This window comes from Denticeps clupeoides, chromosome 8, assembly GCF_900700375.1.
Source record: "Denticeps clupeoides chromosome 8, fDenClu1.1, whole genome shotgun sequence".
Classification (NCBI taxonomy): domain Eukaryota; kingdom Metazoa; phylum Chordata; class Actinopteri; order Clupeiformes; family Denticipitidae; genus Denticeps; species Denticeps clupeoides.
In genome coordinates, this window is record NC_041714.1 from 8491827 (window position 1) to 8710075 (window position 218249).

The following is a 218249-nucleotide window of genomic DNA, read 5'->3' on the forward strand; positions in this document are numbered from 1 at the left end:
TTTCATCACTGAAGTGTCCTTAAATAAGTTACACCTTCTATGCCTGCACATATCATTACTAGCTCTTACAAACATTTGCCAGAACATTTTTAGAACCACAAATTATTAATGTATTCATATGTTATAATTTCTTGGCAGATCTTTGTAAATACATGGTATTTAAGGGCACGCCCATTGGTTTTAACAGCAAGATACATTTTGTGTTGTTCTGTATATGTGTGGATCAGATGAAAAAAATGTTCCAAAAGAACGAAAATGGTTGATTTTATTTCGGGAATGCTGAAAAATATTACACGCAAACACCATATGACAAACATAAGTAAAAGCACTGACATCTTTTACATGTTTCACTGATTTTGTTTTACCCATTTGTGAATATACTCTGGGCATGCGTAGACAGACAATGTTTCATACATACATTTTCCTGCATGATCCAGTGCTTCTCAAGTTGCTGTTGCTCCAAAAGTCACAGATGGCAGCATTTGACTGAAATGCCTTTATTTAGACTAAAACGCCGAAAGAGATGTTCAGAACATTTTTAAGCCATCTGTACAGCCACAATTAAATTCTATTAGAGTTAGATTTGGGCTTTCATATTTTTAAAAACCGCGGAGCAGAATGATCACGTGTTCTTCTATTGTTCAAGCAGAGGTGACTTTCATTCAGATTTTGGCACAGAAGGGCTGGCTGACTCAGCTCAATGCTATCATTAGATCTGCATCATTAGATCAGCCATTTCCTGCCCTTTTTGGGTGGCAGCTTTAAGGAGCTGTGAAAACAGGGTGATTTCTGGGATTTGGAGGAAGCACCATTAATCCCCTGCCAAGGTTATCAGTTTGCCATTGTTTGTGAAGCACTTATGTGAATTCAGGACGTAGTGATGCATAGTGATTGCCTGCAATCAATATCTGAGGCTAGAGCAAGGGTTCTAGCTGGGTCAGATGGTAAAATTAATATGAGCATCGGTTCTGTAGGGATTTTTAAATTCAAATCAAGTCGAATGTTATCTGGGGCTCTTCAGAGACTCGATGGTAAATTTGTGATCATTGCAAACTATTGCATTATTAAAGTTACTTTTTATTTTTTATATTCCTTTTTTTTTTATATTAAAAACATTAAAGTAAATGTACATTTATACTTAGAGACCTGAAGACATGGAGCAGTTCACAGATAAAAACACACCTACAAGGAGTGATAAAAATAATTCTGACTACTGTTGTGTCACGTTGGTGGATGTCCATAAGCTGCTCTGATGTAAATGTTTAAAATGAGCTGTTTTCCACCTGCAAGACCACCTCTGAAGCTCCTGGTTGCAGCAGTTTCAGGCCCCTGTATCAGAGAATGCTCGTGCATTGGAAAGGTCAAAGGTTAAAGGTGCCATAGGTAACTCCTCCCTGTTTAAAATATGTATATGGTTTAGAGGCTAGAAAAACTTTTATATTTATCATAACAAATAATAATAGAAGAGGTCTTGTATCCCTTGATGGACGATCCATGGCTCCAGTCTTGATGCAATTTTTGAGGAATTTCGCTCTTTATTAGACACCTTTTTTGCTCAGGATTCAAACACAAAAAATCTTTACTGTTGTGAGGTTGCAGCAGATGTGCAGCATTTGTACAAGAGCACAGAATGTCCAGAAGCGACCTTTCCAGCGACATTTCTGAGTGCTGTTTAATAAGACGGATAATTTGCTGTTTGCATCAGCAGCTATGGCAAGCACACATGATCTAACGTGTGCATCGCTCACAAAAAGGAGAAAGCAGAAGAAATTTCTGTGCTGCATTTGAGGGATCCTTAAAATTACCATGCCAATGTGACACATTTCTTCTTCATACACAGGAGGATTTGATTCTCCAGGATAGATGTAGAGAATAAATGTACTTTTGGCTGTTGGCTCCACTGGGGACGTACCTCTATGAAAAGCAGTTGAGCTTTTTAAATAAATGTTCATCAAGGGTTCAGTGCAACAGTGACACCACAAATTCAGATCCCACTTTTGCGGTACAAGAGCTACACAACAACTCACCGCTCCTTACACACACACAGCAAAAACCTAAACGCTATACTTCGGCAGTACGTGCAAATGCCGCTTTATCCGAATAGTTTTTTTCTTCTTCTTCATCTTCATATCTCAGTCAGTGGTGGATTCAAAATGCCACTTGTTAACCTCCAGGGCCAGTTTTTGGTCACAGGTCACATTATATATCAGCTACTAGATCCCCCTAAATTCTAATGGTAATGAAACCTACATGCTTTCAGTTCATTCCTCTCATAGAGCTTTTAACTAAATATTTGAAAAGGTTCCTGGTAGTGTTTGTATGCCAGAAGTGGTTCTTCAGTGGCTTAATGCCATTCTAATTCAGCTCAAAATGTTTGATGGGTGCTGCCATGGCAACAGAAATCTTTGTCTCTCCTCAGGTACATGGAGAACAAAGGTGAGGCTGACATTCAGGTTTAGGAGATTATTACTGTCCTTATAGAAGAGGGTTTCTGTTGTACTCATGAGAGGCAGGTAGTGGAATTCATTGGCACACTGACAGGACAGCTCTGTCACCTTGGGCTTAAGGCATTAGTGTCACTTGGGAACAGAGCCATCTCAGGGAGACTGAGCAAAAGCAGGCATGACGACAACAGAGATTCTGCATGAAGGAAATTCTGAATGCTGTAGACTGAATTATGGCGTTAGAGCAGATTGTGTTCATGATTTATTGGGCAGGGCATGAATCATGGGTCAGTGGCGCAATGCAGCCACCATTTAGCATGACCCCATTTATTAGCATTAACACTTTATGAAAGCACTTTGAACATTAGTCATGCATTTCGTTCTTTTGGGGCAAGTTATGATTATGTCGTTCCTAACCCCTCCATACCCTAATGGTATAATTGGTTAGATTAATAGGAGCATAATCATGGTTATTTTTCTTCCCATATGATTATAGGAATCACTGTCACTATGGAAAGCAGCACTATGCTGCACTCCGTTCCCCTCAATATACACATCCCTTCTAAACTTTCTTTTTTCTTTTGTCCCCTCTTTTCTTCATGTTTGCTTGGTTTGAAATTGGCTGTATTTTATCCATACATACAGGCCAATTTGAGACGATCTTGCAGACTGTGGGTGATAGGCGCAATAATTTCTCAGTTCAATTTTAAGATTCTGTGTAATTAAAGAGATTACAGATTACAATGCCTCAAATGCTTTATTATTTGCTTGGGATATAAGGTTATTTTGTTTTGTTTGGACATTGAGATATTGCAACTTTCTTTGGCAATAGTACCACATCTAGATGTGGTACCAGATCTTTATGTCTAATGTGTTTCCTTTTATGGGTGGTAGTAGCCTAGTGGGTAACACACTTGCCTATGAACCAGAAGAACCCGTGTTCAAATCCTGGAGCAAGACACTTAACCCTAAATTGCTCCAGGGGGGACTGTCCCTGTAAATACTAATTGTAAGTCGCTCTGGATAAGGGCGTCTGATAAATGCCATAAATGTAAATGTTTCCATGTTGATGCCTCTGTTTGACACCACCTTCTACCTTCACTGCACTTCATTTTAAAAATTTCTTGACGGTTATTAAGGATCTAAATGGACAGCCCACCTGACATAGCTGATCTATTTCATCTTCATCCAAAAGGTCTTTGAAATCTAATGGCAACGTTAACAGCAACGCTCTCCTCCAAATCCCCTGATTGCTGTGCCCTGCTTTTGGAATCAGCTAGTGCCTGACTTGGAATGTGCTCCTACAATTTCAGCTTTTAAATCTAGGCTTAAAACTCACCTGTTCTCTTAAACTTTCCCAGACTTTTAAAGTTTTTACTTTCCATGTATTTTAATATTTTCCTCAGCCTTTTCCTGTATTTAACATTATTCTTCTTGTCTTGTATATATTGAAAGTGAAAGTGAAGTGATTGTCATTGTGATACACTGCAGTACAGCACACGGTGACACAATGAAATGTGTCCTCTGCTTTTAACCCATCACCCTTGGTGAGCAGTGGGCAGCCATGACAGGCACCCGGGGAGCAGTGTGTGGGGCACCTTGGCGGGGAGCAGCAGTCAGTGGCACCTTGATTTCTTACAGTAGAATTGCAGTTAAGGTGCTTTAGAAATAAAGTTGAATTTGGCTGGAAAGAGGATTTTGGAGTTTTATTCTCCCCACATCAGCAGGAATTTTTTACCTACAGTGAATCCAATATAAACACCTGAACTTGTTGATTTAAATTTCCAAATGGGAATGGGGAGCAAAAATCCTGCTCTCTTCATAAACGAAACAAGAAGAAGCCTGCAGTGCCCAGAAGCCACATTCTACTGGTATTACAGCTATCAACACATCTCTTCTGGGCATTCTCTGGACAACACGATTTGACAACTATGGCTTCTGAAATGTTTTCTTTGTGAACTTTGCCATTTGCAGCTTTTACAAAAATGTGCCTACTGAATGTGACTACACCAGGCACATCGTCTGGATGAATTATAGTTCTCCATGCCCCTGTGTCACATAAAAAGGTTATTTCTCCCATCAACAGCGTGATTTCTGGTTTTTCATCTTTTTGTAACAATATCTCAACATCCCCCAAATATAAACTTCTTGGTCATCTTCATTAACCTCATCCTCTTGTTCTTGTAGTTCTTTTATTATCCAGTCCTGCAGTCGGTTGTTTCATGTTAGGGAACGTATGAAGGACTGCTGGAGATGGTGATGCAAAGTTGGTGACTGTTAACCTGTCAAAGACGTTTGTCTTTTTTGATGATCTGAAGTCGAATCTGAAGTTGTAAATGCTCTAGTGTGAAGCTGTAAAGAGTAGCTGCTTGCCTGTCATTTCCTGCCTGTGGGTTGGGAACTTAGATCATGGACAATATGTCATGGTTATTGTTTTTCCCCATGAGACTTTTTTCCCATTTCAACAATTTTCCTTCTAACAAAGTGCCACGGTCAGGCTGCCACACCTATTTTATTGCATTGGCTCTTTGGCCATATCCAGAAAATTCAAGATAGGCCGAGGGACTTGTCAATGCAGGTGATGGAACTTTTTACAGGTGGTTGATAATTCGTCAACATATTTTAATTTTCTACTAATATCTACAAATGCAAACATTTTATCTTTGCTTTTTCTTGTCTTCTTTATTTCTCAAGCCCATTTATTTTCATTTTCTTATTATCTCTCCCGCATTTACCTTCTACCTATTTTGCTCAAGAGTCGATACTTTTCCATCAAACCTATTTTTTCATTCTGTCAGGTTCATTACCCCTTCTCTAACAACTTCAACTTCCCGTTTTGTTCTTATTACCATCCAATCACTTTATATGGTGGTTGTAAAAGTGCCATTATTGCTTACACTGGCACTGTTAGGCATCCACCATCTGATGTTTCACCAAGACACTGTCAATTTGTACCTCCCCCATAAGCAACACAATCGAACATATATGACCAACTCAACAAAACATCTAGAGTGGGTACGGAAAGTATTCAGACCCCCTTAAGTTTTTCACTCTTTGTTATATTGCAGTCATTTTTGTACACTCAGTGCACCCCAGATTGACAGAAAATTAGGGAATTGTGGACATTTTTGAAGATTTATTAACAGAGAAAACCTGAAATATCACATGGTCCTAAGTATTCAGACGCTTTGCTGTTACACTCATATATTTAACTCAGGTTCTGTCCATTTCTTCTGATCATCCTTAAGCTGGTTCTACACCTTCATTTGAGTCTAGTTGTGTTTGATTATACTGTTTGGACGTGATTAGGAAAGCCACACCCCTGTCTATATAAGACCTTACAGCTCACAATGCATGTCAGAGCAAATAAGAATCATGAGGTTAAAGTAAAAAATTTAGCTGAACTTAAGATTCTTAAACGCACAGTGGCCTCCACAATTCTTAAATGGAAGACGTTTGGGATGACCAGAACCCTTCCTAGACCAACCTGAGATATCGGGGGTGAATAGCCTTGGTGAAAGAGGTAAAGAAGAACCCACAGATCAGTGTGGTTGAGCTCCAGAGATGCAGTCAGGAGAAGGGAGAAAGTTGTGGAAAGTCAACCATCACTGTGCCATCACTTGGGCCCGACGGAAGCCTCTCCTCACATGGAGTTTGCTAAAAACACATGAGGGGCTCCAAGATGGTGAAAAATATGATTTTCGTAGTCTGATGAGACCAGGATAGAACTTTTTGGTCTAAATTCTAAACGGTATGTGTGGAGAAAACCAGGCACTGCTAATGGGTTGTAGTAGCCTAGTGGGTAACACACTCTCCTATGAACCAGAAGACCCAGGTTCACCATACTTACTTACTACCATTGTGTCCCTGAGCAAGACACTTAACCCAGTTGCTCCAGGAGGACTGTCCCTGTAACTACTGATTGTAAGTCACTCTGGATAAGGGCGTCTGATAAATGCTGTAAACGAATGTGATGATGAATGTGGCCAAGTACAGGGATATCCTGGACAAAAACCTTCTCCAGAGTGCTCAGGACCTCAGACTGGGCCAAAAGTTTGCCTTCCAACAAGACAATGACCCTAAGCACACAGCTAAAATAATGAAGGAGTGGCTTTAAAACAACTCTGTTCTCTCTGTTGTCTGTTCTGTGACTGTTCTTGAATGGCCAAGCCAGAGCCCTGACTTAAACCAAATTGAGAATCTCTGGAGAGACCTAAAAATGGCTGTCCACCAACGTTGACCATCCAGCCTGCCAGAACTGGAGAGGATCTGCAAGGAGGAATGGCAGAGGGTGTGAAAATCCAGGTGTGAAAAACTTGCATCTTTCCCAAAAAGACTCAGGGCTGTATTATTATAGGAACAGGGTGCTTCTACTAAATTCTAAGCAAAGGGTCTGACTACTTAGGCCCATGTGATATTTAAGTTTTTATTTGTTAATAAAATTGCAAAAATGTCAACAATTCTGTTTTTTCTGTCAGGAAGAGGTGCTGTGTGTGGACATTAATGATGAGAAATTAACTTAAATTTAAAGCCTTCAGCACAGTCAGCGCAGATGGTGTCTCTCCTGCTCACACCTTGCAAATACATTGTACAGACCACTTCAAATAATTCTACAGCCTCTTCATGCCCAGTTTTGCAGAAATGACCACATATTGCATTATAATTTTAAACTGCGTTAGAGAGCTACTATGAGAGACTCTTAAGAATAAAAAATGCTGAATAACAAAAAATGTTGGCAGTAATAAGGCATGTTCTACAACGAGATTACTTCTGCAAGCAACTATGTCCTTGTCCATGTAATAGACCAAACTGAAACAAGATTGCTAGTCTAAATTGTGTGTCCTATTGAAAACAGTCATCTTATGTTCTCCTTTTCTTCTCTTTTAATTTCTTTATGCCAATATTTAGGTAAAACTTGTCCTTATAATAAGCATTAATGTAATTAAAGTTGTCATTTAATATAGCAGACAGCTCAAACCACAGCACAGTTATTTCAAACCAATCTTCTGGTTCAGGATGGAGACCCACTGAAATTACTCTTTGATCCATGTCCCAGTCATAAATGAAAAACAAGCGCATTCTTGAAATCTGTATGTCCCATTCTGCTTCTATTTATATGCATGTGGGTGTGAGTCACTGCATCAGTCACAGTAAAGTCACACACAATAATATTACAAGTTCGCCCCCAGACACAGCAGTTCACTGTTACTCTGGGACTGTATTAATTTTCATGCATTAATTAACATGCTATGAGCACAGGTGCATGCATGAGTATAAAGGAAACTGGGAATGCAGTTTCCAAAGTAAAACTTATTCATGATGCTTTGAAAACATATTCAACAGATGCAGTTGCCCTTCAAGCAGAGAATGCCAATTGTACCAGTAAGTCCAGCATCTTACCGGCTATAAGACTTTCAGCATGTGGGAGCTGAAGAGGAGAAAGTAGGTCATGGACAATCCCTTCAGAGCACCAGTCTGACTGATCTCATGAAGTCTATGTACATTTTAGCTACTGACCGGAAATACAAGAACATCCTGCATGTGGGGTTATGAAACATGAACAGAAAGATAACAAAGAATTGGTCTTTGTAATCAGATCGGTAAAATATCCATACACCAGATATCAGTTTCAAAACTGATAAAACTGAATAATTCAGAATAATAACTGAAAAATTTATCCACAACGCTTAAGGACATTCAGAATATATAGAATATATAAACAAGTAACTGCTAGGGAAAAACTATGTCTAAACTCTTTCCCGGTCTTAGAGCCTCTCTGGGAAAACAAAGGAAGAGATGTGTCATGTTCAAATTCAGGATGAGTGGGTATTTAATATGGGAACCTGTATAAATTCATTGAGCTGTTATAGTCAGTCAATTGTCCTTTCTGGAGATTTGCAGCTGGACTACATATTAATGACAGTAAATCACATCCTCCCCTCCCTGTATGGATTTCTGTGTCGGTCAGATGAGATTTTGATGACTTTTTGTAGTCATTTGTCATTCCCACTGTCTTCACTCTGTCATCGACCATTACGCTCACCATTTACCCACAATCCCTCATCACTTCCCACACATCTGCTCATCCTATGCACTTCCTGCTCAACCCTCCATCCTCAAGTGAAAATTCATTCATTTTATTGTCAACATGGTGTTTATACTCCACCCTGTAAAGCTTCATCATCATCATCAGCTCACTGCTCGTTTTAACAAACATCTAACAGAATCTTGGTTGCATTGTTCCAATTTGAATTTTTAAAAGACTGTGGTTGCGTGTAATGTGATGTAATGTGTGTCGTCATACATCCCTGTACAGATGACAAAAGGAACAATTTAATGGGAAAATAACTTCATTTACATAACATTACATTGCATAACCTTGTTTAAGCTAATTTCTCTATCCTACATGACAGTACTGCAGGATGGAATATTATACATTTACAGAACAAACATAGCAAAGATCCAAATGACACATTTAATATAAAGTTCTGCATCAGCTCACTGAATCTATGGTTTTAACATTTTTTATTTAAATTAACTTAGAATCCTATACTGCACTGTAAGATTTAATTGTAAAGCACTCACACACACACACACAAACCTGGAAGATGACATGGGAACAACATTGGAACTAATTATGAAAGCTTAAAAAACCAGGACCAGAAAACACCAGAGAAAACTAAGGAAATAAACACTCTTTCACTGGTGTCTTGATAGAGTTGTAGAATTTGTGTCTGCTGTGTCTGATTAGAAGTGTAGTGCTGATATCTTATCGATTATTTTATTGAGACTATGCTGTATATTTAAATCCTGATGTTTTGTGCATTTTTTTAAAGCTTTGATATACCATGTAGCCAAATGAGAGAAAGAGAATGAGTGAAGGTGCTAATGTTTTCCATGTTATTACCAGCATACACCATTTGCATAGTCGTCTGTAATATATTTCACTAGGACAGCGCCAGAGATCAGGATCCACTGGATACATACAGTTGAGGCCAAAAACATTTGTCTTATTTATCTTGTGCTTAGAAATGATTAACGTTTACCACACAGATGTTCCTACAAGGTGTTTCACAAACTAATCAAAGCTTTCAGCTTCAAGCATGTGTTCCATGAATGCGTATTGGAGGTTAACTGAGTGCATGTGCAGGCCACCCACACCCCGCAATCTGAGTGCATTAGCAGATATCAAGAGTTCAAGAAGCTGCTCGGCACTGGTGAGGGGAACACACAAAGCAGAAACAGGCTGTTACCATGTCATAGGCATAGCTGAAGGAGGCTGGCGTAAGAATTGTCGACAGGCCAGTGGTTGGCCTAGTGCGTAAGGAAACAGACCTGTAATGGGAATGATGCTCGAAACACCAAGGTGCCATTGAGGTGCCATTGAGGTGCCACTGAGCAAAGCACCGTCCCCACACACTGCTCCCTGGGCGCCTGTCATGGCTGCCCACTGCTCACCAAGGTTAAAAGCAGAGGACACATTTCACTGTCTGCACTGGGTGTTGTGCTGTGGTCTATGTGACAGCTACTCACTTTCATTTTCACTCAGGGGTATGTTGGCAACTTCGAGAGCTAAAGAATTTGATGGCTTAGCTGAAACATAGTCGTGGGACAGGCGCTCAGTCAGCAACATCAGGGTCTACTGATAAACCAGTATGGGCAAGTCTAAAAGAGCAGTCAAGGAACAAAGGCAGTTATTGTGAGGCAAGATCAGGCAAGAAAAGGCTAGCAGCAATGAGGGAAAAAGCCACACAATGTGCAGGCGCCGAACAAGATGGCCGCCAGATGTTTATACGGAACTCTAACCCTGGCTTTGTCTGCTTCCGGGTGGCTGTCCCTGTGGACACGGTGATGGAACGACAATCACAATGATCTTCCCTGGTTCCAGTCGTGGACATTTCCGCTTCTTCATTTCTGCTTCGCTACGCTTCGTGCATCCACTCGTAAATTATGGATTCTGTCTCCATCTCTTGTTCTAAATGTACAAAGTTTTTTCTCTATTTATGCTTCCGCTGTCACTAGTGGTAAAGCCCTGTTCATTTGTGAAAAGTGTAGGTTTTCTTAAATTGTAATTCAGATTGGCACTAACGTTTGAATGGGTCAATCTGAAATTTCAAACAATAATATTAAAGAGGTCTGTGAGCATGCTAAAAAGATGTCGAGGTCAGTAATCTGCTCTAGTCCAATCCCAAGCCAACATGGTGATGAAATGTATAGTAGACTCTCATCACTGAATAGTTGGATGACTGAGTGGTGTCCACAAAATAATATCGGCTTTATTGATAATTGTAAATTCTTTGAGGAGAGGCCTGGACTCCGACCTGGGAGGGTGCTTCACTCATTTCAAGTAATTTGACTTGCAGTCTTTTTACTCCAAATTGACATCCAGGAGCGCAGTCCATGCAGCATGGACTTATCCAACTGCCTGCTGGTCACCTAATAAGCCCACCCAGAAACCCCGGTAGTCACTTTCACTTTATTGAGACTGTGTATGTTCCCCGCACTTGAAAAGCTGAATTAATGAGACCTAATCGTGCTGTTTGTCATGATAACCTAATCAAAGTTAAGAAGAAATCACAGAAATCTATAGAATCTTCCAGCAGTGGCACTGTAAATCTTGGTCTCCACCTCAGAAAACTGAATTGGTTAGTGAACTCATTACAGAATTGTCTTTAGACCTTCCCTGCCTCACAGAAACTTGGCTTAAGGAATATTATTTTTAATGAAGCAACTCCTCCTGGTTACTGTACTAAGCAAAACGCATGAATCGGTCGGCATGGTGGTGGACTAGCAGCTATTTATGATTTTAATGTCTCACAGCTACATGAGTTTCATTGTGATTTTCCCACATTCAAAATAATAAATCTTATTATCTTATCTCTCTTATTATGAATATTGTTGGTACTGGAGCCAGATCTCAGTCAGATGGTCAACTGACCTTGGATATTATCTACAGAACCATTGGTCCATGCATTTCTAGATGATTTCTCTGATTTCCTCTTCATGCAGGTGGACAATGTGGTGGACAATGACAAGATTATCCTACTTGGTGACTTTCCCATAACTGTGGACACACCATCTTGAACTTGTTTTTATTGGTATTGTTATTGAGAACCCGATGGTCCATCATCATGTTCTGGTTCTCTCAGACCCCTTCTTGGTCATTATTTAATGTACACGTAGTACACGTATATTGGAATGGAAATGGCTTTCCTCAAAACTATCCAGACTAGCCTGGATAGACAGTCCTCATCAAATGCAGTAGCAGGCTAAAGCTACTTTATCCATTTCAATTCAATGTCTGTGGTAGACGCTTCAGTGTATTTTTAAATATTGTATATTTTTTCAGTGAGGCATGTTTTTTACATGTGCTGTATTAACAAGTCAAAATAGATTTGGGTGATCATATTACAGTCATTTCAAATGCGTAGACTGCACATATCATCTAATAAATGTTGCTTATATTATACGATTCAAGCCATTATACAATATAATGATCACCCAAAACAATTATATGAATACAGTAGTACATGAAAAATAAGATGCCCATTAAATTGTCCATTTTACTGTTATTGTACCTGTACTGTGCATCAGTTCTCAAAATCAATGGGTACTCAGTAATGGCACGCCCATAAAAAGGCAAGATGGCCGCCACCATTCGCTCAGTCATTATTTGCTTTAGCCTGCAAAGGCTTGTCCTTCGTATGCTCAACAATTAAGACTGTTCCTGTTTTCTCTTTTCCTTGTCTTTTGATACTTAAGTAAATTTGAAGGCAAATACTTTTGTATTTTAAAAAAAATATTTTTGGAAATTTAAATGAAGGACTTTTACTTTTACTTGAGTAATAATTTTATGTTTGGTAACTCTGCTTTAACAACTCAAGTACATGGTTTTAGTACTTTTTGTACCCCCACTGCCTGGTTCACACAAAGCCCTGACCTCAACCCCAACAAATATCTCTGAGCCAGTGCTTAACATTACAAATGCAGTACAGGTTAAAAGGCCAAAAAATTCCTACACACACTTTCCCAAAGAATGGAAGATGTTAAAGCTGCAATGAGGGGCTAATGTTCATATCCATGCATTTAGAATGGAATGCTATACAGTTGATGGGTATAATAAGACTGTTTAAATAAACATGTGCCAATTATCTTTAGTGTACTTGAGGTCCAAGTTGATTAAAGTCAGATTCACCCAATAGCCATATATTGACAACCATCTGAAAAATATACATTACACAAGCCTAGAAACAGCAATAAATGATCTGATCATTAATTGTGTCTTCTGCCACCCTCACACAGCTAAGGAAACACTGAGGGGGGAAACATGTTTGTCACTGTTTAGATGTTGCCTGGCAACTGGTTGTAGCCACCAATGTCCCACGCTTAGGCATCACTGGGTCAGCAGGGCAGGACTGTTTACTTTCTGCCCTTTAACCACCTTACCATGTTTACCCACACTGTGCATTATTTATATATGAAAAAGATGATACAGTATAAACAGTTAACAACCTTCAACCTCCAGTGAAGGTGCTTCTGTAGGGTGAGACCCCATCTGTGATCTGTGATCTCAATTTCAGCAGATCATCACATCAGTGCAGATACCACCACCACCTCGAGTGGTGGCAGATGATGATTTAATTACTGAGAAAATTTGGTCTTCCCTTCCCTTTGGTCATCCATAATGAAATTGGCCATGTCTGATCCAGCTGTTGCTTAGCAACGTCATTCAGCAACAGCTGGTCACGTGACATTGTGAACCTAAATAACATAACCTAAGGATATTTAAAGAGATACATCAAATTCGGTAGTGAATCCAATTTGATCCAGTGTGCAATTAACCATTAATAGTTGCGACTTACCCATCAGCACAACCCCATATGAGAGCATAATAATTAATTTTCTGTTTTATGGGGTTAAAGGGGTCCTGTGGAAGACCTCTCTTGGTGTATAAGGATCTATCTCTACCTGCTAGAACCGAATATGCACAAAAGTCACTGAAACACAACCAGTGTACAGAATCTAGTGATTGTTGGACATATTGGCCGCCTGGTTGACCGTGAGGGGTGTGACCCTGAGGAGTGCTGTGACCCTGAGGAGTTTGATTTGAGGTCACTGCATGCCAGACAACTTGTTTTTTTGTGCACTTTTATTGCACTTATGTTGAACCTGCTGGAGCCATGGCTTAAGCGGAAGATTACTGTCACACCCACAAGCATCTGACAGCCACATTACCACTCTCCAAATAAGCCTGTTCCACACAGACTGTCAGTGCCCAGTCTCATAGTTATTCATGCATTGTGCATGTGAATGTGAGGTAACATTCCATGTTTTGGGTAGTGTAGAAAAAATCCTGTACTTGCACCCAGATCCTTTCATCCAATTTTTACAAGTGAGTCAATTATAAATCATGCAAATCTCCGAGGTGAGAATATATGGCATTAGAGCCACTGCTCACCAAGGGTGATGGGTAAAAAGTAGATGACACATTTTGTTGTGCCACCGTGTGTCACCAACTCCATCCCTGAGGACTTCAGAAGCACAACAGGATATAAGTGACAGGACGAGGAAGAGATGGACAGATGTCTACTGGATTAGAAGTGCCGTCAGTATGGAGGAGCATGCTTTGTGCCGCGGCTTTGTGGGATGAATATTTATTTTCTGTGTGGCAGCCGTGGCTCTGCTAATGATTCACAGCTCTCTGGGCTGGCTTTTAACTTTTAAAAATTCATCACATCAAAAAAGAATATTTAAGTTTACCTTTTTGGTTTCAAATTCTATTTAAGAGGTTTCTTTCTTTTTTTTGAGGCTCTCTGCACAAAGAAGAGCTTGAAAAACATTACGGATTCATATACTATCATGTGTTAAAGCTCCACAGGGTAAATAACAGCTTCAGCCTGGCGTCCCTGAGCTGTCACTTGGATCAAAATGTTCTGGAGTGCATAAGGACAAACAAAGACGCTGTCCTCTGGCCACATGACATTTTAGCAGGTGACATTTGTGTTGCTGCAGTGTGCTGGATGTGTGATTGTTGTGTTGTCTTACCAAGCTGTCAGCTGCTACCGAACCTCCCTAATTTCCTCTTGTCTGTATGTATAACTGTATGTGGGTATGCTAATTTTGCCCTTCAGTCTAGCATTTGTCTTCCACAATCATCTGTGTCTAATCATTTTACTTCTCTTTCTTTCTCCTCTCTTTCTCAGCTCAATAACATTATTGACTACATTCATTGGTAAGTGACTGTAGCATTCAATATATGTGAAAATGTGACTAAAACGTAACTAATTTGAATGTGCAACATAATTTTGTGGACAGAACAGCCAAAAGTTAAATTTTGGCTTTTTCTGCCTTATCTTAACAAACACTCATTGTGCACGAGTATCATGGTAAAACTGTCACGCCGGCAAGCTGACTGGGGAGGGAAGCGCAGAGGCAGGACATATTGGGAACAAGGATTTATTAATAATAATAAAATAACACAAATAAACATGGCACGGTGGCTGAAAATGGGAAATAACAGGGAAAACACAAGTGCCGATTGCCTGAACTCAAAATACATACACATACACCGTTGCCAAGTCAAGTTCATGAAAATGCCTCCGCTCCCAAAGTGGCTGAAATCCCCGGCTTTTAACTGCTGTCTGGATCCTGACAGAGTCCCCCCTCCAAGGGCTACGTCCTCTGAGCCCCAGCAGTTCCATCGGTGGAGGCGGCGGGGCGGACAGTGGCAACCACAGAGCTCCTGCCCTGCTGTGTCCTCCCCTTGGAGGACCCGGTCCCTCGGGCTGGCTCCCCGGCATGGTCCCGCATTACGGCCCCGGACCCTTGGACCTGCACACAAAAATCAGGGCTGATCCCTCCGGGTACGTGTGGGCCCTGTCTCCGCATGTCCCTTCTGACGCGTCTTGCGTCCTTCCCTGCACCGCGCAGGTAGGTGGTCTCGGGGCCTCCGGCGACCGTTCCAGGCACTCCAGGCTGGTGCCTTCTGGGATCGTGCAGCCCCTCTCTCTGCACGTCCCCGCTGGCAGAGCGGCCAGCTTCCGTCTCTTCACCGCGTAGGGAGGCGGTCCCGAAACCTCCGGCAACCATTCCCGGAACTCTAGGCTAATGCCTTCTCGGCACGTGCAGCCCCTCTCGCTGCACGCCCCTGGTGCCAAGGTGGGGGGCATTGCCAGACCATCCAGCTAGCCCCTTCTGCGTCCGTTCAGACAAGCAGGCCCTCTTCCTGCCTGCCCCAGCTGGGTCCGCATGCCTACCAGGGGGTTCTATGGCACACTGTCCCTCTGGAGACGGACCCAGGCCCATGCCTGGCCCGCCTTCCATACTGGCTACTGGAGGACCCAGCTCCGTCACTTCCCCACCTACCCACCCCTCAGGAGGAACCCCCAATCCAAACTGCACCCCCCCAAAAAATTATTTGGGGGAGCACCCCCCCCCGACTGGATTTAGGGGTACCTTGGGGCTCGTCCACCTCGTCCTGGACCAGTGCAGTCAGGTTAGGAACTCCCTCCCTGGGGTTCGGCTCCGCTGTTAGGTCGCCATCTTGTGGACATAAAGAGGGGAAGTGGGGACGACATACGGACACGCTGCCTTTCAGCTGGGGAATGTCCGGGCAGAGGGAAGGTGGGTCGGCAACCGGAGCTGTCCCGCGAGGCAGTCCCGGCAGTGCAGTTGCTGGCTGGCGACCTCCTGTCGCCCTGTGCCCACCTCCTCGCTGGAGGAACACTGCCGTTGTCGCTTCTGACACCCCTGGAAGTGATGTGGGTCGCCACGGACGTCGCAACGATCATGGACGGGAGCAATGGGCGGAGCCATCCCAGCCCCGACCGCCCAACTCGCGTCTCCATTGCTCTCGCCGTCGTCCGTGTTGTCCCAGTCCATGGGGAGCCTTGCCAGCAGAGCGCAGAATTCCTAGCTCGACATGGCGAAGATCGTGGGGTTCGCATCCTCTGCGCTCTCTACCCACGTCACTTCCTCGCTGCTGCCGATGCCATCGTCTTCGCTCCGCCCCCTCACCTTCCGGGTTTCGTGGATGGCTCGTGGCGCGCTCATCGCGCGCCATGGCTCATCGGGGAGAAAGCGCTCCACCAGAGCGGGTGGCGCATCTCTCCACTGGCATCCGCTTTCACCGCGCCCGACTGCATCTTTCCTGCCGCTCCTTCTCTGCATACATACACATACACTGTTACCAAGTCAAGTTCACGAAAATGCTGCCGCTCCCGAAGGGGCGGAAATTCCCGGCTTTTAACTGCTGTCCGGATTGGGCACAGGTGATGAGTCCAGGTGCCATCAATCCTGACAAAAACAATTGTTTTTTGCCTTTCCTTTTTATGGGGTAGGATGATTGCACAACTTAAAATAACAGGGGCACAGGTTTCAATCAATTTTGAATTCCTTAAATTCCACATATTACAGCATATGACTAACCATCAGAAAACACATTAATGTGTGAACACCTTAACATGGAGACACATTAATGCAGGAACAACCATTGTTTTCTGCATACACACTTATAAAGGGTCCTGATCACTCGATAATAAGCAGCAGTTGTCTGTGATAAAGACCCAATAATAGGGGCAGTGGTGGCCTAGCTGTTAAGGAAGCGACCCCGTAACCAGAAGGTTGCTGGTTCGAATCCTGATCTGCCAAGGTGCCACTGAGGTGCCACTGCGCAAAGCACCGTCCCCACGCACTGCTCCCTGGGCGCCTGTCATGGCTGCCCACTGCTCACTTAGGGTGATGGGTTAAATGCAGAGGATAAATTTTACTGTGTGCACCGTGTGCTGAGCTGCTGTGTATCACCTGTGACAATCATTTCATATCATAATCAGGCTAACCGTGACAGCAGAGCCTGGACATGACAGTGCTGAAGATTGAAAAGGCCTATTAACATCTTCTTATTTTTGGTTTAGTGCAGGTTAATATTAACGTCTTATATTAACATTGTTGACTGAAAGCTTCTGTGTGCCAGAAGCTTCTGTGTGCCAGAATAAAAAAGGATTTGTTTAAAAGCACTCATTGGATTGACCAACAATGGTCAAGTAGAAGATATAGCGTAGCAGAAATATTCTCAGGAACCAAGCCTGCTGTAAACCAGAAAATTAATCATTTATCATAACTTTTAGCATTAAGGACATAACCGTGAAAGGTTTCTAGACATACATGTCCAGTAACTTCTGGCCATAACTCACTGGTATATGACAAATTTCGCTCCTCCTAATTTCTGCCAGTTCTAATCCTGCTCAATTCTAACATAATCCTTTTGCAGCACATCCAATGTCTTCTGCACCTTGGTGATAATGTAGCAACAGGGCTGTAGTCTCGGCTTGTTTTCTGCATCTCTGACAGTTTTCCTTTGATAGCACATTTGCCTAGAACTGCTGTACTCTTTGCACTAAGATGAGTCCCTCAAATTACACATGACTAATATTTCATATGATGGAACAAGGCAGAATATTAACTTACATGGTCACCAGTTTTTGAATCTGTAATCACAGTGTGTGTTTGTGGGCATTTTATTCATCATTGTATTAATTGTACTTAATTCATCTTCAGTGGAAGCTGTCAGTGAAATTCAGCCATAACAAACAATCAGCAGTGTTTGGAAGAACACAGTATTACATATTAAAGGACACTGAAGCACATGAGACTGACCGAGCTGATACTGCTGTCACCATTCTAACTGAACTAAGACAAGTCTTTCCTGATACTCAGGAGAACAGGGTACTGACAAGACGTCCCTTTTATTCGATTTGATGTGAATTAAAGGTCAGTTTACTACTGTTTGTAGCAGCTCTGGCACAAAAGCTGCCCGAGGCTTGGATTTATTCGGAGTCTCATATAAAACCGTCATCTAATGTGATTTCTGAGCAGACCTCAAGATGGTATACAGCGGGCACGCTGTATATGTTACAAGATGTTGGACATCACACATTTCATTGAACATGTTTCTGTAAAACAGGGTTGTTCATATATGAAATGCCATAGCATTATTTGATGATTTTAACACAGTCAACTACATGGAATCCTTGGAATGGGTTAACTGAAGCTGTGTTGGTCATTCAAGTGCATTGAGAGTGTACTTGTGTATCACGAACACTCTTACATCTGAGTGCCACTGCAGCCCAGCAGACTCCGGTGTCATAGTTGGATTGGAATCAAACACCTTTCTTTGAGGAGAGCACCTCAGAGTCTGAGTGTGAAATATTGAGGGCGAATGCAAATGAGTTGCTCGCATGATCCAGACGAGCTCATGGCCAAATCCTGCAGCAATCAGTGCCGAGCTGCCTGTAGAGATTGACAGATGTTCCCAGAACTAGATCTGCATTCATGAATTACAACGACGCCCATGGCCATGTTGTTTGGTCCCGGCGGAGTCACAGCTAGAATGAGGGTTTAATCCGCTGTGCTTTCTATCATTTGGAGAACAGATGATGAAAACTGACTTTTACTGTTCATGTGACAGGAATAACCTACTTTACTTTGCCACGGCTGTTTAAAAGACGTTCGTTAAAATCAGGCATCTGTCGCCAACCAAATACCCCAGACTGCGCATACCTCTGCATACAATGTTAGCCCTGTCAATAACCAGAAACAAAAACATTGTCTGGCTGTGCCATATGCTGTCTCCATCCATTTGTTCTTATATTTCTTATTTTTGTCCACTAGGAACAAGTGACCTTGGCGTCACATCGAGAGATGTCCTGCTGCAGGATGTATTTCATACTCACTCATTCATCCACTCACTTACTATCCACAACCTTTTAATATGCTAGAGTCCAATTTCAGGATGGTGGGGAAGGGCTCTTACACACCCTCACTCCTATGTCACCTGTCCATGCCTAGAGGCCACCATATAGCTCTCAGGTTGAAATACTGAACATGACGAGAAGCTACTGCTATGAGCTGGTTATACTTTGATAAATGAGTTCCTCTCATCCTGAATGTTTTTGCAAGTTACAGATGGGAAAAAAAAGTAAAAAACATGGTTTTAATAGCTCATTGGCTCCAACAACATTGAGCCCCCTTGGTTTGATGGCTCTGGCCGGTGACATGACTGTGCTGAAGTTTTGAAACATTGTGTCATTCATTCTTAAGGCTTGCAGGCCATAGATCTACAGAATCACAGGGGATATGGAGGGATCACTGTCTGGAGAGTAATAAAGTAACCCTACACTTGTTCTTTGCATTTTTTGTGGAATTTGGAATATGATAGCAGATTTTGGCCCATGCTTGAGTCTCACATGGCATGATCGTGTGTGCTGGGGCAATGCTCATATAATGTAGTATTGTGTCTTGAACATTAACTACGTGGAGCATAAATTTGCTGAAGAGATACATTTTTATGGAAGCATATCTAAGGTTTTAACTCCTGAAGCTACCTTTAAAAATAATGTCACCTGTATTCAAAATACTAGCAGTGCAGAATTGAATGTCCATTTTGCACCGAGCATGTCACTTGTGTATACTGAGAAATGTCATCTTGAATTTGGTGCCCATACGTCAACAGCAGAAAACAAATAAAAATTCTGAACATTTTAACCTCAACATCAGAAAAACAATAAAATCACCAAAATGAAAAATATGATATTTTGTGCATGTCCGTGATAAAAAAAAAAAAAGCCATACGCACTTATTTTATATAGCCGCTATCTTTGTTATAAATGCCTATCATGGTGTCATTACGATGCCCAAAGGGAAACTGAAGGTCAGTCAACAAGGTGACGCATGCTGCAGCTTCAGCATGTCTTCTGCATGGTAAATTGAAATCAGATGGCCATCGAAAGTAATCATTTTAAACAGCATACCCTTTACCTCCAAGGGACATATACAGCAGGCCATTCTATCTAGAGCAAAAAAGCTGCAGATTATCATGCCAAACGAATCGGTTTTGCATAGCAAGTGAGTTCCACAGCGCTGACGGCCGCAAGTTTGCACAGTGTAATCCTCACAGCAGGGCCATGGCGGCAGCAAAAAAATTAATAGAGGATTAAGAAGAAAAGGAATGTTGAAAAGAGGAACACAAGTGCACTTGACAATGCCCTTGATAAACTGATGGCAGCTGAGGGTCTGTTTTTGTGCAGAAAACCACAGTCATAAAACAGTTTTAGCTCAAGTCAGAACTGTGCTCTGCTCTCTCACTCAACAATTCTTGATGAATGCTGAAGGTATCATTAAAAATGCATTTGAAGGTGATTAGTCGGCAGTCTCCAACATGCAAAATGCTCAGTGACAAGAACATATTGCATCATTTTTCACTGACTGTACCCTGTGCTTATGCAGCAAACAAAATCACAATATTTAACTCAAGCTATCCATCACCTGTCATAAAGTGAGAACATGAATAGCATTAAAAGTATGTCAAAGTTTTTGCAATGATCCATTCTCTAGGGTGTAGTAGTAGTGCAAGACACTTAAGATGAGTGTTTTCAGGGGGACTGTCCCTGTAACTACTGATTATAAGTCGCTCTGGATAAGGGGGTCTGCTAAATGCATTTAGGCAACGAGAGGGACAGTTTGGGTAGGACAATCTCATGCTCCTTGGGTTTGTGAGCGGTTCAGTGGTCATCCTTTTAATGATGGTTCTCAAAGCATACCCATTCATTATGCCCTGACCTAAAACGCTGAAAACCGGGAGTGTTTCATAAAAAAAAAAAAAATTCTATCTTTGTGTTAATAGCATATTTTTCATACTTTTACCATAGAATGACAATACCAATAACAATATGGAATATTCACACCCTTCCATCAAAAAGAAGATTCTGTTTTAGAAACAGGTTTGCCATAATTGCAACATCTTCCCACAAGCCTTCTGGCTGCTGAACACCCTGCTCCACACCATGATCTGTCCTTGTCCACCCTCCTTTGATCTCATGCCAGCTCCTTAATCCCCCCAACCCTATAAAATCCCCACAGCCAGTGGAACAGCTACTTATTGACTGGATAAACACATATAGACACTTTGAGAGCCAAGGTGTCTTCACTTACATCCCTATTTCATGCAACAAATACATTTGAATACACGTTAAAGCTGCCAAAACTGTATAAATGGAGGCAACATCTAGGGGACATAGTGCAATGTTTAGTCTTGCACAGTCTCGGAATCTGCCTAACTCCCATTCATACTGTCCTGGTGACAACTGCATATTTACACGGAACCATAATACTTCCTGGACAAGATAATGTTGCACTGTCTTCTTGTTAAATACTTTTTATCGCTTTAAAGTGCATTCAAGTGTATTTATTGCAGCCACCATCATGGCCCCCAGCCAACCACCCTGTTTAACTCTCCAGTTGATTTGACAGATTTGTCTTTTGACAAGATGAAAATTAAGATGTACTTGAAATTTCTATTTAGCATAGAATAACTGTGAGCATTTCAGTACATGAGCTTTGTACAAAAGTAACCTTTTCCTGCAAGTTTCCTGCATGGTGTGTTAGACCTTCATGTTCACCAATCTTACTGAGACCTTCTGTTCCAGCTCTCACATAATCAATCCGTTCGAAAAATCCAATAGTCACCAGAGTTTTAATGATTTTGTGATTTTCACAATGATTAGTGTGCAAGATACTTGGTCAGCAGAGTGCGGCGCAGCTGTGTTTCTGTCAGACAGAGGCTGGTGCAAGAAAAGCAAGGAGGCTTTCTCCCTGCTGAAGAAAATAGGGTCTCAAAGTAACACCTACAACCAGACATGCTCTTCAAAATTATGTTTTTCCAGCATATGCCTGACTGGACCCTGAAACTGCAGTAGCAGAAGATGCTACTCTGTCTATTCGCTGCTCTCTCTATATTTACCACAATAATCAACAACAACAAGCTCTGCAGAATATCTTCATAGAGATAGTGAAAGTGAAGTGATTGTGATACACAGCAGCACAGCACACGGTGCACAGAGAGAAATGTGTCCTCTGCATTTAACCATAAACCTTGAGCAGTGAGCAGCCATGACAGGCACCCAGAGAGCAGTGTGTGGGGACGGTGCATTGCTCAGTGGCACCTTAGTGGCACCTTGGCGGATTGGGATTCAAACCGACAACCTTCTGATTATGGGGCCACTTCCTTAACCGCTAGGCCACCACTGCCCCTTAAAAAAGTGTCATCTGCTTTTAACCCATCATCCTTGGTGAGCAGTGAGCAGCCATGACAGGCGCCCAGAGAGCAGTGTGTGGGGACGGTGCTTTGCTCAGTGGCACCTCGGCGCATTGGGATTCGAATCTTCTGATTACAGGGCCACTTCCTTAACCACTAGGCCACCACTGCCTCTCATAGAGAGCAGAGTGCTGGTTCCAGAGTCAAAAACTGAGGTAGACGGCACTTATTATAAACAGTCAAAGTGTGGTGGCATGTCCTGGTTTAGGAATCTTAAGGATAGGAACTCATCCTGAGCACTTCTGTTATAGCTATCTGATCCTGGTTTCTCCTCATGTTGATGTTCTGCAGAGATTGAGCTGGTTTGAACTGGATTAACGTTCTGCACACAGCAGTTACAAATCAGGAGGTGAAGTTCCGGGTGGGGACACCAGAGTAAAAAGTTCTTAGGATCACTGGACAGACTTGAAACTTCCTCTGCTGCCTCAGTCCTTTTTGGACTGGCAGATCAGCCCAGATTAATGAGTGGGCCAGGGCTGATGTTTCTGCTTCACCAGTCAAAACAGTACAAATGCATTAAACATTAGAGCCCAGTTGACAACACCTGCATCAAACTTCTGCCAACAAAGGCATGAATAATGGAACTTCCTCTGCCCCAGCAGTTTCATGCAGAGCTATGACTTTCTGAATTAGCCCATACATAATGTCACACATCAGCAGCCTAGAAAGAAGCCTCTGCAGTAATTGATTATTTCCCCTCATTAACCTTAATTGCAGTGTGTGCTGTAATGATCTCATTTCTTGTAAAACTTTCGAAATTCACTGATCTCTTGACCAGGTGATCCTGGCCTCTTGTGCCACTGTGAAGCAGAAAATCCATCAGTGGTAATTCACTCGGAGTCACTGGGTCTTCCATCCAGGAACCTGGCTTTCTAATCACCATTGCAGGTCCCTAGATGCATAATTTACCTGACAGTAGAAGCCAGATGCTCTAATTCCTGGACATGAATGGGTCAACGTCAGTAGGCTTGGTAATGAACCTGAGGTTTCTGCATGTGACATGTTTCTCTGTGAGACATGGAAGAATGATATGATTCTTCATTTATCTCGGGTGAGATATCACATTTTTGATATCTATTACTTGAATTAATTGCCTTCCCTCAACCCTTCAAGTACAAAACATAGCCTTATATCGACTGTGTTGATTTTAGTAACACAGTACATTGCACAGCTGTTGTTACACGTAACTACTTCATTAAGTACACTGTAATCGTATTTACATATTTACATAATGGAATATGAGGTAACTAAAACACATTTAATTACATCTCGTAATCCACTATGTCCATCACATAGTATAAAATTTGAGCTGGTTTCTTATGTTAGTCACATTTAAATGTTTCAGGTCATACGAAATAATAAATATTAGTCAAAGACCACACAAGTAAACACCAAATGTGGGATTTTATTATTTAGAGAGAAACAATCCAAACACTGTGTTATTGTCCCCTTAAAACATAACAGTGGTTCATCATACCTCAGTTCAATATCTGTAGCTACACCCAGGCCTGATTACTGCCACACCTCTTCTCAATCAGGACATCACTTAAATAAGATATGGCTGACAAAGTGATGCAGACCAAAAGATCCTCAAACGCTAGACATCATGCCGAGATCCAAAAATTCAGGAACAAACGAGAAAGAAAGTAACTGAGATCTATCAGTTTGGAAAAGGTTATAAAGCCATTTCTAAACCACAGTGAGAGTCATTATCCATATGCCCCAAGGGGCAAAAACATGGAAAAGTGTTGAACCTTCCCATGAGTTGTCGGCTGACCAAATTTACACAAAGAGCGCAGCGACGACGAATCCAAGAGGTCACAAAAGATGGTCTGGCGTGCGTCCATGTCGTTATCAGCCCAGCCTCTAACCTGACCTATAGCCCCGAATGCGGCATACATACAACAATGGTGGATAACATGTTCATGGTTGTGCTACAGCAACTGCCGAACCTCATAAAGCAACTACAAGTAATCCTCTCTAGTGAAAAGACAAGGCTGGAGACATGTTCTGGCAGTTTAACACACCGCGGAAGAGAACTTGATGCAAGGTGTGGAGGGGGGATTAAAGCAACGTTTGTGCTGTTCTCTGCATCTCCGTGTGGACGACGACATTTTAGATAACGGTTCAGAAAATTAAAATGTAAATGTGTTCCCAGGATAAGATCAGGGAACCTTTGAATAATTTTCCATCAGGCCTTGTAACTATGACAAATCTGGGATATTTAAATGAGAGAAATATGGAAAATATTATTTAAAAGATAGCATGAAATTGATTTAAAGAGTAATGACACAGCTTTGCCTTTCTCTACAGTCGATCTGAATAATGTGATGTTGATTTTAGCCCTAGTCTGTTTTTAGTCTTGTTCTTGGTATTGGTCTCAACCAGCCTTGGTCTTGGTATCGTCTTAGTGAGTCTTGGTCTCAGTCTTAGTCTTGGTAACCTCAAGTATCGGCAGTGTCTTGGTCTTGATAACATCTGGTATCTGGTGTTCTAGTCTCGGTTTAGGCGGTCTTGACAACAACAGTTGGCGAGCTGACATTTCAATATGAACCCATGGTTACGCGGGCATTGTCACCACTGTGGAAGCTAATCCATGCTTCCACAGTGGAACGGCAGGTGTGGGGGGCCAGAGACTGGAGAGGAGTCAGGCAGAAACAGTCGGTACCAGGAGGACTTGTAACATCAGAGGCGGAAGTGGTAGCAGCATCATGAGGAGAGCAAGGGTCAGAGTTCTTCGGTGGCAACAAAAGAGCAGGTAAGGGTCATCCAGGAATTGAGGTCATGGTCAAGAAGTCTTCAAGGGAGTGTTCAGATCTGATAAGACTTACAGCAACGTGAAACGAATCGACAAATTTGTCGAAATCTGTGTTGATCTTCTTCCGGCTTGGCGACTCTGGGTGTGGCTCTGTGCCCCCTGGGGGTCTGGTGGTGGGATGGCAGCTGTGACAAATACACAATATAAACAATATAAATTTACCAGTTGTTCTCACAAAAGTACAATGTGTTTGGAAATGACAACCAATGAATTGATTTCTCCTTATATTAAGAAGGCCACTCTTTTCAGTGTCACTGTTGCTATGGTTACCACATACACAAACTGAACCCAATAATCCCAGAACACTGTTTAATACTGTGTGGTGGAAGTGACAGTAAACTTAAAAATACACAAAAATGTGAATAAATATTTCAATGTTTAATGTAACTGTACTCTTCAAAATATATTTTGGATGCAATTTGATGTTATGTCATTTTTTCTGGCATTGGTTTGTTTGTAAGTGCAGTGCTGGAGGTCATATTCTCAATAACTAAATTAAATAAGACAAGCAGAGAGCATTCATAATCATCGTCACAGAACGTATGATGATTGAGTTATGCCAAATATGAGTTAGCTGATTGAGTTATGCCACACTCTGCCATGGTACATTCACCCAAGTTCTGTCAGGACACAGTAAGGTTCCACTGTGATGTAAAAGTGTGTAACCTAGGTAACAGGGGAGTCCTTTATTTGAAATACAATTTGGGATACATTAGGACTTATGCTGGATGTGAAAATAAATCTGATGTGATGTGCTGGGAAGCTGATGAGAACAAAGAACAGATGATTCCCATTTTTCTGTATAAATGGAGGGTCCACTTATGGCCAATTCACTTACATTAGACTGTAAATGGGAGTCATCCTCATCAAGCTTTTCCAGCACAATTATGTGTTTATAATGTATCTGTGTGTGTGTGTGTGAGAGAGAGAGAGAGAGAGAGAGAGAGAGAATTGGTGCAGTGTGACTCGACAGGAACAACAGTAGCTATCCTTCATATGATCCCTGATGCATTTCTGATGCATTGTAGTGCAGCACCATAAATGGACACACCACCTCCATCCTCTGCCCATTGACCTGGCCAGCCTGGTAAGGCATCTCTCCACATGGGGCCCATGTCCACCTGATACCAGTGGCCAGTCATTGACCGCAGTTGGATGTGTGGGGCCTGGGCGTAGAGAGCATGGGGGAACATCAGTGCTCTCCCTGTGCGTCAGACACCCCCTGAGGAGTGTTACCTTACAGCCCACTTGCCTTTCAACTCATGTATTTTTCAGCCCACACTGCATGGGAAAGAATAGAAATGCAGAATTAATGGTTAAAGCAATTTAATCTTACAGAAAGTTTTCACAGAATTAAACTGATTATATGAGCAAAACACAGAAATCTAAAAATCAAGAAGACTTGTAGGATGACTAAAGACTGCAGCAGTTCCTGATGAAGCAATTATACTAAAACAAAGAAGAGAACAATGTTCATGGCACTTTCTTGACTCAAAAAAGGGAGGGCATGTAAGTTCTTTTTCCAGGAACTCACTGTGAAGCGAATGGCTGAAGGAGCAGAATACATTGGGGCAAAGCAAAAGGTGAAAGAACCTTCAAAATCAGCAGAGTTGTGGGAATGGGATTGGCAATTAGCAGATGAAAGCAGTGGGTATTCATCAATTCCCTTCGGAGCGTCTAATGCTTGTGGTATAGCATGGGACATCTGAAGAGCTTCTGTGGCGAATGCAGTATTCATCAACCACATTCTCCAGATTGTACTACAGCTTATTGGATACACATTGGCTTCACATTTTTACTACCATTGAACAACTTTGCTGCTCATGGTCGTTGAATGTCTCTTTTTTGAATGTTGTTGAAAGTCTCTTTTAGACTAGCACTAGGCTAATGAACAGCCAGGCTAACTCTTCATGTCTAAAATAAAACATGGTTCTTGCACATGACAGACCTACATATGACCCCTCTGGCATTTTTGGCTGAACAAGCACTTACTAGCATCACTATTAGCACTATGGGAGTGAAGATATAGTGGAGGCTGGGGAGACCGTCAGACCTGCCTGCTTCAATTGCAGGTTCATTCTGCAGTCCTATGAAGGTCCTATGTATGCGTAGCACGCTAACACTGGTGCTGCAATAAAAACGTTCATGTTCATCAGAATCTACCATGCATCACTGGAAGCACGTAGGCGGACGATAGGACTGTCTCATTTGAGAGCCTTTAGCTGGCAGTTGGCCTGTTATGTCAGGAATGAAGAAGACTGACGTCCCGAGGAAAACCTTCATCATGTGTACTGGCCTCCTTTTCCACTCTGATGAGGTCCAATTTGACACTGGGGGCCATGCTAATGGACATTGGCCAGAAAACATTTTGAGGTGGATGGTCCCTCAAGGATGGAGCCTTATGCGGGTAAAGACTTTTTGAGTCAGCTGAGCATTAGAGAAAGTCATCAAGAGCTTATATAAGTGTCTGTAAGTGTATTTATGTGTGAGGGTTGGAGAGAATTTTTTAGATTCCAGCGAGGAGCTTAAATCCTTTGAATTGCGGCTGTCATGGTAGCGAATCACATTGCTTGAGACTGAAAAGCCAGTATCTGGAAGAGAGACAGAACAACAGTACAGGCAGGCCGAGAGAATGTAGGTCGCTTGGTGACACGTTTGCCTGATGAAGTTTGATTCCTTGAGTAGAGATTGTCAGCATGTCTGAAGAACCTTGACTCCGGCTTTTCACTCCTGCACTTTCTGAGTTTCTGAAATCCGCCCACGTAGCAGTTCAGCATTCAGAACTTTTGGTCCCTACTAGATTACCTTGAACCTTGGAGTTTGTTGCCACAATGCTGAGATGGTATTTTCTGTCAAGACATCTGAGATGCAGTGCAGCACACATGACCATTCTCAGAAGATGAATGATTCTGTAATTTTTATTCATCTTGGCTAGTTATGTTTAAGCTGATCACATCTATTATTTCATGGGTCATTGGTCATAAGGCTATAGGCGGCATATGTCCCAAATATACTGGAAAATGTGAGACAAGTGGCATTTGACGGAATGAGCTTCCTGTTCCTAATTTGAACAAGGTCAGATGTTGTGTCTCCAGGCTTGTTCCATGAAAATTCCATTCCAAAATGGGACACCAAACACTACTATGAATCAAAAGAATGGAGACTTATGATACATTATGTACGTAGTTAGATTACATGCACATAAACATACACACACACACACACACACACACACACACACACACACACACACACACACACACACACACACATTATTTGCTCTATTTTAGAGAAGATCTACAAAAATATGTGTGTAACACATGCATTATAAATGCATAAGAACTTTCAACATTTAAACCTAATCCTACCCATAAAGTTAACCTAAAAATAAAAAAAACAAGTACCCAGACACACACACACACACACATTAACAAACAACGGCAGCAGGAAAGCTGGTGTAGGTTGACAAGGTGATAGAAACAGGATATTGCACCCAATTCAAAAGCCCTTACAGCCAGATTGCTCATTGTGTCTCCAAGGTAAGAGAAGAATCTGGGGGGACTGGAGAGGGGTTCTTCAGAAACAATTCCTTCACCTAATTCTTCTCTATGCATAAATTATGAATGCTCAGAGCTATCATATCAAAATCCCTCTCTCTCATAACACATATGCCCACCCACACGTTCAGACGCACACCGCTTGTTTTACTGGGGGTGGGGGATAAGGTTTACCGCTCTGAATTATTCATCACCTCCTCGGTTTTAAAGATGCTATAAAGGTTAAGATTTTAATTTGGTCACAGTTCCTGCAAAAACCTGTTTTATGGATTACTCCCTAAATGCAGCTGACATTCATCGACGGGGTGTGTGTGCAAATTTGAATCAGAGTATGATACGTGTCATTGTTAACAGGGTCATTCAGGTTCTGGCTGAGATATGCACAGGTGGAAATTGGTACACAGTGCAGGGACACTAGTTTCAGAAATTGTAATCAGAGAAATGCAGGGAAAACACATTTTCAGCCACTTCACAGATGTTCCCAGTGACCCAGCTAAATGTTGCAATTTGGATGATGTCTGCATTTTAATGGGTTCATTTCCCATAATCTTGTGGTGCCCAGTGGTCCCTCGGTGCTTACAGCTAATGCCGTGGCACCTACTTATGGAGTCCTGAGTAATCTCAACTGAAGCCAATTAGGCATGATGGCTCAGGACTCCTTAAAAGCAGGTCGACAGCACCCAGTGGGTGCTGTGACATTAATGTGGACTTGACTTACATTTTGTGTTAGCTCTGTTCCTGTCTTTAGACACAATTGGGGTGATTTATTTATTCTTGTTTTCTTTCCGCCCCTTGGGGCAGGTTTTGTTTGTAGGTAAAATAAATCCCTTTACTCAAGATGTCCTGCTCCGGCGCCTCATTCCCCTTCTGACCCAAGTCGTGACAGAATGTCTAAAGCATAGAAGCAAAGGTAAGCAGAGGCAAAGAAGGTAAATGGTAGAGAAATCAAAAGGTGTGCGAAAACAATTGCCATATTTTCCATGTTATGTTATGTGACAAAAACATATTTCCTTACAAGATGTTGATCCTCTTCTGTCCAGACATACAGTGCCATGAATTTTTGAGTTATATTTGAGAAATATATATTTTTATTCACCTGACAAACCACCCCATGACAGTGTTAAAACAGTGTTTTTTTTTATTCATGGGACTTGATTTATGGGAGTTATTTATGGGAGTTGATATTTTATGTGCTTTTTTATTCACTGCCTCAGTTAAATTGTAATAACTTGAAGGCTAATGAAAATGTGACTTATGGAAAGTTTATTTAATAAAGCAGAAGTATAACTCAGGATTATATTAATAATTAAGACTTCAAAGTGTAAACATGCGAACCATGGATAATTAATCCATTTCCACTTAACCTGTCACAAGTGTATTGCCTGAGTCATAATCCCAGGTTAGTGCAGGTATGGCGTAGTGCAGGAAATCAGTTCCTTCAGGCTGAATGTAATGATAGGGCACCAAAAATTCATGCACTGCACATGCCTGAGTTTATCCAATCCTCTCACACTTATTTTTGCCTTAAGCTTCTTATGAATAATAGACTTTTTGCATGCTATCTAAAATGGAAGGAATCTGTAAAGATCTAAAGCATCCACATAAATTTACTACTCCATAGACTACTCCATCAGCATGCACTTGCTCATCAGGTTGTACATGACTGACAACTTGCTGCATTAAACTGGTATTGCTGTCAATGGCAATGTGCAAAAGAATATGGATTGTGAAAAATTAATTAGAAGATCCAGTCCCACGTTTTTTACATTTACACTTATGGCACTTAGCAGACACACTTAGGAACCCACTCAGGGTTGTACACAATGGTAGTAAATGGGCTTTAAATTTTGACTTTGTGTTTGTCTGCTTAGGCAAGTATGTTACCCACTAATGCCACCCATTGTGCTTATGAGCAAGACTTAATCCAGGAGTTGCTCCAGAGAATCTGAACGTACAATTAGTGACTGGCACACTGTCTGTGAAATGTAATGTCTGTAAAATAAAGAAACTTAAAAGAAACATATTTGTATGTGTTTCACTAACAATAAAGCATATGTGCCAATTATTACAAAATAGTGCCAATTAAAATAAGATACCTCCATACCTATATACCTATATAATAAGATACCTCCATAGAACAGTTCTGTTGTTTCACCTTGTGACTCTTCATCTTTCATATAAAACTGTGCCTAACTGTGCATTTTACCTTTTTATTAACTGAAACATTGTGAATCTTGCAGCACTGTCCCCGTTTTGCTTTGTTCGGTTTTTCCATCTCAAATGAATAAAAAATATCACATTTACACTAGTTTCCCTGAAATTCCCATTAGAAGGGTAGTCTATTTCCCCAATTATGAGTTTCCAGTCTGATGAGTTAAGCTCCCTCCTTGTGTCCTGCCAAAATGATTGAAGTCACAAAATAATCAAATCCTTAAGATGTGGTGAAGAGAGTGATGAGTGGGTTGAAGCTGTTATTTCTCTTGAGAAAATAAAAAGCATTGAATCCATTTTCAGGGCCATGACCTACTCAGTTTCTTCACAGGATATTTGCTGAAAATAACCTACTGATATTACCAAGGTGCAGGGTGTTATTGTGCAAAAGTGTAACACACAAAGGTATGCTCATGCATAATTTTTTTTTAAATAACATTGATTGTGCATCTTGGCAACATGACCTTTTTCTGAGGAAGGATCCTTGAGGACCAGAGATGCCCCCAGATGTAGCTCTGGGAAATTGACCTGCATTCTGCACAGGGAGGCGTGTGTCTTCAGCAAAAAGGGCATTTGCAAAACTGAGTGACAGCTCAGTATACGTCAGCTTCTCCCTTTTTATTCAGTGCAAACGGATGAATGCAGGCAGGATGACACTGGCCTGCAGGCCATTTATTTTATATGAGAATAAGGTGGAGCAACTCACACGGATTAAATTTATTGACAAATGTTTTTACTATACAGTACAGGCCAAAAGTTTGGACACACCTTCTCATTCAATGTGTTTTCTTTATTTTCATGACCATTTACATTGATAGATTCTCACTGAAGGCATCAAAACTATGAAGTTATGTACTTAATAAAAAAAGGTGAAAGGTTTTTTTATTCTAGTTTCTTCAAAATAGCCGCCCTTTGCTCTGATTACTGCTTTGCACACTCTTGGCATTCTCTCGAGGTCGTCACCTGAAATGCTTTTCTGAAATGGTGTTGAAGGAGTTCCCAGAGGTGTTTAGCACTTGTTGGCTTCTTTGCCTTCACTCTGCGGTCCAGCTCAACCCAAACCACCTCGATTGGGTTCAGGTCCGGTGACTGCGGAGGCCAGGTCTCCACTTTTTGTTAAGTACATAACTCCACATGTGTTCATTCATAGTTCTGATGCCTTCAGTGAGAATCTACCAATGTAAATGGTCATGAAAATAAAGTAAACACATTGAATGAGAAGGTATGTCCAAACTTTTGGACTGTACTGTATAATGCAAGATGTATTGATATGCCACTGTTATTTGGACTCATGTTTCCTCCTCCTTAACTGTTTGGCTAAACTACTTTATTAGCTGGACCTTGAGTTCTGTGGTGCTTGAGTAGTTTGATCAGTTAGGTAACATGAGGTAACCATATTGATAATACAAAGATTACTACAGATTGATTCATCAGCTTTTATAGGGACGTATTTTAACCAAAAGTCGACTGAGCTTAGTTTGTTCTGCCTCGAACACAGGAGACCAAGGGAGTGACATGATCCAGATTCTAGGAGTAGATGCAGCTGAGCCAGGCAGGTACTTTACCATAGGTTCTAGTTCAAAAACCTATGGCCATGGTTGGAAATTCAGGAAAAATAGTAGTTTGGCTATGAGAAAAAACTTCTCATAGCCAAAGTATGGAATGGCCTCCCCTTTGTTGTTCTTTAATGTTCTTTAGGTTTTTTTATATTTGCAGTGTGAGGACATCCAGGTTGTATAATGACGTGGCAGTTTTTAATGTCTGTATAGACAGTGGTCTCAAGTGGACCATGTTGTTTAGCTGCATCAGAAGGAAAAGAAAACCCTTTCATAAATTAATCACAGTTCATGAATTATCTCTCAACACAGGCCACCCAGATGCGTGTTCAGTCCCTATTAATCTCACAACTGGATAACTGTAACTCCCTCCTTGCATGTCTACCTCTGAATGCCATCCACTCTGGATAAGGGCGACTGCCAAATGCCATAAATGTTCATGTAAATGTAATAAATAATAAAATGAAGTAATAATAAAATGACAAAATAGCATTAAACCCTAAGCGATAGCATTACACTTAAAATCAACCCAAACTGAAAAGCAGATAAAAATCATTAGAATATTAATCAGAATATCTAAACACATATGGTAGTACTTTTTTTCAATGGATAAACATTTCATATGTGACTCAGCAACAAGAACAAGAAGGCAGAGTTTCCACAAGGGAAGTGGAGAGAAGGAGAAAATTCAAGTCTGACCCAGTTCTAGAGGCGAGGTCTGGAACAACCCTTTCTGCAGAGATAGAGCTCACAGACAGAATCGGTGAAAGGGTTCATTATCCAAGACAGTGGAGCATAAAGAAACCACTCATCATTGTAAGTCAAATGACAACTAAGTAAAGAATTTTTTATGTGACGCACAGAATGGGGATTTATTAATGCCTTTCATCTTCCCTGTGCTGGTGGAAGATCTTTTTTTTATGGAAACTCATCAGAAAATGAAAGTGGAAAATTGTGCTGAACTCACTGTCTCTCTCTGATAACCAGTCACATGGGGTGCTGCTGACGATTTTTGTCCATATCAAAGCCACAGTGGGACCACAACCAGGAATATGAATAAAAGATAGCTGTAAATACTGCTGTTCATATCACGTCATGTTGCAGGTTTGAATTAATGCTCTATGTGCCAACAATTTAATATTTAGATTTATTTGGAATGCATTTTTTTCCTCTTTGATATCTCTTTACTGCATAATGGTGGACGCTGACAAGCCATAGAAGTACTGTTGCCTGTCCCTTTACTTTATATTTGCAGATGGTGATGGTAACCATTTAGAGATGAGATCCAACATCCAAACAGACAGGTTCCTCCACCACTATCTGAGACTTTTCTGAGTGTACTTATCAACACTCCACACTCACCGGACCTGAACCCAATCGAGATGGTTTGGGGTGAGCTGGACCGCAGAGTGAAGGCAAAGGGGCCAACAAGTGCTAAACACCTCTGGGAACTCCTTCAAGACTGTTGGAAAACCATTTCAGGTGACAACATCTTGAAGCTCATCAAGAGAAGGCCAAGAGTGTGCAAAGCAGTAATCAGAGCAAAGAAACTAGAATATAAAACATGTTTTCAATTATTTCACCTTTTTTTGGTAAGTACATAACTCCACATGAGTTCATTCATAGTTTTGATGCCTTCAGTGAAAATCTACCAACGTAAATGGTCATGAAAATAAAGAAAACACATTGAATAAGAAGGTGTGTCCAAACGTTTGACCTGTAGATTTACCTAAATCATGTATTGCAGAATCGTGTATTCCTTATTTTCATTAAACAATGATATTATGACCATGCCCACACACTGTTCCCCAGGTGCCTTTCTTGGCTGCTCACTAAGAGTGATGGGTTAAATGCAGAGGACACATTTTGTTGTGTGCACCGTGCACACTGTGAATCACAATTACGATCACTTCACTTTTTTATAGAGAAAGAGACTGTGTTATTCTATTGTTCTCTAAGCAGCAATATAACATTTTTCCCATATGTAAACTTTTGCTTGTAAGAGATCATTAGTTTACAAAGTTGGCAGACCTGCAACAAAAACTTGGGAATCTCTACAATGAGAGCGGGCACAAATGACAATGGTTCCCGGCTCTCTGAGTGCAGGCCACGCCCCCTCGATTCCCAGCATCTGATATAGTCCTTATTTAAGTGAGCCTGTGTCAGTGCTCAGCCATTTACATTTACATTTACAGCATTTATCAGGCGCCCTTTTCCAGAGCGACTTACAATCAGTAGTTACAGGGACAGTCCCCCCCCTTGGAGCAATTTAGGATTAAGTGTCTTGCTCAGGGACACAATGGTAGTAAGTGGGGTTTGAACCTGGGTCTTCTGGTTCATAGGCGAGTGTGTTACCCACTAGGCTACTACCACCCACAGCCACTCTTACATTGTTTTGGTTTTTGAGAGTCATTGTCATGGTCATATGCAGTGTGTGCCTCCAGGGTCCTGTGGGTGGGGGGGAATGGACTTAATGTGTTTTTGCATTTCAAGTGGTGTGTGTGTGTGTGTGTGTGTGTGTGTGTGTGTGTGTGTTACATATCTGAGCAGTACTTTTTCACCCAAAAGATGCATCCAGATTACACACTCATTCACACTCACTGTCCATTAACACTTTGTCCTTCTCAGGGTCGTGGCTGCAGGGCGAGGACTCACTCAGGATGAGGCACACACACACACACACACTCTAAAAACTGCTGGGTTAAAAACAACCCATGTTGGGTTATTTTGGTAACCCAGCGCTGGGTCAAAAAGGGACCAACCCAATGCTGGGTTATTTTGGGTTACACGTTTAACCCAGCATGCTGGGTTGTGATTATTAACCCAACTGTTAGTTAAAAATGACTACGCTGCTGGGTTGAATGGAACCTAAAATGGGTCAGAAATTTAATATAGAAACTTGTGATTAAAATTACTAAAATAAAAACAATTATACAGCAATACATATTTCAATAATGGAATTTTATTCATGACAAAACATGTAAAAAATGTGTCCATATGAATTTAAGACTTTTTTTTTCCATCTCCACCTCAACATTAAGACAATTTTTATGAAAATGTATCAAACTGTAGTCACAGTGTTTCTGGAATAAAGTCAGTAACAATGAATCAGATTGAAGCCAAATTAACTTTAGAAAAACACAATTTGACATGTAAATGTAATGAAAAAAAGTTTTCTTATCATGCATAAACTAAGATATAAGAGTCATCTGTAAGAAACACACAAAGCAGGCATTAAGAACATCTATGCAGTAAGGATCATATTTGGTCAAAATAAACTTGCAACTTTCCTAAAATGTGCCCTCTGTAAAAAAAATAATAATACAATACTAGACACATCAAGCACAAGAAGAATCAGATACAAAATGAACAACTGCAAGCCTATTTGCTCTAATCACTGCAAAGTAATTGTACAACAATCAGGCATGAAGAGCTGTGCTATAAGCATAATTGTGTCTTACCCTGCTAGCTCATTCTTCAGCTTCTGAACCTTTGGAGGTAGCTCACTTCTACCTTAATTTCACATTCACATTGAATGAAAATAAACGTGTTTTCAAGCACTTTGGGTGTTGCAGGTGAAGTGCGTAGGTTAAGCCAAACAAGAGGCACATTGCTTGAGGTAGGTTGGTGAGTGCTTCCCTTGCCCTCTCGTTTGATGCCCAGTCTTGAGGGGTTGAGTTATAGCAATGCTGGGCTTGCTGAACTGTTGTCCTCATAATAGAGGATTCCCACTGGGATGTCCATGGAGTCTCCATAGACTCTACATAGTGCAAGAAACAAGACAAAAAGAGAATATGCAGGTTAACAGCAATTTGTCTACAATCAACTGTATAGAATTATCTAATATTATAGATTTTGTAATTCAATGTGATTTTATTTTAGGCACTGTAAACAATCTATTTTGTGTGTTTATATATAGGTGTCTTTCATGTTGTGACAGTAGGTGGTATATTACACAATTTGATATTTGAATGGTACAAATGGAGAAAGGGTTTACTCACTGAACTGCTCTTGAAGAACATAGATGCATCATCTCCAAGAATTATTGGAAGTCCTCTCAGGACAAGGCATCTAATGGCTGTTGGCTCTGTGCTCTGCAAAGTGGTATAAAACACACTTGAATGTAGAACAAAGGAAATAAATCTTATATCGGTTTATTTGTTCATATAGAGAAATACCACAAGAGAACAGTTTATGTATTGAACTAACCAGCAATACCATTATGAGAAGAAAACAGAAATATCAACCCACCATTGTGTTGTAGCAGGTGAGCTAATTGCTTTCCTATCTGACCTGTCTTCCTCTTGAAATTTTCACCAAAATCGGACACAACCCATCAAGAACATCAAAGAACTCTTCTTTAAAATTTCTTCCAACAATCCTGTTAACTCCAGGTAAACCTGAAAAATATTAAATATGCTCAGTTTTGATATTCAGGCAGAGTTATTTATAACACAAATAAACCTCTCTGAACACGATGTATGTAAAACAAATACTCTAAAAACACATTGCTGCAAGTATCAAATGCTCACTGTTCCCTTAAGATGACCTCATAATTAAATGCATGTTTCAAACTACAAATGTTCCAGCAGTTTCTAATTTGAATAGAGAAAACAACTCACCTTGTTCATCCACAAAATCCACATTTAAAAAAAAGAGAAACAGACAAATGTAGACAGAAATGTATACTTCTAAAATACAACATTAAACCCCAAAACCCCCTTTCACATTGTATATGCAAAATAAAGCTTACCGATCTCCGTGTGAGTGAGTACACACAAATTGGTGGCTCCAATGCAGTCGCAAGATATTAAGCATTGTTAGCATAGCAAGTGTTAGTTAGCAAGATATTAAGCAGTGAAGCTTGCAGAAAAATTTCTCCTCTGTCCTTCTACCCGCAGCTTTTGCCTCAGAATTTTTTTCCGCCCGTCTCCTAACCCGCGCCTTTCGCTCATAAAAGAATTTTTTCGCCCTTCAGAATTAATTTTTTTTCGACGGTGCAAAGACAATGGCGGCTCCTCTCGCTGATGTCCCAGGTAGTTGACGTGACGTGCGTGCTCTCTTTCAGGTCCGCGTTCCCAACCCAGCACCGCTGGGTTACAGATCGAGACCGATTTTCAACCCAAATTGGGTTAAATCAACCCAACAACAGACTCAACCCAGCATTTGGGTTGAAAAAACAACCCAGCGTTTTTTAGAGTGCACCATTCACTCAAAACTACAGATAGTTCAGGGTCACCAAATCAACTAACGTGGATGATGGGATGAAACTGGAGAACCTGGAGGAAACCCGCACCAACACGGGGAGAGTGTGTCACCTCCGCACACACTAAGTCTGAGCAGGGATTTAAACTCACCACCATGTAAGTGTGAGGCCATGTGATAAAAGGCACGTTTACAGCATTTACCAGACGCCCTTATCCAGAGTGACTTACAATCAGTAGTTACAGGGACAGTCCCTCCCTGGAGACACTCAGGGTTAAGTGTCCTGCTCAGGGACACGATGGTAGTAAGTGGGGTTTGAACCTGGGTCTTCTGGTTCATAGGCGAGTGTGTTACCCACTAGGCTACTACCACCCCTGGCATCCACAGTCCTTTTGGGGAGCATTTTCCTTCATTTCAGAACGCCCTCTGTTGAAAGTGCCCCCATTTTCAGACCCTCGTTCCCCTTGAATACAGCTGACCTCCACACACGAGGACGCTTTCTCCTCTGCGTGGCGCGCGTCGCCACAGCCACTCTCTGGTTGGGTGTCCGCACGTGACGTCACGCCGGTGATACGCTGTTCTAACGGCACCGCCCCCCCCCCCCCCCCCCCCCCCCCCTCATTTCGGCGCGGCTCGAGCGCGGTTGCCATGTCAGCAGACCGGGTTCGAGGCGCGATGCTGCGCCCGGAGTCCTGCGCGCAATGACGCCTGCCAATGCCACGGGACCCGCCACTCACCCCGAGCAGTTCCCCTTCGCCGTGGGCACCTACAAGCTCCTCGCCGTCACCATCGGAGCCGTCGGACTGCTGGGCTTCTGCAACAATGTGGTGGTCGTCGTCATGTACTACAAGTTCCGGAGGCTGCGGACGCCCACCAACTTACTGCTGGTCAACATCAGCGTCAGCGACCTGCTGGTCTCGGTCGTGGGGATCAACTTCACCTTCGTCTCGTGCATCAGGCGCGGCTGGGTGTGGAACTGGGAGACATGCGTGTGGGATGGATTCAGCAACAGCTTATTCGGTAAGTCGTGTTTTGTCGTTGCGCGCAATTTATTATTATTCACAATATTCATATTATTATAATTATTGATGTCTTCAGCGGGTTCTACGTCTGTGTGGATGACAAAAGAAACTTCTTGGACTTCTGAGCTGTTATCGGCTGCTGTAAACACACCCTCCTCCCGGGTTTCACGCGTCGTCACGATCAATGCTGCCAGACGTGGGTCACTGTCGACGCACTTTAAGTTCGTCACTTTGACTTTTTTTTTCTACTCCGTTACGCGCCGCGCGCGTTTTACGCGACCGGAGACGCCAAAAGCCCCCCGACCCCCGAGCCCCGACCCCCGACCCCCGAGCCCCGAACCCCGAGCCAGAAATCAGGGGAACGGGCCTTGATTGGACCGGAACGCATTGGTGTGTAGATGTGCGTGTCGGTGGCAGCGCGTAAAAAGTCGTTCATTGCGCGATTGCAATTCTCAACAAAAAAAAAAAAGACCGACCTTGACCGGCGAATCCTGGTTTAATAATAATAATAGAAACACGTTTACGTGCCACGAACCAAGTAAAGAAAAAAAAAGCGCATTTAGTGCCGGTGTGCTGGTACACGATTACGCAAATTGTGGTGGAGTTCCCTCGACTGCGGAACGCTCTCTTACAGAATGGAGACGGGCTTTGGGGTGTTGCGTGCGCTGTTGTGTAACACCTTTGGAACGTGATCGGGCCATTTTGTGAGTGGACTGCTGTAAATAATCGATCTGCACCCAGGGGTGTAAATTGCGAGGGTCGCGCTTGTGTTGGCGAAGCAGAAAGTGGGTCAGCTGTCACATCGCTCAGGACTTCAATACAGGGGCCAATCACAGGACATTCACTAGTCCATGATGACAAGCACTGAGAAGACCACAGGTTCAAACCCCACCTACTACCAATGTAAGACACCAAACCCCAGGGGGACGGTGCCTGTGACTATTGATTGTAAGTCGCTCTGGATAATGCCGTGAATGTAAATGTAACCCCTGTAAATTCTACATGGCCCTGTAATTAAAAACTATTTTCACAACCACAAGTTTGACAAGCCAGATTCATCTCTGGTGGGTTCCACCAATCATATCGGACAGCGGCTGCTGTCACTAGTGCCGTTCTGCTGAAAATGTGAACTAGAGTTCATTTTGCAGTGGCTTTTGCGAAATAGCCTGCTGTTCAGTTAAACATATATACTTTTGTTTAGCTTTTTATGGACAGCAGTGTACACACAGAGAAGCCAGGTAGCACAGATCAGGCAGAACTCGCTCTCTCCATATATATAAATATGCCTTGCATTTACCTACAAATATTACTGGTATTATAATATTATTGTCATGCAATTTCAATGCAAGCTAAATGCCGTCAATGTAACTGTAACTGTTGTCATGTCCATCATTGTTTTTGCATACACTTGTCCTGACAGGGTAGATGATTGGTATAAAATCAGTATAATCCAGGCTCCCCCGAGCTACTGTTCAGGTTTATGGCTGATTTCTTTGTGTTGTTGTTGGCAGAACAGTGCAGTTCTGCTGTTGTGTAGTGGTGGACACAATTGGTCCAATGTCACAGCAGCGCCATGTAGAGAATATAGAACGCAGATGTTTTGTGGACGTGCCTGCGGACGATTGGACATCACAAACATCAAGATATAATCAGTTTCCTCAGCTGATCTGGTGCTGGCAGTGCAGCTGGGTACAGAAGCCCAAGGCGGTCAGTGAGAAAAGTGCCATGAAAAGTGGCTAATTTTGTGTCTCGTAAAAAAGATTTAAAGTAGACCCGCACACACAGTCCAGGCCAGGGCAGTCGACAGTGACCCCTAAGTCTCCAACTCTCTTATGTCTCATATTTCAGACATGTTTCAGATATTCCCCTTCAATGCCCCAGGGCACGGGAACACGGATCACTGGTTTGCACTGATGTGTTTATGACAAGTTTGTAGCTGTAGAAGGTCGGGGTTCATCTAGGCAATTTCACGAATGATTTCTCCAGACTGTAAAAAGGAATACTTAGCAAATGCTATTGTCATAGCACACTCTATGATTTATGAACCTTAAGTTTGTACTACAGCAGAAAACTGACCACAGCTCTGTATGCCACTCTAGGTATCGTGTCCATAATGACTCTGTCAGCGTTGGCGTATGAACGCTACATTCGAGTGGTCCACGCCAAGGTTGTTGACTTCCCCTGGGCCTGGAGGGCCATCATACACATATGGCTGTACTCCATTGCCTGGACGGGGGCACCTCTGTTGGGCTGGAACCGCTACACTCTGGAAATCCACCGGCTGGGGTGTTCTCTGGATTGGGCCTCCAAAGACCCCAACGATGCCTCCTTTATCCTCTTCTTCCTCCTGGGCTGCTTCTTCGTGCCAGTGGGCATCATGGCCTACTGTTACGGGAACATCCTGTACACTGTGCGCATGGTGAGACTGGAGCTTCTCAGTTCAAGCTGATCCTTTACAATCCATGATTTAGAGAGCATTAGAGAAGTGATAATTGGTTGTGTAAAGAACTGTGACAGTTATTCTTTACCTGAATAATTGTTTAAATAAAAAATGTCAGACTGTTGACTGAAATATGATCAAAACTAGACTATTTTCTGAGGAAAATGCTTATTTTGCTTATATACAGATTTATCAGCATTAGCCATTATCATTACGTATATACGTACATGAATATGCATTTCATTTACGCAAAATGAAAAGTCCAAGCAAATTTCAAATAAACTGTTATTACAACCAGTATTACAACACTGGAGACGTTGTCCTAAAACAATCATTAAAAATATTGGATTTGCTGCCATTTTTCAGTTCCTCTTTTTGTGTAGTCCAATGCAAGACAACGCCAATTTCTCAGACACCTAAAAAATGTTATTGTTCCTTTGAGATATAAGCAGGCCCACACCAAAGAAAAACCCAAGACATCCTGAAGCTGAAATACACATCAAGCCCTCTTCCTCCCCCTATTCAGATTTTTCTGCATCACATTACTGTCTTATGTGTTCCACCTCAGTGACGTTTCCATTATCACCTCCCATTGCCATCTTCTGCACATGTCCACGGCTGTCTCGGTCAAGTCCTCTGTAATCTGGGGGAAGGTTTGGGGTCACCCAGCCAGCCAATATTTTCCATGGCACTTCACATGTGCAGATCTGATCTTTTCGACAGTTGAGCATGGAGATATGGATGGGAGGGTGATGGAAGATGATGGATGAGGGAGGGTGAAGGAGGATGGCTGCGGACCAGTGGGTGTTAAAACAGGCTCTCAACGTGCCTGACACGTTGCCCACTGTTACCTGTGCCACACCTCTGCTAAGCAGCCCATAGATAGTTTCATAGATGTAGGTGCAGTTCCTTCCATCATCATGAAAGTTCTATTCTCTGAATATGGCTTTTGTTCCAATGTCCACAAATATCGATCCAGTACTAACTGGAGTGACGTGTCACCATGAAACACCTAGCTGACCCCTAGTGGTGGCCTAGATTTTTTCTGCTCTCAACAGAAGTAAAAAAACTACTGATAGGTGAAAAGTTTGAAGGCAGTCGCACAAAATGAATTATTACTTCATGGGTGAAGTTGTGCTGGTCATTAAGCTTTGTAGATGATCATAAGAAACTGTGAAATTATACCTGGAGTACATTTACATTTACAGCATTTATCAGACGCCCTTATCCAGAGCGACTTACAATCAGTAGTTACAGGGACAGTCTCCCTGGAGCAACTTAGGGTTAAGTGTCTTGCTCAGGGACACAATGGTAGTAAGCGGGATTTGAACCCGGGTCTTCTGGTTCATAGGTGAGTGTGTTACCCACTAGGCTACTACCACCCATAGTACATTGGAGTACATTGGGTGACTCAAGTCCTCAAGTAGGGTGGTAGTAGCCTAGTGGGTAACACACTCGCCTATGAACCAGGTTCATAGGCGAGTGTGTTCGAATCCCACGGGTTCGAATCCCACTTACTACCATTGTGTCCCTGAGCAAGACACTTAACCCTAAGTTGCTCCAGGGAGACTGTCCCTGTAATACTGATTGTAAGTCGCTCTGGATAAGGGCGTCTGATAAATGCTGTAAATGTAAAAAATGTAAATGTAAGTCCTGAAATTCACTTACAAGATATGACAAAAACAAACACCTTCTCATACCAAGCATTTCATGCATTCTGTCCACCATCTTGGACATCCATTAATAAAAAGTAACTTTAAGCTCCATCTCTTCATCTCTTGTCTCCAGCTACGTTCCATTCAGGACCTCCAGACAGTTCAGATCATCAAAATACTGCGCTACGAGAAGAAGGTGGCGGCCATGTTCCTGCTAATGATCTCCTGCTTCCTCGTGTGCTGGACGCCCTATGCTATTGTGTCAATGATGGTGGCCTTTGGCAGGAAGAGCTCCATCACACCTACGCTTGCCATCATCCCCTCCTTCTTTGCGAAGTCCAGCACTGCCTACAACCCCATCATATACGTCTTCATGAGCCGAAAGGTAAAGTGAACCACAGAGCAGATATGATTTTTGTAGGTGGAGGTAGTGGAGCCATTTGAGTGGTATTTGTGGTTTGAAGGTTGTAGGGCTGAGGGCTCTCAATACAGGCAGCTGAAGAAATTAAATGTATGGGGGCGTTTCTTTCAGAAAAGCAACACTGTGGTTTATGAAAAGGTAGAAATTGTAGAACAGCAATGGCTCCCTGGAATTATACAACCTGCAAAAATGCTGCAGCAGGGTGAAGTCAGGGTGCAGTGCAATGTTCTCAGACATTAACGATCAGAACATCAGTTCCGATTCAGAACATGTTACAACATTATTACCTTCTCACATTCACATACAGATATATACAGTGGACATGAAAAATGTACACAACACTGTTACACAACACTCAATAAACCATTTTTTCAGTTCAAGTCCAGATGTCACGCTGATAAGACTCCTATCCAATAATGCAGATTTTTTTATTTGTTTGGGTATCAAAATCTGGCATTTTAACAGTGGTGTGTATTGTACACAATATTGTTCTATCATTATGAGGACCTACTGCAACATGTGTAATATGTATTTTAATTCTAAATAGAAATCTTATCCCTGACTTATTTGTGTTCCTCGTCTCTTGATCTTTTGCTGCTCTGCTCAGTTCCGCCGCTGCCTGCTCCAGCTGCTCTGCTCTCGATTGGTTCGTCTGCAACGCAGCATTAAAGAGCGCCCGCTGACCGGGGTGGATCGGCCTGTAAGGCCAATCGTGGTGTCTCACGGCCGGGCTAACAGGCCCAAGAAACGGGTCACCTTCAGCTCCTCCTCCATCGTCTTCATCATCGCCAGCAATGACACGCACCCTCTGGACATCCATTCTGCTTGTGACAATATACCCGAGGTCAACGTTATCCAGGTGCGGCCACTGTGAACCCTTTTAAGTTGAAGGTGACACCACTCACTTTCACGTGAACTTGGCTGTACTCGGTCATAATCACTCTTGCATTTGGGATGGACATGTGCAAATCGACACAACTCCCAGACACTCCCAGAAAAGACTCTACCCTAACGGAGGCAACGTATTTATTAACCCTGTAGTTTCACAACCAATTACAGCACCACATTAAAACACTGTGAAGCCGCCCACACAAGATTGTGGCTTCTGCTGAGTGATGAATGATGGATCCATAAATGTGAAGGTATACTAATGAACAGGCAAATAAAGGTATTTTATCATATCTATCATCTGCTTCATCTATTTTTATTCACTCTCGTGTTCTAAATATTAATATGGACTTATTGAAAGTTCAGCATTAGCCACTTAAGTTTTTTATTATTAAATAACTTCAATATTCGGATCCCCTCATTATAAAGCAGTACAATACAACAAATGTCGTTTTGTATTTTTTATTTCCATCAACCATCAACGAGGTTTCAAGCTTGTATAAATTAAGTTTAAAATGTATTTACAGCTCTCAGTCATTCTAATTCCTCATTCCGGATGATGTAAACCTCTACAAGCAGTTTCTCAAACCAGCCCAATCTGGCAACCCATCTCAAGAGCCCATCTATTCCAGTTTACCTTAAGTTTCTGTCCTCCTAACATGTTCACCAGTCTTGTCAGTTGATATCTGTTATAAATCATGTCAGGACCATGTTCGTGTTCCTGAGCTGGCCTTGCTGTGAGAACTGGTTCACCGGAACATTACAAGCGACAGGGTGCCTGGAACAACTCTTGGAAAAAGAATAAGTGAACTGCATTTGTACTTAGCTTTTTTATTCTTGTTTTATTTTTCTAATATAAAATCAGTGGTTTGCTCTTCCTCAGTTGACAGCATATTGAATTTTAGAATTTAATGGGAATTATACAAAAATAGTTTATATCTATGAAAGTGTAAATATACCTATAAATCCCATTCTTATTATTGTGGGATGGGACGCTAGCTGCATACAGCTTAACACACTGACCCAAAAATGGACCCTCTGCAGTAATTATGTTCTGTGCTTACATACCTCAACTGGAATTATAGGTCATTGACTCAATAAAACACAGACATACCCTTGGGCCTCCAATCAAACACCATCCTGATGAACTTCTATTAACTTCAACAAAGTATATATTAATGAAATGCACCAAGGTGTCCACAGGGAGCTGGGTTTCCGCCGGCTCTTGCAGCGGTACTGGGCACTCAAAAGAATTTGAGTGCTGCTGTTTGGGCCCAAAATTTCTCCAGGAGGATGTTGGGACTCTTTGGAGGGTTTTGGAAAATTAGGTAAGACACTCCGGCGGCTGAAATGAAGCCACATAGCCATAGTCCTCGAGTTATCACCTGCAGACAAAGAGCTGCTTAACACATCTCCGTTCATTTCACGTTCTTCCTTCTCTTTGCAGGAAAATAATCCAGTCTCTAGAAATTAGCCTGAAGTTCAAAGTGTGCCTCTTTTGCATTTAAAACAGTGATTCAGTCTCCAAGTCTGACAAGCTTTAGATTTATTCAAATCATGAAACGTGAAAGGGATTTCATTATCACTTTTTCAAAGTTCATTAACTTACAGTTCGGATTTGACCCATTGTGTGTACAACGCCATCAGCAGCAACGATATTTACAGTGTCAGAGTTACGATATCAGGAGACACTGTCATTTGCAAAATTCCTCTCAGCCTAGGGTGCAGCCATAACATTATGACCACTGACAGGTGAAGTAAAATAACATTGATTTTATTTGTACAATGGCATCCTGAAGCTGATGTCTAGGAAGAAGAAGACATAATGGAATGTTCCTGGCCTGCAGGGGTCAGGACTTACCAAAAACTAAAGGAAAACCTTTGACCAGATGACAGGTTCATGAGTGATCAAAGCTCATTTTATGTTGTCTGACTTAATGGAAGAATTAATATAGCTGAAACTGCTTGTTCATGCTCATTTTAATAGAAAGGTTTCAGAACATAAGGACGTCACAGTTTTGTTGTGGTCTTGCAAGTTAACCTGTGTCAACCACCAAGAAAAAAGTGGCCAGGCGAACATCAGAACTGGACCATGGAAATGGATGGCCCAGTCTATTCAACTATGGAAAGAAGGCAAACTGAAGGAGGTTAACGGTCAGCTGGTCCTACATTCGTGTGGACATACCACCTACCTACACATTGCTGCTGACCTAGTACAAGTACCAAAATCTGCTACTGACAGCTTTGTGCCAGATACTGCAGCATACCTTCGGAGGTTTAGTGGAATCCGTGGTTGGTTTGGCATTAAAAGAGGGACCTAATCCAATAGATATGTGGTCATAATGTTATGATCAGTGTAAACTACATATACATACAGGAGTCAATCTCCACATACTAACCCAGAATCAGAAATGGTTCTCGCTCACCTTATTCTGCCAGCGCCAGTGCTCCACTGCTTCATGATATCTGGTTCTTGTAAATGTGACCTGGTAAGAATAAAGGGGAAGAAGAGGGAAGATTTTTCCTGGTCTGAACTGATTAAAAGCAACAGGATTTATATCTGATGTGTCTCACCATGGTGTAGAGTGGTATGATGGTTTGGGGCATGACAAAGTGAAGGGCATTATCCAGATATTTGCGGAAAAGAAACCACCTTGAGTTGACATGAGCCCTCATCTGAAAAACAAATCCAGTGGAAATAAAATGCCATTTTTAATCAAGTCAAAGCCCCTCTCCACCTTCAGTTCCAAAACATTTTGAACAATGCGTGTGTTGAGAAGCTTGTGTTTGATGATGCCGCATATTTTTACCCAGAACACATTTACCCAGAACCAATCGTGCTGTACATCGTGCTGTTTCTTTTCATTTATTAAAACTCCAATTTTTCACCCAATGTTGAGCATCTGTGCCCCCATCTTCTCAACCCGCTGTGGCATTACAGACGTCAGTTTCACCCAAAACGAAAGATGACCCTTTACTTGCACCGTGACTGTTGTCATGGATGCAATCTCCTCAGAACAGGTGGAGGAGTAGATAAGTGGGACAAAATCAGCCCAGTTTCAATTACGTGCTCAAAATCAATGCGCTCTGGCAGAAAAATGGCAAGAATACTCTGATGGACACACACTCAAATGAGGCTGGACTGAAAACACCTCATTCTCAACCAGTGCTGTGAAGGCTAATTGGGATCTTCAGGAAGGATATTAAATATAAAACAGCTAAAAACGGTGTTTGCCGCATCAAGTATATCTTTTAAAATAAATAGATACAAATAAGAAATGACTGCCTGCTTATTATATGTACCTTGGAGAGGAGGAACAACCCGCCGAGAAGTCTCGTCTCAGGACTACAACTTTTACCAAACCAAATACCCAGATAGATGTACAGGTCATCAAGTCAGATAATTAATTCTAATGGACAAACTAGTGAATCTGACATTCCCAAACACTCCCCTTATGCTACATTAGGAAATTAAGACATTTCTCTTTCATTTGAAGAGTTCTCAGTATGCCGGCATGGTTCTGGCACAGATAGGTATCTCACCTCTATGTAGTTGTACATAGCGAGGTCAGCGATGGCGTGATCATCTGGCACTCGGACTCTGGTGTACTCTGGAAGCGCCGAACCTAATGGCAAAAAAAATATTACTCTCGCAATGCTGTTGTAATCGTGGCTAGCGCGCACACACACGCTCACGTGAAGTGCAGGGCTGAATGAATGAGATCAGGCTCTGCAGCAGCATACTCACTAAAGTCCTCATTAAACTGCTCCATCATGTCATCAAAAACAAGGCAGTCCTCAAAGCCCTGCACACAAAGGCTGAGTTATAACCAAGAACTGAAACCAGATCAACTTCCCACTAGTGGCCAGCAGTTTCTGCTGTAGTCTTAAGTTTTTTTCACCTTTTGAGGAACAGACAGACAAAATGGGGAGTGGTGGAAACCCCTGGTGTGATATGACACACACTATAATAATCTTGGTATCGTACTCACTGCATTCATCCCCTGTCCGTAGAAAGGTACCACAGCATGGGCAGCATCCCCCATTAGGACACACTTTTCACCCAGGTGATATGGGGAGCATTTCACTGACACCATGGCTTGTGCTGGTAGGCGAAAATAATCCCTCTTAAGAGCATCACTAAAGAGATTAAAAAAAAACCCACAAATTTAGGAAACACCAGTTGGAACACCATGACACACTAAGGTTGTGAAGAATAAATTCAGAGCAGTTGAGGATTTTGCAGTACGGTGACAGCTCTATGGACAGTACATTGTTAACACCAAATTAGACATTGTGTGTCAAGTGTGATACATCTAAGCTCTAAACACAAAGCTGAGAGATCATGTACATTGTGTAATAAAAGTGAAAGTGAAGTGATTGTGATACACTGAAGCACAGCACACGGTGACACAACGAAACGTGTTCTCCGCGTTTAACCCATCACCATTAGTGAGCAGTGGACAGGCGCCCGGGGAGCAATGTGTGGGGACGGTGCTTTGCTCAGTGGCACCTCAGTGGCACCTTGGAAGCTCGGTATTCGAACCAAATCACTATCAGCCGCTAGGCCACCACTACCCCTGTGTTCTCATACTTAGTGCACCACATCCTGGTTGTGGGGCTTATTCCAGTATTCATCTTATTCATTACCACTCAGTTTTGTGTGATTAATATTGTTATGTTGGAATTGAAAATGCTATTGAATGCTAATGGCATATATTGGATCTGTCTGATCCACCACATTGTAAGTAATGGGAGCATGGAACAGTATCCTAGTTTCTTTCTGATTAGCCCAGGTTGTAGGCTCTAAATTTCCTGGCTTTCAGGAGAATGGCGCCTCTTAATTCAACAGCTCATGTTTTATTGCAATTTTATGTGCAATTTCACATGTGACAAAATACAACAGCAACGGCCATTGTCCAAACTGACATGCGGGACAGCAAGGAGAAGGATGGAAAGAAAAGACTTTACTCACGGCCCAATTAGAGGGATGGCATCGGGGAAGTAGTTCTGGAAGAATTTTATAACCTGCTCGCCCGTGGTGATCTTCTCAAACTCCTCAAAGGGCATGAACAGTGTGCAGGTGAAGGTCTTGTCCTGCATGAGCAGCAAGGAATAATAAGTTCATAAACATCTCCTCATCCTCTGTTCAGAATATATTACGGTAAGGCACCTGAAAAAACGCAGCTAATTGTTGCAATTAGCAGAAATATTCACCCCTAGATACAGATCAAATGAAACAAATGACAGGTAATAATACAGTACATTCTACTTTTTTTTTTTTTTTTTTTTTTTTTAAAGTGAAGTGATTGTCACATGTGATACACAGCAGCACAGCACACGGTGCACACAGTGAAATTTGTCCTCTGCATTTAACCCATCACCCTGAGTGAGCAGTGGGCAGCCATGACCAGCACCCGGGGAGCAGTGTGTGGGGACGGTGCTTTGCTCAGTGGCACCTCAGTGGCACCTTGGTGGCTCGGGATTCGAACCGGCAACCTTCTGATTACGGGGTCGCTTCCTTAACCGCTAGGCCACCACTGCCCCTACACTCTGTGCTCCCATCTGCCTGTTTTGGCCATTCTTCAAGAAACACAGTCTCGCCCAGGAGGATCATGGGTGAATTCATGTTCAAAGGGTATGCAGTCAACTACAGGTGACTGAGGGTGAGTGGAAGAGTGCAAAAGAAAAGGCAGAGAAAGGAAGAGTGCAATGAGGCAGGATACACTGTGGGGTGGATGGTGAACCTCTGCTGGTTCGGATCTGAAACACGCATAGAATTCTGGGTCCCTGAATAAATACTGTTGTGGGCTGCCTCTGCTCAGTTTAAAATGTTGTTTGAAATGTTTAAATGAACTAAGGATCTGAGGTCCTGGGGATTCTGAGGTCAGGGCACTTTGGCCATTTGTGTTTCTTTGGATGACTTGCCTTCGCCGTTTGGTAATCTGTGTGAATTTTATTTTGACGTGTGCAGGAAAGGACTTGAAAATGAAAGAAAATCCGCTGTTCTATACCCAGGCTGAGTGCCCTGCCAGAAGGTTCCTACAGTTACAGACAACAGTTCAACTTTATGGCCATGCATTCAGAGAATTTACCAGCAAATCAGACTCAGCCAAGCTGTCAGGAGATTGTTCTTAAATCCTGCTCCTCTGACCCTAATATTCTTCTTTAATCAAACCCTCTGTTGATGTAATTGGGGCATAAGTGGGGGATACGTAGAGCACCAATATGCCAGATGAGCAGATGCCAATCAGCCACATCCAAATGAGGATTCTATATACTACTACTAAAATAAGGAATACCACGAACGTTTAGAAATTGGACATGCATGCATATCAGTAATTTTGTGTTTAGTGTTTATATATAACACTGATTATATATATGTGTGTGTGTGTGTGTGTGTGTTATATACATATATCATCAGAGAAAAAAAATGGTGTGACAGCTTTGCACTCTGGCAAAGCTGTCAAATCAAACCCTCTGTCCTGTCTCCCTGTTTCGGGAGGTGTCCTCCAGTTCTCCCATTTCCTCTTACAAAGACAACAGCTACATTTGCAATTCTAAATAGCTGTTACGTCCCGTGGTCATGTGATGTGTTGTCTGTGTTTTCTGTCTTGTTTGTGCTTTTCCTTTTTGTAGGAGGAGCCTGTAATTTACGGAAGGCGTGGGTCTGCTGCGAAGAGAGGAGAGAAGGGAGGAAAGGGAGAATGGGAAAATACGCCAGACAGATGCCCTAGTCTACCCGATGCTTTTTCTAGGCCTGACTGTGTTTCCAGGCGTGACTGTTTTGTTTTATTAAAATGACCTCGTTCAAACTTTTGTGGCGTTTCCCTCCCTCTTTCTAATTGTTCACGAGTCTGATCGATATTAAGGTCGGTGTACAAATGTTTCAGGTGAAAAATTCTATGGATTACATTCATCTAAAGTGCTCAATGCTTAAGTGGTTTAGATTTGGGTTATTTCTAAGGCTGTGCAATGTATCACAGCCCCTCATAGGACCACCTTATACACAGAGGTGCATTAAATAGCACTTACCAAATTCGGGAGAGCTATCATCATGAAAGTGTTTCTGGGCCAGATGTGAAGATAATTGGCCTCCATGGCAAACTAGCAGTAAAATGGAAGAAAGGAACAGCTGGTCAGCTGGGTCATCACAGCCCTGGACACTGGTACCACTCAGTTTTAGGAACAGTTGAAATAATAACTATACATAAAATACAACCAAACTACAGCCTGACCACTTGCTATATGGTTCATGGTACAAAAGTGTGAGAAGCACTGACATCTCCATTTTTGGGTGGCATGGTGAGCTCCAGGTAACCGTGGGGGATGTAGGTCTGGCTGTAGTTGAAGCGACTCTGTCGGAGGAACTGCTTGCGGACTGCAGAGAAGGCCCCGTCGCAGCCCACAATCAGGTCGGCCTTCAGTTCCTCTTTAGATCCATCAGGGCTGCAGACACCCACACAGAGACAGGTTCATCTACTGTTAATATTCACATTCTCTGTTTTTTGCTTATTAAATCCACTGCCGTGATCAAAACGATCAACGCAAGTCCCCTACACCAAACACGAAGACACGGAAGCACACAGCTGGAGATGCAAGAAGGACTATTGCTGGTATTTATGAAGCGAGATCCGACAAAAGCTCCAATTTACCAAAGGAAAATCATCTCCCCTGTTTCTGTGTTCCAGTCCAACAGCTTTCGGTCAAAGTGCATTGTGGTGTTTGGATATTTCTCAGCAGCTGCGGTATAAAGAGTCACAATGATCACAAATCCGTAGCAACTTTACTGCAGCGAAATTATAAAACATATAAAAGAAATCAATTAAATGTGACTAATGCCTACTGACACTGCAAAAAAATAACAATAACAATAATAATTCACTGTTGATAATGTATATTTTTTATTATCATAGCATGGTCAGTTGGTCAATCTCAGTCTTTTTCTTTCGTGTACTGCTCAGTTACAGCGCAAGTACAGATAAAAGGAAGCAGGATCTGTGAAGCAAACATCTCAGAAGGCCTTTGGATGGTCCGGATGCTAATTGGGGCCCCTTTTTTTTTTACATCATTTTAAATCTGCGCATCTTTCACTCCCTTTACACTCCCTACAGGCAGCAGATTCCTTCTAATTAGGATCCAGCAGCGAAAGTTTCTAATCAGCGTGTGCTGTGATCTTAAAAAGAACATCTTTGCAGCACTGACGATTATGGTTCACACAGGGCAGGCTGGACAGATGACCTGCACTGGGGCTGGACTGTACCTGTTAGCAGCTCCTTATTCAGGTTGGCTCGGTCTACAGACAGGATGTACTAAAAGGGGACCAAAAAGAGAAGAATCAGTCAACGAACAGGGGTGGAAAATTCTAGTGAGTGACTCAGTGTCCTATGAGGTAATGATGGCCAGATTGAGGGACAAAAACTCAGACTTCTATCTGGCAGCCCTGATGTGTGTATATTGAGGAACGCAGTTCTATACTGTCACGTTCATTCATAGAATGCTATAACAATCTTTTTATTGTATGACCTTCCTTTATGTTGTATCCTCTCTTTGTGATGTACTACATGAACCATGCATCTCAGTCAATAAATAAAAACTTTAATTATAAAAAAAGAACAAGTCAACACGGCACGAAGGCCTCAGAGGGTGGGAAGTGCGAGCTGAATATGTTGAAACAAGCGGCTGGATGAATCAGTAAGCGGTCGGGTCAGAGGAACAAAAGACGCCACCCACTGCAAAACTGGGTGTTAATGGAAGAGTTCAGCAGAGATGCAGTGGCGCCTGCTGCTATCCTGCCTTGAACCCTTTCCTATATACCCCACGCAAACTCAAAAAAAAAAAAAAAACATTTTAGAGACCTTTTCATACATCTTCAGAAGTCATTTCATTGGTCTTTCATGCATGAACTCTGATACATAATTCAGTGCTGTGATTATTAAAGGTCCCCTGATGATCACGAAAAGAGAGCGAAATTCCAAAAAAGGGGTAATGATTCACAGGGGTCTTCAGAACCAGACAAGACCTGCACTGTGACCACAGTTCATGTTTGTACTGAATAGATAAAGATGATCGTGCAGCACTGCCTGTCACTTCACTGCTTACTGCGTCACAAAATACACAGTCATCATCTTACACAACAGCACATCATCCCCTGTGCATGTGTGTGAAGGTTTATAATAAAGGGAATATTAATCACTTGAATAAGGTCTCTATGGCCCTTCAACATCAGAATTCTTGAGCTGTCACTACATGTTAATCTTTATAGTAGCACTGAATGCTGAATATCCAGATTGCGTTGGTGCTGTGCCTGCCCAGATCGCAGTTAATAGCAAACCCTGTGATTTAACCTTCAGCAGAAAAATATTTCAGTAACTGAGAGAAAGATCTCTCTCGCTCGTGTCGATTCCTTCTCATTCGTCCCATGTCATCAGCACAGGCTACACAGACATTTGTGAAACAGTGAAAGTGAAGTGACTGTCATTGTGAAACACTGCAGCACAGCACACGGTGGCACAATGAAATGTGTCCTCTGCTTTTTAACCATCACCCTTTGTGAGCCGTGGGCAGCCATGACAGGCGCCCGGGGAGCAGTGTGTAGGGAACACCATAAGAGGCATCTAAGTGGCACCTTGGAGGTTCAGGTATTTGAACCGGCAACCTTCTGATTATGTGGCCATTTCCATTCCATACAACCGCAGCTCACTTCTGGCTGGTCTGCCTCTAAGCGCCCCTCTTCCCCAGTTCTCCCACACCTTTCCACTGCTATGTTCCTGTGGCTACTCGCAACCGCTGGCCTACAAGGCCAAGAAAGGTTCAGCTCAGCACCCTCCTAGCTCAGATCCCTCATCACTCCTCGATCGCTCCGATCCTCCGGCACTGCTCGACTGGTGCCACCATCTAGCAAAGTACTAGAAAAGCATTAATCTAGAATCTCCTCTGTCTTGGTTCCTTTTAAAAAGTTGGGAATTCAGTCATGAAACTAATGGTATTTAGAGACTGGTCTCTAGTGAAACAAATGAGGAAATTGTATGATGGACATTTTAAAGGTCTCATGTAAGTTGTTCTGTATAAAAGCATCTGAAAAATGCTATAAATGTAAATGTAGTGCAAAACCCACTGTTACCTGGCCTTTCCTTCCATATGGAATCGGGGATCTTTTCCCACTCAGAGAATGGATCATGCGGGCAATCATTGGGATGCCCCTGGACACAATCTGTATTCCAAAAGACAAGGAAGAGCCAATCATTGACAGAGCCTCTTCTATCCTTCCTAACATTGGTCTATTCAGATGTGTTGTTTTGGCTGCATTTCTGGATTGGCTGCAGCTCATTCCACAGTTGTCAAAAGTCAAACACGGAAAATAGCAGCGTGACTCAGTGAAGCACTTCGCCGTGCAGTCTGAACCTAAGACGTCTGTAGGGAAAGTGAAGGTGGAAAGCAATGCTGGTATTACAATCAGTCTGATGTGGCAGCTTGAGTGTGAGAGTGAAAGTGGGATCTAGGACAGCGGTTCACCGTCCTATCCCAGGAGGTTTCCATTCCAACATCCACAGTCATTCATAGATTCGTGGATTCAACCAGTTAGCATAAAGTAGGCACATTTTTAAATGATCCACTGGAGAGAATTGATGACCAAAAGTTGAAACCTACATTTACTCCAATGGTTTATGACAAAATAAAGGGAGAGATGGGTATTCCTTCACTTCCCTTCAAATAAAGGGAGAAATGGGTATTCCTTCACTTCCCTTCAAATAAAGGGAGAAATGGGTATTCCTTCACTTCCCTTCAAATAAAGGGAGAAATGGGAATTCCTTCACTTCCCTTCAAATAAAGGGAGAAATGGGAAATTCCTTCACTTCCCTTCAAATAAAGGGAGAAATGGGAAATTCCTTCACTTCCCTTCAAATAAAGGGAGAAATGGGAAATTCCTTCACTTCCCTTCAAATAAAGGGAGAAATGGGAAATTCCTTCACTTCCCTTCAAATAAAGGGAGAGGTGGGTATTCCTTCACTTCACTTCAAATAAAGGGAGAGGTGGGTATTCCTTCACTTCAATTCAAATAAAGGGAGAAATGGGAAATTCCTTCACTTCCCTTCAAATAAAGGGAGAGGTGGGTATTCCTTCACTTCCCTTCAAATAAAGGGAGAAATGGGAAATTCCTTCACTTCCCTTCAAATAAAGGGAGAGGTGGGTATTCCTTCACTTCACTTCAAATAAAGGGAGAGATGGGTATTCCTTCACTACAAATAAAGGGAGAGGTGGGTATTCCTTCACTTCACTTCAAATAAAGGGAGAGATGGGTATTCCTTCACTACAAATAAAGGGAGAGGTGGGTATTCCTTCACTTCACTTCAAATAAAGGGAGAGATGGGTATTCCTTCACTACAAATAAAGGGAGAGGTGGGTATTCCTTCACTACAAATAAAGGGAGAGGTGGGTATTCCTTCACTTCACTTCAAATAAAGGGAGAGATGGGTATTCCTACACTTCACTTCAAATAAAGGGAGAGATGGGTATTCCTTCACTACAAATAAAGGGAGAGATGGGTATTCCTTCACTACAAATAAAGGGAGAGATGGGTATTCCTTCACTACAAATAAAGGGAGAGATGCGTATTCCTTCTGTTCCTTCATTATTTTAGCTGACTCGTCTGCTTTAAAAAAGGTTCATGACAAGTTTCAGCTCAATATATGACATGTCAATAACAAGTTCAGCCCCCACACTTGACAGTAATTTTCACTACCTGCAAGTAACCTGGTTCATACGTTTAATTTCAACAATGCAACAATTTTTATCAATTTATGCTAAATGTTACTCTTTGCACTTTAGTTATAATTTGCTGAATATGTTTCTAAATAGATAATTATACAGTACAGCCCAAACATTTGGACACACCTTCTCATTCAATGTGTTTTCTTTATTTTCATGACCATTTACATTGGTAGATTCTCACTGAAGGCATCAAAACTATGAATGAACTAGGGCTGCAACTAACGATTATTTTAATAATCGATTAATATGTCGATTATTTTTTTTGATTAATCGTAGAATCGGATAATAAAAAAAACAAACAAAAGCATTCATTTCCAACCCTTTATTCAAAAACAGAACCAAAATCTTTAGAAAGTGCAAAAACATGTTGCTCCTTGAGCTGTTATAATAATAAAATAAAATAAAAATTGACTAGCAAAAAACCATACACATGTATGCTTTACATCTGCCAAATATACACCTTTTTTTTAAAAATGAAGTGCCACCTGAGCTGCCAGAACGATAAATAATTTATAAAAAAATAAAGAACAATACAAATAAAAAAAATTTAACAGGATTTGTTTGAATGTCAGAACTTGTTCTCTACACTACACTGGCAGACGCACACACTCACAAACTCTCACACTGACACACACACACTGCAAAAAATGCTTTTCTAACTTAGTAGTTGTCCGGATTTCAGTCCACATGAAATACACATGAAATAGCAGAAGCACCGTCCCCACACACTGCTCCCCGGGCGCTGGTCATGGCTGCCCACTGCTCACTCAGGGTGATGGGTTAAATGCAGAGGACAAATTTCACTGTGTGCACCGTGTGCTGTGCTGCTGTGTATCACATGTGACAATCACTTCACTTTATGTTTGTGTTTCAGGTGCTGGATCATTGGCGTGCCATATCGCTTTTGCATATTTTCGCGCAGATTTCTCTGCCTCACCTCGTTTTTTTTTATTATTGTTGCTTTGCGCTGTCTATGAGGCGCCAAACTCTGCTAGCATCTGTTCGCGAGAGAGACCGAGTGTGTTCACTCCGCTCCGCGCTCAAATAATTTTTTTTTTTTTTAATAATCAAACGTCTCCGTGTCGCACGACATAACGAATCGATTAGGAAATTAGTTGCCAACTCTTTTAGTAATCGATTTTTATCGATTCAATCGATTCGTTGTTGCAGCCCTAGAATGAACACATGTGGAGTTATGTACTTAACAAAAAGTGGAGACCTGGCCTCCACAGTCACCGGACCTGAACCCAATCCAGATGGTTTGGGGTGAGCTGGACCGCAGAGTGAAGGCAAAGGGGCCAACAAGTGCTAAACACCTCTGGGAACTCCTTCAAGACTGTTGGAAAAGCATTTCAGGTGACGACCTCTTGAAGTTCATCGAGAGAATGCCAAGAGTGTGCAAAGCAGTAATCAGAGCAAAGAAACTAGAATATAAAACATGTTTTCAGTTATTTAACCTTTTTTTGTTAAGTACATAACTCCACATGTGAACATTCGTAGTTCTGATGCCTTCAGTGAGAATCTACCAACGTAAATGGTCATGAAAATAAAGAAAACACATTGAATGAGAAGGTCAAACATTTGGTCTGTACTGTACATCTTTCAATTGTATGCTTTTTAACTTTTTTTTCCAGTTTTCACCATTGTTTTTGAGATGTTTTCGCTGTAAACTTACCATTCTTTTCTGTCTTTTATGTATTTATGTATTATTGATTGGGGTGGTAGTAGCCTAGTGGGTAACACACTCGCCTGTGAACCAGAAGACCCGGGTTCAAATCCCACTTACTACCATTGTGTCCCTGAGCAAGACACTTAACCCTAAGTTGCTCCAGGGGGGGACCCTGTAACTACTGATTGTAAGTCACTCTGGATAAGGACATCTGATAAATGCTGTAAATGTATTCTTACAGTGCCTGTGTCTGGAAGCGTCACTAATCTGCATCAGTGCGTGTGTGTTTTTTTTTTTTGTGGTGTGAAGTCACATGAAAGCAAGCAGCAGTGAATTGATGAAACAGGCCGATTGGGCACCAACCGTGTCTTCCATGCCGACGTGTTTCAGGGCCTGGCGGCCCCTGTGCGATAGTGCCAGGTTTATGCTCCGGCCTCGCACTGTTTTGGCCCGTCTGATGTCTGCAATCAAAATGACTTGAGATTTCCAGCACTCTTCACAGCAGGCAACGCTGTCATCTGAATTGTGACTGTCATTAAAACAAAGTTAACTCTTCTTTTTTTTTTTTTTTTTTACCTTCTCTGGATTCAAAAAGCTCCACCTGAAAGCCTCGCTGCGCCATGAAGCAGGCCTGCAGACTGCCAACCTGAGGGCGACCAGTTGTGAGAGTTAGATGTTACACTACATAAACGCTGCTTCTGCTCAAAGTGACGCGTAATGCGCGAGATCCGCCGCGTCTCCACATTTAAACCCATCAACTAACTGCGGGACGTCAAATACGCTTTTAAGCGTCTTATCTACAAAAAAAAAAAAAAAAACGATGTTCCGCGCTTACCAGACCTCCTCCCACAACCGCTACCGCTTTTTTCTGGGTGCCGGACCGCGGATCCATGGCCGCAGCTCGGACTCGTCCGCTCCCTTCGACTATCGGAGACTCTCGGAAACGGAGTTGTAAACTTTGTGGCTTTTATACCGGTGCGCGTGTCCGCGTCTGTGCGCGCTCCCAGTTCCTGTATGTGCGACAGCTGGCGGTCACGTGAACATTTTGCGTTTACATTTACAAAACAATTACCAGACGCACTTATCCGGAGCGACTTACAATCAGTAGTTACAGGGACAGTCCCCCACTGGGGACGCTCAGGGTTAAGTGTCTTGCTCAGGGACACGATGGTAGTAAGTGGGGTTTGAACCTGGGTCTTCTGGTTCATAGTGTGTTACATATGAGGTGTGTTACCCCCTAGGCTACTACCACCCACGTGAACGGGTCACGGTCGCCAGGTCACGTCCCCCAGGTCAGGGGACCCTAGCGCTGTACAATCATCAAATGTCGCTTAGTATTTATCACACTTACGCGTCACTTGCTGAGTAATGCTGACGTCTGACAGAGATTTGAAGCCAAAATGTCCGGTTGCCACGCAGTTACTACCACGCGTCCCCGAACACTTGAAAATGCAGCGTCGCGTCAGGGAAAGTGACCCTGTAACTAATTTACATTTATCCGGAGAATCTTACTATTCACAGGGACGGTCCCCCAGGGGACACGCAGGGTTGAGCGTCTTGCTCAGGGACACAGTGGCACACTTAAAAAGAATTGAAGTGATCTGTCACACATCCAGGACTCGCCTGGTCCCACCATCTCTGAAGGTTTTTAAAAGGAAGACAATCAAATCAAATTCAAATTGTATTTGTCACATACACAGTCATACACGGTGTGATATGCAGTGAAATGCTTTTTGCGACTGCTACAGACCACAGTATTGCAAATGTTGCAAGTATACAATGACAACCAATATGCAAATATTGTATTTTAACATAAAATATGTGTAACTGGTAGGGTGCAAATGAGTGATAGACAATGTTTAAAAAAAGAATTTTGTGCAAAGAGTTCAGAGTGATTGAAAGTGAAAGTGCTGGAGTTCTATGTACTGTTGTTGTTGAGAGCTTGGACAGCCTGCGGGAAGAAGCTCCTCCTCATTCTCTCTGTGTTGGACTTCAGGGAGCAGAAATGCTTCCCTGATCGCAGCAGAGAGAAGAGTCCATTGTTGGGGTGGTTGAGGTCCTTCACTATCATCCTGGCCCTGGTGCAGCACCATTTGCTATAGATGGATTGAAGGTCAGGGAGCTTGGTACGGATGATGCATTTGGCTGATCGAACCATCCTCTGTAGGGCTCGCCTGTCCTGCATGGTGCTGTTCCCGAACCAGGTTGAGATATTTCCCATCAGGATGCTCTCTATGGTGCAGGAGTAGAAGTTCACGAGCACCTTGGAGGGCAGTCTGAAGTCTCTCAGGCGTCTGAGGTGGTAGAGACGCTGCCGGGCCTTTTTCACCACGGTGTGACAGGACCATGACAGGTCCTGCGTGATGTTAACACAGAGGTATCGGAAGCTCTCCACTGGGCTCCTGTTGATGACAGGGGTCTGATAGTTCCTCTCCTGCTTTGTACTGAAGTGCACTATTAACTCCTTTGTCTTGCTGACGTTCATATGGAGATTGTTCCTCTAGCATCTGTTCCAGATTTCCAACCTCCTCCAGGTAGGGCGTCTCGTCGTTGTCGGAGATCAGACCCACCACAACAGTGTCGTCAGCAAACTTGATGATGGTGGTGGAGTTAGTAGTGGCTGTACAGTCGTATGTGTACAGGGAGTACAGCAGGGGGCTCAAAACACAGCCCTGGGGGGCTCCAGTGCTGAGGGTGATGGAGGCTGAGACATGTCCACCTATCCTTACTGCCTGTGGTCTCCCGGTTAGGACGTTGGAGATCCAATTGTAAGTGCATTGTATACTAATAGAAACAAGAGTGTCAATACTGTATTTAATGCGTTCCATGGTGGTGGATTTGCTGGTGTAGGGTTGTTGAGAAAAAGTTTAAAACTCAAAAACAAACTAAACTCGGTCGGAGCAGTCGCGACGACAGCCGACCTCACCGGAGCCATCTTGGACATCTAGACTCTTCATCTAGACTCTTCTCTGTCTTGGCCCCTCGGTGGTGGAATGAACTTCCCACTGAGGTCCGAACAGCTCAGTCACTGAGTATTTTCAAACGGCAGCTCAAAACCTTCCTCTTTAAAGAACATTTAGATTAACTTGTAACCTTCATAAAAGTAAAGTGAAGAGATTGTCACATGTCATATTGTCACATGTCATATTGTCTTACTTACGTATAGAAACTACAACAGAGTGAATAAAAAGATTGTATTCATAGTTGGGGGTCCTAGTGAACCAGAATTGATCACTTCATTGATTGTAACATGGAAGCACGTTGTAAGTCGCTCTGGATAAGGGCGTCTGCCAAATGCCTTAAATGTAAAAGTAAATGTATTTTAGCATTGCCGTAATGTAAAAAAAAAAATATTTATATTATTACATTTATTAAACTAATAAAATAATAAACCGTCAAGGTGTCACTGAGCAAAGCACCGTCCCCACACACTGCTCCCCGGGCGCCTGTCCTGGCTGCCCACTGCTCACCAAGGGTGATGGTTAAAAGCAGAGGACACATTTCGTTGTGTGCTGCGCTGCAGTGTTTCACGATGACAATCACTTCACTTTATACGTTACATGTAATGCCAAGTGGAGAAACGTTATTTCATTTTACTATGTACTATCTAACACGTATATAGATGAAATTGTATGATGTGTGAACTGTAGTGGGTGTATATTGGCAGACAGGGGACTCGGTGATACTGGCTGCTTGAAAGAAAGAACAACTTCGCGTCTGTTTGAGTGAAAAGCTGTTTATGGCGCCCCCTGCTGTTCCCGCGAAGACGCTGCGCATTGAATAAAGCAGCCCTGCTGTTGTGGAGTTTCCATTTAGACTCCCTCATTCTCCTAATCTGCATGACCTTGAACTAAAACCTTATAAAGGCTTTACTCAAGCCAGAACATAGTGTCCAATTCATGATTTGCTATTACATGTTGGTGCTTTCTTAATGCATTTTGCTGCAACACCATGGTACTGCAAATTTTTTGGCTTTATTAATGTATTTATTAACTATTACAGACAGGTAATTAAACATGAAACAAGCTCCAACCATAGATTATCTCCTACTATCTCATACTCATGCTTTATCAGCGCAGTTTTGTGTTAAGTCACTGATTTGTGTGGGAAGTTGAGAGAGGTTCAGGGCACTGTATGGTTGTACAAAAATTGAGCTGGTCCAAGAAATATAAATTTGTTAGTTTATGATCCATTTAGAATGTTTGCAATATGCCTTTAAAGAGTTTTAATATGTGGCACTTGGGTTGGAGAGTTTTCCCTTGTTTTCACTTTCTTTCAATTAAAATGCAGGATCATTGTTCTTGTTTTATGAATGAGTGACTGAATAGTGACAGTGGTGTTGCAGACAGAGATGTTCATAGACTATGTCCCACTATAATGGACATTCACACGCTGCATCAGGAAAGCCACCAGCATTGTGAAGGACTCTACACACCCCTCACATGCACTCTTCACCCTCCAGCCATCTGGAAAAAGGTACTGATGCATTCAGGCCCTGACTGCCAGATTGTGCAACACCTTATTTCCACAGGCCATCAGACACCTGAACACTCAGGGACTTTCCTCTTTGGACTGACACACACACACACACGACCTCTGTTATTTTGAGTAATATTATCTATCTGTAATATTATCTATTATTGCATGGTTCCACTATTTTGACGATTTATTATTCATTTCAGTAGTTTAGCGCTGTCTGTCTCATTGTTGTCTACATCTTTTTTTGTTAAATGTTACTCTTGCACTGCCTGTGTCCCGTTTGCAAACTGGTTTATTTATTCGGGGCAGTGGTGGCCTAGTGGTTAAGGAAGCGGCACCGTAAGCAGAAGGTTGCCGGCTCGAATCCTATACCACCAAGGTGCCACTGAGGTGCCACTGAGCACAGCACCGTCCCCACACACTGCTCCTCGGGTGCCTGTCATGGCTGCCCAATGCTCAACAAGGGTGATGATTAAAAGCAGAGGACACATTTTGTTGTGTCACCATGTGCTGTGCTTGCTGTACATCACAACGACAATCACTTCACTTTAAATGTTACATGTAACGGCAAGTGGACAATCTTTATTTCATTTACTATGTACCGTCTAATATATAGGTATATAGATGAAATGTCAATACATTTACATTTACAGAATTTAGTGAAAGTGAAGTGATTGTCACTTGTGATACACAGCAGCACATCACACGGTGCACACAGTGAAATTTGTCCTCTGCATTTAACCCATCACCTTGAGTGAGCAGTGGGCAGCCATGACAGGCGCCCAGTGTGTGGGGATGGTGCTTTGCTCAGTGGCACCTTAGTGGCAACCTTCTGATTACCGGGCCACTTCCTTAACTGCTAGGCCACCACTGCCCCATCAGACGCTCTTATCCAGAGCGACTTACAATCAGTAGTTACAGCGACAGTCCCCCCTTGAAGACACTCAGGGTTAAGTGTCTTGCTCAGGGACACAATGGTAGTAAGTGGGATTTGAACCTGGGTCTTCTGGTCCATAGGCCAGTGTGTTACCCACTAGGCTACTACCACCACCAAAGCTCAACTTCAACTTCAACCTCAAACCTTAAAGGTTCAAATTCCAGACCTTGTGTGTGCAGAGTTCTACATGTGTGTTGGAATGGCTTTTCTCTGGTTTCCTCCGCACATTCAAAGGCACTGAGTTGTCTGTAGGTGTGAGCGTCTGTAAGCACTTAACAGTTAAGCAAAGTGAGTGAGCGAAAGTTGTTTGTCATTGTGATACAATCATTAGATTCTGAGTCTGCTTCCTTACCCACTAGACCACTGTGTGAGTTAGTGAGTGACAAAAAAAATCGTCGCGTTGACACTTGCAGAGGTGTGTGTGTGAGGGAGAGATAGTGTGTAGAAGTGTTTTGTTTTATTAATAGTAGTAACATTACAGTACACTGTATAATAGTATTATTACTATTTTTGTTAAGCATGTCGAGTTCAAAAGTAGCTATTTCGCTACGTTTATATTAATGGCATGTATTAGACGCCCTTATCCAGAGCGAATTACAATCAGTAGTGACAGGGACACTGAAGTATCTTGCTCAGGGACAAAAGTGGGGTTCCAACCTGTGACTTTGTGGTCTTTTTTTTTTGTTATTTTTTTGTTTTTTTTTACTGTTTTCTGTTAGGTTAAGAGAATAAACTCTTATATTAATAACCGGGAGATATCCCTCCCTGATAAAATACGCTCTTGCTTCGATTGGTCGCGTCTGCTCCGTCGCGCCGCTTCCAGCCCCATAAGCTGCTTGGCCCGACTAGCCGACAATGCTGCAATGTGTTAGCCGGCCGGCCCAGTTCGCGGGAGCTCTGCCAGTCTTGCGCGCCGAACGCTGCTTCAGAGACGGTGTGAGGTGAGTTCCCTGGCGCGGTGCGTGGCGGCCTCGGGCCCCTCTCGCCGCCGGCGCCGCTGGCAGCGCCCCGCGGCCACAGGAACCGCCGGGTTTTGTGGGGGAAAACGCGCTTTATCGAGCGGGCTAGCCGGCTAGTCGGGCGCAACCGTGGCAGCTAACGCTCCGTTAGCTTCAAGGGTGACGTTTCGCTACGGCGATCGGCGGCCTCTTCGTCGTCGTTTTAAGCCGAGTTTGTGCAGACGCGCGTACCGATAAGTAGAACCAGCCTGCCGCCTTATCCGGCCTCTTCTCCGGGCTACCCGCTAGCTGCCAGCGGCGTCGGGCTGCGTGTTATTACGGCAGCCGGTCGCCGGTAATCTAATTAAACGCTTTTCTCGGTGACCCGGAGCCCAGACAGGCGGGTCAACAAGCTCAGGCTGGAGAAGCGACTGTCCGCACGTTCGACCGAACGAACGCCAGTTGGATCAGACTGGATAATCGGGCGCTTCGTCGGACGCTGGAAACGACATGGGCGGCGATTTCTGCACCAGTCGAAGTGCAGAACCTGTCTGTCACCTGTTCTGTCGTATGTTGACTTTAAAAACAAGTGAATACATATATATGTCATTTTTTCCCCTCAAACGCCCAGAATGACACAGCCGGCGGTGAAGAGGGTGGTCAGCGACATCGTCAGATCCCCAGAAGACAAGCGCCTCTACAGGGGTCTGGAGTTCAGCAATGGCCTGAAAGCGGTGCTCATCAGCGACCCCACCACAGACAAGTCCTCCGCAGCCCTGGACGTACACATGGGTACCCTAACACCGTCTTACATTCCTGCTTTTCTTGTGTGTTTTTTTTTTTTTTAAAGAAGCAGGAAGGAGAAAGGCCCAATCTGTAATCTGATCGGGACTTGTTCTACCGCCCGTGAAACTGCATGTCAGGTCTAATAGTTGTGGGTTTTGTGTACGTATTTTATTGTCTATGAATTTTAAAGAGGCTTGATTTCACACTCAAACGTGAAGTGAAATTAATTGTTGCCCTCCGCACATCACACGGATCAACACATCCTCTGATCTCAAGTCTTCTCAAGGGTGTGCAGATCAAATTTCAGACAAAATATGGCATTTGCTTACCTTCCAGGTGGGATGAGATGCTTGATTCCTTTTGTCCTTTATGTTCTGTTACTGTTTTTTTTTTTATTTTATTTTATTTTTTTGTTTGCAAGCATTGTTGATTAGACTTTTCGATCATAACAGAATTAAATGAATCTGTTATGTAATGATGGTTGGGTTTATTTAATTTATAAGCATTCGTTTGACTACACCACAAAGAAACAAATGTAATTGTGATATTTTAATACATATGTATGTGTGTTTTATTCCTTGTGTTTCATTGCTTTACTTTGTGAAGATTTATGGTTTCTCGTTTAATATCTCATTAATAAATATTGTCCAGGTTCACTGTCCGATCCTCCGAACATATCAGGACTGGCCCACTTCTGTGAGCACATGCTGTTCCTGGGCACCAAGAAGTACCCCAAAGAGAATGAGTACAGCCAGTTCCTCAGTGAGCACGCTGGCAGCTCCAACGCCTTCACAAGTGGAGAACACACCAACTACTACTTCGACGTGTCCCACGAGCACCTGCAAGGTGCACTGGATCGGTGAGGGAAACCGCTCGTTCTCTAGTTTAAAGTCTGATTCCAAGACGCCATCTTTTAAGGCCAGTGGTCTGCAGTGTGGTTTCTTTGCTGTGAAGAGTGACTGGAAGGACTCTTAGAGCAATGAGAGACCCATGGGTGTCCATGTCTGGTGTCCGTCATCGGCGTCTCTGAACACCGGCTGTTTGTAAGGCTCTTTGTTTAGACTCCAGATGTTAAGGATGCCTGCTCATTGTTCAGAGAGATCTTCTGGGTTCAGATTACCTATTGACTGAAAGCTGAAAGGATTGTGTTACTGACTGGAACAGGGTTTTTTCTATTTATACCTAAACATCCTGCTCATTTATCATTTATTCTGGTTTGTCATGATTAAAATCACTAAAGACATAAATAGCTGTTCTTTATAAATACATGTATAAAACATTTGTTTAATAATTCTAATAACTTTCAAATTGTAGACTAGTTAGTCTAGACCACTCTACTCTCTTAACTGGTGAAAAGGGAATGGAATAGGGGTCAATTATTTGAAATCATCATTTTTTTTTGTGCAGAACAGCCACAGTGTGGCTGGATGCCCCATAATCCCATGTGGCGGCGGTTGCTAAGTAAGGCTATCTTACATCCTGCCGTCCATCTGGAGGTTCCAAAAGTGATGTGCCTTTTAATCAGGGAGCGATCATCCTGGCTGTCTTGTGGCCATGGGTTCGTAACCTTTTACCAGGAGATGGGCGTGTCCTCCCCACCTCATACCGCCTGTACTTGAGTTCCTACTGGTGCGTTAGGCTGGTGGTAGCTCTGTGTTTCAGCACCTGCCATCTCTTCTTAACTCAAGTACCCATTTCTTTTTCTCACCCTCCGATTTGCATGGCAGTTGCTGAATCCCCAGGCAAAAAAGATTCAAATAGATTTGCGTTCAACTTCCAGCAGGATTTCAGAAGGGCAAATGCTATCAAGCTGCTGTTCCTACAGCTGGCAGCAGAACCGGCTCTGTGAGTCCAGTTCATCAATAGAAACCTCCACAGTCAAGTCCGAACAACTCCGCTTGCATAATGCTTCTAAACTAGTCAGTCAGGTTACACGTGGATGTACATTGAACGTTTATTTCTTTAGAAATAAAAGGCAGTCTGGAGCGTCAGGGTTATTCGGTGTTTAGCTGTGCTGCAGGGACCTGTCCCTGTTCTAAGCGCAGCTAAAATAAACCTGCAGGCTCTTCCCAAAGATCAAATTAACCTGTCGTTGTTTTTTCTTATTTCGTAGTTGTGGACATGCGGTTGGAATGTACATTTTTTTTTTTTTTTATTATGACCCTTCCCAAAGTAACACTTGATCTCTGGATTACATTGTGTGTGTGTGTGTGTGTGTGCGCGCGCAGGTTTGCACAGTTTTTCTTGTGCCCCCTGTTTGATGAGAGCTGTAAAGACCGTGAAGTGAATGCTGTGGACTCTGAGCACGAGAAGAACCTGATGAATGATGCCTGGAGGCTTTTCCAGCTGGAGAAGGCCACAGGCAACCCCAGCCACCCCTTCAGCAAATTTGGGACAGGTCTGAGTCATGCTCCTCCTCTTCCTCATTCATTCATCTTCAGTTTCCAGGACCGTGAAGAGAAAATCTGTTTGTTTTTTTTTTTTTTTTTTGGGGGGGTGTTGTCAAATGAAGATGTTCATCCATTAGTGAACATTGTGTTTTTGGATATTCTAACTTGTTTCTTAATTCCTCTGATAAATTTCTCACATGCCCTTGCTGCGGCCTTGAATTTAATTTAAAATCTTGCCAGCCAGCTGGTGGCAGCCATGAGACACGCAGTCGTTTAGTAATGTTTTAAGTCATTTCCTTTTTTAGGGGTTAGAATATACAGTGGCCTTTTGTTTCAGTCATTTCCCCCTCTTTCCCTCCATCAGGCAATAAGTTGACCCTGGAGACGAGGCCATCAAAAGAGGGAATTGATGTCAGACAGGAGCTGCTCCAGTTCCACTCTACCTTCTACTCCTCGAACCTCATGGGTCTGTGTGTGTTGGGTCGAGGTGAGCCCCATGTCGGTGTTCTACAAGTTAATGCTCAGTGGCTTAATATTGAGCCTGGTCTGGTATTTAGTCTGTGCTTCGAAGTGATTGTCATTGTGAAACACAGCACACGGTGACACAATGAAATGTTTCCTCTGTTTTTTATAATCACCCTTGGTGAGCAGCCACGACAGGTGCCCGGGCAGCAGTGTGCTTTGCTCGGTGGCACCTTGGCGGATTGGGATTCGAACCAACAACCTTCTGATTGCGGGGTCACTTCCTTAGCTGCTAGGCCACCGCTGCCCCTGAAATCATAAAATCATTGCTGCTATGTTTGTACCAGCATAGAGAGATTTTTAAAGATCATTTACATTAATTAATCAGGAAAAGACATTAAGTATGAAGAACCCAATTTAGATTTGTCATTGGCTACACTGAATCCAGAGTCAACAAACTTGTTACTCCCCGGGTCAACCAGTTTGTCCTCTATTTGGCATCTGTTGATTCTGCACTAGAAAATGTAATGGACCTTCTGTTAAACTCAGGGTTGTCCTGGTATTCATTCTTATTATTTGCTGCATTTACTCAATGAATGCAGAGGAAGCCAGGCTCTGAAATTTGGTAGTTTATAATGGCGTTATCTCATCATTAATGGCTTTCACAGCTCTGCAGATGTAGATTTTGGATAGGCCTCCTGAATGTAATTTCATCCTTTTCGTCGTTTTCATTAGCAGAGGATGTAGAGAAGTCGTCGTAGAACTCTATGGACAATTGTTTGCCCATTGCTGCAGTTTGTTCTTCTCTTAGGATATTTTTGTGGTTTCATTGTTTCATTTAACCTTTCCTTTCAGAATCTCTTGATGAACTCACCTCTATGGTTGTGGACCTCTTTGGAGAGGTTGAAAACAAGAATGTACCTATCCCAGAATTCCCTGATCACCCCTTCCAAGAGGAGCATCTTAGGGTGAGCCTGTGTTTTTTTTTTCTGTTAGATTTGCATGAATTGTTTCTGTGGTCCTTTTAAACTTTTAAAGATCTGCCTTTCTACTCTGCAGCAATTTTATAAAGTTGTACCAATAAAGGACATAAGGAATCTCTACGTCACTTTTCCCATCCCTGACTTACAAAAGTACTACAAGTCCAACCCTGGCCACTACCTAGGCCACCTCATTGGTCATGAAGGCCCTGGCAGCTTGCTGTCTGAACTCAAGGCGAAAGGTGAAGATTTTAATCTCAGAGTGAAAAACCTGCTGCTGTATTGTAGCATTTTTATGATCTCTCATGTTACTGTGTCCATCTGCGGTTGGAAACTGATATGAAACTGTAGCCAATGGAGCGTACAGCCCTGAACAGCATCTTCTACTTTTCCAGGCTGGGTGAACACATTAGTTGGAGGCCAGAAGGAGGGGGCCAGAGGCTTTATGTTTTTCATCATTAATGTGGATCTTACTGAAGAAGGACTCTGTGAGTGTCGTCATCTATCAGTGTCTTGTGTGAATGGCCATTATTCACATGTGTCTAACTGTTTCCTTTTCAGTGCATGTGGAGGACATTATCTTCCACATGTTCCAGTATATTCAGAAACTCCGAACTGAGGGACCTCAGGAGTGGGTTTTTCAGGAGTGCAAGGTGACTGTCTGCTTATTTAAAGTAACTTGTTGGAAATATGTTTGCTGCAGGATCTGGTATCTGTGGTGTTTCTCCACAGGACTTGAATACAGTCGCCTTCCGTTTCAAGGACAAGGAGCGTCCGCGTGGCTACACCTCTAAAGTGGCCGGCCTATTGCACGTAAGTGCCTTTCCTGGGAAAAGGTTATTGTGGTAATGTGGCCCTCTGACCAGACACTGGTGTCATCCTTCCTGTCCAGGTATGAATGAGAGTGGGGTTTGGGAAATGAAACTCAATGCTGTCATGGCAACAGTACTGCCAGTGCCTGAAATGCTTTAAATTACAGCACTATTTGTTCGTTAGAAGAATTCAAGGACACATTAAGTGTTCTATTAAAAATAAATAAATACATTTTAAGTCCTCCCAGTGGGTGGCCTAGCGGTTAAGGAAGCAGCCCCGTAATCAGAAGGTTGTCTGTTCGAATCCCGGTTCGCCGAGGTGCCACTAGCAAAGCATCATCCCCGCACAGATCTCCCCGGGCACCTGTTAGTCAGAGTTCTTCAGTTCCTATAAATGTGCAGTCATTTTGTAATGTAAATTTATTTTCATTGGGCCCTATGTTTAATATCTTCTCTATAATAATATCATGGCAGTATTACCCACTGGAAGAGGTGCTGGCTGCAGAGTACCTGTTGGAGGAATTCAGACCAGACCTGATTGAGATGGTGCTGGATAACCTGAGACCAGACAATGTTCGGTAAGTGCTGTACCCCTGCTCTCTTGGTATACCTTTGATATTGCAGTTTTCTCAATTGAGCAGGACCCATTTGGAAAAGTTTGGCTAATCCTGCAGAAAATGTGGAAGACGACTTATCAACCATACAATATTACTTGGAACCATTTACTCCTGTGATTATTATTAGAGCTAAGTTTGTGGTGAAACAAAAGCCTGAAATACTTGGGAATCAAAGTTTGTTAAATTCACGCAAATGTCAGAGCATGCCACAATCACCAGAATCCCTCAGTTTACCCTCAGACTCCAGAAGGTAAAAGTATTGAATAGTACAAAATCAAATGAGGTAACATTAGGCACCGACATAATCATTACTAGTCGACTAATTCTGGCAGCCCAAACTGCAGATTTTAAATACTGATGCTTGTCTAGACAGCCAAGGATGGTTCAGCACCCACCTACGTCAGATCGCTCATTACTCCTCACTTTGCACCTTTCGACCCTTATCGACCCTCCGGCACTGCTCCACTAGGTACTAGGAAAACATTAATCTAGATAATAATGTCTGAACATTTAGTGGAAGTTCTTCCACCACCTATGAGCAAACAGCTGTGTTATTAAATAACGTAATGACCGCTTTTTATTTGGAATATTTGGATTAGTTGGGGCTTTTGTGTACAATGTTTAATAGAAAGGAGTACTGAGTTATTAAATTTGTGATGTTTGCAGATAAGGTTCCAGTGAATTAGGGTCTTTCAGTGATGCTGTTAATGGAGACTGAAAATATCCTTTTTTATGCATACACGGTTATCATTATCATAAATGTGTTTAGAAAGAAGGATGATATTTTTGGGTTTTGATATTTGATTACATTTGAAAATAGTGTCTTAGTCATTATGAAGATTGTTGTTCCTAGTCCTTAATATTCTATTTCTTTAACCCAGTTAATGGGTTATTGTGAGGCAGACATCCTGTCTTCACTTGCGTTTCCACCAAACACCAGTTGTAGTGATTAAAAAGTTGCCGGTTTATTTACAGTACTGAAAGTGCTAAAAAAAAATGCATATCATAGGCATCTATAAATATATACATATTTATAAAAGATACAGATTCACAGCAAGCTACTCAGTCAACTGAACCAGCAACCTGACCTTGAGACACGAAGGCTCCATCCAACTAAATATGCCCCACAATCATCTCATAATTGTGTATGCTTAATATGGAAGGGGGGATAAGCAGGTGGTCATCCATCAGGGTAAATCTAGCACTAAATATATACACATACATATACACATACAATTCACTCTTTCATAAACCAAAAGACATAACTCAAATCATACAAGGAACACATTTAGTCAAAACGTGTGTACGCTTTTTACAGTTATTAAGAAATCAGGACTGATATGAAAATGGGGAAATATTGAATGGCTTCACATAGACTATCTACAGTATTTGTGTTGAGGTGACAGGAAATAGCAGGTTGCTGTTAATTGAATTCATGAGATGTCTTGTGTCTGACCCCCATCGAGAGGCTGAACTTTCGTCTAGTTCACAACTCTTGACCTCTTCTAGGTCGTTTGTATCCTTCTGGTATCTGGTGTTTGAAGTGGGTTTAAAACCTGCTGTCATGCTGAGATTTGTTTAGAGGCAGCCACTCGGGTTCTCCATTTTCATTCCTCTACTGCCTCCCAGGTTCAATTTCCTTTGCAACATCAAACGAGCTTTTCCTCTCCGCGCCCTCCTCCTGTCAGTGGACTTGGTTCATTGCCCTGGGCTGCCTGATCTCGTTGTGAAGCTAGACGACCAAGCAGAATCAGTCCACTGCCTGCTGCTTGAGCCCAACATCTGCACGCTCGCAGGTCTGATCAGTTCCTTAAAAAAACACACGCAGATTACTCCCCTAATGGGTTTGGCAGACGTGCCCTTGGCGGTTCACTTTGGGGGCGCAGATGGAAAATGTACCCCTCTAAAGCCTTAAGGATCACAAAGAGATGTGGGTTCAATAACCTCCTTTTTTTTACTGAAAATGAAACCCTGCAGGCGAAAATGATCATTAGATTGGTGTGGCTTGGTGGGTGATGGGATTCTGCAGAGAATCATGAGCTACTTAATGTTTGGTATGTGACTGGTTTAATATTCACTTTTTTTTTTTTTTTAACCCTGTAGGTACAACATAATTGTTACTGTACATATGACTAGGCTGTCCTTCAGATTTGACCATTTTTGCCTGCACTACAGCCAGTCATGTGCCATTGACCAGCACACGCAGTCAAAACCAGGCTCAGAAAGGGAAGAAATATTTGGGAAGTAAGAAGTAAAAGTTCAATGTTATGAAAAAAAGGTTTCTGTGTGCAATACTTTTCTTTTTTTACGCATGCAAAATGTTAAAAGTTGATTTATATTTTTTACTTTGCGTTTCAGTTTCCTATAGTTATAACCTTATGAATCCATGGATAGATGTAGACAATGCAATGAAATATTTCATTTGAGAGAGCAGATTTTTTTATTGTTTAGATTTTTTTTTTGTTTGTTTTGAGATTGGTTCTATGGGACTGGTAAATTAATCTAAATGTTTAGACAGTCTTTTGTGTGTGTTGTAGAAAAAAAAAAAAGATATATTTTCATCATTTTGCAGTGTTATAATAAATAAAGGTGGACGTGTGACATGACTGAATTTCAATAGGTTGTTCTAGAACTTGACCATCGATTAGGCGTCAAGTGGTCTCTTCTAAACATAGAACATTGATCTTGGGTGAGACAGGTCTGCTGACTACTGTCCACCCAGTGCCTTCACTTTACCACAAATAATGCAGTGGATTTAGAACAGTCACTGAGAGCGGAGGCTGTAAAAGCTTTACAGGCAGGGCTGTGGTCCCTCGGGATCAACTCGCACTGTTCCTCGCTTTTCACAGTCCATGTATTCCGTTTCTGCAGTGTGGCAGTGGTGTCAAAGTCGTTTGAAGGACAGACGGACAAGAACGAGGAATGGTACGGCACGCAGTACAAACAAGAAGCCATCCTGGAAGAGGTCCTTCATGTAAGATGCCAAAATGTCACCCTTTAATTCTCACCATCTGTGTTCCCCTAATGCCACACCTTTTTATAAAAGGAAAGAGTATTGAAAATTGTTTCTCTTCCTCTTCTGTCTTTTCAGAAGTGGCAAAACGCAGACCTCAATGGCAAGTTCAAGCTCCCGATGAGAAATGAGTTCATCCCCACCAATTTTGAGATCTACCCCCTGGAAAAGGACTCCCCATCTTTTCCTACATTAATAAGGGTAACTTTTTCTCATTGGGACTTTCAGTGTACTTCAATATCAAAGTAAAGTCAGTGAGACTCTACTCCTTCTGGTGAAATAGTCGTTGGCTCCATCTTCAGCAGTTTGGCTCTTCCCTTGATCTTGGCTCGAGTTTAGGGAAAAAAGCAGAAGGTGTTCATTTCCACTTTCAAACAAGTGACCTTTGATTTAGAATGGTGTGTGTGTGTGTTTTGTGGACCTGTTTGGCAGCTGCTAATCATCTGTTTTATGGTGTGTGTTTTTCCCATCACAGGACACAGCCATGAGTAAAGTTTGGTTCAAACAGGATGACAAGTTCTTTCTGCCAAAGGCTTGTTTAAATTTTGAGTTCTTCAGGTATGTAATGGGCCTGAATATGGCTTTTTTTTTTTTTTCCCCATTTTCCCCATAAAGTACACATTTCAACTTATTCAAATATTCTCCTTTCCTGTATTTTAGGGTAGAATTTTTCTCATGTTATGAGTGGATTTCTGCTTTGTGTATTGGGGGGGGGGGGGAATTCCCCTTTTTTTATTCCATGTATCCCTCACCCGATGCTACATATTTAATTATTAAACATGTCCATATTAGATGGTTTGTTAAAATTCTACTATCGCATACTGGAATTGTGTACGGTAAGGAAACTGCTTTATACAAAGTGGAGTTCATGACTGCTCAATGTCTCGGTAATTTCTCTGTTATCTAGACAGATTTTGAGCAAAATGTAGAATATTGAAATATTTATGCTGCTATTATTAGTGCACTAATTCTGGCAATTAATGCGGCAACAAAAAAACTGATACAAAAATGGAATTATGGGAGGATGTTTCCAGCTTTATTCTTAAGGGTAATCTTTTTTTTTTGCCAGTTATCAGATTTATTACCTTGCATTCTGCAGCTGATTGGTCCATTTGGGCGTGTCTTCTTTCTGCAGCCCATTTGCATATGTGGACCCCTTGCATTGTAACATGGCCTATTTGTACCTGGAGCTCCTCAAGGACTCCCTCAACGAGTATGCATATGCAGCTGAGCTAGCCGGTTTGAACTATGACCTTCAAAATACCATCTATGGGATGTATGTAAGTACCTGAGAATTTTCAACCATCGTTCTCTCTCACCCTGCTTAACCTCTATCACCTCTTAATGCCGAAGGCAACTCCAGCCATCCTCATAGTCTTCCCATTTTCCTACTTTCTCTCCTTGTGGAACTATAGTTTTCCCTTCAGACTTCATTTTTAACAGCAAAGCCGGACGGCAGGCTGCATATCCATACTCCTTTTATTTATTGAATCTCTTCCATTAGATTTTTTTATTTATTCTATTTATTTATATTTATTTTATTTAATTTTTTTTCCCCCTCCACCTTTTTCTCCCGGTAGTCGCTACCTTTACACAGACCCCCTGCACTGCAACATGACTTACCTGTTTCTCAGGTTGTTGAAGGATGATTTAAAAGAGTATACATATGCAGCCCGCCTGGCAGGGCTGACCTATGGCATTGCCTCTGGCATGAATGCTATTCTTGTAAGTACAGGAGTTTAAAATATGCCCTGCTGCATTGGGCTGGGCATTATGTGTGTTGGTGGGTCTACTGACTAATATATATTTTATTATTGATGGACTTTTTATTCATTAGATGTGGACTGAAAAGCAGCATAACTTGTGGGTTTTGGGCATGAGATTTCCGTACAAAACACACTGGCAATTCTCCCTTTGTGTTAAACCTACAAGGGCACAGGGACCTTGCCGCAATTCCTCAGTCTGCTGAATTTCTGTACTGCACATTTCAACAGTCACTGTGAGTCAGCAAAATAATACGTGGCCATATTGGCTGGAAATGTCCTGCTTACCTGTGGTACATCTCTGCCCTTAAAGCCACAGTAACTTCAGAGTCTAGATTAATGGTGTCATTCTCACAGTTCTCACCACTAACTCTCTTATAACTGTGTGTGTGTGTTGTTTGCCATTTCTACCTAATCACTCTCCATCCAGGGAAAAAAGAACATCCATTCATCTCTTTAAGCTGCTGCCTATCATGGTGTCCAGTCTTATTTTCAGAATTTGCAAATGGGTTTGAGTCTTAAAAACAAACTAAGAGCTACACTCTCAAAGCGCAGGAGCTTCTCTTGGGCTGCATGTTAAAGCACATATCATGTGGAGAAGTGAAGGCTTCTGAAGCGGTGTAGAGGTGGTGATCAGGAGAATAGTCTCCGGAAGCTGTTTTGCCCATCGTTGGAGATTCAGTCCTGCTTTAGGTGTCCTCTTAACTGGTTTATGTGGAGGTGTGGGTGTGTCTTTCCCCAGTATGGCAGAGCAGCGATACAGTGGCCTAAACCCGTTAATGCTGCATGGTTGACTTTTATTAAAAAAAAAAAAAAAAAAAAAAAAATACACACTGAGGTGCTTTTTGTCTGATTTATGAATTCACCCCACTTTGCACTCATTTTACACAGCTCTCGGTGAAGGGATACAATGACAAGCAGAACATCTTGCTTAGGAAGATCGTCGAGAAGATGGCCACTTTCGAAATCGACGAGAGGCGCTTCGACATCATTAAGGAGGCGGTGAGTTCTTCCAGCTGCAGTCCCTGTAAAACTGTCGCTGAGAAGCTGTGTGAGAGAAATGAGCTGCCATTGTTATAAATGAGGGCTTGCTCAGCTTTCTGTGAGAAACACGCAGTGTGTAAGGTGACATTTTTATCATGTACATAATGAAGAGCTCTGCTGCTGTCATTAGGAGTCGTCTGCAGGTCGTTGGTGTGTAGCGAACCGAGAAATGGGCCGCGTGACTCTCGGTTTTAATGACCGTCATCTTCTGTTGCACTGTTTGACCCTACAGTATATGAGGTCACTCAACAACTTCCGTGCAGAGCAGCCGCACCAGCATGCCATGTACTACCTCCGACTGCTAATGACCGAGGTGGCCTGGACCAAAGACGAGCTGAAAGAGGCTCTGGATGGTGAGACATCACTGAAATTTTAAGTTCATGTGCTTGTTATCCAATAGAGGTGGTGAGAGTAGCCTAGTAGGTAACACATTCACCTATGAACTAGAAGATCACAGGTTCAAACCCCACTTACTGCCATCGTGTCCCTGAGCAAGACATTTAAAAGTGTGTCCTGGAGTACGGTCCCTCTGGATAAATATGTCTGATAAATGCTATAAAGGCAATTTGATCGTCAGATCATGACCTTTTCACCATTTAAATTTTTTTATACAAATCCAGTATCCTCCTCATTCACTGCATGGTTTTGCAGCTACTGAAATTTGGATGGTTTGGTCTGAAGTTTGTGTGTGAATTGCAGCAGACCAGTTAGTCCTCCTGCTGCAGCAGTGTAGCAAAATGCTGTATATTCTTGAGATTGTACAAGGAGACCATCTCTTCCTCCGATGCCTGTCCTTACTTCAGCCTGTTTCCTTCTCTCATCATTTCTGTCTCATGGCTGTCTGTCCCCAGTCCCTGTCTGACCACCTCTCCCCCCTCAGTCCTCCCTTCGGAATCTGGGTCAGATGCTGTATGAATTTAGAGTGGCTGTCGTACCCTGTGATACAGCGGTATTTGTGCGTGTGTGTGTGTGTGTGTGTGTGTGTGTGTTTGTGTGTCTGCTGATTGAGTTTATCTAAAAGCTGACATTGCATGGCCATGATGTTGATGTTCTTTTTCTGTCTGGATCCTGCTTTTTATAGATGTCACTCTACCGAGGCTGAAGGCCTTCATCCCACAGCTGTTGTCACGGTTACACATTGAGGCACTTCTCCATGGCAACATAACCAAGCAGGTTGGTTGGATGTGGATACACTATATGTACATCTTTTATGTTTTTAGTGCAGTGATAAAACTCCTGGGAAGAAACATTACAACATCTTATGCTCATGGTTCGACTTGAGATTGGTTGAGGGCAGTTCATCTCTTGGAAGGCAAGTTAAAAAGTACATCAGATCCAGTTCTCTGTCACCGCAGAACTGTAGCATTGCACATTGTAAACCAGTAGAGAATCATAACTTTAAGCCTAGATGAACACATGGCACAGAACCATTAGAAACATCATCATGGTTTTGACCCTCCTGTCCGATTTGAAAATCAATGCTAGGATCCACGCAGAGCTTCAGAATGCTGCAGATTCTTCTGAATCCTTTTACTGATTAGTCTTCCGATCTTTCTTTCTCAGGCTGCTCTTGAGATGATGCAGATGGTGGAGGATATGCTCATTGAGCATGCTCAGACAAAACCCCTCCTTCCCAGCCAGCTGATTCGGTACAGGGAGGTGCAGGTGCCGGATGGTAAGCGGAGTGTAGTCTCCGTTTTGGGAATCTACGTGTGTGTGCGTGTGCGCACTTGATGGATGTTAGTTTATATTGTATTTGCCTATGTTTTCTGAATGTAGATGAATATGAACATCCTGTTTAACCTGTACATTTTCAATGAACCCATGTATATATCGGTACTTTTAACTGAGTACTTGCTTTTTTGTGTGTATGTGTGCTAAATTGCTGGTTTTCTTTCCTTCTGTTCAGGCGGCTGGTATGTGTACCAGCAAAGGAACGAGGTCCATAATAACTGCGGTATAGAGATCTACTACCAAACCGATATGCAGACCACCCAGCAGAACATGCTTCTAGAGCTCTTCTGTCAGATTATCTCCGAGCCCTGCTTCAACACGCTGCGGACCAAGGAGCAGCTGGGTAATGCAGACGCACACTTTTGAAAGTGAAAGAGAATTGTGATGTTTGAATTTTACTGAATAAGGCAATTCTTTACACAGAATGATGAATGACATGCAAACTGAGGCTAAAAGTTTCATTTGGATGTTCAAGATCTCATGTCAGGGTTTCAGAACACCAAATCTGTGTACACACTCTTACTAATCTTACAGCTGCAGCCAGTTGTCATTACTCTACCCATGCATCAAGGCATTTTTTCATTTCACTCCTAACATTTATTTAGTTTAGTTATAATGTGAAATATTAATATTGGGAGTGGAGTTTTGGAGTTACAAATGTATGTGTGTGTGTGTGTGTGTGTTTGTACATTAAGTAAGCTATTAAAAATACAAAAGTAATTTTTTTAATAGTTTACTTTGTTTACTGTATATAAAGTTTATATATATATATATATATATATATATATATATATATATATATATATACATACACACACACACACACACACACACACACACACACACACACACACACACTTTTTGGTGATGTTTCAGTTTTATTTTAAATGATCTGCCTGCAGTTTAACCAGTCTCTGTGTCTCCTCGTTGTGTGGGGTCAGAACTGGTCTCTGTAACATGAGAAGGTAGTTCCATTTGGATTTGAAGGGGAGCATTTTATTTGCTATGGAAACTGAAGCCCCTTTACATAGTTGGTGCCTTGCAGTAAAATATTGGGCTGCTTGTGAATCTTGTTTATCCTCTTAAGGCTACATCGTGTTCAGCGGACCCCGGCGGGCCAACGGCGTTCAAGGCCTGCGCTTCATAATCCAATCGGAGAAGGCACCGCACTACCTGGAGAGCCGGGTGGAGGCCTTCTTGTTTGGCATGGAGAAGGTGGTGATGGACATGAGTGAGGAGGCCTTCCAGAAGCACATCCAAGCCCTTGCCATCCGCCGCCTGGACAAGCCCAAGAAGCTGGCTGCAGAGTGCGCCAAATACTGGGGCGAGATCATCTCCCAGCAGTACAACTTTGACAGAGGTGTGGCCCCGCCCTTGCGCTGGCCTTCCGGTGGCCAGTATGAGAGAGAACTGTGCGTTTTATTGATTTGTATCTGATCGGTATAGCTTCACCCAAGTTGTGGAGTTTATTGATGCAGTAGGCGTCTCCGTGAGTGTAAAGTTCGCTTGAGTGGACATTTTTGTGGCCTGATTTCAGTTTTACTGTCAGTCAATGTTTTTTTTTTCTATGCAGAGTGATAGATGAATCTAAGTCACCTGCCTAGCTATATATTTTTTGTAAAACATAGCATGCGGCTTATAAAATCTGTTTTATTGTCTCCCAGACAACATTGAAGTGTCCTACCTGAAGACCCTGACTAAAGAAAATGTCATGCAGTTTTACAGAGTAAGTCTGTTTGTCTCCTTGTTGCAATAATGTGTCCCATTCTGGTGTCCATTGTGAAATTTTTTTTTTTCTTCCCCAAGAAAGATTTTTCCAGTTTTGTCCTGGCCTGCATTTATTTTTGTTGTGAATTCTCTTCCCCTTTTTTTTTTTTTTTGTAGTGCGGTTGTTCATTACTAGTTTTATTAAATAATAATCTCTTTGCAGGAATTACTAGCTGTTGACGCCCCCAAGAGACACAAGGTGTCTGTTCATGTTTTGTCTCGTGAGATGGACTCTTGTAAGTTTAAACAACCACATACTCTTTCTGTTAGCACATGATAATGACCAATATGCTTGTACTCTTGTGTGTGTAACATGTTTTTATAAAACATGTTACATACCCATTCCTATTTAAGAACAACATTATTAGTTTGTACTATTTTATTATTGAGGTTTAGATGACTTTTACTGTGAGGATGTCTGATGCATGATTTTTATTTATTTATTTGTTTTTATTCAGGTCCAGTGGTTGGGGAGTTTCCAGCTCAGAATGATGTGAACCTGCCTCCTGCTCCTTCTCTACCACAGGTGTGTGTGTGTATTTGTATATTTTTAGCTGATTTTGTGTAGGCGTGTGTGACCTGTGTTTGTGTTTTTGATGTTCCCCGCAGCCCATGGTGGTGCAGGACATGACTGAGTTCAAGCGTAGTCTTCCTCTCTTCCCACTGGCAAAACCCCACATCAACTTCATAGCTGCCAAGCTGTGAAGCCGCCCTGATCCACAGTGGATGCACCTTCTCTGCATCCCATCATGAACACAATCATCTGACTGTGTGTGTGTGCGCGCATGTGAAGTGTGTGTTGTTTTGTTTTGGTTTTGTCTTCCCCATGCCCAGAAAACATTAGTTGCACCCCACCTAGGCTTCTTGGTGTTGCTCCACAGAAGAAACTTTTGAGCAGTGTCCAAGACATCATGTGCTCTTGGCTCAGTCCAGCATGGTGTGAGCTGGTGGTTGGGGTTGGTCTTTTTTTTTTTTTTTTTTTTTAAATCCTGCTGGACAGAACATTGTCTCACCCTAGTGAGACTGAGCAGAGATGTCCTGACTGCTTATCTGTATAACATTGGCCGAATGAAAAGTCCCTTTTAATGTACAGATACCTGGGATCTGCTGTTTTTATTTTTTGAGGAGGTGCTTTTTGGGTGGTTTTTTTTTTTTATCATTATTAACTGGTGAAGCTCAAAAGTATCCACTCAGGTGACTCCAACAAATTTTTTTATGTTGAGGTTAAAGCAAAATAAACCATTTTAAATAACCTTATGTTAAATGTGTTTTAAATTTTACAGTTGGTTGTCAATTAAGCTTGTGGTGGTGTGATTTGGGGATGGAAGGATTTACTCCCCGACCACTATGCTTTACTGAATGTCCTAGGTTTTTATTAGCTGAAGTGAAAACTGGTGGGTGGTGCAACATCCATAGACTGGACTAGGAATGTGGGACATTTCTTTCAAACATGAAAATGCGGTAAAGAAATGTATGTCCTATTATCGTTTTTATGCTGGGGATGGGTGTAGTTACAGGAGATGGGTGGGGTGAGCCTCTGGCCCTTTAACCGCTGCTGTGCTGCAGAGCTCCTGATGTCCTCAGCCTGTTCACAAATATGCACTTGTCACTCAAGCAATAATGAAGAGGGCGGGGCTTGGAGCTACTCCTAGTGGGTTTTTTTTTTTCCCCTGTTTCGTTGCACATGATGATGCATGTGGTCATGGGCATTTACCGTGGCCTCGTCTCAGGTCCCCCTGCTCCTCGCCAAGCCAGACCTCTGCTAACTGCTCATTTTGTACGACAGAAATTAAGTAAATGAATGTGGATGCTGCACATCAAGTCTAATGCTGCATCAGGAAAGCCAGGCAAAGATTTTAAATTATTAACTGCATACCGTGAAATTTTCATTCTCAGCAGGGAAAGTTAACTACATATATACAGGGGTGATGCTGGGGGTCAATCTGGGAACCAGTCCCTACTATGCACCTTTAGAGAGTGGGAATAATTAAAAACCAGTAAAGTTTGGTGGGTGCATGATGCTGTCACTGGTATGGTTGTGTTTTTTTTTTTTTTTGGAGGTTTGAATTAAACATAAAAATTACAATGTTTTTTTTGTCCTTTGTTCAGAACAACTCCAGCTTAAGAGGAAAATGAGGTGCCCTACAAAAGAAAAACCATAAAAGAAATCTACATAGAAGTACACAACTGACAAGTGCAACATAATAAAAATACATTTATTCACATTATTCATAATCTATAATATAGGCATCTGTACAGTGCATACATTTATACATTGTCTGCTTTTGGCATTTTTTTAAAATCATGTATTTACAGTTACAGACATTTAAAGAGCCTCTGTTTCCTTTCACTTTGATACACTGCTTCCAAAACCTCTTCAGGAACCAGAGTGAAAAACACAAGACACCAGCTCACGCTGGTACAATACAGTTGTGGATTGGTTCTGAGAGGCAAGATGGGGCTTGGAGGGTAGCCAGCCCAATCCAAGGGGATGCAGGACCAGTTATCCAGTCACAAAGCTACACAAAAATGAACACTTCAGGTATCTGAGGCCATTCTGGTGCATCATTTGAAACAGACCAGATCTACTAGCTCAGCTAGAGCAAGATTTAACAGAAGTGCTGACTACAATATTCAAATAGAGGTCACACCATGCACAAGTCTTTAGTCCAGGTAATAAGAGCATTCATATTAAGTTCACAGTTTCAGAGCTAAAGACCAGTGCACCAGACAGAATCTGCAAAAAGATTCTACCTCTGTGGCTGAACTGAACACATTCTGTACATTGAAACTCTCCCAGAGGACATTGTGATTGCACTGGGTCATGGCTGGTGTGCAGAACAGGGAAGAAGAAAAAAAAAAAAAAAAAAAAGTGAGAACTATTTACACCAATCCTCTAAAGAACATAAGTGGCCAAAACCCATGCAGAAGATCAGTTCCGCCCAGCTCCTCATTTACAATATACATTAAATTACATAACATGTGGTTGGGGGAGGAGACTACGATTACATAAAAAGTGCTTAAGTTCACCCACAAAAGTTGGGCAGTCTTCATAAATCCAAGTGTTCGTAACAGAGGTCAAATCGCAGCACAAATTTTTAAAAAAATCTATTTATTTAAATCAATTAAAATTTCAAACAAACTGAACTATTAAAACGCACACTTAAAAAGAACAAAAAAAAAAAAAAAAAATCCCAAAAATAATAATAATTTGCAGTGAGGAGACTCTCCTCTTTCTGCTGCATTAAAAAGAAAAAAAGTGGGTGATGTCAGAGGAGGAAGGTGGTGGTGGTGCGCTGTGGGCACTCAGGCCTCCTCCTGCTCTGGGAAGTTCAGGATCTTGCGGTGAGCCTGTCGCAGGTACTGCTGCTGCTTGAAGTAGACCTTAAATGCCCCCTTAATGGCCACAAAGGCAATTCCACCCTGTTTGGGTCAAAAAGAAAAAACAAATTGCTGTCTATGCAAAAATACAAAACCTCAATAATAAAAAGAAACCTATGCCTGCTTATTATTATTATTCAAAAAAAAAAAAAAAAGAAAAAAAAAAAAAAAAAAAAAGAAAAATGTTTTGCAGGCATCACTATTATTCCAACCCACTTTCCTATGACGTCACTAATTGGTCTAAATCCAGATCTTTGGCCAAAGCCTCAAATGACCATCAGATCACCTGCACTACAGGTTTGAAAAATTGAATTGAAGAGCTTATACTGATTCCTTTGACCGCTGGTTTGCTCAGAATAGAACACGCACCAGAATGGTTCTCTGAAGGTTTGAGTTGACGCTGCTGAACATGAGTTTCCCCACGATGGTGGCAATGGTGGGGAAGACCAGAGCGCCACACAAGATCCTAGTAGCCGAAACGTGATCAGCCAATGGGCTGGCCTCTGCTGGGATCCTGGGCACTGGATCACCGATGCCTGAGGAGAACATGCGGGAACGGAGTGTGCATTTACAGATTTAATAAATGTCAGTTTTTACAAAAATGAAACTCACCTGGGAATAACCGGTCAAAGATCTGCAGTTTATTGGAATACTTCCTCCACAGGCGGAGAATGTAGTCCTCCCAGCGTACCATCTTCCCCAGGATGAGCATTACTGGAATGGTGGGCAGGCCAATGAGCAGAAACAGCGGGTCTGCTCGCTCCATAACATCCAGACCCTCCTTGTGGCCAACCACCTAGGAGATGCAAAAACGACAAGCAAATTTCACACCCTACTGAACAAACGAGCAAGTGCGCAACAAGCTCCATTCAGTATTAAGGGGTGGGCCACTTCACGGTGAGGTGGTCTCATGAACGGCTTAGCAGCTCTAACCTGCATGACAGTGACTGCCCCGTATGTGACTGCAGTCCAGTAGATTGAGCCCACCATGATGCCAGCTGCGGCAAACGGGCAGGCTTTGTAGATGAGGCGGTCCGCGAGGTCCAGAACATACACCACCGGACCTACAAAACACCAAGCGAGGAGAGGGTCACCTGACCGTGAGAGTGCAGTAGTGAAGAGAAGAGAATGATGGGAGAGAGAGAGAAAAAAAAATAAAAAGTTTAATGAGCTCGGATGGAGGACAGGAAGTCACATGACTTGAGCCCTCCAGGTACTGGGTACCACCTCAGCGTGTCAGTGTTGCGGCCATAGAAAGCACCAGCTCACCCTCGGGACATCTGATCCAGGGAGCGCAGTCCAGCATGAGCCTGGTCTGTAAGAAGGGTGCTGCGGGCTCACATTCCAGGCGGCGTGGGGGAGGAACTCGTGCAATATTTACAAGGCAGCCCGATTTCCTCCCCCAGGTCAACCAGTGCGCCATTAATAACCTGCCCAGTGGGAGGCAGCACTGCTGAGAGGACGCTCACACCTCACATACTTTATTAAAGAGCTGTGAAAGAGGAACCCTACCAGAAGGGAACGGCACAGTCTGAGCCCATCAAACTGTCTCTTTAGGACATTTGCATCCTTGGAAAGGCCCCAACCCCATTAATTTACCAAATTTATGCTGTTGTGACGAAAAGGCGAGAGGTGGTGATCGTGAATAAATGAGCCTTCATATCCATAATTAGACTGTTACATTATAAGTCTTTTACTTTCTAATTTTTCTAGATCAAAGTGCAACGTTCATGCCTATAAGGTAGAACTCTACAGAAGAAACACTGAACATCCTGATTCATATTGATCAAGGAATTGATATTATAATCCTATTATAAATCCAGCCACAGCGCACTCATCTGACCCTAACTATAGGTCCTCTGAAAAGCAGATTATGTGGGCTCTCACCCACACAGCGAGGTCAGCACAGCACCTCCAGGTATAACAGAAACTGGGAACCCACAACAACAAAAAGCACGATGTTCTATCTGAACCAAACCGGCACATTTCAGGGAGCAGGTGAGCACATGCACAGAGAGCACAGTTTCCCATAATAAAAATGGAACAGGTTCAAACACGATTATACACAAGACTGGATGCACATTTAAAGGCTAAAAACATTCTGAACATAAAAGAGTTCCACTGCAGACACGAAGAAATGGGTCAACGTTAATGGCTGCTGGTGAAACCAATTTTAAAACAAGGCAGGGTTCCCTCATGGTGGGGAGCAGGGACCACGCTACAGCAGGGCTCCTCCCGAAATAAATCCAGACTCACAGGGACAGATGGGCGATGGAAGGTTATTGGCTCGGCGCTGTGCTAATGCAGCCAGACTCCTCAATGCAGCTGCTCACTTTACGGAGGACATTTCATCGGACCACTGCTTTTCTGAAGATCAATACGTACATAAACACGATCATGGTGCAGGAAAGAAAGCGCAGGTACTGAACGCTGCAGAAATGACGGCACAATAAAACACAAATTAAAAAACAAACCTACGTAATCATTTAACGACCTTGCCGTTTCGTATCATGAACTGCCAGGTATTCAGATATAAATGTGAAATAAAGTATTACTATAACCAAAGAATGGGCACAGTAAACCAGAAAAGAGAAGGTGGGTTGATCACATTTCCCAAAAAATAAATTAAAATAAAAACAAATAAACAAATAAATCTGCTGAAGACAGTGCTGCTTTATTCAAACAAAACCTCACACACACACACACACACGACAAACAAATCAAATAAAAAAAATGAATGCTGCCAAAGTTCTTATACACCTGCAGCAGGGCACCGGAGAACAGTCAGGTTCCTTCAAACGGGAATCAACAATGGGACGTTAAAACGACAGTCCGCTGGGCTGCGCCAGACCGCTCTGTACGTTACTTATTTTTAGCAAAGTGGCCACAGCAAACACGCTAAATATAACCTGACTTGAGGCTCACTGGGAACATTCAGTTGCTGCTCTCACTTTACACCAAGCAGAGTTCCACAAGCTGACCTCCGCAAGCGGGATAGGAAGTGGACCGACCCGCAGGTGTCCCAGCAGACTTCAGAAGCATTGAGGTCACCTACAGCGCATTGATCACACTGTTCACAGTGACTGATCTGCTTCCTGGAGGAGCCAGGCACGCTTCCAACAAGCAAGCAGTTCTGAAATTAACCACACACTGAAGACCAACTGCTTTACAAAACTCTGGATACCAGCAAGAGAGACCACATCATGGCGATAAAAATCGCCGAAGAGCAACCGTTTGCAGAAACAAGTCCATAAAGAAACTGAAGCTGCCGGCTTTAGAAGGAAAATATATATAAATGAATTGACTGCAGTCGTCTTTTCATACCAAGTTTAGGAAAGACGATGAGGTACTCTGCGTTGCACTGAGGACATGCCACACGGGCGGTGCTGTTCCCCCGCTGCTTCTCGTCCACCCAGCGCTGTAGACACGCCTGGTGCACCCACTTGGTGGATCCGCGACAGCGGCAGGGCCGCACCCACTCTGCAGTGCGATCGTCCTCATCAGTGGCAAAACACACCCAGCAGCTCCTGGGGAGGGAAGAGAGATGAAAACGCTCTATGAACCCGGAATCACATGGTAGAAACTGAGGGCTACATGGAAAGTCAAATGAAAAATTCCAGTCTGTTCACAGTAAATGTGTTTAAAGATAAACATTTATAAAAAATAACTGACTTAATATGATGGGATCACATAGCTTGGGATCACACCACTACATAATTGGTGCACTAATTCGACTAGCTTATGAGTATATAATTAAACTAGGGATGGCCAATTCACATTTTTCAATCAGATCATAAAATAAAGCCACCAATGTGGCAAGATCTGCATAGCAGCTGCAGACAAACCTAAACCAAACCTCTCCATCTTGGTTTTAGAGCTGCCTTCAGGACTCTTGAATCTCTTTGCTTTGTCACAGTGATCTTAGAGATCCTAAATAAAAAGTTGTAGGACGCACTTCTCCAGCAACAGCACGAGACGTGTAGAAATGGTTTAGGTCGCAGTGTAGTAACCGGCTCCTGCCGCGGTGCATTGTGGTTCGGTTGTGTCAGAGGATGTGGCGGCCGCCGGACACGCGGAAGCCAATCACTTAATACGAGATGCATAATTAAAATGGGCCAGGCGCACAACCATGCATAATGCATGCCAAATCTCTGGCCTCTGTCACCGGTATGTATTCGATCGCTACCTGCATCAGCGGGGCTGCAGGAGGCGCCACGGTGGGGGCCACACCGGCCCTCATTCACATGGCCCCCTCGCTCGGGTTGCCGTAGATTTTTCCGTCTCCCACCTCTGAATAAAACATGCGTCCACGCGTGCCTCCATGCAAAACCGCGATCGGCAGCAAGCGGGGTTTACGGCCTCGTCGGTCACCGCCCACAACGCAATTTACTCAAGCGATGGCAGCAGAGGCGGCGGTAGCAGGAGCTTCAGGACACTATTCGTTGGGGGAGGTGAATGAAGATTCTGCATCTGCTCCCGCGCCATCCACAATGACAAATCACCTCCACCGTGAAACGAAGGTCATTATGAACACACACCAAAACGTGTCCTCTGCTTTTAACCATCACCCTTGGTGAGCAGCGAGTAGCCATGACAGGCGCCCGGGGAGCAGTGTGCGGGGACGGCGCCTTGCTCAGTTGCACCTCGGCGAATCGGGTTTCAAACCTGCCCCTAAAATCAGACCCCAATACATAGCAGGACAAACCTACTTTACACACACACACACACACAACCTGGAGTGGTGCTTACATAGTCAAAGGTTCAAATGGGAAGCATAACATAAGTTATCCCATTTTAGGATTAAATTGTGTTAACAGTTATGGAGCATGCGAGTGTCTGGATGCGCCGTTACGATGGGCCACCAGTCGCATGCAGTCAGAAACGACTCTGAAGTGAAGTGATGTCACATGTGATACACAGCAGCACAGCACACAGTGAAATTTGTCCTCTGCATTTAACCAATCACCCTTGGTGAGCAGTGGGCAGCCATGACAGGCGCCCGGGAGCAGTGTGTGGGGACGGTGCTTTGCTCAGTGGAGGATCGGGATTCGAACAGTCAACCTTCTGATTACGGGGCCGCTTCCTTATCCCATAGGCCACCACTGCCCCCACCAGCACAGTTCGTACAGTGGGTACGCTGCCAAAGAGCGAGAAGGAACAAGAAAACAGCAGAAAGACAGTAAAAAGTTGACTAGAACAATGTCAACGGTCATTTCATCGGCCAATTCATCAGAGCACCAATAGCCATACAAAATTTACCCAAACGTACAAACGAGTAACTCACAGACGCAAGCGGTCAAAGTATTATACAATAAGCAAGAAAAACCTGGACACCAGAACCCGGGCGGTGCCCAGCAGGCCGCTGCAATGCAGGCTACGCTGCAGGCCCGATAAAGGCCCCGCACGGACACGTGTTTGGCACTGATATGACCCGCTGGACTAGCGCCTAATGAGAGCGCTTGTGAAAGCAGCGAACTGTGCCACACTGATACTTCACCGCGGTAAAAATTAATAACTCGCACTAGGAGGACCTGCTGTACAAGAAGCCTACTCTGGATCTAAAGCGTAGTAATAACCTTACATTGTGTCCCGGCAGGATACGCGTCTGGTGCCTAGAATTGTTTTAACAGATGAAGACTTCTTAAGATCAAATCCACTTTGGAAAAAAATGAGTCCAAGGCAGCCACAAGGATGGCCCTGCATGGTGACGCCGTGATCTGTAAGGTAGCGTGCTGCCAGGTTCGAGGAGGGAGGCCAGTTGTAATTTGTTCAGCAACGTGAAAAACTTGAAGTGGGCACGAAACGCCCGCTCATGTCGTTCCGCCTTTCAACCAGACATCGATAAATGGGCTGCTGACAACCACATGATCCTAATTAAAGTTAAAGTGAAGTGATTGTCATTGTGAAACACTGCAACACCGCACACGGTAACAACGAAATGGGTCCTCTGCTTTTAACCATCACCCTTATTGAGCAGTGGCCACACGGGGAGCAGGGTGTGGAGATGGTGCTTTGCTCATTGGCAACTTGGCGGAACGGGATTCGAACTGGCAACCTTCTGATTACGGGCCACTGCCCAATTAAGCAACAGACAAGTCGTGATTCCCTATAACTAAAACCATTTTTAGCAAAAAGACACCATGCACAGGGTAAATCACCCCCAATTATTAAAACGGGTTGAAGGGGACACGTGTGGCACTTTTTAAAAATGTCTTCTCCAACCCAAACCCTGCCGGCCTTGCACATTTTCGGGTTGGCCTCCATTTAAAGAAACGGGGTGGTAATGGGCAGTGTGGTAGAATCGGGAGTGGCGGATCCCATCTGTGCTGAGCTGGTGTCCTCCAGGGCCTGGGCTGGAGAGCCATGCTATAAAACATGGGCACACAACTGCTCAGACGTTTTATTGATACTACTGAATCCGCTCCAAATGTGTCAAAAACGTTAACAAGCGGCACTGAAATCACGCAGCCAAGGTCAGTGTGAAGTTATACGATAACACATACACACACTGGCCTACAATGCCACGTTTGAGCATAAGCGGAGCTTTTGATGAATGTCGGAAACGTCTGAAGTTGGTCCAGCATTAGGCCGCGTGCCTCTCATTTTAAAAACATTAAAAGGACGAAATAAGAGATGCTCGTAAAACACAGAGGTTAGAAAATCACGACCACGTCGCACGGTCCCGTGTCGATGACGTCGCTCGCTAACGCCAGCTAGCCACGACGCTAACCAAACGCGTAAGAAAGACGACGGGAAGCTAACGAAACCGCCGTGGCATCCACCGAAACGGGATTTAATTGTACCCGGCGAATAAAAGCGATAAGCGCGGCCACGCACCTGAAGTGAGCCACGGCGCGCATGCTTGTTACGGGTTTAACGCGTGGAATACAGTTAGCAGGCTGGCGCGGTTCGGCGACACATTCAACAGAGCTGCGACCAAACTCACCTGTCCATATTCTGCTGCATGACGACAGCCTCCTCGGCCATAGTTCTAAAAAAGATGAAGTGAAACGCCCGTCTGAGCTTTAAAACGCGTCCGTAGGTGTCCGCTTGGTAGCTACGCGTTGCAGCTAAGCAGGCTAAGATGAACACCTAGGTAACGCAAGGGACGGCTGACTACAGACAGAGAGAGGAAAAAAAAAAGCAACAAGCGCGGAACACGGAGCGAAGATTATTCTCACAAACGTTGCCGCCAGAACATTAACGCGCACGCAACGGAGACTCGAATCGGCGTGTTGTCGCTCCGGTCCGACGGCTCGACTCCATTGACTGCGCTCACCTATGAGGTGTCGGGCCACGGCGGAACGTGCTACGTCACAGACGCACGCAGGCGACGCAGCGCCGAACGGGATTCTGGTCAATGTAGTAAGAGGGGTTTTGCTTTGGAGTAGCCAAAATATCAAATTAATGTTCTAAGTCGAGCAGGCGGTCCCTTACCAGGCGAGCACCAATTCCTGCTCGGGGTTTCAAGCAGCATGAAGATACACATATGGCTCCAGAACACATCTTACTGTGGTAAGACTTATAACAGACCCCCGGTCTGTGTCCCCAAAGGAACTACATTCCGGAATTCGTTTAAATTGAGCTTGTGTTTCTGTATAATATTGATACAAGATAAGATTTTGTTTCAGCAACAAATTAAGACAGATTTTTTTTCTATGGATGCAGTTCACTTGAATGTCATATGAATGTGTTGCCATGATTTAAACTTTAAAATGTCGTTTGAAAAAAAAAAACACGCTTATCAAAATTGATGAATATTTTCTCACGTGTGTATGCGGCACAGTTATTGCTAGGTCATTATTACGTGGGCAATAGTAAAGTGATATTTGTATTCCAAACATTAAGCTCTGTATATTTCATAATATACTCGTTGCACAATGTCCTCATTCGTTGGCTGTTGTGACTTCATGTGTGAATGCAGGATTTTCTCTTACAAACAGGCTATTATATAGAAAGTGACCCCACTAACAGGATTTTAAAACGTATATATATAAAAAAAACTACAATTCCCTTTAGCCTTTCTGCGTCGACCATGCGCCGCAGTCAATCAGCTGTTGAGCTGCGACTGCTGACTCTCTATCGGCAGCAGAAGGGTAGCTCGTTTGTCATATCATTTGCCAGACGAGGCATACCGAAATAGCTTTATTTACCGAATCCCAAAAAAGGTGAACGATAAAGGTAACGACTCTTTCCTGTACGGCGGTAAGAACGAAACGCGGCGTGCATGTCGAACGGGCTGCGTTAGAGGGGGGTTCTCGTGGCAGAGTCGGATTATAGGAATGGGGAAAGCTGCGAAGGTTGTAAAACAGAAGAGTTTCGAACGCGCTCGTCGCGAACGCGTCATTTAGTGCCCGCGGACGAGGAAACGTGCACTTGGAAAAAGTCGACGTTCACGACCATTACTTAAGGACTGTCACACGTTTTAATCACTTTGATGACCTTGAATGGGCAGCCCAATGCAGCAGCGCGAGAAAAAAAACTGGGATTAACTGGTGCACAGAATGTCACGGAGCGTTTTACTGAAGGAGACGAGCATGCGTGCCCAAAATGGGCTAAACAGCCCAGCTATGTGCCTGGCCTGCATTGCCCAGGACGAATCGGCTGTAGTTGGTGTTTCGTAAATTGACGATCGTACTGGTCACTGATCCGGATGTTCAGGAGAACGTCCCTGTCACCGGACCGCCTGTCATTCGCCAAATTGCTGCATTGACAGCGACCAGAGTCTGTGTGGCTCCACGCAAACGACGTCCTTGAAATGCGACCCAGGGAAAGCGAATGCTGGTGAATTTCTAACCGCAAAATCTGCGACAACGGAATTAGCACGACATGCCGCACCGTGCCGAGACCGGGGGCTGCCGCACGCAGATTTAGTTAGATATTTTCCTGAAAAACCATACGTGCCCAGAAAACTGTCATAGTTGTTTCATATAGCCACGATTCCCAAGTCACGTGCACGCGCATACCAGAAACAAGCAAGCAAACAAACACCAAAAAAAAATACGTGCACGTGACGTTTTCTTAACGAGTTCCAATCAGATGCCACGCCCACTACGTGGTGACTTCAGGCGACGGCGCGAGTCTAGCAATTAACTGTGTTAATTAACGGAGACGGATAACGTACAGGGATGAATGCATACGCAACAATCGCACGTTTATGCAACTTTTTTTTTTTATCTTTTTTTATTTCGGGAAAATAAAATAAGACAGAACCTATAACACTAGAATGAACGTTTAGGTTATCAGAAGAGTCCAATAAAGCCGGGCTCCCCCCACCACCCCCAGCCGTCATTCGAACCCTGGGCGTAAATGAAGCGCCCGGGTCATGTCGCAGAAATATGTGCACGTGGCGTATTGACGTGACGTGTGGCCGGCGCAGGTGCTCGGCGTGGGAGGCGTGCGCCTTTAAGAAGGGCGGCGGGGGCCCGCGGCGTGTCTCTCTAACCTTGTCGAAGGACGCAGCTGTGTTTATTGACGTATGCAAATGAGCCGAGGGGCGGCGCTAGACCCGAAAAAAAAAAAAACTACAGGAACCAGAATCGGCTCCACGAGCGCAGTCCGGAGTTCCGGTGAGAGGAGAAGCGAGACGTGGCGAAAATGCGCACGTAGATAGTTAGATATTATGTTATTGGTGTTTTTTTTTTTTTTTTTTTTTAAATGGTGCCACACGGGCGGCCTCTGCTAGATGGGTGAACGCGGCTTCGCCCTCCTCTCGGCGCTCCCCGGCAGCGACACCGAGCCCCCGGACTTCCCTCGCCACGTCTATGATTTCCTCAACAATAACCCGTCTCTGTTTCCCCCCGGCGCAGCTCGGCAAGCCATGCAGGATGATTTACTGATGGACAAAAGCAACGCGCAGACCCAGCAGCAGGCGGACCCGGCGAGCGCGGACCCGCCTTCCACCCCGACGCCCTCGTCGGAACCGCCCGGCCCGGGGGAGAGTCCGCTGGCGCTGGCGAACCCCAAAGACAAGGCGCCGATGGAGTCGCCGCTGCTGCCGGGCTTGAACTTCCACCAGCCGCAGGAGACCGGCGGCACCTCCCTGTCCCCCTCCTTCAGCAGCACTTGGTCCACCGGAACCACCAACGCCGCGGACGACGGCCTTTTCCAGGGAATACCGCCGGCCAACGGGACGATGCTCTTCCAGAACTTCTCGCACCACGTCAACCCGGCGTTCGGGGGCAATTACTCCCCACAAATGGGCCTGGCGCAGTCTCAGCACCAGCAGCACCAGCAGCAGCAGCGGAGGTCTCCCGTGAGCCCCAACCAAGCCCCCTTCCCGGCCAGGAACGCGTACCAGGCCGTCATGAACAGCAAGGCCGCCTCGTCGCCCGCGTCCTCGTGGAATAACCACCAGAATGCGGCGTGGACCTCCGCCTCCAGCCCCTGGAACGGGCTCCAGGCAGGCCGTGACCCGCGGCGGGCGGCGGGCGTCGGGGTGCCGTCTCCCCTCAACCCCATCTCCCCCATGAAGAAGCCCTACCCGAGCAACGTCATAGCGCCGCCGAAATTCCCCCGCGCCGGTCCCCTCACGCCGAAGTCCTGGATGGAGGACAACAGCAACAACATGTTGCCTTTCCACCAGGTAATCCGTCCCGTTGCGCGCTTTCGGGGACACTCGGGCAGCGACACCCCGGTAGGACGTGACCTTCGCCGCGGTTTATACACGCTTGGTTCTTATTCACCCGTCGCACTTTGCGTAGCGTGTTTTATGCAAGACGTGGAAGGAAAGTAACGAGTCCTCGAAGTGGCGTGTTTTAACGTGGAAGTTGTCCCGACGAAGCTCCTCGCTGACGGGACTCGGTGCAACGTGTCCACGCCGCTTCCCGTTATCATTCCGCCAGCTCATTCGGGGACGTTCAAAGGGAAAAGCTACTCGCACGTGATTGGCTGTGAGTGCGGAAGTGGGCGGGGTCTCTGCGGGTCATTTAAATTGTTCAATTCCTCGGAAATATGACGGTGACTCTTGCCTATATATATAATAATCGTGACTAATTGCGTCAACTTTGGGGTTAGAAATACGGTGGCTTAGTTGATGTATGTTTCTTGTTTATTATAATAATTCCGTTGTTTTTAGAATGAGCATTGCAGCTCTTACTTCCTCGCCTGTCACCTGACTTGGTCCTGGGAAAACTGAGGCTTGCAGTTTCGGTTGCTGGTGACGCCGGTGGATCAGCGAGTCACAGGCCAGAGGCAGGACCTGTCCCTCCGACCGCTGACCACCGAAACCGTCTTCCACTCTTTGTGAATTCCTACCCGCTCCTTGTGTCACGTTTATGAGGTCATGCACTGATGTTGGGCGAGAAGGCCTGGCTTGTAATATCCAATCCACTTAATTTCAAAGGGGTTTTGATGGGGTTCATCACTGACCAAATCCACTTGACTTTACCGATTTAGTTTTTCGCACTGGGGCACAGTCGTGCAAGAATAGCAAAGTTGGAAGCACAGTGTTGTCTAAAATGTCTTTGCATGCTGAAACATTAAGGTGGCCACACTCAGGCCCTGAAAAGTATTATTCTTACACAAACATCACAGTTGGCACAGGCGGATCACATTCTCCTGCCATCCACCAACGGGTCAGGTGATCAGCTTCTGCTGAAGGCTGTTGTTTAGGAACAGCCGGCTCAGGGATGAACTACTGAATCACACAAGGAAAACGTAAAGTTTCTCTGTCTTTATTTTTCTCACGTTATTACAATGGCAGCCGCCTCTTCCATGTGACGACTTAGTCCTTGTTAAAATTCCGTGTCGGATTTGCAGCAGCTCCATTCTGGCCAATAATGAGGTCCTGTTTCCTGGCGTCGACCTGCTACGTGATATTCTGATAGGTAATCTGTTAGCATGTGATGATCAATACACAGTTCAGCAAAGGAGACGAGAGTTGAATGCAGCGTAGGGACTTATTGTTGTTATTATTGTTAATAGACCGATTTAGAAGTATGTAGACGACCCCATACAGCCCCGTCTCCGTGTACATATCTGTATTCTGTGTGTGTCTGTGTTTTCCGATCTATCCCTGAGGCGGCTGTCAAGAGGACACGAGTTCAGCAGGGCCACATTGGAGGCTGTGGGGAGGCGGGGGTCTGCCGGAGGGGAGCAGGCATATATCCCACTTCAGCCCCTGCTGACTCTCGTTTGATCGTTTTGCGTAGCCGACTCGCCCAGTGGTACATATTGAAGGCCTGGGCTGGATTGGTGAATATTGTGACCACCTTTCAAGAATGTGTGGAGATTCAGAAGGATCTGGAGACAAGAAAATCTCACACCCCCTTCTGAAGAAGATGATTTGCATTTTGGCAGCATAGTCAAATGAAGCTTTGCGGATACGAGGCGAGAGTAGCACCCCCAATGTTTCCCATGATGACCTCATACGTCTTTGCATACTTAGCTTTTTTTGGTGGAGGACGGTTGAAGGTTGAGGTATTCACTGCGTGAAAGAAACCGCGAGGTGAAAGAAGTGATCATGGCTATGTTAGCCAGACGCGCCGTTTTCCTGATACGAGCGTCTTCTGTGGGTACACGAGTGGTCCGAGGTATGAAATGAAGAGCTCAGCGCTTTAAATGCCGCTCTTTTGGACGAAGTGGGCAGATTTTTATCTGGGCCCAGTTAGGGGGAAATAACACTTTTTGAATGCTCAGCCAGTTGTGTGACAATAGGATGGCTGTGAAAACAATGTCCCCTGCTCTCGGGCATAGGGGGCCACCGCCAAGTCTAGACCCCCTTCAGCCGGTTAGTCTGTCCACACTTCATAAGATATGGTTCAACGTCAAATAATACTAATGCCACAATGCAGCATGTGACAGTCAGCATCCAGAAGTACAGAAAAACAAAGAAATTATTGTACAGGACTGCTATGTGTTTCAAAAATGTGTTTTACACTTATTCTGAAAGTACTCTGAATTTTTATCTTCTGTAACTGAACAGATCACTGGAGATATTTTATATGTATTGATTATTTTGCCATCCCTTGAGTATTTTGCCCTGAGGAATGTCGTCATATTTTTCTGTAAAACCCTGTCTTCCTATTGCGATAGCCTTAAAACATTTGCAGAAGTCCACAGGGACCACAGCTGAGGTGTTCTTTTACGAGTGGGTGGGTTCTTATTAAAAATAAAAGCATGGTAGCATTTCCTGTGTGTGTTTTATTTACAAAATGTGCATTGTAAAAAACACTTTCTCACCAGTTTCTCATTCTTCCAGTTTCCAAATCCATTGCTCTTCAGTTTCCATTTTTGAATCTTGAAACATGTTTCCTCAACTTTGACTAGTCCACAAACCAAAGAGTTGGCTCTGATCTGCTTTAAATATCTATAAAACATTAGGAACCTCATCCATATAAATTATATGCATAGTGTTTCTTTTGCATTAATAACCCATGAGCACTAACCTTTGACCTCCCTGTCCCCTTCTCTCTTACAGGACCGGACTCGGCCCTTTGATCCATTTAGCTTGCAAACTTTGGAGAATTCCTTAATGGATATGATAAGGACCGACCACGACAAAGGTAAACCACACCCAGTCGGTGGCCCACCCATGACTATCGCTGATATTATATGGAGGAATCATTTTGCAGGTTAGGAATATTCATACACCCATGCTTATTTGCTATTTTGGCTTTAATAAATTCATCTATTATTTCCATTTTTTTTTTTTTTTGTTCTGCTCAATACTTTTTTTTAATTTTTTTATGTTGTTCATAATTGTGAATTAACCACTGTCCTTACCTGCAAAATCTTGTGTGTGGTGTTTTTGTGGGTCTTGTTAGTCCGTGTTTTGGTTGCTGATATGTTTTTATTACTCATAATTATATTTAATTTATTGTCATCTCCAGCCTTTCTCTGCTGTGCTCATGTTTATGTGTACGGGTGAGATGAAGGACTCCTCTTGCAGCACTTCCCTTGTCAAGTGCTTTTCTTTTCCCCATTTAGTGAACAGGTCGATGTACGGCTGGATTTTGTGTGAGTGGCCGAAGAGGTCTTTTGGATTTCTTTGTTGTTGCCTAAACAAGATTCCATCAGGGAGTTTTGAGGCTCTGTTCAACCTGTTCCATCACCAGTGACCACTTGAGTTTAAAAAAAAAAAATGACTGATAACTTTCCCCTTTTGACACAATGGGAGAATCAATGAATGATCATTTTTGTTGTGTATATCTGTTGCAACCTCTATCTGTCCTAGTATGCAGCATTGTGTGTGTGTGTGTGTGTGTGATTGCAGTGGACAGGAATGCGTAGGGGAAATGAGGTGACATTGTGCTTTTTCTTTTGCGCCATGCAGCAGCACACGACTGACCTGACCCCCGGCTTACACACAATCCCCTTCAGAGGCACCAAGACAAACGCTCCCTATTTATCCACATGCTACCCCCCCCTCCCCCAACACACACACACACACACACACACACACACACACACACACACACACACCTAATTCTGCATCCCAATGACCATTCTGCTCTGTATACACTAAAGCACGCACTTAACCAACAGCCCAGAACATAACTGTGGATGTTGAATACCATTACTGGGTAGATACCATTCTGGTTGCATGTAAGGACGGATCCCACTTATTGCAGAACTGTTCCCTTCATGGTTATATTCATGTTTTTTTTTTTTTTTTTTGATTGATACCTTGACATTCATGTATTACAAATGTCCATGTTGGGAACTGACCCTCTGCTATTTGGTCTGTATATTGGGTGAAGCGCTAGCTTTTGAGTTGATTTTAGTTTGCTTTTAGCCCTTTCACCCTGGTGCCTGTGTTCCTGGCTGTGACTTACTTGAGGGAAAAAGTGTGTGTGTGTGTGTGTGTGTGTGGTATCTGGTGTGTAATGCAGTGCAGTGCTATTCTCTACCCCACCCCTTACAGTAATGCAGAGGGTCGATGCAAGATTCAGCCTGCACCCAGCTGGAGGCCATTTGCTTTTTTGGCTATTAGAACACCAAAGACCTCATCTAGACATCCATGGTCATTTAGACAAACCTAGTCCTTGACTAAATGCACTTTTGAATGGCGAACCTCACTGACTTCGCTTAATCAACAATTGGGAAAACTGACCCATAGTGGATCGCAAAACGGTCATCCATGTTCTAATGGTTAAGAATATTACTTGAGATAAAACTCCTAAAAGCCAGCAACAGATCAGCAGAGCTGTGTTGTATACAGATTTCACATTTCAGAAACGCTCAGTGTGCTTGCAGATTGCAGAAGAAGGCAGCTCTCCTTCTCAGAGGAGAACATGCATCATCACGCTCGGGGAAAACGGGAATGAGACGGGCTAAGAATAGCCACCAGGGCTTTCCATGTGGAAATGTCACTTGCACGGTGCCCTGTTGCCATCTTGCAGCCTCATGCCCTGAGCTATTTCAGTCCATCGTGTACGGCGGGCTGGGTTGAGGTGTGGAATTAGAAATGGGTGAACTGGCACCTCGATCGAACAGAGCTGATCTTGGTCACTTCAAAAGAGACGCGGTCAGCAGTTCTGGCCAAACGTGGAGCGGTGGAGATAGCTGGCATAGGGCCACTTCTTTAAAACAGCTCCACACATTTTACGAACACCACTTTGCTGAAAGATTTGCAGTGGATCTTTCCAGAAGAGTTTTTTTTTTTTTTGGCAGTCTGATGCCTGGAGACTGTGGCTCTTTTACTGCATGTTTCCGCCTCTCTGCCTCAGACATACAGGCAGAGCCGAGCCGAGTAAGGAAGGTTCTACCCATGGAAACACTTCAGGATGGCATAGATGGCTATTTGGCCATTTATATTCATCTTCCATGACTGGAATGAGTTTCACCAACTAAAAGACTCATGCTGTACTGCAGTTTAGTATAATGCAGCAGTGGCATTTATTATTCCAATATTTTATCAATGACAATTGATTTATTAAGTAAATTCCATTTATTCTGTAGTGGCTGAAATAATAATAATAATAAGTAAACATGCATGTATGCTTCCATACTATTCATATGAACAATTTATCATCATTTTAGTATTAAATATAATGCTACTCCTTTTTCAGGATTTCATAATGTTGTAATTGCAACAATTAATGCAAATTAATTCAATTAACTATTCACAACCCTTACGCAAAATTTGGGCAATAAGTCTCATTTTCACCAACTGTAGCAGACTTTTGTTTCTTCCCGTGCACACACACCTGAAAGAGCTGTGTTATGTTTGTTTATTTGTTTGTTTATGTATAGGAATTTTTAGGCTGCAACAAACAAACCTCTGAGATCCGGGTGGGACAGGCTGTTATTGGTGCACTTTTACAATATTACTAGCGTTTTCCTTGCTATTAGTGATTTTACTTTTGTTTTGGATGTTTTTCATTAAAAGTCAGTTCATTTGTGTTTGTTATGTTGTCAGTCTTCAAAATTGACAATCACTTCATTAAGAAAAAAAACATGGCTCTTGGATATGGCTCTCCATGTCACCTGGACTGGAGCACGGCCCGAGTCACGTCTGTGCCGTTACAGCCTGGGCTTTAGTAAGGAATGTCTTGTGGTGTAGCTTCCCTATAAAGGTATGAATTCCGGCTGTTTCCACACATTCCCTGTGTAGTAGACGAACTCCATGGTGACGATGGTGAAAGTGCCACGTTAGTTCAGCGTGTCACCAGCTGGCTGCTTCTCCAGTTGTTTTATTGAGGGTCACTAATAGGCTGTTGTAGCTTCTCGTAAACATTTTACACACAACTGTCAAAGGTGTGCAGTTTCACGTTTGAGCTGGTCCCGGCCTGTTTTGAGACTGAGGCTGTGAATATGGGGTGGGGGTAGAACGGGCGTAGGAGTTGCAGGTGATTTGTAGCGCTCTTGGTGTCAGCACACACACACACACACATACAGACATTCTCACAATCTCATCAGGATCTTTCTTAGTGCAAAAAAATTATTGTGTTGTGTTATCAGGGTTAACAGGTTCGGGCAGCCTTGTCGTTGTGGAATCTGGTGGTTTGGAATTCCCATAGGAATTTGTTGAACACCATTTTCTGTGTGATGGGCAGTTTAATCCACAACATTTCAGCACTCCTCATCTGCGTGCTTCACTGCTAACCTCTCTTATCTGGGGTTGGGTTTGGAAAAGAGGTGATGGAAGTTCCTGAAGCATCTGAAGTGGACAAATACTTAACACCTAAGCTGGATTGATGGATTTATGGACTGTGGGATGGGTAGATCGAAGGCGTAAATGAATACATCGACCATTTCATCTATATCTAGTAGACATTGGTTGTATATATTTTAGTTTGACTGGGTTGGAATACAGAGACCGCAAGTATTGGACAACTGCTTTCACTTTAAAAATGTGTATATATGTGTCTATTACTCCTAAAAATTCTACATGGTACAATGACACCATCATAGCCACCAATCATCTGCTCTTAAATGACTCATCACAAAATTAGGGTCCCAAGACCTTGATCAAGGTTTCCTGCAAAAACATTGTTTCCTGGTTGCGACTTGGAGGAGAATGTGCTGCAGTCCATCATTGCTGATTGATTTACATTACGAACTATCTACTGACTGCACTGAGGCCTGCCCCACTAATAACAGAATATATAGAACCAGACCTGCTCTGCATTTTATATAGAGTGCGTACCCTTAAATAATCTGTTTTACGTCGTATCATATTAAAATGTCTTAATTCAAATGTTCAACTAATTACAGTGAGTTGGCTCAAACAGAACCTGCTGTACAGGAAGGTGGCAGCGCAGAGAGACACCAGATGTACATGATGGAACTTCAGACTGAATGTTGTGTCTGTACCAGTCCCCAGTAACTCAACTGACCTTCTTTTGTACATTTTTTAAAATGTTTTTCAGGACGCATGGGTTTGAACTTTCACCCAGCAGCAGATCACATCATGCCACTGAACAGTAAGTAGCATATAAACCTATATCTGTGTGTGTGTGTGTGAGATGTTTTTTCATTTACATTTACACCATTTATCACACGCCCTTTCCCAGAGCGACTTGCAATCAGTAGTTACAGAGACAGTCCCCCAGTTGCCATTAGTGCATGTTCCCATACATTAACAGTCCTACAGTTTCTTTTTCTCCCTAGACCTACTTTTGGACATGACTCTTGCGTCTTGAGGTTGTTGAGATACTGGAGAGGGAAACTGAGACTCCTGTCGCTGCTGGTTGCTTGTCAGAAAGATACTGACACAGTGGTTTCAACTGATAAATGAGCCACAAGGCGTTTTTGCTGACTACTTTTTGACTAGTATGTTAATGAGGGATGCTCAAGACTGGACCGACACAAAAAGGAAATGACACTCATTTTTTTAGCATAACTAACATTTGATTGTTGAGCTAGTCAAATTGGCTGAGCTAGTCAATGATGTAAGTCAGATTGTTTTCTATGAATTATTATATTCTATGAGTGCACAATACTTCCACTGCTTCTGGAGCTCACCCTTGACCCATCATAACTGATTTGCAGCAGCCCTCCAGATCCCATGGAAAGTTTCATATCTTTAAATACTCTACTGAACCCCCCCAAACACTTTGCTGTCACATTGTCCCAATCGGTTTCATTGCTTTTCAAGTTCTTCCTTTCAGTTGAAAACCACCTTTGCTGTATTTTCTTAAATATGACTGGATCAAGATTTACCAATTTGTTATTTATTTCTTGGTCAAGAATGGTCTCGTCATGGTCGTTTGCAGTAGACATCATAACTGTATGAAGTGACCCATAACAATAAAAATTTTCCTTATATAATGTTTTATTGTGCTCTGCTCTGCATCTACATTATGTTCTTTATTTGCTTTATTTGGACGGGGTAATTGAAGAATGTTGACTTTGTAGGGCCGTGTTTTGCTGGAGGTGTTAAATTAAAGCTCTAGTAACGTCGTGTCCTGAGCAGAGAACATATTTGTGATGCGAGTAGTAGAAGGGAGACGAATGGTGCACTACACCTGGTACTGTGACCCACTGAAGAGCAGATTTTAGTCTGCTTCCATCTGTCCGATCAGACCAGATAGATAGCAGATATATCATACTGCACTGCACTAATACCGATGAAGCAGGTTTTCATGGGGAAAAACTCGCCAGCCCGTCCTGCTGGTTTCGGTCCGGGCTGAATCATGTTGAGGTTTCTTTGTGACTTTGGTGGCATTATAAAATGGCCACCAGTGAACTCACAATTACACAGAGACACACACAGTTTGGTACAAATGGATGGAGTTCACAAAGCCCGAGGATAAGTGTGGAGGCAAGAGGGTCGTAAACATCAGGTCATTTTTGTTTTTGTGGTGCACTTTGTAAACCCTCAATGGTTGCATGTTTTTGTTGACTTGTGTCGAGCGGGTAGAACTCTTTTGTGCCTGCATGGGTCGCTAGGCTGGCTCTTTGGTACGACCTATGCCCTCCAGGCAGGAACCCCTCCCTCTCACCAGAGAACAGCCAAAACTGCCAGGAATGTTCTACTTGTTCATACTGAACTGTTTCAGTGAAAAATGAACTTTTAATTCAATTGAATTAATTTTTTGCATGTTAGTCCTGAGTATGTCTGAGTGTCATTTCAGTACGTTCATATTAATCTTATTGTGATATTCATCATTTGATTGAACATTTTCTTTTGTAAAAAAAAAAAAAAAGATTCAGGATTGATTTATTATCAGTACAACAGTATACTGTGTATTGAAATAATGTTTCACACAGACCACCCCATAGTGCAATCAGAAATGTGTATACACACAAAACTAAACTATACTAACTAAAACTAAGACTTAAATTCTGTACAGTATCTCTATAAGAGAAAAGTAAAATTTTTCATCAAATAAGTCTGTTAGTTGTCAGATAGGGAATCTAGTTTGAATTCTCTCATACATTTTAATCAATATGAGGTTGCTTCTCATAAGGTATTGCTGGCTACCAGTTTAGTAGTATTTTAATTGAGTATTATGGCAGACACTGTTACCTGTATGTCATGTACAAGACGTGATTCTGCTCTCAGATTGCTGTATTAACTATAATATCTGCTGTGATGACACAGAATTGGAAATGATAGTACTAAGATTCTCTGTGTTGAACCTTCTGGTGTTGTCCCACAAAACCCACGTCTTTCTCTCTTTTTCTCCATCGTCCCCCCTCTCTTTTGTCTCTACATCCTTCACAAGCAGCCAGGAGCTATGGCCGCAGAAGAGGTAACGTCTCGTCTGTCTGTCTTGTGCTTGTTGAGAGGATGGGGGCGTGTCTAACCCCAGCTCCCCATTGTGTGGGTGTGGCTTCTGGTGTGATGTCTGCTGCACCTGCACCACAGAATCATTCATGTTGCTGTTTGTCCTTTTTTGGATCGCCCATGATTCACACAGTCACCTAATGACGGGGTTATTGGTTGGCCATGTGACCCCTAACCTCGTGGCTAATAGCAATCAGCTTATTTGTCACCATTTACAATCAGACACTTTTCTGATTTGTTGTGGTGAACCAAGATTAGTATTGATCAGCTTTTACTGGTTCCGTGTACCTCATGAATGGCTGTGGTTTTCTATGTAGGGACTGATGTTGTATTGTAGGGAAAATGTTGTATTGCATGTTTGTTTTTAATCGTTCATTCTGTACACATCTTCTGTCCTTCATCTCAAAACATTTGAATTGTTTTTTTGCTTTGTGAATTTGAAAATCCAGTTGGTTGATCAGGTGTCCTGAAGTAGTTTGACTTTTGATTTCGGTCTTAATCTCTAAATCCAGTCACTTGTATGGCTTTTAATAAACGATCATCATGGCAGATTTTCTGTGACCTATCCTTTTATTTTCTGTATTGTAAATTAGTTGATTTACCTTCTCTGCCTCCATCTCTTCTTCACAGGCCGCTCTTCACTCTTCCCTTTTGAAGATGGCTTCCTTGATGACGGCCATGGTGACCCGTCACTGACACCAGGCATGAGTTCTCCGACACGTTGTCAGAATGGAGAGAGGATGGAGCGTTACTCCAGGAAGGTGTTTGTTGGAGGTCTTCCCCCAGACATTGATGAAGGTAAACAGCCATGGAGGTCACTTCGACTTGGAAAGGCATGAAAGTGGCTGATATTTCCTTCTGTTCTACAGAGCTTTGACCTTGGACTGACTGGACTCACTGGTCCATACCAGTTTCATCTGAGAGTGAAAAACTGTTGATCCTTTTGGTCTTCAACCTTATAGGGTTCAATATTTTAATACAGAACTTTGAAACCCCTAGAAGTATCCACTTCTTGCACCTATTATCAACATGCAAACTCAACCACAAAAGTTCAAGTTGAGCTTTATTGTCATTTCAGCTACATACATGTTAGACAGTACATAGTTAAAGGAAACATCGTTTATCCAGATCCTGGTGCCTCATGTTACATACTGACATAAAGTGCACATGTGCGACATCGACAAACCAGTCTACATAAAGTGTGAACAGGGGACACTGGCTGTGCAAGACGAGCAGTGCAACATCAAACAAAACATGTAGACAACAAAGAAGACTGATGGCGCTAATATCAATAAAAAAAATGTTCTTTATATTCTAGATCATAAAAATATCACAATGTGATTTTCTATCCTTCAGATGAGATCACCAACAGCTTCCGTCGCTATGGACACCTTGTGGTGGACTGGCCTCACAAAGCAGAGAGCAAATCCTACTTTCCACCCAAAGGTAATTTTACATAAGCCTCCTTACCCGAATTGACTAGTGCTGATCCCTCTAAAACCTGGTGATCACTGGGTGCCATCAGACATTGTGGCAGGATGATGTTGATTGTGGGTCTTCACTGCTTCAACATGATGACACCATTTAGATTTAAATTTACCCTGGTTTTAGAGAATGGGTGTGTACACGTGCCCAACGCTGCGGTTGTGATGTAAAGGCTCTGCTGGGCTCTGCTGGAAAAGTGATCACAGTGCAAGAAATCCAACCTGGCCCGAGTGGGTCCTGCTACACCACTCACTGCCAGACTATGTCATATAAGGGAAGCTGTTAGTCAGCCTGGAAATAGCTGACATTCCACACACAGATGGTATCTTGGGAAGAAAAAAATTTGTGACTTCTTCTTCTGCCCATGTTATGTCCTATGTGTTGTTAGGATGAGTTAAATCTTAGATGTCTTGCTCTATCTGGGAGTGTGAGTCAGTTCTTCTTGCAGACAGACCTCATGTGATCCACACTCCACTGAGGTTTTCGGAGTTCTGCATTGCTTGCGGGAGAACAAATTCAACTTTTCCGCTGTGGAGCAAGCACAAAGATAATATCCATTTTCACGTGAACCCTATGGCCAATCAGTTTACAAAAGCCAGCCAGAAAAAGCAAACAACACTTAATCCAGTTGACTTGTCACAAGCGATTGGTTGTGCACCATAAGTCGCTCTGGATAAGGGCGTCTGATAAATGCTGTAAATGTTGTTGCTCTGCCCCTCAGTTTCACACCAAATGCAATAAGCACCGCCATGTGCTTCGAAACCCACTGTTTTGCATGGTGCTGCGTGTCTGAAAGAGTGATTTTTGCACCACACCCAGCAAAGATGGCGGGTTAGCGATGCTTCGACTAGCGCGAACAGGGGATCTCAAAAAGAGGACATGTCTGAAAATCTATTTGATCTATCTGATCGTGCTGCCCATTGCTTCAGGCCAAACACCGCTTGCAAGTTGCGATCGCTCAATTACGCCTTACGCACGGCTGAACAGGCACACGGCTCTATGGTAGGTGGCGCAGTTAATGATGCTGCACTCGTCTGCGGCTGTAGAGGCTGTGATTGGCAGCGGGATCAATCACCAATTTAGAAGAAGAAGAGGAGGGAGAAGAACGTGTCCCGGGTGTTGAAGATTCCAAACAGCTATGTAAATATCCAGGAAAATCGGCGCTCACACCGACTTGGCATCCAGGGAATCCGGTTACCCTCCAGCCATCATGTGAGACGGGTAGCAGAGCAAAAATATCGATCCGATACTGATACCTTACTGGTGGCCTGTGCACGGGTTTGTGTTTATTTGCCACATCTTGTGTTGCAGTGGCCAATGTTTTCTTCCATATGTTGCAGCACATCTATCTTCCCTGACAAGCAGCACAGTAGAACAATGACTTAGCACATGTTTATTAAGGCGCACCTTTATTATATACCATGGCACTTTATTTGAAGCTATGCTGGAAATGTTGTAAAATAAAGCAAGTAAGAGATAATATTGCAAATGCAGATAATAATATTACAAAGGTCCATTAGCCAGCATGCCTATTCTTAATTAACAAAGTATTCATTTTTGTAATTATTTATGATGTAATTGGTTAGTTAAAGAAATTAAACAGTACGTTTACAGCGACTTACAATCAGTAGTGACAGGGACAGTCACCCTGGAGACACTCAGGTTTAAGTGTCTTGCTCAGGGACAATGGTAATAAGTGGGGTTTGAACCTGGGTCTCCTGGTTCATAGGGAAGTGTCTTGAGTGTCCTACACACCCAAAGCTACACCTGTTCCGTTGCAGCTCCTGACAATTGCCACACACACGCCAAAATCTCTCCCGGTTTTTGGAAATGTTGTCAGCCTTGCAGTTCTGACATTCAGAGAGGGACAGAATTAATAATAATGCATTTTGTTCAATGAAATCTCAATCCCAATTCAATTGATAACTGGTGTGTGTTGGGGAAGACTGGAGGGAGACACTGTACTTTTTAATGTTCATGTGCTTACCTTATACAGCTAATGGCACCATCTCCAAGAGAGATACGGCAACCAAAACTCGAATATTAATATTGTGATCATTATATACAGTATAAGACCAAAAGCAGAATCATTATCAAAAATGTGTACAAAATATGATCAAGATATCACGTATGGTAAAGTGTCATCATGGGTTGTTTTTGTATGTACTAGTATTCGATACATTGATTTAAGCTGCTGTTCAGTGAGTAGGTCAGTTGGGGAAAAAGCTGTTTTTTTTTTTTCTGTCAGCATGTCCCGATTGATCTAAATTACTGGCATGATGAGAGGAGCTTTAACAAATTTTGTCCAGGATGATTGAGCTATACTTGATTGAGTATACTATGCTCTCATAGCATAGAAAATTCAGCATTTGTTCCATCACATTGGCAGTATGCATGTTTTTTTTTTTTTTAATTTATATAAAAGGCCATAACTGGTGTAAGGCAGATGTTGGACTCAGGTCCAGTAGCTGTTAATCTCTGTCCCTTTTAAATGTTCCATGGGGCTTAGCAAATGGAAGATGGCCCCTGTCCATTGTGCGCTTACATAAGAGGAGTTATGTATCTCCTGGCCTTTGTGAAGCTTTGCTGCTGTTCAGTCGAATTCATGGTGCGGTGGTAATAGGTGAGGTTGGTCATCTGTATAGATGAGGACTGCAGAATACAGTATGTGTTTAAAGGGATGGTAATTTGTGGGAAGCTAAAGACAACGTGCTGAAATTTTAGGTGGAACAATGAGCAGCATGCTGGGATCATCATATGCATTTTTAATCTGTATAAAAAAAAAACCAAAAGATGTTTCCAGATTAATCAACACGACTAGTAGTAACATGGTTTCTAAATTCACGAATAAACATCACACCATTCACAAATAGATTTCTTGATTCAGCAACAAATGTAACAAGATTAGATGGTAACAATAAATGTAACGATATTCACAAAAAAAAAATGTGATTCACAAATGTCAGTGCAGTTACATCAAAAGGTAGCCGATCAAATGTCTCCAGATTTTGCAGACAACTATATCAACTGACGCTCGAGAGTATGATTTAATGGCCTCTTGGAACGAATTACGAAAACACTGCTAGATCTAAACGTGGTTACTGGGAAAGTACCTGCTCTATGCTTTAGGATTGCTGTGGTGTACTAACCCTTTTGTCAATGTCGTTTCATAAAATTAAATGTTATAAATATAACCCAAATCCTCTAGTGTTTTGTTGTGGTAGTAACTGTGTTTTTATGCTGAATTTAAATGAAAGTTTCCCGCTTGCTCATGTCAAGTGGTGTCCGTTGGTCACCAAACTCTGGATACAAGAATACCATCTGAAATTCTCTGAAGAATAAAAAGGGAAGTTTTGTTTCTCAGTGTTCAGTGGAAATGCAGCTGCTGCTGTTTGGTGGATGTTTGTTGTCTCTCTAATGTCTCCTCTTCTCTTTATTAGTTTTTACCTCTAAATTGCAAATGTGTGTCCCCGCATCATCTTTACATCTTCCTCACTGACTCCTGATTTACCATGGTTCATGTCTCCCTCTGATTGGAAAAATATAGATTAGTGTGGTGGGATTGGATAAAAATAAATAAATAAATAATCAAACCAGTCAGGGTGTCCCATGGTCTGGACCTAGAGATGGTTGGACACATTTTCCCAGTGGCAGGCAGGCTGTGTGTCTTATGGTTTGTAAATATGGTTCTAGTCCTTTTAGCCCTTCTCTGTTTTGAACATTGTCCCGTCTCCTGGTTGTTCCTGTTGGTGGTGCAACATAGAACGAAATCTGCTGGTAGTTGGCCATCTCTGAGTCAGAATTTTGTAGCAGCCAGATGATTAAAACATTCCACGTTTTACATAATAGTCTCATTTTAACAGTGCAGCATGAGAGAAAACTGGTCTGTCTGAGAACATAGTGTTCTAATCCCATGTACCCAAACTGTCCATTACACCAGTGTCCCATTGACCATGGTACACTTCCAAATCTACTCACTGCTGCCTGTCTTCTCTCCCTCTGTCCTGGTTCCATGTTCCTCCTCGGAAGGCACACAGTGTTCTTTTATTCTCTTATTCTCTCCCCTCCTCCTTCCACTTCCTTGGACCAGAGCCCTGACCTGTTTTCTCGCTGGAGAAGTGCGTTGTTAAACAGACGGTGTACCAGTTATATACCACACAACAACCAAACGATCTAATGGATCTCTCTGATCTCTGCAATAAACCCATTATGGTGCAGGTGTTGTCCATGCAGTGGACACTAGTCTCAGGCGACTGGAAGGTCCACTGACTTCTTAGCAACACGCTGCATGGCTCCATTTGAGGAAAATCTGGTGATATTTGGTTCTGACTAATGGTTAATGTGAGGTCTGCTATCCTGTGAAGTAAACACCAGTAATTGCATGCATGTCTTTGCCTTCAGAACATAGTGACAGGAACAGATGAAATGTCCGGGCCCCACTAGTAAAACTGCTTCTGTGCAAAAGAAGGAGGAGTAATGGCTCGTTTTGGTTCCTCAGGGTAGGGTTATGTTTGGCATTTGAAAATTCTATGTTTAGAGCATGCAAAAGGTGCAGCAGCAGCAGCAGCAGCAGCATCCCTCCCACCCCATTGTCATCGTTGGTTACGGTGACCGGTGCCACCGAGTAAATCATGACAGCCATGCATTCTGTCTCCGGCCCCGTCACCTTTACACACAGTCAAGTGTACGTGACTTTAAATGCTGCCTCATTAGCTGACTGCCACAGTTCTTTCCCCCCCCCCCCCCCCCCCCCCCCAGAGTCAGCTTCACCATCTCCCTGTACCATCTGTCTGGACTGCACGTGGCCTTAACTTGGCTGCACCCATACGTTTTTTTTTTTGCGCGTGTGCGAATGTGTTTCCTATCTGAATAGTTCAAGACTAAATGATGTAAAAGAACAGGTGAAAGCTGGAAATGTACAGATCCACAGAGTCATGCCCGCAGTTCATGTAATTCATTTGGAATTGTGCAGGAATTCCTGGGATGTGATGTTTTGATAAGACTAGTAATACTTTGGTACATGTTTGGCAGCCCCGGGGGGGTTTATTTCCCCGCAATCTCACCATCTGGTTTGCATGTGTGTTTCTCGGTTTCAGGCTATGCCTTCCTACTGTTCCAGGAGGAATCTTCAGTCCAGGCTCTCATTGATGCCTGCATTGAGGAAGATGGAAAACTCTACCTGTGTGTCTCAAGCCCCACAATCAAGGACAAACCAGTTAGTTAATGTTTCATTTGCATTGCACTTGTCTCAAAGGTTGTAAAACAGCGGAACATGTTCAATTTTTCAGGCATATCGGTAGAGGCTTATGAAATTACATAAAAAAAACAAAAAAAACATTCCAATTCAGATATTTTGAACAAATTAATTACATTTCACTGTTCATTTCAAAGCAGCAGATATAATTTTATTATTATAAAGTAGCCAATAGGGACTCTTGTCAATGGTCAGATATGTAGCTGTTAAAACAGTAGACAAACTTTTTCAGCCATTTTTATTTTTCATTTCTGTAAATGAATCCATTATCTGATTCAATCATTATTAGCAAATAAGAGAAACACATTGTATCCATATTAGGGCAGTGGTGGCCTAACATAATATGGGAGTCACTGAGCAAAGCACCGTCCCCACACACTGCTCCCCGGGCGCCTGTCATGGCTGCCCACTGCTCACCAAGGGTGATGGTTAAAAGCAGAGGACACATTTCATTGTGTCACCGTGTGCTGTGCTGCAGTGTTTCACAATGACAATCACTTCACTTTGACTTTCACTTATGTCTTAAATTTGCTTTGTGTGGAACATTTTGTTGGTTATTTTTCATTCTGTCTTAACTGTTCTAACCTCTGGTTAACTGCTCAGAACTGGACAAAATTGAATTTGTCCTGTATTCCAGGTTCAAATCCGCCCGTGGAACCTGAGTGACAGCGACTTTGTGATGGATGGCTCACAACCACTTGACCCAAGGAAGACTATTTTTGTGGGTGGCGTACCAAGACCTCTTCGTGCCGGTATGATTTATCAGGAATGAACTACCTCAAGTGAAATAACAGGAACATAATTCAGTCACAAAGGACATAATGAGTAAATAATCACATGCTCCAGTGTAGTTTCTAGAAACAATTTTTTTTCAGAAATATATAAACATTTCTCTTATTTTGCCCTTGTCGTCTTCCTCCAGTGGAGTTGGCAATGATCATGGACCGGCTTTATGGGGGAGTGTGTTATGCTGGGATTGACACAGACCCAGAGCTTAAGTACCCGAAAGGAGCCGGCCGCGTGGCCTTCTCTAATCAGCAGAGTTACATCGCTGCCATCAGCGCCCGCTTTGTCCAACTGCAGCACAACGACATTGACAAAAGGGTTAGTGCACCACAGCCATCCTAAAGCATAGAGCAGGTACTTTCCCAGTAACCACGTTTAGATCTAGCAGTTGGATCAGATGATTCAAAATGCAGACATACAGATTGCTAGTGAATGGGAGATTCTGGCTACTGGAGGATGTGCTGTTTATGTCCAGGGGAGGAATATGCTGTGACAGAGGCTCCCTAGAGAGCTGATGACCATTTGACCATGATGGTGCAGTTGTAGATGCAGGTTGGTTTAAATTCAGGCCTCTGCACTGCCGTCTTCTATTTTTGGTCATACCTCCCTGTAGCATGTTGTCGCGGGGTGGTGGAGAGAAGATGGGACGTCTGCCAGCCAAGCTCAACTATGTAAACATCAGAGCCAGTCAGGCTGACCTCACGCCTGGATCTGGGGAGAGGGTCAAGGGTTTTCACCGAATAAGCAAGAACTTAGTGGGAAATGCCTGTTTGGGGGAACTTAGTCTTTCTGACCTTTGTCCTTGGCCTGACTGCACAGGTGGAGGTGAAGCCGTACGTCCTGGATGACCAGATGTGTGACGAATGCCAGGGGGCACGATGCGGGGGCAAGTTCGCCCCTTTTTTCTGTGCCAACGTCACCTGCCTGCAGTACTACTGCGAGTACTGCTGGGCCAGCATCCACTCCCGCGCCGGCAGAGAGTTCCACAAGCCCCTGGTCAAGGAGGGCGGCGACCGGCCACGCCACGTGTCCTTCCGCTGGAGTTGATGCCCGTCTGACCTTCCCCACCCACAGTTACACACATCCACACACGCTACACTACCAACAGCCGGCAACAGCATTACGTTACAGTCAGCATTACCCCCAGTCCACACGCAGTCACCCGACCCCCTCCACCAATCAGTGGGACAGACAGCTTCAGTTAGTTCAGTTTTCTCCAGAACACTGATAGTCACTTGTGAAAGATAATGAACCGACGCTTCTTTACAGCAGCTTCTCGTTTCTGTCCCCAGTGTTCCTGTGCGCCGCCATCAGGAAAGGAGTGAACCTATTTACACGCACATATACATATAAATATATATATAATATATATATTTAAAAAAAAGAAGTCTATATTTTTGTTTCTATCTATAATTACAGTTTTTGTGTGAAAGGAGCATGCACTTATTTTCAAAAAAGGTAGACATTTGCCCCAGTAACAGAAAAACGCAGTTACAAAGGGCAAATGTTAAATTAATGCTTTGAAAACTTAAGTAGATGGTGAAGATGTAGCAACATTAACTACTAAATGTTTAGTGTGGGTGTAAAAGCAAACCCCCCAAATTAGAATAATTTTCATCTACATTTTGAAAATATTAATACCTCATGCACAATCAGATATTTCTTTTTTTTTTTTTTTTGCATTTAATGTGTAGGTCTTTATTTTTTTAATAATACTATTTTTTAAATGTAATGTTAAATGTAATGCTGCAATAGCTTGTGCTGCTAAATCCATGGTATGAACCAGATACCATAGTACTTTATTCAGGCCTAGGTGTTGTACGCTGGTCACGGTTAAGGCACCTGGTTTTAAGGACGGCAGGCCAGCATGAGGGGTGGTGCCTCCCTACCCCCCAGAGAAGGAGGAGCAAGGGGAATTCTGGGGGGGGTGGGGCCTAGCCACTAAATGCATGTTTTGTATCCAACGAAGTTCCTGCATGCAATAGAAACATGATCATGTCTATTCTACAACTCAACCCACTTTTTTTGCACAGTTCGGTCTATAGATGTATGAACACGACTGGGAATACTGGTTTAAATGAAGGGGGCAGCAGCCCTCCTGAAACACCCGCTGATTGGCTCGCTGGCTATGAGGTGAGCATGATGAATAATTAAAAAAAAAAAAAACGTTTCTTTTTACTTACATTGGATAGGATGTACTTTCCCAATCATCTAAGTTAGGTGAAGTACTTTTTGCAGTGATTGTTAATATAATTGTGCAATTTTTCCTACGGTATATATTTAGGTCTGAGTACGCCTAGAACTGTGATTTTCGCTTTAACTGTTATTGATGTCCTGTGAAACTACTGTGTATGTAAATGCACTTTACATACACACGCACACACGCACACACACACTCAAACTGTACACCGCACATCTCCCATATTAACACACAGCTTAAAGTGATTTTTGTTCAAACACACCACAAAATACGAGATGTGAGCTGTAACTTGTGATGTCCCCAGAAAACGTAAAAACCAAAGAGCTCTAATGAGACACCTGACGGCAGGTGGCGCTATAGGAGGATTTAGGCTTTAGAAATAAGCAGATTGTGAGCTCAGGTTTGGTGGAAGCATTATCAGAACTGTGTGTGTTCGAGCTCGCCTTCTGTTTTTATTTTCCATCCTCCTGTAAAGCTTGAAGTAGATAAAAACGCCTGCTCAATTTTTGGGGTGGGACTTGCTGGAGTATGGGGATTTATATGATCACCCCCCCTATTAAATGCAGTACTGTGAGTGGATATGCATCCACCCATCCTGCTCTGGTTATGTGATGTTCCCCTTTTCCTGCTTTTCACTCACTAACTGTGTGAGGGTGGGGGTCTATCTATTTGTGTTGGAAATAATATATATTATTTTTTTTACTGGAAAAAAAATCTCAGATTAATATTAATCCCAACCGAAGTGAATTCTGGGTAATATTGAGATCTATTTCTTTCCCCGCCCAGTTGGGTTTTTCTATGTTTGTTTCTTCTCTATAATAGACATTTGTTATGCACTACTCTTTGAATCTGCATAGTTTTGAAACAGGAAGCTGTTTTTTGTTGTTGAACGTGAGTGAGAGTAAAGATGAACCGTGCTTTCTGACTGACAAGATCTTTTGCAATACCTCAATTTTGAAATCTAATAGGAAAGAAATTGATATTTTCTAAGTAAGTTTATTCAAATAAAAGTATATATTAATTTCATTCTGAGAGAAAAACATGATTTAATAGTTAATTTTTGCCATGCTTTTATTTCTAATTTTATTTTTGGAGGAAAAAAAAGCAAAAAAAAAAAAAAAAAAAAAACTGAAGGAGATAGAGCTTTACAACTTTAATATTATGATGTAGTAGCTGCAATACAGAGTCTACCTTATTAATTAAGAGCTAAAGAATCACTGGAGAATTACTGCGAAAACACAGAGGCGGCAGCCCCTGGTTTTCTAAGTTTTTATCTAATCAATTATTAAGCTGAGCGGCATCATTTTCTCCATATTTTTCCTTCGGTAAACACAGCATAACGCCTAAAAATGATCCTAACATCACAAAAGAGACTGTTAGGAAGGGAAAGTATGGGAATAGAGGTCGAAAATGTAATTATTCTATTTTTAATTTCTGGATATTATTGGTGGAAACTCGCTCGATAGCCCCCATGGTGTATAATTGTAGTGGTGGCCTTTTGTCCATTCACATCAGACTTGAATTAGAGTTTTTAAGGCTGAGAACCTTGATTCTTTGCTGTAATGTGCAATACTGTTTGTACTGTTTGTAAAAAAAAAAAAAAAAAAAAAAAAACAGGAAAAAAAAAGAGCCGTAAAATCTTTATTTTCATTGCGAGCGTTGTGATTCACTTAACTCATTTTCTACTGTGTATTTACCTGGTCGAAATGCGTGTATCTTCCTGTACTTATGTAGGAGCCTTTCTACTGAGAGCTTTTTGTTTGTTTGTTTGTTTGTTTTGTTTTTTTTTTCTTCATTTTTAGATTTTTTTGCAAAAAAGAAAATGAAAATGATTTATTTCATATTTTCTTTAGACTCAACCATTAATATTTCTGGGGGAGGCTTTCATATCTGGTCAATGTTGTTAATGTTATTTTGTATTTTTACTTGGAATAAATTAATTTTGTTATGCTAATTCTAATTTTTTTTTTATCTTTTGTAATATTGTTGCTAAAGTGTGTAGACTTCTGAAAGCCTTGCATGAATCAGCTGACACTGGTTTCCAGTAAAAATGGGTGGTGGCAATGTAAAGATTACTGGTGATGTAATAAAATGAGGGCAATAAACAGACAACAGGTGGCGCTGCATAGCATTCTACAGATTGATAATATGTAAAAATGTCATGTCACTCTCACGATTTGTCCCTGCTGCACCAGTCTGATTGTATTTCAGGACGAATGTATTCAAACCCCCTGAGTGGTGAAGGTGACCGCACCTTCTTGTGGCTTTAATCCTTCCTGACCTCTTCATATCCAACCCAGCTTCCAGTATTCCTTAGTAGTTTTGATATATTTTTTTTTTTAAACATTTTACACCCTGATGACTAACAACTGCAGCATCTCTTAAGAAGCAGAAGCCACGTGTCTGGTGGAGTCGGCCTCATCTCATAGTCTCCTGAAGCGTCTGTGTTGTACGGGTGTCCTCATTTGTCAAACTCATGTCTTTGAACAGATCCTCATGATGTCATGAACAGAAGAATCCGTTGTTGTGTTGAGACAAACCCCTACTTCTAAATGTACGGATCCCTGGTTTCCACTACTGGTCCTGTTAACTTGCCTTACAGCTTGTTAACTTGGCCTTTTGCTTGTCTGAAGTTGCAGTAAATTTGTGATTTAAAAAAAAAAATGAAACTGTTCATGCTCTTTACTTGCTTCCAGTTTGTAGTTCTGACCTCCCTGAGTCCACTTCTGTGCTAATTATCAAATCTTATTAAAATGTAGTTGTGACACAATGTGACAGTCATTGTCTCTTGCATGACCTCTTCCTCTGTGTAGTTTAGACAATCAACTCTATTCATGTAGAAGGGGGACGTTATGACTGTGATGCTGGACAACACAAGCTCTGCGACCTCTGGACGCCCCTGACGTCCCGCATTACGCCAGCTGCAGCGTGCAGAGAGTGGAACTCTGATTCCAGCTGTGAGGATGATGATGAAAGCTGATGGTGGGCGGAGCAGGGCCAAGTTAAGGGTGGGGAGTCGAGCGAATGTTTCCCCTCTTTATGCAGCAGCTGAGACAGCAAATCTAAAAACAGACTGGGGGGGGGTAGCAAAACAGAACCCCTACAGCTCATGATTAATAGAGAAGTGCACACACGGTTCAGTAAATCAAAGCTCATTAGAATTTATTATAATTCCATCAGCTTATACAGGGAAGGCAAATTACAGATCTATTTACACATTTTTCCTGTTTAAAATTCACACACACTACTGGGTTCTGGGGTGGCACCGTGTAACAATTTAAAAATGGAAGCTGAAGATGGGAGTGAAGATTATTGCCTGGTACAGATCCAAACTCTCTCGCTGTCGTCTCACACACACACACACACACACACTCTCACACTTTTAAAATCTGTTTTATGCACCAGCAGCAATAGCGTGCTTCCAAAAAAAAAAAAAAAAGACATTTAACTAAATTAAAGAAAAAATGAGGGAAGGTGAGAGAGAGGAGAGAAAGAGAAGGAAAAAAAAAAAAAAAGAAAAAAACACAGGCTGTTGAAGGGGTGCACTACTGAAGAGAGTTCATGAAACTGTCCAGGTTGTACTCTGTATCGTATTGCTGCTGGTCCCATAGGTCACCCAGACCGTCCAAAACAGACTTCATTGAAGCCTTCTTGGATGAGGAGGATGGTTCACTGCGCTCAGTCTTCTCGTCCTGTCACACACACAATGTAAAATAAAATAAATAAATAAATAAAATGTAGTTACAGTTCAGGTAGGTCATAATTTGCGGTACGGTCAGGTTTGATTAGATGATTGGTCACACGTCCAAGTATCTGTATGTAATGTGTCTTACTACATAAAACACCACTAACAAACACATTTGCTGTGTATGTATATATGTGTGTGTATGTATATATGTGTAGGTATGCATGTGCATACCTTGTCCAGAGTGAAGAGGTTGAGGAGCTGTTCCGTGCCCATGCTCTGCAGACTGGCGTTCTCTTGGCTGATTATAGTGTTGGCGATGCTCATTTTGAACTTCTGCAGGCCCATAATCTTTTCCTCCAACGTTCCACGTGTGATCAGACGGTAAACATTGACGACACGTTTCTGAGAGTGAGGGGACAATTTTAAGAATGCAGGAGGTCCAAAAGATTGATGATCAGAGTGGATAAGTCTCCAGTGCAAGCCGGTACCTGTCCTATCCTGTGGGCACGGTCCATCGCCTGCAGGTCCCTCATGGGGTTCCAATCATGCTCCACAAACACCACAGTGTCTGCCCCAGTCAGGTTCAGTCCCAGACCTCCAACGTGTGTGGTGAGAAGCAGTACATCGATTGACGGATCATTGTTAAATCTGAAACCACCCATGAGAGAGCGAGACTCATTTCAGTACAAATAGCAGCTGAACGCCAACGTAGCACACAAAGGCCTCAAAAAAAAAAAAAAAAAAAAAACAGGTAGATTCTATCAGGCTTGTGTTTTCGTTGCAGGAAAAATATATATTTTGTTAGGCATTTTAATATGGCTATAGGAGTGGTAGTCTAGTGGGTAACACACTCGCCTGCGAACCAGAAAACACAGGTTCTAACACCACTTACTGCCATTGTTTCCCTGAGCAAGAAAAGGGCCTCTGGATAAGGGCCATAAATGTAAACGCGTTGAACACATAAGCAACGGCACTTTTATCCAGACACAAATATCTGTAGAAGCATAGAACTTTGGACAGTTCAAAACGGGAACACAAGGAAATGTTTAAAAAAAAAAACTGAAATTAAAAACATAGATTCTAGACTTTGCTGTCCTCCACTCCACAAACCTCACCACATACTTCATGCTCCATGTTCAAAATCAACAGATTCATCCAAGAACTCATTTAGTCTCTATTTCCCCCAAACCAAACATGCCTCATCCCGCCCCCCCCCCCCCCCCCTTTTTTTTTTTTTTTTGAGACGAGAACAAAACAGGAACATAAACTGGATCTGCTAACACAACATTTCAACTGTATGGCTGGAAATCTTGTTTTTCCTCCATCAGTTCGTTGTTCAGGCAGCGAGCGCTCAAGTTCTCTGACCTGGAGACAATAGAGTGCCGCAGGCCGGCGGGGACGCTGCCGTCCAGACGCAAGTAGGTGACGTTCGGCAGCTGAGGCTTCAGCAGGTCCTGTTCCACAATGTCCAGCATGCTCTTCAACTGGCAGAAGATCAGCACACGATGCTGTGCTACCACAGACTCTGGACCACCATCTGCAGAGCCTGCCCCACCCAAACCACAGTCCAGGAGGAGCTATACAAGGAAAGAATAAAAGGATTCCTGAGTACCTCAAGCTCAGAAATGTGCGCGTGCTCAAACTAAAAAGACAGTTATGTTGCTCCGCATTAGAAATGAAATGGGCGGAGCTATCTGTGAACACTGTACCTGTTTCAGAGCGGAGAGTTTGGGCGCGTGCTGGATGTCACGCAGGCTGGACTGCTGGGCTGCCAGCTGCTCCACAATGCGCTTGTGTTCAGGATGCTGTGGCGTCAGGACGAGTGCAGGATGGTTGCACAGCTTCCTAAGGTACTGGAGAGCCTGGACAGAGGGGAGGCGGAGCTTCATCAGAGGCACAACTCACCCAGACAAGCAGGAAAACAAAACCCCAGAGATCCACACGGACCTGGAATACGTGGCCTGTGGCCTTTAGCTTGGGCTTGTCCTCCTCCTCCTGCACAGAGGCTGTGCAGATGGTGTCATCCACAGAGACCTTAGCCCGAGACTTGGCAAAGTCCTCATAGAGCTGAATCTATAAAGTACAAAATGTAGATCAGAAAAGGCCACAAACTGAGAGGCATTACCAAAATGGTCATGCTGGAAAACTGTAAATGTGGCAACTTTATTTCAAACTCCTAAATCCGTTGTTTTTCTGAACCTCTCAAATCAAAATCAGCAGGTCAGAACATTGCAGAAGAGCATTTCATTAAATCATGTGGGAAAAGCAGCATGAGCCAGTTCTGGAACAGGCAAGTCCACAGGCAAGTCCAACATGTTCCTGATTACGTCCCTGATGAGACCGGATGTGCATGAGAGGGGTTAGTCTGTGTGTGTGTGTGTGTGTGTGTGTACACACGCATTACCTGCAGCACACTGAGCGTGCAGTAATAGTCCTGGATTATCTTAGGTGGCAGGTCCTGCAGAACATCCTCCTTCATCCTCCTGAGAACGAAAGGCAGCACTTGTCTGTGCAGAGCCTCCATGGCCAGCACTCCTGCAGTGAGAGAATGCCATGAGGCCGCTGGATGGACCGGACCCGCCGGGACAGAGTAAAAACGTATTTCCAGAGTAACTCACCTGCCTCCTGCTCACGAGAGGAACTCTTAGCGTCACGGCTGGCAAGGATGGGTTTCCCATAGCGAGCAGCAAACTGACGCTCCGTGCCCAGGAATCCTGGCATTAGGAAGTCGAAGAGAGACCAAAGTTCCAGAACGTTGTTCTAAAAAAAATAAATCATATGAGACAGCATGAGACAACCAAGCAAAAAAAAAAAAAAAAAAAAAAACCATAAGGGACTATTAGAGGGACAAAATGACCATTTAAAATGTTTATATGTTTTGTGATTAAGATTGATAATGGTTGCTATGGGAACAAGCAAAGCAGCCTTTTTTGTCCTAGTGATCCTCACCTGAATCGGTGTTCCAGACAAGATGACCCTGTAGTTGGCTGCAAGCTGCTTGACTGCCTTGGACAGCTTGGTCTTCCCGTTCTTAATAACATGGCCCTCATCGAGGATACAGTAATTAAATTTAATATTCCTGAGAAAGTCAAGCCAATGAAGATGTTAATTTTTCAAGACAAAATTGGTTCATTTATTCATAAAAATGATTTTAAAACGTACCTAAAAAAGTCAATGTCGTTCCGTACGACATCGTAAGATGCAACTATGAGGTTGTGCTTTTTAACCTGATGCTGTAAACTGAAGAGACCAACAGAGCAGATTTACTTCCATGTATTTACTCAGCCAGAATTCTCCAAACACAATTATGCAGAAGGGGTTAACAAATATTGTGAAACCCTGGTGTTCAGACAAAGAGAACGAAGTTCTACTCAGTTCGACAGGACTGGGGGTGGGGCTACACACCGTGCTCTCTCAGTGGGTGGGCCAGTGTAGTGCAATGGGTTCAGGTAGTCTTTGGCGCAGAACTTGCCCACCTCATCTACCCAGTGGCCCGTCAGGGTGGGGGGGCACACAACCAGAGAGGGGAGGGGGCAGCAATCGGCAGCCTTGGTTTTGGCATACCCCTGTGCTCTGTACACACAATTTGAGAGGTTGCGGGTTGCTATCAAAGCAAGATCAAACCGAATCGTAAGAAGATTCCAGCTGTCAGAGGTCAGGATACCTGAGGTAATGGTCTCCAGCCAGGATGCAGATAGACTGCAGGGTTTTGCCCAATCCCATATCATCACAGAGAATTCCATGGAGCTTGTACTTATTCAGAAATGAGAGCCAGTTCACTCCATCCTGGACAAAGACATGCAGACACATTGAGTTGGACAGTCATTTGTTTGAATGCAAACCTGTTTGTGTATGTCCTGAAGGACATTTGATGGGGGCGAATCAGGTCAAAGCTTGAGACTGAACTCAGCAAACTCAGGGAAAAAAACAAAAAAAAACATTCACTAGCTTAAATTTGTTGTCCAGAAGCAATTTATTTTGTCAGCAGCTTCTGTCACTTTAACTCACTTAAAAGGCCAGAAGCTATTTGAGAGCTTGGCAGAAAACAAATTTGATGACCGAAGAAACTGCAGTGTCACGGATGAGCTCATTCAAATGCGGATCAGGATTCTTCATCCAGCCAGACGAGCAAACATCTGACCCACCCTGCACACCCACCTGCTGGTATTTCCTCAGCTCAGCTTTAATGGGCACAGGGATCTTGTAATTGTCCAGCTTCCTGCTATCCAACAACTGCTCTAGGAAGTGCCTCTCCCTTGCCTTCTGACGAATCAGGTCCTCGGACATGCTGGGGGGATCTGGGATACCAGCCTGAAAAGCAAAATACATTTATTCAACATTAAGTAGCCCCAACTGTTCTCACACAAAGGGGTTCATTTGCATGCCCACAGACAGGGTTCGGTAGGAGGGGAGACAATTACAATCTGCCCTCTGCTGGTCTCCAGCACCACCAGCCTTCACAAATACAGAAACTATATACGCATACACGCTTACCACAATATGGGCTCAATTTTCTCAGTGTAAAATGTGAATGTGTAAAACAGACCCTCTACCTACTTTCAAAGATGCTAACTTACGCTTTATATTCTTATGATGTCAATTATGCAGCTATAACACACTATGGGTTCTTGCCATTTACTTTTAGCATCAAAAACAGGAACACATGACAAAAAAAAAATCCTATTAAACAAAATGGACTGTGGGTGTATACCTCCAGGGGCAGCAGTCGTATGAGGGTGGCAAAACACTGAGTGGCCATGAAGCGGACGCTGTCACTAGGATCGCTCATGCATCCCAGTACAGGCACCACCAACAGGACTATGTATGGCACAATATCCACATCCAACTGCTCCATCACGCCTGAAGCTCAGGTCAAGGGTCATGCAGCTCAAAAACTGCATGTGGACCAATCAGTTAACATACATATTGTATGTATACATATACACAAAGAGATTTAAACTATCAATGATAGCAGAGGTGTCTTTTTTAAAAAAGGTATTTACATTATAAAAACTGTTTACTTGATCACTTAAAGCTGAAAAGTTGCTGTATTCTGTCTGAATTAATACTTAAATTTACACAACACACTAAATTGTACATAAAAGTAGGAGGATACAAGCCAGCGCCTCGATGGCTCCCTCCTGTTTGGTGCTGTTTTCAATGGCACCCAACCAGGGCAGCACGCGTTCCAGAAAGACGTTCATGGTCTGCATGGTGGCGATCTTACTGAACACGCCCACACAGCGCGCGGCCATGTGACGCACAGCTGTGTACGGGTGCTGCAGGCAGGTGAACAGGTGGGGCAACTGCTCCAGTAGCTGAAGGGGAGAAATTACGATTGCTCCTTTTCATGTTGCGGTGGTACCAGAGAGGATAAGGCTCTGATCTGGACATGTTACACTCGCTCCAGTACAGAATTAACTCAGAGCTGAACGGACGCTGGGGCAAATCTTTCTCTCACCAGAGGAATGAGCTCAGCAGCCATGGCTCCTGCAGTGACCTCCAGGACCTGCAGACAGTTCACCAGCTCCTGCGCCACTCCGTCCCCCTTCTCCAGTTGAAGACTCACATCTGTCCACATTCACCAGAGCACAGCAAATTTGTGAGAAAACCATGACTACATACAACTATGTACAACCACTGAGGGGCACTGGTGGCCTAGCGGGTAAGGAAACAGACTGAGGGTTTGTTAAATGCAGGGGTCACTGTGTGCTGTGCTTCACAATGACAGTCACTTCACTTTCAAGTTAATAGCAGCAGCTCAGTCTTGAGAAAGTGAGTTTATGAGATGATACATACCCAGACCCTTACTGTCCACTACAGCCTTCAACGGGCCAATCATAGACTCCCAGAGATACGGCAAAACCACAGTCAATTCTTTGCCAAAGTGTCTGGCGATAGTAGTCAAGGAGAACTCCGCCCCTCTTCTCTGAATCAGGAAAGGCTTCTTGCTCTAAACAAGACAACCAGATAATTAGCATCATTTACACACACACACACACACACACACACACACACACACACACACACACACACACACACACACACACACACACACACACACACACACACACACACACAAAGCATTTTACTGAGAAGTGAGGAGTACTGTAGAGACAGACACGGGTGAAATGTGGAGAGAAAACAGATTTACTTCGTCCGTGTCGGCAGTAGAGGAACCGCCCAGGGGAAGGTCGTTGCTCTTGGGGGTTTTTGGGGTGGGACCCCTCCTGCTGGTGATTGCAAAAGCAGCTTTTTGGTGGAGGTAGAGTGTGATGATTCCTTTTGTTTTATTCACAGTGTGGTGCAGACCGTCTTTTTCTGAGGCACCGACTGAAAAAAAAAAAAAAAAGCCATACATTTTAAACGTGCATAAATGTCACATTTTTGACACCATCTACTGTTACTCCATTTTCTGGTCTAGAATACAAATGCCAAAATCAGGGCAATTATGCAAGTTTTAAATGACATTTACCGCATTTATCAGACGCCCTTATCCAGAGCAGTAGTTACAGGGACAGTCCCCCCCCCCCCCCCCCGAGCAACTCAGGGACACGATGGTAGTAAGTGGGATTTGATAAGGCGAGTGTGTTTCTCACTAGGCTACTACCAATTTATGGGGTTTTACTATAGTGTAACTTGGAGGTAAACAGTACCACATTCATTTTTAATTTTAGGAGCCCTTTCAGCAACACCCACCTTTGCCACCTTCTGGAGCAGCACCAACAGTGGGGGGTGGTGCAACAGGGCAAGCAGCACTGGGGGTGAGCAGGGGGTCCACGCACAAGGAGGTGCACAGGTTCTTGGTCACTTTGGGGTTGGGGCATGGGGTGCGGCAAGCGCAGCGCTGCAGCAGTCGAGCGATGGTGGTGGCGGCGCATCCCTGAACCAGCGTGTTCTCCTCGCGTCGCACGGCCTCCATCAGCGGGCGCACCAGCGGGTTGAGCCGGTCAGGCAGCTTGCCCAGGCTGACCACGCTGCAGGCGGCAAACGTGTGCACGCGCAGATGCAACTGCTGCCATTCGCTGCTGGTCTCCGCCACAGTGGAGCGCGCCTGTTGCCGCTTCCCGTCTAGTGCAGACCACTGCTTCGATTTCACATTCATACTGGCCGTGGTCTCAGAGAAAATGACCGTCACCTAAAGACGAGAGAGGAAGACTCAACTGATGGAAAACCTTTAACATTATTTACATTTACAGCATTTATCAGACGCCCTTATCCAGAGCGACTTACAATCAGTAGTTACAGGGACAGTCTCCCCCTGGAGCAACTTAGTTAAGTGTCTTGCTCAGGGACACAATGGTAGTAAGTGGGATTTGAACCCGGGTCTTCTGGTTCACAGACGAGTGTGTTACCCACTAGGCTACTAGGATTACATTTTTCAAAGAAGAAATGTATGGCTCAATTTATAATAATGGCCTAAAAAAAAAAAAAAAAAAAAAAAAAATACATTTGAAATTAAATGAAGAAAATGCACTTGGAAACATTTGGAACTCTGCGCCAAGTTCACAGTCAGCTACGCCACAAATATATAAAAAAAATTAGCATTAAGATACAGTAGCGAATGACTTTTAAAAACAATTTACATAGGAGGCAGTCACAGTGGCAGGACTTAGAGAGCAAATATTTCCTAATGTCGTACTCGCTGTTAAAGGTTTGAAAACAAGTTGCCCAAATCCCTCAAAAGTCACAACCTGCTGGTGGCAGTATATACAAAAGCACTGCTTTCACCTTCGCTCCATTTTTAAACCACTAATGGTCAGCATGAAGTCACATTTCAGCTGACCGGATGTCCTTTGCCTCGGACAGGACAGAAATTGCATGCAGTGGAGGGTTGAATGAGTTGGCAAGAAATGAAAGTCATGCTAGCTCTCTCTATCTATCTATCTATCTATCTATCTATATATATATATATATATATAGCTGTCTAATTTTTTTCCTCTTTCCTCAATCATTGAGTGTTTACCAGGCCTATGTAGACCTTAGATGAAAAGAAAATTATTGCAAACTCTGAGAAAACAAAATCACAAAAAGATATAAAAAAAAAAAATAATAAAATTCTGGGGTGAAGCCCTGTGATGAAACCGACGTGTGTATTATTGTGTGAACAAGCAATGTCTGCACCGAGAGGCTGCACACACACCAGCTCTGTGGCCTGCTCGATGGTGAACACGCTGCAGTTGAGGCGGTCCCGAACGTCAATCTGGGCGTCGGCCAGCAGAGTGATGAGCTGCTTGCACTCGTTCTGCATGCGTGTGAAGGGGATTGCAATCTCGTCGTAGTACAGCTGCTCCGACAGGATTGCCAAGAGACGCGGCTGCACCACGCTCGACACCACCTCGCAGTCCTGAGAGACCAGACACACAACTAAGAGGGGACTTGATTTACATACAAGGGAGAAGAAAAAACCCACACAACACCCCTCACCTTCTGCACTGCAGCCCACTCGCACAACACCATTGCAACAGCAATCCGCTGCAGGGCAGATTTGGAATTGAGGTGGAAGAGCAGCAGCTGAGCCAGCGACTCCGCTGGCCGGATCTCCTGAGAAGAGCTGTTCAGCCGCGGGTCACAGATGCAACGGCACAGCGCCCCCAAAAGCCTGGAAGGAAATTTGTAAAAGGTTCAGAATAAGGAAGGGAGAGGACTCCACAGACTGCTGGGGCAGAGGTGGCATAGCGGGTATGAAAGCGGACTCGTAAATCCTGAAGCAAGTTCAAATCCCGAACAGAGGGGCCACTGAGGTCCCCTTGAGAAAGGTACCATCCCCACACACTGCTCCCCGGGAGCCTTCCATGGCTGGCCACTGCTCACCAAAGGGGATTGGTTAAAACAAAGGGGACACATTTGTGCACTTTGTGCTGTGCTACAAAAAAAAAAAAAAGGTCAATTTTCCTTCACTTTCTAATTATATTGACCCTCACCACTGTTAAGGTAAATTTAGCTACCTTTACTGTCAACACAATCCAAACATTCAGAAGTTCAGATTGTCATTGCTTCCTTCCTTGCTCAATGTTACAACAAAGATAAATCCAAAAATACCTTTAGTCCCATCATCGTCGTAGCAAAACATTTACAGCATTTATGAGACGCCCTTATCCAGAGCGACTTACAATCAGGGACAGTCTCCCCCTGGAGCAACTTAGGGTTTAGTGTCTTGCTCAGGGACACAATGGTAGTAAGTGGGATTTGAACCTGGGTCTTCTGGTTCATAGGCGAGTGTGTTACCCACTAGGCTACTTAGATACTCTTACTCTACTCATCTTTTGTTCATTAGATGTTCATTGGGGCAGTGGTGGCCTAGCGGGTAAGGAAGCAAACCCGTAATCAGAAGGTTGCCAGTTCAAATCCCGAACTGCCAAGGTGCCACTGAGCAAAGCACCGTCCCCACACACTGCTCTCCCCGGGTGCCAGTCATGGCTGCCCTCTGCTAACTCAGGGGATGGGTTTTAAAAAGGCAAAAACAAGGAACCACTATTTTCACGAAAATCTAATTGTGAAGAGGGATCAAACTGACCCACGACAAAGTGATTGTGAAAGATTGCCATAGTGATACACAGCATAGCATAACAATTGAATAATCAACGCAATTTTAATTAATAAGCCTGCTTACTTAGGCTTCATGATCATACATCGGGAAATCAGGCTTCACTCACTTGGCAGCCATAAGGCGAGCACGGGTGACCACATAGTCACGCATTGTGGGATCCTCAGTAACAGTATCTGCTCCTCCTATGTACTCCTGCACAGTCTCCTTCACTTGATTGGTTCCCTGACGGGCCTTCACACTTGACTTCTCCTGAAATAAAATAAATAAAAACAGTTTGCCGCAAAAGTTGGTCCTCTTAAAAAAAAACTCTGCTTCAACAACTTCAACAACAGAAGAGTGCTGAAAACTCACTCTCCGCTCTCACCTTGGAGCGAGCCTTCACCTCCAGGAGCATGTTTGGATCAATTGGGATGTGAGCTGCTTGCATCATCAAGCAGAGCCAGGCGCCCATCCAGGGACAGCTGGCTGCCACCACGTACTGCTGAGGAGCCTGCCTCAACAGCTCAACCCACACCTGTTAGTGCAGTTTATTAGCATCCATGACATTACACTTGAATTAATATGCATATAGAAAATGGCTTAGTTGGAGAAAAACCTTCTGAATGAGCTCTAGGATCTCCTGATTGCTCTCCAGGATGCAGGACTGAAAAATGTGCCTCAGCATGTCCTGGAGGATGGGGTTCAGCCATACAGCACAGGTCTGGAGACAAAAGCAGATTTACAGTCAGATGGTTCGGTGAGTCATGGAAACACATTGATGCCCTAAAAACAGACAACAGGCACAGACCTGGTCAGCCTTTGAGAGCAAAGTGAAGAGTGTCTCCAGTGCAGCCTTCCTCACAGAGGAGATTGTGTGACGCAGAAAGGGCCAGACACGAGGAACCAGCACTGTCAGGGACTGCTGCATGCTGGGAAGTCAATGGCAAGAGTTAAAATTGAGACCACATTACTCAGTCACAATTGAGAAGGGCTGAAGCTGAAAGTCAGAGGGTGAAAATGTCAACAGACCTGCACTGGCGGACTTGCGGGTAGGTCAGAAGTGAGGACAGCAGAGTCATGATGCTGTTGGTGGAGGCTGTGAGGTCATCCAGCTCCAGAAGAGCATCCCACAGGATGTTTACTATGGAGGGCACCTACGCACACATGAAGTCGCTTTTTTCAAATTTTCCATGAGGGAAATAGTTGCAAACTGGTTTACATGCAGTTAAAAGTTGAATTTGGATAGATGGATTTAAAAAAAGCTACTCTGGTGACAACAGCATGGTCCAACCTCGCTGAGCTGCAGCTGCACCAGTCCGTCCACCACTGGGATGAGCGCAGCAGCCGCCACAGCGCGCACATCGTCGTCTAGGTCCTGCAATCCCTCCGTGACTGCAGGGAGGACTCTGGGCAGCAGCTCTGAGATCAGGTCCTAAACCAGAGAGGGGTCAAAAAAAATAAGGGACAGGTCCCATTCCAATGCTCCCCTAAAATTAGACGGCCGGAGCAAGCCTACCTGCCGCACAGCCAAGGCGTACTTGATTCCCAGTAAGCCACCGTGTCGCACCTCCCACTGGTCTTCAGTCAACAGCTTGAGCAGGACGTCCACAGTCATGGCAATGCCACTGTCGCTCATGTGCCGTAGGGCGACCCCCAGGGTTTGGGCACAGGTCTCTCTGACTGGTGCCACCACCTGACACAAAAGCAGACATTTGACAGATTTATCTAAAGGCAGAGCATGGAAACGTGAAAGGCAACGTGAGGTCAATGTGCTTCGCCTCACCTCATCAGACACAAAGTCTCCAAACCGGTCGAGAGCAAAGACACAAAGCAGTCGAATCACCAAGTCCTCCAGCCAATCCTGGTGCTGCTGAGACATCTGGAAATACAGTGAGAGGTCAGGAGTCAATAGAAATCAGACAAAATGTAAAATTTAACCTTGAGGACTGCACATGATACTAAATCTTAAAAAGAATTTATCTGAAAACCATAAAAAGCTTGTTAAATTTTATACTTGGAGGGTATGACCCCAAATGCAAAGTGATTGGAAAAGATGACTGTATTTGCCCAAATAAAAGACATTTAATGCAGAGGAAATGGGTTCTGCCCTGATAACGCAGCATTGAGCAAGATTTGGGAAGAGCAGCTCTGAAGTTTACCTGCTCTGCGCTGGAACAAACCAGCTTCCCCCCTGCAGCTCCATGGAACTTCAGGACTTCTCGAAGACCCGTCCCTGCACCGTGTCGGACCTGAAATCAATGCAGCAGCAGCACAGACGTCAGGCTAAAACACCAGGAGATGTGCGCAACTGAAATTTCAAAAAGGCAGGAGTGAGTTCCAAACCTCCCAAGATGGGTTGAAAAGATCGTTACAGAGTTCATCACAGAAGCTTTCCAGGGGCCACTCCTGCGTCTAGGAGGAGATAAAAGGCACATGTGAACAAAAGGAGCATGGAAGCTATGGTCCAATGTTCCAAATTTAGTCACTCACCTCTTCAAATAAGCTGGAGTTATCTGGAACGTTGTCGATTAAGACTTTGCTCTCGGTGGCAGGCTGATCGATCACAACATTGGTGGTTTTCCGTCGTTTCTCTTCTGGCTCACCTTCAAAGCTGTCATTACTAAAAATGGAAGAAAAGCACTGATAAACATGCAGAACATTACAATTCTACAGAGCAGCTTTTATTGTACAGCCCAGTAATATAAACACTCACCTTTTCTCATTGGGGTCCACGTCTCTGGACCTCTGCTTGGCCACCAGTTTGGCCATCCGTTTAGCCTTATTCTTTTGACGATTGCTCATCCCTGGCCGGAATTCTGAATCTATCAGTTCTGCTGCCTGTAGGGGCTTTAGAAACATGTTCACATCATTTTGTCACTATTAGGAACAAAATGCTAGTTTTCATTACATTTCATCTGAATGAAGCAGAACAATAGAGTTTTATATTAGAGAGGACCAAAGCCGCCTCCTCATACAGAGGCTCGAACCTTCCTAGAGAACGAGGACAAGAGGGTGGCCAAGGTGTTGACTGAGAGGTCTAGATCAAATACAGTAAAATATGAACCTCACCACGTGGTTACGTGAGGTGGGACGGGCCGGGCTTTTCCCCTCTTGGGCTCTGCCGCTGACAGAGCAGGTGTAGTCCAGATCCTCATCGTTGAAAAGCTCATCTGTGTTCATCCCAATGGCGGCCCCCATGTCTAGTCCCAACTTCTTCTGCAGGAGCTTCCTCTGGCGGGCCAGGCGTTCTTTAGGGTCTACCTCACCTGAACACAAGAGTACAGCATCAACCTTCACTGATTAAGAAGTCCTTCAGCAGACCAAGTAATGGTTCAACTATGGTTCTAAACCTTTAGATCCGAGTTTCCCCAACCGTGGTCCTGGAGGAACGTCTTCACGCCAACCTGAGTTAGGCGCAGGTGTTTCTTAATGGCCTAATAATGAGTGAGGCAGGTTGGGAGGCCATATGGGTTTGAATGAAAACTTGCCTCTAGAACCAGGGTTGGGAAATGCGGCATCAGATGGTCAGTCAGAATATTCATTGCAGAAAAAGACAAAAGCAAGTCAAATGAAATGGACTAATAACGTTACTTTGTGCACTTATGTATTGCACCAGAAAACAAACCCACTAAATTTGTTCATTTGAAAAACGGAGCATATCTGACATTATTCCTGCTCTCCACACAGCGGATTATGAATTCTGCGCTCACATCGTACCCTCATGGCTCAGCTTACCAGACTTGTCGTCCTGAAGCTCAAATTCTGCACCAGCTGAACCGAGCAGGGACGCACCATGCTTCAGCAGGCGGGAGACGTCAAACCTGTAGAAACTCAACCGGTCTGACGATGAGTCCTCAGGGGAAAGGTCCTCAGTACCAAATTCTTTTTAGGAGAAAAAAAAAAAAAAAAAAAAAAAAGAATAAATAAAATTAAAGTTTAGAGAACATTTACATTTGCATTTTCTTCACAACAAATGTAACATTCGGTGTGTTTTACTATTTAGCTGAGACGTAACGTAAATCAGACATTGATGTAAACATGTGGGAATTTATTGCATTAGAATTTCTCGAGTTGCAGGACTTTAATAAATAATGTGCAATGATATTTAAGCCCTTGTCCCTTCAACATAATTAATGTAACCTTTAATCGAACTGAACCATCTATGTTTCTCAACCCTTTCAGGGACCCTGACAAAGTAATCCAGCCAATTATTATTTTCTGAAAGAACGCAAGTCCACACGTATGTAGATCGGTTTGTAACTTGTGACGTCAGGAGTCTATGGGTTAAAAAGTGTGTGCCGGTGCAGCCACACAATACCATCGTTGGGCCTCAGTGCTGGGTTCCAGTCGGGAATATTCTTTACTATGGCCTCCACCGCCTGTCCTGCAGCAATCCGTGTGTCCCAGTTTGCACTCCTCAAGTATAATAAGACCTTCAGGAAAAATAAAAAATAAAAAGAGTAACACCACTGACGTGGCCAGAAGCTGATACTACGACGATAAGTCGCCGATTGGCAAGAAAACTGATTTGATTGGCTGGCGCTTGCACTGCACCAGAAAAGCAACAGAAAGTGACAGACCCATGATGCAGTTAGGTGGCACATGATTTCACCCTATTCAAAGTGAACAGGAAGTGTCTCTGTGGGTTTGAGAAGTTAGTTAAATGATCTATTCATACCCAGGAAGATGACAAAAACGCGCAGCTACAAAGGAGGAGAACGGTTGCAACAATTCACAGCCCTCTCTCAACACTGCAGCGGCCCTGATGCACACTTGCCAAAAAGCACCATGCCGCCACCAGCAATCAATAGTGGCACTTGACCACAGAGTGGCAGAGACTGCACGTTCAGAGCCCATCAATGCAGAGCTCCCTATTAATTTTTATAGCACGCAATTGTTTTGCACAAGGATTCTGTGCAACATGCACGAAGACCCTCACATCGTCCGAATAAAGTGGGGACACTAAATTTAGCGGCATAACTTGGATCTGCTTCTCAGACAGATAGTGGTGATGAGCTCAGGGAAATGCACTTGACTCCAAAAGTCTGCATGTGCCAAAACCCAGTTAAGGCCACACCCTGATCCACTTCCACCATACAACGTCACCATAACCCTGCCACCATATTTAAAAATTTAAAAACAAAGAAACCAGCAATCACATTGCTGTCTGGCACCAACGCCAATGATTGCAGTCCAGACAATGCTGCAGAATTCCGCAAGAAACCAACATTTGAACTGAAGAGAGCAAAAGCGGCACTAGCTCAAATTTCTCTAATCTTACATATTTTAACTTTATAACTGATAAGACAGTCATCTTTAAGTGCAAGTTACTTACTGGGAATAAATCACACACACGAGGTAACTGGGGTATTGTCCTGTTATACCTCTGGACAACGAGAAGACCCCTCGTTTTCACAGAATCTAGAATTATACCGTTGAAAGCCGCTCACCTTTGCCAACAAGTTGTTGAGCTCGTGGGGGTGGAGCCTGACCACATCTCCCAGCTGCTGGGCAGCAGCCTTCCTGGTGATAGGAGTTGTGCCCGTGTCCAGCAGAATAAAGAGCCGATCAAGCCTGAGAGCAAAGGAAAAAGGGAATGACAAAGTCAGAAATTTCATTCAAAAATCCTGCTCCATGCTGTCAAACGTACTGCATTATGGCAAAGTCCAGGTTACAGCTCAAATGTTGCAATCATACAACTATGACGGCACTTTTAAACCGGTGGATCCTGCAAAAAGCTTCAGTACAGGTGGTCCTGTGAACAGGAATAGGGCTGGCGAGACCCTGAACAAAAAAAAAGCGAAATGTGCGCATCATCGTTACTGGATTGAGACCCAAATAATCATCTAATACGGCTAAAAATAAGATCCTGGGTCATGTCCAAAGGCTTTTCCCGCTGGCTGGCGAGCTGATGCATTAAACCAGTGGTGACGCGGGGATTAGCATTAACATTCAGAAAGTAATATACATAAGCCTTGTTGAAAACGGAAAGAGCGCCTTTGGGAGGCGGGGAAAAAAAGGAACACTACATTTCTCTGCTATGGGGTGGGAATCGCACAATCCCAAAAAGTGATTCCATTTCGACATGATGCCCTGGATTGTGTCTGTGGTACAATTGTAATACTTTAGAGCCTATAGAAAGAATTTTTTTTATATATTGAATATATCAATACTGTACACGAGCTTATCAATAATGTCACTAAATCTGGGGTCTCAAACTCCCAGGATGATATTGTGTGGCCTGCAGGACAATTTAAGAGTTATGTATTTATTCCTGTGCAGTGAATGACATTTTAACAAGTTTTCGATTGTTAAAAAAATAATTAAAATAATAATAATAATGCTGAAAAAGAGGGTAAAATTGCTTTTTTTTTCCCTTTAATCCCCCCTGTGTTCACCGGTGTTTGAGTCAGCATCATACGGACTGTATTTTGTTTTTCCATCAGTTGAATGGGCTGATTTGATCCATGCAGATGATTTGTTATCATGATGAATTTGCAAATTAACGACCAACACTAACGTTCTGTTGACAGCGTCACAGAGGGGACTGGACCATCGATGGGGCCACTCGGCTAAAGCTCTGTGTCCACGGTCCTGCTTCGGACACACCTCGGTTATAAAGTCAACCGAACATCAGTGTTGGCTAGGACCGCAAAAAAATAAACACTAAATAACACAGACATAACCGTATCCCACTGTTTTTCTATGATAAATACATATCTGTGTCTTACTGTGCCGGCGGATAAAGTCCGGTAGCAGACGCCTTCTGTTGCACTCGCCATCCCACTACTTTCTACTGAAAGTAAATGTCATAATACATTTTACGCCATTTAAATCAGACGCCCTTAACCACAGAGACTTCCATTCGGTCAGGGATTAGGGTCTCGCTCAGGGACACTGTGGTAGAAAGTGGGGTTCACAGCAGAGTGCCTTACCCACTAGGTTACTGACCCGTCTTAGTAATGATAAAATTTGATTTTTTTTTTGTGTGTGTGGAATACCTGATGTGGCCCAACATGGCTAATTTGTGCTTGAGACACGCTTCAATTATTAAAGACCAATTGTAATGATTCTAATATAAATTGACAGCGTGGGTGCAGAGAAGAAGATGCCCAGATCCGGGTGGCAGACTGACAGGAGAGACCTTTAATAGGGGCCTCGTAAAAACACGAGGTGGCAGCAGAAACAGAAATATATAAAAAAAAAAAAAAACTTTATGCAAAAAAAGTAATAAATAGACAATAAATAATAAGCGCTGGAGCGAAAATGGCTAATTACGAGTAAAAAAAATAAAATAAAAAAAGTTTTTTTTTTCCCCAGAGCACCACCAACAACGTGCATGTAGAGAACCCGGCTAGAACCAAATCTGAACACGAACACCGTGCAGATTTACAATAAAAATAAAAAAAAGTCGCTAATCTCACTTCTCACCCGTTACTCAACATCGCAGGGCGATTTATTTACAAGCCGAACCGGCGCGACGTGACGCATTAAACCGAACATGTACAGATAATGGGGCGTTTTAAAAGGCTAAACCGAGATGTAAAGATTGAAACGTGGCCTGGTGTCAGCAGGTCCCTCTACGGATTAAAAAGAAGAAGCAGAAGAAGCCGAAATGAGCGGCCGAAAGCTCACCTTGACACCGCCATGGCGGGGGAATTTACGCCCGAAAGCGCGATCCTACTGCGTCCGAGGGTAAGCGCGACGCCAACGTCAATTTCCACGACGCTCCGGGACTCGGCGCTGAGGAAGGCCCGGGCGCATCACCACCCGAGGGCGGGCGGGCGAGCCTCGCCTCGCTCCATGGCTGAAAAACGAGCGTTCTTCGTCCTCGTCGGAACCGCAGGCACCGCTCGCCTCGCCGGTAGCGCCGCGCGGCGGATTTCAGCCTTCGGAACTACGTCCACGCAGATATTTCAGTCTGACGAGCAAGAAAAAGTACATTTGTTGATCACAAAAGAGAAGCCAGGAGGCTGGTTTTATATGAGAAGCCATCTTGCATTTATTCCTTCCTCCATAGCCGCTACCGTCTGATTGGTTACATGCGATCTGACGGACCAATCAGAAATGATCTTCTGAGAGGAAGCGGGTGGGAGGCAGCAGCCCTGGGCCGGAAATGCGATGTCGTGTAGAGAGGCCATTAACTCGCCCACACGGTTGTCCATCAAGTCCATTCTGCCGGTGGAGAAGTGATGTGACGTCCAGTGGCATTACAGATAAAACTTCACAAGCTCTCCTGAATAAAAGAATAAAACGCCAGGGCACGGGTGTAACACGGCTGTACTTCTGGAAAGGCAGTGTTAGTACAGCAGTATATCTGTGATCTGCAGTGGCACTAGGGATGTTAACATCAGCAACAAAACTCCATTCATCCGACCTGTGCAGGCCCCTCTCAATCCCACAACAATTATATAGGACAGTTGTTACCAGGAACAGTTTCTAACATCGTTGTCCTCAGTGAAGTGGCTCCTATGTGACTTACTGCGTTAACATTATGGGAAACCTTAATTTTGATATGGCGATCATGTATAAAATATAAGCAGAAATCTATATTAACCCTGCTTAATTAAGCATTTAGGATCCTACTGGGATTTTTTCCCCCACTTTCCAGTTCCCATTAGGTTATTGATGGTTTGTATTGTAATCTCTTTCTTTCCAGTTGGCAAGTGGCATTATTGCCTTTGATAATATAGATTCAGTTCTATCTTGAGTGGAGTGAGTGTCTGGGGATCCAGCTTGTCAGGGGAAAGACTGACGTTATAGTTGAGCACAGTGTATTAAAAGGCATTGGTATTACCACACAATTTACATCCCTGCTATGGATAATTTGAAAACTTGGGCATTTGGAACTCATTTGCCTGATAATGTTGCCGAGCTGTGCATCATGTAATGGATGTGAGAGGTCAGAATGAGTAACACTGCATACTCTTGTAATACATGTAAATATACACAGAGCTATATGTTTTATGGGCGCTTAACCATGAGCCTTGCACATTATTCGCTGCCTGAAATTAATTCTTCACATAGTAGTGGTGTCCTTTTCTCTGGCCACTCTGGACTTAATCTCTTAAGCTGCACAAAGCTCCAATTGCTTGGCCTCTGTGAACTAAACTTACTCTGCTGCCAGCTTGTAGCCTATGTTAACTGGATAACAGGTTTGAGGCACTTGTTGGGTCTTTTGATAAATGAAAACATGATACTATTTCTGCCACCACAGACTGGTCATTTTCATCATGCAAGGACAGAAATAATATAAATAATATAATAATTTAATTAATATGTTGATTGGTATAATGCTTTGTTGAAAGTCTGCATTGGTAGTGTTGGTACCAGTAGTCTGTCATCTAAAACTACACAAAACTCTGACTTCTATTATGCCAAAGTCTAATCTGTGAATGCAAATTGCTAAGTATAATGTACATGTTTCGAACGTGCATATTCATCAGTTTTTTTTTTATTTAGACATTCATCTTCTGAGATCAAAATATTAGTTTCTATGTATTTTACTATGCAAAGTAAACACTACTATTGAGTCAACACAATTGAACCAGCAGTATAAACCCAATAGGTACTTTAATAGGCATTGCATTCTATACTTAGGGGCAAACCTTTCAAAAGACACTTGTGAATTGTGAAAATGGTTGTTTCCCTCCCTTTCCTCTCCAGTCATTTGTACAGCGTGGATCCTTACAGTGGTCCTTTATTTTTCATGCTCTGATGTTACCATGGCGATGGTGCAGAGTGTGATGCTTAGGCAGTCTCAGATCCCCCTCAAAATATGTCCAGTTGGTGAATTGAGAACGGAACTGAGAACAGAGGACCTGGTGTGGATCACACAGTCCAACTGAGGCACACAAGCCCACTGAAAACACAGAATAGCACCACAATCACATTTGCTTGTTTTCCCACTCCTGCAGACTGTAGCCCACACAACCAATATCAAAAATTAGGAGTCTGTTGCATAATGGATCAAGCCAGATCCCAGCAATGCATTGTTTTAATTGCAAACCCCTTTTACATTTCAATTACATTTCAATTAATATAATTATTTGCAACTTGTTATTTAACTGGACCTTAATTTAACTGACCAATGACTACCAAGTTAATAAAGGTGTATACCAGCAAAGATGGTTTGTGATCCATCAGTGCTTAAATTTGTGTGAGAATGCAAGAGAAAATGTAGCCAATTTATGCATTTGAACATAATTTTGTTTTGCAGATTTGCAGGGAATTCAGAGACATCTCTGTACATGAAGAGATGGGTCAGAGAAAACTGTTTGAATATGCACACTGAAAAAAATAATCCTTTGAATTTAGTTGATCAGAAAATCGCCAAATGAAATAAATGTTTCTCTTTTCCTCAATTGTTACTCTTTAACGCTAAATATTTAATTAACGTAAGATTGTTTTAAACAATCACGTTGAGCCAACATAATTTTTAGTACCAATACCAGTTCAATACCAATTTATTGTGTAATGTCAAAGTAATTTTAACACTTCCAAAAAATTTGATTTTCAAGTCAAATTCATTTTTTTTTAGCACGGTCATGCTAATTTGACACCCATACATGGGCACCGACATATCTTGGAAAAACTCCATAGCAAAGTTGCATAGTTAAGACTATTCTGAATGTTTCCTTTGTGCTTTTGAAAGTAAAATAAAGGTTTATATCAAGTTAAGGTGAACAGCAGCAATCACTAAAACAGTAGTGTCACATCTGGTCAGATGAACAATGATTTACATCTACGGCATTTGGTGGACACTCTCATCCAGAGCGGCTTACAGTATTGACAGGGACCGTCGCCCTGGAGACACTCAGTTAAGTATCTTGTTCAGGGACACGATGGTAGTAAGCGGGTTTTGTGCTCTACCCACTAGGTTACTACCATCCTTGAAGATGTGTAGATCCTGTTAGCCAGATTAAGTTGAACTGGAAGTCATGATTGACCAATAGGACAGCTCTGTACCTAAATTCCTAACAGCCAATCATGTCTTCCCAGCTCAACATCCCTCCTGGTCCCTGGAAAGACAACAGACTTGGTGTTCTGCTACCCAGGGCAGCACGGCTCCTACTGGGTTCACTGTCATTCATGCCACTCAGATTTACTCACCGCTTAGAATAAAACATTTTACATCAGGACATTGACAGGGGCTACTAAAATAGTGAAGTAGAATGTCTTATTTCAAATTCAGTCCACTTTAAACCAGACACATATTCCCCTTCCATCTCTTCCTCTTCATGTCCAATGCTGAAAAATAGAGGGGAAAAAAATACAACTGACAAGTTGCAGTTTATTAAAAACACACAGTGTATCAAAGTGCACTAGTATGGCTCAAAATCTCAACATTCAGTGCTTCAGAGGTAGTGCAGCACAAAAAACCTGACAAAAGCTGTGTAAAACGACCATGTTCTTACAATCATAAAGGTCTCATTCACCTGCAACCAAACATAATTTTCTTCTGCAGAGATTCAAATTAACAAAAAAACCTTCACACATAACCAGTACAAGCACATGCAGCACAGGTACACATTGCACATCTGAGAAAACCTGAGACAATACCGAATCCATGCTGTCAAATTAAAAGACGTCAGTCAACCCCTGTGGTCAAGTGGGATGTAGAATTGGTCTCATTTTCATCTGCAGAGATTCCAAACAACAACAACAACAACGAAAAACCTCCACACATAATCAGTGGAAACACAGGCAGCACTGGTACATATTGCACGTATGAGAAACCAAGAGACAGCGTTGAATCCGTCTCTGGCCGTCACGGTAAATTAAAAGACGTCAGTCAACCCCCCGCGGTCAGGCGGGAGGCCGAAGCGGATACTCGTGTGAAGAGTATCCCTGCACGTCCCTCATCACCACCTGCTGAAGCAGGGCGCGGCGCAGGCGTACAGGGCGTTCACTTGGTACGTGTTGTGCAGGTTAGCCTTGGCGTCCTTGGGCGCAGAGATGCCTTGTGTTGGCGCGCCGGCGGTCTGCAGCGCGTTGGCGTTCTGCGCCGCGGCCGCGTCGCTGAGGTACGACGGAGGGCCGTGAGCGGGCACCAGGACCGGCTGCGCACAGTTCTGCTGGGTGAACTGAAGGCTCGGCTGCTGGAAGCTCGGGTTGCCAGCAGCGGGGCTCTGGGTCTGGTACACTGTCTGAGTGGACTGAGAACTGAGCTGCTGGTACTTCTGCTTGTTGGCTTCTTTCAGGTCGCCCGCATGCGCTCTAAGAGGAAGAACCAATGAGAGAGCGATAGACATGTTTTTTTTTTGTTATTTATGTAATATGGTCCACAAATGCTGAGCCAAATCTTAACATAGCGCATCCACACCGCCCACCGCACTCGCAGCTCACAGCTAGTATACTAACATGAGGAGCTTTTCCACACATGGCACCAGGTGCTCCCAGGGGTAGGCAGTGAGGTTCTGCAGGCGAGACGGCCAGGTGGGGGACAGGCGCAGGATGATGCGAGAGGCGGCAATACAAGCTGCAGCCACCAGGGACGGGGTAGAACTCAAGAATGCATGATCTGCACAAATAAAAGGGAGGGTGTGAAGTGGGAAGGGTCAGCCCCTCCATTAGGAACAATGAATTTGTTAGTCCCTTGAAAATTGGCTCCACGCGACTAAAGGGCCACTTGTGCTCAGCGTGAACGATGGATATGGATTGTACATTTATTCTGCCCGGATTTGAGCGCAATTTCACAAGGCCTGTGAACATGGAAAGAACAGGGCAATGCAACTGGAAATCGTGTGGAGGGTCAAAAATAAGAAACAACTGAACTTTTCAGTGAGAGGTTGCATAAGATGAGAATTTTTTTTTTTTTTACCACCTGGGCCAAAAATACAGTGTGGAAGAGTGGGAGGAGGCTGCAGACATGAAATACGTTATTGCAACCATTTACATTTAAGGCATTTGGCAGAACCCCCTCCACTGTCGCCCTATTTGTTGACGTTGGAAGGTTGGACTCTTCGGACTGTGAACTGCCCTCTAGTGGAAGTATTTCTTCACATCAATGCAAATGTAGAGCAGCGTAAATGAGCCATAGCTCATAACTGGATATGCAAAAAATATATATATATATATGGATGAATGGGAAAACGGTGATGAATAAGAAACAGGACTAGAAGCAGTAAAGAGATGTTTTATTAGTCGTTATCTTTGGGGCGTGTTGTTAAGCGAGGACACTGAACCCACACCAGTGCTGCCCAGCTTAACGCTGTTAACGCTGCTGTCGGGGTCGCCGGTGCTCTGAGCGCTTCCTCCGTACCGGTCACTGGTTAATTAGCGGCAGGTGATCGTTATCGCACTAATGACGCACGCAGCTGCCTGGAATACGAGAAGGCCGAAAAGCAGCGTAAAGCGGTGTGCATCGGGGTATTCTGCTTATATTTGGTTAAATGCTACCTACGGCACTTACTACGTTCTACTCTTGCACTGTTATAACCTTTCATCCGAATTACCTACATTATTGCATGGGCACAGTAACATTTACACGTACAGCATTTACCAGACGCCCTTATCCAGAGCGACTTACAATCAGTAGTTACAGGGACAGTCCCCCCCTGGAGACACTCAGGGTTAAGTGTCTTGCTCAGGGACACAGTGGTAGTAAGTGGGATTTGAACCAGGATCTTCTGGTTCATAGGCGAGTGTGTTACCCACTAGGCTACTACCACCACAGTCTCGACCTAGCGACTGTGCTATGTACTGTATAGATTTCTATAGAAATCGAACAAGAATTGCTGGTGTCTTCCTCTTGTAAGTCGCTTTGGATAAAAGCGTCTGCTAAATAAAGTAAAGTAAAAAGTAAAGTACTGTGTGTATTTTTCAGCTGTCTATCTACCCATTTAACAGGCCTTGATATAAAAATGATTAGAAAGAAGAGAAAGTCTTTCTATATTGGGTCAAGCTAGTTGTGAGCATGATGCTGTGCTTCCTACCTTGCAATGAGACCTCTAAGAAATAGTCTGCATACTTGGCCATATAGAGAACACTCTTCTCCAGGCTGGCCATGGGCCATCCATCATGCATGTCTCCCTCTTGAACAGCAGTAGGCAGGTAGTACTCTATGAAGTGGGCTGCTGTGGGCAGGTACAAGTTCCACTGGAAGGTCTCGAGCAGCAAGAGCTCCATGTTGAGCAGGCCTTGCTTTGTCAGAACCAGGTTCATGGAGGTCATGCAGCCCAGGCTGTTTAACGCCTGCAGCTTCGGCACTCTGTCTTCTCGCTCCTCAAATTTACCTAGAGAAGGGCACGTCGTCAGAGAAAAATCGAAATTTGCTAAGGGGACGGCAGCAATCCAATAAGCACTTACTTGCCAAAAGTAAACAGGAGAGGGCAACGATGTGAAGCTGCTGCACGGAGATGTCGTAATGGTCCATGAAGAGGTCCAGCAGGTACACCGCAAGGTGCCTGGCGGTAGGGCACAACTTGAAGCGATTGCTTACAATGGCGATGAGGTCAGCAAAATGACGTCTCAGCTTCAGCTGCGGAGACTGGCCTTTGTAGGCGGGCAGTTTCAGTTCCTGGCCAGCCGGGACACAAGAAAAAAAACCCCACAAATAATTACTACCTTGAAAGCACAGTGGGCCGCGAATGACGACAGGCACTTCCACAGTCCCATCACGTAGAGCACGGCCTTGTCAGGAAACAGGAAAAAGGAAACACTGGTGCGATTCGTACTTTGGAGCGCAGAGCCTGATAAATGTCTCCAGCCAGCTGTCCTTTCCACCACTGACCCTCAAGCTCCATTGGATTCATGTTTTTTTCGGGGGTCCTGCAAGACACAAATGGAAGCGTTCCACAAAACAAGGGGCTTCGCTGGGTGCAATAATTCGAGCAACAAGTCAGGGGAGTCGTAATGAGACAAATTGATGAATCCTGGTGTGTGGAGACTCACTACACCCAACTTCACATGCGATCCATCGACAGCCCGGCAATTACAAAAAAAAAAAAAAAAAAGCTGGACGTCATAGTCACGAAGAGCCAATTATCATTTTAACAAGGATGCGGCAGCATAAGATGAACCGAACTACACCTATTAACACGGGATAATTACAAAAACCAGAATGCGTGCCAATTTGTGTCTGCGAAGTAATTTTTAAACAGATATTTGTTGGAACCAGTTCACGGACCCGAACTACCCAATATCATTTCGTTCATGGACATCCTGCTAAACCATTAACTGGTACTCACCCTCAATGTAGCATGGAGCGGGAATTCGGGAAAAATTCCAACGTTCCCAGACTAGGGTCGCAGCTCAGATTCGAGAAAGTACTCATTGCACGCTGCAGCAACTATGCCTCATTGCCGGTGTTGCAAGGCGGCCAGCCCCGCCCACGGCATGCCCCGCCCACGACGGACCACGCCCGTCGCATTTGTCAACCAATGAGAAGCGAGGTGCATTTTAATGACGACAGAACCTACGGCCGGTGTCCCGACATTCTGGGCTACCTAGCGATGCTTTGGCGCATGCGCAGGAAAAACAAAACACTCAGCATTCTTTATTACTGCACAAAGCAAATATACATACAAAATACAACGTAACTGTAATGCAGAGTATACAATTATATCGCTATTATCTTATAGCAGTTATATCTTGCTATTTACAAAAAAGTCTAAAGATTTTAGTTTTTGTGGGATTGTACATAATTGCATTACAAAAACAATTATTTATTATCTAGCCCAAATTCACATAAAGTATGTCTCAATGAGCTTTGACAGGCCTATGGACATCCCCCGCACTTTGACCCTTTCTGCACATGAGGAAGAACTCATGGAGCTTGGTGGCTGTGGTGACATTCTGGTACATTTGATCCTGGTACGTCTCAGCAGCAATGGTGCATAATGTCAGGATGCAGGATCTAGAGTAACTCAGAGAGACAAATTAATGCCTAGATGAGATGATCCATCTTTGTTAAGAGTGAAGTACATCCGGTCTACAGTATAATTAAAGTTTTATAATTTATCATGGAATTCTTAAGTGTTCAGCTATATCACAAATTGATTATAATTGATAAATGTATATACATTTTATCTTTCTTTAAACATGTATCTGATGGTTGCTTTGGTTTAAAATAATCTTTTGCTGCTTACAGCATCCCACCCATTTAAGAAATGACACACCAGTGCCTGTACTGGTGTCCATACTACCTGTTCTCTACTTCACAGCATACAGAATCATTTTTAAAAACCACCTGAAATTAGTTGCATGAATTTTTTTTATTTTTCATGTATGTATTCTACATGATTTTTCACTGTTTGGAAGACTGTGGAATATTTCTGATTACAGAATGTCTTTAATGAATTTATTAATCCAACGGTACTGATCTGTTGCTTGCACAAGGAACATTTTAAAGAATGCATGTTTTCAGACATGTGTGTGAATAAGTATGTTTAAATTGACAGTAATGCCAATGTTCACAAAAGTAACATTTGTAAAAACCATATAATTTATATAAAATGCACGTATCGTGGATATATAATATAAAATAAAAAACATTCAGTTACCAATGCCAACGCATTATTGTTATGCTTTATTGTTATGATTTGGTGATATAGGTATAGTTGCCAGTTGCCAGATTTGGTGCTCCTGGTTGTTGTCCTTTCTGAAAATGATGATAGAATTTAAAAAGTGGCCCTGGTGTGCTCCTAATTTCACAGAATCATTGAGAGGGAATCCTCCAGGAGGAGTGCTCATTTTCTCTGGACTGATAGTGAGTGGTTTAATGCAACATTTATTTATGGATTTTAACAATCAATTTATTAAACATCTCCCTGTACTTATATTTTGTTATGGATAGATATTGCAGTCTGAAACAAATGTTCTGGTTCAGAAAACAATTCAAATAAAAAAAATTAAATAAAGTGAAGTGATTGTCACTTGTGATACACAGCAGCACAGCACACGGTGCACACAGTGAAATGTGTCCTCTGCATTTAACCCATCACCCTTGGTGAGCAGTGGACAGCCATGACAGGCGCCCGGGGAGCAGTGTGTGGGGACGGTGCTTTGCTCAGTGGCACCAGCCAAACACTGAAAACACGTATACATGGTAGCAACTTTTGTAAAAATGTATTAATGTAAACAGAAATGTTTTCATCACTTATTTACCATCACTGGGCTAAATAAAGGACACATTTTCATGTCAGTTTCAGGTAGGTTACAAACTGATTTCTTTGAATGATTCTTTGTCATGATCATTGGAAATAGTTTATATTGCTTTTATGCATTTGGTAAAAGAGGCCATGTAGATACAATATAAAACTATAATATAGTGGATGTTATTAAACTAAGCATTATAAAGTGAGCTATTTTATGTAACTAATCCAGTACGATCATGTTCAACGTTAGACCAAAAATCAGCAAAGTAAAATCAAAACCAGCTAATTTCATCTACTTTAGTAATAATATAAATAATAGTAATAAATAACCGCAAAGTGAAACGTGTTCATCTTCACGGAGCGCGACGGCGCAGATGTGAATGGAAGAACCGGGGCAGTTTCCGACCACGCCAGGATGAGTTTGCGGGGACGGGTGCCGTGGGTCTGATTAGGATGGGTACCGTAGGCCTGGTTGGGATGGGTGCCGTGGGTCTGATTAGGATGGGTACTGTGGGCCTGGTTGGGAGGTCCCCACTTAGCCGAAAGCCGTAAAGTTTGGCCTCTCGTTGCCGCGGGCGCAAACGTGAACACACGGACCAATTGGACGGCGCCTTACACACCACGTGCTTCACAGGCAGCCAATTGAGAGGCGGTGTGCTGAACTGCGTTGAAGGCGAGCAATACAAGTTTACCAACTCTGTTGAAGTGCGCTTAAAGGAAACGGGTCGATTAAAAAAAACTTTCGACCAAGGCTTTTTAAATACATTTAGTTGTGTTTTTAGCACAAGCTTTCATCGAGTCAGTTCGCAGACTAATGTTTGTATACATTTACATGTTTAATATGAAGCGGATAAGTAACTGTGTCATTACTCTTTATCTCCATCACTGATCAAACCAGCCTCCTTAAGTGAAAATATATGTATAATTAAGATGAAGTACTATTGATTTTAACATGTTTTTTGTTAATTCTGACATTAACCATTGGCAGTTGCCTTTACATACACGAATAAAGATGCTTAAATACCAGTTGTGTATACTTTTTAAATCATACAATGCCAACACATGCTGTAAACACTTCACTGCTCAAACAAGTGCAATCATTTATTTCAGTAGAAAGATTCAGATTCCATTTGAGCGAGACAGCAACTCTTCTACACACGATGGTTAAAGATGTTTGGCTGAGACTCCAGAACCCCCAGCAGCTTTTTTTGGTGCAGGTTAAAAGTGAAGTGACTGTCATTGTGAAGCACAGACGAAATGTGACCTCTGCATTTAACCATCACCCTTGGTGAGCAGTGGGCAGCCAGCACCTTGGGTTTCTCCACTGCCACTGCCCCAGGTCGAGAGTGTTCTGTCTGTCAGAATCAGCACCTGGTATGGCAGCTGTAACGCTTTGGATCTGAGTGGTCAGATCTACAGAGCAAATCTGCTTCATTTTGTACCCCTGCTGCTGCCAGAACTGCGATACCACGCTTGGCCACTAGATGTCACATGAGGCATATTACTTTTAGATCATAAGATCCGTTTAGAGACACTGACATTGAATTTTGAGTCATGTATTTATTTGTTTATATGTATTTGGACCTAATCAATGCTTAGTGAAATATGATCTGTGTGTATATATATATATATAAATATACACATACATACACCTCTGTAGGACTTGGGTGCAAAGTCTCCATTGTTTTCAGTGTTGGTCTATCCCAACGAGGGACTGGGGGGACACTTTATGGCGCGGTGATAAAATAAAAGTGTCGATATGACTTGTAAGTTGGATTTCAAGTACAGAAAAAAAGGTTCCAGAGCCGAGCCCCGCAAGAGGACACTTTACTAGTGCTGGAAGGGTTAAATGTCTTTGTTTGTTGCCCTCTGTAGTTTGCACAGAGGAATTAGTTCCCCTGCGCGCCGCTGGGTGCCGACGGCCGGGCGACGTGGCGCCAGTCGGTATAATACAACTGTTATAAAGTGTGTCGGGAAGCGGCCGGAGGGGAAGCGCCGCGCCGCCGGCGCCCGGACGCGAATACAGGTGAGCCCCGCGCCGGAGCCTCCGGGCCCCGTCTACCGCCGCGCCCCCCCCGCCCGTCGCCGCCGCGACTGTCATGGCCGCCGGCCGCTGAGCTCCAGCAGCTGGCGCGGAGGAGAGAAGGTGAGTGTTTGTGGGCGGCTCTTGAAAGAAATGCTCCGCGCGGCAGTTTGGTCGAGCTTTCCGCGGTCGAGTCGGCGAGTTCGAAGTCGCCCCGTCGCCCAGTGAGACTTTCTGCCGGCAGGTAACGTGAATGTTCTGTGTTTGCAACTGTTGACGAGGAGATCCTGCTGCATTCCTATAATTATTCCTGGATTACACTCAAATACTTAATACAACACACGGAAAAGCTCAGGCTGTTATAACAACAGCTAGATTAAAAAAAATAAAGATTTCTTTCCACCCCATTCCAATTAATAACACAGTAACAATTGCTCTTGTGTTCATTATAACTGAGGGTGTTGAAAGGAGGATGAGGCCTTTATAAAAGTGTTTTTCTTTTTTCCCCTTTTAGACATCTCAAAAGCAAAAAAAAAAAAAAATCTTAACAAAAATGCAGAGTGAATATAAAACTTATGACAAAGGACACTGGCGCCAGCGGCTCCGCTTCAAAAGGACCTCTGCGTGCCCACTGCCAACTCCGGACCAAAAGACGCGCGGAGACCAAGCCGGCATGCAGGATGGCGGCGAACCTTCCCAGGGAACGCCTCAACCAGAGCAGAAGACAGCGGCCCGGCCCGAGGGCGGCTGCTCCGACGCGAAAGGGGACACCAACGGCAAGCCCTTGCAGTGGACGGCTCATTTGGAGCCGTTTCCCGGTGGGCCCGGCAAGACGCATGGAGTCTCCTGCCAGCTGCAGCGGGTTTACCGCCGCGGTGCCTGCACCGGCCCGCTGGGGCCGAGCGCGCGTGTGTTCGGCAGCATCCACGACCCGGGGGACTGGAAGAATCCGGGTATAAAAGATGCTCGTGTATCTAACGCAGCAAAGCTTCCTTTTGGCCTCGACTCCCATACTTACAAGCATCCCCAGCAAGACTATGCTAAGCACACGGCCGCTGTCTGCAATAAAGGAAAAGTTAAGAAGTACAACTGGAGAGAAAGAGATGTACAACCGAAAAGAGAGAGCAATGGAGTCAACAAACTGGAGTTGGTTTGCCCCGCAGTTCCATTAAAAGAAAAGGCCTGGATGCCTCAAAAGATCATGTCGTTTTCTGGCTTGCTGGATAAAGACGGACGGCTATTGGAGCCAGAAAAAACTTTAGAAGTGACCAGACTGTTTCTTGAGAGAACCACATCTGGAAAGAAAACGAAACAAAACTGGGCCCTTAAAACGGAAGAAAAGCACGAAGCCCCGAAGGCAGCTGACGTCTGTCACCCGGCATCTAATACAAGCACTTCACAATCGCTGCCTACTGATGATGACCTTTCTGTTCTCATGGAGAAAAATCATGTTTCCCTTCCTCCAAACTGCACCACCAAACTGCAAGGGATTAAGTTTGTGGACGGTAAGAAACATTTGATTCTCAAGGTCATACCACCCGCAACTCAGGGAGGTGGAGATGTTCCACCAGACATGGGTTCCCATACCATTATTACAGAACCCGTAGAGCACCAGAGGGTGACGAAAACGAAATGTGTTGACTTACCATCTGGCTCAGGAGAGACCGGGTTGAAGAACAGGGACGATGTCCAAGATGAAGTCAAGGCATGCACAGACCAAACAAATCAGCACGAGCTTCACGATGTCCTGCTGGATTCCCACATGGACACCGGGACTGTAAACCCTTCCAGACCAGAGATATCACTGGATTTGTCCTTTACTGCTCTGAACCAGATTGAGGACGCTACACCAGAGGAGCAGATGGCGAGCACAGATCCACAAGACGGCAGCTTCGAGGCGTGGCCTTCAATGATCTGCCAAGCAGGTAGCAGCACCATGCAGGGAACCAGCGTTCAGCACCTTGCGGCTGAAGCGGACGTGTGTGTGGAGTCAGGCCCAGACACACTCCGCTTAGAGTCACATCCAAATCCATCAGCACAAAAACAACCGACCATAAAATCCATGACCACGCTCAGCTGCTGCCAAACGCGGAATGACCCAGAAGCTCCGTATTCTACCAACCAGCCAATCACAGCGCTGAGGATCCTCAAACCCCTCACCTTCACTCAAGGTAAGATGATTGTCATTTCAGTAGATCTTGACACCAGTGCTGACATTGTAGGACTAACCTGGACATGTTACGAGTTCATTTGTTTTGTAGTGTAATATCTAATTACGTCTAGGGACAGTGAAGACAATCCCACTAAGTGTGGTTGATGGTTGCAAGCTTCAATCTAACTAGTTCTTTTTTTCCATCCCATTAAGTGAATTCGGAATCTGGCAGCACAGCCGAGGTGGACGTGTCTCGTGCGACCCAGGAGGGCGATACGGACACACTGACAAAAAGGCGTAGAGGGCCCTGCCTCGAAGATACGTCCGCACCCAAACTCAGGAAGGGCAGCAGCCCAACACACAGCGAGGACCCGGCGCGGGGCCTCGGGTCTCGTCATGCAGAAAAGAGCCTTGTGCTTTGGCCCTTAAACTCCACCCAACCTGTGAAGAGGCCGCAGGGGAATCAGCCCGTCGTGGTTCTCAACCATCCGGACAGCGACATCGCCGAGGTAGCCAACATCATGCGAGTGGTCAACAAGCACAAGTCTGACGTTCTGAAAGTGCGCTTGTCTCAGAGGACGGTAAGGGCCCTCTCAGATAGGAACACTGGCTCGATGGCGAGAGCCGCTGCCCCTCACCCTACAAACAGTGTTAAGGAGCGCTTCCTGCTCAAGCTGAAGTTCAAGAAACTGGGTAAGAATAAGTATCAGGTGGTGCGTGGTGGAACGCTGCAGGATGAAGCTCCACCCACATTCCGTTGCTGGTTTTGTGGCAGAATCTTCACCAGCCAGGAGCTCTTCATCGGACATGGCCAAAGACACCTGATGGAAGCTACCAAAGACTGGGATACGCTGTATAACAGCTGAGGGATAACTATGCACTGGGTTTATCTTCCCCCCTTTTTTTTGCCCGTTAAGGGCCGGAACTTGAATAATTTCTTTTAATGGTTGACATTCGTGCATGAACATTGAGCTCAGGATGGCGAATAAGCACTAAAGCATTATTTTTATATACAATGTGATAATGGCAACTAGTGACATACCTTCCAGTCCTAAAGCACATGCTACCTCTTTAGTAGAAAGTCTAAGACTAGAATTATTAATAATTGCATTAGTTAGATAGCAGCCTCACCTTCAAAAGCCATGCTAGTTCTTGTTGTTTGAGGGTTTGCTTCACATTTCACAGTCACTTTTTTTTTTTTATTATTCTCAGGTGAAGAAACATTGAAAAAGAATGAATGTATATTTAATTTAAGATTTGCACCCACTATTTCTTCACTCGATGTAAGCGTTTGGTGTGAAGAGTAATCATTAAAAATATATAAGATTAATTCTGTTTTGAAATATACTTTGTTTATTTAAATAACATTCTATAATAATTTCTGTGTAAAACTTAAACTTAAGTTGTTTACATAAATCACTATTTTTTTCTCCATCATTTATGTGAATGGCAATCGGTTTCATGTTTTTGTGTAACTCCCCTCTAAATTCAGTGTTTTCCCAAAAATGCACTGTTGTCTTGCAGGTCCCAAGGCGTTGGGTGGTAAAATCAGACTACTGACCTGTAGAGGTAAAATACCTGAAAATGACCTCTTGCACTGTAACAATAACATGTAAAAGCCCAGAACTATGGAAATTGTGCCAAGCTCTTCATTAAATGCTACGTACAATCATTTTCTGTAATGTAATAAATATGAAATAGTGAAGAAAATGGTGTTCGATGAGTCTGTGTCTTTCCTTATTCAGAGTGGGTTAAACCCAGTTATTGAACCAATCACTTCTGGCAAAACCATAAATAATTTTCACCTAGACAAACATGCAATACGTGTGTAAGGCAAAATTACAAATACTAAAACCACAGACCCTAACTTTAAATGTGATTTGAATGAATGTTATAGATGGAGTTGTTTCATGGTATGCCTAAGAAAACAGGACAAAGACTGGACCTTGTAGCCACAATAATCATGAGATTAAAAAAAAAAGTACAATAGAGTTTAAAATAGAGAAATGCTTTGTTTGTGCCTGAGCATCAAGATGATAAGTAGGTAGACTGTAGTAGTCTGGTGTAATTTAGATTGTGACTGTCCTGGAACATCGACCATCCAATGATCAACCAGGATCTAAAGATTTAAAGATAATGCCCGTCAACCCAACCCCTCATCTCCCTCGTTATACAAATGATCAGAAGCTTGGCCTCACACCTCCAAGGTTGGGAATTTGAATCTCAGCTCTGGTTTAGCGTGCGCTGGTTTCCACCCACTGTCCAAATTCATTTACACTAGGCGAGTTGGAAACTCGTAACTGTCCGCAGGTGTGTGCGTCCTACGGTGGGCTGGTGTCCTGCCCTAGTTGAGGCCCAGGATGGGCTCTGGCAGCCATGACCCTGCTTAGGAATAAGCAGTAATGGAAAGTGAATGAATGAGCAATCATACAAATGATTTAAATGATTTGTTTTTATGACATTATAATGAAAGGGATCAGGTTGAAATGAAAACCATGCTTTATATGTAACATTTACAAAAAGCATTTATGCATTAATTCCCTTGCAGCTGATAGGAAAAGTTCCAGCCTCTTTTCAGAACTGGACCGGATGCAGCAGTTTGGTTGAGTCTTTCGTGTTGCTCTGCATGTCAATCAGCACCAGCGAGTTCCTCTGATGGTTCTCGATCATATGGGACACACAGCTGAATCGCTGAGGGAAAGAGATAAGGTGTGAGCAGACCATCCTCAGCTTCAGCACGTGAGCCGTCCACCACCTCCGTCCACCATACCTCCTCGCCGCTCTTCTCTCTGCCCAGCGCATACTTCTGCACGGCGGGGAGGAAGCGCACTGGGATGTTGAAGACGCGGCCGTTGTAATAAACCATCAGCGTGAACGGCTGCTGTGCGTCCTGCCCTGAGCTCTGCCTCACCAGATAAGCGCCGTCCTTTTATGGAAAACAAACCGCAGGTTGAAAACATTCCATACTTAGTGGTACTTCTAAATGACTTACAAATAGAACAATGGACAACGGGAACAATTATTCAATAAATGACAGCATAAAAATATCAGAATTCAATAAGAATCTAATAAAAATGTTTTCAGCAAATAATACTTAGTGCACTTTTCTCATTTATGAATGAACACGAATGTGTTCATGAAAGCTCATTCCAATGCGACCTGAAAGACCCGGCAGTTGTGTGAAGATCCTGTAACACCTTAATCCTTTTAACAGATTTATCATCCAGCATCAAGACATTTAAAATAAAGTCTAGATTTACTACAACTGGAAGCCTTCAGAACCGATATGAACTGATATGATCTCTGTATGAACAGAAGAATGCTGCAGGACACAAGCCAACATCTCCCGTCGGATACCCCCTCCCTTGCAGAAGAGAATCAGTTTACAGAGGATTGAGGTCAACTCTTGGTTATATAGTGCACTGTCCTACAGTTTTACTAGGAGCTGAACCCACAGTTCAATAGCCAACCAAGCAGCCAAACAAACACGGGAACTGTCTGAACTCATCTGAACCCAGTCTCGCAGTAACACACTCAAACTGTCGTCATACATACAAATGTCACTGTTTACAATTCGACTTGATTTGCAAAATCATGAAAGTTAGTGGGGACTGATGAAACCAATCATTCTCTGGTAGTAAGGAAATGATGAGCATTAGTCAAATGCTCGGCATAAACCTTGGGAGAAGGGGAGCTTGAAAGCCTGGTCAGATGGTTAGGTCTCCACAGACCTCTGATCATATTGTACGTCACCGATTACTGAAAATAGTGATAAAATGTTACCGTAAAATTAATGCAGAGAACATTTTTGAGTGAATGAATCTGTTCTAATAAAGGTCCTCGGTTTAAGGTTTTTGTGAACAGAATCAAAACTACACTTTTGTTCAATTTTATGTTTTTATATTTTATAAAGAAACAAATTATATTTATAATCTGTTAAAAACTCACAATCAGTTATGGATGTTAGTGTATGTCATACATACAGTGTTTGTTTCACTTCAGACATTTTTGGGATAGGGAGGCAATTGTATTGGGCTGGTAGACTCACCTCATTTTGTGTTTTCATTGTAAGGGTCTCATTGTATACAGAAGTGCCTTATATTGGGGCCAATACCAAGAAACAACCTCAATGTGGCATCAATTTCAACACTCTGTGGGTATAAAAAGCTGGTATTGTCTGTAAGTCATTCCAAGTTCATCATTCAAACGGCCATGAACACATGACGTCACTTAACGGACAAGCAGCGTGTTCATTTTAGTTTTGATTCTGTTTACAAAAACCTTAAACTGAGGACCTTTATTAGAACTGGCCATGGCGTGACTTCGGATGGGCGGCAGGCAGTCAGATGTTGCTCGTGAACTTGGTGTGTCTCAAAGTGTCATCAGCAGACTTGCATCAAGACACAGAACTACTGGCAGTTCATGACAGACCCAGGAGTGGAGCCCCACGAGGGAAAGACCACAATGATGACCAGAGCCTAAGGACCTATACACTCAGACATGGTTATGCAACTGCCACACAGCTGCAGGACCGTTTACGAGATGCGAGGGGTAGTAGGGTTTCCATTCACTACCCACTCCACTGCTTTTTTCTTGAATGCCAGACGATTTCTCTCAAAGAGAGAAATCACTCATGTAAATAAAAATATCCCTAACTTATGCTACTGCCAGCAGGGGGCAATATGTAGCCAGGCAGTATGCTGGTCACTTCAATGTAAAACTCTGCATTCATTCAGCACAATTAGACTTTTAAAAAAACATTAAACACATACATGCAACTGGTCAAAGTAAACACAATACATGGTCCACCAAAGGTGCAGACCGGTTCACGTTCTTGAGGTGCCACTGAGCAGAGTATCATCCCCACACACTGCTCCTCGGGCACCTTTCATAGGGACGGGTTAAATGCAGAGGACACAATTCACTGTGTGCTGTGCTGAGGTGCATCACATGTGACAGCTAATCACTTTCACTTTCTGCTGACGGTGCCGGTTGATTTCATGACAAATGTACAAAATGAACATATCTATGACTTTCACTTGCCATGCTGGAGCGTAACAAAGCATCCTCGGCTCTCTTCCGGTCACAGGAACTGACATACCAGGGCTTCTTGTAAACATCAGCTTTCTGAAGGAAATCATTCATAGACATACAGTAAATTATTTTACACCGAGTAAAATAATTATTCCTACACTGCACTGAAACAGCAACAGAAAGTTTTGAGCGGACAATGTGGACCTTCTAAAAGAAACCTGCATGAGGACCTCAGTCCAGAACATGTAAGGCGCCAGTTCTTAGAATCTTTGATGACCCCACAATCAATGAAAAACAGCTAATGTGGCATGTCTTTTATGTGCTAATGAGTTCTGACTAACATATAGATAGCATAGCAGTAAAATGATATTTATGAACTCTGAATGAATTTGAAACATTTTCAAAATCTGAGTATGGTTTCAGGCCTGCTAATTTGTGACCAATGGACAGGAAGTTCTTAATTCCAAACATCCACAAAGATGATTAATAGAAGACAATCCCTTATGATTATGATTGTGATTGTTATTATAAATGCAGGTTTTGGGTTGGTTTTTGACACATGCTATTTTCAAGTGATTAATAAATAAATAAATTACAATTCTTATTTTATTTATTATTATGTTGTGTTACTGATAATACCAATCAATCAAATGTATAATCTACTGACATTTTTGTGACAGTAACAACATACATTTAGATCTTTATTATATTTTGTTTCACTGCATGGATGCCTAGTCGTAGATCCTACTGTAGAGCCTACTGTAAGCCTTAAAAATTCTGGTGTCTGGATCCAGAAACAAGACTAGAACTGTACCTCAGCCCAATCTGCAGGTGATACTTTATCTGCTGATTTTCTTTATATAAATAATATCATCAGATTATGGCGTGGTAGTGGTTAAAACACTCACAGGTTCCAACCCCACTTACTACCATTGTGTCCCTGAGCAAGACACCCTGAGTGTCTCCGGGGGGGACTGTCCCTGTCACAATTGTAATTCACTGATAAATGCCATTAATGTAAATGTAGATATGACCAGACACCATGCTTAATGCTTTTACCATTCCAGGGTTATACGTTGTTAAAACAACACTCACAAAGTTTGCTCTCTATTTAAGATTCTAAGATATAAACCATGCTTCTAGCCCTTCCTGCCAGAAAGTATCTGAAGATAACCATTTATTTGCAACTCTGAAGTGTACACATCAGTGGCCATTGGCCAGGATGAGTCCCAACTGATCATCATTCTGCCTGTTCATCATCAATCAGAGGTTAGAGGTTACCCAGCAATACTACAGCAATACCACAAATTCACTTACCTCTTCAGCTGCTTGAACAGCATCATCTGCAGAAACCGTGGAGGAGGGCACTGGGCAAGGAACAGTGGGAGTAATGTGAAAAATGCAGTTATATGAAGACTACATCACGTTCATAGTATCAATAAACACGACGACATGATGAAATCTATGAAATGTGTTTGTATTATTTATACTTGTTTTGGACCGAAGTGGTGAGAACCTGCAGCAGAAAGACAGTGATAGAAAGAGTCAGTTGCAATTTAGTTCTGCCCATGCATATTTGAATTTATTCAATTGTAGATAACAGTGGGATGTACTTGACTCTGTGGAATTCCGAGTTCAGTGACTTTGGACAACGCTTCATCAACGGTGGAGCTGTGCAGAGTGTAATGACACAAAAATAAACAGATGTCAACTGGCTGTATCATTTCTACAGCTACAAGACTTTCTGACACAAACTGTGTCTGAGTATCGCAAGTTAAATTACCTTGACTGTCTCTGGCTTGAAGAGTTATTTTCTGCAGATAAAAGGGCATCAGTAACAAAACTACCTGTCAGCATGCTCCATTTCAGCCTTTTCTGAATGGAACTGGGGTATTTTATGAAAACTCTTACCGGTTTTGGAAGTGGAAAAGGTTGCTTCCTGAAAAAAAGCACGAAATGTCTGTAATCTTAGGAGTATGTTGGCAACAGTGAGTCAGTGTCAATGTGAGAAAATCATTTCTGAACACGTACATTTGTCTGGGCATGGGGGTAGGGGCAGCAGAAACATGTGATCCGTTCGCACTGACACCTGCAAACATAGTCATGTTCAGGGTCAAACCCTGGATAGATAATTGGAAACATTTTTGCCTTCATACTTAACAATGAACAATATGAATGAATGAATAATAATCATGACAAATAATAGGTAATAATGTATAATTATAATTGCACTATGATCATTATATCACCCAATTATCATGTGTGTAACTGTAACTATATCATTTATTATTACTACTTATTATACTATAAACCATGTATATTTGCTCACAGCATATATGATATTCATTAAAAAACACAACCTTCTGCTTCATCACAAATCTCATAATCTTCATCAGCTTCCAGTTCCTGTCAGAAGGTGAAAACCAGAACTGCTGAGGATTCTCATACTGCAGAATGCAGATCATCCTTTAATGTAACTTTTAAACAAACAAAAACTTACTGGAGGTGGTGCTGCCTGTTTTTTAATATTCCTGGAAAAAACATCATGACATTTTCACTGTACGGAGAAATGTAAATTTGTAAATCACATATTTGGAGGCTTATTCACTCTTCTCAGTCATAAATATAATCAAGTTCTATGCATTTTTCCTAAATAGTTCACCAGGTACATCGGGATGGTAGTAGCCTTGTGGGTAAAACACTTGCCTATAAACCAGAAGACCCAGGTTCAAATCCCACGTGCTACCATTGTACTACTCAACCCTGAGTGTCTCCAGGGGGGACTGTCCCTGTAACTACTGATTGTAAGTCGCTCTGGATAAGGGACGTCTGATAAATGACGTAAAAGTAAATGTAGGTAGACATATAATACCTAGGACTTGCTTTAGGGGGCCGGTTCAGTCCAGGGGCCTGAAGATTAAGACTGGGTCTATAGGACAAGGGTAGGATCATAATGTTTTCAGTGCCATTAAATATAGCAAGGAACAGTAAGTGGGTCGGGAGGCTCACTGACCTGAACGTTCTAGGAGAATCCTGATAGGAGAAAAATTGTTTAGAAATAAGCATCCCTGACATATGGAATCATTAGAGCTACCAACATGAACTTACTTCATTGTCCGGAACCTCATATTCATCTGAAAGAAGATATTTGTGCATGACTAAAAATATATATTTTAAGAGTACATAAGTTCTGTTGTATAAAATATGTTGGAAGGATTCTAATAGATTACATTGGCACAAAAATGTTTAAATCTTCACCATCACATTATACCCCGGTTTGTAAAGAGCAAGGACAGAAATGTGATTTATTGAATATAGTACCTTGAAAAGAATCATCTCTCACTGATCTGGCACCACTGCTTGCTACAAAATAATAAAAGGATGAATTTGGATCCCTCGTTTTGTCTAGTTTACAAAAATGCTTTTCACTGTCTCACATTCAGGCATCTTTTCAGAGGGTTGGATGTAGGTGTCTTCATCTGTATCAGCCTCTGGATAAACATAATCCTGGAGAAAAGTACAAAAAAACACATCAGTCCAAAAGCCCTGGCCAGAAAACTGAGAGAATGGATTTGGACAGGAGGTACACCATGTACAGGTGTCTAAGATGTCTTGAACCCCCCGTGAAGAGCTTTAACAGTGGGTCATGAATCTAAAACCATTCCCAAGTTTGAGTTCTGCTCATTTACACCTCGGTTTCTGTTTCTACACCTTGGTGTCCAGTCTCCATTATCTTCAATGCCCTGTTTAAATGTAAGTCTTATTTCTGCACATAGCGACCAAGTTACCAAGCTGTCATCTGGCGAAGTGGCTTTAATTGCCCCCCGTGGCTTGCTAGTCCTTGGAGGCTTAAAAGGCTGAGGTGAAGCAGGGTCAGGTTGGATGTGGCAGATGTCTGAAAAATAGAAAAAGCAGAGAAGAGCCACTGAAAACAGGACGTTAAAACAAAGCCTTCACTTCATTCTCCACCACATATCACTAAATGCTCATTTTACAAGTCATTCAATAGAGAAACCCACTCTGGAGACACAAAGACTCATGTCACAAGAGTCATGTCCTAGTACACAGAGGATTCTGTACCCCAAGTAGCCATGCATACACATACCTCCCACATACTCCTCTCTGGGAAAGGACATAGAGCTTTTTGGGGTGAAAGTCCTCTCACAGGGTGGAGGTTCATAGCTGTCATCGTTTTCCTGTTGGGGGACTTCATATGTGTCATTTTCCTGGATAAGGCAGACATATTCTTTTCATTATTTTCATTCATATTTTGCTTTTTTTATTTAATTCGCCCTCCATACCCTCAATCATCTAACATAAGCAAAAATTCATTTTTTACGTTTCATACCTGTACAGATCTGGTACATCTGAAATGATTCTTCATTCAATGAGAGTACCAGTTACAGTAAAATATTCTATTTATATAGATTCTCCTTTTATCTCATGTGTACCTTCGGGATTAGGATGCAAATTAATAATTTGGAACAGTAAATCATTACTAATGGAATGCACCATTTCACTTCACATGTATTGAAACTACCAGTTGGCTGAGCCCGGTTTAAAGCCGCGGTATATTTTTACTGTGCATATGAAACCACAGATCACTTCGATTCTATTTTAATACATCCAGCGCTACTTTCATATTGCCTTTCTTTGTTCTAGGCCAACTGTAACCTGTTCATTACATTCATTACATAGCAGAAGACTCATAAACATTGATGATTACTTTTCTTCATGAATAATCATTGTCTGCATTTCAGTAATTATGTTTTGCATTTATGCAAAAAATGGGTTGAAAATACACCTCAAGAGTTCAGTGAAAATAGAAGATTGAAGACATTCTGAATAAAGATGTGGGACAGCCACAATCCAAACTCACCCAACATGTCCCGTTTGGTGGCATGCAGTGTAATGGTACATTTTACAATCCTAAATAATCCCCTGTATAGAGGGCTTCCACAGATCTCTGAAACTCTGATACAATGAAATTTTACGTTTGTCAAACTCACATCATCTGACTCAGACCAGTCCCCGCTGTCTTCATCATCACCTGCAAACACAGCACATGTTCACACAGTGAAATGCCCGTGACCAACACTTTAAAATGGATTCTGCAGGTACTTGCCTGGATAATCTCGATCTGGCAATTTTGGGGGTCCGTTTTTTTTTATTCTGCAACAGAACAGTTATGCGTTTAGGTTGTGACTAGCGGTGCAGATGGCAAAATCTAATCCTTTCACAAACGTTTGGCCTGTGCGGTGAAAAGAATCTTTAGTAAGTGTTAAGTAAGTAACCTCAAACACACAAAGGGCAAACTCAGATTGAACCAATCAGTAATCTCTGGCTTCATCAGAAAATCAGAATGCATTTCTGGTTCGTCTACATGGGTTAGTGACACTGTGGTTGGATGCACAAGAAATGACTAAACTACAGTATTTAGTATTTTATTAGAGTGTAATTGTGCAAGATACATAAAATGGCAAAAGAACATCGGCCTTCATACCGGTTCAGGGTACTTCTTCCAGCTTTGCGAATTACATCTGTCTGCTCATTCTGAAATCTGCAGCAGAGGGACCGGAAAGCTCTGTTATTTCAATCCACGAGGGAACCAAAACATGCTTATGGCAATTAAAAGTCTGTATTCTGAAATGCTGAGTAGAGCTTTTTAAATGACGGCTTCTGAAATCACTCAGGTTGGTCTGAAGGATGTTATTAACTCATAATTAACCCCACGCCCAACTAACTGCTCCACTGAGGTGCTGATGCCAGAAGAACATCACTGACATCACCAGACTGGTCTATAAACCAACAAAATGATTATCACTTATACACTTGAGATCAAGAAAAACAACCACCATGTTGTTCTGGTTCCTGTTCACTGAAGATCAGATGGAAGTGAGAGCACATCCATCTGTCTGCAGATGTTTCCCCTTCTGGGTTTATTTTCAGACTCACAACCCTACAGTCACTCGTTCGAAACGTCTCTACATTGGTCCTACTTTCTGAAAAAGAGGAACTGGGTGACTGTTTCCATCCTGAAATGGAACAGTAGAAGCAGACTCACATTCAACTACAAAACCAACCAAGCAACCAAATGGAGGCTTCTCCCTCTATCAGCCATGACATGTAAGGGTATGTAGGGTGTTTTAGTGTCTATTGTAAGAAAGGGAAGTTTCAGAAGTTGCTAGAAGGTCACTTTGGGTGGAGAGGGTTACAACTGGGTGATGTATTCAGGCAGAAAATATGATAAATAAGGGTGGAATGATACTTCAAATGACTTCAAATAACTCTGATTGCGTGTGTGGTGTGGGTGGTTGGCTTTTTGTACCGCCCCGTAAAACCACCCTGGACTGTAACAACAATGCAACACTTGTTCTCTGACTTATAATGTCTGCTTGGTACAATCTCATACATTCCATACTCACCCAATTTTGTTTATATATATATATCTTTATAATAATCTTTATAACTTTATATGTCTGTAAAAAAGCTATTATCTAAATTCCTAATTTCCATGACTTTCCCTGACCAAAAAGCTGAATTTCCATGTTCTCCAGTATAAAGAAATGTCCAATATAATGTTTGGGTGCTCAGCAGAAACGGACATTTAAAGGGGTTATAGAATTCAAAACTGCATTGCATCATTGTGGTTGGATATAGGCAGCTTGGAGTGTCGAATGGAACATACAGAAAACTGTGACATCCTCTACATGCATGTTTTTCCTCACTTTGGGTGAGCCTGTATTGCTTTAGAGATGGCAACATCCAGGATCAAATTTCTTGTGTGTGTGTTTACATACTTGACCAATAAACATGATTCTCATTCTAGACGTAGTATTCTTAATTTAGTTGGGTAACTGAAATTTTGCCAGAACCTGACTCCAGGCCAACTCTATAGGGGCTAAGGTCGGCCTGGCTCACCCAATCACAAGGCTGGCCTTGAGAGAGAAGACAGAAATGTGTGTTCTTATGTGCTTTAATGCTTTTCCTTTCAGCATTAAAGTTACCAGGTTAGAGGGTCCATATACATGAGTTTCAGTGAGGCACCTGGTCTTCATAAATACATTTTATTTTACCATTGAAGCAGTTATATTTTAAATTTACTGTTACTTTACATTTCGTTTGTCACCATGTCATTCACCCTATTCACAGTTGGGAGTTCTTATTTGGTTAACTAACAATTAAGAAATGCTTTGGAAGAGCTGGATCAGTGATGAAGAGATCAGAGCAGATACTTACAAAGTTTCAAATATCAGCAGTGATTTGTCTCCAAAATGAACAAAATGTTTCAGATTTAATAGCCAGGAATCTCAGACTCACCTCTTCAGTCGGTTTAAAATACTATCATCATTCTTTTTGATATCTTGAACAATCTTCTGCAGTTGTCTAAAAACAATAAAAGAGGTCACATTAGCAACATGAATACATCATTTCAGTCAGACACTCATTGCTCAGTTCTACCAGAATGATGGCCCAAATACAACAGCATGACTCACTTGCTATAATGATCACGTCTAACAGGCATATGGAAAAAGCGACATATAATTTCACTGACATCCTCACAACACCTTTTCTCATTTGCTCTTCAATACCATATTCACCATTACAACACAATCAATTCTGCTGTAGAGCATTTTGAAGTCTGTTACTGGTCATGAGAAGCATGATCAGGGCAACAATTACAGACACAAGTACAGAATTTATGAAGAGTAATCAGCATCCCATCATGGGAAAATTTATGTTTCAGGAAAAACAGACATTATTACAGAAGCACCATACTGTAAGTGCTTTCTGTGTGCCGGATGGACACCGGGGTGCAGGGCGGAGACTCACTCAGGGTGGGGTGCAACCAAAATATACTTAAGGTGTACAGTTCCGTTTTCAACCTCTCCTTTCTCTGATGCTTATCACATTACTACCAAATGTGTAACAGCGACATATTGATTTGTTTGCAGATTAATGTTTACTGCAGCTTCTTGGTCTGTGTCAATGGTGATCATCGTCCAAAACTGATAAAAGTTCACCCTACTGCGTCCTGTCTGGTATACTTTTTATCACAGAGGTCATGACCACATCCATTGCAACATCTCTATTTCAGTAAACGAAAATGTGAGGATATGGCACAAAAAAAAAACAACAAAAAATTCAAAGCTGACAACCAGCGGCGTGAATGACGTCACCCCCATTTCCAAAGAACGATCCGAACATCCGAACGAGCTCGTGCACTGCTTTTCATAAACATTTACAGCATTTACTTACAATCAGTAGTTACAGGGACAGTCCCCCCTGGAGCAACTTAGGGTCTTGCTCAGGGACACAATGGTAGTAAGTGGGGTTTGAACATGGGTCTTCTGGATCATAGGCGAGTGCGTTACCCACTAGGCCAATACCACCCATATAAACATTACATGATTAATGTTACTCGCTTTGACCGTACAGTAAACGCACGGTTACATTATAAATTCTAAAAAAAGAAATAAACTCGTCAAAGTGACGTAACACTATAAACAGCATAAATATGTTAATTGGTTTGACCTCGGCGAGTGTGAATACAAAATGGAATTATTATTATTATAACGACATAAACTGACTCATTCAATTCTGACGGGAAAAAACAGGATATAAATGAACTGTTTAGATTAATGATCAAAAGAATCCCAAACGCGCTTTCTTACCGCAATTTCTCGGTGGCGGGAGCGGTGAATTTGTTCAAAGTTTCCATTTCTGTCTGAAACCAGCAGACGCGGCGCGAGTCTTGGGCGAGATCACGTGACGTCACTGCGCGTGGAGGCGCGCCGACGTCGCCCTTTCACTACTTCATGCGTCACGAGTTACGTTATTTAAAACGTAATAAATGACCAGCAACTACTGTACACTGTATCAAATCTCAGTTTACGACGCATACAAGGTTAAAAATCCTATCCTTATATTACACTCCGTCCCTCTGCTAAGTCGTTCTTTCCCCAAGTCCCCTCTCCACACATCCGACCATCTCTGGCATAATTAAGAGAGGATTTTGAGCATCTTTGAGACATTAAAAAGGAAATGCTGAGCTTACAGGTATTAGTGAAGTAGAAGTGTTGTCATTTAGACTACATACGTGTTAGACAGTACAAAGTTTCTCCAGAACCTGGTGCTACATTTAACATTTAAACAAGGTTACATACTGACATAAAGTGCATATGTGCTACAACGACAAACTGGGATTCATAAAGTGCAAACAGGGGACACAGGCAGTGCAAGAGAAACATTTAACAAAAAGAACATGTAGACAACAATGAGACAGACAGCACTAAACAGGTGAAATGAATAATAAATGTATGAAGTAAAATGAAGGCTGGTAGTAGCCTAGTGGGTAACACACGCGCCTGTGAACCAGAAGACCCAGGTTCAAATCCCACTTACTACCATTGTGTCCCTGAGCAAGACACTTAACCCTAAGTTGCTCCAGGGGGGGACTACTGATTGTAAGTCGCTCTGGATAATGGCATCTGATAAATGCCGTAAAAATGTGACACACAAGTAAAATAGTGCAAAGACTGCTGTGCAAAATGGAACAGAGCAATAATAGATAATATTACTCAATATAACAGAGTGTGTTTGTGACTCAACAGTTCTCAACAGTTCTCAATGGTCCCTCTATAGAAGGTGGTGAGGATGTGTGGTGGGAGATGGGCTTTTCTCAGACCCCGCAGGAAGTAGAGATGCTCCTGGGCTTTGTTGGCTGTTGAGCTGGTGTTGAGAGTCCAGGATTCCACACAAGATCCGTCGATGTTCAGTGGAGAGTGGTCCCTCCGTTGTCTTCTGAAGTAAACAATCATCTCTTTTTTTGGCCATGTTCAGTAGTTGCACCTCCTCTGTACACTGACTCGTCGTTCTTGCTGATGAGGCCCACCACGGTCGTGTCATTGGTGAACTTGATGATGTGGTTGGAGCTGTGCAACGCTGCACAATCGTGGGTCAGGAGGGTGAATACACATTGGACTGAGCACACAGTCCTGAGGAACTCCAGTGCTCAGTGTGGTGGTCCTGGAGATGCTGTTCCCAATCTGTACAGACTGAGGTCTCTCAGTCAGGAAGTCCAAGATCCAGTTGCAGAGGGAGGTGTTCAGGCCCAGCAGGCCCAGCTTCTCACTCAGGTGCTGGGGAATATTTTAGTTGAATGCTGAACTAAAGTCTATCATCAGCATTAGTGAGTATGTGTCCTTATTGTTTAGGTGGGTGGGGTTCAGATGCAGGGTGGTGCTGATGGTATCGTCCATGGAGCGGTTCAGACGATAGGCGAATTGCAGTGGGTCCAGTGTGGAGGACAGCCTCTCAAAGCACTTCATCATGATGTTTGTAAGTGCAATGGGACGGTAGTCATTGAGACTTCTTCGGCATGGGCATGATGGTGGAGAGATGTTGAAGATGTCTTTGAGAACATCTGCCAGCTGGTCTGCACATTCTCCGAGCATCATCCAGGGATGTTGTCTGGTCCAGCAGCCTTTCGTGAGTTAACTCTGCAAAGTGATTTCCTCACATCGCCGTGGTCAAACACAGCACCTGATCACTGGGAGGAGGGTTGGACTTCCTCGCAGTCATGTTGATCTGTCTGTCGAATCGTGCATAGAAGTCATTCAGCGTATCCGGTAGGGAGGGGTCACAGGCAGAGGTCTTAGTCCTGTAGTTTGTGATGGCCTGGATGCCCTGCCACATGCGCCATGTGTCACCGCTGTCCTGGAATTGGCTGTGGATTTTCTGCACATGTGTACGCTTGGCTGCTCTAATGGCTCGAGACAGTTTGGTCCTTGCTGGAATTAGCATAACAGTGATGGGGTCTAATTGGCTGAGATGTGGGGGGGGGGTATCCACGGCGATGTTTGTCTAAACAAGATCCAGCGCATTTTCCCTTTCATCGCAAAGTCCACGTGTTGAGATTCACATGGTTGAAATCTCCAGCGACAACAAACAATCCATCAGGGTGTAGGGTGCAGATCGCTAATAGCTCCGGAAGGTAAATAAAATGTCTGCATCTCACAGTTACAAAGTCTACCAGTGATGAATAGTACATGATGAGTAAATTGTCCCTGCAGGTTAACTGAAACAGAGAACATGAAATGGAGAAGTAAAACCCTGACAACAGAAGTCAGGTGTGAGGAGTCCCTGCAGCTAAGAGGAGGGTTAGGTTAGCCAGGCCAGATCATGGAAATGGGAATAGTGATGCTATGGCCAGCTCATGTGATCATGTGATTTTCATGCTGGATTGCTTCAGCAAATATTGTGCAATTTTTGTTGCTTAATTGTTCACCACAAGCAAAAGGGACATTGAGGGAAGTAGAGGCAGACAGGAGAATAGAGAATGAGAGCAAACAGACAGAGAGGTGGGTCATCTCACTTAATGTCGGTGGACGGGACTGAATTTGTGTTTGAGGTAGTGGTCAGAAAGGTGCTGTGGAGAAAATAGCGAAATTAAATATCCAATCTCCTGTAACCACCATCAGTTTCTTGTCAGAATCTGACTGAATCTGAATTTCACTCACTACTTCATTCAGGAATTTAAAGAAACCTCCAAATTGGGTTGCGTCACACTCCATGCCCACTTAATAGTGAAGTGATTGTCACATGTGATACACAGCAGCACAGCACACGGTGCACACAGGGGAGCAGTGCGTGGGAACGGTGCTTTGCTCAGTGGCTCACCTTTGCTCACCTTGGCGGATCGGGATTTGAACCGGCAACCTTCTGATTATGGGGCCAGTTCCTTAACCACTAGGCCACCACTGCCACTAAAGGATTATCTGTCAGAAGTGGGATGGTAGTCTGTGGATGTCAAGATGAAATCAGCAGTTTTTGGGCCAAGGGGTTGCTGAAGGAGACTTCTGCAAATCCTAATGTTCTTCACGATTTTCCATAGCACTAAGAGAATAATGGCTTCTCTCTCACAGATACTGGACCATACCACTTACAGTATGTCACAAAAGTGGGTTCTCACATTTTCCTAAATATTTTATGGTACCTTTCCTTGGGACAACACTGAAGGTATGACACTTTGATACAATGTAATGTAGTCAGTGTGCATTGTAACCATTTTCCCTCCCTGGTGTCATGTGACTTGTGTCTCAGGTGTGAATGAGGAGCAGGTGTGTTGTCACTTTCATACTCTGTAATACTGGTCACTGGAAGTTCAACATGGCCCCTCATGGCAAAGAACTCTGAATCTGAAAAAAGGAATTGTTGCTCTAATGCAAATATAGCCAAGGCTAGAAAAGAAGAAACTAAGGTGCAGCATGGTGGCCAAGACCATACAGCGGTTTAACAGGACAGGTTCTACTCAGAACAGGCTTTGCCATGGTCCAACAAAGAGGCTGGATATGAGGCTGAGACGTATTCAGTAGTCATATCCAGAGGTGGTCTTCTGAAAATATAAATGAGTGCTGCCAAAATTGCTGGGTGGGGGACATTAGCCTGTCAGTGTTCAGATCAGACCATATGCTGCACACTGCATCAAAATGCAGTCAGCATGGCTGTCTTCCCATCTTTCTTCTGAAGATGATGCACCAGAAAGTCTGCAAACAATTTACTGAAGACAGGCAGACCAAAGAACCATGTCCTGTGGTCTAATTAACTTATTTGGTTCAGATGGTGTCAAGCAAGTGTGCTGGCAACCAGGTGAGGAGCTTAAAGACAGGTCTGTCTTGCCCACAGTCAAGCATGGTGGTGGGATTGTCATGGATTGGGGCTTCTAAGGAGCTGAACATGAATGACAATATGTACTGAAGCAAAAATGTTTTTGATAATATTGTATATTGTCGTTGTTTTATACTGTTGTGCTTGAGAGACACCATCAACTGGAATCAAATTCTTTTTTTATGTGTTCACTCACATACTTGTAAACGCGATTCTGATTCTGACACCTCCAAAATGACCATTATGTTGCTAATGAAACTAAAGGCGCTGGACTGGCCATGACATAAACTCTTGAGTATCTATGACATTTTCTGTACTCGCTTTTGTTGCCAGCTGTTTAGACATTAAAGGCTGTGTGTTTAGTTACTTAAGTCTTTCTCATTTCAACTTGTCGGGGATCAGCGGTAATGCAGGGGAAAAGGACGTATTCTCTCTCTCACTCACACACGCACACACACACACACACACACATATATATATATATATATATATATACATATATATACACACACACACATACATACATACATACGTACGTACGTACGTACATCAGGAAACCATAAAATACAATGACCGTACAAGTACTAGACACAATAAGGATACCTTTATACACATGATCGCAGGTGCACTTAATCAGGGCATCAGGAACATGAGCAATAAACATTAAACTCAGGAGCACGGAACTGGAGGGCCAGTGTGGGTGCAGGTTTCAATAAGCCATTAATAGAGGGTACTTCCATGGCTCATCCCAAAAATTTGATTGCGCAAGTAATTACAAAGGGATAGTATTTATAATATAGAAGCAGCACCATTATAATTGTGCAAAAATGCAAGGATTTAACATGAGATAATATGTTATATATTTATTCCTATTACATAACAGAGAAAATGGCTAATTGAGCACAATTTGGACATTTTCACTTAGGTATGTATTCACTTTTGCTGCAGCACATTAATGACTGTATGTTTAGTTATTTACACAAGCTGTACACTGACTACCACACATTATATCAAAGTGTCATATCTTCAGTGTTATCCCGAGAAAGAGTGTGTGACAAAAACTAGCAAAGGAAAAATGCACTCTATCAGTGATGTAAATAAGAGGAATATTGTCATGTGAGTGTACAAGAAGTTCCAAATCAGACATCTGATGGTTTGTGAGGGTAAATAATTTCAAATTAAATGTAAAGGTGATCTTTGCATCACTAACATCACCTAAACCATTTGGCAACATGTCAGATGAAAGCATGACAAGGTGGAGGGTACCCTATGTGATGCCCAGCAGCATCCACTCATAAGCACACACACCTGCACCTGATCACATACACTCAAAGTCTGAGCACCTCATCTGAGGCCACACCCACTTCATGCCACGTTAACATTCCCGAGCACCCATTCTCTTTTGAGACATGGTGCATGAGGGTGTCACCTTTGTGCCTTCACCTCAGCGTGACACCCGAAAGTGACTTTTCTCCTCACTAGAAGCCGCATCCAACTATTATGATATGCAGTTTTAGCAATGTTGTCCTATTAAAGTAAAGTGAAGTGAAGTTCTCTGCCAGTGAGAAGGGGAAGTGCAGTTTGATTGACAGGGGTCGATGTCCTGAAGAGTTGACTGAAATGTCCCTTTAGGACTACAAGGCCCTGCTGTGGTTTGCTTAGAGGTGGAAGTAACTAGTATTGCAAAGCTGCTCTAAATGTTACTGCAGCTTGGGAAGTCTGTACTGTAACTTCTCTTACTAGCACTTAAAGCAGCAGTTCAATTTATCATAATGTATTGATAGCTGCTAACTTCTCTTCCACCGCTTCCCACACTGGATTCCAGCTCGAATGGGTGTGAACATATATGATTTGGATGGTACTTACCAAAAAACTGATCCCGTCCATTTTCATTCTCATCACAGTGATTGCGCTTTCCTGCAACTGATTCTGTGGACAGACACAGATAACCAGTCATCGACATCCAGACCTGTTTCTAGCTGCCTAAATAAAATCGATCTTTCACGGTCCTGTAATAGGCATGATATTTTCTTGAATAATGTTTGCGAAATGAGTTGTGAAAATACAGCAAGGAACTGCAAGATGTCCTCCTCGCCTACCTTTGTCAGGAAGCTGGCCACAGCACCTGGGCCCCAGGTCTCAAACTGCTGCCTGGTTGGCATGATGGTGGCAGAGCTTTTGGCTGTTAGACTACCTCCACTCTGAAGCATGCTGTCAGAAGGAAGTTACCTTTCCTGACGCTTCTTCTTTATAAGCCACGCTCACGTGTGGAGGGGGAAGAGGTTGCTATTGCTTTAATGCCAATGGACTGTGAAACAGGAACATTCAGGTCATCGACACAAAGCTAAAGGTGTCCACATTAAGAAGACTCATCTTGTTGGCTGGTCAGATGGACGGTCTGAGCCCTGACACTTTATTATTTTTTTTACAACTCAACTGCTGCCACACATACAGCCTGACCAAGAGGTGAGTATCTAAAATGACTTCTGGAATAACATGGATTGTTATATCCATTACGTGGACAGGTAACATAATCTATAAACCAATAACTGTAGAATTTTGGACAACGCTTTAAAAAAATTGCAAATGGAAAGTGACATGGTAGTGTTGGTTTCAAATCTAAATGATGTAAACGTCATTCGGACTAGCAGACAATTTGGGCAAGGGTGGCCAAACTATTGCTGGTCATCACTAGTCTGCCTGATAGGTGTCATGGTTTCATGGTCAGACAACCTAATGAAAGTGATCAGCTGTCTATATCAGCTGTCTAAGTGAGCAGTGGGCAGCCATGACAGGCGCCCGGGGAGCAGAGTGCGGGGACGGTACCTTGCTCAGTGGCACCTCAGAGGTTTGGGACTTGATTCCGACTAGGGGTGCACTTCCTTATATGCTGGGACACCACTGCCCCACTAATATTAGCGGATCTAGCTTTCATCTACTGTTCAAAATTAAACCATCAGCTGCATTTATGACTTTTCCTATGAAATTTGTAATCTTTGCAATTCTTCAATATTATTTTTTTAAAAAGTAAAACAAAAACGCGATCATAGAGCGCCGGCCGACTTTTGTACAGGCCGAACTTGCACCCACCTCTAAGCAAAGTGTATGCATTCAGTACGAAGACAAGATAATTCCGCCTGGATATGTGAGAAGGGGCCGTGCATCCAGGCCTGCACTCCTCTCTTGGACCTTTTTTCTAATTTCATTTCTCTCCTAGTTTCTCCATCTCATCCCTTTTCAGCAACTACAAAACAATGTCATCAACACAAACGCCACCACACCAAAATGATTAATGTATATTTATACACATTTATAGCATGATGGCCTGGCGTGGATATGACCATGTGGCAGCCACTTTTTGTGCGGGTGCTAAACATTCTGGGACGCGTTTTAAGGTGTAGTTTTCCTGAAGTAAACTACACGGACAGTTGAATGTGTTTTTCTGCTGTTTCCAGCCCGGTTTCTCTGCGTGAAGTGTGCGCCTCGCGGGATGCCGTAGTTACGGCGAGGATCTGCTGCATGGAGACCCTCAGTGGGGCTTTACTTCGGGGAATAAAACTCGCTCTGTGGCAGGAACGGCCGAGATGAGGAGAGCGGAGGGCTGGGTGATATCGGAATCTGAACACGAGAGCGACTCTGCTCCGGACGGCGAGCCGGGTCCCCTGAAGCAAAGTCGGATCGACCCGAAGAGGGGCGATGCGGGACGGCGGAGTCGCCGAACTGTCGACGCAGACCGGGCCCGGGCAGAGAGAGAACGCCGCGCCAAGGAGAGGGAAGCCGTGAAGGAGGAGAAGAAGCGGGAGGCAGCGCGCCTGAAAGCCCTCCGGCCTGAAAACTGCCTGAAGCGGCTCCTGCTGCGGATTCATCCAGGTAAAGCGCGACCCTTCAGGTGTTCTGTCGGATTGTCCTACCTTGTCAGAAATTCCTACCGCAGCATGTTTTTTTTGTTTTGTAGCGACTGTTCCTGCTAGCTGTACAAATGCGATGTGGAACTTGTTTATATAATAATTATAGTGTCCATAAACCACAAGTAGTATGTTCTACTATAGCTCAGAAACACCCATCAGATTGTCCTACCACCAGAGTTTAACCTGTTTGAATATTAATTATGACTCTTTATTGTCCAAAAACTCATGGAATGTTCTAATAGATAAGAAACACAAGTACAACTACTTCAACTAAACGTTGAAGAACGTTTATGCGCAGTTGCCTTTGGTAGGACGTTTCGATAAGTAGGATGAAATGATAGAACACCTGCCCCGAAATGCACCTGACAGCGGACGAACCTGGTAAAAACGCGCTTGCAGCTCTATTGCAGGACGAGCGCGCCGACCTGCTGATGGAGACGCTGTCGGCTCTGGGTTGGAGGACGTCCATTGACCCGGAGGGTCTGACTCACAGCATCATGTGGACCAGAAGGCAGCCTGAGGTTCATGCATACATTATCCATAACATTATTGTGTACTTGCACCATTTTTGCACACTATCCTGGTTGGCTACAGTGTTTACGTTTAGGAGGTGGGACCTGACATCCACTTGAATGGCAGGATATCCAGCAGACCCTGCATGTCTCAGCTTGCCTTTCCCCATAGTGCATCCTAATGCAATGTCTTACACAGGTCAGCAATGCACATGCACCTGACCAGCCGCATGGCATTCTTCCATCGCTTTGTGGTTCGGTAATGATACTTGTGGCCATTGTAGGCAATCTTGGTGGTGGACACTGGTCTGAATAGGCACTTTGACAGTTTACCACATCCCACTATTTGATGTCTCACACACTTCATTTTCATCTTGCATCTTTAAATGTTGTATGCTTTTTTGCTTTATAAACGGCCTGACAATAATTATCTTAAGTGGCGGTGGTTGGCCTAGCATGTAAGGAAACAGACTAATCAGAAGGTTGCTGGTTTGAATCCAGAGCCGCCAAGGTGCCACTGAGCAAAGCACCGTCCCCACACACTGCTCCCTGGGCACCTGTCATGGCTGCCCACTGCTTACCAAGGGTGATGGTTATAAAGCAGAGGACACATTTTGTTGTGTCACCATGTGCTGTGCTGCAGTGTTTCACAATGACAATCACTTCCACTTTCACATCCGGATTCCTGAAACCTAGTAACCTCTGCTCCACATATATGGGTTTCAGGGTGAAGAGGATGAGGAGGATGAAATAGAAGAGGAGCAGGTCCTGATGGTTCTCTCTCTCAGTGACTTCATGGATGTGGTGCTGTCAGTTAAACAGGTGAATGTACAAACACCCATGTAGGTTTAATGTCGACTGGGGGTGGTGTGGGGTTCATCTTTCGTCTACTGTAAAACATATTAAAGTGAAAATGATAGCAGCTTTGAGCACCAAAACCTCGAAATAACGATATGCAAATATTTCACGTTCATTCAAACCACACATGCACGTGCATGCATTTGGACAGTATGTGAAGCATGACTGTTTGTGTGTGTGTATGTGTGCCTCAGACTCTCCTAGGTAACCCTGGAATATGTGGAGTGTCGCCTTTACTGAATGCTGTCTCAGACCATCTTAACACACACCTGCGCTCCATGGTGACCATGTTAGTGACTGGGTGAGGCTCTCCTTAGGTGGTACGTGTGTGGTTTTGTTCTGTACGGGTGAGTAGGAGGAGTGTTCGTGTAATTACAGACTTCGCATGTGTTTCAGGTTCGCCTTATGGAATGATTGCCATGATTATGTTCAGTCCCAACTGGACATGCAGAATGAGGACATAGAGGAGGTCAGAGGTCATGCTAACTGAAACATATTAATATTGTTTCAGATCATGTGTATTATATTAGTTTTCTGCAGATTGTCTTTGCATTTATATTAATGGCAGACTTCAAACCAGTAGTTACTGGGACAGTCAGGGACACAGGAACACAATGGTAGTAAGTGGGGTTTGAACCTGTAACTTCTGTATGGTATACTGCTTCAGAATATGATTAGTGAAATGGTTTTAATAATATATATGGGGTAGCAGGCAGTGATAAATAATGTATGTAATTTAAGAAATGTAGCTCGATACAGCTTAGGTTGTATCATGGTATGCCTTTTGCTTCTGTTTTATTCCAGGTAATGGTATATCTGCAGCTTCAAAAAAATGTGTGCGTCCGCTTCCTCAATAGCTGGCAAGAGGTCACTGAACATGTGTGTGCGCTGACCAAGGCCTTGTCCAAGAGGCCCTTCAAGTGAGTGTCTGCAATTGTATAGCCTCCCTCCTGGCACCTTTCTAGAATTTGATGAAACACTCAAGAAAAGCTCAATTTAGTTGCTGTCCATTAGGTACAGATTTATGTCCTGTGGGGTACTACACAACGAAATATTGCCACAGTTCGTTCCATTGAAGGGCTTATGAATAACACTTGCTACAGTGTTCACAGGAGTTAAATCTCCCATCAAACATGCTGGTCACAAGAATGCTGAAAATGACTGATGGCAATAAATAAATAAAGTTCCATTTGATTCAGTGCTAACGATACTGATGCCTCAATTGTGAAAATGACAGAAGACCTGAGTGGCATGCATGGGCGTAGTCCACACTGTTTAAATGCTTTGAATTAGCACTTGGGGGCAGTGGTGGCCTAGCGGTTAAGGAAGTGGCCCCGTAATCAGAAGGTTGCCAATCCGCCAAGGTGCCACTGAGCAATGCACCGTCCCCACACACTGCTCCCCGGGTGCCTGTCATGGCTGACCACTGCTCACTCAGGGTGATGGGTTAAACGCAGAGGACAAATTTCACTGTGTGCACTGTGTATCACAAGTGACAATCACTTCACTAATTCACTTTCAGTGATTGTGCCATCTATCACTTTATAAAATACACACCAGGGAGCATGTCACCTCCAGCTTCCTGAAAGAACGGAGAAACACTGAATAGTTTCCCCTTGAATAGGTTTTTTTCTGTACCCTAAAAAGCTCATCAAAATTATTTTATTTTAGTCATAATCATTCTAATGGACACTGATGCATGTTGATAATACAGCTTTCAATAAATTGCTATCCTCTTGCTGTACAATTTTTGTTAATTCCAAGAATATCAAATGAACTGACACCAGTGATAAGTCAGTTTGTTTGCAGCCAAATGCCCTGTTAGCTGCACCAATTCTCTTTAGATAAGTGTAAATGTGATGTGTGTGTGTGTTTGTAGGGAACTGACTGAGTGTGCAGACCTGCCCTTTTGTGTGGATGGCTCATGGGCGGGTGGAGTTCGGGTGGAGCGTGATGGGAAGGGGCTGAGTGCCGTATGGAGCCGCCAGGTCCAGCAGTTGAACCGTATCAGTCCTGTGGTGGCTGCTGTCGTGACAAAAGCTTATCCCTCCCCCCGCCTCCTGCAGCAGGTACAGCCTCACACACTCACTGGACATCTGAATAATTATTCTGAATCAAATTATTCAGATGTCCAGTTATCACAGATGTCCAATTACAGAATGATTTAGGACAGCAATGCGGTCATTGGTGTTGTTGTAATGTTTTTAATGGCCTCATTCTGCCATCAAGGTATTGTCCCCACACGCTGCTCATTGGTTGCCATTCACAGCTGCACACTGTTCATGTTGAGTGGCAGGAGAAATGTAGAGTTCACGATTTGTCGTGCACCATGTGCTGTGTGTCACAATGACAAATAAATCACTTCTGTGCTTTCCTCGTACGCGCGGAACTTACATCAGTTTCCATCTCGTTCTCACAGGCATTTGAGAAGGCAGAGTCTGAAAAGGCCAGGCGTGGTCTTTTGGCTGAGCTCTCCGTCAGCAGCAGGGCTAGAGACCGGCATGTGGGACCTGATATCTCTGCTCGGCTGTACCGCTTTCTCACTACGCAGAATCCTCAGATGGTGCTGGACTGATGGTTCCTGAAATGTTTTGGATGTAATAATTAATACCTATGCATTTGTACCATGGCAGACAGCGGCAGGCGAGGGGCGTTTTATTGCATGAGCTTCTGTAATTAAGGCAGTGAGATGTTATGTTATGTGTAAATGGTTTGGAATATCACTTTAGAGAAAACAACTCTGTAGAATTTATTTCTGGTAGTTAGAAAGAAAACATGCAAATTGGTATAAAAGTTTGGCTAAACACTTTCATCTAATTATCATTCATTCATGCAAAAAAATTAAAACATTTATCCACAAAAAAAAAAAAAAAAAATCCTTTTTGGCTTGATGACATCCAGTCATCTGTACAGGACCTTTATATATGAACTTTAAGACTAATTAGCTGAGCGGCAGTAGAAGCTTTAACACAGATGACACCAACCCTGTAGAGGATTATATAAAAATAATGACCAAACAGGACAGGGAGGTAAAGTGAACTAGTTTCTGTAACTCACACATCTGATGCCGCTGATCCCGTTACCTGCAGCATGTGAGATGTTTCACCAGAACACATCCAGTCCTATGCTTGTTATTTCCTGGCTCACTGCTGGATTGGGGGCTTGGCTTGTACTTGAATATGACCGGTATATGGACAGCAAAGGTTGTGTGTGGATGTGCCTGACGAGTGTATAGTTCTGCATAGTGGCCTTCTCTGCTGTAAAGTGACTATAAAGAGAGTTGGCTGTGTGTGTCATCATGTCCATCTGCAGCGTTTTCTCTGGCACGTCTCAGGGTCTGAGGCGCTGCCGTCAGAGTCGCTGTCATCATCGGTGTCTGTAGTTGGAGTCTCTGCAATGCCGAATGGGGCGACAGGCTCAGGGCAGCACTTGGGCTCACAGCTCAACGTCTCCGAGTAGGAGTCTGGGCTGGAGCAGCTCTCCCCATCGTCTGTCCACTCACCCACAGCTTCAGCAGTGCTGTCGAGGCTCAGCACCCAGCCCAGACGGACGTGCAACAGCATCCGTAGGCCGGGGGGCAGGGCCAGGGCGGTCAGCACATCTGTGCAGTCAGGAAGCAGCTGGCGTAGGCGCAGACTGCACAGGTAGAGCAGGGAGGTGGGGACCGAGCAGGAACGGATCACCTTCATGCTGCTTTTCGCTGCAGTGGAGCAAACCATGGGGTACAGCCTCTTATTCTGAAGCTGCCTCGCGGCTACGCCTGCAGGAGGGAACATTCACCGATGTTGATTTAAAGCAATACCTGTTTGATGTCCTTTTCTAACCCATTTTGTCCTACAGAAGATCATGTACCACAAATTATGTAGGAAAGTTATTATGTGCATTTCCTTAACAGAATTCTGTGAGACAAATGTCATTAAACACAATTGTGAAATGACTGCATCCATTCAGAGATGTTATGCAACACACACACACAAAATATTTAACCCATTTGAACACACAGATCTTATATTGTCTGCACTGAAATAAGTAAACAAGATACCATGAAAACCAATTCTTTATCTCGAATAAAAAGTCTTCCTCTAAACCTGTAAAATGGACCTGATTTCACATAGATCCACCACCTGAACAGCCAGAACTGTTGATCTGGTCACACTGAGCTGAAGGCAGAGGGGTGGGTTGGTTCTTACCAATGCACCTGCGGTTCTTGTAGAAGGTGAGGGTTCCATGCCAGCTGTCCAGGTGCACGCCAATGATCGAACCCTGGCCAAAACGTGGAGAGAAACTCACCTTAGAACCTTTGTGATGCAGAAGACCTAGATCCACACACAGGAAAAAAAAACCAAAACACACAAGTGTGACCGGGGGTCTTGTTAAAGAGTCATTTAGATGAAGCCACTTCGGAATTGTAAATCAGTGGAAAGAGCTGGTTGTGTGTGTATGTGTGTTTACTGTGTCACCTGTATAGGAGAGACCCCAGCTGTCTCCATCTGCACCTAGCAGACTACAGAAGTTGTGTTTGAACTGGTCCACGTTTACTGCTGACGTCCCAATGCCAACCATCTGCAGACAAGAGAAATATACATTTCATTTATATTTACTGTCATTAAGCCAATCCTGACGTGAGTCCCTTTTTGTGTGTATGTGTGTTTTCTAACCATGTCCGTCCCGTAGACAGGTGATGTCATTTTGATCTCCCAGAAGTGTTGTCCATCGGAGAGTTCTTTGCTTCCTCGGATAGCGGCGGTTCCACAGCTGTATTCTGTGTGGAAGCTCACCTTCTTATTAGAACAGCTCAGGAACGCTGCTGACGATTTGCAGCTCTCATCCCATACCCAGTCACAGCCTGAAACACACGTAGCTCTACTATGAAGGGATGTATACTGTCTGAGACCTTTATACGCCTCAAAGCTGCTTTTTAAATCACTTCTATTTTAACAACTCTAGTATTTCATATTTATCATTTCATATACAGGTCTATTTTGTAGTTTAAATGGTTTGGGCAGGCCAACAGGATGCACATGTAAACAGTAATAGCATGAGAGTGAAAAGAAGTGATAACCAATATCTTTACCCATAGCTGACACATTAAACATAAATTGATCGTTTGTAGCCCAGGTGGACATTTGTCCGTCTCATTGGCTAAACAATGAATGTCTGTGTCGGTCATCTGTTTTTCTCTCTTAAAGCAGTTTAGGTTTAAATTAAGCCACTCACCAATCTCGTCCTCTCCACAGAGACAGTCATGAGGCAGCAGCCCCAGAGAGGGGTCATAGGTCACCTCTGCCTGAACAGGGCACTGACAGAAAGACTCCCCGGTGACGGGCACTACAAGGGGCATCACAGTAGCCACGGGCAGAGAGACGTCCTGATACTCGGAATCGGAGTCCGATTCGCTGTCCTGCAACAGGAACAAGTACAGACAGATGGAGGTGAACCAGAGATCGCTCGGTTCCATCAGAAACACAATTCTGGCTCGGTAAGGATATGGTGTTATTTTTTAACTCCTCCCTGAATTACATTGTTGAACCATTAATACAACCTCATACAATATATATGGCAGTCCACTGCCACGGCTTGGATTTTATTCCTGGTCAGGGAACGTATCCAAGTTGTTTGTGCACACTGGTTCAGATTTCCTTGTATCCCTGAGCAGGAAACTCAAGAAAGAGCATCTGGGTAGTGGAACGGGTTATATCTTCTTTTTTTTAAACTTGTGCCCCCATTTTAATCTGCGTCATACACTGAGCTAACAAAACAAGAACACCGTCTAACCTGCTGGATCGCAGCCAGCTAAAGCTGTGACTGGCCAGACAGGCCACTGACGGACTGCCCAGATGGACTTGGTGCCAAGTGGGCTTAAAATACAACAGGAAGACATCGAGACGCAGAGCGAGACACTTGCCCCTTCACATGTTTTGACCGCTCAAGATGTGGCCCATTAAATTAAATTTTTATGAGCAGCCCAAATACTTTTACTTTAAAATGATGATGATTTATCGACACCACTAATATAGATGGATACAATAGCACACTGATGTAGATCTTTGAAGGAAAACTGCTGAGCCAAAGCTAAACTACATTTACATTTATCAGAAACCCTTATCCAGAGTGACCTACAACCAGTAGTTCAAAGGACAGTTTCCCTGGAGCACTTAATTAAACCTTAATTAGAAGCACTTCTGTTCCATACCACCCTCTAATTCCACACACCCCACACAGAGAGAGATTGTGCCATATGGAGAGAATTTCCAGCGTGCACAGACACAAATATTCGGTGAAAAACCGAGATGCCTCAAGAAATGCAGAAAGATGCTGGAACACCAACAATGTTGAATCTGGAGTATCTATGAAACACGCTGGGTCATCAATTGAAAACCCAACAAAAGTTGCAAATGACTGAACCATGAAGACAAAACACAATTCATTACTTTCCATTCAATGAAATGTGGCTAATATAAAATGTTAATTCCTCTTATGTACAGACATTACATACATTGTATTTTAGAATGTCATGTGACCAGAAAATCCAAAGTTTAGCAAAATATGCATTTAAAGCCTGAAAACACCCCTAAATCTGTGTGCGTTATAATATATATTTTTGCCATTTTTCAATTTGTGGGCTTATGGAAGTTAAGCAGTAGCTGGCCTGTACGATGGCCCAACCAGAGAGCGGGAGAAACAGTTAGTAAAGACCCAATCAGCTCACAGATCTTCCTCATCGTCCTCTTACCTCGGACCCCTGCACCCTCCACTCATCAGACTCGTAGGTCATCATAAGGGGTGTGATCTCAGTTTCCCGAGTGATTCCGCTCCAGATGCATCTTTGAGCATGGTCAGGCCGAGCTCTACGAGACATCGCTGTTCAAACACACACACACACACACACACACACACATACACTGTATGAGTAAAATAGACACATACAATACTTCTACACGTGTAGAAATGCACACTCCACACCAGATTATCAACACCCACCAACAACCAACCAAACACAATTTTAAAAAACACATAGGACCATTTTAACACAAAACCTTAGGTTGTAGTCTAAAGGAAGTACTTGCGGGCAGTGTGTCCACCTACCTGAGGAACGCAATGCAGCAGAGAGACACGACCCAGCAGCTGCACTCTCAGCTCGACACACACTACCCAGCTGTGGCTCATTGCATTTCACAACTCAGCAACAGAAACGAGGTCACGCACAAACGCGCCAAAACCCGGTATCATTAACACACACACACACACACACACACACACACACACACACGCGCGCGCGCACAAATACACACGGGCACGAAGGAATTCGCTGACGACTGCGGTGTTTCGAGTGACAAGCGCCGAGAAAATCCGCGGGCGCCCAGTGCAGTCCCTGCCGTCCGGCTTCGAGCGGCGGCGAAACGCGACTTCAGTCGGGGCCAAAGCTCACCTTCACCCAGCGAGACACGGGGCGCTTCCTCCCTTCTCCTGTCCTTCTGCTCGGGACGCCCTCGGCCGTCCGGAATGGATCCTCGGCGCGGTCTGCAGCCGAGTGGCGCGCCCGTGTGACCCACTTACCCACGTGCGCGACGTAAACAGGGCGGCGGCGCGCATGCGCAGCAGCGCAGTGGCCAGATCGGGCGTCTGCCGGGTCAATTATCTATTCTGAACGATCCCGACGAACAGACTGGGTCAGACAGACCAAGTTACTGCAAACGAGATTCGCTATTTTATAGGTTAATAACATATGCTGATCGTGCTTGGAGAATTATTTGAGAAAGTACTGATTGTAGCATGCACAGAAAAGTTCAGCTTCAGCCAGTAGTGAACGAGGTGGCAATAATTTTATTAAATTTGAAAATAAATGTTGATTTCTAGAGATATCTAGCTTTAGAAGAACTCAGGGTTGGTCTGTCTCACCTCTGTAAACTACAGAATGATCTCCTACAAGGAGAAGTCTACAAATGGAGAACAATATTGTTTTGCTGCTCATTGATGGTTAAATCAATATAATAATTTATTGTTTTTATTTTGCATCACTTCTGGTTGTGAATTGGTCAGTTTGCATGACGTTTTGCATATCAGCATGAACATAAATAAAACATCAATAATATAAATAACCAATATACACTTTTAGATTTCAGTGATCTTGTGTTTAAGGATATTTTAGTATGTATGTCTTCTTTTTAACTGGGAGACTCCCTAGTACCACCAGTTTGGGAAATCCTGATTATGATTTCATGTTTCAGCTCTTGGAGGTGAAATATAAAAGTGGTAGTGGTAGGCATCTACAATCTCTGCAGTCGAAATGATGTACAGCATATGCATGTGCCATAACCCGGGTTCATGGGCAGCCATGATGGGGAAAACATGGCACGGGGTGAAGTTTGGGAAGAATGCCAAGCACCACAAATGAACTTAACTCAGTAGGCCAATGTAAGCAAAGTGCCACTGAGGAGGCGTTGTCCCCACACACTGCTACCCGGGCACCTGTCATGGCTGCCAACTGATCACCAAGGGTGATGGTTAAAAGCAGAGGACACTTTTCATTGTGTCACTGTGCGTCATTTCACAATGAAAATCACTTCAGTTTCACCTCCCTCTATATTAGAAATGACCTAGGCTTAACAACCTGCCCTGCTCTTCTTTACTAAAAGTAAACTTTAAGTTAAAAGGCCAACACTGTCAGAAATACACGCTCTAAGTCCACTTTATCACACAGTCACCCTGTTAAACACAGACACTGTTAAAATCACCTTAGTTAGGCTGTCCTAGTTAGGGTACCACTGTAGCACCAATATACCACTGTAACCACATATTTCCGTACCAATCATACAATACCACCATTTGCCGCTGCTTCTGTTTGTTTTCTCCAAGACACGGAATCAAGCGCACAGACTACTGACAGACTCTAGTGAAGAGACCAGCAGATAAATTCTTGTTCTGACCCTTTGCTTGTGTGCAGAAGTGTCAAGTGTAGGGCCTGTCAAAGCCCATTGAGACCTATTGTATGTGATTTTGGGTTATATAAGAAAAAAATGTTGTTGTTGTTTACGTGGGTTCACAACAACACTAGAATCAATGTATCGAGGTAACGTTAAATAATCTAATTTTATTACAGATAAGGACAAAATAGCAACAAAATGTTCTGACGACTAAATAATATGCAAAAAACCTCACAGATAGCTAGGTAACCAACTTCTAAATAAACCATTTCCCTGCATGGGGGAGAGGGGAAGTCCCGCCTTTTGCCCCGACAGGATTGGCTATTTTGGGTGGTGACGTACCGGAAGCCGGAAGTGGCCAGATCTGTCAGCATGGAGCAGAGTGGCGGTGTGTAAACATTGGACATTTTGTTTCTGCTCACTGTTCGAATAGCTTTTGATCAGTTTTGATATAGATATAGATATGCGTTTAAGATGAAAGTGATTATTGGCGCGTCGTAATATCAACGTATTCTGAAAGTGTCTCGTTGTGGTCGGTAGGTGAAGAGAACTTCGCCCGGGTCCGGCACGTGTTGCTTGTCCTGTCGGGGAAAGGAGGTGTCGGGAAAAGCACCGTGACCGTGGAGCTGGCGCTCGCCTTCCGGCAGGCCGGGAAGAAGGTATCGATTTGGAAGACACTGGTACACCTCTGCATGGACCATTAATTACTGGACTGTGTGTCTGTATGTGTGTGTGTGTGTGAGAAGGTGGGCATCCTGGATGTTGATCTGTGTGGCCCCAGTATCCCACGCATGCTGCGTGTGTGTCGGCCGGAGGTTCACCAGTGTGAGGCTGGCTGGGTCCCAGTCTACACAGACCAGCAGCAGAATCTGGCTCTTATGTCCATTGGGTTCCTGTTGGAGGATCCAGACGAGGCAGTGGTATGGAGAGGGCCCAAGAAAACAGGTCTCACATCTTTATAGAATGCCTGTGCGTAAACACAAGCAAGACAGGAATAATGTACTTCTCCTACTGTATTGAATGGTCTATTGTTGCCTCTAGCTCTGATTGGCCAGTTTGTAAGGGATGTGGCATGGGGTGAACTGGACATTCTTCTGGTGGACACGCCACCTGGGACATCAGATGAGCACCTGGCTGTGGTGGAGAACCTCCGTAAACACAAGATAGATGGAGCTGTGCTGGTCACTACTCCACAGGTAGAGAGACTATTACAGAAATGTTTAGTCACAGAATCTTCTGTATATCTTTTCACAGTTAAAGATGCCTGAGGGCAAGAAATTGTTTGTGAAATGTGCCAGAGACAGAAGAGAAATTTCCAGAAGACATTATTATTTATGTAGGTGTGTGTATGCAATGCAGGCGGTGTCTACTGGTGATGTCCGGCGTGAGATAACCTTCTGTAAGAAGACAGGAGTGCAAATCCTTGGCCTCATAGAAAACATGAGTGGCTTTGTGTGTCCACACTGTTCTGTGAGTACATGTGTACATGTGCCAATATACACATTGGCAAAATACACACTTTGGAAGACAAAAGGAGGCGCTGCATTCTTTCTGAGAAATGACCCCTGTGTTTGCAGGAGTGCAGTAATATCTTCTCTAAAGGAGGTGGAGAGGAGCTGGCGAAGTTGACAGGATCTGAATTTCTTGGTAAGCGTTTGTCAGTAGTGAAAGCCACAGCTCTTTAGCACTAGACTGTGATCTGAATCAATTTAAGCTATTAAAGATAAACACGCAGATAACGGGACTCACTCACAACAGTTGTCGACGCAGGTCCAGGGTATTAGTTGTGCTATGTAATTCTTAATTGGTCCGATCAGTAAATTAGCTATGGTGGATTACGCTCATCCACATCTTTAATTTCATGTGTACTTGGTGTGTGTGGGATGTGCAGAAACCCCATCAGCATTGGTTCTAACATTTAACATTTTTGATGGGGCAGTGGTGGTCTAGTGGTTAAGGAAGCGGCCCGTATCCGCCGGTTCGTATCCCGATCTGCCAAGGTGCAACTGAGCCAAGCACCGTCCCCACACACTGCTCCCCGGGCACCTTTCATGGCTGCCCACTGCTCACCAAGGGTGATGGTTAAAAGCAGAGGACACATTTCATTGTGTCACCGGGTGCTGTGCTGCAGCGTTTCACAATGACAATCACTTCACTTTCACTGCAGAACAGCACCAGCAGCAGATGTGCTGGTAAGAAATTGATGACTTACAAAGAATCAGGCCAAGAAGAACTGACTGATGTGTTTGAGTGAATCACACTCCTCATATTTTAAAACCCTAGATGCTATCGCTCAGTTCTTTATAGATCAGGTAATGAAATGTTCTGAACTGAGATATGGAGGTAGCCTGCTGTGATCTAATTCCTTGTGTTGACCATGTGTCAGCAATTCTAAAGTATGTGTAAAATGAGCTGCCTGTAGTGTACATGTGTGTGCTTTTGTAGGCTCTGTGCCTCTGGACCCTCTTTTGACCCACAGTCTAGAAGAAGGGTCCAACTTCCTGCAGGCATTTCCAGAGAGTGCAACCTTCAGTGCCATTAACAACATCGCGCAGAAGCTACTTTTGCACATGAAGGATGGCTGACTTACAGCAGCCAAATTTATATCGTTCTGTCTTTAAAATGTCTAATAAAGTTCTGCTCCACTTTTCTTATTGTTCAGCAATGCGTTGATGAGTATCTGGATTATGCATACACAAATTGGTATTTTCTAAGGATGATTAAAAATAGGCAATGAAAAAGTAGATGGACTGAAATACGGTGGGGTAAATATGGAAAATTGAACGCAAAAGTGTGTTAATTTAGGCTGATGCTATTAAATATTTTAATAATAAGCAATGAGCACGTTTCATTATTCATCACCTTTTATCATTTAGGAAAAGCTGCCTCAGGTAGAGTAGTCAACCAAATTGGTGATATTTTTGATAATTTGATAAACTACCCCGACATTTTATTTGGAATTTGTTACTCTGTTGCGTTCAATGGTTTTGCTACTTCCGCCTAAAACCACGCCCACCGGCTCGTGATCGGCTGAACAGCTGACGCGGACGAAACTGCGCTGCAGCGGCGTCGTCACCACCAGATGGCGCTGCAGTGCCACATTATTTATTACATGGGCCAAACATTCCGGACTCTGTTGATCGTTGTTTGGTGTAAATATCACACACGTTTACACACATGCTAACGTTCTTTCTTCTGCGGTTTACTGTCTACTGTATTTAAAAATGTGGATACGTTTGTATTGGTGAGATGAATCTTTTATTTTCATTGTCACTTCAATATGAAGGTTTTTGTTGATTTATTACAATCGAAATAAATAAATTCTCACACATGTAGTCATAGGAGCCAAAACCCGTTATGAGTTAGTCAGTAACAAAAGTTAATAACCTTCAGATGAGCAATATTTCACTTATCATTATTTATTTTGTGGTAATTTTAAGCAACGCTTCATTTTTATATTCTAATCAGCTTAAAAAAAAAAACAGATTTTTACTTCTCATTGCATATCATTACACATGCTTTTTTAATTGTATTAAATTATTTTATTGCTGTATTTTTAATGTCTGTGATTGCTGGTACAAACCCACAGCAGTAAAAGGAGGAACTCAAGCCACACAGGTTGTCGTCTTCACAGTCCACGCTAGACCCTTTATTCCATGCTGTGTCATGGGTTAAACACGTCAGTGCAAACGAGGAGATGTGAAGGCTACCACATGGCACACACACCTTTAATGCAACCAGAACACAGTTACTACAGGAGACACACACACACACACACACTCGCACATGTGAGGGGGTCAACACCAATTACACACCCCACCGCCCAGTACAACCAGTTTACACCACCAACAGGAACCCAGTGATACCACATCAAACCCACCATGCAGGAGATTGAACTAATCATACATACATTTATATATGCTCAATTTTTACACTGATACATGAACATTTCTTTACAAATAAAAATCAGTGGAAAAACAAAAATATACTATTCTATACAATCCAGCTGAAATGATCCATGAATTAGACTTTTATAAAGAGCCGATTCCTCAACGCTAAGGACCAACAGCAGCAATGAGGTCATCAGTCTGCGACAGCCTCATCCTGACTGCTGGGGCAGAGGAGAAAAGAGAGGGGAGCAAGGAGATTTTGTCCACTGTTTTTTTTTTTCTCTTTTAACACACAGACAGGGAAAAAAAAAACAAAAAAAAAACCTACATTGCGCATTTACACAAAGTCAACTAACAAATCAAGACAACTGTACACATTTTAAGATAAGACCATATTTGTTATAGCTTTTTAATTCATTTGATTTCTTTTAAAACCCACCCAGTCGTTTCTTTTCCCATCTCCTTGTCAGTTTTTAAACTCTCCCACCCCCACCCCCCCGGCAACAATGGATCATGGGAAGTGTAGTTTATTTGGTGGACAGAATGAGGGCAACGATGAGTCCGTAGAGTCCCAGCACCTCGGCAAAGATAAGAATGAGGATCATGCCCACGAACAGGCGGGGCTGCTGGGCCGTCCCCCTCACACCTGCATCACCGACGATGCCGATGGCGAATCCTGCTGCCAAGCCGCTCAGGCCCACACTCAACCCAGCGCCCAGGTGCATAAAACTCCTGCAGACAGGACAGGGACACATGGTCAAACGCAGTCAGTCAAACTGGGTCATCCAGGAAAAGCTTACCGATGAGTCAATAAAACATAAAGATGATTTACTTTGGAGGGGATGTTTTTCTTTTTTTAAAGTTTGGGGATTATAAACATGCTAATACATCCACACACACTGGTACATCGCTCCTACTTGTCTGCCTGGTTTGTCTAGTCTGTGTCAACCTGCACTATATTATGGGTCAGTGCACAACCTCCTGTGACATGTTTTGTGCTGTGTGTTATTCCATTTGCACAGTGACTTTTTGCACACTGTGAATACAGGAAGCTTCACAACCTTGTATCGATGTGTACATGTATATGGTGAGATGACAGTCCACTAATGCAGCATAAAAACCTCTTATGAAAAATAAAAATACCATATTGATATATTGGGTTCAACAGCAGGCCCTGAGAAATTAGTACATTTTTAAAAAAATGAAAATTCAACCAAATACATTAAATCTGGTAACTGCCCTGTGCAACTTTTTTCTTTTGCCACAAAACCGGTCAATGTTTCCATACAACAAAATAACAGTGACACTGACCAGGTCATAAAACTCTAATTCTGGTGACCTGCATGCAACATGAGAAGGTATTCATGCCCAGAAGTGTCCTTTTCAGTACACCCCTATTCAGATAATACATTTTTCAGCTTTGAGCTTTCTATATTGGACCACTAGCTTCAGCAGCACAAAAGTACGGTACCCAGATGATTCATAAGCATGGTCGATGTAAAGAAAAATTATAACCTTTAACATACACATTTCTTGGCAAACGATATTTTCAGACCATTTTGCCCAGGCCAGCTTCTACGTGTCAAATCATGCGTCCTGTGTACAGAAAGCTGCTCACTTGTAGAGGACCAGGTTTTCCGTGATGCTGTTGGCAATGAGCACTGCCACCACCAGGCCGTAGATGGCGATGATACCCGCCATGACCACAGGGATGATGGACTTCATGATGAGCTCTGGACGCATCACGGACATGGCGGCGATGCCGGTGCCACTCTTAGCTGTTCCATACGCAGCGCCCAGGGCTAGGGAAGGAAGGGGGAGGAATTACAATTAAAATCATAAATGGAAAACGGGACTGAAATTAGTGACTGGTGAACAGTACACATTAAAGAGTAAAGGACAAAAATGGTGACAAACCGCAGAAACATTTTCACCTTCCACAAAGCTGGAATAAGTGCTGACCGTGACCTCCAAAAAGGAAGAGAAAGTGAAGACTAAACACGTTTGTACTCAACCGTTCATGAAATTAAAAATGATGATAATACATAAAAAGAGTTCACAGACCGTGACCATGTCAGCTTCAGATCGGCTAATCAGAACACCACTAGAAATACAGCAGACTACTTTAACAAATTCCCCACACAGCACTTAAACACTCTCCTGCATGTCTGTGCGTTCGTCACCGACTCCGAGACAGCCGCCCAGACAGATGGCTTCAAGAGCCAATCCATGAAAGTGCAGATGGCACCTGTCTCTCTCTCTCTCACACACACACACACACATCAAATCCCCCTGTCTCACTACTACTCAGATACCCAGGCTGGGCTCATCTATAAGGACTATATGGGGATGTGTACAGGACACCTTCAACCCTTACTCAACAGGACAACATTACAACACAAACACAGGAATTCCGGCTCTGTCTGAGACACCACCTCATCCAAACACACACCTCATGCTGGTTATGGTGGTGGTTATGACATGATGCGTACTGAGGTGTGTGTAGGTGTGTGTGTGTGAGCGCAGCTGAGGCCATGGTTCGCATGTGTGCTGACATGCAATCGTAGAAGATTCGTTTAAAAAAGGCCTTAATCCTAATCCAGATTTCACGTAAAGAGCTTTTATTTCTGGTCTTTCCTGTCAGAGCCTGAAACTGTGATGACACACACCCCACAGAATTAATATGCAACGGCACACTGTGTTGAAGATGGTCCTAAGAGAAGCAGCATCCTCGTGTGATCCTGTCAGACAGACGCCTCTGTAATGATGTGCCATGAAAGGAAATAATATTAGGAAAAGATGTGGTGGGGGGGCAGTAGGAGGACGACAGTAGCAGTACAGTACCCTGAATCGATTACTGTATTTCACAGCTTTAAAGCCCTCACGAGAAGTTCCACCAGCAGAACTGGTTTAAAGGGTCTAAACGCCACAAAACAGGCCGGACAAAGACACGTTGGGACAGGCAAGAGGCCACCAGGTGGAGCAACACGTGACCAGATAGCAAATCAGCTGACCTCTCCTCAACTGCAGATATCTCCAGCTCTGCCTTGGGGACAGCCAACGCTCGTGTCCGATCCCAGAGGTGGCTCTCGGGTGACGCCCAACTGGGTCACAAGACCTAAAGCAACACAACCAAAGCAGACAGGCAACTGGAGACCCGAGGGTCACAAGGCCCGTCCCAAATATCACACTGTATACTCACACACCCTCTTTCAGTAACTCACACCCGGGTGTCAGGTGCTAGCGCCCCTCCCACAGGACAGGGCCACCCTGCAGTGCTCTATTAACTAGACAATTCGCGGGATGAATCACACCGACGACCGGACGTGACGTAAACGATCCGATTCAGGACTCTTCCAATGGATAATTTACGGTCGGACGAACACCATATAATCCTAATGTTTTACAAAAAAGGAGAAATTACTACGTGAGGTGTGCAATGTTCAATGTTAATGGGCGGCGCTTTGTGACGCAGAAATCACGCCTGGAGCCGCTGCGATGGACGTACATTAAACAGTCAAGAAAGATCGTCCTCCAAACGATTCGTTCCCCAAAAGGACACTATATCGGAAACTATAGTCTTTAAATCATCACTTCCCGAGGCCACCTCGCTCCGGCCATCTTTATATCCAGCAGCTATTCCCCCGCAAATGACAAATCGTGACATTCCCAACAGAGGAGACATGGCAGAGAACGACCTCCCCCGACTCCGCCATGAAATCGCCGACCCCGAAAGAACCGCGTTCCGGTCGAACGAAACACGAACGAAATAACGAGACACCGCGAGGACGCGCATGGAAATGAAAGCGTCGACGCGGCTGACAGCCGCCCGCAGGAAGCGCTCCACCTCCCGCCCGGCGGCGATGGGGGTGCAGGTGAAGGTCGCCGACTATGTGGATGTTTGGAGGAACGTACCGCTGAAGACCATCGCCGCAGACGCGCCCATCGCGGCGAAGAACGGCGAGTACTCGGGAGCTGCGGACATGGTGCTGGCTCGCTGTCAAACGCTGGCGGTTCGGTCTAAGCGCAGCCTGGAGCTTTGTCCTTCAACTCGCTGCTGACGAAGACACGGCAATCTGAGGCCCCCAAACGGCTGGCAGAAAACGAGACTTGACTGGAGCCGAGCGGACGCAGAAAGAACCGGGTGTCGTCAGCAGCACAAAATGGCGAGGAGGAAAATATCACCTGATCGCCACCACGTGGACCCGTCCAAGTCGCGCCTCCGCGGGGGTCGCCAGGAGTCAGCCGCCGTCGTTTTTCCTACTAAAACATCCACCCGGCTTCACAGCGGAGTCCATTGCAAGCCACCTCGACAGTTCTGACTGTTTGTAAAACGGTTTTAGACGTTTTCATTAGCATTTAGCCCACGAAGAACACCAGCCTCCCCCTCTCCGCCATGGAGCGCTCCGCTGCAGGCTTCGTATTTGGTAATTGTAGGTAACTCCGATCACAGCGTATGAGAAAATAACAGGTTGCTTCCCAGGGTGTGGATTTAAATGCTTAATTCCATAAACATGTTAATGCCTCACACAGAAAATGCAATCAAGGGCAAAGTAAAGTAGAAACTGGTAAAACCACGCAGCTGCATGGTTTAATGGAGGGTTTCTGATCTTTTTCCTCACATGGCTCCCGCTGCATGCGATGGGATGGGGGAGGAGAGAAGACAGAGAGAAGGTGACTGCTGCAATTTCTAACTCGAACACTTCCCTGACCCAAACGAAGCATATAATTGTAAATAACGTGCACCTCTGTCTACACATTTGAACATTTATTTTTTTTGTTGTTCATTTCTAATATTCTTCATGATTGCCAGTTGTCGTGACTGTCCAGAACGAGCCAGTCAAGCACTGAATGCACGTGAAACTTCAGACAAAAACAGTGCCAGGGTTCGAATTACACAGTATTGTCCAGTGTTCACCATGATGCACATGCATACCTGTGCCCATAACTTGTTTGCATAACGGGGTTACTGCATTTCTCATTGTGCTGTTCCTACTGCAGGAACTAATACAATGTACTATGCAGCAATGTGCAGTAAACTTTTACATAGTCACGATAACGCAAAATAGAAGTTTATAACAACAACAACAACAACAGAAGAACAAAATCACAAAACAGACGGACACAGGTAACACAATACCGTGGCCAGTCAATGGTGCTTGTTAAAACTAGAGTAATTTGAGTGCTCTGCCACAGCCAGGACAACAATTGAATGAATTCTTTTGCATTACGCCTCATATGAGAGGCATCCTGTGCAACGTTTCTTGCAGAATTTCGGCAGCTACATTATCTAGTTGAATGGCATGGTGATTGTGATGGTGCTTGGTCTGTTGTCAGAACTGAGTATTATGAATTATTGTTTGGATCCTTGGCCTAATCAAGAAACGACCATCTTAGACTTGCTCTCTTTTTTACAGTTGAGCCGTTTTTAAAGGATATGAATATACAGAATGTGGTTTTATATGCTTATTAATTGATTTTTTGCTTTTTAGTGTAGGCCTTTAGACGGCTGAAGTGCTGCAGGTTTGGCCTCTGGGGAGAGAATCTATTCATAGCCATCAATAACAGAGGCAGATTAAAAATGTAAGAGAGATGTCAGGGGTAATGTGTGTGTGCTATGCCACAGACAATTTGTGTCTCTTTTTTACCTGCTGGAATAATGAGAAAATATAGCCCAAATGCAACAGCTGAGCACAGTGTAATGATATAAAAAAATACCTTGTTATTTATAAAGCAGCAATTATATATGCTCTTCAAAATGCACCGCCTATAATGGGGCTTCAAATTTCACAGGAACAGGCCTTCTGTTGGTTGCTATCCCAGGATGCACCAACACCTATAGTGTGGGAGTGGGTGTGGCATCTGAAGTCATGGCACATGTGACCAGATGGATTAAGGGATATCCCCGTGGCACTGATCATCCTGGAACATCTCTGACCCTAAACCCTCATAGCGTGTGCTGCATATGACCGGTTAACGCTGAATGTCCCTGAAAGCCTATTGGCTGCTTTTGTAGAGGAAAAGGGAGGGGTGTTGCCAGCTAAGACCGTAAGAACATTATGTCTGTTAGGCGCCATCACCAGCAATGCTGGCAGCATATCGGGGACATGTGGAATCCACCGGGCACTTTTTATTACAAGCATTGTCAGAGATGTTCAGTAATCAGTCAGGAGTGTGTTATTTACTGTGTGTTCTGTATTCTCGTTTGATTTGCAGAACAACACCCGCAGAAGAGGAAGGTGTGATGACAGCTAGAGCAAACGTGTCAAATAACTCCTACAATCAGAATGTCTTTTCAGCGGGGTGAAGAATTAGAAATGGACAGCAAAATACAGCTGCCCTGGTTCATTCAAACGAATCAAATAGTATTGCACACAAAATAAACAACTCAGAAACAAAAGAAAAGCACACACGCACAGTCGGCTCTGAATAAATGTTTACTTCATCTTTTTATGTACACTTCATATACGCAATGCAGAACAGACACATACACAAGCAACATCCACCAACTGTTTCTTTTTATGCACTTTGTACATAACTCCACAGTGTGATCCTTTACATGAAGATGACATCTGACTAAGGCTGAAACCCTCACGTCTACAGATAAAAGAGAGAGAGAGACAAAAATAATTCTCAAGAGAAATTGTGGTGTACAGTGGCAAAGAAGATGAGGTACAGAACATTCCCAGGGCAAATTCAATCTCTCTCTCTCTATCACACACACACACACACACACACACACACATAGCACCTGCTAAAAAACAAGCTTACATAGACAATGCAAAATACAGCAGAACATTTTCTGAATAATCTCACAGAGACCCTTTTTCCTTCAGTGACACAGACCAACAGTTCGGACACTATGGACAACACTGCACTTAACGCAACACTACTAACATCAACCTCAACTTCGGTTCCATATGGCTGCTTTATACATGAAGCATTTAAAAGCGTACAAGGTGAGTATACATCTCCCTGTGTGTGTGTGTGTGTGTGTGTATATATATATATATATATATATAAAAAGTGCCTAATTCAACCTTTCACCAAACATGTAAAACAAAACCTGACCACTTTTGGATATGCCAGGCTTGGATTCTGATATGACACTTTACTTCACTTTTAATTCAATTGTCATTGTATAAAGGGCAATAAAATAAAACAGCTTACTGTACAAAGATGATATTAGATTAATAAATATGCATAAACATTTATATGAGCTACTTCTACACATAAAATGTATTGGCGGATAATTAGAAAGCGACACCAGCAAACCATTATCTGTTCAGGAGGTCTGGGTTGATAGAAGATTGTTTAGGATGTAGGGTGTGTATATGTGTGTTGGGGAGGGGGGCAGAGGCTGGGGACTGATATGGCCTATTTACTGACAATGTAAGATATTAATCCGACCGATATTAACCACAATACAAAAATAATGAATCCTTTCTAAGGACATGTCAGACAACTTCTCAGACATTGAGAGCAGAAATGAAATGTATGAGGGCTTCTCTCTCATGTTAATGTCATCATTACATGCAATTAGCCTTCTAGTTAATACTGAAACATTTCAATGCTCTAAATTGTGCAAAAAAAGAGAGGATATGTGTTCTCAAAGGTCTGACTAATGTGTAGACTAATATGTATATGACAAAAAAATCAGCAATAATGGTCCAGATAATTTAATAAGAAATCTTAAATTTTTACGATCTTGCTAATAAAATGAGGCACACAGATTCTATATGTGATAATTTTTTTCTAATGAATTTAAGAGTTAATACTTGTGTTGCAATTGATCAATTGTGACAATGCTCTCAAACATTATTAAAATTTTGATATTCAGTAATACATTGCCCAGCATGTGTGTTTGTCTTATGTGGCCATGGCATCTTGGAAGCCCCAGACTTCTAGCAGGGCGATCTGGAAGCTTTCAGCACACAGAGGTGGATTATCAAAGGTGGTGCATCGTCCGGTACGGCCATGGTTCAGCTCTGCATCAATGTACAGCGCGTTACCGACACCCCCACCTGGTTTGAGGAACAAACACAAGTTCACATTCTGTTGGATAATCTGAGAAACTGGAACCATGGTTTAGTAATGATGTCCCTGCTGTAAATGTTCATATAGATCATTAAAACACGTCCACAATGCTGCAGCTTCCCTACCTTCACCTCTCCACCCTCCCAGCACTCACCGATGATGATAGAGTCAAAGTTGCCTGCCATAAACATGGAGGTGTTTCTGGAGTTGAGGTGGAAGTGGCGGGCGGCGAGGAATGGGGACAGGTTGTTGGAGTCGGATGCTGGTGTGTCCGTCAGCAGTGTATCTGTGTGGGTGCCGTTGGGTGGGTCTGCTTGACTCTGCTCGTTATCCTCAGCCTTCACAGCATTGGCCAACTCTGGGTGTTTGATCACCACCCACTCATATCGCTCCATCTCTGGTTTCATCTAAGTAAACATACACATATACAAAGGAAAACAATGTTTTTGAACTGGGAAAATCTTAAATACGAAACAAAATCCACAAGAGGAGACCCATACATGAGTAATAACTGTTCTCAGCTTTATCTTTGGCAGCATCCAAAGAAGAGAATTCCTTGCCAGTGCATATTAGAAAACTCAATAAACACTTTTTGACGCTCAAATATATGATCTTTTCAGTACTAGATTCATGCTTATGGGATTAGGGGTGTGTATGACATTGAATGTTGAAATGTTGAAATAAGTAATTACATATGATTATTTAATTAATTGAATTTTCCTTTCCGGTTGCCATTTTAAGATCTGCCCATGGACAACAGAGGAAACATAAGGTTCATTTACAGGGATTTCTGCAGTTGATTAATGAGCACGGTCCTATTCAATAAAAATAAAAATTACATGCCATGACAAGAACTGTAACAGCTTACAATGTAGTTTGGGAAGGATCCAAAGTTGTGGACTTTTAACCATTAAAAAAAAAAAAAAAAAACAAAACAAAACAAAAAAAAAACCACCCCCCCATCTTCAGCCTATTTGACAGTGGGTAGCAGCAGCAGAATTAGTGGGAAATAGCTCCATCTGGTGTCAGTGTCTGGAATATGTAATGACCACGATTTATACTCCTTTTAGTCCCTTACCTTAAAGAGGAAGCACTCGCCAGTGCCAAAGAAACTGAGCTTGTTCCCGCCTCTTTTCCGCTCCTCCCAATCAGTGGACAAGAATGCTCCACATACCTGAAATGGAACAATCACTGGTTAATTTAGAATTTAACTAAGATGAATGCATGTGTTAACTCTTATTATTATTGCACTCTATATGGTGAATATTAATTAAATAGTAGTTCATATATATATTCCTTTTTATATTTAATGAACATCCTCAGAGAAATGCACACAGGTGACTACATGTCTCCATGCTGACTGAATTAGGCTTCATTTCTGCATGTAGTTCAGAGTGAACCAAGCTGCTTTCTATGAACTAGTCCAAATCTGGAGTTCAGGCCGTGCATGCACATGCGCGCTCTCATGAACACAGCAGATGCCACTACCAAGCCAGTGAGAGGATTTTCTGAACGACAGTACAGAAGGGTTAAGGGGTGTGACAATACTGATTGGCTAAAAAGCTGAACCACTGCCAGCATACAGCAAGGCAAGAAATATTAACTAATTGAAAAAATGTTTGATGCTACAAAAATTATGCTCATTTTCAGAATAGTTTATTACATTGCTGACACCAAAGGGAAGTGCCATGCCGTAGTACCATGTCACTGTGTGACTGAACATATGTTGTGCATTAGGGTAAATGATACCAAACAATTATATAAGGAGAAACAGGGTTGTAGTGGGTAATACACTTGACTATGAACCAGAAGACCCAGGTTCAAATCCCACTTACTTCAGGGGGACTGTCTACTGATTGTACGTTGCTCTGGATAAGGGTGTCTGCTAAATGCCGTAAATGTATATGAGAAATGTACATGCACAGCCAGAGACTCTTTTCCAGACCGACTTATAGAAGACCTCTAAGTTGTCAAATAACAGCAAATACCAGTAAGTTAATAACTGCTGGTTAATAACAAAAATATACATACATAAGAGCCCTACAGAATTAAGTAAGTTGTTCCTAAAAAGTAAGGACTTTAGGTTTTAACACATTCTTCACATACAGATGTTTCCTTTTCCAGGTCATGCCAAACAAACAAAACGAATGTTCCAAGCTCGGCTGAGTAGAACTCTCACCTAGATTAACCTTCAGTTTCAGATTTTGCATACTTGGGTTAACCTAATCGGACTGGTTTGTCTGTATGTCAACAAACCAATTTATGCTTTTAAGTTCGTGCCTGAGCTTGTGCTTCATTCTCTCTTTTCTAGGTCTTTGTGGTTATATCACGAAGGGAGACTACAATAAGAAGTGCTATCTGAGCCTTTGAAATTAGGGTCTAGACCTGTAGCCACTCATGAATCATAAACTGGTTGGAGATCAGGCACCAACTCCTGAGTTCTTGTTACCTCTCCATCGGTGGTGCGCAGCAGTAACAGAGTGGGTTCATATCCTTCACAGTGAGAGTAGAACCTGCACACAAATGACACAAAAAAAAATGTATAATAATTATTATAATAATAATAATAATTCACAGAACAGTTTACAGATATGATTGTGTTTTCCCAATATGGAAGGCTACCAGGTATTGTAGAGAACATCTCGCAGCAGAAGGCCATTTCATCTGGTCAGTGCCATTCATGCTATCATAATAAGGTTTTCAATTCAATGTCCAAACCTTTCTGAACACATTATTCATTGAATGGGTTGTTCTTTTATGACATCATAGTGACATCATAAACATTGAAACACCACTGAACTTACATATAAATACAATATTTATACCTAGCTGATGTTTTTTTTTTGATATTCCAAGAATCTGTGGTGTGTTCAGCTGATACAACAGAGGCAGTTAATGTTCAGCCTTTTACAGATTTTGTTAGCTTCCTTATCTTACTTCAACTACAGGAACAGTTTCTTCATTTTCTGCATTTATATCCTGTATTTAAAACTGCTGACGGTAAAGACAAGCCAACCAATCAACATTTAGAGCAGCCAAGTTACGGTGAAAAGCGCGTGCAGAACTCATGCTGACAGTAAACTAATTACACCGAGGACCCTTCCTTCTCACAGACAGGGCTGAGCGTGCAGGGTTTTATTGACTGTAAAACAATAATAATGTTCCACATAAGTGCAGACTTTGATTTTGACTTTTTTTTTTTTTTTTTATTATTAGATTAAAGAAAAACCCGACTGAACTCAGACCTTTATAGTCTTGGACTTGGCCCTGACAGCTGCAGCAAGTCTGATCAAGCCATATCACTACAGTGTGTGTGTGCGCGCGTGTTTATCATGCTTGTATTTACAGTCTACATGGATGTGTTGATGGCACAGTGTGCTGCAGGATTACAGCAGTGTGTGTGTGTTTGTGTGTGTGCGTGTACAAGGCATAAAAAATGAACACAATCCGATTACAAGAAAACTAGATTTTAAATTCTATGTTAACTATAACAAGTTCAATTTAATAACGTTTAGTGTTATAAATATAATGAAATAAAATTGTGAGTGTATTGTTAATTTTTTTTATATTTAAAAATCTAAGGGAGGACCCCACCTTCTGGCCTGTAGTGTATGAAGTAATATTATATGTATATTTTTATTATAGTCTTTTGTGTCGGAGTGTGTGTGTGTGTGTGTACCTGTTCAGGCTGCAGCCATGTGTTGAGGTGGTAAACAGAAGCTGTGGTTGGCAGAGAGCGAAACGTTCAGGAATCCAGGACCAGATGTCCCTTATCTCTTTAGCGCTGACGATTTCGGAGGAGAAGTTGTCAGCATTCACCGCTAACTGGACATTCCGCCTGGGACAGGAGTTGATTGGAGAGAAAGAAGATACACACAAATGTTGGTGTCTCCTTTAGAGGAGAATAAATTGATAAATATATATTATGACATACTGAATTTTAATGCCTGCATCTGGATGTGCATTGTATTGCCAACACAGAGCCGCTAGATGAGACTACAGGCACCTTCATGTGTGAGTGAACATGGGGAGTGAACATTGGGGAAAAGATCACCTACCGACTGAAATGGCAGGATCACGAGGCAAAGAAACGAGTGCAGGGTGGAAATCAGGCAGAATGAAAAGGAACCAAATTGTAATGGAAAAATGAAAAGAAACAGTTGTGAAAAACATGCACAGGACACACACACACACACAAACATTTCAAACTGACCCCAGACACACACAGGAACACTTATCAGATGAAAGTAACATACGAGTATGCAGAAGCATTTTACAGATTGGCAGTGACTGAACTAATGGATTTTGCCAGCAGAATCAATAATCAATGACATGGCTGACCGCGCTCTGAAACTGGCAGTGGTGGCCTGGTGGGTAAGGAAGCGGCCTCGTAATCAGAGCGTTGCCGGGTCGAAAGACAATCGCCTCACTGAAACCGCAAGTTTACCGTTTCTGTCTGACCGTGATGCCTTTCTGCTGCAGCGACTTCTCGTTGGCGAGCTGCAGGAGGGCGATCTCCTTCCGGCTGAAGAGGCGGATGGAGAAGGCCTTCTCCAGCAGCTTGTCGGGGGTCACCGTGGAGGCCAGGCCGCGCACGAACGCCTGGATGTCGGCCTTCACCCCGGCAGAGTCCTGCTGTGGCGGCTGCGCCTGCTGCTTGCCGCCGCCACCGCCGCCCCTCTGCTTGCGGTAGAACTTCAGCAGGGCAAGTGCCACGCGGTAAAGGACCTTGTAGCCCTCCACCAAGAAGGCGTCAAGGACACGGGTCGCGTGCGCGAAGGGCAGGTCGTCCAGCACCCAGCGTTGCCAGTCCGAGTAGACCTCCAGCACGTCGGTTGCCATGGCGACCACCAGCTTGTGCGCTGCAGGGCAGTACTTGTTCGCCAGGTCGCCGAAGGTCATGGAGGCAGACTCGTAGGCGAGGAAGGTTTGGTCGAGGAGGCGCCGGCCGGGCTCGTTGCAGGCCAGCATGCGGCTCACGCTCTCGAAGCACTGAGCCTCGTCGGCGCTGAAGTGCAGCAGCAGAGCGGTCACCGCTGGCAGCGCCGGGCAATGCGAGATGTCGGGGAACTGTGCCGCCACGCAGGAGATCACCGCGTGAACTGCGCCGACAGACTCGGCCTTCAGGCAGTAGCGCGGCACCGGCGAGCCGTCCACGAACTCCGGCAGCGGCAGAGACGCAGAGTTGCGCTTACCGGCGCCCATCACGTCACGATAGACCCCCGCATCCGGAGTCACGGTGCGGCATGGGATGGCCTTGACGAGCTGCTGGTACACCTTGGCACGCAGGTGGTGACTTTTGGACCAAGCCCCCGACCGGGCCTGGGCCTTCATGTCTCGGGCGTCCACATCGCAATTCACGTCCCCCGGGCTGGCGTCCACGCCTGGCAACTGCTCACCCATCAGGGTCCAGTCCACAAAACGGCCGTAGTCCTCCACCGCCATGGCGGGAGGTTGAAGCTTTGGACGGATCTCAGCCTGGGAGACCTGAGAGTCTCTGGGGCTTCTGCTAGCCAACCATTTTTATACTGTGGGAGAGAGAGGACATTTAAAACACGTTGACAAAAATTACACCTTGTTAATGACTTTTTTTTTTTTTACAAATATTTGGGCTTCAAAATAAGGCCTTGGTCGCATGGTGGACTTCTCCCAAGCATCACCTCGTATTACCACGAAAGCAGCGAGTATTACCCTCAAACAGAACAACACGCGTGTATTATTAAGCATTTTTAAGTTCACAGACGACTGACAGGAAACCGCTCCTGTGTACTCGGGATTTATTTAACAGAAGAAGCGACCATGTAAAAAACGGTGGGCAGTAAAGCCCGGAACGGCACTGGGAGATATTAATTTCTGATAAACGCGCCAAAAAAAAAAAAAAAAGGTAGCGGTGAAAATGCTGCATCTCACCCTGCCCTACCTCTCCCCGGTCCCGGTCCCCGGTCCCGGTCCCCGGTCCCGCACACCAGTGACGCGCGTACGTGCGTGCCGAGAAACGCGCGCAGCGCGGGGCGACGCCGGACTGCTAGTCGCGTTAGCCGCGGCGCTAGCGGCAAGCCGCGCGGTGGAAGCGGGCAGGACCGAGCGCGCCGGGAGGGGCTCGCTTGCACCGCTCCAGCCCGCCTCGTGGGTGACACTGTCCGGGGCGGATTTGCTGCGGTGCGACAGGTGCGCCGCGCTCCTACCTGCGCAGATCTCCGGGCTTCTGCCCTGCGTCGGGGGCGGGGGTTGGGCTGCGCGCATGCGCAGTGCCGCCCAGCCGGGTCAGTGCGCCGTCTGCCGGATATGTGTGTGTGTGTGTGTGTGTGTGTGTGTGTGTGTGGGGAGAGCGCATGTAGTTGAACTAACGAACGCAGAACGCTGGAAATGAGAACCACCTGACTTAACAGAGTTATTCATTTTAGTGTCCCGAAAAAAAGAGCATAATTTACACCACGGGAAACCCCGACTCACCGGAACAGCGGGCGCCTTTGTTTCATGAGCATGACTCTCATTAGAACTAATGCAATTCCCCTTCATTAGGACCTTCGTGCGCGCAAAGTCTTTGAGTCTTGAGTTGGGGGATGGCTCTTGATTTGGAACTGGACTGTAATCTGAACTCATAGCCTGTCTGTGGTCTATGAACCAAGTTCAAACCCCACTTAGTACCGCTACTACCTGATAAAATATACTTAATACTCCTCCAGTGGGACGAAAATGTTACTACTAAGTGTAAATCGCTGTGGATAAGTACGCGACAGTTGGAGTAAAAAGGAAGGGTAAAGATATGTTTAAAGGGATGTTCTCATGTAGTAGGTAACTGATAAAAGAGCAAGGGTACAACAAAGAGGAGTAAAGATCATCGTTGTCTCATCACGGAGACCTAAAAGTCATTCATGCGTGCTTACAGCATCACCTATAGCTCTGCCCCCATGCAACTGAACTCAATTTCAAAGGCTTATACTTTATCCCGAACACTGAGTTCCTCCGTGGAATGCTGCCTGGCATTGTATGTTACTGGCTTTGGATGAAACCATCTGTAAAATGAATGTAATGTGATGTAATGTAAGATCAGAAGATAGACGGAGGTCAGATAAGTCCACAGCACAAACTGTCTTTAAAGCCACTAAGCCCCGGGATTACAACGGCTTTTCCTTACTGGATCTTTCCGGTTTTTCCCTAAACACACGCATGTTCCAAATACAGATGAACCAGGCTCTGCATCTAATTTATCATAATATATTCATAATAGAGCCACAATAGCTTCCAGCGCACAAGTTATTAATCCAAGTTGCAAAAGGATCTTACCTGATGGCTCGTAATAAGATATCAGATTACAGACACACACACCTTTGTCTCCTCATGACCCTGAAGCAGCAGCTCAAAAACACAGGATGCTCCGTCTGACTGTCAGGTGTATTATTACAGTCTGGGAAAGAAACAGATGAATAAAATATATAAGGGAACAATATCTGGAACAGTTGGAATGAGAGGGAATGTAACATCAAAAACAAAAACCATCTACAGACATCTGAAAGAGCTGCAATAGATTCTGGAGGAAAACCTGGGCAGCCATGACATGAAGGTCTGTCTGGAGAAGGGGTCAACACTCAAAAAGCCATTTTGGACGCGGTTTCCACAAAAGGGAAGGCACCAGGAGCCACACGTAGTTCCGTGCACTCCATTCGTTTGAAGCAATTGGTAGTAGCCTAGTGGGTAACACACTCGCCTATGAACCAGAAGACCCAGGTTCAAATCCCACTTACTACCATTGTGTCCCTGAGCAAGACACTTAAGTTGGTCCATGGGGGGACTGTCCCTGTCACTACTACTGATTGTAAGTCGCTCTGGATCAGGGCGTCTGATAAATGCTGTAAATCAAGCGCCGCACTGAAGGCTTGGTCGGGGGGGGGGCAAGAATGGGAAACAGGAAATCAAAACACAGGGGTACATATACAAGGCAAAGTTTGGTGGCAAACAGGGTCCAAACCAGTCTAACAGTCAAAAATGCAAGTAGCACATCACATTTTTATTTCTTTAAAAATTTCTTTAAAACATTTTGTTTCTTTGTCCGGGGAGCGTTTCATGTGCCTTCTTCTGAGGCCTCCTGGCATTTGCTTAGAAACTACAACAAAGCGAATAAAATGATTGTATTCATATTTGGGAGTCCTAGTAAACCAGAAATGATCACTTTATCGATGGTAACATGGCAGCACGTTGTAAGTTTCTCTGGATAAGGGCGCCTGCCAAATGCCTTAAATGTAAATGTAAATTTGTGATTAATATTTTGAGCGACAAAAAATTTAACTCATTGCATTTTAATTCTAAAAAAATCACAATAATGTCACAAATGTCAAACTACAATTAAAAACAACCATGAGTAAAAATATAATACAGTTAAATTTTTATTTATTTCCAAAAGCCACAGGGAGCTGCAATGTAAGGATAAAAGGGCCTAGGGTTCGTGACCCTTGGTCTGGAGCGTCAGAAACCTTCAAAATGCATGAAGCTTCATGGCGCCACCAGATGTCGCTCTTGAGCAGAAAAGGACACGATCAGTAATTCATCATAATTATATGTATTTTCCTTCACAACTAACCATTATTTTATGGAACATTCCAAATATCTTGCTATATCTTTCACTTCACATGGTGCCCTATCCAGCTCTCCTCATTTACAAAGCCTGCAAAGATACCAGCAGTGATAAGGACACGGGCAAAATGGGAAAAGTGGAGATTACCATTTACCATTTTTAGTACTTCAGGTTTGGGGCTGCTCAAATTAATGAGGGAAACTTAAAAGCAGGATGATAGCAGAGAGAGCTGTGCTGAAAGATGCCACAGAATACCGCAGAAATATTCTCAGGGTGATGATCACTTGGAACTGGTATGTACAGGCTATATATAAAATATTTATGAACTAAATCACAATGTGCTTTTCATAAGTAAGTGTGTGCATTTACACAAAATTGTTTACATATGTGTTCTATATTTCTGTAATGTTGTTCATTGTTTCCTCTCAGTTTCTTTCAGATTGAGCCTGACACAAATAAAAAAATCAACGAATCTGTGTTTCACTTGTATGATTTTTGGCAGTGCTCTGAGGTGCTTAGTTTCACAAATTTATTTCCTGAATTACAGGAAAGGATGTATATTTAAAAATGAAATGAAGTTGACCAGACAAAACATGAATTATTTAGTGTTCATATTGTCTGCAATGAAATACAATACAAAAGTCAAAATACATTTAGACTTTTTTTGTGTGTGTTTTTCAGGTTTGGTTTTGTAAGAGTAAACGCACTGTGTGTGTGTGTAATAGTTTGAGTGATATTGTTCATGTACACTGGCACACATCTAATATTTTTTTCCTTTTTTTTGTTTCTTTCCACATCCCTGTTTCATCCCTTTTTGTTAGGCTATTTGCATAACAAAATAGCACCCAGAAAATGACTGTATAGTTATAATTTATAATTTCTCCCAATCTTGTTTGGAGAAACTGATCTGTTCAATTATACACTCTGCCCCCCCAAATCTGACTTATTGAATAGTGACCTTTAAGCTCTTGTCTGAAATCACAAGTGCAATTTTGAGGTTGAGCAGTGCATCTGAATGAGTGTTGGCAGATTTGTGCAGAAACAAGAAGAGTCAATGTAAATTAATTATGTGTTAAACCAGATCTGCTCTCAGATTCAACCGTGGCTCGCTCGCCACCTCCGTTTCTCTCTTTCGGTGTTCTCATCTTTATTCAACATTCTGACCAGCTATACCAAGACAGCAGTGGAGTATCAGTGCTGAGATCTTATCAGCAAAGTCTGTATATAAACCAGTCAAATTAGCAGAGAAGTCCCTCATTTTTCTTCCTCCCCTTTCCACCCCACTCATCTATTCATCTCATCTAGACATAAACACTTCTGGGACAGCATGGCGTGTCAAAGAATTATTTATTTAAAACAGTGTGTATGTCTGTGTGTGTGTGTGTGTGTGTGTGTGTGTGTGTGTGGTAACAGAGACTCTTCAATAAAAAATGTCTAGAAGGGACTGAAAAGTCCCTTATTGATGAACAGTCTGTGATCTGGTCAGTCACATACAGTCATGCACAGACATTCTTAATTTAGTTTACTCTAACAGCATAACTAATTAAGATCGCTTTACAGTAATGACAGCGCCATATCACAGCTCATCTGCCTTCTCTCATGGTGAAAACTCTGACATGGTCACTCCTTTAGACTCATTAACAGTGGCCAAGAAAATGAGCAGAACCACTGAACCACTTCTGTGTTTTACAGATCATGTCCCTTTTCAAACATTAATCCCAGATTATCAGACTTTTTTTTGAAGATTAACTCATCTCTCTCATTCTCTCCATCTTGGTCTTAACCTCACCTGCCTCAGCAGAGCCAACACAAGCACACACTGTGCATTAATCACACTGGTAAAACGCGAGTGAAAGCTGTGAAAACAGTCATAGTTGTGACCCCCATGAGTTAATATGCAGTAGTTTATGGAGTGTGAGGTAATATGAGGATAAGGCAGTAGTAAAGTGTGTGTGAGTGTGTGAGTGAGAAATATTTATTGTAAAACCAGCAGGCACAGGCTCCAAAGAACATACATATAAGAACACATTATGCCAACAGCATATCAGACATATACGTAAAATATTAGTAATATAAATAAAACCACAGAGAACCAACCTCCAACTCAGGTGCTCCAGGTGTGAACTGCGTGAGGTAAGATGGTTTTATAGGCCCTGCACTGGATCCTGAGAGCAGCAGACCTTCAGCTTATTTAAACACTCGCTGAATATACTCCACATCATAAAACACACAGCGAACGCATGATCTAAACTTCAGCCGCAGTTTTAGAGTAAATACCATTAAATCAAAGACGCATTCCACTGCTGGCTTCTGAAACGTGAACTGGAGTAGCAATGATGGTGTTCGCACAACAGGTGAGGTGGTTTAAAAATGTGGGCCACACATGCACACAGAGAGAAACATCATGCGAATATACATATGAAAGCATACACATTCAAACATAACACAACATAACACAGATATCCCTCAGCTGCAACACAACAGCTGATCTTTTCTTTATCTACCAGGGGGCATCAATCAGTTCGAAACCATAAGTAATAGAGAATTCAATTCAGCTTCACCAACTTTGGTGCAAATGAATGTGACAGCAAGACAAGAATGGTGATAACTAGAAGTGAGATGTGCATGTGATATAGGGCTGGCCAAACGATATCGACCAATGATTGCAATAAAAAGTTTTGCTTGTCTTGGTGATAAGCTTTGGAAATTAGCATATTTTGTGTTTGTGTTTACATTACTTTTAAATGAAAACATACAGCTGCCAGACGGAAGTTTCGGGAGTCTCTGCATAATGATAGCGGCTTCCCAATAACACGATGGAATGAAAGAGAGAGAGAGAACAGGCTTCAGGCTTTCATTTTACTTCTAGAGGACCGAAGCTATGATAACGATAAAAACTCCTAACTGCACAAAATGCCAGAGAAAAAGTGCCCCAAAAATAGAAATATTGTTAATTTTTTCAAAATTCAAATTTCATTTGTCACATGCATAGTCATACACGGTATGATATGCAGTGAAATGCTTTTTTGTAGACCCCAGGAGCTGCTGGCCGCACATAGCCGGCTCCAACGCACCTGATTATGGAGACCTGATCAATCCAAGCTCCAGTAGAGAAGTTAGGTGGCACCCAGTGGGTGCCCCGACAGGAATGTGGATGTTTCATTTGTATCCATTCTACAGTTTGTGTGTCATCATAGTATGACATATCGCCAGGCCATAATAGTAGCTCTATATAAAGTGCTCAGGCAGGATGTGGAGTGCGGCCTACAAGTTTGACACATGTGCTGTAAATCTACTGGCTTTCCTGCACAGAGCCCTTCTCCTCCCTGCAGAATTAGAGCCGCTAAAGAATTCATCAATGTCCATAAAAGTGCCACTTCCCAAAAGGGCAGCAGACAGTTTTGCAGACGTGTCCCAAGGTGACTGAAAATGACGCCCCAAGAACACCGCCTACAAGCTAATATAATATACAAACAGTTCTGTTATGCTGAGGGACACCTAAGGTCAAGGGGTCATCAGCAGGGGTAAGTTATCAGAATCTATGTAGTAGATTAATATTTGTTGTCAACTTAGTTTTTTTGCATGGTGGCAGACTGGAAGTTGTAAGAATAGGGCAAGAAGCAGAGAAATCACACACAGCACGGCAGCATGGTGCTTTTTGCCTTTTGGTATTGCTCTTCCTTCGTTTTCTACTGACACCCTCACAGAACATCATGCACCTCGGCCTCTGTCGCCACCTGTTGGCGAATGTGTAGAACACAACACGTTTCTTTGTCAATGTATTAAATTCCTTGATTTTAGATTGCTTGATCCCGTAAAGCTACTTATTTTCTCAGATCATAAAAAATAATAATCTGCATCATATTTTAAACCCCCCAGCTCAGGTTTTATGATATATTGATGATGTTTGTATGATTTTATTGCCACATTTTGTGAATTCCGCATTTGTTGTAAGTAATAAAGATAATATAATAAAGTGAAGTGATTGTCACATGTGATACACAGCAGCACAGCACACGGTGCACACAGTGAAATTTGTCCTCTGCATTTAACCCATCACCCTGAGTGAGCAGTGGGCAGCCATGACCGGCGCCCGGGGAGCAGTGTGTGGGGACGGTGCTTTGCTCAGTGGCACCTCAGTGGTACCTTGGCGGATCGGGATTCGAACCTGCAACCTTCTGATTACGGGGCCGCTTCCTTAACCGCTAGGCCACCACTGCCCTGTACATCTAGAGTAAATTAGACCTGCATGTAATAATTGATCTTAGGTTCTTAGATTACATAAAATTGTCTATAAATTATATGTTTTATAACATGATGCAGAATAATAGATCTTAAGGTACAAAACCAAACCATCGGAATTTGAGAAAAAGATCCAATACGCTTGATCTGAAGCTCTGCTATGGTGTGTTCCATGACTGTAAGTGCTGCATGTTGCCTCCATGGATTTGGCCAAAACATTACTCTGCTTCTGTATAGTTGCCATAATTAGCAGCAGGTGAATGTCTTTTGTTCTGATATGGGCCACAAATATTCTAGCCAGAATTAAAGAATTGGTTTCGTTTAATGTATTAACGTGAAAAATTAATAACTCAATAATTTTTAATAAGATGCTGTTGTTACAGCTGGTTCAGAATCTGGATGGTGAGAAGGAAGGTCCCAGTGAGGTCCTCAGAGTACTTTTGATTGTCCTCCAGTAGAAGGTTCTGTGAATGGGGTCTGGTAGTCGTCTCTCCTCTGCTGCCACTGAAGTAAATGGACAGTTTGTGTATCAGACTGGGGCTGTCCCATGATGCTGGTCCCATGATGCTGTGGAGCTGGTACCAGTGGCTGCCTGGGAGAACGGTCCATTCCTAGTCCACTTGGCTGTTGGCAAGGATGTTGCATTGTTCCATGCTGGAGAGCACGTGCGCAGTGGGGTGCGTGAACCTCATGCCATCATTCCATGTGTCTCCTTTGCTGCTGTTGTCCTCCTGCCTGCTGCTCCAACCAATTATTCACAGCGAACCCAACTCCAGGTGATCCGGGTGTTCGAGATCACCCTGGGATCAGTCCTGTTACCGCAATGTGACCCCCAGGCCACCGATGGAACCTCTATCTGATCACTGGCAAAATGGATTTATTTAGGAAAGTACAAAGGAAATGGCCAAAAAGGGAAAACAAAACAGGAACAAACTTAAGCTAACCCTCAGGCGTGTGGCAGTTGCCAGAACATAGGAACGAATACAAGGTTAGACACTCCAGTACACAGCATGAAGGATTGTTCTTATAAATTTAACGCTGTCACATGTAATTTGAAATAATGCGGTGTACAAAAATCTGTGTTTTATATTTGTCATGCAGGGGAAGGAGGCGCAGAAGCATAACAATTCTCAAGAAAAAAATAGATTTATAATAAAGGAATACAAATTTTGGCATGATGGGCAAAAATGAATGTAAACCAATCCAAAGGCGTGTGACCTATCAGGAAAGAAACACAAATTAAACCTTCAGTCCAAATTTATGTTGCAGCACCCACTGGGTGCCGCTTAACTTCTCTTATGATCCTGCTTAATTGATCAGGACTCCATAATTAGGTGCATTGACACCAACTGTGCCAATGCAAACTGGCAGCATTTAAAAGTAATAACACACACACAAAATATGCAAATTTCTGTCATTTTTATCCTGATCAAGAAAATGTCCAAAAGTTGATCACCAAGATCCAATGTCACGTCTGCGGGCTGACGGGGGAAGGAAGCGCAGAAACGGGACATACTGGGGACAATGATTTATTAACAATAACACAAAGGAAAAGGGCATGAAGGAAACCAAAAAAAACAAACCCGCAGGCATGTGGCGATTGCCAGGAGCTGAAAACATACAGGAGGTACGTCACAGATTCCACTTCAATATTGCAGCAGTGGTCTGCCGGCTGCACTCCGGTTTTATGGGAGTCCCGATCCATTAAGCCCAACTATAAGCTAAATTTTATTGCAATCATCGGTCGATATGCTTTGGCCAGCCCTATATCACATGCACATCTCACTTCTAGTTATCACCATTCTTGTCTTGCTGTCACATTCATTTGCACCAAAGTTGGTGAAGCTGAATTGAATTCTCTATTACTTATGGTTCCGAACTGATTGATGCCCCCTGGTAGATAAAGAAAAGATCAGCTGTTGTGTTGCAGCTGAGGGATATCTGTGTTATGTTGTGTTATGTCTGAATGTGTATGCTTTCATATGTATATTCGCATGATGTTTCTCTCTGTGTGCATGTGTGGCCCACATTTTTAAACCACCTCACCTGTTGTGCGAACACCATCATTGCTACTCCAGTTCACGTTTCAGAAGCCAGCAGTGGAATGCGTCTTTGATTTAATGGTATTTACTCTAAAACTGCGGCTGAAGTTTAGATCATGCGTTCGCTGTGTGTTTTATGATGTGGAGTATATTCAGCGAGTGTTTAAATAAGCTGAAGGTCTGCTGCTCTCAGGATCCAGTGCAGGGCCTATAAAACCATCTTACCTCACGCAGTTCACACCTGGAGCACCTGAGTTGGAGGTTGGTTCTCTGTGGTTTTATTTATATTACTAATATTTTACGTATATGTCTGATATGCTGTTGGCATAATGTGTTCTTATATGTATGTTCTTTGGAGCCTGTGCCTGCTGGTTTTACAATAAATATTTCTCACTCACACACTCACACACACTTTACTACTGCCTTATCCTCATATTACCTCACACTCCATAAACTACTGCATATTAACTCATGGGGGTCACAACTATGACTGTTTTCACAGCTTTCACTCGCGTTTTACCAGTGTGATTAATGCACAGTGTGTGCTTGTGTTGGCTCTGCTGAGGCAGGTGAGGTTAAGACCAAGATGGAGAGAATGAGAGAGATGAGTTAATCTTCAAAAAAAAGTCTGATAATCTGGGATTAATGTTTGAAAAGGGACATGATCTGTAAAACACAGAAGTGGTTCAGTGGTTCTGCTCATTTTCTTGGCCACTGTTAATGAGTCTAAAGGAGTGACCATGTCAGAGTTTTCATCATGAGAGAAGGCAGATGAGCTGTGATATGACGCTGTCATTACTGTAAAGCGATCTTAATTAGTTATGCTGTTAGAGTAAACTAAATTAAGAATGTCTGTGCATGACTGTATGTGACTGACCAGATCACAGACTGTTCATCAATAAGGGACTTTTCAGTCCCTTCTAGACATTTTTTATTGAAGAGTCTCTGTTACCACACACACACACACACACACACACGCACACAGACATACACACTGTTTTAAATAAATAATTCTTTGACACGCCATGCTGTCCCAGGAGTGTTTATGTCTAGATGAGATGAATAGATGAGTGGGGTGGAAAGGGGAGGAAGAAAAATGAGGGACTTCTCTGCTAATTTGACAGGTACAGACTATATACAGACTTTGCGGATATGTTTAAAATCTCAGCACTGATACTCCACTGCTGTCTTGGTATAGCTGGTCATAATGAGTGATGATACAATGAAAGAGAAATGGAGAAAAACTCAGAAATACAATTAATAATCTAATTAAGGTAAGATTGGGAAATGTTTTTTGTAAATCCATTTTGTCTGCAAAAGCCTAACTGTACGATGCTATTGACAGTGATCGTGCAAATAGCCTAAAAAAGGAATGAAACGAGGATGTTGAAAAAAATTAAAACAATAAAAGGAAAATATTAGATGCCTGTGAAAAAATAGCACACACACCCAAATCAGAAAAACACAAAAAGCTTTCACTCCCAAGGTACAGATTTCAAAGTGGTAAATTTTTTAAATGTGTTGCAAGAACCAAAAAAATGTAACAATGTGGTGTTGTATTGTTTTCAATGCAATACAAGTCAGAGATCATTTAACATGGTACTGTTTCATTCCATTCCATCTTTTTCTGATTTGATGTTGTAAAAAACAAAACAAAAAACAAGTATTTCACAGACTTTAAACTCTGTTTCGCCTCTAGGGGGCAATATTGTTGTGAAAATACATTGAATCAAAAAGTATTTGGCAGTCACCAATTGCGCAAATTGTCCCTCTTTAAAAAAAGTAATTTGTCATAGATACACTTCAACAGTGAGACATCAGTATGTGATTGTGTGTGTGAATAAGAGTGTGACAGTGAGTGTGTATGTGAATATGATGTGCGTGATAGTGAATAAGAAGGTGAGTGTGTGTTAGTGTTAGAGAAAAAGAATGTCAAGTTGTGTAACATACTTCTCTATAAACCAGAAGACCCAGGTTCAAACCCCACTTAATACCATAGTGTCCCCAAGCAAGACACTTAACCCTGAGTGTCTTCAGAGGGACTGTCCCTGTAACTACTGATTGTAAGTTGCTCTGGAGAAGTTTAAAATGTAATTAGTGAATAATAATGTGAATGTAAGTGTGTGTATGTTAATGAATAAGAGAGTTCATATTGGTGAATGTCAGTGTGTGTGTGTTAGTGAATAAGAATGTTAGTATTAGTGAATAATAATGTGAACGTTAGTGTGTGTATGTTATCGATATATAGAATGTTAGTATTAGTGAACAATAATGTGAATGTTAGTGTGTGTGTTAGTGAATAAGAGTGTTCATATTCTTGAATGTGAGTGTGTGTGTTAGTGAATAAGAATGTTATTATTATTGAATAATAGTGTGAATGTTAGTGTGTGTACAGCTGCTCAGCCCAAATGTACACACACTCACATTCAGGAATATGAACACTCTTATTCACTAACACACACACACTAACATTCACATTATTATTCAATAATACTAACATTCCTATTCACTAACACACACACTCACATTCACATTATTATTCAATAATACTAACATTCTTATTCACTATCACACACACACACACACACACACACACACACACACACACACACACACACACACACACACACACACACTCATTATTAGTGAATAATAATGTGAAAGTTAGTGTGTGTGTGTTAGTGAATAAGAATGTTAGTATTATTGAATAATAGTGTGAATGTTAGTGTGTGTGTGGGTTAGTGAATAAGGGTGTTCATATTCGTGAATGTGAGTGTGTGTGTACATTTGGACTGAGCAGCTGCGTTTACTCAGCCCTGTATGTGGTAAAACTTCACAGCTCTCTGTGTCTCTTCTGTATGGAGTGTCTTTGGTGTTTTGGGTGAGATTGTGCAGAAGTGTTTCATTTCTGATAAGTTTGTACTACACACACTAAATGTAAAACTGTATGCACACATACACACACTAGTAGTCCATGCTCTTTCTGATGTGCGCCACAGGCATGGCCAGCTGTGCGAAGGTAACCACGGTGATGAATGCAGCATGCACAGGTGCACTGGCATCAGACGACACAAAGTGTGTGCGTTTCTCCTTGGCAGAGAATTGGAGTGTGTGTGAGACATGACAGATGGGCAGGTGTGTGTCTGTGAAACAGGACAGCGTGGGAAAATAGCTGGAGTCATGTAAACCTAGGTGAAGCGGGATTTTGGGTCAGGAAAATAATGTCAATAAAATTATGGTTTTATTTAGCAATGACCAGTGTGTGTAGTTTGTGTCATTGGGTAAATAAGGTATGAATACACAAAATCACACACAACACACAAAGCAAACTGATCTGTATATGTATGTTTTAATGAGTGGGCATGTTTGAAATATGAGTGTATATGTAAGGGTGATGTTTTTAACGATTATAAGATAAACGTTAGTGTGTGTGTGTGTGTGTGTGTCTGTATGTAAGGAGGAGCTGTCACTCAGCAACTGTTGATAATGAGGACAAAGGGTCTTTGGTGTCGACTAGTCCCAGTTTCTTTTGGTAAAGAGGGTGTGGTGTGTGTGTGTGTGTGTGTGTGTGTGTGTGTGGTGGGATGGTTCTGGAGTGAGGGTATGCAGTTAAAAAAAAAAAATCCCATCCAGGGAAGGGGATCTTCTAACCTCCTGCACCACTGTAAAGTGACTCAGGAAGAGGCAAAAAAAGAGAGGAGTGGAGAGGCCGAGCTTTAACAGCCTGAACTGATTAAGGCACGATAGAAAGATGAAGCACCCTGAGGGAGGGTGATGGAGTAAGACCGCACGTTAACGGAATAAAGCGATGGTGTTATTTCCTGCCGTCATTAGTTCCTGATTCATCCTCAAATTTCCACTGCGGTTTGAACTCTTATGTTCAGCAGGATAGTGAATGGATGTGTGCATTGGATGCCAATGAATGTGAATCCTCTGTGCATGTAGTGTGAGTGTGTGTGTGAGTGTGTGTGTGTGTGTCTCTGTCTTGGCACAACATTGGTCTCCTTTCCCAGCGAAACAAAACAAGCATCAAGAAATCGATTTCATGCTGTAGGAACCAAGAAGGAGGAAGGAATGGTGATCAGTGTGTGAGTGTGTGTGAGAAAGAGAGAGTGTGTGGGTGTGTATCTTGCTTATACCTTTGTAAGTTTGTGATGAGAGTATTCTCACGTACTGATTTTAGATGTACACAGACCAGACATCATTTTACCCAGAGGCTATAATCATTGTCTTCACTTTAATTCTTTCATTACCATCCATCACATGGTCAGTCATTCTCTCCCATTGCTCTGTCTCCTCGTCCTCACTGCTGGTTTTGTTGCCTACACGTCCTTTACTTCTCCTTCTACTCACTTTCATTTCATCTTTCCCAACCACCCCCCCTTCCCCTCTCACTCTGTCTCTGGCATCTGAGTCTGCATCTCTTTTACAGGCCGCTTTAAAAGACCTGTCTATCTGTCTGAAAGCCTTTTGTGAATGCAGTCTTTCCGACGCTAATTAAGTTTGTCCAAACCGCTTTCCCATAGCAGTATCGTCTACCCCTCCTCCACCATCCGCCCCCAGCATCAGCCCCCCAAAAGCCATGGCGGCTTTGTGAATCTATAAATTTTGTGGAGATTTCCGTAATTTCAGCAGAGGTTTTTCATGCAGTCGTTTCGCTGCTTGTTGGCTGGAACATCTTCAGGGACACTTCACAGAAGCCTTCAAATCTTACACAGCATTGCCCTCTGTAGAGCAACACATGCTCCACCAGCATTCACAGAGCTCAGAGCCCCTGAAATGAAAATGCGGCTATTTCAAAATCAGGTGAATTGGCTAAATACAGCGCATCCGGAAAGTATGCACAACGCATCACCCACAGTTGACAGTTGATTTCAGAGGACAGACCAAGCATGAATTCAAAGGAATTGTCTGTGGATCTGGGAGACTGTGGCAGGGGTTAAGGAAGCGGCCCCGTAATCGGAAGGTTGCTGGAATCCCGATCTGCCAAGGTGCCACTGAGGTGCCTCTGAGTAAAGCACCGTCCCCACACACTGCTCCCCGGGCGCCTGTCATGGCTGCCCACTGCTCACTCAGGGTGATGGTTAAATGCAGAGGACAAATTTCACAGTGTGTACCATGTGCTGTGCTGCTGTGTATCACAATGACAATCACTTTCACTTAAAGACAAGGATTGGTTCAAGGCACAAACCTGGGGAAGGTTACACAAAAATGATAACTGTGGCCTCCATCATCCGTTAGTAGAAATAGTTCAAAATCACCAGGAGTGGGGGAGAAGGGTCTTAGTCAGGGAAGTTACCAAAAGCCTGATGGTCACTCTCCAGAGTTTCTCTGTGGACAGAGGAGAACCTTCTAGAACAGGGCTGTCAAACTCACGGCTTACAGCTTCGACTTACCGACATGGCTGGCAAAAGAAACAATAAAAAAAAAAAAAAAAAACCCACACAGGCTCGAGTGATCTGACAGTATATATGAGAGGTGCAGCGCTAGTCATAATAAAGCAGCAGTCTGAGCAATGCAACACACCACACGCTAGGCTCAATTTCGATCACTGATTTTTTCGGGCTTGGTTCAAGCTTTTAAAATCAGCTTCAGTAACACATATCATTTTTTACCTACAATGAACGGCCCAGAATATTATTTGCATGTTACAACAATGACAGGAAGTTTGATGCCCATAATGCCACCACAATCCACGATGCGGTCGCCCCCGAGTGGCTTGCAGAAGTATAGTTGATATGAGTCTGCTAACATTGACAAAGGCTAAAAAAATAACAGAAATTTGGAAAGAAAATTAATATAAGGTTAATGGGTTAAAAGCAGAGAACACATTTCTTTGTGTCCATGTGTGCTGTGCTTCAGTGTATCACAATGACAATCCCTTCACTTTCACTTTCATATATATCAATTATATATTAATAATATATAAAATAATCTTGTATTTTAGAAGAGCATTTGGCCGTCAGAGTGTCTGCCGAGAAAAACTCTGGCCTTGGACAAATGTAGTTGATGACCCCAATGCAGGGTCTTAAATTTGATTGAAGTGGCCTTAAAAAGTTTTACATTTGGCTTCCTTAAACCTGCAGAAACCCTGCAAATGTACCAATTAAAAAACAAAACAGGAATCAAGGATTATCCTTGTACACGTAGCAGAAGACAGAGGTTTGTATTTTTCAAGACACGTTAATCATATGTCATTTTGTTAATGTCCTGACCTTTTGGGGTGCTCCAGTTCAGTGTGCATGTTCCTTCATTCCTGATTGTGTTCACCTTTTATGTTTAATAAACATATCCTTTTTGTGTCCTGTCTGGTCATTGTGCATTTTATGTTGTCTTGTGTACTGATGTGAGTGTGCAATTGGGGCAGTGGTGGCCTAGCGGTTAAGGAAGTGGCCCCGTAATCAGAAGGTTGCCGGTTCGAATCCCGATCTGCCAAGGTGCCACTGAGCAAAGCACCGTCACCACACACTGCTCCCTGGGCGCCTGTCATGGCTGCCCACTGCTTGCTAAGGGTGATGGTTAAAATCAGAGGACACATTTTGTTGTGTCACCATGTGCTGTGTATCACAATGACACGTCTCTTCTTCTTCTTTAATTGTGTCCATTTCTTCCTGCTCTGCAACAATTTATTTTACACATACACATACTCATACGCATACTCATACGCAGACACACTTTTCTGACAATTTTGAGAGGGACAGAGAGGGACAGGTAACCCAGAGATCAAAGTTAATATTCGGACCCGATGACAATGAAATCATATCCACCGAGATATGACACCTGGCATAGTCTCTCTGTCTCTTTCTCTGTAGCACATACACACATTCCTTTCCTCTGTAATTTAAAAAAGGTTTGCAATGCGATGAGATTATATGTGCGTTCATACACCTGGCACGGTGGTTGATTGCTCTCAGAACAAAGGCTTGAAATCCAGCCAAACCACAGCTTTCCCACTTTTACACCCTGGGGACCTCACCCCTTACTGTCCCATTCCACACAGTTACAGAACCTGTGCTGCTTTCTCTGTACCAGCTGTCCTCTATGTGAGACATGTTGTTTTTGTTGGATGCTGGCTGTTTAGTGTGTGTTGCAGGATTTTGTTGTAGGATTCTTGTTGTATGTTGTGGACTGTACAGTATGACTTGTGTGTAGAAGTGTATCAAATATCACACGGTCCTAAATATTCAGACCCTTTGCCATGACACTCATATAATTCTGTCCATTTCTTCTGACCATCCTTAAGTGAAAGTGAAAGTGAAGTGATTGACACATGTGATACACAGCAGCACAGCACACGGTGCACACAGTGAAATTTGTCCTCTGCATTTATCCCATCACCCTGAGTGAGCAGTGGTCAGCAGTGTGTGGGGACGGTGCTTTGCTCAGTGGTACCTTCGGATTACGGGGTCACTTCCTTAACCGCTAGGCCACCACTGCCCCCAGATGGTTCTACACCTTCATTTGAGTCCTGCTGTGTTTGATTATACTGATTGGACTTGATTAGGAAAGCCACACCCCTGTCTATATAAGACCATAAGCTCACAATGCATGTCAGAGCAAATGAGGATCATGAGGTCAAAGGAACTGCCTGAAGAGCTCAGAGACAGAATTGTGGCAAGGCAGAGATCTGGCCAAGGTTACAAAATAACTTCTGCTGCACTTAATGTTCCTAAGCTGGCCATCTGGCCAAACTGAGCAATCTGGGGAGAAGAGCCCAAAGATCACTGTGGCTGAGCTCCAGAGATGCAGTCGGGAGATGGGAGAAAGTTGCACAAGTCAACCATCACTGCAGCACTCCACCAGATGAGGCTTTATGGCAGAGTGGCCCAATAGAAGCCTCTCCTCAGTGGCAGACACATGACAGTAGGACTGCATTTGAGGGAAAGATGAATGTGGCCAAGTACAGGGTGAATATCCTGGATGAAAACCTTCTCCAGAGTGTTCAGGACCTCAGATTGGGCTTAATGTTTGTTTACCTTCCAACAAGACAATGACCCTCATCACAATAATGAAGGCGTGGCTTTACAACAACTCTGTGACTGTTCTTGAATGAGAGAGAGACCTAAATTGGCTGTCCACCAACGTTTACAATCCAACCTGCCAGAAATGGAGATGATCTGCAAGGAGGAATGGCAGAGGATCCACAAATCCAGGTGTGAAAAACTTCTCATCTTCCCCACAAAGACTCAAGGCTGTATTATATCAGAAGGGTTCTTCTAAATACTGAATTCTTAATACCATGTCATATTTCAGTGTTTCTTTGTTAATAAATCTGCAAAAAGTTCAACAATATGGGGTGCTGTGTGTACATTGAGGTTCAAATGATTTTAGCAAATGGCTACAATATAACAGAGTAAAATATAAAGGATCTGAATACTTTCTGTACCCACTATGTGTGTGTAAAAAGTGTGGCCACTTTTTAACTGTATGGTGCATGTTGTCAGTGTATTATGGGCTTATGTCTGTTTTCTGCACGGATGCCGACAACATCACTTTATAAGTGACTACACACAGTGTAGCGAACAGTGAGGTCGCCACTGCTTCAGCGTCAGTATCCGTTTTATAGTTCCACACAGTCATGCATACACACCGTTCATGTTTTCACTGTGGTTTTCCTGGTCCGGCAGCGTAAATGTTCCCCTGGGAGAACAGGGCCTTTATAGGCCAGCTTGGGACATGGGAAAAGGGTGTTTAATGTAGGGGGGTAAGTATTTGTGGTTTTTGTTAATGTATAAATGTTCTTTGTATGAGTTGAGTCACGTCCTTTGTTTTACGAAATGGTAAATTGTGAATAAGTACAGTGATATGTTATGTTGATATATAGAAATCTAGAGTTGACCTGATTATGACCGCCTGCTTTTCCCCCTGCCATCTTGAGCTCACCAATTTGGCTATGATCATGGGGTGTATTTAAGGGGACATGCGTAGTAGACTGGGGGGGGCTTTGTGTGGGTCAAGGTCAGGATGGTGCTTCAGGGATAGAGGAGCATTAGTGCAACAGCTTGTTGTGAATCTGTATCTTTTGCCCTTTTTTCCTTCACTACTCCTTGTGTATTTGGCCTTTTTTTTGGTGGAAGCGCCCAGTGTAGACAGGATGAGGATGTTCTAGCTGCACAGTGTATATATGGGTCTAAAAAAGACTGTTCTGTCAAGAAAAATGTGTGAAAGTGGATGGCAGACAAAAACAAAGCACAAATAGAGTTTGGTAGTAGCCTAGTGGGTAAGACACTCGCCTGTGAACCTGAAGACCCAGGTTCAAATCCCACTTACTACCATTGTGTCCCTGAGCAAGACACTTAACCCTAAGTTGCTCCAGGGGGACTGTCCCTGTAACTACTGATTGTAAGTCGCTCTGGTTAAGGGCGTCTGATAAATGCTGTAAATGTAAATGTTTGCACACTGACTAGTTACAAAAAACACAAAGGGTTGACATAATGTTTGACAATCAATAATATACTGTTTATTGGCCTTCAATCTTATAATATTGTGATCTAAAGTAGCCTGCGGGCTGGGGTGTCATCTGTAAAGGTTCTGCGAAAGTCCGTTGAGCCATACTGTTTCTGGTTTACAAGAAATAAACACACGATTACAAACAGAAATTGACTTGTTTGGCGCCATACTCATGGCGCCAAACATTTTCCATGGTGACCCGTTTAGGCATCAACTCATGGCTAAATGGTCAAATCTTCACCAATCCCCCAGTAAGTGGGTGCCGTGGTCATCGGTCGTTCTGTTTGCCACAGTGTGAGGGTTCCCACCTGCCAACACTGGACAGCTGCGGCTGTAGAGCTTCCACTCACACTCCCCCTAATGAGTATAAACGAGGCAGGAGAACACAAAGTTTGTTCCAGCCCATTGTCCATCTCCCTTTTCTGCTAGCACACTGTCACACACTCCTGCTCTTGATCTTTGCAACACTTATTGTGAGCATAAATAGCCTGTCAGCGTGCTTGAATAATGCTGGAAGACACTGGGTAGTACGGGTTCAGCAACACACATGCACAACTCATTTTTCCTATTGTGCAGCTAATGACATAATTAGGCAGAATTCCTGGTTTCATATTTTGTGATGTACCCTGGTGTTGTTGTTTTAGTTACAGTACGGCGTGGTGATGAACGGACGCATACGCTTGACTTACAGCAAAGGGGGTTTAATTACAAAAAGCACGAACACAGACAGGAGAATGACCATGGCCTGACGGCGACACGGTACAATAGGCTCCCATTTATAACCATACACAGATGTACACAATCATGGCAATCAGGAGCACGACATCGACAACAGAAAAACTCCGGACCGAACCGCAGAGCCAGAGTATTCCGGACCAGAGTCCGGCCATGACAATTTTATATAATGTCTTCCTTTCATTTGTGCATCATGACAATGTTACTCGGAAGTCTTCTTATTTAGTACGGCTCTTGACATATCAGAGGAGTTCTGTTTTGTTTGAGGCCTAATCACAAACAGAACATAGGTGGATTCACACCCACACACACACACACACACACACAATAAATGATCTCCTGGCAATATAATAAAAAACAATAGAATGTGTTGCATTAGTTTCTCCAGTGATGTCTTTCATCTTTCTCACACTCACACTCACACACACACACACACACACACACACACACACGCACACACACGTTTTATGTTACCGACCTTGAAGTGAAAGCCTCATCCTCATTTTCAACAGAACCCAATCAAATGCAGCCTGCAGGCTAGGATTATCTCAGAACACTCCTTCCAACCCCCCACACCCCCCACACACAGTTTTAGCTTTTTAGTAAGAATTCAGCCACCCAGAAACTCACATGTTTTCACATCACAGTCCTAGGTATACACACACACACACACACACACACACACACACACACACACAGGTGGAAAAGTTTGGTGAAACAGTGGGGTGGCTTTACAAAGAGGTTCACATGTGTGAGAAATCTGTGGGAGTTTATATCTGGGGCTACATTCCTCCCAGTTAACACACACTATAACTATAAGCTGTTAGCCATTAGGTGCTGCGTCTCTCTTTACTGGTTTTGGTGACACAACCGTACCAAAAGTTGTCAGCACGAAGTTTTCCTGTCCAGTACAACTGTGATTCCCATAATGTAATGTAATAAGTTTATCAAACCAGTGGTTTACTACAGATTTTCACTTTCCCATTCTGTATTCAGCTAGGTTTTACGTATTCTCATTGCTTAGAATTAAGAGTGCATTATCTATTTTGACATTTAGCAGCAAAAGAACATCCTGATTTCATCAGGAAATCACTTCCACCCAAACTGACAGAAAGTCTCTTTTGGAGCGTACAGTCATTTGTCGAGGCTGCAGCCTCTGAGCGTTGTTCAATGAGGTGTCTAGCCAGAAAGTGAAATTGTCTCCAGATATAAATCTTGTGCCATGAAGCATTGCCCTTTCAAATTCTACCACAGCACGTTTGAAGCTATTTCAATGGAGCCCGAAATGAGATATATATTTTATCCCAGGGAAACTGGATATAAAAGTGTGGCGACAGCCGTGTTTGGGGAAAAAAAAGCAGCCCAGTGAATGATGTTCTGGGTTTGTGTAAGGAACAGACTGCAGAACCCAAACGTTAGGTACTTTCAAAGGAAAACACGTAAGTAAAGGTAAGTAAACAGGTCCATCCTCATTTAACACATCTGAGTCAACGTGGAAAGATCTGAGCTGTGCATATCCGGTGTCTTCCAGGGCCAAGGTTGGTGACCCCTGTCCTAGAGGACCATGTGACAAGACAGCTCGGGTGTGTGGGATCTGTGGAGGGCATAGCTGGTGAGGCAGACTGTGTGGTTGAGGGACTGACAGCTGGACCATGAGGATAAATCAGGACATCTTCTTATTGTCGAACTTGTGTACAGTATCTACAGCAGAGTGAATAAAAAGATTGTATTCATAGTTGGGGGGTCCTAGTGAACCAGAATTGATCTCTTCATCGATGGTAACTTGAAAGCACGTGGTAAGTCGCTCTGGATAAGGGCGTCTGTTGCTCTGCTTCAACAAATGGTTCCGTCTGTGACAACACCTTCCCTCACAAAAGAATCCTTTTACATATTAGGACTTTTTACATATTGACTACTGTCCTGTTTAATTAGTCTCAAAACTGTACAAATTCCACACAAGCAAAAGACTGAAATGGACTGCAGACACACACACATAAGCTAATTTGTGTGTGTGTGTGTGTGTGTGTGTGTGTGTATATAGTGCAATATTGGTGCACTTCATTCGCTGGCT

The 218249-nt window shown here is 43.3% G+C and overlaps 14 protein-coding genes and 1 long non-coding RNA gene across 32 annotated transcripts; 7 read left to right on the plus strand and 8 right to left on the minus strand.

The window, feature by feature from the left end:
* Nucleotides 1-38576: 38576 nt before the first annotated feature.
* opn3 (opsin 3) lies at nt 38577-44653 on the plus strand. The gene is made up of 4 exons (XM_028989650.1): nt 38577-38960; nt 41062-41381; nt 43191-43442; nt 44086-44653. Exons 1-4 carry the CDS (start codon nt 38642-38644, stop codon nt 44350-44352), a joined length of 1158 nt encoding a protein of 385 aa, XP_028845483.1. The 5' UTR covers nt 38577-38641; the 3' UTR covers nt 44353-44653.
* Nucleotides 44654-44812: 159 nt separating this feature from the next.
* Nucleotides 44813-58699, minus strand: kmo (kynurenine 3-monooxygenase). Its single transcript, XM_028989117.1, has 15 exons — nt 58643-58699; nt 58384-58453; nt 58171-58268; nt 54490-54579; nt 52630-52678; nt 52022-52109; nt 51650-51815; nt 51402-51473; nt 49342-49463; nt 48359-48506; nt 48115-48172; nt 47910-47992; nt 46941-47042; nt 46793-46852; nt 44813-45751 (listed from the first exon to the last, which is right to left on the minus strand). The coding sequence occupies exons 1-15, from the start codon at nt 58697-58699 to the stop codon at nt 45611-45613; spliced, it is 1404 nt and encodes a 467-aa protein (XP_028844950.1). The 3' UTR covers nt 44813-45610.
* A 5335-nt stretch (nt 58700-64034) lies between these two features.
* Nucleotides 64035-81580, plus strand: ide (insulin-degrading enzyme). 2 transcript variants are annotated; one of them, XM_028989491.1, is made up of 25 exons: nt 64035-64164; nt 64793-64953; nt 65599-65806; nt 67176-67345; nt 67702-67824; nt 68655-68767; nt 68859-69021; nt 69175-69267; nt 69341-69432; nt 69512-69592; nt 70066-70169; nt 73080-73182; nt 73300-73422; nt 73697-73779; nt 74357-74501; nt 75876-75986; nt 76261-76381; nt 77110-77201; nt 77592-77703; nt 77938-78105; nt 78850-79122; nt 79427-79488; nt 79693-79765; nt 79988-80055; nt 80139-81580. In XM_028989491.1, exons 1-25 carry the CDS (start codon nt 64079-64081, stop codon nt 80232-80234), a joined length of 3024 nt encoding a protein of 1007 aa, XP_028845324.1. In that variant the 5' UTR covers nt 64035-64078; the 3' UTR covers nt 80235-81580. The 2 variants fall into 2 exon arrangements, with proteins under 2 accessions (XP_028845324.1, XP_028845325.1); XM_028989492.1 differs by lacking the exon at nt 74357-74501 and adding an exon at nt 74802-74946.
* Nucleotides 81581-81724: 144 nt separating this feature from the next.
* marchf5 (membrane-associated ring finger (C3HC4) 5) lies at nt 81725-90198 on the minus strand. Of its 3 annotated transcripts, none has more exons than XM_028988187.1 (7): nt 90092-90175; nt 89857-89901; nt 86235-86437; nt 83844-83974; nt 83523-83706; nt 83280-83446; nt 81725-82952 (listed from the first exon to the last, which is right to left on the minus strand). In XM_028988187.1, exons 1-7 carry the CDS (start codon nt 90109-90111, stop codon nt 82836-82838), a joined length of 867 nt encoding a protein of 288 aa, XP_028844020.1. In that variant the 5' UTR covers nt 90112-90175; the 3' UTR covers nt 81725-82835. The 3 variants fall into 3 exon arrangements, with proteins under 3 accessions (XP_028844020.1, XP_028844023.1, XP_028844021.1); XM_028988190.1 differs by lacking the exons at nt 89857-89901; nt 90092-90175 and adding exons at nt 86767-86996; nt 87097-88627; XM_028988188.1 differs by having other exon boundaries at nt 89857-90198.
* A 98-nt stretch (nt 90199-90296) lies between these two features.
* On the plus strand, nt 90297-115579 carry cpeb3 (cytoplasmic polyadenylation element binding protein 3). Of its 9 annotated transcripts, none has more exons than XM_028988177.1 (11): nt 90304-90425; nt 92720-93495; nt 96331-96484; nt 100727-100780; nt 103028-103054; nt 103720-103887; nt 104446-104535; nt 109671-109789; nt 110466-110580; nt 110751-110932; nt 111434-115579. In XM_028988177.1, exons 1-11 carry the CDS (start codon nt 90386-90388, stop codon nt 111659-111661), a joined length of 1953 nt encoding a protein of 650 aa, XP_028844010.1. In that variant the 5' UTR covers nt 90304-90385; the 3' UTR covers nt 111662-115579. The 9 variants fall into 9 exon arrangements, with proteins under 9 accessions (XP_028844019.1, XP_028844010.1, XP_028844012.1 ...); XM_028988179.1 differs by having other exon boundaries at nt 103031-103054; XM_028988183.1 differs by having other exon boundaries at nt 96331-96415.
* Nucleotides 115580-115950: 371 nt separating this feature from the next.
* btaf1 (BTAF1 RNA polymerase II, B-TFIID transcription factor-associated) lies at nt 115951-133680 on the minus strand. 2 transcript variants are annotated; one of them, XM_028990039.1, is made up of 38 exons: nt 133667-133680; nt 131482-131605; nt 130350-130464; nt 129767-129913; nt 129101-129297; nt 128745-128878; nt 128522-128651; nt 128375-128443; nt 128191-128280; nt 127815-127910; nt 127548-127724; nt 127323-127463; nt 127061-127185; nt 126840-126960; nt 126648-126752; nt 126417-126566; nt 126159-126301; nt 124930-125104; nt 124646-124849; nt 123202-123640; nt 122657-122835; nt 122302-122455; nt 121964-122073; nt 121619-121820; nt 121214-121362; nt 120661-120813; nt 120167-120288; nt 119908-120075; nt 119665-119742; nt 119452-119581; nt 119121-119262; nt 118907-119037; nt 118450-118575; nt 118212-118364; nt 117868-118079; nt 116991-117150; nt 116734-116904; nt 115951-116506 (listed from the first exon to the last, which is right to left on the minus strand). In XM_028990039.1, the coding sequence occupies exons 1-38, from the start codon at nt 133678-133680 to the stop codon at nt 116360-116362; spliced, it is 5583 nt and encodes a 1860-aa protein (XP_028845872.1). In that variant the 3' UTR covers nt 115951-116359. The 2 variants fall into 2 exon arrangements, 1 of the variants encoding a protein (XP_028845872.1); XR_003750610.1 differs by lacking the exons at nt 115951-116506; nt 116734-116904; nt 116991-117150; nt 117868-118079; nt 118212-118364 and having other exon boundaries at nt 119125-119262.
* Nucleotides 133681-137077: 3397 nt separating this feature from the next.
* On the minus strand, nt 137078-141190 carry ccnj (cyclin J). The gene is made up of 5 exons (XM_028989608.1): nt 140710-141190; nt 140342-140552; nt 139969-140268; nt 138395-138554; nt 137078-138250 (listed from the first exon to the last, which is right to left on the minus strand). Exons 1-5 carry the CDS (start codon nt 140785-140787, stop codon nt 137896-137898), a joined length of 1104 nt encoding a protein of 367 aa, XP_028845441.1. The 5' UTR covers nt 140788-141190; the 3' UTR covers nt 137078-137895.
* A 3831-nt stretch (nt 141191-145021) lies between these two features.
* On the plus strand, nt 145022-148941 carry znf518a (zinc finger protein 518A). Its single transcript, XM_028988794.1, has 3 exons — nt 145022-145276; nt 145668-147324; nt 147519-148941. The coding sequence occupies exons 2-3, from the start codon at nt 145707-145709 to the stop codon at nt 148169-148171; spliced, it is 2271 nt and encodes a 756-aa protein (XP_028844627.1). The 5' UTR covers nt 145022-145276; nt 145668-145706; the 3' UTR covers nt 148172-148941.
* A 415-nt stretch (nt 148942-149356) lies between these two features.
* On the minus strand, nt 149357-161133 carry blnk (B cell linker). 2 transcript variants are annotated; one of them, XR_003750513.1, is made up of 24 exons: nt 161015-161133; nt 159660-159725; nt 157843-157899; nt 157465-157511; nt 157349-157389; nt 156445-156565; nt 156128-156234; nt 155777-155846; nt 155661-155702; nt 155448-155473; nt 155353-155372; nt 155212-155268; nt 154840-154870; nt 154700-154745; nt 154371-154428; nt 154251-154278; nt 154123-154153; nt 153953-154010; nt 153830-153855; nt 153657-153706; nt 152349-152432; nt 150076-150231; nt 149506-149996; nt 149388-149424 (listed from the first exon to the last, which is right to left on the minus strand). XR_003750513.1 is itself a non-coding variant. In XM_028988795.1 (23 exons), the coding sequence occupies exons 1-23, from the start codon at nt 161059-161061 to the stop codon at nt 149880-149882; spliced, it is 1386 nt and encodes a 461-aa protein (XP_028844628.1). In that variant the 5' UTR covers nt 161062-161133; the 3' UTR covers nt 149357-149879. The 2 variants fall into 2 exon arrangements, 1 of the variants encoding a protein (XP_028844628.1); XM_028988795.1 differs by having other exon boundaries at nt 149357-149996.
* A 7351-nt stretch (nt 161134-168484) lies between these two features.
* On the plus strand, nt 168485-173254 carry eme2 (essential meiotic structure-specific endonuclease subunit 2). Its single transcript, XM_028988798.1, has 8 exons — nt 168485-168878; nt 169316-169437; nt 170155-170250; nt 170481-170587; nt 170683-170755; nt 171091-171206; nt 172166-172355; nt 172706-173254. Exons 1-8 carry the CDS (start codon nt 168593-168595, stop codon nt 172859-172861), a joined length of 1146 nt encoding a protein of 381 aa, XP_028844631.1. The 5' UTR covers nt 168485-168592; the 3' UTR covers nt 172862-173254.
* Nucleotides 173011-177860, minus strand: LOC114795469 (SPRY domain-containing SOCS box protein 3-like). Of its 2 annotated transcripts, XM_028988797.1 has the most exons (8): nt 177716-177860; nt 177020-177147; nt 175504-175687; nt 174945-175132; nt 174747-174849; nt 174477-174602; nt 173789-174046; nt 173011-173677 (listed from the first exon to the last, which is right to left on the minus strand). In XM_028988797.1, exons 2-8 carry the CDS (start codon nt 177143-177145, stop codon nt 173583-173585), a joined length of 1080 nt encoding a protein of 359 aa, XP_028844630.1. In that variant the 5' UTR covers nt 177146-177147; nt 177716-177860; the 3' UTR covers nt 173011-173582. The 2 variants fall into 2 exon arrangements, with proteins under 2 accessions (XP_028844630.1, XP_028844629.1); XM_028988796.1 differs by having other exon boundaries at nt 173011-174046.
* A 1683-nt stretch (nt 177861-179543) lies between these two features.
* nubp2 (nucleotide binding protein 2 (MinD homolog, E. coli)) lies at nt 179544-182044 on the plus strand. Its single transcript, XM_028988471.1, has 7 exons — nt 179544-179598; nt 179751-179869; nt 179957-180155; nt 180252-180406; nt 180570-180680; nt 180788-180857; nt 181656-182044. The coding sequence occupies exons 1-7, from the start codon at nt 179583-179585 to the stop codon at nt 181793-181795; spliced, it is 810 nt and encodes a 269-aa protein (XP_028844304.1). The 5' UTR covers nt 179544-179582; the 3' UTR covers nt 181796-182044.
* A 685-nt stretch (nt 182045-182729) lies between these two features.
* atp6v0cb (ATPase H+ transporting V0 subunit cb) lies at nt 182730-187279 on the minus strand. The gene is made up of 3 exons (XM_028988472.1): nt 187016-187279; nt 184719-184902; nt 182730-183832 (listed from the first exon to the last, which is right to left on the minus strand). Exons 1-3 carry the CDS (start codon nt 187083-187085, stop codon nt 183628-183630), a joined length of 459 nt encoding a protein of 152 aa, XP_028844305.1. The 5' UTR covers nt 187086-187279; the 3' UTR covers nt 182730-183627.
* Nucleotides 186498-190274, plus strand: LOC114795333 (uncharacterized). Its single transcript, XR_003750495.1, has 2 exons — nt 186498-187774; nt 189317-190274. It is a non-coding gene; the product is annotated as an uncharacterized LOC114795333 (long non-coding RNA).
* tbc1d24 (TBC1 domain family, member 24) lies at nt 189520-197371 on the minus strand. Of its 4 annotated transcripts, none has more exons than XM_028988468.1 (8): nt 197323-197371; nt 195585-196665; nt 195196-195198; nt 194817-194975; nt 193587-193650; nt 192216-192311; nt 191292-191544; nt 189520-191124 (listed from the first exon to the last, which is right to left on the minus strand). In XM_028988468.1, exons 2-8 carry the CDS (start codon nt 196580-196582, stop codon nt 190970-190972), a joined length of 1728 nt encoding a protein of 575 aa, XP_028844301.1. In that variant the 5' UTR covers nt 196583-196665; nt 197323-197371; the 3' UTR covers nt 189520-190969. The 4 variants fall into 4 exon arrangements, with proteins under 4 accessions (XP_028844301.1, XP_028844302.1, XP_028844300.1 ...); XM_028988469.1 differs by having other exon boundaries at nt 197058-197365; XM_028988467.1 differs by having other exon boundaries at nt 197048-197365.
* Between the last annotated feature and the right edge of the window lie 20878 nt (nt 197372-218249).

Coding starts and splice junctions, on each gene's coding strand:
- nubp2 (XM_028988471.1), top strand. Junction 180,156..180,251: donor GAGAGGGCCCAAGAAAACAG/GTCTCACATCTT, acceptor TGTTGCCTCTAG/CTCTGATTGGCCAGTTTGTA. Junction 180,858..181,655: donor GACAGGATCTGAATTTCTTG/GTAAGCGTTTGT, acceptor GTGCTTTTGTAG/GCTCTGTGCCTCTGGACCCT.
- blnk (XM_028988795.1), bottom strand. CDS start 161,061: ATGGAAACTTTGAACAAATTCACCGCTCCCGCCACCGAGAAATTGCG. Junction 155,474..155,660: donor GAGAGATGATTCTTTTCAAG/GTACTATATTCA, acceptor ATCTTCTTTCAG/ATGAATATGAGGTTCCGGAC. Junction 154,871..155,211: donor CCCCCTAAAGCAAGTCCTAG/GTATTATATGTC, acceptor TGTTTTTTCCAG/GAATATTAAAAAACAGGCAG.
- cpeb3 (XM_028988177.1), top strand. CDS start 90,386: ATGAAGATACACATATGGCTCCAGAACACATCTTACTGTG. Junction 93,496..96,330: donor ACATGTTGCCTTTCCACCAG/GTAATCCGTCCC, acceptor TCTCTCTTACAG/GACCGGACTCGGCCCTTTGA. Junction 110,581..110,750: donor ACCAAGACCTCTTCGTGCCG/GTATGATTTATC, acceptor GTCTTCCTCCAG/TGGAGTTGGCAATGATCATG.
- ccnj (XM_028989608.1), bottom strand. CDS start 140,787: ATGAATCCAATGGAGCTTGAGGGTCAGTGGTGGAAAGGACAGCTGGCT. Junction 140,553..140,709: donor ATCAGGCTCTGCGCTCCAAA/GTACGAATCGCA, acceptor CCGGCTGGCCAG/GAACTGAAACTGCCCGCCTA. Junction 140,269..140,341: donor CTCCTGTTTACTTTTGGCAA/GTAAGTGCTTAT, acceptor GCCCTTCTCTAG/GTAAATTTGAGGAGCGAGAA.
- marchf5 (XM_028988187.1), bottom strand. CDS start 90,111: ATGTTCTGGCGGCAACGTTT. Junction 83,447..83,522: donor CTTTGACCGGTTATTCCCAG/GTGAGTTTCATT, acceptor TGTTCTCCTCAG/GCATCGGTGATCCAGTGCCC. Junction 82,953..83,279: donor ACCTTCAGAGAACCATTCTG/GTGCGTGTTCTA, acceptor TGACCCAAACAG/GGTGGAATTGCCTTTGTGGC.
- btaf1 (XM_028990039.1), bottom strand. Junction 127,464..127,547: donor ACGCCTTGGCTGTGCGGCAG/GTAGGCTTGCTC, acceptor TCTCTGGTTTAG/GACCTGATCTCAGAGCTGCT. Junction 126,961..127,060: donor CCGCAAGTCCGCCAGTGCAG/GTCTGTTGACAT, acceptor TTGACTTCCCAG/CATGCAGCAGTCCCTGACAG.
- atp6v0cb (XM_028988472.1), bottom strand. CDS start 187,085: ATGTCCGCAGCTCCCGAGTACTCGCCGTTCTTCGCCGCGATGGGCGCG. Junction 184,903..187,015: donor TGCGGCGATGGTCTTCAGCG/GTACGTTCCTCC, acceptor TTCCTTCCCTAG/CCCTGGGCGCTGCGTATGGA. Junction 183,833..184,718: donor GAAAACCTGGTCCTCTACAA/GTGAGCAGCTTT, acceptor TCCTGTCTGCAG/GAGTTTTATGCACCTGGGCG.
- ide (XM_028989491.1), top strand. CDS start 64,079: ATGCTGCAATGTGTTAGCCGGCCGGCCCAGTTCGCGGGAGCTCTGCCA. Junction 64,954..65,598: donor AGCCCTGGACGTACACATGG/GTACCCTAACAC, acceptor AATATTGTCCAG/GTTCACTGTCCGATCCTCCG. Junction 75,987..76,260: donor TCGACATCATTAAGGAGGCG/GTGAGTTCTTCC, acceptor TTGACCCTACAG/TATATGAGGTCACTCAACAA.
- opn3 (XM_028989650.1), top strand. CDS start 38,642: ATGACGCCTGCCAATGCCACGGGACCCGCCACTCACCCCGAGCAGTTC. Junction 41,382..43,190: donor TCCTGTACACTGTGCGCATG/GTGAGACTGGAG, acceptor TCTTGTCTCCAG/CTACGTTCCATTCAGGACCT. Junction 43,443..44,085: donor ACGTCTTCATGAGCCGAAAG/GTAAAGTGAACC, acceptor TGCTCTGCTCAG/TTCCGCCGCTGCCTGCTCCA.
- znf518a (XM_028988794.1), top strand. CDS start 145,707: ATGCAGAGTGAATATAAAACTTATGACAAAGGACACTGGCGCCAGCGG. Junction 147,325..147,518: donor ACCCCTCACCTTCACTCAAG/GTAAGATGATTG, acceptor CATCCCATTAAG/TGAATTCGGAATCTGGCAGC.
- LOC114795469 (XM_028988796.1), bottom strand. CDS start 177,145: ATGTCTCGTAGAGCTCGGCCTGACCATGCTCAAAGATGCATCTGGAGC. Junction 175,688..177,019: donor GGAGGGTGCAGGGGTCCGAG/GTAAGAGGACGA, acceptor TTCCTGTTGCAG/GACAGCGAATCGGACTCCGA. Junction 174,603..174,746: donor CTGGGGTCTCTCCTATACAG/GTGACACAGTAA, acceptor GTGTGGATCTAG/GTCTTCTGCATCACAAAGGT.
- eme2 (XM_028988798.1), top strand. CDS start 168,593: ATGAGGAGAGCGGAGGGCTGGGTGATATCGGAATCTGAACACGAGAGC. Junction 170,756..171,090: donor AGAATGAGGACATAGAGGAG/GTCAGAGGTCAT, acceptor GTTTTATTCCAG/GTAATGGTATATCTGCAGCT. Junction 172,356..172,705: donor CCCCCCGCCTCCTGCAGCAG/GTACAGCCTCAC, acceptor TCGTTCTCACAG/GCATTTGAGAAGGCAGAGTC.
- tbc1d24 (XM_028988468.1), bottom strand. CDS start 196,582: ATGGCGGTGGAGGACTACGGCCGTTTTGTGGACTGGACCCTGATGGGT. Junction 193,651..194,816: donor CATGGCTGCAGCCTGAACAG/GTACACACACAC, acceptor ATTTGTGTGCAG/GTTCTACTCTCACTGTGAAG. Junction 191,125..191,291: donor CTTTGACTCTATCATCATCG/GTGAGTGCTGGG, acceptor TCCTCAAACCAG/GTGGGGGTGTCGGTAACGCG.
- kmo (XM_028989117.1), bottom strand. CDS start 58,699: ATGGATCCGCGGTCCGGCACCCAGAAAAAAGCGGTAGCGGTTGTGGGA. Junction 52,110..52,629: donor GAATAAGGAGCTGCTAACAG/GTACAGTCCAGC, acceptor TTTATACCGCAG/CTGCTGAGAAATATCCAAAC. Junction 47,043..47,909: donor CTATGTACAACTACATAGAG/GTGAGATACCTA, acceptor TTTGTTTTTCAG/ATGAGGGCTCATGTCAACTC.